The 260,917-nt window shown below is 38.6% G+C and overlaps 14 protein-coding genes and 1 pseudogene across 20 annotated transcripts; 4 read left to right on the forward strand and 11 right to left on the reverse strand.

Moving 5' to 3' along the window:
- Positions 1 to 2,082: 2,082 nt before the first annotated feature.
- On the reverse strand, positions 2,083 to 76,077 carry LOC117292274 (DNA-dependent protein kinase catalytic subunit-like). Its single transcript, XM_033774272.1, has 90 exons — positions 75,909 to 76,077; positions 74,623 to 74,699; positions 73,968 to 74,135; positions 72,849 to 72,957; positions 71,884 to 71,996; positions 70,942 to 71,041; positions 70,248 to 70,399; positions 69,578 to 69,733; positions 68,574 to 68,669; positions 67,230 to 67,312; positions 65,646 to 65,730; positions 64,911 to 65,079; positions 64,528 to 64,577; positions 64,020 to 64,163; positions 63,021 to 63,164; positions 62,434 to 62,546; positions 61,582 to 61,741; positions 60,958 to 61,203; positions 60,242 to 60,401; positions 59,804 to 59,916; positions 59,381 to 59,573; positions 58,778 to 58,836; positions 58,204 to 58,287; positions 57,311 to 57,586; positions 56,910 to 57,037; positions 56,421 to 56,515; positions 55,543 to 55,645; positions 54,990 to 55,123; positions 54,297 to 54,366; positions 53,599 to 53,786; positions 52,434 to 52,681; positions 51,798 to 51,920; positions 50,941 to 51,035; positions 50,332 to 50,476; positions 49,571 to 49,729; positions 48,773 to 49,032; positions 48,156 to 48,291; positions 47,304 to 47,461; positions 46,519 to 46,621; positions 46,060 to 46,187; positions 45,302 to 45,509; positions 44,016 to 44,191; positions 42,962 to 43,130; positions 41,907 to 42,069; positions 40,847 to 41,013; positions 39,862 to 39,999; positions 39,443 to 39,562; positions 38,700 to 38,843; positions 37,778 to 37,917; positions 36,991 to 37,122; positions 36,507 to 36,615; positions 35,377 to 35,501; positions 34,426 to 34,575; positions 33,621 to 33,794; positions 32,114 to 32,212; positions 31,004 to 31,214; positions 29,720 to 29,909; positions 28,933 to 29,169; positions 28,581 to 28,693; positions 28,102 to 28,233; positions 27,549 to 27,728; positions 27,165 to 27,252; positions 25,791 to 25,914; positions 24,932 to 25,070; positions 23,960 to 24,034; positions 23,178 to 23,288; positions 22,672 to 22,797; positions 21,738 to 21,836; positions 21,083 to 21,191; positions 20,469 to 20,586; positions 19,846 to 19,999; positions 18,986 to 19,160; positions 18,460 to 18,570; positions 17,574 to 17,662; positions 16,430 to 16,592; positions 15,353 to 15,522; positions 14,131 to 14,253; positions 12,832 to 13,005; positions 11,594 to 11,788; positions 10,893 to 10,961; positions 10,167 to 10,305; positions 9,565 to 9,632; positions 8,874 to 9,094; positions 7,767 to 7,868; positions 6,994 to 7,083; positions 6,275 to 6,346; positions 5,714 to 5,915; positions 4,720 to 4,908; positions 3,668 to 3,831; positions 2,083 to 3,048 (listed from the first exon to the last, which is right to left on the reverse strand). Exons 1-90 carry the CDS (start codon positions 76,054 to 76,056, stop codon positions 2,844 to 2,846), a joined length of 12,612 nt encoding a protein of 4,203 aa, XP_033630163.1. The 5' UTR covers positions 76,057 to 76,077; the 3' UTR covers positions 2,083 to 2,843.
- Positions 76,078 to 77,485: 1,408 nt separating this feature from the next.
- On the reverse strand, positions 77,486 to 81,263 carry LOC117292539 (39S ribosomal protein L12, mitochondrial-like). Its single transcript, XM_033774630.1, has 5 exons — positions 81,137 to 81,263; positions 79,813 to 80,044; positions 79,355 to 79,423; positions 78,557 to 78,700; positions 77,486 to 77,874 (listed from the first exon to the last, which is right to left on the reverse strand). Exons 1-5 carry the CDS (start codon positions 81,196 to 81,198, stop codon positions 77,758 to 77,760), a joined length of 624 nt encoding a protein of 207 aa, XP_033630521.1. The 5' UTR covers positions 81,199 to 81,263; the 3' UTR covers positions 77,486 to 77,757.
- Positions 81,264 to 83,772: 2,509 nt separating this feature from the next.
- Positions 83,773 to 95,349, reverse strand: LOC117292540 (26S proteasome non-ATPase regulatory subunit 12-like). The gene is made up of 11 exons (XM_033774631.1): positions 95,236 to 95,349; positions 93,840 to 93,899; positions 92,482 to 92,610; positions 91,886 to 91,993; positions 91,026 to 91,130; positions 89,565 to 89,720; positions 89,109 to 89,243; positions 88,209 to 88,321; positions 87,127 to 87,301; positions 86,253 to 86,330; positions 83,773 to 85,120 (listed from the first exon to the last, which is right to left on the reverse strand). Exons 1-11 carry the CDS (start codon positions 95,335 to 95,337, stop codon positions 84,908 to 84,910), a joined length of 1,374 nt encoding a protein of 457 aa, XP_033630522.1. The 5' UTR covers positions 95,338 to 95,349; the 3' UTR covers positions 83,773 to 84,907.
- A 767-nt stretch (positions 95,350 to 96,116) lies between these two features.
- On the reverse strand, positions 96,117 to 157,480 carry LOC117292864 (unconventional myosin-XV-like). The gene is made up of 56 exons (XM_033775034.1): positions 157,472 to 157,480; positions 152,621 to 152,734; positions 151,508 to 151,596; positions 148,004 to 148,067; positions 147,331 to 147,440; positions 146,691 to 146,862; positions 145,926 to 146,029; positions 145,271 to 145,334; positions 143,702 to 143,977; positions 142,822 to 142,926; positions 142,208 to 142,266; positions 141,602 to 141,725; positions 141,321 to 141,416; positions 140,389 to 140,520; positions 139,007 to 139,210; positions 138,178 to 138,338; positions 137,122 to 137,292; positions 136,581 to 136,698; positions 135,837 to 136,097; positions 135,223 to 135,403; positions 134,223 to 134,356; positions 133,202 to 133,372; positions 132,211 to 132,371; positions 130,815 to 131,063; positions 129,675 to 129,881; positions 128,427 to 128,747; positions 127,038 to 127,208; positions 126,398 to 126,543; positions 125,021 to 125,164; positions 124,084 to 124,113; positions 123,216 to 123,355; positions 122,229 to 122,503; positions 121,241 to 122,156; positions 121,113 to 121,121; positions 120,478 to 120,516; positions 118,270 to 118,404; positions 117,136 to 117,271; positions 115,394 to 115,506; positions 113,756 to 113,871; positions 113,168 to 113,261; positions 112,327 to 112,492; positions 111,783 to 111,874; positions 111,183 to 111,248; positions 110,485 to 110,606; positions 109,728 to 109,813; positions 108,910 to 109,050; positions 107,761 to 107,855; positions 106,384 to 106,466; positions 105,781 to 106,006; positions 104,855 to 105,029; positions 103,643 to 103,803; positions 102,913 to 103,046; positions 101,781 to 101,964; positions 100,680 to 100,763; positions 99,971 to 100,105; positions 96,117 to 99,260 (listed from the first exon to the last, which is right to left on the reverse strand). Exons 1-56 carry the CDS (start codon positions 157,478 to 157,480, stop codon positions 98,661 to 98,663), a joined length of 8,871 nt encoding a protein of 2,956 aa, XP_033630925.1. The 3' UTR covers positions 96,117 to 98,660.
- Positions 157,481 to 162,943: 5,463 nt separating this feature from the next.
- On the reverse strand, positions 162,944 to 165,308 carry LOC117293016 (annotated as a pseudogene).
- A 1,903-nt stretch (positions 165,309 to 167,211) lies between these two features.
- Positions 167,212 to 168,255, reverse strand: LOC117292865 (tigger transposable element-derived protein 4-like). Its single transcript, XM_033775035.1, has one exon. It carries the CDS (start codon positions 168,253 to 168,255, stop codon positions 167,212 to 167,214), a length of 1,044 nt encoding a protein of 347 aa, XP_033630926.1.
- Positions 168,256 to 169,922: 1,667 nt separating this feature from the next.
- LOC117293008 lies at positions 169,923 to 176,892 on the reverse strand. The gene is made up of 5 exons (XM_033775209.1): positions 175,384 to 176,892; positions 174,886 to 174,942; positions 174,235 to 174,320; positions 173,161 to 173,371; positions 169,923 to 171,313 (listed from the first exon to the last, which is right to left on the reverse strand). The coding sequence occupies exons 1-5, from the start codon at positions 176,890 to 176,892 to the stop codon at positions 171,194 to 171,196; spliced, it is 1,983 nt and encodes a 660-aa protein (XP_033631100.1). The 3' UTR covers positions 169,923 to 171,193.
- Positions 176,893 to 178,183: 1,291 nt separating this feature from the next.
- On the forward strand, positions 178,184 to 185,176 carry LOC117292989 (stearoyl-CoA desaturase 5-like). 4 transcript variants are annotated; one of them, XM_033775181.1, is made up of 7 exons: positions 178,184 to 178,255; positions 178,526 to 178,618; positions 179,089 to 179,176; positions 182,160 to 182,363; positions 182,896 to 183,026; positions 183,476 to 183,681; positions 184,166 to 185,176. In XM_033775181.1, the coding sequence occupies exons 4-7, from the start codon at positions 182,204 to 182,206 to the stop codon at positions 184,572 to 184,574; spliced, it is 906 nt and encodes a 301-aa protein (XP_033631072.1). In that variant the 5' UTR covers positions 178,184 to 178,255; positions 178,526 to 178,618; positions 179,089 to 179,176; positions 182,160 to 182,203; the 3' UTR covers positions 184,575 to 185,176. The 4 variants fall into 4 exon arrangements, with proteins under 4 accessions (XP_033631072.1, XP_033631073.1, XP_033631074.1 ...); XM_033775182.1 differs by having other exon boundaries at positions 179,094 to 179,176; XM_033775183.1 differs by lacking the exons at positions 178,184 to 178,255; positions 178,526 to 178,618 and having other exon boundaries at positions 178,777 to 179,172.
- Positions 185,177 to 187,167: 1,991 nt separating this feature from the next.
- On the forward strand, positions 187,168 to 191,024 carry LOC117293047. The gene is made up of 3 exons (XM_033775261.1): positions 187,168 to 187,317; positions 188,288 to 188,468; positions 188,918 to 191,024. The coding sequence occupies exons 1-3, from the start codon at positions 187,190 to 187,192 to the stop codon at positions 189,362 to 189,364; spliced, it is 756 nt and encodes a 251-aa protein (XP_033631152.1). The 5' UTR covers positions 187,168 to 187,189; the 3' UTR covers positions 189,365 to 191,024.
- A 122-nt stretch (positions 191,025 to 191,146) lies between these two features.
- LOC117292648 (cell death-inducing p53-target protein 1 homolog) lies at positions 191,147 to 195,506 on the reverse strand. Of its 3 annotated transcripts, none has more exons than XM_033774780.1 (4): positions 195,327 to 195,506; positions 193,390 to 193,455; positions 192,609 to 193,059; positions 191,147 to 191,472 (listed from the first exon to the last, which is right to left on the reverse strand). In XM_033774780.1, exons 2-4 carry the CDS (start codon positions 193,436 to 193,438, stop codon positions 191,364 to 191,366), a joined length of 609 nt encoding a protein of 202 aa, XP_033630671.1. In that variant the 5' UTR covers positions 193,439 to 193,455; positions 195,327 to 195,506; the 3' UTR covers positions 191,147 to 191,363. The 3 variants fall into 3 exon arrangements, with proteins under 3 accessions (XP_033630671.1, XP_033630670.1, XP_033630669.1); XM_033774779.1 differs by having other exon boundaries at positions 193,390 to 193,464; XM_033774778.1 differs by having other exon boundaries at positions 193,390 to 193,494.
- Positions 195,507 to 196,245: 739 nt separating this feature from the next.
- LOC117292166 (solute carrier organic anion transporter family member 1C1-like) lies at positions 196,246 to 206,739 on the reverse strand. The gene is made up of 10 exons (XM_033774105.1): positions 206,121 to 206,739; positions 204,837 to 205,038; positions 203,786 to 204,103; positions 203,536 to 203,601; positions 202,870 to 203,034; positions 201,808 to 202,009; positions 201,413 to 201,554; positions 200,256 to 200,419; positions 199,268 to 199,329; positions 196,246 to 197,528 (listed from the first exon to the last, which is right to left on the reverse strand). Exons 1-10 carry the CDS (start codon positions 206,730 to 206,732, stop codon positions 197,284 to 197,286), a joined length of 2,178 nt encoding a protein of 725 aa, XP_033629996.1. The 5' UTR covers positions 206,733 to 206,739; the 3' UTR covers positions 196,246 to 197,283.
- A 3,240-nt stretch (positions 206,740 to 209,979) lies between these two features.
- LOC117292866 (somatostatin receptor type 5-like) lies at positions 209,980 to 211,089 on the forward strand. Its single transcript, XM_033775036.1, has one exon. The coding sequence runs from the start codon at positions 209,980 to 209,982 to the stop codon at positions 211,087 to 211,089; it is 1,110 nt and encodes a 369-aa protein (XP_033630927.1).
- A 3,957-nt stretch (positions 211,090 to 215,046) lies between these two features.
- LOC117292739 (peptidyl-prolyl cis-trans isomerase FKBP12-like) lies at positions 215,047 to 220,497 on the reverse strand. The gene is made up of 5 exons (XM_033774889.1): positions 220,433 to 220,497; positions 218,692 to 218,849; positions 217,867 to 217,928; positions 216,304 to 216,403; positions 215,047 to 215,265 (listed from the first exon to the last, which is right to left on the reverse strand). The coding sequence occupies exons 2-5, from the start codon at positions 218,832 to 218,834 to the stop codon at positions 215,220 to 215,222; spliced, it is 351 nt and encodes a 116-aa protein (XP_033630780.1). The 5' UTR covers positions 218,835 to 218,849; positions 220,433 to 220,497; the 3' UTR covers positions 215,047 to 215,219.
- Positions 220,498 to 220,616: 119 nt separating this feature from the next.
- LOC117292754 (AUGMIN subunit 2-like) lies at positions 220,617 to 224,601 on the forward strand. Its single transcript, XM_033774906.1, has 5 exons — positions 220,617 to 220,823; positions 221,947 to 222,060; positions 222,343 to 222,412; positions 222,967 to 223,208; positions 223,613 to 224,601. The coding sequence occupies exons 1-5, from the start codon at positions 220,704 to 220,706 to the stop codon at positions 223,706 to 223,708; spliced, it is 642 nt and encodes a 213-aa protein (XP_033630797.1). The 5' UTR covers positions 220,617 to 220,703; the 3' UTR covers positions 223,709 to 224,601.
- Positions 224,602 to 226,169: 1,568 nt separating this feature from the next.
- Positions 226,170 to 240,408, reverse strand: LOC117293117 (probable ATP-dependent RNA helicase DHX40). 2 transcript variants are annotated; one of them, XM_033775336.1, is made up of 16 exons: positions 240,298 to 240,408; positions 239,787 to 239,905; positions 238,549 to 238,806; positions 237,365 to 237,563; positions 236,111 to 236,210; positions 235,264 to 235,350; positions 234,455 to 234,526; positions 233,395 to 233,505; positions 232,610 to 232,690; positions 231,572 to 231,729; positions 230,999 to 231,113; positions 230,374 to 230,482; positions 229,523 to 229,696; positions 228,332 to 228,418; positions 227,379 to 227,523; positions 226,170 to 226,819 (listed from the first exon to the last, which is right to left on the reverse strand). In XM_033775336.1, the coding sequence occupies exons 1-16, from the start codon at positions 240,326 to 240,328 to the stop codon at positions 226,704 to 226,706; spliced, it is 1,962 nt and encodes a 653-aa protein (XP_033631227.1). In that variant the 5' UTR covers positions 240,329 to 240,408; the 3' UTR covers positions 226,170 to 226,703. The 2 variants fall into 2 exon arrangements, 1 of the variants encoding a protein (XP_033631227.1); XR_004519358.1 differs by lacking the exon at positions 226,170 to 226,819 and adding an exon at positions 229,223 to 229,281 and having other exon boundaries at positions 227,435 to 227,523.
- Between the last annotated feature and the right edge of the window lie 20,509 nt (positions 240,409 to 260,917).

The raw sequence follows: 260,917 nt of genomic DNA on the forward strand, positions 1-260,917 counted from the left end.
GCCTACGGCAAAACTCCTCGAGGTCCAGTCCAACACTGGCACCCTGCCTCCAAGAAAACACATTACATTGCGACTGTCCTGACCGCCATGCCCGGCCCCCGTACACAACAAACATTTTTATAAAACAACCTTAACTTACAATGTACACAAACTCCAATGTCAACCAACCTGTCCGAACAAACCAACAAACAAGTTTTAGTTTTTATCCCACACACTGGGTGATACCTGTGCCCCACGGCATCTAGATACACACAAAGAATCTACCAGCTATTTCCGTACAAACTTATCAATACAACAAACAAACAAATCCTAACTTACCAATGTTTTGTGATGAAAAACCATCGTGAGCAGACGATCCGACATGCCAAAACCGTATTATTATTTTGGACACATGTTAACGAAGAGCGCCCTCTCTCGATCAATAAAAATTAATGTTAACGATTTTGAAGAGAGCGCCCTCTCTTGACATACAAAATAATTACACGAATTTGGATACAGCGCCCTCATGGTGGAAAAAATATTGACATAAATTGAAGACAGCGCCCTCAGCGTCGAATAAAAATTTTGAGGTTTTGGAGAAAAAATGAAAAAAAAACTCATAATTTCTTAATTTTTGGCTGGCTTCTTAATGGATGGATTTGAGATAGAATTCGATGGTTAAACAATTATCTACCACCATTGTCAATTTTTTTTCTACTTTAATGAAAAATAGTTCAGTTAACATTTGTAAACTATTTGGAGGAATTTTGATTGTAAATGCAAAGCTTCCAGAGGTATCCGTTGAATTTTTTCTACACATACAAGTGGGATCAAAACAAGTTAGAAAGACCACTTATGGTGGCATACAAAACGAAAACAAACTGAAAACAAACTCACAACAAATTAACAAACACTACAATGGATGGATTCTGAGGCAGACTTTATGACTTTTAATAATATTTCTTGGAAATAGTCTTTATAAAAACATTAACCCTCCATTGAAATTGCTAAAATACCCTTTTAGTTTTTAGTTTTTCTATGGCTGTTACAGACCTGATTCCAGATCCACAGTATTGAGAATCGAAATAGGACAAATTCTACATTATAAACAAATGATTTTATAAATAATTTCCCCTGAAATTATTGACCATACTTTGTTTCTAATTTCACCAAAGCTCGGGGCTTGGGCCTAACACTTTAGTACACCAGGGTTCAACCCAAAATACATCCATCCACAACAAAATATAGCCCACAATCATTAAAATTATCAGTTTCAGAAAGCTGTTTCTTAGTGAGCACTTTTTTTAAAAATGTCCACAAAAGAGCTTATTTCAATTGCTGCAATCAAAACAAGCAAAACTATTTTGGTCAGTCTTTAAATGCTATTTTTCCTAAACATGGTTTTCTTAACTTTAGTTTGTCACTTTTCATAGACAGAGCTTTATAAAGCATGGGTTTCATAATCACTGAAGTTTAGAATACCAAAAAAATGTTAAATAATGTTGAAAAATAACAATAGTAATAGGACTGTAATTTAACTGTATGAATAGAAAGTGGCACACTGCGTACCTTGCCTGTCAGGAAATTAAACACTTAAACAATGATGTTGTTACTTGGAACAATAAACTTTATCTTCATAATCTGGGAACCCATCAATTCAATTCCTAAAACGATGTAACTTTACCTTGTATCATTTCCTTTTTTTCTTACCATGTAAATTTTTGGAGCAAAGGATTAAGTTATCCAGCATGATAGATAATATGTACTTTTCTTTTCTTAAGAAACTTTGTATTTACTTAGTTTAATAATGCGTTTGAAAACTGAAGGCACACTTCGGCTCCTGGCATTTTGATGTCAAAAAAACTCAGCAAACTTCAACAAGAAGATATAAACATCAAGCTGGCAACAGCCAGTCTCTTTAATATAAACATTAATTAAACATCTATGATTATGAATTGTACAAGAAATTGTGATTCAGTAACTACATGACAATACTTTTTCTAGTCATTGTGACATCAGCGGTTAGCTTGGTAAAAATATTCAAACCCACAACCTTATAATTGCAAGTCCTGCAGTCTAACCACTAAGCCAAGGTTAGCTTGGTAGGATTCAAACCCACAGCCTTGTGATTGCAAGTCCTGCAGTCTAACCACTAGACCAAGGTTAGCTTGGTAGGGTTCGAATCCACAACCTTCTGATTGCAAGACCAAGTCTAACCACTAAGCTAAGGTTAGCTTGGTAGGATTCAAACCCACAGCCTTGTGATTGCAAGTCCTGCAGTCTAACCACTAGACCAAGGTTAGCTTGGTAGGGTTCGAATCCACAACCTTCTGATTGCAAGACCAAGTCTAACCACTAAGCTAAGGTTAGCTTGGTAGGATTCAAACCCACAGCCTTGTGATTGCAAGTCCTGCAGTCTAACCACTAGACCAAGGTTAGCTTGGTAGGGTTCGAATCCACAACCTTCTGATTGCAAGACCAAGTCTAACCACTAAGCTAAGGTTAGCTTGGTAGGATTCAAACCCACAGCCTTGTGATTGCAAGTCTTGCAGTCTAACCACTAGACCAAGGTTAGCTTGGTAGGGTTCGAATCCACAACCTTCTGATTGCAAGACCAAGTCTAACCACTAAGCTAAGGTTAGCTTGGTAGGATTCAAACCCACAACCTTGTGATTGCAAGTCCTGCAGTCTAACCACTAGACCTAGGTTAGCTTGGTAGGATTCAAACCCACAACCTTGCGATTGCAAGACCAAGTCTAACCACTAAGCTAAGGTTAGCTTGGTAGGATTTGAACCCACAACCTTGTGATTGCAAGTCCTGCACTCAAACCACTGGACCACCACAGTGACTTTATACACTCTCTCTACATCCAGGCTTCCCATCCCCAGTACACACGGCCCAATAGATTAGGATCTGTTGCTTGGTCTATCAGACAGGCAACCTGTGTCTCAACGGTAAGACCAGACTCAGGGCATGACGCACGGATGTTATCCTTCCGATCGCCTTGCACCACATTCTTGAAGGCTTTGAATGCAACATTCCGGCTGTGGCCAAGGGTCAACTCACGTCTGCAAAGTAAAGGTCAGGGAGAAAAATGTGTTACGAAGGTTTAAAGCTTTAAAGAACAGGTAGGGAAGGTAGTGGATTTTGCTTTACTAGCCAGGCTCCTAGTGGATGACTGTGAAGGGGGTAACCCTGTTTCAGCCCCAGGAGTAGTTGACGGCGTGTCCCTGGTGGCAGTAGGCCTATCCTAATGCATTCTGTTCTACCAGCCAGGCTCTTAGTGAATGATACCCATACATGTACCTACATCCTTAGAGACTGTGAAGGGGGTAACCCTGTTTCAGCACCGGGAGTAGTGCCAGCGTGTTCCTGGTGGCAGTAGGCCTCTCCTAGTTGATTCTGCTCTACCAACCAGGCTCTTAGTGGAAGATACCCAAGCCTACATCCTTACAGACTGTGAAGGGGGTAACCCTATTCCAGCCCCAGGAGTAGGTGACAGTGTGTCCCTGATGGCAGTAGGATTCAGTGCATTCTATTCTATCAGCCAAGCTCCTAGTGGATGATAACCTTGCTTACATTCTAACAGACTGTGAAGGGGGTAACCCTGTTCCAGTCCCAGAAGTACGTGGCAATAGAAATTTAATAAAATAAGATGTAATATTTAGGGTTGAAAGATTGCCTTACTTGGTTATGTCGGATGAGTTTGCTCCTTGTAATTTCCTTTTTGCATAGTTGACTTTTTCTTTAGGGTACCAAGCTTCATCTTGACTACTTCCGTCTACCTCAGTCTGGCCTTCAGTTATCTGGCCTGCATCCTGTTGGGTCTTGGCTTGCTTGTTTGCATTAGACTGAGAATTGACAGGAGAAGTATAAGAAACACAAACATTATACGACATATTAAATAATTCACATTGGATGAGCTATATAAATATGTTAGGTGTCACGGCTCTGCTGACCGAAAGCAAAAAATTGGTGCTTATGGAGACAAGAATTCCGCACCTATGTCAAGCGTATTTCACGGTTCGCAGGGAATTTTTTATTTTGTGTACTCCTTGATAATAGGAATTCTTCACTTAGACAGCTAGCACAGAAATTCAGCGCTTGCACATCAGTGAGCGGAGAATGATGATAGTAAGCGCACAATTCGGCCTTAAGCAGAGCCATGAAATTGGACCCTGCTGATGTAGCTGATCTAGAATTAGACTGGTACCCTGTCTTTATCCACAATGATAAACATGCAGTAACGTTCCCTTTACATTATCTATGCTGTATTATGTACAGTACATATACTTGCATGTAATATTGGTTTGTAAGATTCGACTGAGTGTGTGAAATGAAAGTAGGTGAAAGGTTAAGATGAACGGGGATTGGCCTATGCTAGAGGCCACTCTGAGTCTCGAAGTGTGATGTCAGATGTTCAGGCTAATCTAGACTAGGCCTCTGTCTTTATAGTAACTGCTATTCAGATCCAGTGATTCCATTGGATACAATGATATCATTGGATAAACGTGCAGTGACATGAGCTTTCCATAGATGCCCAAACAGTACACTCCTATCACTTCCGCCATGGAATTTGACTGCGTATCTCTATGTGAAATGAATGTAGGTCAAAGGTAAATGTACACGCTGGTCTAGAGGCAGGTCTCTGGCGTTATTCACGAGCCTCGAAGTGTGACGTCAGATGTTAAGGCTAAGGTTAATCTAAATACAGAGTATGACCCTTAGGTAATACCCACCTTCCAGTCAAGCGAGGGCTCCTTAATGAAGACATCCATGGTGTTAATAAGCAGTTCATGGTTCTGTCTCAGGGCTCGTAAGGTGTGCACCATACTACTCTGTAAGATACCTTCTTTCTTGAATGGTAGCATGAGATTAACAATCTGTCGAGTCAATCTGAATGGCATCAGCTCAGGGACCGGCAGAAACTAAGAATGAAAGACAGAGAAGGCTGGTCAAATCTTTGTACAGCTAAAAGCAATGGAATAAACTTTGAATAAGCATATGTAGATGTCCTAATATTACACAGGTTGGGTTGAGGGAGTGAGCCCTGACAAGGTGTCGTGGTCGAGCAAATAAGAGCACCAAACTCGAGCTCTTGTGATTCTGTTCAGCAGAGTATTGGTTTGAATCCCAGTCATGACACTTGTGCCATTGAGCAAGACATTTGACTATAATTGCTTCTCTCCACCCACAGAGCTGAGATGGTTTAAGGAATGATTTAAGACGGTAAGCAGACGTACGGTAAGCAGAGCCATTAAACTGAGCCCAGGGCAGCATTGGCTGACTCTGGTTAGCTATCAGGATATACAGGATGACTTAGGGAGCTAGACCAAAGGAAGGGATTGCTTTATGACGTTAAAGGCAGTGGACACTATTGGTAATTACTCACAATAATTATTAGCATAAAACCTTACTTGGTAACAAGTAATGGGAGAGCTTGATAGTATACAACATTGTGAGAAACGGCTCCCTCTGAAGTAACGTAGTTTTCGAGAAAGAAGTAATTTTACACAAATTTTAGGTCTCGAAATCAAGCATCTGAAAGCACACAACTCCGTGTGACAAGCGTGTTTGTTCTTTCATTATTATCTCGCAATTTCGATGACCGATTGAGCTCAAATTTCCACAGGTTTGTTATTGTATGCATATGTTGAGATACAGCAAGTGAGAAGACTGATCTTCTGGAAGACAATTACCAATAGTGTCCAGTGTCTTTAACTATCAACTGACCTGCGTTGCTGACCCAAAAGCGTGTCCAAAGTCAATACCAATCATGCCACCAGTCTTCAAACTGACTAAAAAGTTTGACAAGTGACGATCTCCAATTCCCAAGATGTACTGACAGATGCAGATAACAGCATGTGTACGCGCAAAGTGTGCCCTCAGTGTCAAGAAGGCTTCAGGAGATGCGCTTAGTTGCATAAAGGCTCTCCTGTTGGCAGTTTTGAAAAAAAATTGTTAACAGCAATAATCTCCCAGTTAAAAAAATGAAGTAATAGTTTGATTAGGATTCTACTGCTCCATTACTGTAATGAGGAGTCACAGGATGAGGTTGTAATAATAATAATAATAATAATAATAATAATAATAATAATAATCAACGACACTTATAAAGCGCCTCACACAATAGTCCTGAAGCGCTTTACAAAAATTAATGAGTAAACAGGTAAGTTTTCAGCAGATGTTTGAAAATGTTCTCATAGCTAGATGTATGCCACAATTGAAAACAAAAGAATGCAACTCCTGGCCCTATAAATGGGCCCTCCACAAGAATCACATTACACTGTTTACCTGAGTAGATCCCATGGTACCTGTGCTTCATAAGTGCGGAAGGACTTGACGGTATCGGTATAGTTGGATTTACTAAAGGAGGAGAAAAGTATTTCAAACAAAATTTTATCATTCAAGATTGATGCAGAGTTTTATGATGACTAAAGCAACCTTTACCAACACTTCAGGTATAACAAATACTCACGTATTTATTTTACTAAATTATTTCTCTATTATTTCTCAAAGTCTTTTGGTCCTTTTCATCTACATCCCCTACCCCGGAGAGAGAGGGTGGTTGTGAGAAGAGGCAAGGAACAGACATTCCTAAAATTGATGTAGTTTAGCTTGTTAAACTACTTTGTAAATAAACATTGTTCTGGTGTCTACAGCCATACATCAGCCTAACTGAGAGGGTTGTGTGTAAGAGGAGGTAGGGGACAGACATTCCTCAAAATGCTGAAGTTTAGGTTGATAAACTTACTTGTCAACACCTCTTTTTGTCCAGTATCTACAGCCATACCTCAGCCTATCAGAAAGGGTTGTTGTGACTAAAGGCAGGGGACAGACATTCTTCAAAAATGATGAAGTTTAGCTTGATAAACTGACTTGTCAACATCTCTTTTTGTCCAGAATCTACAGCCCTACCCCAGCCCAACTAAGAGGGTCGATGTGAGAGGCGGCGGGGGACAGACATCCAAAAAGTGCTGATCACAATTTTGTACTAAGTTTAATAATCTTACTTGTATACTGCGGCATATCGCCCCCGTTGATTATTCTGGTTTCCAGCATACTTGCTGACCCATTCGTTGTGTTTCCTTCTCGGCCCATGGCTGCAAATACAAAAGAAGAAAGCTAATGTGGATAAGACAACATTTTTACATCTTTATATTATTCCTAAAATCAGGTAACACCATTTGTGTCTCTACTTTCTAGGCAGAGTTTCTCATTAAGAGAACTGTCTTGCTTTATATTTTACTACATATTCTACTACCGCAGAGTAGATTTTCGAAATTCTGGAAATCTCTAAGTTCTGAAACGAACTGTCCTGCCCTTCTAAATACTACCTGGGCGGAGGGTAGAAAATAAGGCAAGAGTACTTCAGCTTTTAGTGGATCATTTTCAACTTCACTACCATGGAGTGAGTTCTTAATTGGTCTCAATGTTTCGCCTAGCTTGCTCTAGTCACCTTCAGGAGATACACACTGGCAAGTAGAAACACACATGAAATGCCTCAAATCACAAACAGAAACATATAATAATAATAAAAATGTTTTCAAAAACTTGGGTTTGAGAAATTTACTGTAGCAGGACTCCAACCATCGACCTCCAGATTACTGTGCCGACGTTTTACCAACTGAGCTATCCAGCCCTATGTTGGTGGTCTCCCTATTAGTCAATATCTTTGTTCCGTGAGTGTCAGCCAGAAGCCATACAATCGTTAGCTGTCGTGTGACCCAAGTGTACAATACAACCTAGGAATAAATGTCTTTATTTGTATTGGTTAGATTCTTACCTTGAGTTTCCGTTCAACAATTTCCGTTCATCTTGTGTCATGGCCGAGTCCAGGAACTCCTTCAATGTGTTCGTGTGTTGAAGCCAGGTGATCATTCCAAGTCTGAGAGAAATAAACAAATTAATGAGGAATTAAGCAATGGCTCTAGCTGTTGACTGCAGTGTAGTGAAATTGGAGGAGAGGTGATGTGGCTATTAGCTTTTAGCTACAACCCAAACTGTCATTCAACCTATGGCCTCAGAAACAGCCTCGCTACCATGGGCAGTACGTCGCATGGATACCTCTCAACACTAACCCCTGGTAGGGATGGACTGACAAACAACGCTGATTGGCTCACGAGGGATGATAGTTTACATGGTACTGAGGCAGAATATGCTGCCAATCAAACCACGAACACTGGGACCAACCCCCTTCTCTTTTTAATAAGTGCACTTGTGTCTTTTAAGTGCATTACACAACACACTGGACCAACGGCTCTACGTCCAATCCAAAGGACGAAGCATCATGTTTAAGTGTCTTGCTTAAGGACACCGGCGTTACGACTGGGACTCAAACCCACACTCTGCTGATAAGAAAAACCAGAGCTCAAGTCCAGTGCTCATAACTGCTAGGCCCTGACACACCAGACAATATGTAGGGCGTTGAGGCCGAGATAGACGGTGTTTCTGTTCAGCAGAGTGTGGGTTTGAATCCCGCTTGTGACACTTGTGTCCCTGAGCAAGACACTTAACCATCAGCTTCTAACCACCCAGGGGTAAATGGGTACCTCCGAGGGCAGAGCTGGTTCTTGTGATTGATCACCTTAAAGGAACACGTTGCCTTGGATCGGTTGAGTTGGTCTTTGAAAAGCGTCCTGTAACCGTTCCTCGATCGATCCAAGGCAACGTGTTCCTTTAATGCGCTACATATTTGGCAGCACAGGCTGTATACTCTCCAGGGAGCTGAGATGGTTTAAGGAATGACTTAAATGGCCGAGTGATCAGGGGTAATAATGTTGAAGCGTCATGAGCACCACTAGCATGACAAACCTGAGCGCTATATAAGAAGCCACTATTACTTATTATATAAAAGAGATCAATGTTGTTGAATAAAAAGGCGTAATCTGACCTTGGGGTCATGGGGATGACCTGATAAGTGACCAATCGGAGCCCTCGTTGGCTGCAGGCGGCATCCTGCCCCAGGATATCATTCATAATCTCAAACAGCTGTTCCACACGCTGGTCCTGTCTCAAATCTTCGCCTCCTTTCACAAGGAATGTATACTCCAGTTCATCATTGCCTCGGATTACTATCGTCTTAGGTTTCCGCAAGGAGGATAACACTTTCACCTGTTAGTGTTAGAGCAAAAATAATAATAATAAATTTAAAATAACTGGCTCTTATAAAATATTTTATTTGGTTTGCAGTAACACCATGTGTGTATCTACTTGCCGGGTAAGTAAGTTTAGAGATGTGATATTTCATATTAATCTCGAAAGAAAGTTTTCTTGTTAATGACTTTTACCGAGTTCCTTCTGATTTTGCAAGCAAAAATGATTTTCAAAAATTTCTTCATGTTTAATTGTTTGCTTGTTGCTCACGTACCTTGTCATCAAAACCCATGGGTGAAGAGAAGCAATTGTAGTGAAGTATTTTGCCCAAGGACACAAGTGTCATGACCGGGATACGAACCGACACTCCAATGACTTTAATCACCAGAACTTGAATTCAATGCTCTAAACTGCTCGGCCATGACATCCTCAAACAATCGACTTCAATTTTTAAAGCATTTCAATTTCCAAGTAAATGTGAAACGTACCTTTTCATCAAAACCTGCTATCTTGACATGATACTCCGGCATCGGCTTGGTTCTTCCACCATATTGTCCTGAGAATACAAAACAAAATTGGTTTCATTCTCATTCATAAAATTATTACTATTAATATTATTAGTTTCATTATTAATGGCTTCTTATATAGCGCACATATCCGTCACTCAGTGATGCTCAAGGCGCTTCAACATACAGTATTTTCCTGCAAGGATGTGGGACTTCATTGAATTATGAGACTACCAATGTGCACTTTTTGAAAGTGCACTGAATTATTTTATGCGCGTTACACAAAACACGGGACTAAAAGCTTCACGTCTCATCTGAAGGACGAAGCATCATGGCTAAGTGTTTTATTTATCTCCTTATTGTTAATTTTCCATTTGATGTATTCTTAACTGTATTTGTTAACTGCGATGCATGTTTTAATAAACCATTTTTGAATTTAATTGTATCGAACAAGTGTCACGACTGGGGATTGGAGCCTACACTCTGCTGATCAGGAACACCAGAGCTTGGGTCCAGTGCTCTTGACCGCTCGGCCCCTGACACTAGAGGGATATGGAATGGTCTGACTGCCTTTTGGCCCGTACCTGGTATTTCCAATTCTCTGTCGTAGCCAAGTTGTTGGAAGTCACCAAACCAAGATGAATACTCTTTCAGGTTACCAGGATGGTCTCTCCGCTTAGCCGTCATGTCTTTGTTCAGTTTACCAAAGTGGCCATAAAATGTCTACCAAAGTATTATTGATCAAAAAACAAGTATGAGTACACTAGAAAAATTAAAAAACCACCAACTGTGGGTTTATTCGTAAGAGTACAATTTCCATAACCATACGCCACATACATTGTGACCTAATAACCATGGCCCAATTTCATGGAGCTGCTTAAGCACAAAAAGATGCTAAGCACAACAAAATTACCAGGTTACCAGCCAAACTACCATGTTACATGTACTACGTGTGTGGGGTATCCTGCTCATTTCTGCTTAGCAGAAAATACTTAAGCATGTTTTCTGCTCAAGCAACTCGTTGAAATTGGGCGCACTCTTTGCTTACAATAAGCAGAGCCATGAAATTGGGCTATTTAGTCATTATCACGTTTGTCTTGGTTGAGCAATTTGGGGATTCCATGTTCCCGTGTAGAGCACATTTGATGTGGTACTGCTTTCAAATACAGTTTCTGCTTGTGACAATATTTCATTTCATATCAGATTTTCATAGAAAAGATGGAAAACTTTTCCCTTATTTCAAAAAACTATTGCTTTGGTGCCTTGTTCTTCCACTAGAAAGAGTCAATTACCGAAATGTTAGAACTTACCTTCCATGGCATATCAACGATCTTTGAACCATCTTTGCCAAAAGCTGCATCAAATTTCTTTTGCCAGTCCTAGCACAAAAACCATGTATAATTGGAGTTAACAAATACTCTAACGGTTGTGGTGGCTTAATAAACACAGTAATACAAATTATTCTATAGATTGGATGAGATTGAAATGTAATCTTCAAAACAGACACTGAAAGACCTCCAGCGCATAAGGTCTACCAGCAACATGCTCCTTGTTCCTCAGTCTCGTTTAGCCAGCTACGAGGATAGGAGTTTTTCCAGCATAGCATCCAGGCTCTGGAATTCACATCCTGAAAACCTCGGGAAAACACACAAAATCTTCCTCTCTCAGCAACAACTGAAGACACACCTGTTCACAATTGCTTTTCCAAACACTTGAGAATTCCCTCTTTTCCATCTAGACCGTTGCCCTTGAATGTTTTTATAACAGTTTCAGTGCACCTTTACAAATGCTCTGTTGTTATTATTATTGTTATTGTTGAGACAAGTTATTATTATTGTTATTATTATTATAATTAATGGTTTATTTAATCTGAATAAAAAAAAATGAAAAAAGGTTGACAAAGTTTTACAGAGTTAACAAAAATAACTAACAATAAACAGGCAAAATCAATACACAACAAAAAAGAAAAACAAACTTAGGCAAAAATTGAAGGATTGTTTGAATGTTTTACCTGCGCAAACCGTCGTCTGTAATTGCCAAAGCCAACATTAAGAGAGCTCTGAGCATCCTGCGATCCCCTATGGGCAGATGGTGCAGATCGATAATCTAGCAGTTGATTGTAGATATCTTTACAGGCTTGACGGATCTTTGTCTTGTCTTGTTTACTCGCACTCAACAACGGCTTCATTTCATCCTCAACCCAGTCCTGAAATGATTGTGATAAATTGTATACAGGTGTGTTTCTGCTGGGTGGGTAGTGATGAGTATGCTTAAAGACAATGGACACTATTGGTAAATGTCAAACACCAGTCTTCTCACTTGGTGTATCTCAAATATGCATAAAATAACAAACCTGTGAAAATTTGAGCTCAATTGGTCGGTGGAGTTGCGAGATAACTATGAAAGAAAAAACACCCTTGTCACACGTAGTTGTGTGTTTTCAGATGCTTGATCTTGAGACCTCAAATTCTAAATCTGAGGCCTTGAAATCAAATTCATGTAAAATTACTTCTTTCTCGAAAACTACTTCATTTCAGAGGGTGCCGTTTCTCACAATGATTAATACTGTCAACCTCTCCCCATTACTCGTTACCAAGTGAGGTTTTATGCTAATAATTATTTTGAGTAATTACCAATAGTGTCCACTGCCTTTAAAGGCACTGGGGTTGATATCGCAAAGAGTTATGACTAGTCCTAACTTAGCACTAGTCATAGGAGATATAAAAACGTATGGCTAGTCCTAAGTTAACTCTTCCTAACTCGAGATAAGACTTGTCTTAACTCTTTGTGAAATCCACCCCTGGACACCTTTGGTAGTTGTCATATACCTGTATTTTCACTTGGTTTATCCCAACATACAGTGTATATGCATACAAGAACAAACCTGTGAAATTTTGGACTCAATTGGCCATTGAAGTTGCAAGAGAACTATGAAAGAAAAAACACCCTCGTTGCTCAACTTTGTGTGCTTTCAGATGTCTAATAAAAGGGTCCAGGCCTGAAGTACGTTTTTTTATTGTGTAAACTCAGTACTTTCCAGAGTTCTGTGAAAACAAATCACATGCATATTGCTCGGGTGGGATTCGAACCCATGACCTTTGCAATTCTAGAGCAGTGTCTCACCAACTAGACCACCGAGATTTCCAAGTGGCTAGAGGCAGCTCCAATGCTATATTTTAGCAGCGGGTACTGCAACGATTTAATAGTTGTTAAATTTGCATCGGGGATAAGGAATATTCATTTTTTTACCTTGAATACAAATTCTGGATTGCTGAGTTGCTCCAGCGCTGCAATCAAACTCTCAAGCGGAACTGTCTCTAATGCAGCTCTGATATTCTCAACGGCAGAACGGTTCTTCTTGCCGACGGCAGAACTGTCAAACTCAAAACATTCGCTGCTGATCTTGAAAGGGTAGCACAGAGCCTTGTTTGAAAGAATAAAACAGAGTTAATTTGTAAAACTGATAAACTAAGCTGATAGAGCTGCTTTTGCTTACCAGAATAAGCTTACCAGCCCAACTATCATGTCTCGTGTACAATTTGTGACTCGTCTCCTGCTCATTTCTGCTTAGCAGACAGTTTTTAAACAATATTTTCTGCTTAAGCATCTATATGAAATTGGGCCATCTGTCCATTTTTATAAAGCCCAAGTACCATCTGTGATTGGTGTCATGCTTATTTTGTTTAGCAGTGAACTGTAAAGCCATATTTGTTGTTTAAGCAGCTCTCATAAATTGGCACCTTTGCTGGTAGAAGGTCTTAAAATAGTTCCTCTTAAAAGGCATAAGGAACAAGTGCACAAACATGTTATCAAGGAAACAGAGATGAAACACAAAGATACTACAAAACAGGTATTTTATCCAAATGAAAATATAAGACCATCGGGCTTGTCTTATTGTGGGTTGACTGGCCCAACATTAACATTAAAGGCCTATGGCCTGTGGTCCAATGTGTATTTTGAGAATCTGACCATACATATTAAAAGATGCTGTGGTGAATTACCCTGCTACCTTTTTGTAACATAACATTACTTAACAATTAAAATTTACAAGGCGCTATTCCATAACGTTCATAGCACACTTGAAAACAATTAACATGACAAAAAAGGTGAATTTTTATAGAACGTTATGAAATGCAGATAGAGTAACAGATTCCCTGTTGACAGTAGGGAGATTGTTCCAAATCATTGGCCAAGCCACACTGAAAGCTTTTTGACCTAGAACTTTGTTTGCTCGGGGAACATTCAAGCGAGTGATGTCAAGTGTGGACCAAAGAAATCATGGAGGAGTGTAATGTGACAGTAAAGTGGAAATTTATCGAGTAGTAGTTTTGTTATTTATTTATAACTTGTTTACCAGTATATTGTTTTTTTGTACTATTTAATGCACTTTTGATTTTGTTACATTTCTATGTACTGTTTAATTCTCACAATTTGTTCTTTTTCTACAACAAAAAGATGGAATAAACATATTATTGAATTGAATTGTACAAGGTTTTACTTTGACCAATGCATATATAGAATAATTCCAGAGAGTAAAACTTGACCTACCTGCGGGTATTCCTTGGCAATCTCCGTCAAGATGCCATGAACTGCTGGGCCCTCTGATTTGTCAAGAAGAGCAACCATCTGACTGATCCAACCAATGAACATCCAGGATGGGACGTCAGATACCTGTACGTTAAATGGATCAATAGAAAGATGCAGTTCAAATGTTTGAATCTAAATATACAGCCTGTACATTGCACGTTTTAGGCAGCAAGCAGTTAGATGTTATCTGAATTATGATGCACAATTTGACTTCTGAAATATGGGCACACAAAGCAAAATGTAACAACATCAGTGCAAGGAGCTTGTACATGATACTAATGTCTGCTCAGAACTACATGTATAAGGTCATCAATTGCAATTTCATACTTCATGATAAAAATGCATATAAAAATAAATAAAAAAAATAACAACAAAATAACAATAACAATCAACAAATGAAACTTTTACTCCGAAAATGAATGTTTCCTTTTGCCAAACTAATACTTTGAAGACTTTTGGTCAATAAGCCTCATTTACTAGGAGCTCAGAAACAGGCAAAAGCAATTTCATGAAACCCATACAAACTGCACTAATGACCTTCAAGTTCTGAGAGGACAATAAGGACCATTAGCGGCAAAATCTCTAAACCGGATTCTAAGAGAAGTTCCCAATAACGAAACTGGACACCTTTAGTAATTGTCAAAGACCAGTCTTCTCACTTGGTGTATCTCAACTAACTCAAACATATGCGTAACACAACAAACCTGCTAAAATTTGAACTCAATTGGTCATTGAAGTTGGGAGATAATGAAGAAGAAAAAACACCCTTGTCACACGAAGTTGTGTGCTTTCAGATGCTTGATTTCAGGACCTCAAAATCTAATTCTGAGGTCTCGAAATCGAACTCATTGAAAATTACATCTTTCTAAAAACTACGTTACTTCAGATGGAGCCGTTTCTCACAATGTTTTATACTATCAACAGCTTTCCATTACTTGTTACCAAGTAAGTTTTTATGCTAACACTTCTTTTGAATAATTATCAATAGTGTCCAGGGGTGGATTTCACAAAGAGTTAAGACTAGTCTTATAACTTAGGACTAGCCATACGTTTTTAATATCTCCTAGGACTAGTCCTAAGTTAGGACTAGTCCTAACTCTTTGTGAAATCGACCCCTGTGCCTTTAAGGGAAATCAGAGATTTATTTGACTACACACAGAGAAAGGCATAAATTCCTATCTACCTCTTTGATCATTAGCTGCATGGACTCTGGACAGGATTCTACAAGTTGTAGTAAGCGAGGATAACGCTGCATTGCCTCATCAGACCCATAATGCATTGCTTTCAGAGTGTACCGGACCACTGTCTGAGAGTAGGCATCCATTGAGGGCAGGCTTGCACTGGAAACGTCCCCTGCAAGAAATCAACGCAAGACAAAAGTTGCTTTACAAATCCTGCATAAACAGACCATAACTACAGTGTCTTGCCCAATTTCATAGAGCTGCTTAAGCACAAGATGTAGCTAAGCACAACAAAATTATGCTTACCAGAATAAGGTTACCACCCAACTATCATGTCAGAAGTATAATTTGTGACTAGTATCTTGCTCATTTTTGCTTAGCAGTAAATTGTTAAGCAATATTTTCCGCCTAAGATGCATTATGAAATTAGGACCTGGAGTTGGCTTGGTTTAAGTTTGAGAAGAAAAACCTTGACTAAATAATCACAAGAATTGTCCTCAATTTACTAAACTACATGTAAGCAGCTAGTTTGATATCAGGACTTGGAACTCAAATTTGTCACTGAGGAACCAAAATGAAGGTTTAATCAGCAGCTTTGATGAAATCACAGCGAGATAACCCAGATCCTGAAGTGAAGTTCTCCACTGCCACTGTGGAATCAGTTCTGCTGTATGGATGTGAATCATGTACACTAACCAGTCGTCTCGAGAAGAGACTGGACGGCTTCTATACCAGAATGATCCAATGTATAAAACAGATGAATGGGAGGGGCATAGCAAATACCTGGAGCTCTAAAATTGACTATCAAGAGTTATCACTTAGGACAAGATGGCTGAGATTAGCAGATCACTGGCTCAGACACACTGAGCTGGCAGTGAGCAAGCTTGTGCTTTGGGCCCCTACTCATCAGTGACACTGTTCCCGTGGCAGACCACAAACCATCTTGTGCCGGGACTCTGGACTGCGATGAGAGGAGCTGCATACAGCAATGGAAGACCAACGTGTTTGGAGGGCCATCATCCGATGCTCCGCATCGACTGAACGAATGAATTGATGAAATAAAACATAACAATTCTCACCTGAGTCCTGTAGTCGTAGCATCTTATCACAGAAGCCGACTAGTGCCATATACGCTGATGTGATACTTGTCTTTGAGTTTGTGGAACCAACGTGATCTTTGTCGGCCAGTTGAACAGATTGATCTAGTTCACTGTATGCCTTGGTAAACAGTGTACTACAAATCTATACAGAGAAAAACAGTTGACAGATTACAGCAAAACTATTCAAAAAAGACTGTGTAAGAATCTCATTTGTAGTATGGAGAGTTTCTGTAAAACAATGTGATAACTTTGAGTGAGGAAGCTATATAACAACATGTTGTGGTCGAGCGGATTAAAGCACTGAACTCAAGCTCTGGTGTTTCTGATCAGCAGAGTGTGGGTTCTAGTCCCGGCCGTGACACTTGTGTCCTTAAGCAAGACACTTAAATTATGCTTTGTCCTTCAGATGGGACTTAAAGACGTACATCCCGTGTGTTGCACGGGAAAGAACCTATACTACGTTACCGTAACAGGAAGCAGTTGGCTCCGGTGTTCCTGGTTTGATTGGCAGCATTTTGTGCCATAGCACCTTGTAAACCATTACATGGTGCTATAAAGGAAAAGGTCTCATACTTCAATAAGTAGCTTCATATATATATATATATATATATACATATACATGTACCTTGTAAGGAAAATACTGACAGCGCATAAGGACCTCATGGTGACATGCGCTATGTATCAATGGTTTATTATTGTTATCATGATTTATTCCGAGTTTATTATTCTTATTCTTATTACTATCGTTTTTTTTATTATTATCGATAAGAGCATCGAACTCAAGCTCTGGTGTTTCTGTTCAGCAGAGTGTGGGTTCGACTCCCAGTCTTGACACTTGTGTTCCTGGGCAAGAAACTTAACTACATGCTTCTCTCCACCCAGGGGTAAATGGGTACCTGTGAGGGCAGAAATGGTTCTTGTGAATGATTTAGTCGAGTAGTGCATATTTATTGCACAGGATGTATACTCCCCAGGGAGGTGAGATGGTTTAAGGAATAATTTAAGGCCCAGTTTACCAGGGGTAATAATGTTAGAAGCACTTTGAGATGTCCTTTGGGTGTAAAAAGGGCTTTATAAAAACTGGTAATTATTATTAATATTTTTAACTTAAAACAAGACTTACCTGATCTGGTCGCATACCTCGATGACCAACCACTGCTAGAAGTTTATCCAACTTTCCTGCAGTCCGTAATCGAGTCACTACTTCGGTTCCTTCAAGACAAATTATTACAACTTGAAAACACAATCAGAAATTCAAATGGATAAACAAAAACTACACAATCTTTATCGCCAATGCAACTTTATTAAATAGATAAAGTAAAACATACATTTTAATTTATACTCTCCAGTCAATTTGTCTTTGTTCAACCCCAAATCATTTATATTTTACCTAGTCAGTTTCCCTTGTGGTTTATTATTTGATATCTAGAATAAAAAGTTTAATCCCCTAAAGGTGATCCCCCGGCTGCCGCTACCCAGGTTGTATCGTAAATTGTACATGATCCCTGGCTACACGGCAGCTAACCATTATATGGCTTCTGACTGGCACCCCAGAACAAAGATATTGACAAAACAGGGAGACTGCCAACATAGGGCTATAGATAGCTCAGATGGTAGAGCACTGGCACGTTAATCCAATGGTCATTCAAATCCCGCTCAAGTTAATTTTTCTTTGTTCAAACCAAAATCAAATTATAACTCTGTAAAAAAAGAAAAATGACTGGCGAGGAAAACAAAGAAACAAAGTTTTCTCCCTAATTTGATAAGCAAAACATAGTTCTGTAAAAATGTATCTACTATATTATTATTAAATAATGTGTTTAATTATTTTGTATTTCGACCCTAGCAGAGTCAATCTTTCTCAAAGATTTAGCCTTCCAAAAAGCCTCATGCAATTAACTATTTTGTTTGCATTTATACCTAGTTCCTTTTGGTTGCTTAGTAGTTTTCAACAGCTAATTCTATTTTCTAATTTGATAAGCAACAGGGGGACAAGTTTATTTTCTTACCTCCTTCAAGTATGGCAGACGCCACCAGGTCATGTGACTTGCTGGAGAGTATCTGATGTTTTCTGGCGAGACTGTGGTCTCCAGTTAAGGCTGGGGAGTCAGACAGCTTGGCTGTGGCAGAACAAGAACATAAACTCTATCAATCCATAAAAATAACAATAAAGTACGAGACCCATTCATTTATATTACTATGTAATGGTTTACAAGGTGCTGTGGCGCCATATGCAGCCAATCAAACCAGAACCACTTCTATTTACGATGAGTGCACTGTATTTTTGTTATGTACATCACACATGGGACCTACTGCTTTACGTCCCACGCGAGGAACGCAGCAATAATGGTTAAGTTTCTTGCTTAATGAAACAACGACATGACCTTGACTCTAACCCACTATGCTGATCAGAAACACCAGAGCTTGAGTCCAGTGTTCATATCCGCTCGACGACGACACGCCATTCAGGTTTGAAAATGTCATCCTTATTAAACTGGTTCATGATCAAATATGAATTCAATCTGAAGGACATACCTAGCGGGTCAAAGGTCGTTAGAAGGGTCGTGATCTGCTCATTGAGGTCAAGTGTAACTGCCTTCTGTTGATGCATTTGCACATAGGAATGAGTCCAAAGAGGTCGTAAGTCCTCATGTGATGATAAACTTCCATAGGTAGCTTTCAGATGCTTCTGTGCAACACTGAAGTTTCCCTGTAAAAAACATTTTGACTAACAATTTACTTTCAATTCAATTCGATTTAAATACAAATTTATTGCCACACTTCCGTGAAAAATATTGACTGATATCAATATAAACCACAAGGGAAACTGACTGGGTAAATTTGTAAATGATTTTTGGGGTTGAACAAAGAATTTTGTTCAACCCAAAAATATTGACTATTACACCTACTACGGGGTAAAGCAAAAATATCATTAAGTAACGGTAAACATAAATGTAATGTAACACTGAAGTTTCCCTAATAAAAAACACTATGTGAACTTACACATGTCCACAGTGTTTTCACAAATTTTTAAGATCACATTTGTGAATACAACTGAACAGAACAAAGAAATTTCCACAAAGTTTATTTGAAACACAGAGCAAAAAATATGTTACTTCAAAGAGAGCTGTTTCTCAAAATGTTTTATACCATCAACAGCTCTCCATTGCTCATTACCAAGTAACAATTATTTTGAGTAACTGCCAATAATGTCTAGCCGTCAATTTCACCAAACTCTTCATAACTTAGGATTAGTATTTGGACTTAGGACGAGTTAAATTCTGTATCTGAATATGTTTAGAAGCAGTAAACTCATCCTAATTTAGGACGATAGGATTAATCCTAGCATTTCATAAAATTGGCTGCAGGGCCTTTAAGTTAATGATATTTCTTACCTGTTGGCAAGCACTGTCAGCCATTTTGAGACCTAGCCATAGTCTTTCCTTCACAATCCTGTCCTCAAACGTCGCCTCTTGATCACCCTGTGAGCTGCTCTGTTGCGAAGCTGAACGGATAAACCGATTAGCAAGCTTGTCCATGTACAGATACCTGTATCATAAGCATAATATTATAATATTATGACACTTGTGTCCTTTGAGCAAGATACTTGACTATGATTGCTTCTCTTCACCCAGGGGTACATGGGTACCTGCGAGGGTAGAGGTTGATATTGTGTATGGAAAAGCCTTTGGAGCGTTACGGTTGCTTAGGTTGTATACTCCCCATGGAGCTGAGAAAGAATTAAGGGATGCTATTGGCTCAATGACAAGGAGACTAATGTAAAGCGCATTGAAACGGTGAAAAGTGAAATGCGCTATATAAGAATTTGTTATTATTATTATTATTATTATTAATATCATGGATTGTATTGGTTGAATGTATTTAGTCAGTCGTTCAATTAATTGATGATTTATTCTTACACACAAATTTCCCATGGTGACTAAGGATCCAAATTACAGGAAAATATACACAGAATACACAATTTAAAAAGGAGACAAAATTACAAAAAATTTAGTACCTGTGTGATACGACATCATCCCAGATACTAGTAGGATTCTTCTTTGGATCCAAAGTGCAATGACCCCAACGATCAATGAGTGATAACGACTGCTCAATGCCACTGGTGCCGGCCAAATCTAGAAAAGAAGTCATATAAAACCATGCAGTTATATATAAGATCTAGAGGGCGCACTGGCTTAGTTACAGAGGAATCACATCCCTGAGAACTGAAAATCTAGTCACTAGTAAGCGTCTAGTTTGGGGGTGGGACTCGAACCTGGGCACAGAGGTGAAAGGCAGGGAAAGAAACCACTGAGGAAACCTGATCTCTACATTTATGTACATAACTTTGGAATGTAACTTTTGTTAGTTCTTCTAAAGACAACCAGAACATACTGATTTGTGTCGAGTTGTCAACCATCGGGCCATAGAAAGCCTAGTAACGTGGAGTTTACACAAGCCGAAAGTCGCCACTAACCAGTGAAATACGCTTGACGTAAGCACATAATTCCCTGCTTCCACAAGCGCCGATTCCTTGCTTACGGTAAGCAGAAGCATGTCAAAAGAGGTTTACACATGGTGCTACCACAAACCTCACCTAACTATTGGTAAGTTCTTGTTGACAATACTTACTAGCCTTAACAGCAAGTTGAAGAAACTCATGAGTTTCAGTGAGAGGCTGTAGAGACTGAAGTTTGGCTTTCCGACTGGATGTCATTAACGGACCTAGACCGGACCAATCCTATGATCAGAAATAAACAAATATAGGGCAAGTCGAAAAAAGAAGTCGACCGAGATTTATGATTTAAAAACAAAAACAAAAACTGACACTCACAATGATGCAAATTTAACATCTATTCAATGGAAGTTTCAGTTTAAGATGTGGTAGGAAAACCCCTGGGTCTGAGTAATCGTATGCACCCTTAAGTCTGGCTACAATACTGTAGTGTCATGTTGAGGTGTTGTTGCCGAGCGAATAAGAGCACTTAACTCAAGCACTGGTGTTTCTGTTCAGCAGAGTGTGGGTTCCAATCCCAGTCTTGACACTTGTATCCATGAGAAAGACACTTAACTATAAGTTAACTCCTCTCCACCCAGGGGTAATGGTTCTTGCAATTAATTTAGCTTAGTGTGCTCCCCTATTTGTTGCACAGGCCGTATACTTCTCAGGGAGCTGAGATGGTTTAAGGAATTAAATGGCCCAGCGACCAGAAAAACAATGTTGGATGCCCTTCGGGTGTATAAAGCGCTATATAAAAAACTGATTGATATTATTATTAATACTGACCTGCAGAAAGGCCTGTCTACAGTTGGCCATGTAAAACATAGCCCTGTCATAGTCTTCTTGAATTGTGTACAAACAACACAGCTCCTCACTGTAACGAGACTGATGTAAACAAAAGCAACAACAAATATTATCAATATATATCAACAAGTTCCTGATGTAGATTTAGAGGCTTTGCATGGTGGAGATAAATATGAATGTAATTTTTTGGGTACACAATTGACTAATCTCTGCTAGGATTCAAACTACCTCTAGCTACCGCGAAATCTCGATGGTCTAGTTGGTATGATATATCTGCTAGGAAGAAGTGTTGGACCTCAAAAGAGCAGGTATGTTTGTTTTCAAATGGTCAAACTTTAGTTAACCATTGAGCACACTCGAACTTGCTCCATGTGGCTACCGGTGCTGCATCGTCTTAAAGATGGCTTCAGGAATTCTTACAGCTCAATGAGCAGTGCTAGAAGTGCGAAGCACTCTGGGTCAGTGTTCAACATTGCCTTATTACTGTTAGTGTTTCATCAAAGCAAAGTCAAATTTCTGTGAGAGTTACATGTATAAAACTTAAAACCAAGAAATGCTGAATAGTTGGTTGGGCTCGAGACGAAAGAAGGAAAGGCTAGAAGATACCATAGCACAGGCCTTCTCAAACTGCCGGCTCCAAGTCTTTTTCTCTGGCTGGGCTGAAGAAATGGAACAAGTTACCTAAACTCATCAGGGAATCATCTTCTACTGTCATTTTCAAGAAAAAACTCAAAACCCACTTCTTCAGTCAACCTCGTCATTAATCCTTCGCTGTTTTGTTTTTCTTGTTTCTTTGCATCGTTTTTCTTTAATTGTTCAGCGCTTTGATCTTTGTTAAAGGCGCTATATAAATACCTATATTATTATTATTATTATTATTATTATTATTATTATTATTATATTATTATTATTATACCTCCAAGAAAGCTCGCCTCTCAGTATCTTGCATTGACTCATCAACAAACCGCAGCAAAGAATCATCCTCCCCTCCTTCCATTAGTTGTTTCAACATACTGCGGATCATATGAGGCATATATTGCTCCTGTTGTACAAAACAAACACACACAAAATAATCATTCAGTCAAACTTAGATCTTACTATGTTTTAACCCAACTTAGTTTCTGTTTTCAAATAAAATGTTTAGCCTATACTTTCAAATTGCAACTTGCTTTCAAATTGCCCCATGGTGTGTGACAGGACGAGATGTCTAACATCTAAAAGAACCCAGTTCACTTATCGAAAAGAGAAGGGTTCGCCTGGCGTTGCTGGCTGTAGCTGCTGAATGGGCTGTAGCACCTTGTAAACCCCTCTTTCTGTAAAAATGTATTCACTTAGCGCCTTGATTAAGGTGTTGATAAAAACATGCACTCTATAAGACTTTGATATAACTATACGAATGTCAATTTCGATTACATAACGTACCTGATAGAACGCATCTGTCCACATCTTGTTTAGATCCGGTGGAGTTTTCTCATCGATGTTCACAGTGGAGTAATTCTGAACATCCTTCCACTGCGTCAACTGATTACAGCACTAAAACAAAGACAGAAAAAATAACAAACCATTTACATGTATATCTAAAATATCGTTTCAGTGCTTTAAAGTTAAGTGCAAATTCATACTCGTCATATCCAAAAGTGAAAAGTGTGCATAAATTGGAAAAAAAAATTAATCAAAAACCAAAAGTAAATGTTTTTTCTTAGAAACCGAATCTATCTTGTTTGCGAACAATTACATGTACTTTAAAGACTACTCTTGACCGACAAACTTCACTTACCAGGAGCTCTTAATATGCAAAAGCAATTTTGATAAAACCCATACATCCTTACAGTTCTGAGCTGACAAAATGTAGATCTTAATCACTTCAACTGTCACTACGACATGTTTAAAATCTATCCAAATTGTTACATGTATCTCAACACCTGCTGATTATCAATCAATAACTTCTATTTTTCTAATCAGATAGAGCGAAGACCTAATATTCACTGTTTGTTCCAATCTTCCTGATTTAAAAAAAATATATATATATATAATATATCAAGGGGGGAAAAAAGAATTAAAATGTATTTCTTAATGTTTTTTTCTGTAATTTTGTAAAAATGTATTTTTTTATAAAGCTCTGTATTTTTAAAATCAATTCAGCCAAAGTTTGAATGTTTTTTTCTAAATAACCGATAATAAAAAAAAACACTGTGCCTCCTTACATTAAGCCTTGACTCGTCCCAAAGATCTTCTTCAACTTGAGGAACTGATCCTTCCGCCCAGTCTGTTTCAAATGCCTAGAAAAAAAGAAACAACACATGTTAGACATCAAAGAAATTAAAATGCTACCAGTGTCAAATTTCATACAGCTGCTTAAACACAACTAGTTGCCAAGCACAACAAATGTTAGCGTACCAGGCCAAAATACCATGTCACGTTTACAATTTGTGACTGGTGTCCTGTTCATTTCTGCTAAGCAGAATATTGTTAGGCAATACTATCTGCTTAAGCAGCTTTATGAAATTGGGCCCAGATGTGAAACTCTATGCCCAGAAGCATGTTGCCAAACCTCCAAACTGGATTTGTTATCAAATAATATATCAGAACAGAACAATATTTAGAGAAAAGGGAGACTGCCATTAAAGGGCTAGATAGCTCAGTCTTTGAGCCCCAGCACGTTAATCCGGAGGTCGTTGGTGTTCCTGAAGAGATTTACACATAGTGCTACTGCACATACCTGACCTAGTTATACTCCCACCATGCAAAGTTTCAAATCCTACTTAATACAGTAGTATTGTATTTGGTTTTACTGCGCATTGAACACCCGAGCGGTGTGTTGTGGCCGAGTGGATAAGAGCACTGAACTCGAACTCTCTTGATTGCGTTCAGTAGAATGTGGGTTCGGGAGTCGTGACACTTGTGTCCCTGAACAAGACACTTAACTACATACTTCTCCCCACCCAATGGTAAACGGGTACCTAAGAGAGCAGAAATGGTTCTTGTGATTGACTTAGCCAACAGCGCATATTTGTTGCACATGCTGTATACTCCCCAGGGAGCTGAGATGGTTTAAGGGATGAATTAAGGCCCAGTGACCAGAGGTAATAATGTTGGAAGCATTTTGAGATGCCCATCAAGTGTGAAAAGCGCTATGTAAAAAAAAGGTTATTATTATTATTATTATTTAAAAGTACCTGGTTGTAGAGTTTCACAGCGGCTGAATAATCACCTCTAGACTCCGCCTCCAGCGCTGTCTTGGTAATCTCATGGGTACCAATACCACCACTGAATATACCCTGTACTGCATCAAACTCACCCAGGGCTTTGTAGAGCCTGGAAACAATACCAAGTTAAACTTGTTTTCAGATTTTTAAGTAATGGATCTTACATGGGATGTTTAAAGAATTCAAATTTTTTGTAATAATCTTTCTTACAAAACCTATCTACTACAGCTGTTTTAGGTGTCCAGTGTCTTTAATTCAAAACATTGCTAAAAACTCATCTTATTTCAGAGTTTGTCCTTTTATGATTTTTGTATCACATGTGTTAGAAAAGATCGTCATGTGATTGGATGATGATAATACTTAAAACATTTCCAAAACGGTGCCTTCGGCTACAGCTATAGCTAAAATGCGCCCATCTGCCTATTCTTAAAAACTGGCAGACGCACTTATCTTGCCATAGCTCTAGCTGGAATCGCCATTTTTTAACACAAACTTATTATGAATATAGACCTTTCTTATGCAACGTCACAGCCCGAGTTTTTGCCAACCCAGGTTGGAAAACTATGGAAAGCCTTAAATGCAAAAATCAAAAACAGATCGCTACTGTTTGTAACAATCTTACCAAATTATGCAAAAATTGTGTTGATTTTGTTAAAAACAACACAACTAATTACATATAAGAGGTATTTTATTTTTTTGAAAGCTTGCAGAAAATGTTGAATTTTGTTGAAACATCTGTTTTTGCGATTGAGTGTTTTACTAACATTCGGCCGACCAAGCCAACCAAGGCGGTTTGTTTGTCAACAAAAGAAAGGTCTATAACAGGTACCTTGCTAATTCAATCCAGGTGCTGATTTCCGGGGAGGGGCCCTTGGTGGACCCCCTAGCTCTTTTACTACTCCTTTCCTCCTCCCATGTCTTCATAATCAAGTTCTCCTCAAGAAGACGAATACCTAGCGATACAAAATGACAACCATCAATCACTTGACTCATCAGGCCCAATTTCATAGCGCTGCTTAAAGGCAGTGGAAACTATTGGTAATTACTCAAAATAATTATTAGCATAAAACCTTATTTGGTATTGATTAATGGGGATCTGTTGATAGTGTGAGACATTGCGAGAAACGGCTCCCTAAGTAACATAGTTTTCGAGAAAGAAGTAATTTCCCACGGATTTGATTTTGAGACCTCAGAATTATATTTTGCGGTCTCGAAATCAAGCATCTGAAAGCACACAACTTAGCAACAAGGGTGTTTTTTTCTGTCATTATTCTCTCACAACTTTGACAACCAATTGAGCTCAAATTTTCACAGGTTTGTTATTTTGTGCATATGTTGAAATGCACCAAGTGAGAAGACTGGTCTTTGACAGTTACCAAAGGTGTACTAATGGTAAACAAGGCAGAGAATGGTCATTGTACGAGAACAGTGCTACAGTAAAACCTTGGGTTGCAGTAATGGTCAAGTTCACACAAGGACCAATGGTTAGCTAGTGGTTGTTTAGTGACGCACGTACGACATACACACTGAAGTTGAATCTAGTCATGTCAGTCAACACGACAGGCGACTCAACGTACATGTACATCGTCATTTCTTATAACTGGTCCACTCTGCACTGTGCTATGAAAACAGCTATTGATAACCAGCGATGCTACCACGCCCAGTAGGCTGGTTCCAAATAGTCAACTAGTGTAGTCCAACTATCATCAACTAGACAGAGTTCAGGCATACTTAGTCAAACTACGGTCATTAATAGTCTTTGTTCAAACTTGGCAATAGGATTCCCATACATGTAGCAACAAATGCAATGGGTCACTGTGGTCAAGTGGTTAGACTGCATAACTTGCAATCACAAGTCTGTGGGTTCGAATCCTACAGTTACCCCAAGATTTTACAATGACTAGAATAAATATCGTTGTCTAGTTACATAACCACAATTTCTTGATTTGTGCAATTCATAAACATAGATGTTAAACCAATGTTTTTATGAGAGAGATTGGCTGTTTCCAGCTGGGTGTTTATATCCCATTGCAACCGTGCCCAGTAGGCTGGTTCCAAATAGTCCCCTGCAAGTCCAACTATCATCAACTAGGCAGAGTTCAGGTTTACTTAGTCGAACTATAGTCAACAATAGGTCATGCCCAATACTGATGTATAACAACTTTAAAGCTCAAAGTTATTTGCAATCCTGGACGTGTCTTACCCATGTGGAGCTGCTGACTGGTCAGACTGGCTGTGCTCACAGATGAAGGGTCAAGGGTCAATTGTTTAGAATGGTAGTAGCCAACCTCCTATTATAAAACAATTTGAAAAACAGTTTGCACAAAATAAACGGAACCTCTACTGCACTGGATTATAACAATAAAACATGATTTCATTTAATTTCATTCTTTTATTTTATTCTGGTTGTGAAGCCAAGAACTGTCAGAAAAGCAAACTTAATCACGGTACTAGCCAAGAGCTCCATGGAGTGGCAACAGGCCCCTGGGAAAAAAAGAAGCTGTAGCCCACACCTTGAAGTGACCTTCAGGCCTTGTGTGTCTGGCGACTTTCATGAACAAAATTATAAAAATAGAATAAAAATTACCTGTATGCAGCTGATGAACTGAGGGGAGAACTGAGTTGAGAATGAGAGCATTGTATTCAGGTGCTTGTCTATATCTGATTTCATGGCTGTAGCTTCTCGCTCGGTTTTAATGTCTTCAATCTGTGAGAAGATTCCCTTGAAGAGAGAGCTGAAGAGAAGTTTGGCCATCGTAGCATCTCGCTGAAAAAAAAGAAAAACATCAGAAAAAAGAAAAAAAAGTATACCCTTGTTTTTTTTAACCGTTCAATTGTTTTAGTAGAAATACATCTATGTTCTATGGACCCCTAAGCATTGGAGGAGGAAACCTGGTACACCTGCACTAACGTACACTGACATTCTTAAAATGGACACGGGTTTGAAATCAGCAGATTTCAAGTCGGAAATGGGGGACAGAAAGGCATGGGGAACCCTCTTGATTTGAGGACATCACTCGACTTAAGCAAGCATATGAATGTAGATGTATGAAAAAATCATTTCAAGATGTGGTGACTGAAAATCCGGGGTGGTTTAGTCCACACAATGCTGTATGATATTTTCTATGACACTTTCTTACCTGTGCAAGAGCTTGTAGTGGAGCGATTAAATCTGAATGTTTGATCTGGATATCCGGTAAGTCACCAGCTCGATATCTTCTATACATTGTCACAGTGCTGAACTTACGCTCTCTCTGCTCATCCAAGTATTTCTGTCAAAGTCACAAAAATTATTATTATTATTATTTATTCGGACATTTCACAAAATACAATAACAATATTTGCAAACAAAAGTAAAGCTTTCCGAAAAAACAAAAAAAATAAACATGTTGCGCAGAACTACATGTAGGCATACAGGATAAATAGCAACTAAAACACTGGTCCTGAATGAAGATACTGACAGCAAGGTTTGGATACATTAAGGAACATGTATATGTTTATATTAGATACATTAAGTGAGAAGACTGGTCTTTGACAATTACTGAAGGTGTCCAGTGCCTTTAAGTCTTCTCTATGAGTATCTTGGAAACAAATCATGAACACTAACAAACTTCCTAACCTTTTTCAATTCACTGCGTTTCATTTCCCTCCGTGCAAAGTACACTCGCTCGTTCGTCTGATCTTTGAGAAATCTTCGCTTCAGACGGTTCACTTCCTTTGCATCAGAACTTCCTGTTACAAAACAGAAGATCAAAGAAATATAGTTTGTCAATATCCCCCAAAGTTCTTTGATAAACTCATTTTAAAATATGATAATTATATCAATGCACTTTACAGGTGCCCTGCGACCTAGACTTTTTGGGACTCAAGATGGCAGCAGACCAGGTAAATCGGTAATGTGAAAATGCTCAGAACGACGGAAATAATTGCAAATTTTTCTGGTAAGTCTGCTGCCAACTAGCTCCCATTACCTGCTTTCCCGGAGTCCGATTCATCGGTTCCTCTTTGTTGATTTGTTGCAGCTTGTCCAAACCCAGGGTCAGTCGCTTTCTTGTTGGCTGCTCGTCTGTCTCGACCAGACTTCCGACCTGCTCCGATCGTGAAGAGGAGACTGGATTGGTCTGAAGCTGAACTTGAAGAGTAATCGGCAAATGTATCCTGACTCCCAGTAAGCCAATTGTAGGCATTCTTACGACTTGCAACAGCATCTGCAAACAAAAATACATGTCACAAAATTCAATCTACAGCTCTCATTTCGTAAAGTTACATACATAAAGTTTTTTAGTCGTCAAGTGTCATGACAAGGACCAAGTTTCATAAAGCTGCTTAAGCACAAAAAGTACTTACTCTGCATTCAGGGTCATGCTTCTTTCCAGTTCGAAAGGGCTTCTTTATACAGCTCTAGTCCACACAAAGTTCTTTGATCATTGTCCTTCCAATACGCTTCACCTAAAAACTATTGAACTCTCTTCCCAACAATCTCAAAGACTGTACTACGCTAGAACAATTTAAATCTTAACTTAAACCCATGTTTTTAATTACAGAAGCACATAGAGACTCTTTCATACTATGCGCTTTACATTTATTATTATTAATGATGTACCTAGATCCTGTGTAGCAGTGAACTTGTTCCCATCCTGAGTAGTTCAAATCTCCCCTCCAAGGCCCAGAGTACCATCCGAGGGGGTTTGTGATGGGGAACCAGAAGAGCTTTGACTGGACTTCTTATTATTACTATTATTATTATTATTGATGTACCTAGATCCTGTGTAGCAGTGAACTGGTTCCCATCCTGAGTGGCTCGTATCTCCCCTCTAAGCCCCAGAGTACCATCCGAGGGGGTTTGTGATGGGGAACCAGAGGAGCTTTGACTGGATTGTGTCTCTACAAACATCGGTGTGGAGATAGCTACGTGTCGCTGCTTCCACGAATGGTCAATCATCACATCCTTAACAACAACAAACAGGATAATAATCATTTATTAATATCCAAGTCTTGTATAGCTCACAAACAGTATCTACCCATAGATACAGAATATAATACCTAGATCGGTCGCGCGTACATATGCGAGTTCTGGCATGGGGGCAGCCATTAGCCTATCACCCACTTTCATCTTCCACCAGCACGTGACTTTTTAGCGCTTCCATAGTGGCTATCTCCAATATTCATTTTCTGTGCGTTACCACCAGCACGTGACTTTTTAGCGCGTCCATGAAGAACCAGAAATTTGCATGTACGGCTTATGGCGCGTTACGCACAGCCAATCTAGGTATTATATTCTTTATCTATGTATCTACCAACAAGGCACTCAAGGCGCTAATAGTATATACATTTTTACAGAAAGATTTAAAGGGATGCTGCAGTGATTTCAAATAAAAAAGTTAATTTTGCTGTCATTTATTTCTGATATATGTATTGAACATCAATATAATGTGTTTTGTCATGCCCCCCCCCCCTTTTGTGGATTGTTACCACCCTACCATCGACGTCACGTCGGGAGTTCAAACATACCGTCGGCAAAAAGAGTCTGGTCCCTAACTACACGCGCCTAAGTACCAGGCCACACTGTTCACACGTCTCTTTATGCACACAGCCAGGGGGCCCGACGGCTCGGGTTACCGACATGACGTCACGTTTATGCAAATGAAGGCTCCCTTTTAGGGGCGGGGTGGGTTCCCCTAATCTCTTGAAAACCATTTTTAAAATACTTGCGCATTTAATAAAAAATATTTAAAAATATTTCAGGTTTAAAAAGTCATGTTTAATCGTTTAAATGAATAAAAAAAAACACTGCAGCGACCCTTTAAAGGTTACTGAAGTTATGAATTCTGCGACCCATTCAGCAGCCACAGCCAGGAACACTAGGGCGAACCCCTTTTCTTTTTGTAAAGTGCGCTGGGTTCTTTTACGTGTGTGCTACACAACACATGGGAGCAACGGCTTCGATGACTGAATCACCAGAGCTTAAGTCGGATGCTCTTATCTGCTCGGCTAGGACACCCCAAAGATTTTTAAAAAACAAAAAGCAAAAGTTATTCCAACCTGGAATTTGCATTCTGAGAGCGGATGTTCAAAGATTTCTCGCTTGTAGTCGGGACTCTTGGATGTCATTTCTAGAAGTAGACTGGTGGCATAGCTCAGATACTGGTGCTCGGTCCCTGCAGAATACATGCATTCTAGCATAGCAACAAGCCTCTCCAGAGTACCGATTGGAAGTCTGGTTTCATGACTCCAAAAATTGCTTACTCTCAGGCTGTAATGAGAAGAAGGAATAGAGTTATATATACAACTAGAGGGCACATTTTATGACAGAATTGGTGCATTATGATTGTTCACTATTATTTATTCTACACACACATGTAGTTGTTGTGAAATCAGCAGTTAGCTTGGGTTAGGATTCAAACCCACAATCTGCAAGTCCTGCAGTCTAACCACTAGACCAAGGTTAACTTTGTAGGATTCAAACCCACAACCTTGTGATTGCAAGTCCTGCAGTCTAACCACTAGACCACGGTGTTAGCTTGGTAGGATTGGAACCCACAACCTTGTGATTGCAAGTCCTGCAGTCTAACCACTAGACCACGGTAAGCTTAGTATGGTTTGAACCCACAACCTTGTAATTGCAAATCCTGCAGTCCCACCACTGGACCGGTTAGCTTGGTATGATTCGACCCACAACCTTCTGATTGTAAGTCCTGCAGTCTAACCACTGGACCGGTTAGCTTGGTATGATTCGACCCACAACCTTGTGATTGCTTCTGTTATGTCTGTAGTCTAACCACTGGACCTAGGTTAGCTTGGTACGATTCAAACCCACAACCTTGTGATTGTAAGTCCTGCAGTCTAACCACTGGACCTAGGTTAGCTTGGTACGATTCAAACCCACAACCTTCTGATTGTAAGTCCTGCAGTCTAACCACTAGACCTAGGTTAGCTTGGTAGGATTCAAACCCACAACCTTCTGATTGCAAGACCGGCACTCTAACCACTGGACCTAGGTTAGCTTGGTAGGATTCAAACCCACAACCTTGCAATTGCAAGTCCTGCAGTCTAACCACTAGACCTAGGTTAGCTTGGTAGGATTCAAACCCACAACCTTGTGATTGCAAGACCGGCACTCTAACCACTAGACCATGGTGACCACTTTCTTACCTAAGACTGGCTTCTGTGTCTGACAACCCTTGTAGCAGAGTGTCTTTAGTCATACTCAGTAAATCATCAGTCCCATCTTCTCGACGAGATTCTTCATCCCTAGAAAGGGAAATCACCCAAATTAGCTTTCAATAATAGAAGGGTGCTCATGTGATTCACTGATATTAATATAATTTTGTTTGTACACATTGTAGTTCTTATATAGTGCAATTCACAATAACGTCTCAATTTACTTTCATTAGTGCCCTGGTTAATCTTTCACAGCTCCCTTGGGAGTATACAGCTCTGAGCTGCCGTGGTGCGTAAAAGTTTTTTTCAACCACATTACTGACCTCCATCCTCGCAGGTACACGTTTACACCTCTGCTTTGAAAGCATTATTGCAACAACATAACCATGCAGTGTGGGCATTATTGGTAGTTGGTCTTTACACAAAAGCTTGCACAAATCCACTTCAACCCATGCTTTGACTACAGATATTTAAAAAAATTCAACTAACAAACAACAAGGCAAACCAAACAAATAAAATATAAGTACATGTAGCAGATTTTTGTGGCATACACAGCATACACATTAGCCTGATATGTGTATAGCTCACCATACTTACCCAATGTTAATAGTTCTGTCGATCCATTTAATGAAAAAGTTAAATGAGGTAAGAAGAAAGTTCAAATCAGAAAATCATTTTTATGCAATGTTACTGACCTATACAAAATATACCATTTACATCAACATTTATATCAGCATGCAATTTAACTAGGTGCCAGTTTGTCAAAAGTGAGGTAAACTTTGGAGGGTGATTCAAAACCCTTCCCTTAAAGGGAAGGTACACATTTGGTAATTGTCAAAGACCAGTCTTCCCACTTGGTGTATCCCATCATAACCATAAAATAAACAAACCTGTGAAAATTTGGGTTCAATTGGTCATCAAAGTTGCAAGAAAATGATGAAAAAAAAACACCCTTGTCGGACGAAATTGTGTGCTTTCATATAATAATAAAAGACTTCTAGCTAGAAGTCTGTTATTATTTTAGTGCGAAATTACCTCTCTCTCAAAAACTACGTTACTTCAGAGGGAGTCATTTCCCACAATAGTTTATACTATCAACAGCTCTCCAATGCTTGTTACCCTTAATATTTGTTTTGAGTAATTACCAAACGTGTACCTTCCCTTTAAAGGCAGTGGACACTATTGGTAATTCCTCAAAATATTTATAAGCATAAAACCTTACTTCGTAACGAGTAATGGGGAGCTGTTAATAGTATAAAACATTGTTAGAAACAGCTCCCTCTGAAGTAATGTAGTTTTCGAGAAATAAGTAATTTTCCACGAATTTGAATTTGAGACCTCAGAATTAGATTGTGAAGTCTCAAAATCAAGCACTCGAAAGCACACAACTTCGTGTGACAAGGGTGTTTTATCTACTTGGGTTTTGCATTATATTTGGCATTTTATAAAAGCATATCACTTGAACTATAACCACACAAGTAACTAGACGCAAGTTTACCTGAAGTTATCATAGATCCACATGAGAATGTCATACATGACCGCTCTACAGGCAGGGCTAGGGATGTTGAATAGCGCCCTCACTGCTGGTAGAATGTCCAGGATCTCGGTTGGCTTCAGGTTGGGTAGCATTCCGTTGATTAGTTTGAGAGATGCCAGCTGGGTGTCTTCATCCCTGTCATTCAACAAATAAAGTTACATGTAATATCAGCAATAATAATACTAATAATATTAATGTTGGTTTTTACCAATACACCAATGTGTGTAGCACTGTATACTCAGTAAAAATATCACAGGCATGTTACACAGGTGGGATTCGAACCCACAACCCTTGCAATTCTAGAGCAGTGTCTTACCAACTAGACTACCGAGGTTGCCCGGTAGCTAGAGGCAGTTCGAATCCTATGTTTTGGCAGCGAGTACCAGGGTAACAAGGGGTTCGCACGCACTTATTATAATAATAATAGTAACAATAATAATAATAGGTTCTTATACCTAATTTGATTTTGAGACCTGAGATTTAGGTCTCAAAATCAAGTATCTGAAAGCACACAACTTTGTGTGACCATGGTGCCACAAGGGTGTTTTCTTCTTTCATTAATATCTCGCAACTTCGACGACCGAGTGAAGACTAGTCTTTGACAATTACCAATAGTGTCCAGTGTCTTTAAGCAGAGCCATGGAATTGGGCATAGTCGTTTGTCATAGCACTTTACAGTGAGCTTTTGAAAAGGGTAGGGTTTAAGCAAAGTTTTTTTAATGGCTACAGAAGGTGATTTTTGTCATGCTCTGAGGAAGATAATTACCTGTGAGTCAACATCTGGACAATTCCTTTGCTTTTCATCTCCATGAATAATTTAGGAATATGGATGGATCTGGTTGCAATGACCTCTAAGCATAGAGTCCTGGGCTGACCATACAGTGACGGTAACATGAACAGCAGCTTGTTCAGGAAACTGACCACAAAACAAAGAGAAAAATACATAAAAACTGTGTCAGAATTGGTGGATAGGCAGCCGTCGATTTCACCAAACTCTTCCTATCTTAGGACTTAAAGGAACACATTGCATTGGATCGGTCAGGTTGGTCTTTGAAAAGCGTTTGTAACCGTTTGTTATAAAATGCATATGTGTAGAAAGATGTTGTAAAAGTATAATACAATGATCCACACAAACATGCCTCGAAATTGCACGGTTTTCCATTTACCTCGTAGACTAACACGGTCGGCCATTTATGGGAGTCAAATTTTTGACTCCCATAAATGGCCGACCGTGTTAGTTTGCACAGTATAAAGGAAAACCACGCAATTTCAAGGCAAATTTGTGTGGATCATTGTATTCTACTTTTAAAGCGTGTTCCTTTAAGACGGTTCAGTTCCCTATCAAAATACGTCGGACGCATTGAACCCATCTAAAGTTAGGGCGGGTTACTCGTCCTAACTCGAGTTAGCATTAATCCTAGCGTTTCATGAAATCGGCTGAAGAAATCATAATGTATGAATTAATCACTCTATGCATAACAGACTAACAGACTAATTACAAGTCCCTCAGTTTTCCTTATACATCATACATACATTACACAAATGTTTTATATACCGCCATTTCATCAAGATTACAGCGGTTTGTGATGTTACGCAGCAAAAGAAACATAGGAACGATGATACAAACTTGCAAAGTACAATAACAAAAGCATTTCAACATTTCAAAACTTCCTTTCTTTTAATTGAGGTCCCAGAAAACCAATTTAATTAGTCCTACCTATCAGCAAACTCTGGATAATGCAGATGTATTTTGTGGATGCATATCGTGAAAATATCTGGTCTGACTCCACAAAGCTGAGATAGCTCTGTGGAGACTGTAGAATGTAAATAGCCCTCCGTCACCTACAAGAAATAAAACTTGTGTAAAATAGTGAAAACCTCCCTCAGCGTTCAAGTTTCATTTTATTTCCACAGTATCAACAAATAAAATACATTATCACTCAAGAGTGATCAGTTTAAAGAATACAACTTGAGTTATATTAAGATGGAAATACATATGATACCACAGAGGGATCTATTTTAAAAGCAGGTACTAGTTGGTCAGGAATTCTCGTCTTACCCAAGTCCCAACAATTTTTATTGTTTGTTTGTTTGTTGGGGTGCTGGGGTGTTTGTTTGTTCCCGTCAAGGGAAACAGTTCAACTTCCACATGGAGATTTAAAGCCATCATACACTTTCGGAACAGAAAACAAAAATTAAAGTTCACAGATTTACAAATAATTTATAGGGTTTTCAGAAGGTAATGGTGAAAGACTTCTCTTGAAATATTATTCCATGAAATGCTTTACTTTTCGAAAAAAACATTAAAACAATTATCAATTCTCGTTGTCGAGAATTACGGATTTATTTTAAACACATGTCATGACACGGCGAAACGTGTGGAAACAAGGGTGGGTTTTCCCCGTTATTTTCTCCCGACTCCGATGACCGATTGAACCTAAATTTTTACAGGTTTGTTGTTTTTTATATCAGTTGTGATACAAGAAGTGTGGGCCTTTAGACAATACTGTTTACCGAAAGCGTCCAATGGCTTTAAAAGCCAAGCTTGTAACATCCAATTTCTCTCATACCAACTTGGTTTAATGTCCATGATTATGAATTGTACAAATCAATAAGTTGTGAATAAGTATTGAAAAGACAATACTTATTCGAGTCATTGTGAAATTAGCGGTTAGCTCGGTAGGATTCAAACCCACAACCACGTGATTGCAATTTCTACAGTGTAACCACTGGACCACAGTGACCAGTGGAGTGACATAGCAGAGGAGATTAAAGGAACAAGGTTATCTGTAGACACAAGGCCCAACGAGTAAGAATTAATGTTCATGTTAGGTTGTCATCACGTACCTTATCAATCTCAGCTTTCTGCTTCATGGCCATACCAATCACCTCAGCTGCCGCTGCATGCACAATCTTGAAACGACACTTTAAATTGAACGCCAAAGCTGCATAAAACCTGTCAACAGATAAAAAAAAAATCATTGAACGAGCTCTGGTGTTGTCAGAAGCAGAATGTGGGCTCATAGCTGGTGATGACAGGTGTGCCCTTGAGCAAGGCACTTCACCATGATTGCTTTGTCAAAAGTTGGGAAGTTAGTGCACTCCTAGTGGATGATACCCATGCCTCAACATGGACTGTGAAGGGGGTAACCCTGTTTCAGCTCCAGAAGTAGATGACAATGTGCCGCTGGTGACAGTTGATTTGAGTTGACATCTCAAATAATTTAAGTGTACCCCTCACCTTGAAGTGGCTGTCAAGCCTTATGAGGCTTGGTGATCTCTCATACAAAAATTATCGAAAATACACAGATCAATGTCCAGTGTTACTGACCTGTCCTCATCTATATCCGAGTCTCGATCAATCGGATGAAATCCATTAGCGAGAATCAAACCAAGAAGCTGGATACCTGTAGCGTTGTCTTTCTTGTCCAAATCTTTGTTTGAAAGACCGCTAAAAATCTCACTGGAAATAACGAGAGAAGAAAAGCTCATCGATGGATGATCAAAAAAAGAGGAGTGAGGATGCCCAATTTATAAAGCTGTAAGGCCTGGTCACACAGGCCTCAATAACGAAAACCGACAATGAAAAAATGCACGCCCTCGTTTGGTTGAATAAGCCTGCGCATATTCTGCGTGGAGCAATTCAACCAAGAGCGTGCATTTTTATAGTTCTCGTTTTCGTTCTCGTTATCGGGGCCTGTTTGACCAAGCCTTTAAGTAGGAAATACTGTTTGGCAAGAAAAAAATGAGTAGAGCACCAGGTTTACACAGGTTAAGTGTACAAGTTTTCTCGACACGAGTAGCAGCGACACTACACATACGTTTAAAAAACAAATAGTAATATTTACTAAAAGTCTGCAATGTCCTCTTATTTTTTAGGAGAAAAAAACCCAGACAGATACTGTTTGGTCCTTTATAATTCATTTGAGGTTGGTTTTTCTTTAGTGATGTGTTAGTTTTTGTTGTCTGTTATGCCAATTTTAATACTGCGCCCTCTGTAGTTTTTTGAAAACGTAATCTCTAATAGTAGTAGTACACTCTAATCGTGCGTGAACGAAACCTACATGTACATGTGCTTATTATAATTCAAAGAGTGAATTTATTGGAAGGTCACAAACTTTGTAGGTACAGTGATGATCTCCCTCCAGCATTCAACAAGAGTCTTGACCATCTCCAGATTGTTGCGTAACACTCTCATGTTGCTATGGTGACAGAAATGCATCAGGAACTCTAGCAATCGATTTGCTAACCGCTTCTCCTGAGAGAAAAATGATCAGAAAGTACATCGTGTTGGCAAGACATTGCGTCAAATGTATAAAAGTAATTATAATAACAAATACGAAGGACTTGTAATGTGCACATATCCACCCTGCGCAGTAAGCCAAAAACAAACTGAAAGAAAAATAGACACAACAAAATTAGTCCTTGAAAACCTGTGACGTAAGATAAGTTTTAAAAAGAGACTTGAATTTGGTGGTACAACTTTAGAAAAGATCTAAGATTAAGTGATAGAGAGTTCCAGATGCGTGGCGCAGCTGAAGAAAACGCCTGTCACCCCAAGATTGCCTAGACTTAAGTTGAGAAGCATGGAACTTAATCGAAGATTCCTTGACGGAGTTTAAACTTAAAGTAGTTCTGAGATAAAGTGAGGAGCAATGCCGTTAAGTGTTTTGTGGCTGTATACTCCCCAGGGAGCTGTGAAAGAATAAACAAATGCTATTGGCCATATGACCAGGGTACTAATGTAAAGTGCATTGCTACGGTTATTGTAAATTGCACTATGTAAGAACTAGTTCTTCTTATTATTTTTCTACATTTCTTGAATGTGATGATCTTAGTGCTCTCTGTCAGCTGCTCAGAAAATTCATACAATCCTTTTGTTTCATACTTTGTCAAGATGGTCTGGGGGTCATCCATGAGGGTCAGGGTTATCCTGTTTTCTTAAACATGTGTTCATGTACCTTTTATTGTAATAATGATGTATTTTTGTATCTTCTCCATTTTTTTTAGGTTAAATAAATAAATAAAAATGGTACTAACCTCTGGTATAGCAACCTTAGCCCAACCAAGAAGCACCACTACAATGTCCACTACCATGTAATGAATCCCATCTCCGCCTGTGTTTCCATTCACCACTAACTGTATTAGTCCACTTAGCCAAAACTTGGCATAGGGCTCAAACACCTGCAACAAATAAAACTCAGTTTTCAAAAGTCTACACTGTAATTGTTACCCCTGGGTAGGCCTGGGTGACTAGTGAAATTTATGACTCGACTAGTCGCACCTCAAATAATCGCGACTATTTCACTTGTGGCGACTTATTTCTAATTTTCAAGATGCATTGCGGCATTGTGTGCCGCAAGCGCAATGTAGTAAAATTCAACCTGAAAGGATTGAAGGATTGCATACACTGCAGCCGATTTCACGAAACGCTAGGATTAATCCTATCTAGAGTTATGTGTGTAGGACAAAAACTCACTTAGGATGGGTTCAATGCGTCTTAACATCTATGGTTACGGAACCTAACCCGTCCTATAAGTCCTAGGATCAAAAGAGTTTGGTGAAATCGACGGCTGGGGTTTTAGCATTTAAACCCACTCCAGAGCAGGGGTGGCTATTCCACGGGGTATGCCCATTAACCGAAGTAGAACAGGGGTAAAGCCTGTGGTCTTGCCAACAGCATTAAATGTGAAAGGGCCAGCCATTGTTTCCTGGGGTTTCCCGCGGGGAATAGATTAGTGTGAAAAAGGGCTTGACGAATATTTTACACAAGACATTTATACCTCGTTGTTATTGATGATCAATCTTGCGATGAATAATTTGATGTTTACGGGCGTTGAATGACTGGACAGTTTCTTCTGCAAATTGGCCATCCAACCTGGCATTTCCGTTGGTTTAGCCCCCTGATGAAGAAAAAAAAGAGGAATATGTAAGTATTGTTTGAAGCTTAGCATGGTGTGGAGAAACTATAAATAAATAGTAAACTTGCGGGTACAATAATGTGTAAATCTCTTAGGGTGAGTGTTGGCTCTGAAAAGAGCCGGTTTGGTCTCGACGTTTCAAACAGTATACTCTGCTCGTCTTCAGGAATATGTAAATTAGAAACACAGAAACTCTCTCTGCCTTGGTTCGTTCATCTGAACACACAGTTTTCCCGAACACTAAATGTTGTTATTTATTTAGAATATGCTTCCAACATTACCTTGGCAACCTCTGGTGTTATCTTGTTAGTCTGCATGTGTTTGAGTAGAGCTGTTATAGATGCCATACACTCATGTTGATTCAGGGCATCAGACTCCATCTCAATGTATTCACCTTGGACTACGACTGTAGGTTTTTCCTTAAAAAAAACATCAAACCGAAATCGTTATCTTCTAATAACAATAAAGCAGTTTTAAAATATGCACAGCTCAATCAACAAATGCTCAAGTCAAAACATACAGAAGGAATTAAAGCCTGGTTTATAGTTCCTGCGAATTGTGAAAGTGAGGGGAATTCCATGCTTATGAACGTCAAGCGTGTTTCACGGGTTTACAAGGAAGTTTTTGAGCATGAATACTCAATACTACTAGGCATTCTTCGCTAACACGGCTAGCGCAGACATTCAGCACTAGTACAGTTAGCGGAGTATGGTAATGATGTTAGCTGTTCCCAATTTCATGAAGCTCATACACACAAAAACTTCTAAGCACAGAATAGTATTGCTTAGAAGAAACAGGTAACCAGCCCAAATTACATTGCGTTTACCTTGTTGTGGCTGGTGCCCGACTCAATTTTTGCTCAGCAAATAAATTTGTCAAGCAGTATTTTCTGCTTAACAGCTTCATGACATTGGGCCCCGAACTCAGCGGTAAGCATAGCCATGACATTGAACCCAGGACAAAAATTGAGATGTCTGTACTCCCAGTCCATAGAGTTATATAAATAAGAACTACAGGGCGCACTGTGAATGCTGCGTGTACAAACACGACGGGACCGCAACGAGACGCTTGGGCCATTTTGTAAGATGAAGGTTGAAGGCGCACTGAATAGGGAAGTAGGTCGACACACCGGTGTGTGTGTATGATAAAAACACATTGGCGTTGTTCTTCTTTAAACTTACAAAATGGCCGTACGCAGGGTCACGTAACTAGGCCAGTGCAGTGCGCTCTCTAGTTCTTATATATAACTCTATGCCCCAGTCCTACCTCATCAATGTATTTCTTCCTAGGCTGAGTGACGAGTCCTCTCTGACTAAAGCTCTGATCTGAAGAGGGACTAAATTGCTGAACACCACTGGAGAAATCAAACTGCTGGATGTCTTCACTCAAGCTGCTGTTAGTCAGGTATTGTGAGGACAAGTAACGTCCTGGACCTTATCAAAGAAATAACAAATAAGGCTTACTTGTACATGTATATTTAAATAATATCAAAGTCTTATATAGCGCAAGTATCTACCTAGAAAGATAGGTTATTGTAGTGATGAATTCTGAGACCCAATTATGTAGCACCTTATAAGGGTTTACAAGGTGCTACGGCGCATTTAGCTGCCACAGCCAGGAACACCGGGGCGAACCCCTTCTCTTTTCGATAAGTGCACTGGGTTCTTTTACATGTGTTACAATGGCTTTACGTCCCATCCAAAGGACGAAGCAATGGTTAAAAGTGTCTTGCTTATGGACACAAGTGTCACAGCTGGGGATTCGAACCCACACTCTGCTGATCAGAAATAATAGAATTTGAATTTGGTGCTCTTAACCTCTCGGCCACGACACTTTTCAAACAAGATGAAATCGCAAATGTAATGAGTCGCTGAATCTCCTCAATCTTCCAACAGCAACATCTACTCTCACACCCTAAACCTCAATTATAGAAAAGTATAAGGGGCATATCACACGAGCCAATCTACAGGCAACCCCTTTCAGGCAAAACCGACCACTGCTTTGGAAACTCAATTTTTTCCCTTGCATTTTGAAAGAATCTTATACTGCACTATGTCTTGTAATGAAAATTTAAGTCTTGCCTTAACAGCTCACTCTTTGTAGTCTTTTTTTCCTGTTTCTTTATGCCCCTAAATGGCCTTAGATTGAACCACAGAGCATCTAGAATGCAATATTTTCCGGGCCCTTTTAGAATTGTTCTCGAACAATTTTTTTAAACAAATTAAATAAATGGGTTTCCGAGAAAAAAACCTGGAGAAATCACAAACTTATTGGACGGTTTTGAAGATGAAACAAATGGCCTTCGATTGTCTATAAGAATGTTCACCTGTATACACGCCAAGACCGGAGTCACTGGATGAACTTGTGGCATCACGTACTTGGTTGCGGATAGACACAAATCGCTTCTTGCGTTCCATTGGGGCATTCATTTCAATCTCAAAGGTGTAACTTCTCTGTGTATCCACCAGATTGTCCAATAAAAACTGGCCCTGTGGTTAAGAAATAAAAGACTTTATTATAATCCCAATTTCAGAGATAGATGACAATAATAATAATAACCAGTTTTTATATAGCGCTTTTCACACCCGAAGTGCGCTTCCAAAATTATTACCCCTGATCACTGGGCCTTAAACCATTGCTTAAACCATCTCAGCTCCCTGTGGAGTATACAGCCAGTGCAACATTAATACATGTATTTATATGTACATGTATGGCATGATTGAGACAGGTAAAATCAGAGGGGTTGACGTGGCTGAAATACATTCTGCTTCCGCTTCTACTGGTAAACTGTACTCAACGTTCCTGTTGGACTTTCTCAATACAGTGTCAAATGTGGCAAGCAGACATGTCTCAATTTTGAATTGGGCGTGACTAACTAGATTACTTATTACTTAAATGCCTGCAAATCTGGGCCCAACTTCATAGAGCTGCTAAGCACAAAAAAATCGCTTAGAATGAAATTTCTTCCTTGATAAAAACAGGATTACCAACCAAATTTCCATGTGATTTTCAGGTTAAGCAATCAACAGCTGAATACCAGAAACAAACAATATGCAACAAATGGCAATTTGGTTGGTAGTCCTGTTTTTATCAAGGAAGAAATTGCATGCTCAGCAAATTTTTGAGCTTAGCAGCTCTATTAAATTGGGCCCAGGTGTGGAGCAGATGCTGTTGGGAAGCAGGTTCCACTCATGAATAGTTCTTGAGTACAATGAATAATTCAAACAATTCTTGTTGAAATCTGGTCTCTTGTACGAATTCAGGAAGAACAATTCATTATCAGATAATAAAGAGCCTCTGTGTCCGACATCGTTGCAAATGGAACGCGGAAGCGCAATATTTTTTCTGTTTTAAACTCTCTCATGTTAAAGAATGCCTTACCTTGGCTGGGTTTTCAGAGAAGAGAAACGCATTGTAGAATTTGATATCGGTTTGAGTACATGTGATGATGGCTATGAGGGCATTGTAAGCTGCACAGTGGAGCAGTCGACGTAGCTCTAGAGAGTTTGTCTCACCTCGAATGTCTTCACTTTTAGCACTGTGGCTAGCTCTGTAAGAATACGGTCAAATTAAAGATGTAAGACAAAAGTTGACTCTCAATGGTTTTACCCCTTCATACCCCAAGTTTCACCCCTGGAGAGGACACAATCGGCGAACCACCATCCACAGGCCATAGCAGGAAACAGGCCACTAACCGCCTGGTGGTGCCTCGTTCTGAGGATGACTAGTGATACTAGTCGAAACGTAACTGAAATCATTGGCTGTGTTTTGTAGAAAATTAACTTTGATAAATGGTTCTACCCGTATATACATTGTACTTAGATGTGTGTTAGCACTGTATACTCATAGTTCTGTGAAAAAAACAAAAACACAGGCATATACTCGGTGAGATTCACACCCACGACCTTTGCAATTCTAGAGCAGTGTCTTACCAACTAGGCCATCGGGGATGCCCGGTAGCTAGAGGCAGTTCCAATCTTATCATGAACTATCCATGTTTTAGAAGAATCAAGCCAAATAGAAATCACAGACTCAAGCCAATTGCAAGTTTTATAACGGACAAGCTATTTCCAGTTTGATATTCCTGCCAACCTATCAATCAATAAATCATTCACTCGTAAAATTTATAAGGAACCAAACCAACAGGGCCCATTTACATTTGTATATAGCTCTGCTTACTGCTGCATTCTGCGCTTGCGATCACCATTCTCCACTTACTATTTGGATGGCACATTTATAAATGCAGTAATTTTACTACTTCAGTATCAATATAATTTGTTTTTCCTCTTACACAATGTGTATTTTAGAATGTGTGCTTAAAAGCACTGTATTCAGTAATTTCCTAAGATCTGTGAACAAAAATCCACAGGCAAACCACTCAGTTGGGATGTCTTACCACTAAACCACCCAGCATTATAGTTTTTGCAATTCTTACTTTGTTAAAGCCTGAGTCATTTCTTTTCCTGTCTTGACATCCTCAATGTAAGCCTTGTTGATCACTGAGCTCATCGAGAAGAGATCATCCTTAGTGAGGCGAGAGTACATCAAGTCAACAAGCTGGAAGCAGCAGGTCTTAGAGACTAGTTGGCCCTGGAATGCTGACTCTGATACCTGAAGGGTAGAGGAAGAGAGAACAGGTATGAATGAGCTCATAGAGAAGAGATCATCCTTAGTGAGGCGAGAGTACATTAAGTCAACAAGCTGGAAGCAGCAGGTCTTGGAGACTAGTTGGCTCTGGAAGGCTGACTCTGATACCTGAAGGGTAGAGGAAGAGTGAACAGGTATGAATGAGCTCATAGAGAAGAGATCATCCTTAGTGAGGCGAGAGTACATTAAGTCAACAAGCTGGAAGCAGCAGGTCTTGGAGACTAGTTGGCTCTGGAAGGCTGACTCTGATACCTGAAGGGTAGAGGAAGAGAGAACAGGTATGAATGAGCTCATAGAGAAGAGATCATCCTTAGTGAGGCGAGAGTACATTAAGTCAACAAGCTGGAAGCAGCAGGTCTTGGAGACTAGTTGGCCTTGGAATGCCGACTCTGATACCTGAATGGTAGAGGGATAGAGAGAACAGTTGTGAGTGAGCTCATTGAGAAGAGATCATCCTTAGTTAGACAAGAGTACATCAAGTCAACAAGCTGGAAGCAGCAGGTCTTGGAGACTAGTTGGCTCTGGAAGGCTGACTCTGATACCTGAATGGTAGAGGAAGAGAGAACAGGTATGAATGAGCTCATTGAGAAGAGATCTTCCATAGTGAGGCGAGAGTACATTAAGTCAACAAGCTGGAAGCAGCAGGTCTTGGAGACTAGTTGGCTCTGGAAGGCCGACTCTGATACCTGAATGGTAGAGAGAGAGAGAACAGGTATGAATGAGCTCATTGAGAAGAGATCTTCCTTAGTGAGGCGAGAGTACATCAAGTCAACAAGCTGGAAGCAGCAGGTCTTGGAGACTAGTTTGCCCTGACACTCAACCTTAAAAGCGCACTACACTGTAGAACCCTTGGGGAAATTTTTCCCCAAAATGGCGCCAACCAAGTTAGTGATGATGACATCAGGGCCAAATTTCATAAAGCTGTCAAGCAAAAAATTGCTAAGCACAAAAATTGAATGCGGCACCAGCCATAACACTTCTGTTAAGCAATAATTGTCAGTGCTTAGCAAGTGTTTGTGCTTACAAGCTTATATAAAACTAGGTCGAGGTGAATTGAGTATGGTGAACTCTGACCTTGGTTGGTTTGGCGTCAATCGTCGACACCATCTCCCCGATGTGTTCCTTGAAGAAGTTTTGTATAGCTCCTACTCCGGCTAGTCTCATCAGAGGAATACAAACTCTCTCTATTGCAGCTCCGCGTATCTCTTTGTTATAACTCTTGTCTTGCTGGAAGATCTTGTAGGCGACTTCAAAGGCTGCTGTTTGCTTGTCTTCTGGTAGTCTAGGATATGTTAAAAATAATGATGGTACAAAATGATGGTACGCCTGTTTATGCACCTCTGAACAATACGCGTCTACCACTTCTGCCTTATGGGGGTCCACTCCTTTTGTGCTCGTTTTGACCCACAAAATGGCTGATGGGACATGCGTGTATATGTGCAGTGCGCATTGAGAATAGAGTCTATTCTCTTGAGTATCAATGGACGCTTAAACAAGACATATCTTCTCCTAGTGCTTGTTCAACTCATTTTGATTCTGGTCTGGTGAAATAAATAATGTTCTAGTAAAATTGTTAAGCTATAAGACATGTAGCCTTGATGTACTATAGATTATGTGTGGGTCTAGGCCCAATTTCATAAACCTGCCTAAGCAACAAAATTAGCTCAGCAAAACATACTCACCAGAGTAAAGTTATCAGCCAATATACCATGTCACATGTACAATGTTTAACTGGTATCCTGCTTATTTTTGCTCCACATCAACTTTTAAGCAGTATTTTCTGCTTAAGCAGCTCTAAGAAATTGGGCCTAGGTATGAGCGGGAATGTTTACCGTTTAATAAAGGACGCCAGTGACTCTTGTATCTCTTCTTCGCACACGTGTTTGTCGTCTCTACACATGATGCTAATGAGTAACTCAAGAAGCATGAGGTCACCAGCCAACACCATAGAGGTCAGAATCTAGTCAAAACAAACACGTAAACAAAAATAAGGTTTAATGGATTGAGTGGATGTGTCGTGACGAGCGGTTGAACTCGAGATAACCAACGTGTAGTAGCAGTAGGAGGGTTAACTATTTAAATTTTGTGATGCACATTACCTTATTAAAAGCAGCATTATAATCGTTCTATTTAGGACTTCCAACATGTAGTAGCAGTAGGAGGGTTAACTATTTAAAGTTTGTGATGGACATTACCTTATTAAAAGCAGCAATATAATCATTGTATTTAGGACTTCCAACATGTAGTAGCAGTAGGAGGGTTAACTTTATAAAGTTTGTGATGGACATTACCTTATTAAAAGCAGCAATATAATCATTGTATTTAGGACTTCCAACATGGAACTCAGATGACTTCAGAGGGAAGTTATCAGCAACGAGTCTATCTAGCGATGATCTGAGGAAGCAACAAGGTCAACAAATAATTCAAAGACATTTTAATGAGCAAGGCACTTAACTGCTTCATAAAAAGCTTGGAAGGCAGTGCATTCTGCTCTGCCAGCCATAGTGGATGACACCCAATTCCTGTGGACTATGAAGGGTTGTAACCCTGTTTCAGCCCTAGGAGTAGGTGACAACGTGCCCCTGGTGACAGTTGATTGGAGTTGACAGCGACAATCAGTTAAGTGTACCCCTCACCTTGAAGTGATCTACTATGACCAGGGCCCAATTTCATAGAGCTGCTTAGCGGCCGATTTTGTGCTTACTGTGTGATTTCCATTTCATAGCGCTGCTAACTGTAAGCACACAAAATGGTATGCTAACCTTCCCGTGCTTACTGCATGACATGAAAGTAAATGACGTCAAATGCACATCCATGGTGAACGCACAATATGGCCACCTTGTTTTTCTGCTAACCTGTGATATACACTTGACCTTTAGCAGATTTTTCTGCTACAGCAAGCATGAAAATTTGCTTACAGTTAAGCAGCGCTTTGAAATTAGGCCGCCCTTGTGAGTTGGCAGTTGGGTGATTTCTCATTAAAAAAGGGCCATCTTCAATAGTGTGGTACTATCCATAATCTCATACAAGTGCTTATTACGCTGACTAACAACATTTGTAAATATTCTTAACTTACTTGAGTAGTGCCAACTCTGTCTTTGGTAAACCAGTGAAGAAAAACAAAATATCCAGAGCCTGTGTCTTGAAGGTCAGAGTTGTTGATGGATCAGTAAGCATGAGGGTGTAGGCATCCAGTACAGACCTGAATACAGGATGACTGGCATCATTCACAAACTGAAACCAAGAATCGTAAACACTTCATCATAATACGCATCAAGTTGCAATAATATTAAAAAATATTCCCCTACTTTCTCCTTGTGTGTGGCAAACCAGAGCTCAATTTCATAGATTCTGTAAGCACAAAAACTTGCCAAGCACAGAAAAGAATTGCTTAACAAAAACAGTTTACCAGCCAAAATTACACTCAGTTTACACTAATGTCATAAACTACATGTATATCATATTTCCACCATACACAGTTTCAAATCCTAAATCCAAATTTTTTAAAGCAAATAGTTTTCAGTATCCTTTCCAAACGTATAAAGACCCTTTTAAGAGTTCTGCAGTTCATGATATCAACATACTATCCCCAACTAGGGGCCTTTCTCAAATCTTGGCTTGGGCTCCGTCACTGGCTTGGGCTCCGCGCGCTCCGTACGTAGTGGAACAGTGTATTATGCTTGCAGTGGTGGTTGGAACATACAAAGAAGCCAGGAGCCAGAGCCCAAGCTGAGGAGGATTGAGAAAGGCCCCAGGGGTGGATTTCACAAAGAGTTAGGACTAGTCCCAACTTAGGACTAGTCTTAGGAGATATTAAGAACTTAAGGCTAGTCCTAAGTTAGGACGAGTAACTCGTCCTAACTCGAGATAAGACTAGTCTTAACTCATTGTGAAATCCACCCCAGGACTTGTAAACACTGTATACTACCTTTGCATCAATCTGAAGAAGCTTACGCAGCAAGAGTAACGCAAAGCTCTGCAGTTCTGGCTCACAACCTTTCTTCAAATGGCCCATGAGGGCGCTCCACTGAGTTAGTATGGCACTGTGAACCGCCATCCCATATCTGGAAGAGGGAAAGGAAAAAATTACAAGTTTCAAGTTAATTCCAAAATTTGACAGCAGGTTCAAAAGAAGAATGTATTGAAACATTTATTTTTATCATCATAATTTTTATTTCTAAAATTTCTCTTTTCTGTTTTGCAATTATTTTATAAAGATTCTGTTCAAATTTTAAGATTGTGTTGATAGGTTTTCGAGTCACAGTTCTTAAGTTCACTTTTATTAATCCTGGGTACTTAGAAATGGCTTGTCCTGTCTGATTGTTCGTTTATTTTTGTTAATAGTGCAAACAGAATTAATTCATAATTAATTCCTCAGAATCAGGGCACAATGAAGAATGCCTAGCAACGTGGAGTACACACGCACAAAATAAAAAAATCCTTGCTAACCTGTGAAATACGCTTGGCGGTAAGCTGTATAAGCAGGCCGGGCCATGAAATTGAGCCCAGGTTCTGGTAAAAAAACAAACATACAGTATATCTTACTTTTTCCTGACATCCCGGCTGCTTGTTATCTGGTCCAGCAGACCATTGAGTACACTGCTTACAAGGCTGGTATCTCTACCGCCCTCTCTAGTCAACAATGGGACAGTCTTCTGTGCGTGTCTTGCAATCTCAATGTTTAGTAAGGTCTTGAAGGAGGAGTAGAAGAGGATTCCTTTACTGGAGGAGATGCTTGAGTGAGATAAGACTCCATAGCTAGAGAGTTGTGTCTTGTCAATCAGGCAGGCTACTAGTGCCTTAGGCTGTAAGATAAAGAAGAAGTTGACTGGGATTGGTGATGTTTTTCAAAACAAACAAATGACACTCAAAAGTAAGGTACGCAAAAAACCTACATGCTGGTAGAAGTTTTGTTTTGGTTAAAGTGTGCTGTCACTGGTTACACCAAACTGAAAAAGTGGGAGTGTCGTGGCCGAGCAGAAAAGAGCATCGGACTCAAGTTCTGGAGGTTAAGTCATCGTTATGTGGGTTCGAATCCCGGTTATGACACTTGACCGGGATCCCGATTCCTTGAGCAAGACACTTAACCATTGCTTCTCTCCACCCAGGGATAAAATGGGTAACTGTGAGGACAGAGATGGTTTAAGTGAATTTGAGCTTGGAGCTATATACTCCCTAGGGAGCTGAGATGGTTTAAGGAATGAAATATATGGCCCAGCAGTGACCAGGGGTTAATAATGTCAGAAGCGCTTTGATACGTCCTTCGGGCTATGATTAAGCGGTTTATAAAAATCGAATATTCTTATTAAATAAAAGCTGCACCAAAAACAGTTTCAAACTCACCTCAATACCCAACTGAAAGGCCAGATCCAAAAGGCGTCCACCAAGCTCCACAGATAGTGGGGTTAGATTAGATGCAACAAGTCTGCCGTCCTCTTGTGTCGTTGTGAGACAGTTGAATACACAGTGAAGCAGTTGGACAGAAAAGGAACTACCACTACCCTGTAAAAGTTTATACATCACAAATCAGCTTAGCAGGTTTAAAAGTCAAATTTCAAACTTTATTTATCAGTATGCTCTGATCGCCTTTAGGGTGTCATGGCCGAGCAGGTAAGAGCACCAAACTCAAGCTCTTGTGATTCTGTTCAGCAGAGTGTGGGTTCGAGAGTCGTGACACTTGTGTCCCTGAGCAAGACACTTAACTACATGTACATGCTTCTCTCCACCCAGGGGTACATGTACATGGGTACCGATGGTTCTTGTGATTGACTTGGCCAAGAAGCGCATATTTGTTGCACCGAGTATATACTATCCAGGGAGCTGACATGGTTTAAGGAATGTTTTAAGGCCCAGTGACCAGGGGCAATAATGTCGGGAACGCTTTGAGATGCCCTTCGAGTGTGAAAAGCGCTGTATAGAAACTAGTTGTTACTATTACTATCCAAGAGACTGCAGGCATACTTAAACCACATGTAGCAGCAGGGTGAAGGTTAAAGGTACGGTTGTGCAGTATAAAGTCAGATTGTATAATCACTACTAGCAATTCAGCTAGCATTGCCATAAATATTGATTGGAACTCTAAACAAAGATTTGTATGTTCTTACCACGCCTGCAGTCACTGTTGAGAGAAGATTTGCCTGATGAAGTTGATCATAGCCACCAACAAGGTGACTCAGCTGTCCATGGTCAAGGGCCATTTCCTCTGTACCACTGAACATGGTTGGGAGAAGCTTCACCAAATCATGTTGACTGCAAACAAAAACATTTGGGCTCTTCACACTAATAGTGTTTTAAGAAATATTTTATTGCAACAATTAAACTGCACATTTTTCTTGGAGCATGAATAAATTATGTCACGGGCACACCCGCGATCCGGCGCGTTCCTCCACGTGACAGCTCAAACAAAAGAAAACCTACCCCGTGTTGCCCGTTTTCCTGCAACCGCCCGGTCTTGAGGGAGAATCACTGTATAACAAAGGAACAATGGTGTTGGCCAAACACCACTTTGGCAACTTAAGCGCTGCCTTGTCAATGTAATCTGAACAACAAAAAGCACCAACAATAGTGTTCGATAGTGAGGCAACCTAAAAATCACTGGAGCGCTGAATTCCAATTTTGGAATGACTGCGTGCTGTCACATGACTGCACGCGAGCGACCAGGTTCTTAATTTATCCATGGTCCCTTATGAATAATTTCCGACTTTGTAACATACCTGTTTTGAGTGATACTGGTTGTTACAGCTTCAAAAATATCACTTTTCATATTGGCAGGCAGAGATCTTGACAATAGTTTCAGCAGCTGGCCAGTCTAAAAATTCAGTCAAATGTAATAAAAAAATGACTTTGTGATTGTGATATTTTAAAACAGGGACCTACAGGTTGAAGCTGTGTTCTGAATGGAAAAGCATTTTGTTGAATTATCGAGATAGTAAAAAACGTGTACAAAAGATGCCAGCTTGATGCATGTGATCTAGGCCGGTGAAAGGTCACTAGATTTTCTGGCTCGGTTAAACTGACCTCGTCAATCTTCCTGGGCATCTTTGGCTTGATTCAACTACCCACGCAGTTTTATTCATCATTAGGTGTTTCTACTTCCACTATTTTTAAACCAAAGGTGGTATCAACATGGGGTTTTAAAGCACAGATTATGCTCTTTTCAAATGTATACAAAGACTTAACATTACCTTTGGTCGACTAACAACTCAATGTTCTGTACCACATCACATTTGGAATATTACACTTTTATCTTCCCTTATCCTTCGATAAGGTTTTGTATTGCACTCTGCGTATTGTGAGTGTTAATGCGTCATGCTCTGCAAACGGACAGTGCAAAAATTACATTCTCAACTTGCCACGTGCATTGTTTCTTTGGTTGAATAATATGAAGCTGGAAGATAAATTCGTTATCTCACGCGTGCTTCTGGAATATGGCAAATATAAAAATATATATATATAGCGAGCGTCGTTGGATATGGGACGCAGCTGTGCTATATTTTTCCATATTCAACTCCAGTTGTATGATAACTTATATCATCCCAGCTGACTTGGCGGACTTGTTCAGCTCTCTTACCGTTTTGGGAAGATTGTTCATGATTTCCACGTCAGCCATGTTAAATCCTACCAGCGATGGTTGTAAGACGCATGAGATCAGCAGTTTCAACAACCCTCCTTGCCAAATTGACTTAGGAATGACCTGAAAGGTCAAAGTGAACAAATGCAAATTAAGTTTGTTAAGTAATAAATCTATCCATACAATACTGTTTTAATGTTACTCGAAAACCAGGCCATGAATTAACCAACAGTAACAATTGCAGTGGTGCCCTGTGCTTTGGTGCCCTCTGCAAACATCCAAGACAAATTAATATTTTCCTTGTAGAAATTCCAATTATCAGATGAAAACTGCCAAACCCATTCAACAACAAAGCTCAAGGCCTGAATACCAGTAACTGCTATCATAGCATATGACATACTAAGTGTACCCTTTCAAACTATTTCATTTTAAGGCACTTGACACCTTTGGTAATTGTCTAGAAACTAGTTACCAGCCAAAATTCCCTAAAGCTTACATTGTTGCAACTGGTACCTCATTATCTGCTTAGCAAAGAATATTTTCTGCTTAACAGCTTTATGAAATTGGGCCCAAAGCTCGAGTCCAGTGCTCTTATCCGCTCGGCCACAACGCACCAGTAGGTCATTTAACCCTTACCTTAACTGCCTCAGTTGGATAGTTGCCCATCAGTACTGTCAGGAAGTCCCAGAGTCGAACCACCACAGTACACTTGCCTTGACTATACTCCTCCGACTCCCTCGGAGTGAAGATGTGATGAGAGGATGACGAAGCCTTCCTCCCTCCTCCACTAAGACTCTGAGAAGCTCCATTGATGTCAAGAAGACTCAGGCTGGTCAAGAAGTAATTCAGGGATTGGAAGAGCACTGAAGGGCGCTTCGCTGCATCTTTGTTTTAAAGGGAAAATTTATGTTTGGTAAAACACTCTCAAAAGATAATGGTAATAAAAACCTTCGGTTAGAAGCCTACAGCAGCTTTTGAAAGTATAGACCCATTGCACAATGTGCAGCGCGCATACAAGCTCGTCTTGTGTCTGCCATGTTGGGGGTCAATACATGCACAAAAGGATGGTACACGTGTTTACACGCGCATTGGTGCGTAACACATGTTCCATCCTTTTGTGCACATTTTGACCCCCAAAGTGGCGGACAGGAGACGTGCATGTATGCGCGCTGTGCGTTGTGCAATGGGAATATAGGACTACAGTATATTTATACTGTCAACAAGGGAGAGGTCACTAGAGCAGTTCTATAAGCAGTTCACCATCACAATTACATGTATGTTTCAGCCATCATGGAAAGATGGCTAGTCCTAACTTGTTCTAACTCGAGATAAGTCTAGTCTTAAAGACAGTTGGTAATTGTCAAAGACCAGTCTTCTCACTTCGTGTATCTCTACATAAGCATAAAATAATAAACCTGTGAAAAATCTAGCTCGATTGGTTGTCGGAGTTGCGAGATAACTATGAAAGAAAAAAACACCCTTGTCACACGAAGTTGTGTGCTTTCAGATGCTTGATTTCGAGACCTCAAATTCTAAACTTGAAGTCTCGAAATCAAACTTGTGGAAAATTATTTTTTTCTCGAAAACTACGTTACTTCAGAGGGAGCCGCTTCTCACAATGTTTTATACTATCAACCTCTCCCCATTACTCGTTACCAAATTAGGTTTTATGCTAATAATTATTTTGAGTAATTATCAATAGTGTCCACTGCCTTTAACTCGTTGTGAAATCCACCCCTGGTCCAAGGGAGTGGAAAGTTTTGACTATAATGTACCCCAAAGACTTAAAGGTTTTAGTTACCAGTGAAAACTGCTGTTGGTGCCAAGAGTTTCTCTCCAAGGACCCAGGTATAGCAGTCAAGAGCAGCTAGCAGGTGATCAAACCAGGTACAGGCCAGCTTAACGGAGAATGTCTGCCCCATGGAGGCAAGGGTTGTATACTTGGCAATACCACTGGAATTGGATCCTTTCATTCCACCACCTTCAAATCTGAGATCATTAATACTGTTCAGTTAGCAGGGAAGGGATAGGCTGTTGAGAAATAAACCTGAACTATGAGCACAAAGCATGCAAGCTCAAAAACTTGCGAGCATGAAGCCCAATATTAACATTTATCTTTGCATCTTAAAAGCCTTACCCTTCATCTAGAGCGCTATTATATGATTTTATCTTCATTATGTTGTGAATGTGAAATAAAAAAAATAAAAAAATGGGGTGGGGCAAAACAAAACCAAGAATTTATTTTTTTAGGGGGAAAAAACCCAACAACAATTGTTAAGCAATATGTTCTGCATAAGCAGTTCTTTGAAATTGGGCCCAGGCGAGAGGAAGAGGAAGTTCAGGGATTAACTTGGGATGTGCGACTATTTATTTCAAATATCAAGTAATAAACCACAAGGGGAACCGACTGGTAGGAACACTGTATGCTGAAAGGATTCTCTATAGCAAAAGAAAACATTGAGAGGGTGTTGGAATCTAGACCAGAGGAATGGCATTTACCTGGATATAAAGTAGTCTGGTCCCTTCTCTTTCAGTGTGTTCTGCATCCATGTCTGTGGTGTATTACGACCTGAATTTTTTTCAAAACAAATACAAAACTTAGGTACATTCATATATAAAATTGATGTGGTATATTGCCTGCCAATTTCAATGGTTTTTTTGACTCTATCTTCTTCAGTACATTCCGGGTGCATCAAAGGGTGATTTTTCATATGAACTTCAACCAAACATCGAATTCTTAAAATAGTCTCACTTCAAATGGTATCATATTTTGGAAAAACCTTATAAATTCAGCATAAAGCAATCCTTCATGCTTGAATGTTTCTCAAGAAAACATAAAACGAACTTCTTAAACATGTATCAACAAAGCCAATGTAACTATTTATTTATCTGCCTGGTCTCATCTGTCATAAACCATCTCTGCCCTACAGGTACCCATTTTACCCCTGGGTGGAGAGAAGCTTATGATTAAAGTGTCTTGCTCAAAGACACAAGTGTCACTACCAGGATCCAAACCAAACTTGTTCAGACCTGCATCCCGATGACCTAACCACCAGAACTTGAGTCCGATGCTCTTATCTACATCTATGCGAGTTCTCATCAAAGCCTGTTCAGCATCTAGATGCTCGGCCACGACACCCCACAGTCAAAATAAACAATCTAGGTATCAAGTATAGGAGTATAGTACAGTACCCGGTAGCAGCGGTGTAAGCTTATAGATAAGCATCATACACTGATGTCTACACTCAGTCTGAGGTCTGCCACATTGACGCAGTAACCAGATTACCAAGACACTCAAGGTTGGGCTTACATCCGATGACAACTCTCTGATTCATAAACACAAATTCAATTCAATTCAGTTCAATAGGACATTTATTTCAACATTTGCACATTAGGGCATCATCCTAAAAGTTGAGGCTTATTATGGATGTGCCCGTTACAACAATACAAAACAAAACATAGTACCATGTAATAGTTTACAAAGTGCTGAGGCGCAATATGCTGTCAATCGAATCAGGAATACCGGGGAAAACCCCTTCTCTTTATGGTGAGTGCACTGGGTCCTTTAACAGGCAATACACAACACACTGAACCAATAACTTTACGTCCCATCCAAAGGTACATCAATAACGGTCCGCTCGGCCAAGACACGCCACAATGACCTAAAAAGATCCAATCAAATGACACTAATCTACTTGGGTGTTTTATAAATGAGAATATAGTTTTCAAGTAACACCAAACTTACCTTGGAGTTCTTCTATTTGGGCGCTGTTTGTTCAATAAATCAGCTTTAACCCGAATGATCCTTTCTAAGTGACTCAGTACTTGCACACCATGAAGTTGAGTTCCTGCATTAACAATAAAAAACATGAAACATTCTCAGTCATTGGTTTATTACTGTGGTTGGAAACAGCCTCGAGCCCATGATTTCTTCACTGGTCCCAATAGCCTGTTCCATTATAACATGTTTGAAGCGAAGAAGGGAACCAGTGACAGTTAAAAAATGTGGTACCGATGGTTGACTATGCTTCTAAATGAGTAGTTCGAGTGAGTGCATCACTGCGCATGTACATTGCTTGTCAGTAGTCGACTACATATGCGCACTCAAACTTGCTCCTAGATTGAATGATTCTGTAACACGTATGCAGGGCTTGAGTTTTACAGTGGACCACCGGCCCAAGATTGTCCCCAGTAGTCAACTAAATATGCGCACTCGAACTTGCTCCTAGATTGAATGACTCTGCGACAACTATGCCAGGCTTGAGTTTTACAGTGCACCACCGGCCCAAGATTGTAAGTGTTGGACTAGTAAACTCAAGACAGGACAAGACTGGCAGTTTTAGTTCAACATCTTTGTCTAAAAAGAATGATGTTCAAATGTTGACTTTGAGTCTTACAAATATCTTTCAATCCTGCTGAGTATCAACCATAAAATGGAAGAAATAAATCTTGTCTTTGTTTTTTGCTCAAATGAAACAGTTAAGGCGATAAAATTGTGTTCTCATTTTGATTATAGTCTCTTTTCATATTCATTCTGGTCTTGAAAATACACTCCTGATCCAGTAAAGTTCTGCGATCTTGAGGATTTTCTCCACGGACTCGAGCCCTGCCATATGTGTTTACCGATGGCCTTGTCATCATGATGAGCTAGCGCCAGACTGTTGATAAACGTTACTAGAATCTCAAACACAAACTGGTCCACTAGGGAATCCTCCTCACTGAAAACAAACAAACAAGAGAAAAATCAAGGACAAATAATAGTAATAATAATAATAATAATAATAATAATAATAACAATAATAGTAATAAAATGCATTTAAATAGTACTTATTACAGGGTTTCTAAGCGCTAAAACAAAAGTAATTAAATACATGCTATAATGACCATAACAAAGTAAGTGTACAATAACATAAAATGAAATTTTTTTAAGTGAGTTGAAATAGCTGAAACTCCAACTGGCTTAGATGGATCTAAATAAGTGGGTTTTGAGTTCAGTCTTAAATGAGTCCAGTGTAGTAGAGGCACGGATGTGGACGGGAAGGTTGTTCGGCCACGACAGATCTATAAGCGAAAAGGTTATATTTGATGGAAGGAAATGTAGTTGTTTTGTACCGAAAGACAGTGTAGATATGGTTGAATGCCAGAGCTGCTCCCAGTCGTTTGAATGTGCTGGGATGTAGAGCCATGCTGTAAATTCTCTTCAATAGAGACTTGGCATTATTGGGACTCTTGTCTTGTTGCTAAATAAAGACACAAATCAAACACAGTCAGTGTAACATAACATAATTAAAATTCATTAGGCGCTATTCCATCAAGATCATAGCGCACTTGAAGGCAATTAACATAATGGATTTGTGCAGGCGGGTACCCAGTTTCTGCTAAGCAATATTTGTTTGAACTTATCACATTTTTCGTGCTTACAGACTCTATGAAATTGGGCCCAGTTGATTTCAGCTTAGCTGAAATACTAACATCATCCGCTAGTCAGACCTATTTATCAATTAAACACTTACTTCCTTTGACGTCTGCTTAATTGACCAACTCAAAAACTCTCTGAGACAACGGGCGCAGATATCCCTCAGCGATGTGTCAGTTGGATGAATCACACCATCCAGCAGTGCCTTCAGTAGAGCTATAGTCTCCTCACTCTCAAACGTCTTGTTGCCGGTAAACCAATGAATGAGCTGCATGACAAGGGGCTCAAACAGCTGCCTAGAAACCTGCTCAATGTCACATGCTAGACGCAGGAGGACGGGGAAGATCCTACGGTATAGATGCTGCATAGGACTCTAAAACAAAAATAGAAACAAAAGTTGTGGTCTTGGTGGAATTAGTAGCTCCATTGTCATATACAATGTAGCAGCAACTAACAAAGTCTAATTTCGTCTAATTTTGCCCAACATCAACCAACCAATCAATCAATTGTTATATTTATCAGGCGCAAATCCAACAGTTGTTGCTCATAGCGCCGTACAACACCAGAGCTTGGGTCCGGTGAATTAGACCGCTCGGCCACGACAAACCACAATATTCAAAAATAGTATTGATTAAGTTGGACACAAAGAAATTATTTAATTGGATTGAAAGTTTGCAGTAAGTATGGTAGATAACTGATGCACATCTTCAAATGCAACCAACATGTACCGTTGGTGATGATGTCAGCTGAGATGGGTCAATACCTCATGCGCACAGGCCTATAGTTACGCAGCCCGTCATGTAAATAAAAATAAAAAAACATTGCATAGAGTGTATTTATCATACACACACCATCGTGTAGGCCTACATGTACTTCGTATTCAATGCGGGTACAAGGTTCATCTCACAAAATGTCGCGTGTGTTCCCTCGCGGTCCTGTCGCGTTTGTGCACGCAGCATCGCCAGTGCACTCTCTATGGTCAATACTCACTTTAGCTTGTCTTCCAGCAGGCTGTTGAGTTCCTTTTCCCAGCATGTATAACACCAGGGTGTGTAGCGACTCACAAGCAGCTACCTACATGTACAATAACACGAACAATGCAAAGTAATTGAAGACGGTTTCTGAGAGGTAAAGGGCTCAATTTCATAGAGCTGCTTAGCGGCCGATTTTTTGCTTACTGTGCGATTTCCATTTCATAGCGCTACTAACCGTAAGCACACGAAAAGGCATGCTAATCTTCCGGTGCTTATGCTGCACAAAAATAATAAATGACGGAACAATACAAATCAATGGTAGACGCACACTTATGGCCGCCCCATATTTTTCTGCTATATTTTTGCGATGTCAAAAACATGACCACCTTTTTAAAATGAAATTTTCATATGTTGTTTTTGTTTTATACATTTATATAGGATTAAAACAATCAAATTATTCCAAAAACCCAAGTTATATTTTGCCTATAATCTAAGAAGACATTTTACATGTTTTTTTATTTGATAACTGAAAAAAAAACATTTATACAGTATCTTGTTTATTTCTTGCTTGTTTGAATTGAGAAACTTACTTTAGTCTGACGATCACTAGATGTCAATGCTAGATCAGCAACCCTTGGCAGAAATCGATCTGCAAAATGAAAAACACACAATTCTGTACGATTTTTTCCAGAAATATTGAACCAAAAAGTATCTAAAAAAACAATTAAACAAAAACAAACAGTCTCTAAAGGGTTAATAAGACCCTGGACAATATTGGTAATTATCAAAGACCAGTCTTCTCACTTGGTGTATCGCAAGATCTGCATAAAATTAAAAACCTGTAAAAATTTGAACTGAATTGGTTGTTGAACTTGCGAGATAATAATGGAAGAAAAAACACCCTTGTCACACAAAGTTGTGTGCTTTCAGATGCTGGACTTCGAGACCTCAAAATCTAATTCTGAGGTCTCAAAATCAAAATCAAATATTTAGTGGAAAATTACATTACAGTAGAGAGAGCTGTTTCTCACAAGGTTTTATACTATCAACCTCTCCCCATTACCCATTACCAAGTAAGGTTTTATGCTAATAATTATTTTGAGTTATTGCCAATAGTGTCCACTACCTTTAAACCTTAAACTACTAAGTTTAGGGGCAGGCAGACTTGGAATTAAGAAATATCAGAGCATTACCAAGCTCAATAGTCGGTTTCATATCAACGAAGGGAACAGCAAACTGAAGTCGAGGCTCTGTATCCCAGGCTACAGCGACCTTAGCGATCTCATCCGGGCTAGTCTCTAGCAACCATTCATTGGTTTGACCTCCAAGTGACCCCAGAAGTTGTATAATGCGACACTGCACACTACGAAGAGGCGAATCTTGGGTCTAGTGAGAAAAGAGATAGGAAAAATTTGCGTTAGTTTTGTGGTAGTAGGACGCACACTTTTCACTGATAATATGTTGTGGGTTTGAATCCTAACAAGTTAACCACTGATTTCACAATGACTCAAATAAGTATTGTTGTCTCGTTACTGAATCACAATTTGTTGATTTGTGCAACTCGTAAATATAGTCATTAAACCAATGTTTGTAAAAGAGAGATGGTTGAGACATACCGGGTCTGTTTTGCCAGCATCGTTGAGTAGTCTAACAGGTATCTTCCTTTGGCGATTTCCTTTCTCGGATGCAGTTACCATGATAACAGTCTTAGTAGCTTCTTTATCATCACCTGTTAAAATAAGACATATACAATGTAGTAACAATCATTATTAGTCTAGTCAATATATGGCTTGACCTAAACAGAATTTAATTTTTAAAGTAGAAAAAAGTAAGCAGGGGAAATATGCATAATTTGCATAAATTAAAAATTACCCTTTTCCCCCTAAAATACATATGCACACCCTATACAAAGCAGAAATTAAATTTTTTTCACATAATTGTTTTTCATGGGAATGGTCACTGCATTGTTTCTACACATTAGGATTACAAAGACTGATCTTTTATTGTTAGGTTAATTTGTAGAGTTCTATTGTAAACTAAAGGCCAATAAATACCTTGAATGACCGTAGCATTGAGATATCCATCTAGGAGTGGTAAGATCTCTTGAAGATACGGACGTAGGGAATCTAGAGGGAGGTGTTGCATCCAGCCTTCTAAAGCAGCCAGTCCGGCTTCAACCAACGGCAGGTAACTCAATCCAAGGCGGAAAGTCATCTGCAGAGAGGGAGAGAAAATGCAAAGAGTTGTCTAAATAACGCAGATAATGGCAACATTCGTATTACAGAGCTCCCTCTATGATTTTCTCAGGAAAGGCCATTTTCGCAGTGTATCATCAGGGTCTAATTTTAAAGCACAAAAAGTTGCAAAGCACAACAAAATTATGCTTACCAGCCAAACTACCATGTCAGGGGTACAATTTGTGACTGGTATCCTGCTTGTTTCTGCTTAGCAGACAACTGCTAAGCTATATTTTCTGCTTAAGCAGCTCTGTGAAATTGAACCAAGAGCCCAATTATGTAGAGCTGCTTAACCACAAAATAATGCTAAGCACGACAAATGTATGCTTACCAGAATAAGGTTACCAGCCAAACTACCTTGTCAGGGGTACAATTTGTGACTGGTATCCTGCCCATTTCTGCGTAGCAGACAATTGCTTAGCAATATTTTCTGCTTAAGCAGCTCTGTGAAATTGAACCCACAGATAATGTGGAAAATGTTGACAAGTTTTGGATAGAATGATCTTTGACCTCCAGTATGAACTTTGACCTACCTGCAAGGCAGGCACCAGCTCCATGACCTCTGATTCCACAATCTCATGAGGCAGTGAGAGCACAAGAAATAAACAAGATGCTAAGAGATCATCTTTGTACTGCTTGAGACGCACTAAGACCTCCTTGGAGAACTTGGCAAAGAGGGTGAAGGAGGCGATCAGATCACTGGATGGAACAAGAGATGATGGATGGGTGTCTATATCCATGGATTCCTCTAAGACGTTTACATTGGGTGTCTTAAGAGCCTGTGGAAGGATTGAAATTAATATTATTAATAATAATACTAAAAACTTGTAATGCGCACATATCCACCCCGCTTGGTGTTCAAGACGCAGTGAAAACTAAAAACAAAATGAAAGAAAAAACAAAATAAGTCCTTGAAAATCTGTGACATACATGTAAGTTAAGTTTTGAGAAGAGATTTGAATGTTGTGGTACAAAGGCAAGATCTAAGATTAAGTAATAGAGAGTTCCAGATGTGTGGCGCAACTGAAGAAAAAAAACCTGTCAACCCAGGAGTGTCAAGACTTGGGTTCAATGAGGAGAAGCATGGTACTTGATATAAGAAGCCACTAAATTATTTTATTTTCCCCTCTTTTTTTCAGTTCTACAGAGATCTTTACCTTGAAATGTTGGTTCTTAGAGCAGATGGTCATGCAGATGGTCAACAGCTTATAGAAGCCGCTCACAAGTGGTAGTTTGCTGGATAGTAAGATGACTTTATGACCAAACTTATAAACCCATTGCTTAAACAGAGTGGTTTGATGAACTGGAAGTAGATCCCTACAGAAAACACAAATAGTCACAAAGTTCATAGGTTCAAGCATTTAAGGCCGAGTCACACTGCAGCGATAACGAAAACGATAATGATCACGACACTGGTCATGTCGTCATACACAGCACATCATCCCAGTTAAGCTGCAAAGGGATTACTCCATTAAGTATCAAGTACATATACCCACACAATGTAAAGCCGACTTGCTAATATTCATACAATAAGCCTTTTTGAGGTATGGCAGACGTGATAGGAGTGTACTGTTTAGTTTGGGTGTATAAACACAAATTTACCCAAACCATATATATAGTGTTGTAGCAATGTGTCCCCCATATCAAAAAAGGCTTATTCAAAGTTGAGGTGAATATATTCACATGTAAAACATTAGTCACGTAAACAATTTTTGGCTCAGTAAGACGAAAATTATTTAAGCATGTAAAACATATTTTCGCGACATTGTTTTACTCATTTCTCAAAATACTACAGCACCTCGGGAAGTAATATCTGAAGGGAAGCCTTCTACTATCATTATGTTCAAACTGTGTAAGTTTAATGTCAATATGTGGACATTGTGTCTTGTGTTACAAAAAGTACCCGAATCCTTTAAACCAGCTGATAGCTACCACCAGTCGGTGCATGAAAGAATTCAAGAAAGGAGCCTATCTTGGTTATGGTAAAAAATATGATAGAGTCAACCTACCTACAGAAGTCCACTAAGTTGATGAAGATTTGGAAATCTTTAGGTTTAGAAGCTTGTAAACCATGTAGAGGATCTGATGAGGAGTATTCTGATACATCCAAGTCTACAGATCCCTGTAGGAAATTATTCAATATTTAATCTTGTTATTAAGTTTTGATAAGTTTTCGTTGTGCTTACAATAAAGCCTGAGAAAAAAGAATGGGAGTTCATCAATGAACTGTCAAAAAAGCCAACAAGACACAGCTTCAGCCCCACTCTTGGGTTAGGTTCCAACACGTCTTTGCCGGTGCAGAAAGACCAGGGGTGCGTTCCACTCGCAAAGGTTGCGAGCGTTTGCCAACAATTTTGAGCGGAAGGAGTTACGCACCGCCACCGTTGGCGAACATTGGCAAATGTTGCCATAGGGGAACGTACTACTAAGGTGTTAGTGGGTGATACTAAAATGGCAGACAACACGTGAAGCAGACGATACTCTTCTCTTGTCACTGAAAAATGCGGATACTGGTCTTTGACAATTACCAATGTTGTCGACGTGCTTGAAAAATAAAAATAACCAGCTAAAAAGTATTAACCTACAGAATATTTACCTGTTCTTGGAGCTGTGACTGGTCTTTGTTAGAGGTTAGGTCCAACTTGTCAAGGATTTTAAGAATAGAGAAGATCAACTCATCGTAGATGATCTTATGAATGCGACGACGTTCCCCATAACTCATTCCCATAGCCTTGACTTCCTGATCAGCAAAACAGAAAACAAATCAAAATCAGGCCGGATGCTTCACAAAGGCAACAAAGGCGATTGCTTCCATGCCCCCTGGTCATTGCCTTGGTGCCCTTGAAATGCTACAGTATAAATTTACAATTTCCTCAAAGGGTGCCCTTTACCAAGGAGAAATTGCCTGGGTGTCTTTGCCCTTTAAAAAGCGAAGCATCCGACCTGCAGAGTTCATTTTAAATTACTCCTTCTCACTTTCAAGACACTCCACGGTTCTGCCCGTCTACCTCCTAAACATGCTGCAACCCTGGTCCGTAAGACCGGGTCTGAGGCCATCATGCAACAAGATCTTTATTCCTCGGACCCGCTTAGCCATCTACGGGGATAGGGCCTTCTGTATTTCCCCAGGCTCTGGAACAGCTTAACTGATCCACACAACATCTCACTCTCTCAGCGGCAACTTAAAAACATATCGTTTCCAACAGGCCTTTTCATAAACTTTGGTTATTCTTTCCTTTCATACCGGCGCCTTTGAATGTTCTCACAGATAAAGTGCGCCTTATACGTGCTGTGATATTATTAAGTAGACTGTTTTGTTTGTTTAAGGCAGTGCCCAAATGAAAAGAATTTAGCTATTGTCATTGGCTGCAGTGGCAATGTTCAAGAATATTAAGCGGTTCAGCCGTAGTCACAACAGCAGACATCCAGTTGGATAATGCCTAAAATATTACAACAACAAAACTCAAAAGTAAAATGGTATGGCCTGGAATTAAAGAAGGCCACAAAGGCTCGGTTGCCCTTGGTCTTAGCCATGGTGCCTCTTCAATAGTTCCCCATAGACTCTAAACCGCTGGGCCATGACAACCTACGTTACCTTCAAATGAGGACTATCAAGTAGACTGGCCCACAGATTGACATAGTCTTTGTATGAGATGCGTCTGGTATCAGCCAATATATCCGCCTCATCATCTGCTTCAGTGTTTGATGTGTCTGGATTGCTGTCATCTCGTTGGGTTCCCTATGGCAAAATATATGTAAATATTCATACTACTAATAAATATTCATCAGCTGTCTGGATTGCTGTCTGCTCTTTGGGCTCACTATGTATGGCAAAATATATGTAAATATTCATAATACTCAATTACTCATAAACATTCATAAGCTGTCTGGATTGCTGTAATCGCAATGGGTCAAAACATTATTTATAACTCATACATATTCATAAGCTAGCACTATTCTTTGATTGGCTAAACAATGACAATATCACCTGGTCATAACCAGGGCATATTTAGGTCTTATAAACCTTTAAAACCACCAGACTTCTGTCAAGTTGTTAAACAGCAAAATATCTTTTTATTAATTGAGTTAAAATACTGACTTACTTGTTCAAGTGTTACAGGGTGTGAACATGTTCGGACCAGTGCTTGGTAAACTGAAACGATAACAAACAAAATGGAGTACATTGATTACAGATGCCGATGGTTCTTATATTTATATATTTGACTATTAATTTATTAGGACCCAATTTCATATAGCCTCTAAGCACACAAACTTGCTAATACGGAAAAATCTTGCATAGCAGAAACAGGTTACCAGCCAACAATGCGCTTCTACCATTTCCATCATTTTGGGAGTAAATTTTCCCTCCCAAAGTGGTGGACATGGTAGGTGCATGTAAATGCACTGCGCATTGTACAATGGGTCTAAACACAGATGTGTGGTAAGCACTGTATATTGTAGCTGTTACTTTCAAACTCAAACTTACCAACTTTTGACAGGAAATTCTTGAGTGTTGGTCCTTTGGGAGCCAATGCTATGAGAATGAGTAGAACAGACCTATCACAAAGGAACCGGTGTCTGTGTGGCATTCGTGGATAGCTACCGATTTGAACAATCATGAGACGTTCAAGAGCTGCTAGGAATGTATCCGAAAGCTGCAAGCAGAAAAACAAGAAAGCCTGTAAGCACAAAAACTTGCTAAGCACAGAACAGTGTTGCTTATCTGGGCCCAATTTCATAGAGCTGATCAGCACAAAAACTTGCCTAGTATGAAATTTCTTCCTCGAAAAAAACAGGATTACCAACCAAATTTCCACATGATTTTCAGGCTGAATACCAGTAACAAGCAATATGCATCAAATGGAAATTTGGTTGGTACTCCTGTTTTTATCAAGGAAAAAATTTCATGCTAAGCAAATTTTGTGCTTAGCAGCTCTATGAAACCGGGTCCAGGTGGATGTGTGGGGTGTCTCTGGATGGCAGACTGTCAAATGATGAGCTGAGGAAGACAGTCAGAGTGGAGGGGGTCAGCAGGCATTGTAGCTGCCAGTGTAAAACAGGCATAACTTCTCTTAGAAATTATCAATTTGTTTCATTTTTTCCCCAGATAAAGCAGAAAAGAACGCTTGTTTAATATGTGCATCACTGGTTTTTAAGAGCCAGTTGTTTTGTATTTAACTCATAAATCTCGGTCAACTTCTTGTAGAGATTGGAGGCTTACCACATCAAGTTGTTGAATAATACTGGCAAGAGCCTCCAGGAAACTTGGCAGTTGAACCAGTTTGTCATCAGAGACTTCTCCCTGCCTGTAAAAATAATCAAAGTACAGAACTGAATTTTCCTGCTTTGAATAATTAAAGGGAAGGTACACATTTGGTAATTACTCAAAACAAATATTATTTTAAAAACTGACTTGGTAACGAGCATTGAAGAGCTGTTGATAGTATAAAACATTGTGGGAAACGACTCCCTCTGAAGTTATGTAGTTTTTGAGAAAGAGGTAATTTCTCACTAAAATAATAAAAGACTTCTAGCTACAGGTAGAAGTCTTTTAATCCTATCTGAAAGCAACTTTCTCGCAACTTTGATGACCAATTGAGCCCAAATTTTCACAGGCTTGTTACTTTAAATGCTTATGATGGGATACACCAAGTCTGAACACTGGTCTTTGACAATTACCAAACGTGTACAGTGCCTTTAACAAATGGCAACATGGATGTTGTGTAAGATAAGATAAGATAAGATAAGAATGTTTTTATCCCACACTGGGGACATTAAAATTGGCATTGATTCAAACTGTACAGAAAAAATTAACAAGTTTGCCCAAAAAGAGGATAAAAGCCACTCTAGGTAAAGGGCTACAAGGAAGAAAACATAGACATGCAGAAACTCAGTGGAGCTGAAGATAGGAATTGATATTCCTCTTAAAAGATGGAAGATCATAGGATCAGGGGAAACATGCACCAGGCAAGGAGTTCCAAAGAGATGCAGTACAAGGAAAAACTTCTCTTAGGTATTATCAATTTGTTTCATTCGTGGTTTATTTAGATTAGCAGGACAAAATGCTCGTTTAATGTGTGCTTTCTTTTTGTTTTGAGTAGCAGTTGTTGTTTTGTTTTTGAATCATAAATCTCGGTCAACTTCTTTTTGACTCACTCTGTAAGGTGCACATGTAGACGTGCATTGGTAAAATCAGTGGCAAAACTTTAAACAGGGGCTACAGGATAATCTCAATATTTTAACTATTACTTTTTTTTGGCCAAATAGACATATAAGATAACGGTTTATTACAATTTTACGCTTAAAAATTGCATTTAGTAATAAATAATTCAAGTAAAAAATGCACCACCCCGCACGGTTTTTTTTAAGCAGAGAGTCAAAAACTGCTTATCTATGATATTGATATGCAATAACCCCTTGACATCATTGGTGCAGTTTCCCAATAGGGTTTATGCACAGTTCTCCAGCTTTGTCCAACTGAGGGTGCTCTTATCCATATCAAATAGGGGTGATGACGTCACAATTCCTTTGTCGCACGGGTTTGTTTGACCTAGGTTTTCAGAATTTTGGCTTGGAGTGTTTCGGAGGAAAACCATTTTTACCATGTTTTAACATGAGGTAAGAGACTAGTTATACTTTTTAATTTTTTTCTATGGACTCCATCTACTAGAAAAAATTAACAACTGTATATTTCAGAGCATTCTGTAGCCCCACTTTAAATGAGCAAATGATTGCTCTCTCAATGGGAGTAAATGTCAAATTGAGAATGAAATTACAATCACAAATTGTTGAAATGCTAACTTACTGAAGGTAAAGCTGCTCACTCTTTTGCATCATTTCATTGAACATGAATCGAACATCATCCTCCGTCATGAATAACTTGCATGGCTACAAAATAACAATAAAAATATTTATAAAGCGCCTTTTGCGAAGAATGCAAAGCTCTCAGAGGTTGACCAAGAAAAAACAACAATAGGAATGGAATCAGAAACCAATTGGAAAACCACTGCCAGGCCCAGCCTGCAGTATTCAGGTACAGTACAAATAATAATAAAAACTGTATTTATAATTTATAACGCGCCTTTTTCCAAAGGATACAAAGCGCCAAATATTCACTAGCTTTGACTCACTAACCCTAAGAAACTAATAAGAAAACTGAAATGTGAATGAAATTCTTTTTTTTGGAAATCACCTTGAGCTGGTTAACTGTAAATTGCCTCACATGACATAGCCTTAAAGGCAGTGGACACTATTGGTAAGTACTAAAAATAATTGTTAGCACAAAAACTCACTTGTTAACGATCAATGGAGAGCTGTTGATAGTATAAAACATTGTGAGAAACGGCTCCCTCTGAAGTAAAGTAGTTTTCGAGAAAGAAGTAATTTTCCACTAAAATATTTGAATTTGATTTCGAGACCTCAGAAATAGATTTTGAGGTCCCGAAATTAAGCAAGTGAAGGCACATAACTTCGTGTGACAAGGTTTTTTTTCTTCCATTATTATCTCGCGACCATTTGAGTTCAAATTTTCACAGGTTTGTTATTTTGTGCATATGTTTAGATACACCAAGTGAGAAGACTGGTCTTTTACAATTACCAATAGTGTCCAGTGTCTTTAAAGGAGATATTTGTAATTTTTATTAACAATCAAATGAGGATAAAATAATAATATTTATATAGTGCTTAATACTGAAGGGGTTTGCTCGGTGTTCCTGGCAGAGGCTGCTAAATGACCCTTACACCTTTTAAACCCTTGCTTCGTTCTTCGGATTGGCTGTAAAGCCATCGGTCCTGTGCATTGTGTAATGTACATAAAAGATCCCAGTAACACTTATCGCTGAGAGAAGGGGTTCGCCCGGGTATTCCAGGCAGTGGCTGTTGTTCGTTGCGGTACCCGTGGCCAAAATATAGGATTCGAACTGTCTCAAGCTACTGGGCAATATCTGTAGTCTAGTTGGTAAGACACTGCTCTAGAATTGCAAGGGTCCTGGGTTCAAATCCCACCCAAGTAATTTGCCTGTGATATTTGTTCACTGGACTCAAGAACATACTGAGTATACAGTGCTAAAACACATCGGTGTATGGGTAAAAATCAAAACTAATATTTTTATTATAGACAAAGCTATTGTGACTGGAGTGTTGTACTTACCGCAGCAAAGAAGCCATAGCCCCTGATAGCCGAAGACAAAGACCTTGCACTACTATGCGGATTATCAATCACGCCACGGAATCGCTGCACAAAGAACTAAAACAAAATTCATCAAATTATAAAGTGACCGTCACAATGTATCAAAAACAAAGTTGCAGTTGTTCAATTTGAGTTTTTAATATTTTCAAATTCTTTAGTTCATTTGATTATGATGTACATGTATATTTGTTTGTTTGTTTTATAAAACAACAAAGTTACAGGAATATTGGTTACAAGTAATGGAATAAGGCAATCAGAGGAGGTACCCCTCCTGTATTGGACCACCCAAACTGTTGTAAAATGTGGGTAACAATTAACAGTAACAAGTCATTTTGAGGATATAAGCATTTTGTGAAGAGAGTGCGAACAGCACACAGTAGAAGGATGAAATTCAGAAATATATTTGATTCAAACTGAATATTCATCTTAGGAATCACTTGATAAGTCTAAAGGCCATGTTTAAACTCTCCTCACAGTGTTCATATCACATGTTTAAACATGACCACATGGGCTCTTCTTTACCAATCGGAATGCATAAACTGTTCCAGGTGTTTACTAGTAGTACACAAAACTTGCTGGCATTGGACACATTACCATAAAAACCTACTTTTTTTCAAAGAGCAACAGAGAGCTGTTGATAGTATAAAACATTTTGAGAAACGACCATCTCTGAAGTAATGTAATTTTTGAGAAAGCGGTAAATTCTCACTAAAATATATTTAAGTCCTAGGAAGACTTCAGGCCCGTAGCCTATCTAGAAAACACTCAAAACATCTAAAAACACACAAATTCGTGCAACAAGGGTATTTTTCCTTTCATTATTTTCTTGCAACTTCGATAACAAACTTAGCCCAAATTTTTGCAGCTTGGTTATTTTGTGCATCTGTTGGGATACACTAAGTGACAATACTGGTCTTTGACAAATACGATGAGTGCCCAGTGCCTTTAAGCTAAAGCTATCTTACCCTGAACACAGCCATGTCAGAGGAGTCTTTCTCAGCTGCCTTCTCAACCAACATGTCCGCCATCTGTTGTAAGAAGGCTTCCTGTGCAGCAAAGCCTACTGTCTTCACTAAAATATTGCTATGACTACTCCAATGATCAAACGCTTCATACAGCTCCTATAAACAAAAAACATTACCGTACTTTAAGCATTATAATAATCGATTTTTACATAGCGCTCAATAACAGCCCGAAGGGCCTATCAAAGCGCTTCTGACATTATTACCCCTGCTCACTGGGCCATATATTTCATTCCTTAAACCATTTCAGCTCCTTTAAACCATTTCAGCTGCAAGTCCTGCAGTCTAACCACTAGACCTAGGTTAGCTTGGTAGGGTTCGAACCCACAACCTTGTGATTGCAAGTCCTGCAGTCTAACCACTAGACCTAGGTTAGCTTGGTAGGATTCGAACCCAAAACCTTATGATTGCAAGTCCTGCAGTCTAACCACTTGACCTAATTTCTTTGAATGAATTATGCTTCACACTAGAACCAAAGTGATGGTTATCTCAAAATATGATGTCTTGACACAACTCAGTTTTATAATTTGACAGATTTTCTGCACCTTCCAATAGATTTAAAGATCTTTATCAAAATCTTCGCGAAATTGAATGATGTTGTCCTCTTACTTACCTGGTGGTCCTCGTATATATACTTGTTAAACTGAGCAGCATGTTTGGCAAAGATTTGGAGCCCAGCTCTGTTGACTTCATAACGAGAATGGTCTACCTTTCGATCAATGGCCAAACAGGCAAATCGGTAGATACTCTTGGAATGTTTGGCTTCTGCATAAACAAGGTTAGAGTCAGTGGAAGTCTTTTAAGGCACTGGACACTATTAGTTACTACTCAAAATAATTGTTAGCATAAAAACTTAGTTGTTAACGAGTAACAGAGAGCTGTTGATACATGTAGTATAAAACATTGTGAGAAACGGCTCCCTTTGAAGTATCGTATGAAGTAACGTAGTTTTTGAGAAAGAAGTAATTCTCACTACAAAATTGGAATTGAATTAGAGACCACAGCTGAGGTCTTGAACTCAAGGAATCTGAAAGCACATAACTTGTGCGACAAGGGTGTTTTTTCTTCCATTATTCTCTCACAACTTAGACGACCAATTGAGTCAAAATTACATATACACGTACACACGCGCCTACTGTCCGCCATGTTCGGGGTCAAAATGTGCACAAAAGGATGGTAATATATTTATGCACCAATGCACATGTTAACATGTGTACCATCCTTTTGTGCATGTTTTGACCCCCAACCTTCTGAACAGGAGACGCGCTTGTATCCATGTGCGCATTGGGCAATGAGTCTATACTGACCTTCTTCAACAGACTGAGTGAAGTTGACGAGGAAGTGGCTCAGACCGGTCAAGCAGCCAGCGATTACAGACATCTCTGGTTTCTTGGTCTTTGAGGTCATCTATTTCATCATAAAAGAAAAAAGTAAATCACAAAAGAATATGTTGAACAATACTTTGGTTTTACGCTACTTTGTTGTTTGATAAGCATTGTGTACCAATGGATCCAGAGTACTGCTGAAAAAGGCAAACTACTTTGGTGGATTCGAACCCACCACCATAGCATTCAAAAGCAGATAGTTTAACAACTTGACCATCTAGCCTGCATGCAGGATTTGAGAAGTATGCAATGCTTTTCATGGCTTGTCGTGGCTGAGTGGATAAGAGCACTGGACTCCAAGCACTGGTGTTCCTGTTCAGCAGAGTGTGGGTTCGAAACCCCGTTGTGACACCTGTGTCCTTAAGCAGGACACCTAACCCAAATTTGCTCTATCCTTTGGATGGGACGTAAAGCCTTTGGTCCCATGTGTTGTGTAATGCATGTAAAAAGAACCCATTTATAGAAAAGAGAAGGGGTTCCCGCGGTTTTTCCTGGTATGATTGGCTGCATATTCCACCACAGCACCATGTAAACCTTTACATGGTACTCAAAAGGAAAAGGTCTCATACTTCAATAAGTAGCTCCACATATATACATGTACCTTGTAACCTATATAAGAATTGTTAATTATTTTTAATAATTATTTGCCTTTAACACACTCAGACACACGTTTGACAAGTTCATTAGATGACACCTATTGTACTTTCTGTTGTTCCTGTATTGAAGCGATCCCAATTGGTTTTGTACACAAAGGACCCATGAAAACAAAGAACCGAGTGGTGAGGACCTATTGTTCCTAATGAAAAATGTCCTCGGAGGGTAGGCCATACAAACCCACAATATGAAAGTAAGTGATTTTCTTACCTGTTGGTTTAGAGTTGAGATATACACATTGAGAAGACGGTCAGCATAGGCAGACATCTGGACCGGATATACCTCAGCAATCACACCAAGCAAACTGAATATTCCTTGTTTTACTGTCAAACAGAAATTTAAAAGAAAAAATTTATGAAATCTCATTTTACAAAAATGTAACAATTTTATGTAGAGATGGTGGATCATCAGGCCTGATATTTAATGGAGGTAATGAACGTGAGTGCCTCCATGCCCCCTGGTCATTGCCTTGGTGCCCCTGAAATGCTAGAATAGAAATTTCACAATTTCCTCATAGGGTGCCCTTTACCAAGGAGAAAATGCCTTGGTGCCCTTGCTCTTCCAAAAAAGAAGCATTAAGCCTGGATCATCATCATCAACATAATCATCAGTCGGCTGCACAGAAGGTGGACCCAAGCTATCCCATGCTCTCCTGTCTTGTGCTAGTCTCTGAATCTCAAGGGGAGGGGGGGGGGGGAGCAGATAAACCTTATGAACATTTGTGATGATATTTTCACTAGTTATTCTTGCTCAATCACAAAATCCTGTCTTTACTCAATCAGATTTTACCAGGCAGATTAATTCTGTATCTTTTTGATGAAGCCAATGAACCCTCAATTGTGACCTGTGCCCAATTTATCTGGCTCTGCTTACCATAAGCAAAGATTTGGCGCTTACAGAAGCAGGGAATTCCGTGCTTCTGTAATTCAAGGTTTAGTGCGCGTGCATACTCCACAATACTAGGCATTCTTCGCTTACACAGCTACTAGCACAGAAATTTAGTGATTGCCCAGGAAGCGGAAAATGGTGATTGTAACAGGAAACTAAAGTTGGATTCAAACTCGAGTCCAAAAAGGGATTCGAACAGGAGTCTAAAGTGGGATTTGAACCAGGGTCCACAGAGGTGGCAGACAGGGTTGCAAACACAAGACCAAACTGAAAGTCTGAAGGTTTACCTGTTTGTGAGAGTTTAGCGGGCTGCATCAGTTGCTGGAAGAATTGTTCAATCAGCTTAGGTATATCTAGTTCTGTCTCCATGCGCGCAGATGCAGAAAGTTGCAGCACCTTCAGAATAAATCAATAATAATAATAATAATAATAAATTTGTATAAAGTGCATTTCACAATAACTGTCTCAATACGCTTATTGGGCTAGACATCCCTTTAATCTTTCTCAGCTCCCTGGAGAGTACACACAACCTGGGCAATCGTAGAGCTCCAGTTGGTTTTTTCATACACAATATCAACCTCTCCTCCCAGGTACCCATTTATACCCCTAGGTGAAGAGGAGCAATTATAGTAGAGCATCTTGCTCAAAGACACAAGTGTCATGACCATGATTTGAAACCACACTCCGATGACCAAACCACCATCAATCCTGTAGTTAGTCCGAAATTCTACAGTGTCATCATTCAACCCAGTGTCTATTCAAGTGTGAAGTTGCCCATCACACTAATTCCAGTGACGACCTCATTCACTACCTTGCCTTGAAGATAACAGATTCGTTCCAAAAGTGTTATGATTGATGCAACTTTGCCATTGGATTCAGGTAAATTTCTAATGAACCATTATTAATAATAATGACAATCACATTGTGTCTTTTATCAGCCCTTCCTTACCTTGACCTGTATGTCTAAAACTCATAATTTGGATTTGTGGATAGAATCATTGAGCATTTGTGTGAGTGCTGTATAGACCCCTTGCAATACGCGCAGCGTAGTCACATGTACCTATTCTCGGTGTCATTTTGGGTCGCAAAATCGAATACAAACATGCACAAAAGAGAGTTGACACCCCAAATTAAGCGCATTGTTCGGAGGTGCATTGTGTAAGAAGTCAATAATGAGTCCCCCTTGCATAACGCGAAACACTACAGGTAGGCTGAGGCCACGCGCACGTTTTTACGCACAGAGAACAGCTATTGTCCAATGATCTGCCTCCTTTTCAATGACGTCATATGCAATGGGTCTACTCTTGATCTTGAATCAAATGAGGGTGATCATGGATTGAGTGTGCACACTACACGACTGTAGGTTGCATATTTGGCTCTCGCAAGTTCAAAAAGATCTTACATACCTCTATCAGTGGTGGTAATGACTTGGTCTTGACCTTGGCTGCTGAGTCTCGAAGGAAGGCAGAAACACAAAGCTTCTTGATGTCAACAAGGCGGGGCAGAAGGCGTGGTCCTGCCTTACCCAGAAAGCCATGAATGAAGTCCAGTATCTGGACCTTACTGCCTCTGAACTGAGAAGAGATGTAATCAGTATACAATGAGAAACATGATGAGGAGTTGAGTAGTGCCAAGTAAAGCGACCATCATTCTTGCTATACAATTGTAGGGAACCATAGAAATATATCCCGGAGAACACCAAGCTCGGCCGCCCTCTGTGTTGTATGTGGACACAGCATATTGATACCACACGATATGTGTGTAAGCAAAATTCTAATCGTGCAACATGCGTGTATGGCAAAATGGCAACGCACATACATGTAGACGGTTTTAATGCTCATGCGAAGACTGTATGGCGAAAAAATGGCATACGCGCGCCCTCAAAAATAGATTACCAGCCAGAATACCAGACCATTCCCATTGCTGCGACTGGTACCCCCGTCATTTCTTATTAGCCAAGAACTTTGCTTTGCAGAACTTTCTACTTTTTATAAACAGCTTTATAAAATTGGGCCCAGGTTATCTGAGAATGTTTATGATTTTGTTCTTTGTAGTTTGTACCTCATCTTTGGGGATTGCTTTGTTGAGACAAACCAGGATACCATCCTCTTTGTTGAATAAAGCTGAGCAACAATAAGCTGTCAATCAAAACAGAAACAATAATCACAAAATCTTGATCTTACAATAGCTTACATTATCATGATAGGCTAGCTGTCACATCTCTTAAAGGCACGGGACACCTTTGGTAATTGTCAAAGGCCAGTCTTCTCACTTGGTGTATCTCAACATAATGCATAAAATAACAAACCTATGGAAATTTTAACTCAATTGGTCATCAAAATTGCAAGAGAATAATGAAAGAAAAATTGTCGCACAAATTGTGAGCTTTCAGATGCTTGAATTCGAGACCTCAGCCGAGGTCTCGAATTCAATTCAAATATTTTAGTGAGAAATTACTTCTTTCTCAAACACTACGTTACTTCAGAGGGAGCTGTTTCTCACAATGTTTTACACTATCAACAGGGCTACCATTATGGCAACTAGGTCTACCATAAGCTACTCTAACTATGTTCATTCTGCTATCGTCTACGGGAGACGATAGCGGAACGCGTCTCCCGTGACAGGAGACGAGAGCGGAACGAACCTCATAGTTCTAGGAGTAACCGTAAGTTATGTGCATGAAAATGGCCAAAATATAGCCCAATTAACAATGCTGATCCAGTTTGTTTGTAGTTTATTATATCCTTGGCACTATTTTTGACGCTAGCTATCCGCCGATTTCAAAATGACTAGAAAGTACAAGTCATCAATACAACTACAAGTTACTGAATCACAATTTATTGATTTGTGCATTTCATAATAATCATTTTCAAACTCGCCATAGAGTATAGAGTTTAAATAAACCAAAGTTTGTATTGTAATTTGTATGATGATATTGAATAATTGATAATATTTACGAGAGAGATCAGATTGGCCAAACAAACAAACAGACAGACAGACAGACAGACAGACAGACAGACAGACAGACAGACAGACAGACAGACAGACAAACAAACAAACAACCAAATAAACAAACAAACAAACAAATAAACAACAACAAACAAACTTTGGAAAAGTTTCCGTATGGCGCCACCACTTTTTCATTCGAAATAAAATAATATAGTATCTAATTTACCTGATTGATATATCCCTTTTTGTGAAAATGAGTGAAAAATTCTTAATATTTAGCACACTGCCACTCTGCTACGGCCCGCCCATCCATCCATGTTGGCTGACAAAATGACAGACATGGTAATGCAATGCAATGGAATGGTGGCTGAACACAACATAAAATTCTGCACGCTCACCTATCTCATTATCGGGCATTTGCCGAAGACACATGTACGCCAGATCAACAACAACCTCTTGAGCTTTTTCAGCTGCATGTTGGCTTCTTGTTGATGATACCAGTCCGTGTAATTCGCTTAATTTATTGGGTAATTCTGCAACTGCCATTACTGTTTCCGAGCAGGCGGTATCAACGCATGTTCGTCGGAAGAGTGAATGTTATGAAATAGCGCCCTCTATTGGTCAATTACATCGTCTGGTTTTTAGCGTTTAAGAAATCACGGTTAGCAGGCTTCGATTTGCGTCTCCGCCGTTTGGAAAATGCCTGTTTTGCTATGGCACTTCGAAGACCTGCTTAAAGCACAAAAAGTAGCTAAGCACAACCAGAATAAGGTTACCAGCCAAAGGGCCATGTATTGTGCACAGTTTATGACTGGTATACTGCTCATTTCTGCTTAGCAGCTTAATGAAATTGGGCCCTGGTGCCTAAATTGGATTCCAAGCCCATGCCGTGAATTTGAAAATGTACTCAAATATTAGCCTTTTTTTTCTTGTTAAAAGTTTGCAAAATGGAGGAAAACCAAATAAATGTTCAATAATACAGCTCAAAGTTTTGTAAGATTTTGTCTTCAATCTATAAATTCAAGGACACAGGGGCAGCCGAATCAGTTGCATAACTAAGGCAGTGCTGGGGTGGGTGCACAGTTATGGCGCAGAGACTAGAGTTAAATATACTTTGGGCATACAATTATGTGTTTCTGGCAAACATGAAGCTATTTAGACAGAAATATCAAATCTTGAAATTTCCACCCACTTATTAATTAAGACGAGTATTCAGGTTATTATCCAAACATTAGCACTACATGTAGCTTAACTTCTAGCAAAACTTTGGAAGAGCTTTGCACTGAAAGAGGCTGAAGTTTAATTTTCATAAAATAATGAAGTATAAAGATGCAAGACTTCAAAATTAAAAACAATTGAGTCAGTTTTACAATCATTCATTCATTGTTTAATCAAACTTACCAAGTAATTTCAACCACTTTACATGATGTGAAAACATTAGAAGAATAAACAAAAATCCAAAAAAAAAAAAAAAAAAAAACCCAATCTCAAAGCAATAGGCTATTTGTGTGTAAGATATTGAAAGTCTGGTACAGTGACTTGATTAGTCACAAATGAATATTCACCAAGAATTCCCCGGACTTAAGACATCATGCTGTATCACAGGGCAAAATTTTGTCAAGCAACCACCACATATAATTTGGTTTTTACTCTTAAATCCACAGGCAAATCACTCGAATTGGATTCGAGCCCACACCACTTGCATTGCTAGAGCAAATTTACCATGATATCAACTCACTTTTATAGTTTACAAAATAAAATGTAAAAATATGTGATCCCTGGCAACATGGAATAAAGGTTTACAAGTTAAATTGCTTCTGACTGGCAACCCCTTAACAAACAAATTTACAAAATAGCAAGCCCACCAACATGGTTCGTTTGTTCAATTTAAAAAATTAACAGGCCTGTGTCCTTCGTTTTTGAAAGGACAAGGGCACCAAAGCTTTATTTCCTTGGTAAAGGGCACCCTATGAGGACATTTAAAATTTCTACTTGACAATTTCAAGGGCACCAAGTGTTGTCCAGGGGTCATGGAAGCAATTGCCTTTGTTGACTGTGTGAAGAACCAGGCCTGAAATTAATGTTTACAGTTTGGTTTCTATGCATATTTCCTGACTTCTGTTAAGAAACTAATTTTAAGCCATTAACAGTTTTAGGTGCAATGTCTTTGAAGGACGATGGAAAAATTGGGTTTGTGGTTGACAATTTAATAATGTACAGTGAAGGTATCCTTCCCAGGGTTGAAGGTTATTCAATTTCACAGCTACCCCCGGCTTCTTCCAATTGTTTCTTCATCTCCTCAGCTTCCGTTTTGCTGACATCGGCTTTGACTACCTGAGGTGCGGACTCAACAAACTTCTTCGCCTAGACAATACAAACAACAAAATACATCAAGTGAGTATACAATCAATATTATTATTAAATATGTAGGGTGTTGTGGTCAAGAAGATGAGAGCACCGAACTCAAGCTATTGTGATTCTGTTCAGCAAAGTGTGTGTTCGGGAGTCGTGACACTTGTGTCCTTGAGCCAACACTTAACTACATGCTTCTCTCCACCCAAGGATAAATGGGTAACTGTTAGGGCAGAGATGGTTCTTGTGATTGATTTAGCCGAGGCTAAATTGCACAGGCTGTATACTCCCCAGGGAGCTGAGATGGTTTAAGGCATGATTTAAGACCCAGTGACCAGGGGTCTTAATTTTGGAGGAATTTTGAGACGCTCTAAAAAGCGCTGTATAAAGACTGGTTATTGTTATTATTATTAAATCTCCTTTTTCCACTACACAAGAACATTATGGGCACACGAGGGCGCCCTAGGGCATCACGGAAAAATGTAATTCAGAGGGACCTCTCCAGACTGGGCACTGGGTGGCCTGTGGAGGAGGCAGAAGTGGCAGCTCAAGATCTTTCTATTTGGAAGCTTCTCACCAGTCATGCAGCCGGTGTTAAATGCATGATGCTAACTGATGATGATGAGTGGGATGACAGAAAAATTGGGCTCAGCGAGTACTGAAGTTCAAGATGCATATTCACACACACATTTACCTGTACAAGATTCATGCCACTTGTTAGAGCCTTTATTTGTTTGATGAGCTTGACTTTACTTGTTTCATCAAATTTGGTGAGTTTCACGGTGAACTGGGTTTTTTCTTTTGGTTTAACAACAACATCAGCATCTTCATCATCCTCCTGCATTAAAACAACAAGTAAGAATTCATTTTTAAATCTCAAAAAATATCAGACCAATAGAGCACAATAGTTTTTTTTAATATCGTTGCTGTACCCGCTGCCAAAAACAGAGGATTTGAACTACCTCTAGCTACCGGGCAATCTCGGTAGTCTAGTTGGTAAGACACTGCAAGGGCCGAGGGGTCGAGGGATCAAATCCCATCCGAGTAATACGCCTGTGATATTTTTTTCACAGGACTCGGGAAAGTGTGACAGTGTACAGAGAGTATACAGTGCTAACACACATCGGTGAATGGGTTAAAACCAAAATTAACATTTTCTTTTTGAAAAGAGGCATCAGTGTGACCTTTGTTTACAATAAGTGTGACCATGTACATTCATGGGCTTTTCTACCAGGCATGATACTGCACTGTGGTCATATGGGAAAGTTTATATTTGGTGTCATGATTTCCACATAAATCCAAGAGTTATAAAAGTAAGAGCTGAACAAGTTTTGAGATAAAATGTTATGTTTTCTTCCATTAAACTATGTACCAATCGTGCCTGCAGGAAGCCCAGGCTTGCTTGCTCTTTCAAAAGTGTGATTTAACTGTGATTTAACATCGTTATCTGCGACTTATCTGGTATATTATGCCCTCATAATGGGAAACTCACCTGTTCTTGGGCGGGTGCTGCAAAACCTCCCATGGCCATAACTGGAGCATCTTGTATTCCTAATGTTTGCTGTTGGGTTACGAAAGAAGACAATTATTATCTTGAACTAATTCTCTGCAAAAACAAAGGTGAAAAGTTGTTATGTGATTAAACATACACTGTCCTGTATGTTTTAGTTTTTGAAAGGGCAAGGGCACCAAGGCATTTTCTCTTTGGCAAAGGGCACCCTATGAGGAAATTGTAAATTTATACTGGAGCATTTCAAGAGCACCAAGGCAATGGCTAGGGGCAACGGAGGCGAGTTGCCTCCGTGAAGTATCAGGCCTGACCTTGGGCATAGAGGCAATCGCCTTCTTTGCCTCTGTGAAGTATCAGGACTGCATACATGTAGGCAAAACGCTGATGAACATATATTTCATTTTGATAAGTTTAAAAAAAATAAAAAAATTATGCATTACCTTTAATAATTTATTCAGATCCGCAACCTCTGCCACAGTGAGGCTTGAAATCTGCTCTACGATTCTGGAAATCTTTTCTGGATATTTGATTTCTCCGTCAAGGGGAGGCGCTGGTATTGCATCACTGCTGTAGCACCTTAACGTCAGCGGAGCATCTTGCAGTCTGTGATTGGTTGCCAGCATCCTGCAGACCCGATGTGTTGAAAATTTGGCATTGTGAAGTCGGCATAATCTGTAATATTATGAAAAAAAAGCTGCTTTGTAAAGGATTTCAGTTTCTGTCAAATGAGACTGTGAATAATCACATACAACTCTCAGTATTTCAAGCATACTGCAGTTTGACCAAAAAAGATGTAAATGCAAGACACAGTAAATGTTTCTACTGTATTTTTTATATTTTTCAATGGGGCAGCTGAGAAACCCAAAACAAGGAATAAAGCTAAAAATTTGCATACCTGGACTTCAACTACTCCTAGAACTATGAGGTTTGTTCCACTATGACGATAGCGGAACGAATCTCATAGTTCTAGGCTTCAAAGTTCAGCAATCTTCGCTTCAACAGAGCCCAATTTCATGACTCTGCTTCCCACCGAATTCTGCGCTTACGATAACAATTCTACGCTTAATGTGCAAGTGCCATATTTCTGCGCTAGCTGTGTAAGCGTAGAATAGAATGCCTAGTAGTGTGGAGTACGGACTCGAACAAGCCAAAATTCCCCCCAAAAATAACCTGTGAAATCTCTTGCCATAATAAGTACAGAATTACCTACTTCCGTAAGCGCTGATTGATTGCTAATGCTTACGCCACGGTAAGCAGACCCATTTAAATTCGGCCCAGATTTGGCGCTTGCAAGGAAAGCAGAGAATGGTGATCGTAAGCGCCAAATTCGGTGGTAAGCAGAGCAATGAAATTGGGCCCAGACCAGATTGAAGATGTATGAATTTTCATTATTTCAAAAATTAAATGTATACTTATTGTGACAAGCTGGCGTAATTTTGATCTGAACTGAAAAATTTAAGTTTCAATCGCTTTTTAATTTTAGGTTAAAATTAAATCAATAATTAAATAGTCTGACTCATCAAATTCAAAGTGCAATGCCAAGTGAATTTCATATAAATCAGTGTATTCGATAATTATGACCCCAACCAACCACATTCCCAAACCATGGAGGTCTATTTGATTTATACCTACCTCCATGACCATGCCCAAACCATTACCCACCCGTCCGGATATTGGGCAGAAAATTGTTCACGTTTTTTTACGATTGTGCTCTACATGGAATTTGGATACCAACTTAAATTAAATCCCTTGTTTCCCTCTTACCTTGGACTGCTGCCCAATGCCCGCCTCAAAATAGGAGCACAGCTTCTACAAATAGCGTTCATATTGTCGATGATTTGTAGAAGAAAATTGAATGGTTTGTGTGTGTGACCGTGTGAAACTGCTAAGCTATCTGCCTAGTTAGTTCGTGTGGTTCGGGCACGTTGTACGCACTTACATAACGAAAGATAGGGTATGAAGACGGGGTACCAGATTTCATTTTTCAAAAGCTAGCCGTGAATTGGGACCAACTGCGGATTTTTTCCTAGGATAGATAAGGCTAATTAACATAACTGGGCGTGTTTTACAAACTTTTTAGCGCATACAACGTGTACGAGGCATGTATTAATGCTTTATGATTGGTCTGCTCCTAAGTGACGTAGTTTGTCACCTACAAACTTTAGATGGTCTGCTAGCTGCACGGATAGATTACGTAAGAGTGTGGTTAATTTTTCTGCAAAATAAATAATACCACCGGCATAACGCCCTCCTTTTTACCCAGTACTCAAGAGTTCTTGAGATTCCAAAAAATGCCGATTTCAGGACTTGTTCCTCTGCTGCAGCTAACAGACAAGTTGCTAGAAAAGCAAAGTGTCAAAGAAGAGGTTTTACTAGCTACTGATACCATAACTCTAATGGCAAATGCCAACATCAAGCTAAACTTGAGACATACATTATACACATAATGAATGTTTATGAGTGGAATGGTGCGAATATGTTCATGAGTTGAAAGATGGAATGTTCTATTCAACGAGGCGGAGCCGAGTTGAATGGAACATTCCAGCTTTCAACGAATGAACATATTCGCACCATTGCACGAATGAAAAACATTCATTATTTGTTTTATATAACATCCAAGTAGATCTTTGTCATTTTGATTGAAAGATACAACTTTCAAAACAAACAATTTCAACTGTAGAAGCTGAATGCTAGTAATTTTACTATGCCTTCATCTTGCAGTAACACCTGCTGCGTTACCAAAGACACGCGCACGCAGTGATGTTTTTACTCAGCTTTTTCGTCCCATCCGAAAAGTACCATTGCACGCTGCCAGCGTGCAATGGTACTTTTCGGATGGAACGAAAAAGCATGGTGAGTGACTCAGCGTGCAATGGTACTTTTATTTGCTATCACGTGACGGACAATCCTCCAATCAAATGGCAAGTATCTGCTTGGGTGTTATATAAAGATAACTAATGCGCAGTGAACTCAATACTCAGTCTCAGCACCTCTGCGCTCCATTTGTCCCAAAACTTCTCTTTGGAGACGACTTGAATAGAGCAGTTCATGACATAAAAATCAACCAACAAGGTTGGAAATAAACTTGGTCATCAGGCTGATGGACGCAATCAATTATTTGAGTATAGACATTACTCAGGCCATTCAATATCGGCAAAAAAAGCACAGCCTATCCTTACCAAAAGGATCCTCGACCGACACAAAACAATCACAACCGGGGACGAGGGTACAGGCGGGGCCACAGCAGTGACACGCCTGTAAAAGCGCAAAGTAGGCCTACTTCAAGCATAGCACAGGTTAGCACAATTTTTGCTGAATTCAGTGAAGCTCATACAATGCAGGAAGAATACAAAATCATTTTTCAACGTGGAGTAACATTAGTTCAGAGCAATCTATTTTGAGCATAGTAAAAGGACTCCAACTTACATGAACATGTCAGCGATGCACTCACTTCAATGGAAGCTATCACAACCAGCATGTCAAGTATCCAGGAATAACTTGCAAGATGGGCTGCTCAGACCGGACGGCTGAAATCATTCTGGCTTAATGGAGAAACTCCACACAAAAACACCATGCTTCGTATATTTCTTGATTTTAGTATGAACTTCATAATCAGTAAGCTTTCAGATTAAAATCATTTGAACAACGTTGTTTTGAAATCTCTAAAACGCCAACAAATTCCTTCCAATGAGACTGTCATACGCATTGGATGTATTTATTACATTTAGGGATTTGTTTTAATGTAACAACTATGACATTATTATTACATTGTTTTGACATAATACATTCTTTACATGCACCTTAAAAAAAAACTGTTGACTGATAATGCAGAACAAGACTTTCCTGATGTAAAAGTTTTTGAGTAGTAAGTTCAGTTTATGTAAACCAATAATAACATACACTGTAAAGAAACAGAGTTTATTTACTCTTTGTGGACTTTTTACTCGCTTGGATTGAAACATGAATATCGTCTTTCCTTGCCACCAACCTCTTACCGAGTAGACAATGCAAAGTGAGCTAGACTTAAAGGAACATTACAGAATTGGTTTTGCTAGCAAATAAGTTGCTGGCAGTGTAAGCACTGTAATCCACTAAACACATAAACTGACAAACCTGTAGAAGTTTGAGATCGATCGGCCTTCTGGATCACGAGAAAATAGTGAAAAACCGATTACAAATTTTGCAATGCATCGATGCCAAAACAAAAACGAATAAAATGCTCACTGAGCGATAAACTCTAAACGCGAAATTAGATTATTTATTGCTCATCAAATATGACATTTCAGACAGAAATATTTCAAGGAATGTTTTCTACTATCATCATCATTAGACCGTGTAAGTTTGATGTAAATCTGTGGTCTTCACGATTTTTGTTTCTTACCAATTCTGTAACGTTCCTTTAAATTAGAGGTCACTTGAAAACTTGTTATTTTTAGTCTCCAATAAGTCATTTGCATATTAGATTTGAATAATGTTTGGTGTACATTATAGTCACAAGTGACTGCTAAAGTTTGAATTCCCCAGACTGCAGAGTTGCAATATCACATAGTTCAGGGAAAGCTTTTGCATTCATACGCAATTCTGAATGAATGTGTTTTGCACAATGGTGCTAAGCTTGCCCATTTGGAGGTAGCTATACAAAGGCTTGCCCCAAACCACAAAACAACACTGTATTTTGTCTGTCGAACCCAAATTAAGTATTCGCTTGTGACCAATCAAGTCAAGCTACCATACTGTATTTACAACTCAACTTATTCACAAGCTAACAAATGTACTTAAACTTTGAAACTTAAACTTCTTTTTAAGCTCACAGTCCCTAATGTTCCTGCTCTGCCTAACTACAGGACTTTCCGTAGAACACGCAAATGCTTAAAACAGCAACTTGGGAAAGCAGTTTGGTCCTTGGACTCCAAATTTATGAATGTTAAAAAAGTAAACCATTACCCTAACATGCTGTTACTGTAATTGCATCAAGACTTTTGTGTAATGTACAAGTAATGCGTTACTTATACTATGATCATTTTTAGCAACTTATAGGTTTATGTATTTCTTTATACTCTTGTTACTACTAATGATACTCTTTCCAGTAGTATAACAATTGTAAGGGTATGTTTATTTGCAAGTCTGTAAGTAATAAATGTTTCTTGGAATACAGCAACAAGCATTTATGGTTTCAGCAGGAACAGTGTTTATTTACTGTGACCAGATAGGTGTTCACTTAGAATCTTTTGCTGTCATGCTAGCCAAGAGTGCAACTAAAGATGTCAGTTTGTCAAACTGCTGTGATAACATTTACGTAAACGAGCAAGTCTGTTCATCATCCAAAGTGAGACCAGGGGCCAATTTCATAAAGCTGTGAAGCAGAACAAAAACGCTTGACAATTTGTTTTTGCTAAGCATAAATTGAGTGGGGCACCAGTCGCAACAATGTAAACTTACTGTGATTTAGGCTGGTTACCTATTTTGTACTTTTCTGTACTTAGCAAGTTTTTTGTGCTTTACAGGCTTTATGAAAGTGACACCTAACAAGATAACTTAACGAGTGAATTGATGTAACATTTCTTCCTTGTTGATCAAATGGGTTGTCTTGTTGACCAGTTGCATGAGTTCATTCAAGTTGCTGGACCAGTTATTCAAGATTTCGTTGGGGTCCTTGGCAGGGGAAAAGTTAACGATGCCAGCGAGGCGGTCTACCTTGGCATAGATGGTTTTCTTGATGACTAGGTTAGATAAGAACTCCTCTGCCTCCTGTAATCAAAATAAGAAGTACAAGGAGTAAGTAAGACATTGTGGGAATGAAACAAATGGAAAAATTAGGTCAGTATTCTTCTAAGAAACCAGGGCCAAATTTCATAGAGCTACTTTACACAGCAGACAATATTAGCTCCACAGCTCCAACAATTTACAGGTCATCATCATCATCATTATAGCCATCCTCCCGAGGTAGGTCCCGGAGATGGCTTCCCAACTACGAGTCTCCACAAGCCTTTTTGAGGTATGGCGGACACAATGCTACAACACTGTAAAGTTGTGGTAAATTTGTGCGTATTGACCATAGAAATAGAACGTGTGTTATTCAGTGAAGTGCGCATTTTAGGCGACGCGGCGTTTACACGTAAACCTAATGACCACCAATATGGTGAGCGTGGCATCAGTCGCGGCATTTGACGCGCGCGTATCACGTCCGCCATACTTCAAAAAGGCTTATAGGTCTCTGTTCCCTGCTGCCACAGATGGTATGTCAGCCTCTACACAGAAGTGCTTGATATCTGCTTGGGTCTATTTATACAATGTGACCTTCTAAGAGAATTGTGGGGTATCGGCCACGCCTATTTACAGGTATGTCTGACTAAAGGAACGAAGGTCTCAAATATAGGATTATATTCTTGGTAAAGGGTGTTTTGGTTCAATTATTACAGCGCCCTTTGTCCTTGCTTGTACCCATCCATCGATGTGTGTATGCAAGGTGAACATTACGCAATGAGCCTTCTAAGCAAGTCAACATGTCATCCTCTATTGACACCTTGCACGCACATCACATGCGGCGACCGGCCATGCTCACCATTTTTGGTGGTCAATAGGTTTACGTGTAAACGGCGCGTCGCCTAAAATGCGCACTTCACTGAATAACGTACATTGACTCTGCCCACCAATTTGGCGCATGCAAAATTATTCTGATGGTCACGTCAGGTGAAATGGGTCAATTGAACTTGCCCCACACAGATTGTTTCTGAGCAGCTTGCTGCCTCATTCGCACCCACACACAGACATCACAAATGCATTTTTACACTGTCCCCAATCGTGTAACTATCAAATTTGTGAGTCTAAACACGGCATCTGTCGTAAAGCGGTTAAACAAAAAAACTAAACCAAAACTTACACTCTCCGCGAGTTCCAATAGCTCGGCCATCCTCTGTAAAGTGATGCGCTCATAGTACTTGGCCATTACTCGGATGTTCTGTCAACATAAAATACAACAATAACTCAACATAAATCATTTTAATAAAGAAAACAAAATGTGCAACAATGACTTAAAGGTACTGGACACTATTGGTAATCAATGTTAGCGTAAAAACTTACTTGTTAATGATCAATGGTGGTCTGTTGATAGTATAAAACATTGTGAGAAACATTGTGAAGTAATGTAGTTTTTGAGAAAGAAGTAATAAAATATTTGAATTTGATTTTGAGACCTCAAAATCAAGCATCGGAAAGCACACAACTTGGTGTGATAAGGGTGTTTTTTTTTAAACATTATTATCTTGCAACTTAGACAACCAATTGAGTTCAAATTTTGACAGATTTGTTATTGAATGCATATGTTGAGATACACTAAGTGAGAAGACTGGTCTGTGACAATTACCAAAAGTGTCCAGTGTCGTTAAACCAGATGAATGCTTTGAATCAAGTGTCAAAGATGTATCGAATCGACGATGTTTATCATGTTTGGGCCACAGACACTTACATGTTCTACGACTCTGTTTCAAAGATGTATCGAATCGACGATGTTTATCATGTTTGGGCCACAGAAACTTACATGTTCTACGACTCTGTTTCAAAGATGTATCGAATCGACGATGTTTATCATGTTTGGGCCACAGACACTTACATGTTCTACGACTCTGTTTCAAAGATGTATCGAATCGACGATGTTTATCATGTTTGGGCCACAGACACTTACATGTTCTACGACTCTGTTTCAAAGATGTATCGAATCGACGATGTTTATCATGTTTTGGGCCACAGACACTTACATGTTCTACGACTCTGTTTCGTAAGTCATTCCAGCGTTGTTTTCCCTGCTCATTATCACTGAAGACATCTGTGGGTAAACTGTCAGTTGATCCTTTCTTGAGTTCCCCCTCATAGATTGCACACACCTGTTGCCATCGCATCAACTCCTGAGTGGTAAAACACTTTAACAAATCCCTGTAAAGAAGAACGGAATCAGGATTTTACTGCTCAAAATCTGTTCAATAGCTTGTAGTTTGTCAGCACAAAGAGAGACACCTGCTTGTTTCAAAAATGACTGCAAGGCAACACTAGTCCGAGCTTCATATGGCTATCATTGTGAGAAGGATTGTAAAATAGTGTGACTTCAACCTAACCGGCTCTCTTCAGCGCAAACACTGCTTCCCTGAGAGATTATTGCATTGTTGTGTGCTGGATGGCGCAACAAATAGTGTGACGTTGTACCCGGCTTCCCATTGAGCCAAGTATAGTCCTTGCAAAGTCTTCAATCAAATCAATCAATTGTAACATTTATATGGCGCCATATTCCAATGAGCATTACTCATGGCGTCGTCCAGTAAGCTCTTGTAAACAGGTGAGATTTGAGTGATGTCTGGAAAGTCTGTATTTTTGGTGATTGTCTGATGTTGTAAGGAACACTGTTCCATATCCTGGGGACCGCGACAGAAAAAGCGAAGTCACCCAAACTGTGTTTGCTTCTAGGAATGATCATGCTATGATCATGCCTCATTTGGAATATTGCTAAATAAGCACTTTTTTTTATTATTATTTATTAGTATTATCATCTTCTCTAAACAGGTACAGGCCTGGTATAACACGCAGGCCATGGCCTCTGTTGTACCTGGTCTTTGCCTTGGTGCCCTTTCAAAATTTTCCCACTGACTTTAAGATTTTCTAATGGAAGTGCCCTTTGCAAAATGAAAATGGCCTTGCCCTTTCAAATATAAAATTCCAGGCCTGCAGGTATCTTCAGGCTTATGAGTCACAGCACTAGTCACTTTTTAGGGTATTTTGGTTTCATTCCCAAAATTATATAAAAATAATCTTCTAGACCCATATCTTATTCGAAGTCTTTTAATCTTACCTGTACTTTGGTATTTCATCAAGATTCTTATCAGCAGCTACTCGATGGATCAGATCGGACTGCTCATTATCAAACGGTGACAGTACCAGGTATAGAATCACATGTTTGGATATCTGTACACAAAACAAAAATTCTCCATGAAAACAGACAGCCGTTGGTTACAATCCCGGTTGCGACACTTGTGTCCATGAACAAGATACTTTACTATAATTGCTTCTCTTCACCTAGGGGTATAAATGGGTACCTGCGAGGGTAAAGGTTGCTCCGGCTGTAAACTCCACAGGGAGCTGAGAAAGATTAAAGGGATGTTATTGGACCAATGACCAGGCACTAATGTAAACCGCATTGATACGGTTATTGTGAAATGCGCTATATAAGAATTTATGAAGTGTTAGAGCCAGGTACAAAATGTACTACTCAATTTCATAGAGCTGCTCATGCACAAAAAGTAGGTAAGCACAACAAAATTATGCTAACCAGAATAGGGTTACCAGCCAAAATACAATGTTAAATGTAAAATTTCTGACTGGTATTTTGCTCATTTCTACTAAGCAAATTGCAATATTTCTGCTTGAGCAGAAATTTGGCCTGCATTGTTGCATCTACTTTTGCTTCCACTTGGACAAGTCTAAACAAAGAACTACGTGATCTCATCTACACTGATTTTACTCAGAGTAGGCCACTGAGAAATTGATAATGTGACCTCACATTAATAGACTAACACTGAGCGTTATACAGTAGCTAAGCGGTCTAGCGCACTGGATTCGGTTCCTGGGCCCAATTTCATAAAGCATGTAAGCAGCCGTTTTGTGCTAATGGAGCGTCCCTTAAGACAATTTTCTATGTCATAAAGCTGTTTACCGTAAGCAAGGGTAAATGCTGGCTGCTATGGTTTCTTACCTCCTTCCATTTCGATGGGTCATCCTTAATAATTGGCGTATCATAAATGGCTCTGTAGTGTCTACAGATGTCTAGGTATGCACCGTCATGTTGATCCACCTCAATCATCAATCTATAAAACTTCAATTTCTGCTCCTGTGAAGACAAAAATATACAAAAATAAAAAAATAGGTAAAGGGATCCGGAAAGTGTCATACAAAAACATCCAGGGCTGTATGCTTCTTATTTGAAAGGGCAAGGGCACCAAGGCAATTTCTCTTTGGCAAAGGGCACCCTATGAGGAAATTGTAAATTTCTACTGGAGCATTTCAAGGGCACCAAGGCAATGACAAGGGGCAACGGAGGCAATCGCCTCCGTTGCCTCCGTGAAGTATCAGGCCTGAACATCCCTTGTTTTTTGTATGTGGTAAACCTTACACATTTATATAAAATAGTTTATTAAATTATTAGCTTTACCTGAATACTCTCCTCGGTGGAATCAAAGAACTTGGGGTTGATTTTCTTGCTAATAATCTGAGTGCGTATAATGTCTTTAGTAGCTACACATAGTCGCATCTGCTCCAAGATAAACTCCACTTTCTCTTTACGTTCCATGGAACCAAAAGTCTCAACCTGCAATGGAAAACAGAGTGACATTCTCCTTGCATCACAAAAAAAAATTCAAAGAATATCAATAATGTCAATGGCAGAGTTTTTAAATTTGATCCTTTTTTTATTGGTTTTATTGGCTTATAAAAACATTTCAAAAGTCACGGCAAGAGGCCAATGTTCAAAATATAAATATATATAAAAGGCACAAGACCACAAAAGACCTACGGTAAAAACACGGAACACCAAGAAAAATCAATAATTTTTATTAGATACAAAAAAATTATAACAATAACAGGATGAGAGCAATAAGATAGTGCAGTACAGCCTATTGACTCATTTACATGAGCCCGGTTTCTGCTAACCGTAAGCAAATAATTGGCCCAGAGGAGGGAATTCTGCACTTATGTCAAGCGTATCTCAGGGATTGGCAGGGAATTTTTGGCTTGTGTGTGTGCGTACTCCATGTTAGAAGGCATTCTCGTTACACAGCTAGTGCAGAAATTTGGGACCAGCACAGTAAGCAGAGAATGGTGATTGTAAGCACTGAGTTCTGCAGTTAGAAGAGCCATGACATTGGGCCCTGATAAATCTCGGCTTCACCTTTTTGGCTATTTGTTTGCACATGTAATGCAAAGCGCATGCCCAATGCTAATATCAAGGACTTGAGTTTGTTCTCCAAATGTTTCTAGTGACAGATCCTTGTTTGTAAAGAACGAAAACCTGGATTGCTTTTGTTAAAGTTTCAAATTACAGACACCCCAAAGACCATATCTCTACATGCAATTTGAAATATAATGACCGCTTTGTGATGGACTCGGTTGTGATATTATTATGACTGTGTTAAAGGCAGTGGACACTATTGGTAATTACTCAAAATAATTGTCAGCATAAGACCTTACTTAGTAATAAGTAATGGGGAGCTATTGATAGTATAAAACATTGTGAGATACGGCTTCCTCTGAAGTAACGTAGTTTTTGAGAAAGAAGTAATTTTCTATGAGTTTGATTTCGAGACCTCAGATTTAGAATTTGAGGTCTCGAAATCAAGCATCTGAAAGCACACAACTTCGTGTGACAAGGGTGTTTTTTCTTCCACCTTCCACTATTATTTCGCAACTTCGACGACCGATTGATCTCACATTTTCACAGTTTAGTTATTTTATGCATATGTTGAGATACACCAACTGTAAAGGCTAGTCTTTGACAATTGGCAATAGTGTCCAGTGTCTTTAAGTTTGTTGTGACTCAACAGTGATCAGACTTGTACTTCAATCTTGGAGCTTTACTTCCTTTATCAGGATGTGAAATATTTCATCCTAGACTCACCTGTAACTCCTGAAGGATACTGGCTGCCTCTGTGATCTCACCCTGACCTTCCTTAATCTTGGCCAAGGTCATCGTTAAACGAGCACGCTCAATCTCAACATATATCTGCAATTATCAAATCATTTAGTGTCATACAACAAACCAGTAATGGGGGGAATTCTACATGAAAGAGTTTGTTAACATTAGGGGTTGTGAAAGTGAACTCTATACAAATATAACACACAATACTAAGGCAAGCCCATCCTTTCTTGAAGTCCTTGTGTTGGTGCAAAAATTTTATATCTCGTTTTTGCAAGAAACTTGTATCACAAGCGAAAAAGTTCATTGCAAAAATATTATGTCTGAGCGCATACTTGTTTTGAGTGTACTTTCAGGCTATTTTAGGAAACAAGGTTTTGATCATTTCAAAATCACGCTTAAAACAATTGCTTTTTTAGATTTTAGGAGACAGAACATCTAAAATAGTTGCGGTACCCACTGCTAAAACCATAGGATTCGAACTGCCTCTAGCTACCCGGCAATCTCGGTGGTCTAGTTTGCAAGGCACTGCTCTAGAATTGCATACTGTAGGTCCTGGGTTCAAATCCCACCGGAGTAACATGCCTGTGATTTTTTGTACAGCATGCCTCGGGAAAGAGCCGACTATACAGTGCTAACACACGTCAGCTTATAGGATCGTAACTAACTGCACTACCGCGGAGTCAATTCTTGGATTGGTCTTAGCGTTTGGACTAGCTTGCTCTAGTCATCATCATCAGGTGACTGTGTTACAGCAAACCAAATATATATTGATACCTCACCATGCAATGCCTCAAATCCTATAAACTCATCGTCTTTTCCTTTAGTCTTCCTGGGCTTACCTTTCCAGCTGTGACCGTTCTCAGGGTATCAATCAACTTCAGCTTAGTCTCCATATCAGGCGTTTTTTCTAAATAACTGCATGCCTCCTGTACCATCTTCACAACAGCCTATGTGCATAACATTGGTAAGATAAAAACAAAAAACGTTAACAGATTTTCACTAACATCTTATAAAGATGGTCATGCTGGAAAACTTCCCTTGATTATTATTTTTGCTTGAAATTCTACAATAATAATAATACTAATACTAAGTTCTTATATAGCGCTTTATCACATCCCTAGTGGCGTATCAAAACGCTCAGTATCTTGTCCTTTAAGGTATGTAGAGGTACAATTTGGAGTATGAGACCTATTCATTTATAGCACCATGTAATGGTTTACAAGGTGCTGTGGCGCAATATTCTGCCAATCAAACCAGGAACACCTGAGTACCCCTTCTCTTTACGATAAGTGCACTGGATTTGTTTACATAGAGAATTAACAAGCCATGAAGGCAATGGCATCTGTTGTTGCCATGGTTTTGGCCTTGGTGCTGAAATTTGTAATAAATGTTTGAATCATTTGAAGAGGCAAGTCTCTGATTCGTTGTAAATTACCTGCTTGAGTTGACTGCGTCGTTTGGTCAATAGCAGTACATGCTCATTCAGTAAACCCCATTCCTTGGCTTCGAAGCACATACTGACGATTGCTACAAGAATTCGTGCTGTGGAATGCATATCTGCTGCCTAATGATCGAACAAAAGCAGAAAAATATCAAAGCAGATGTTAAAAGCTGAAAGAGGATTGTGGACAATTATTAAGGAAAAGTGAGTTACATATAATGTGTCTACATTATATTGATGGCTGCTTGTTTACATTTTGTAATGGGATTCGAGCAAGTGTTGAAGCAACAGTGGGCGGTGCCGGGCAGGCCTGCCCAGAACTCATTGCCCAGCACTCTGAGCAAAAATACACTGTGCCACCCAGCACAGATTTCAAAATATTGTCCACTATGCATTGCTCTGAGACACAGCTGATGATAATAAGTATCAAACATCACAGAGAAAGAACACAGTCAAAAGGCCATTTAACTTATTTAATTGCCCCCATAACACAAACAGTTTGATATGGAATAGTTTGCGGTACCACCATGTAATGACTATCTCTAATGAGTTGGGGGTGGTTCTGAAAAGAACCGTTGGTTTAACTTGACGTTTCAATCAGTATGCTCTGATCGTCTTCTTCCAAACAGTTTGGAAACCATGCCCTACTTCAGCAATACTGGTCCCATAATTAACTATTAATTATTGTGTTAGTCTGCTTGCCCGGGTTGACTTAAAATAAAACTTATTTATTGCCCACCACTAACATTGGTCTATCCACAAACCTAATTAGAACGCATCTGACTTTTGGGAACACAGTTGTATTTTAATGACAAGTTGCACTCGATTGGATTGCACAATCAACCACTGTAAGGTTAGGGTTTCTTGCCCTGCTTTTTAACCTCTGTGGACTTGACAGCAGTGTACTGTTTAGGCAAAAGGGGTGCACGTTTATCCAATATCATTGCATCCAATGGAATCACTGGATCTAGCGGCAGGGACCTGTCTTTATCCTGTGGATAAAGACAGGGGCCCAGTCTAGTTTGAATCAAATGGAGGACTTTGGAACACTAGGTGGCAGCAGACTTACCAGGTAAATTTCCATTGTTCAAGTAGTTACCAAGATGAGCACATTATCGCGAACAATGGATTTACATTGTACCTGGTAAGTCTGCTGCAACCTAGTGTTAAAAAAGTTCCAATTGACGCCTCCCACATGGATTGGGTTTCAATATGGGTTCTCTGCCCACATCTAGAAACTGAACATTTCTTCAGTTTTCTCTCAGCATGTTCAGTGCTATGAGTCACAGTTCTAGTCACTTTCAAGGGTCCCTTAGTTTAAAACTATATTTTTTTCAGTAAAAACAACTTACAGTTCTTGTTTGTTTTTCAAGCGACAGTAGACTTTCCAAAGCCTCACTCAGCTTTCCATCCTAGATCAAGCAAAATAAAATCAATATAATTATTAATACAGTAATACTCATCACAAAAGGTAATTCATAATGGATACACACTAGGTAGTGTTATATGAGAAACACAATCATATGTTTAAACCAAGTACTCTTATTTAGTTTACAGCATTAACCAGTGAGCCCATAACATTTTATTGATCATTTCCCATCAATGATAATCATTAAAAACTAGACATTAATAGGTGTTTGTGAATAAATGTGTGCCAAACGATCAGTCAAAATCATCCATTCATCCACTATATAAAACTATCATTTCGTCTGAAAAATAATTCATAGTACACAAAAGTGTTAAGAACAAATTTTAAATGGTTTATAATTGAGAACCAATTTCAACCAAAAATGGTATTCGAAGGCCGAGAAAAACTAAAAGTTTGAATGAAAATGGGGCCATTTTGTCAGGGTCTCCATCTTGCATGGCCCATCGGCAGAACCAAGGCCGATGTTGGCTGAAAAAAATCACACTTCTCAACATTAGATTCCAATGAAATTCCACAAGGAACTAGATAAAGGGTTGAACTAACATCCTGTATACCTTTTATTGTGTCCTGACGTTGTGATCAATTGTTTAAAACCCTTCAAACACAGGCCCAACTTATAAAACAGCGCAAGATTAAAACAGAACGAAGTCTCATAAAAATTCGAAAACGATTTGGAAGAGTGAGACTTCTTCTACATTATTTCAATGAAGTATGTGGGAATATAACCCCCCGATAGCCAATGAAAAGCCAGCAATTTGGGGGAATCTGTATAAGTTGCGCACACAACAGTCACATGTAAATATAGAATCCATCAATCAAATTCAAAACTCAACAAAGTCAAATCAAAACAAATTACAAGTATTACTTTTAACCCTAATTAAAAGTGTTAAAAATATTAATGAATTATTTATATTTGTATTGCACTGATTGATCTCAGATTACTACAAATTTCCCCCGTTAAAATTAACAGGATAAATCACAGTTCGACAAAATGTCAAATCAACTCATCATTCCTCTGTTCCTCACGCAAAATTAACATATTAACGGGATAACTTTCCGTATGGCGCCACCACTTTTTCACTCATTTTTACAAAAAGGGATATATCAATCAGGTAAATAAGTTCCTATATTATTTTATATCGAATGAAAAAGTGGTGGCGCCATACGGAAACTTTTCTTATTAACGTAACTGGTTAACGGAGTAAGCCGCACAAAATGAGTAAATGACTTGCAAAATAGCGAGTGGTTTCTACTGTTTATGTGAGGTCCACATGCCCCATTCTTATCGACATTACCATATTTAATACTCAACAACAAACCTTAGCAAGTGTTTGACATTCTGGGATTCTGCGATCCACCGATTCGCTGTAATCCACTTCCATTTTCTGGAGCCGTCCATCGCCGATGTTAGTGTCCTCCATCTTGGATTTTGGTTGTTTGGAGGCTGTATGGTATCCCGTCTCCTCTAACAATTTACGCGTTATCTCGGGTCATTTGCCAACAAAAGAATACAGACATGTGGGGACCATACTAAAACTCTTCTCATTTATGAAAACAAGCGAGGGCGCCCTTTACCGCTTTATAACAGAAACCTTTTTTTTAAACTAGCGAGGGCGCACTTTGCCGCTCTTTGTTTACAAAATTTTTTACAACTTTTTACAAGAACTTTTCACAACTCTTGCGAAGTAAGCTTTTACAGGACAGAGGGCACACTTCATAGAGCGTGCTTCACTAATTTCAATAAGCGAACTAGATATTTCAAATACTTTTCTACAAGAAAAATAATCGATTTGGTTGCGACTTGTTTGTTAAAATAAATCTCAATGAGCCCCCGCCCCTAATTTTCTAAAATCAAGGACTGCTTTGTTAAAAAAAATAATAAAACAACAGTGTAACTTAAAAATTACTTAAATGGGTTTCTTAAAAAAAACCAGTTGTGATTGGTCAATAGACCACGTTACCTATGACGTCACAATGTACACAGAAAAAGAAAACACCATTATTTTTCAGGAATTGCACTGTAGTTATTACAGGGTGGAATAGGTTGGCCAGTTACAGGCCTAACAGTCCTGCAGTACACTTACAACGTCTAGCCAAATGTTGATTATCGCAATAATTAATCTACTTTTAGCAGACAAGACTATCTTTCAGAGTAATTGTTGTTCACAATTAAAACAGTTATTGCTGGTATACTATTTTATTAAAAATTATATCATTTATAAAAGATTTTTCAAATTATACAATTTCAACACTACATTTACAATCGTTGGCAGTTAATTTGTTTGCGAATGTAAAATTAACGTATAAATAATCTCCCAATGTCTATAACAGCTTAATTACTGCTTATAAATTTATAAAATATTTCTTAATTAAAATTATTGTCCAAGTTAAACCATAGACAGTGGCAGGCAGATTATAAGCATTACAAAAAAATGATTAACTTGTTGAATCTCACTGCACCTCCTGTAGAGATTTAGGTTAAAATATAAATTAATTACAATTTCATTTTGAATGTTGAAAATAGTTATCATCAGTGATCAGTCTGACACTCTTAAACTTGTGTGACGCAACATTGACATAAAATAACAAACCTGTGAAGATTAAATTGGCTCCAGGAGTCAAACAGCGACAAGCTCTATGACTGTGTATACTGTTTTCAAAATTGTTCGGACTTGTGAGATAAAAACTAAATAATATGTTCTTCTTTTTAAGCTAAAATATTTAGTTTTCCACCATGATTTTTATACCATGTATAAGTTATGTGTAAATCTGTAAACAATGGTAGTTTCGATATTACCCATTTTATGATTTAACTTTTAATTGATAACATTCCAAAGGAATGAGACACAATAAGGCAACATATCAACTATAATGTTCCTTCTACATTTTTCTCAATTGTCCGTTTTAACTTTTGTAATACTATTAATTCAAAGGAATACCTCTTCTAACGACATTCAGAAAAATAAGGAAATTATCCTAGAAAATTTTACCTTTGGCATAAATCATAATAGTTAATTCTGAACATTACCAGAAATAATGTGCAACACGAATGTGCAATTACTGCTAGAGCTAAAATCTAAGCATTTAAACAAAAATAGCAAATTATTTTAAAACTTTCAATGTTTCTATTTTCACAGTTCTGTTGCAGTTTATTTGAGCAAAAAGTTTATTAAGAAAGTTAATCACCTACATCTGCTTTAAAATTTTATAAACTTGCTGGTTTTTTTTGTAAGTCTTTGTATATTTTGTTTACTATCTATGAAAAATGCTTAAGTAAAGCACCTATTACTGACTGGGTAATTGTAAGTAACAGAATTACTACATTCAGAATTACCTCATTATTGATAAAACCATGACTGAAAGTAAATGAAGAAAAAAATGGTTTAATGCGATCGTTTAAAATATATTAAGCAAATCCAATACAATGGATATTACAAATGTTTGTTTATTTAGTTAGTTAGAGGAGCTAAAATAACTTTTCAAAAAACTTTTCTCCTCTTTCTTTCTGTTTCAGCTGTCAAGCCTGTGTGCACACATTATGTATGCAGCCTGCAGAACTCCAGTTTCTCCTGAAGACGATCAGATCAGAGCACACTGATCAAAATTTCATTCTGTACACAACCATTTTTTTCTTCAAAACAACAACAAGTCGTACAAAGATATTTCATGTTAATGTTACTGCAGACCTCACTAGCAAACCTCACTAGAGTAAAAACTATTTTTCTACCCCAATAATATTCTCGACTATGTCCATTCTAATTATAGTTTACATCTATCAAAATTATGCTATTTTCCTTGTAAAAATATACACACCCACATAACACTATCATCAAAAGTATAATGTCATCGCTACAAATTTCATAAATTAATTGTTGATTTCATACAGATATAAGTCATTATCTCATTAAAATATATCGGCATCTGAATAACTTTATGTGAATTAGTTTTGTACAATCTTTAAAACAACACAATCTGTTCAGAACTAAAAAATACCTACTGCTTCCCTTAAAAGGAAAACTTTATTATTAATAACTAAAGACTCAAAGTGGTATAGATATGGAAGCATTAAATTCATGCTACAATATTGCTATTGGTACTTCATGGTTTTCTTTTAATTTCATTCAAGTATAAAGGCACACTTTATCAAGAGTTGAAAACTTACTGATAAAATCTACCACAACCTAAACTATTTTCAATAAATAGTATTCAAAGGTAATTTGTATGATACTATTTTTTATACACAATTTGAATTTTGAAGGCACACTATTTCAAGAGTAGCAAACTTACCACCAATATAAGCTACCAAAATTGAGACTAATTAAAAAACAAAGTTCTAAGATAATTGGTATATGGCTTGCACCTTGTAAACCCTTATAAGGTGCTAAATAATTGGGTCTTAGAATTCATCACCGCAATAAAAACCTATCTTTCTGAAGGTTTGTAATCACTCAAACTCATTTAGTTTGACTCATAACCTTATTATGGTAAGTGCAATTTTTGTTGTGCTTAGCTGGTTTTTCGTGCTTAAGCAGCTCTATGAAATTGGGCCCTGACTGGGAGTCTCTTGAGATGACAGCCGGCGTCCTGCTCATTGGTTGTTTTGTATTGTTTGTGCCGCTGAGAACTATGGAAAAACACAGTCGAGTCTCTCAATAGAACATGGTCTACTTTTAGGTAAACTGAATTGAATTTCAAATTGGAATAGATGTACTCATATTTTGGTATCACACAAAGACCATAGCCTTTACTTTCTACCAGCATAGAAAGGATGTGGTGTGGGACTAGACACATTATTATTATGAGCACTACCATTACTAACTCCTTTAACAGGGGCTTGCTTGTATGCCGACTGTCTTGTCTTTGCAGAGCGTGGTTGACCCATATGGAGAATGTTACCAATGGGTGGTGGAGGAGGAGGGGGGAGGGGGACCGGAGGAATGTAAGCCCCTCCTGATGACTGGTCCCATGATGGGGTCCGATTATGTCCATCTCTCTTTGGCATTTTGTTTGGATTAAAGAAGAGACCTTCAGCAGATGAGATGGCTTCCTGTTGTCCTCTTGGCGAGACTGAGGCTTCAGATGCTTCACCAGTTGATGAAGCTGGCGAGGATTTCTGTCTTCGATTCCAATCTGAGAGATCACTGGGAGAGCGGGTCACACTAGTCATCTCAGGCATTGGTACTGCTCCCCAGCGCTTTGTAGGGTTGTGTGGGCTGTCGTCACCATGCTGGTTAGGATGTTGAACGTTGTTGTAGTCTGTAATGTCATCGGATGGTTGGTTTGGGTGCTTGCTGAATGCATGGGCTTGCATGTGAAGGCCAATCTCACGAATGATTTCAGTGCACTGAAAAAACAAGCATAGAAGTTGCAATGTATTTGAGGTTTTTAAGAGCCGGAACTTAAAAGTTGATTTAAAAACAAAAACAATGGTGAGGTTTGAAATGTTTACCTTTCCTTAATGCATCTGCAAAATCTAGATTTTATTAAACCCCATTGACCACGGCCCAATTTCATAGAGCTGCTAAGCACAAACTGTGCTTACCAGAACAATTTACCAGCCAATCTGCTGTGTCACATGTACAATTTGTGATTGGTATCCTTTACTAAGCAGAAAGGCATTTTAAAAGTATAATTCTCTACTTGAGCAGCTCATTCAAATTGGGCCCAAGTGACTCTTTGCAATCATATGAAATCATGGGTCAAGTCTTCAATAAGTAGCAAACTTTTAATATAAACTCGGGTGGAATTCGAACCCACAACCTTTGCAATTCTAGAGCAGTGTCATACCAACTGGACCACCGAGATTGCCCGGTAGTTAGAGGCAATTCGAATCCTATATTTTAGCAGCAGGTACCGCACAATTTAATAGATCGAAATGGGTTCAAGAATATGAATTTATTTCTCTTTTTCTTTCACAGAGATCGGGAAAGTACTGAGTATACAGTGCTAACACACATCAGTGTATTTGGGTAAAACCAAAAAATAAATATTCTGTATCCCCAATGCAAATTTCCATCTGTTGAAACATTTACTACGTCAGAGAATAATTCTTACCAGGTTTGCTTCAAGTCTGGTGACTCTTTGCACCATGAGGTTGCCGCATTTGAGATCCACAAACTGCCTGCCATCATTACCTTTGAGATGACGAGATGATACCACCTCATCAAAGCCATGGGTCACTAACAATTCCTAATAACAACAAAACAACCACATGTCATTAATACAGCTATTTTTGTATCAGCACTTTCCTAGAAAAAAAACCCTGTATACTTTAACTAGTTAAGTAGTCCACATGAAGGTTTTCCATGCAGTGTACAACCTTTGCCTATAATAACACCTGTTTGGAGACAGGCGCTCCAGAGTCGCGCTGAACCAAATTCTGAATTAACTACATGAAAGGTTGAAACAGTTAGGAGGGACTGGATGCGCTAGAAGTCGAAAGACTGACTGTTGCAGTAGTTCTGAACAACTCTGGATCGCCTTGGTTTCATGCGTCAATCTTGTCATGAGTCGCGCCAGTGTAAATGTGTTGTTTAGTTCAAAACCAAAATTTACTTGGGTCAATCTAGAGTCACTCCTAATCTATTTGGTTTGGTGCGCTTCTGGCACCCCAGTCTGAAACGGGTGCAAGGCAATCTTCTGTTTACTTTTAAGCCCTTATTTCACATTATCATAGATAATAATACTTACACAAACACACATTAATAAAAATGATAACAGTAATAACACTACTAATGAAGCAACAGCAATCCTAATAACTTACATGTGACTGTGGCTGTAACAGGTGAATTCCAGCCTTGTTAATGGCCAGTAAGCATCCTCCTCCAACACGTGAATCTGATGCATACTGAAATAACACAATAATGAACATCAATTAAAACAAATGCCTGATTCAATTCAGATTGTCTTAGACAGTTGGTCATGCGGAAGCACTTTAAAAGCACTGGACACCTTTGGTAATTGTCAAAGACCAGTATTCTCACTCAGTGTATCCCAACAAATGCATAGAATATAAAAATCTGTGAAAGTTGCAAAAGAATAATGAAAGAAATAACACCCTTTTTTAACAAACTTTCTGCTTTCAGTTGCATTAACAAAAGGTTTCAGGCCTGAAGTATTTTGCTATTTGAGTGAGAAATTACTTCTTTCTCAAAAACTATGTTCCGTCAGAGGGAGCCGTTTCTCACCATGTTGTATACTATCAACAGCTCTCCATTGCTCGTTTCCAAGTAAGTTTTTAGCCTACAAGCTGGGCCCCCAGTTTCATAGATCTGCTTACCACCGAATTTTGCGCTGACTAAGGGTGCGTTTGTTTAGCTTCCCTGGGTCGACCCCGGTCTGCCCCTGTACATTCGAATAGCATTGACAAGACCCACCCAGGTCAGCCCCCAGTGCCCTGCTGGTGGAGTGGGTCAACTTGGGGGTGACCTGAGGTGCATGCCGTCACCACAAGAGGGCAAGTGTGATCGTTCGATTAGCTCTTGTCAGGGGCTCACCCGAGTGAGCACTGCGGGGTCGACCCAGGGAACTTATCGAACGCACCCCAACACTTGCTGTCCATTGAATCACATGCTTTTACAGAACACCATTAGCATGAAATGTTTTGGTGAGCAGGGCCATGAAATTGGGCCCTGGTCACACCTGACATTATGGCCTGACGTTATTACCCTAAGCAGAGTCTTTCTCGAAGGCCTTGTCTTTAGCCTTCAAGAAATGTCAGGAAATTAACTTTTTTTTGTTGCATTTATACTACAGATCCTTTTGGTAAGCAGTTTGCAATGGCTAATTCTATTTTCTCAATACAATTGCAACACTCCTATGGTTGTTTGTTTTGATTGTTTTGTGTCTCTAGAGTTATACTTACTATGATATCAAAGAAGCTAGAGCCAAAGAGTTGCCACTTCTTGATGATTTCAATGGACTCCACCCTGGCCTCATGTGGACTCATGGATTCCAGCATGGGTAGTTCATCATGGATTAGATTTAACCATTGCTGAGGGTTCATACAGTCTATCACTGCAGAGGGAAGAATACCCGGCAAGTCTTTCCTGCAAAACAAATGTAAATAATGATTGTGTGAATTTACAAAGGAGCATGGTGTGAACATGGGTTTTGAGAATCAAATATAAAAGACCTAAATGCACATGACATCACTGCAGTAATGCGCTTTTGGGGAGGTTGTGATCACTTGAAATTCTGTAAAGCTGAAATACACTCTGTGTAAAGTAGTAGTCTCGGCTAATTTTCTACCATCCACCTAAATGCACATAACATCACTGCAGTAATGCCCTTTTGGGGAGGTTGTGATCATTTTAAATTCTGTAAGGCTGAAATACACTCTGTGTAAAGTAGTAGTCTCGGCTAATTTTCTACCATCCACCTAAATGCACATAACATCACTGCAGTAATGCCCTTTTAATTGGGGAGGTTGTGATCACTTTAAATTCTGTAGGGCTAAAAAGTGAAAGTAGTAGTCTCTGCAAATTTCCTACCTTCCACATACATGTAAATGTACATGATGTCACTGCAGTAATGCCCTTTTGGGGAGGTTGTGATCACTTTAAATTCTGTAAGGCTGAAATCCACTAAGTGAAAGAAGTAGTCTCGGCCAATTTCCTACCTTCCACCAAGGTAGAAATTAAAAAGCAGGACAGCTCTTTTTAGAACAGAGAAAATCGTCCAAATTCCAAAATATCTAGTTCAAGGTAGTAGAATCAAGACATACACTTGGTCTACATGTATATATCGAAGTCTTATATAGCACACGTATCTACCAAACAAGGTACAAGGCGCTGAGTATTATACAAACTTTCAGAAAGATAAGTTTTTGCAGTGTTGGATTCTGAGACCCAATTATTTAGCACCTTATAAGGGTTTACAAGGTGCTACGGCGCATTCAGCAGCGTCAGCCAGGAACACCGGGGCGAAAACCAAATATACAAGATTTAATGTTAAATAGAAACATCTTTAATGAAATGAATTAAGAGCAAACTCACAGAGTGGGTATTTGGACCTTATCTGCGGCCCGATGCTGCAGTGCAGCCAGTCTGACAGTCTCTGATGCTTGCTGGTCACTAAGATTAGATCCCTCCATTACAATAAGACGGCTGCTCTGATAATCAGGAACAAGCTGTGGCATCAAGAAAATAAAAATCATGAATCTCCTCAAACTTCCAAGGCAAGAGGAATAAAATAACTGCATTTCAAAGGTTAATTAACCTTGGTACACTTTAGAAAAGTTAAGCTTTATTCCAGCTTGCCTAGCTTGAGGCAGTTTGAATCATATAATCATAAATACCCCAGACAGTTCGCTATTTTTATTGGTAGAGAGCTCGTCATGTTGGGGTGTTTAAAGGGTTGATAAAGACATGGCTGAAGCTGTTAAGGACCGGCTGGCTTCGCGAGTTGGGCGCGCAAGCTCATGTTTGCCAATTTTACTTATGCGGAATGCAATTCATATGAGTACCATCATGTAATCTTTCTGTACACGCGCATATAAACATCAACCTAAAGCGCACAAAACATTTTTACAAAAGGTTTTGCAAATTCGAAAATTAAAACTGGGAAAGATTGTCTAGAATTGTAAATACTTTTTTGCTCTTTAACAAAAGTGCATATAGGAATAAAATAGTAGTGACTCGTTCCTAAACGGCCATTTAAAACCTTACAAAGCCGTGGTCATGTGATAAAGGCCCTGGCCTTATTTGAACAGCGGGATCCTCTAACCTGATTGAAGATGATGGAGGAATGGAACTCATTGCTGACAGTCATTGCTTGGTTCCATAATACTTTCTTGAAGAGGAGAGCATACTCAAAGTCCTGACTTTCAAAGTGAGTTGTAACATCCATTAGATAGTCAGACAGCTGGAATGGAACCACTCGTTTCTCTGAACCATGAAAACAAAAAAGCTAAAACTTTAAAATCTCTCAACAACTTAACTTAACTTAACGCGGGTGGCGGTAGCTGAACTAAAGCTGGCTAGTAGAAAGCGTACCTTAAAATATTAGATGCTGAGGTGCTGTGGTTTTTGAGAAATGAATAAAACAATGTCATGAAAATACGTTTTTACATGCTAAAATAATTTTTTTCTCATGATCAGTGAGACGAAAATTATTTTCATGACATTATTTTATTCATTTCTCAAAAACTACAGCACCTCAGCAAGTAATATTTTCAGGGAAGCTTTCTACTATCATTATCTTCAAACTGTGTTAGTTTAGTGTAAATCTGTGGACATTGTGTTTTTGTCCAACAAAAAGTACATAGACCCTTTAAGTAGGATTTGAAACTTTAAACATGGTGGTGGGAGTATAATTAGGTGAGGTTTGCGGTATATGTTGATGCCACCACTATCATAGTCAAGTTCCCTTTATCCAATAACAGCAATGGATGCTACTTTTCATTGTACAAAAAGGAACCAGACTATTTTTCTTTCCAGCCTCAATTTGGTAACATTGGTCTGCATGGGCCAACAACCAAGACGGCGGCATCGTGCTAAAGGTCTATAGCACCGTGTGTGAATCTTTTTTTGAGTGGTGTTGGTTCTGGAAAAAAACAAAAGTATTAACAACTCAACGATTGGATCAGTCTGATCGTCTTCAGGAGGATGTTAGAATTGCAGTTGATAATATGTAACCTGTCATCACAAAATGAGCTGAAAGTCAGAAAAAAAAAATTGCTATTGGTATTTCTGAATTCTGCAGATCATGAGCTTTCCAATGGTATATAACACCTGGGGTAACAATAATCCTCCAAGCCAACAGAGCTTGTGGAAACAATAGAGTTCTCACTTATCTAATGAGAAATATTTTACTTCGACCGGCTGAACTGGAAAACGGCACAGTGCGACTTTCAGCTCACTTGGTCGTGACCAATATAAACAGCTAGCTCTCGATTTCATACTAATTTTAATTCATTTGTGTAAAAAACCCACTTACTTGAGGGTACCAATCCAAAGAGCCCAAACTCCTTGATAGCTTCAGGCTGCTGTATACCCATCTCAGTGCATAGCTCTTCCAGTATATCCCATACCACTGTGCTGCCTGATACCTTAACCATTGTTCGCATATTACCAGGAAGATGAACCTGCTGTCGTCTGACCATACGCCCCTCCTTATCAGAAAATAAATTTATCTTATTAGTTTTGGGGAGAAAGTTTCCCTATTTGAAGTGAAGGTATTCGTTCGGTAATCACTCTTAAATGCAAATAAAAACTGTTTGTAATAAGCCTGCAGCAGCTTTTGATAAAAAAAGCATTTTGAGCAACATTTCACTTTGGAGTAATGTGGTTATGTAAAAAAGATATCAGTTTTTATGCCCCCAGATTTGAATCAGAGAAGCACTAGTGTCAGTAACATTTCTCACACTGTGGTGTTTGCGTTTGGGGGTTATATTTCCTGCTTGGACATATTTGCTCCAGTTTTTCAGCGATATCTCAAAAACGTGACCACCTTTTGAAATGAAATTTTCACATGTTAGTTTCATTGTATCTCTCTTCAAGCGATCGCATCAAAGTTCCAATTTGTGGTTCGCACGATGGAACACCAACAAGATCTTTCCTGGGCTTTGCTGCTACATTTTTATAAGATTAAAACAATCTAACTGTTTTAAAAAACCAAAGGTATACTTTGCCTTTCAAAGCAACTTTTCCCATTTTATTATTATTATTACTGGTTTAGCAAATTCTGCTCATCGCAGCCAGCAGGCTGAACTAAAATACAGATTAACAATAACAATATAAACGTACAGCAAAATATCCACATGTATTCAATAGGAACATTAAAAATGTAAAAGCAACAGACAATAGTTTTGTTATGAAAACCAAAAAATAAATATAACTCAGAAAATGAAATTTTGAGCTCACCATAAGTTGTTGGACCTCCACTGTACCAGGCAGCAAGCGTCGACCACCATGTCTGAATGTCTTACGTAGATTATACAGACATACCCCAGCCATTCCACCATACTGATACTCTGCAGTCTGGGCTACCATAGTCAGGTATTGAAACAGATAAGGCTTCAGTGTTGGTGAGCAGCGGAAGTAGGATGTTAGGAGACCAAAGAACCTCCAAGCACGCACTAAACTTAATCTGAATAGTAAAGAATATAATGAAAATATATGGATTATGGGATTTGAGGCATTGCATGGCGAGGTACCAACATATATTTTGTTTGCAGTTACACCATGTGTTTATCTACTTGCCAGGTCTTCAGGTGACATCGCCAGTCTTCTGATGATGACAAGAGCAAGCTAGTCGAAATGTTGAGACTGATGAAGAAGACCATCAGAGCATACTGATCGAAACGTTGAGTTGAAACCAACGGTTCTTTTCAGAACTACCCCAACTCATTAGAGATAGTCATTATACATAGTGTTACCGCAAACCTTTCCATAACGTAGTTTCAAATCATACTAAAGCAATAATATGAACTTTGTATTTTTTTTAGAAAGTTAATCAAGACTTACTTTTTGGCACTGCTGTTTCTTGTTGTTTGCTTGATAATGTGGCAGTAGATTTCATCACAGATCTCACGATGCTCAAAACAAGCCTTGATATTTAAAGGTAAAATAATTGTTCTTCAATTTGAAAAATATTGTTAAAAACACAGCAAGAGCACTTTAGTTCAGACAAAAGCTGACTAGAGTTGTAAAAGAAATAAATATAATACAACATGTATTTGTTTCATGTTTTGATGTTTTTGTCTACTTTAAATTTACACTGAACGAGATAAAGGCTCCTTGTAGACACACCCCTGCCTGTTACAACTAATAAGTTAACAACAACAAACTTGCTAGCAGCTAAGCCACTTTATTTTTGGGCATGTTTGATGTGGCATCATAACAATCAATCAATCAATCAATCATAGAACATTTATTTCAACATTGTTATGATAATACATAAAACAAGAAACGAATATATTTAGTTTAAAGCCCGATTCATACTTCCTGCGAACGCGATACAAATTTTGACGTCACAAATTCGCAACGAATAGTTCGCATCAGTTGAGTTGTGCTGAACTCCTACGAAACGTGCGCTGCGAAAACAGTCCTGTGATGTCAAAATTCGTATCGCATTCGTATTCGCAGGAAGTATGAACCAGGATTAATAGATGTTAAATTTGCATCGGGATGAAAACAAAAATACTAATATCATAATACAACATTTATTTGTTTGATGTTTTGATATTTTTGTCTACTTTAAATTCATACTGAACGAGATAAAAGCTCCTTGTAGAATGTTGACATCACAATCAACTTCTCTTTAAAATACTAATTGTTTTTAACCCTTACACCGATTTGGTTCTTGGAAAAAGTAGGACAAGGGCTAACCAATATTTACATTATGGTAATAAGCTTTTATAGATTTTCCAGGCTGTTTGATAGCAATGTTTGCTGATTTTTCTGAGGGGCCAAATATTTGGAAATTAGACGAAAATAGGAAGAATATTAAGCCTGTCACTGCTCTTTTTAAATGTTGTAAAGCACTCATTTACTGGTTTGATGTAGGGTGCTGTATACATCCTGCTTGTTATAAATGTGTTTTTTAAAAGAACAGCAAATATTTAGTTTATGACTGGAAATTCCTCTTGGCAGTGAAAGGATTGTTAGATGGATTCATTCATTCATTCATTCAAACTTATATTTACTTCCATACTTTGTGAAAACAAGTACAAACAATTTTGTTTAAAGGAATAACCAATAAACAAAGCTATTTAATGAGGCAGAGAGAATTAAATAAATATAGTATGGAGGCATCATCTGGAAGCCGAGGCTTATGTAGGGATGCCTGGGGACAGACACTAAACAGGGACAAGAACGAACTGAGAGACAAATTCATTATACCTTGAATATGAAGAGGATTCTTTCATACATTGTATCCTGTGGTAGAGAATTGGTCTTCACTTTGACGGGATAATCACCCATCAATTGCATAAGTGCTGTAGCAAATACAAACAAACAAAAACAATGAATGCACACAAAGTTGATTTCAAGAAGAAATTTTGGTACTTTTTGTGCGACACAAAACACAAAGTCCACAGATTAACACTCAACTTGTACAGTTTGAAGATAATGATGTTTGAAAGCTTCCCTTAAAATATTACTTGCTGAGGTGCTGTAGTTTTTGAGAAATGAGAAAAAACAATTTCACAACAACAAAATTTGTCTCATGAGACAAAAATTTGTTTAGCATGTACAACGAATTTTGTGACTCACTTTTGTTCCTCAAAAACTTGACAACTAACGAAGCTGAAATTAAATGAGACTACCGGTACATACATCATCATTCACAGTAAGTAAAGACTCATGTCATGGCTCAAAACTTGAAATACAAAAGGTATAAAAACCCTTAAAGATGCATTATACGTGATTGAAAGTTGTTTGAATACCAAGCTTGTTTTCTTAAAGGCAGATTTTTTTTTTTTTTTTTTTTTTTTGACATTCGTTTATTTACAGGAAATCAGTTCTCAAAATAGTACACATGATGAACAGCTGCAGTGCGTGACCAAGCAGGTTTTAAATAGTCACTATTTTTTTGAGTAATTACCAAAGGTATAACCTCACTGTAATTTTTGTAATGTTTTTATGATTTGAGTCAATGCATGGTGAGGTATCAATATGTATTCGGTTTGCTGTTACACCATGTGTGTATCTACTTGTTCTTTAGAGAACTGTCTTTCTATATTCTACTACCGCGGAGTAGATTTATGGGATTGTTCGGGAGACTTCTCAGTTTTGAAAAGAACTGTCCTGCTTTTTAACTACTACCTGGGCGGAAGGTTAGAATATTATTGGCTGGGTTCTTATGATCTCAACGATTCGTCTAGCTTGCTCTAGTCATCGTCAGGAGACTATAGTTACTATTTTTGTTGAGAATTTTTTTTGTAATGTTGTTATTTAAAATAACACGGTAGTTTATTCAATTTTTAATCATTTGTGAAATTGGTTTTGTTTCTCTTACTCTAATCCTCTCTAGTATTTTCTGTGGCTTACCTATGAAGCATTCCAGAGCCAGTTTATTGATAGCCACGATGGGGAATTCCAGCAGGGATGCTTGGATAGGAGAGTTGGTGTAAGACACAGCATCCAAGAACAGAGACCAATCCTGTGGGTTTGGTACAGGCTTCTTCTTAGCTAAAGATAAAAACATTGAAACATCGAACTTTATTGTATAAGTCATTGCAGTCCTTGGACTTCACTCTTAAAGGGGCACAGCAATTCACCTCTAGTAATCAGGGGCACTTCTATGAGTAAAATGTCAATTTGCACAGGAAATTTGCAAAGGGCACCACAGCAAAAGCACAGGGCACCTAGGCAATACACCGATCCATTAGGCTCCGCCCACAGCGCACGCGTGAGCAAGAACATGTGAGCCTCTCCATGCCATTCTGCACAACTCTGCCGCACACGCCAAGCATACCCGCACGCATGTCGGACTTTATAGTGTCAGACTTGTTGTTGTGCTATGGGTTGTGATTGGTCAGTACGCAATGGGGCGGAGCTTAATGGATCGGTCTATTGCTGTAGGTGCTGTGGTTTATTTCAAGGTCTGTTATTGACATTCCAACCAGTCAGCAATACCAAACATATAAAGTTGCTGCTGCAAAAATATCAAAACTGTTGCATCTGAAAAGGGGATGATGACAGATATGAACGCTATTAAAAGAAACCATTATCTTTATTATTATTTTAAATTTTATCCAGAGATGGTTTGTCAACAGAAGCATTCTGCTTTGCTTATAATTATCTCATAATTATCTCGGAAATGATGTTTGGATCAAAGCCATTCTCTTTGTTGGGGGAATACTCACAACTCAAATTGAGTGATTTCTTGAGGTTACCCATGAACTTAAGAGAGCCGCGTATTGAGCCATCTGTCTTCCTCTGCATCACATATCTATAAATAATAATAACAGTCAATTTTATTCATTTATTTATTTCAAATTTCCGGACAATAGAACATCTTTGCCAAGAAACGCCTTGACCATTTATTTGTTTCAATTTTCCGGACAATAAAACATCTTGACCAAGAGAAGTCCAGCGGAGTACACAAGTTTATAAACTGTCATCTAAAGATGTGTCTTTTTAGCTTAAATGTGAAGTAGAAATCAACAAGACTTAGGTCGGGAAAACTAAGGAAATATAGCAATTTAAGAGATGGAAACTTGCATCGGGTATAAGGAACTTTTATTTTGGATTTTCAGGAGAGCAGTGTCTAAATAACTAGACAGGGTGAATTTTGAAATATTTGGGGTTGAACAAAGACAAATTTACAGAGCGAGATTTGAACCAATGACCTTCGGATTCACATGCCGGCGCTCTACCAACTGAGCTATCTAGCCTGATGCTGCCGGTCTCCGTATTTTGTTAATATCTTTGTTCAGGGTGCCAGTCAGAAGCAATGCCAGTCAGAAGCCATGTAACTGTTAACTGCCATGTAGCCAGGGATCACAACCAAGATTACGATACAACCTGGTTAGCGACAGCCAGGGGATCACAATAAGGGGATGCGAGTAAATTTGTCCTTTTGCAACCCAAAATATTTCTATTTTTAATTTAAGAGCTTACTTGTTTGGATAATCCCTGAAGTACTTGGAAGCAAATTCTACCATCGAGAACCTGGTCATCTCATCCTGAGTGAGTTGTCTAACAAGAGTCTTAGATGGGGAAGGTGGTGGGGAGGATTGCTTCTACAAAAGACAAAAGTACTTACATGAAAAAAAATGCATCAATTCCATCCATTTGCACCATGTGTAAAACTCTATTGAGTAGTGGTGGTTCTGAGAAAGCCGATGGTTGACAACTCAACGTTTCGATGAGTATGCTCTGATCAGAGTTAAAACCTCAAGAACAAACATCACTAAAAAAGATATATCTAAACAATTAGGTGCCCCGTAAAGGATTGCTTCTAAAACAAGGTGTAATTTGTCAGTTGTGTTGGACTTGTCTCATATTGTCTTATCTGCTTCTTTTGTCCTTGGTGCTGTTACATTTCCCTGGTTGTATGTGTGTTTGTCAATAGGTTAGAGTACAAACTCACTCAGACCCAAGGATTGAAGATTCAAATACCAGATTGCAGTCAAAAATTTGAAATATTTTCAAAAAATAAATTTTCCAATATGATCCACCTATGATCCATATTCTTACTGGCTTTCTATTACACAGATCCTGGAATCGCAACACATTCAAAGTAGGTTCATAAATAATTGAACTAATTTTGAGTGTCATGAAAAACAAACTTTCCACTAAAAAATAGAGCAACTTACTGAAGGCCCTGGTTTTGCTGGTTCTTCTTGGTTACTGGCAGCAAAGTTTGTTGCTAATCCTTTCACCTAAACATAAGAATAGTAATTATTCACATATATTTTATTAGAACTTGCTTGATAAAAAATAATAACAAATGATAATAACACTTTATTTGTACCTGTTGCGCCATTTTTTGAATCAGTTTCGCTGATGTACTGTTACGAGTGCATTTTAGGCAACGTGCGTGTTTCAACACTTTCATTCATTCATTCATTCATTCATTCTGCCATGGGAACAGTGTCCCTGAGTAGGGGCCCATATCCCAGCCTGCTCACTGCCAAGCTCAGTACGTCTAAAAGACCTGCTAATCTCAGTCTTCTTGTCCTAATCTTGTGACATGCCTCTCCCAATGAATCTGTTTTATACAACGAAGCATTCTTGTATAGCAGCTGTCTAGTCTCTTCAACACTTACCAAAGCTTTACCTTCAATTTGACTCCCAAAATGGTAGACCATAGGCTGACAGCTATATGGGCTTGTGATATCGCTGAATGGGGTCTATTAAGTATAAACCTTAATGTTTTTATAAGATGCTTTCTACATACATGTAAATCCACTTACTAAGAAGTTTCTTGATTCAGGTCCTGCAGCAGGTACAACACTTTCTCTAGGGAAGAGTCCAGTATGTCCATCCAACATCCCAAACAACCAATCTACATAATGGGTGTCAGAATATATCAACACAGTCAATAATATAGAAATATTGACTGCTATAAGGGGCATAGTTAAAATTATAGGCCCAAGGTGATGTCAAAACAATGACTATGCCCGAAGCGAATCAACTACCTCTTCACATCAAAACATCCACTTCTATTCACTCTTTCAAAACATCTCTCAAAACACACCTCATGTCGATAGATCCATTCTTTTGTAATTAATCTGTTATTTGTGGGTTGTTTTTTTGAGTTTCTATTTAATAGCCCCCTGAGTACTTTTGTGGATATGTGCGCTCTATAAAACTTTGTTATTATAATTAATATTATTATTATTATTACGCTAGTTTCCCTATACAGTACACACGATCAAGCGTCCTATTTGCGACCGTTATTTTTGCGACCATTATTTTTTCTCTTAGAGAATATGTCTTGCATTGATGAGGAAGTACCTGAATCAGTAGCAGAGTGTCTTGTAGTCAGTTTAATGATGTCTCCTTTCATGAAGCTAAGGAGAGTAGATTCTCTTGTGATGTAATCCTGTATGGCTCTCATATACTGAGTGTCTCTCTCAAGATCAATGATGTAGGCTTCAGTCATACTCCGAATCTGCTGTGCCTGATAATGTAAATGATAATTAATGGTTATAAAGCCACTGGACACTATTGGTCATTGTCAAAGACCAGTCTTATCACTTGGTGTATCACAACATATGCATAAAATAACAAAGCTGTGAACATTTGAGCTCAATTGGTCGTCAAGATAAAGTTGCAAGATAATGGAAGAAAAAAGACCCTTGTCACACAAAGTTGTGTGCTTTCAGATGCTTGATTTCGAGACCTCAAAATCTAATTCTGAGTTCTCAAATTCGTGGAAAATTCATCCTTTCTTGAAAACTACGTTACTTCAGAGGGAGCCATTCCTCATAATGTTTTATACTATCAACAGCCCCCATTAATCGTTACCAAGTAAGGTTTTGAGTAATACCCAATAGTGTCCACTGCCTTTGAGTAAAACTATATCAGTTTTCATGCCCACAAGTTAGAATCTAAAAAGGGTTACTAACAGTAACGTTTCTTCGATTTTGTATTCCTATATTCTTCTTGCGTGGACATAATTAATCGCTCCTGAATTTCAGCATAACCTCAAAAACTCCTACATTAAATTTTAGCACACAGGGTAAAACAATTGATGACATGTGATGCATGTTCAACCAATCAACTGACAGAATCTCAGTGTGCGTATACGCAACAGATTATTATGCGGGGTTATGTTAGGAAAAACATTACCTACCCTATGAGTAAATAGGGGTATTACTTTGTCGTTAGTAAGAGTAAAACGGATGGTACCACTGGATGTTACTTCAATCTGTAAAATATCTGAGAAGCTACACACAAAGTTATTGTTAATAGGTTAGACAAATTAGAGGAAATGTTAATTCTGGTTACACAAAGCACAATACTTGTATTGGAATACCATCAAATTTTCAGATAATTTGACATGGCTTGTGTTAGCAATAACTTTTCATCAACTTCAAGACAGCTGATCCCAATTAGTGAGTTTTATTAAAGCAATGACTATTTAATCAAAGACGTAGCTCAATCAAAGCATTCATACTTTCAATTAACTTCTAAAAGCAAACATTTTTTTATTATTAGTAATTTGGTTTAGTACTCTTGCTAGCCACATCTTATAAAAAACCGTGAAAGTCTCATGCTTATTCAAAAATTTGGACTCGAGTTTGTTTCCGTCAGCGCAACAGTCATGTTTGTGGTCCCACATTAGTTGAAAAGGAGCAACAACAATTGCATGGTCTATTAGCTCATTAGTTAGCACTAAATACAAACAAACACTGACATAAAATTGAGAAAGTGAACTTACTGGATGTGTTCTAGTACTGTCAGTTGATCTTTTGACTGATCGTATTCTCTTTTGATCAAACGGATTCCACTCTCTGAGATTCCTAGAAGCTCTACTTGACGATTCGTCCTGCTGCCCTGTTTCATAACAAGTCAGAGGATTAAACAAATAAAGAAGTATAAAGAAATGGCGATGGTCTTCAAACCTCGCTACAGCAAAATATGACAACACTATACTTGACGATTCGTCCTGCTGCACTGTTTTATTACAAGTGAGAGAATTTGTTTTTAAATGAAGTAAAAACCTCATAATATGGATAGTAACACAGTAACACCATGTAATGACTATCTCTAAATGAGTTGGGGTGGTTCTGAAAAGAGCCGTTGGTTATATATTTATTTTTTCTTGTTTATCCTGGGAAATCCATTCAGTAAGAACAACTCACTGATCACCCATGGATCCCAGCTAATAACAATCTACAGAAGTGCACTTAAGATAAACGATTACAAATTTACACAGTAAAACATTGCACATTCATTTAAAAAAAAAAACTAGATCCAAGCACACATAAACTACAAAATAGCATTTTTAAATAGGACAAAGAAAATTAAAGGGGAAAAAATACACAGCCATACTCGATGTTTCGATTAGTATGCTCTGTGATCGCCTTAGAGAGATTTTCTCTTCTCCAGAAGCAGTCACAGAGCATACTGATCGAAACATCGAGTTGAAACCAAATAACGGCTCTTGTCAGAACCATCCCAACTCATTTAGAGATAGTCATTACATTGTGTTACCGCAAACCTTTCCATATCGTATTCAACATTTCAAATCCTACTTAAAAACCTCACTATAGGAAATTTTGTAACACTTCAAACTCCTGAAAGAACGTCCAATATTGGTCCTTTCACACTTTACAAAAGTTTCCTGGGAAAACACAAACACTCAGTAAGCTGCTGGAAATGAAAAGTTCAACCAAATATTGTCTAATGTGATCATAGTGTGAATGAGGTGAGATACTAACAGTTAACAATTATTCCTATTCACACTGCATGATGGGATTAAATAATTAACAGATTAGGCTACCAGGATATCTCTTGATTCAATACACAGGATTGTAGGATTAAGCCTCTCTAAAAGAATTAACAGATTAAAGCTGTCTTGAGAACAGCTAAATGCTTAGCAGGATCACCTCAAAAGAAATTACTAATAATAAATCAGTTTGTTAAACAGGTATTCCTGGAAACTTGTGTTCAATTCTGAAATACTAAATTCTAAGCAGCCCCAAAACAACATACTGCTGAAGTTGCTTGCTTCGCGGGGGGACGGGGATAGAATTTTTATTGTCACGGAGGAAGTGGACAGGGAATGTTTATTTTAACATTGCGAACGGGTGGCCCGATCATTTTGGCCGGGATTGTGAAATACCGGGAAGTGAAGTACATGTTACACTGAGAACCCATTTCCTCAGTGTGAACGAACATGGGATGGCAGTTGGGTTAAAATTCCTCAAGAATTTCCAAGGGTTTTAGTTTATAGAAATCTGCTCTGTAGTATGAAAAGCGCAGGCCTACAGGAATAATATTTGACTAACAAGCAAGCAAATCATTCTTAAAAAGTTTGAAAGCTTTTGCAGCACATGATTTTTAAGTCACTTACAGTCACTGGGTAGAGCCTGCTGAAGTAGAGTGGAAATTTCCGGACCATTTCGATGACATCTTTCTTCAATTTGGTCTTCTGCCCGGCATTTTGTGGGTTAATGCCTTCAGGATCTAAAAATATCAACAACAAATAGACAAAGTTGTCGCTTTTACCAATATCAAATTTACTTGAGTTGTCGTTAATAGGTAGTACAGACTGAGTTGTAGTGGCCCAGCAGTCAAATATGCTTGGGTCTCAGTCATATGGTAATTGTGTCCATGAGTAAGACACTTGACTAAAATTGCTTCATCCTTCAAATAGAAAACACCAGTGTATTTAAGAATGAGCATTTGACCGATACGTTTGGTCGATAAAAACTATAGTTTCGGTTTGCATTTTGCTTAAGCGATCAGCACTCCTGTTATCTGCTGGCCCCTCGAGAGTACTGCTCTCATGACTACGGACGTAGAAGTCGGCAACCAGCAGTTCGCGCAAGAGCAGTGATCTCGCGAGAGCACTGCCACAACTCAACTATTTGTCCACAAGTCTAGCAAGTTTACTATTTATTTATATTTTCCCCCCATTTATCCACACCATGCAAAGCTTCAAACAATACATACTGTACAAGTTAATGTTTGTATCATTCTTTATCACCTTGCCCATCCTCATCATGTTAACATTTTTCGTCTTTTGTAGTTGTTTTAGATTATTATTTAATTTATTGGCTTTATCTATGTGTTAATTGTTTATTTTACATTTTTGAATGTAAATATTTTATCTTATTGCATTAGAAATAATTTCAAATAAAAAATTAGAAATAAATACATTTTTTCTTTTTATGGACTAAAAATACAGAATGAATTTAAAGAATGAAAGAATTAGTTTTGCATACTGACCCAGCATATCTCTGACATAGTGTTTCTCCTCTCAAAATACAGAATGAATTTAAAGAATGAAAGAATGAGTTTTGTATTGACTGACCCGGCATATCTCTGACATAGCGTTTCTCCTCTAAAAATACAGAATGAATTTAAAGAATGAATGAATGAATTATTCATTGACTGACCCATCATATCTCTTTCTTAAAATTTCATTACAAATAAACGCATTGAATTATGAGGTTTGTATTGACTGACCCAGCATATCTCTGACATAGCGTTTCTCCTCTCAATATACAGAATGAATTTAAAGAATGAATAAATGAGTTTTGTATTGACTGACCCATCATATCTCTTTCTTAAAATTGCATTACAAATAAACGCATTGAATTATGAGGTTTGTATTGACTGACCTAGCATATCTCTGACAAAGCGTTTCTCCTCTCAATATACAGAATGAATTTAAAGAATGAATGAATGAGTTTTGTATTGACTGACCCATCATATCTCTTTCTTAAAATTGCATTACAAATAAACGCATTGAATTATGAGGTTTGTATTGACTGACCCAGCATATCTCTGACATAGCGTTTCTCCTCTCAATATACAGAATGAATTTAAAGAATAAATGAATGAATGAGTTTTGTATTGACTGACCCATCATATCTCTTTCTTAAAATTGCATTACAAATAAACGCATTGAATTATGAGCTTTGTATTGACTGACCCAGCATATCTCTTTCTTAAAATTGCATTACAAATAAACGCATTGAATTAAGAGCTTTGTATTGACTGACCTAGCATATCTCTGACATAGCGTTTCTCCTCTCAATACACAGAATGAATTTAAAGAATGAATGAATGAATTATGCATTGACTGACCTAGCATATCTCTGACATAGCGTTTCTCCTCTCTGCTCATCCTGATGCAACTCTTACTGAATGTATCCGTTACTATCTGATAGAAGATAAGCTGCTGGGCCATTGGGTTATCTAACCTCTCTCCTGGGGTGAACACCTGTACAAGTCAACACATATAATTGTTTATAGGATTTGAGGCATTTCATGGTAAGGTATCAATATATATTTGGTTTGGGGTAACACCAATGTGTGTATCTACTTGCCAGGTCGATTTTGTTCTTAGAGAACTGTCTTGCTTTATTCTACCACCACCGAGTAGATTGTTCGGGTGTTCGGGAGACTTTTCAGTTCTGAAAAGAACTGTCCTGCTTATTAACTATTGGGCGGATGGTATAGAAATAGGCTGGGACTACTACTTTAGCTTATAGGTTCGTAAATAACTGTACTACCGGGAGTCAGTTCTTGGATTGGTCTCAACGTTTCGACTAGCTTGCTCTAGTCATCGTCAGGAGACAACATATAATTGTTGTTATTATTATTATTTTTATTATTATTATTATTATTAGTATTAGTGGTATCAAAAAATAAACCACAAAGGAAACTGAAAGGGTAAATTTTAACTGATTTGTGGTAGAACAGATACAAATTTACTACAGGATTGAACATCGAACTCCTGGTTGTTTAAGTCATCATGGTGTGGGTTTGAGTCCTGGGGTGGATTTCACAAAGAGTTAAGACAAGTCTTATCTAAAGTTAGGACGAGTTACTCGTCCTGTACCTGTGAGGATAGAGGTTGATAATGCATTTGAAAAAGCATTTTGGAGCACCGCGGCAGCCCGAGGCTGTTTACTCCCCAGGGAGCTGAGAAAGGTTAAAGAAAGGTTAGTTATTGGCCCAATGATCAGGGCACTAAATGTAATTTGTTACTCTAAAATGACACTATTCTAAAATGCCTATATAAGAACTAGTTATTATTATAATTTTTATTTGAAGCAACAACCTGGGAAGCGGAAGTCAGGGGATCACCATAAGGAGAAGTGACTTTTTATTTCATAATATAAATAATAACCTACAAGGGAAACTGACTAGGTAAATTTAAACGATTTTGGGGTTGACGAAAAAAAATGTTTAACTTAGGAGCTTAGTTTTTCTGACCTCTTTGCGTATGTAGAGACGCCATCGTACTCTGTTGTAGGTATAGAAGACATCTGGAACTGCTGGATAGGACTTAGTATGCATTGATTCCATCATGGCTGTATCATCTGAAGATAGACGTGGGACCACAATCTCCTACAATAAAATGCACAACAACAACCAACTTACCATTTGTACAAATATTTATTGAAACGGTCGATTGATTGATTTTTTTATGTATTTTTAATCTTCAGGTATACCTGGAGTGAATTTCACAAAGAGTTAGGACCAGTCTTATCTCTAGTTTGGACGAGTTACTTGTCCTAACTTAAACTTAGGACTAGCCATCAGTTTTTAATATCTCCTAGGACTCGTTCTAAGTTTGGACTAGTCCTACATGTAACTCTTTGTGAAATCGACCCCACAGCCCTTGGAAAAAAAGTAGAAAACTTGATGGAGTACAAGGGCTGACCTACATGCACAAACATCAACCACCCAAGTTTATTTCTGGTAACAGTATTTATTACTAAATATTTATTTGTTTGTTTAGATGATCTTCCCTTCAAGAGAGCTCTGACAACTCACACAAGGGGATATAAATACCAAGCTGGTAACAGCCAATCTCTCTCATACAAACATTGGTTTAGCCTCTATGATTATGAATTGCACAAATCAAGAAATTTTGATTCAGTAACTAGACAATTGAGTCATTGTTAAATTAGTGGTTATAGCTTGGGGGATTTGAACACCAGCCTTGTATATTGCAAGTCATGCAGTCTAATCATTGGACCGTGGTGATTGATTGATTAATTGATTGATTTAATTATTTATATTCTATTCTTTTATATGAATAACCCATAATAATGTGGTCTCCCAGAGGGCACTAAAGTTACAATTTTTTTTACAAAAAGACAGAAAGTCACATGCAGAATAAAGATGTCAAATAAAAGGAGCAAATTTATATTTAAAAAAAGTTACCTCTAGAGCCAGCTTGCTCAAGGGCAGTAATGTTACAATAACATCAAATCATATTTGGATAAAAAATGAATAAAAGAGAGCACAGTTTATACAAAACAAAAGAAATAATATCAAGTACATACATTTGAATGAAGCACAGTGAAAAACACTTAGCAAAACCTAAAGCTTAAACATAATAGGACCAAATGGAAATGTTTCAAGACATTTTATCATTTTTGTTGACTACCTTAAACTAATGTTTTCTCACATCATTGCAAGGCTGAAAAATGTTTGGCGCTGAAAGATGGCAATTGTCTCTTGAAAAAGTGCATTCGAAGATGGGTAGTATTTGATTTTTTTAGTTTTGGTTTATATGCAAAACTTAATGGAAACAAATAATAGGGGATACAAGTGAACTGTGATAAATTTCTTCCAAGTAGAAAAGTCAAGCGTCAGTTTGTTCTGAACATTTTGACAAGTACATTCCAGTCATCTACTGAAAAATGCTTCCAGAATTTAACTTGGTGCTTTTAAGCAAACACATTTTTATTGTTTGACCTCATCAGTGATGGTGGTCTTAGCAAAGGGGTCTCTATGCTGCAACAAAGTGTACAAACATAGAGCCTATATGTATATGTATGTCTTTCTGCAAACAAAATGCTGACATGTAGTATTTCTAGGTTCATTGATTAATACTTGCACACTATAAACAAATGGCACACAATGTAACATTAGACCGCTAAAATGACTACAAAATGAAAGGGGTGGGGTGGGGGGGGGGGGGCTTTTGCAATTTTTCATAGCGCTTCAACTTCAGATGGACTAATGTAATGTACATGTAATGGACTAATGTAATGTTGAATTTGCGTTGGGGATTATGAATATTATTTGTTTTTTTGCCAATTCCAAAGTTCAAAACGCTGCTTAAGTATGGGATTCGAACTGCCTCTAGCTACTAGGCAATCACTAGTTGGTACAAATGTAGACATCTGCTCTAGATTGACAAAGGTCATGGGTTCGATACCAACCTGAGTACTATGCCTAAGATTTGTGTTTTCACAGATACATTGCCTACATACATCGGTGTCAAGGTAAAAACCAACTAATAAAGCTACCTCTTATTACATATTTTATAGACTGATATGTATCTCATGATGAATACTTGGCACATAATGGAGGTGACTTTTACATTGATGGTTATTAGAATGCATCCAACTGCAACACAGCTATTTCATGCAAGCAGTGACAGGCAGCAAATTGCATTATACTCACATCCATTATTTTATCACTTAGCTTGTACTGACGGGAGGCCTACGGTAGAAAACGTTTGGACATTTCCAGGAAAGTTAAGTTTGGTTGAGAAAACTAAGGTTCTTTTTTATACTATAGGCCTTGAATTTTGTTCTTGAAGGGGGCAGGCAGTTTTCCTCTGGCAAGGGGCACTTCTGAGGAAAACTAAATTTTTTGTATTGGAACTTGTCAAAGGGCATCACAGCAATAGCACCACCATGTTGTGGGTGTCATGGGTTATTTGGAGGTCTAAGATTGGATTACATAAAACAGCCACTGGAGGGCATTTTACAATTTTTTTAAAGTTTGAAATTGGAGAGAACGACAATGCTAGAAACAGAGAAATAATTTTCTCACACATGAAAAACAATTTGCAATTATTAAATTTAATTTGAAATCAGAATCTAAACTTTGTTTAATATTGTACCATTAACTTTGTTGTACGAAGGCTAGGGTGCACCAATGTCTCAGTTAATATTTCTACCTCCAAATGGTGCTATTCTAAAGGTTCTCATATTTTGTTCAACATCAATCCTCAGAAAATTTACATGTGATTTGGGGATGAACAAAGAAAAATTGAGTAGAGCAGGATTTGAACCAGTGGCCTCCTAATAAACGTGCCAGTGCTCTACCAACCGAGCCATCTAGTAGCCCTATGTGGGCAGTCTCCCTATTTTGTCAATAACTTTGTTTAGGGGTGCCAGTCAGAGTGTAGAAATTTAGGTATACAACTTACCGTAGTAGCATCTGTATTTGTCCGAACTCGATGACCATGAGATTTCAGGACATGCATAGCTTCATTATGCACCCCTTCCTTCTCCGTTGAGATGATCTTCTTAGGAACCCTCTTACTCTCTGATCTCACCACCTGGTTGGTTTTTTGGAAGGCCTCAGCCTTGACTTTGATGCGCTGAATAGGAGGTGGAGGTGGAGGTCCTTGGCTGGGAGGTACTGGAGGTGGCGGTGGAAAGGGGAATGAGGTCTGGTACAAAGGGGACGTTGGTCTCTTAGCTGGACTTAGGGCTTTTGGCTTCTCCTCTGGTGGACTTCTTTGATCAAGTACAGCTTTCTGGGCGAATATCTTAGCCATAGCTTCAGAGTGGACATCATCAATGCTGTTCTTGGTAGGCGAACGGCGGGGGCTGTACTTTGGTTTGACTGGTGGAGGAATCTTGATTGGAGATTTTTTTTGAGACGCTTGACGGGCAGGGGTTGGCTTCCCATAGTTGGCTTCAAATTGATGCTGAATCTTCTGGGCTCGTGCACTGATCATAACTTGTAGAGAAGCATCTGGAGCAACTCTGGATTGTTCAGTTGAAGTCTTGACTGCCTTCTTAATATGACTAGTGGGTTTTGGCACTGGTTCCTGGTTGATTGGTGGGCTTGGGTCATCCTCTTCAGTATAATCACCCCAGTCGATTCCGACAGCTTGAGGTTTTGGATCTTCCCCACGCCTAGGCGGCCATACCACACGACCTACACGAATAGTATTTGCTCGGTAGGCATCATTCAAGGAAATAACTTTGCCACTTTTGGAGCGGACCTTAACCTGGCTGGCCTCTTGTGAGGGAGCTGGTGGGGGTGGAGGAAGAGGAGGTGGGATTGGTACAGAGCCAGGGGAAGCAGCTGTAGGGTGGGAGCTCCTTGCAGGACCTGGTGAAGTAGCTCTTAGTGAAGCAGGTCTAGCTTGAGATCCTCGTGCAGGGCCTGCTGGAGCAACTCTAGGTCTGGATCTCTGTGCTTGAGTTTCTATTTTCAACTTGGTAGTGGTCATCTCATTGGAAGACTCGGCTGGAATATTGACAACGTTATCTGAGAACTGGAGGCTTTTTGGCCGGCTAGTAGACGGTGATTCCTGCGAGGGTTGATTCCTCCATGAGTAATCATCAGCAGCTTTTGTCTTAGAGAGGGAACTTTTCAGAGGGTCCTTTGTTGAATCTTTGGATGAGAGCTGGGATTGCATCGATTCAAGCATCTGCTGCTGTTGCTGGAGCTGCATTTGCTGGGCCTATTCAAGAAAACAGGAGAAAACATTTATGAAAAATGTAAGCGTAGTCTAAAAATGTTCAGTAACTTCTAAAAATTGTGACCAGTTTGCTGCTCCTGACTGGGGTGTTGTGATTCACGCTGAATAAATCTCATAATTTCTCATAAGAAAATTCAACATGAAAGATTGTTTGAAATCTGACGTAAGTTGTTATTAGAGGATCCTTCTTGCAAGCTTGTATTTAAAGGAACATTGCAGATTTGGTTTTTGCTAACAAAACAGTTGCTGGCAGTGTATCATATCCACCATATACATAAACTGACAAACCTGAGCAGTTTAAGATCGATCGGCCGTCTGGGTCACGAGAGAATAGTGAAAAAATGATTACAAATTTTGCATTGCATCGATGCCAAAATAAAAATGAATAAAATGCTCACTGAGCGATAAACTCCAAACGCGATTATTTATTTCTCATCAAATATGACATTTCAGACATAAATATTTCAAGGAATGTATTCAACTATCATCATCATTAAACCGTGTAAGTTGTATGTAAATCTGTGATCTTCACGATTTTTGTTTCTTACCAATTCTGTAACGTTCCTTTAACATACAAAATTATACTCAAACACTAACAGTTTCCAAGAGGCTTTTGTGATGGAAACAAGAAGGTGGAAATTCCAAAAACACAAAGAAATTGAAAATGCAATCTAATACAAGTTGTGCAACTCACCAGAATGGTCTGCTGGTTTAGATATGTCTGCTGCTGCATCATGGAATCTTGCTGCTGCTGTTGCTGCTGTTGCTGCTGTTGCTGCTGTACTTGAACTGCTGCTGCATACATAGCAGGCTGCATCATCATCTGAGCAGGGGCTGCAGGCACAATATAAACTTTCATCAAGTCACTTCATCTCTTCATCCAAAGAAATCAATTTGTTACTTTACATTCAACAGAAAAAGTCTGAAGGCGATAGACCTGTCAAAGTCTATCTCAGGACAAGAAATATTTTGTAAAGCTGTTTTTGTTCTTGTAAACCGTTCCTTGATGAAAAGCCCTACTTTTCGGAACGTGATTCCACATTTTTATTTAATTGAATTCAAAGTAATGTTTATTGCCACATACCATCATCAAGAAGAAAAAAAACAAGTACAGTCAATATCTATTAGTGTGGAGGCATGCTCCGAAATGGGATTGTCAAGGAACAGTCTACAAATGAAACAAACAACAGCTTTACAATATATACGAATAAACAAAATAACACCTAAAACAAGTAGTAATAAACTTGATCAAGTCACTTCATCTCTTTATCCAATTTAATAAAATTGTTACCAATACATTCACCATATAAAAAGTCCGAAGACGTTATTAGAACTGTCAAAAGTCTATCTCTGGCCAAAAATATTTTTTGAAAGTCGCACCTCACTTTAAACAACAAGATGCATTACATACATGTATCAGAATCAGAATAAGGTTACCAGACAAACTACCATGGCACAAGTACAATTTGTGACTTCAGGTATCCTGTTAATTTCTGCTTAGCAGAAAATTGTTAAGCATTCTGATTAAAGGGGATATAACGATAACACCATAACAATATTACCTTGATAAGGCATGCCAGGAGTAGCATATGCTGGTACCAAAGAACAAAACAAAACAATGGGTTAGTAAAGGAGTTAGTATAATACCTCAACCAATTCAAGCTAATATTAAATGATGTTTAGGTTTTATGAATGAATGTTACATGTAGAAATAAAAAACTGTTTGTAAGTACAGATTTATCTTCAGTTTTAGAAAATATTAAAGTGATTATTTAGTGTTTGAAATACTTTGACTGTGGCTAATTCTTAGCTTAGCATTTTTGACGAAGTTTAATTACCACTACAGCCACCCAATCAAACTAGGAACACCGTGGCAAACCCCTTCTCTTTTCAGTGCACCGGGTTCTTTTACGTGCATAATACAACACACGGTACCAATGGCTTTGCGTCCCATCCGAAGGATGCAGCGATGGTTAAGTGTCTTGTCTAAGGACACAAGTAAGGATGCAGCAATAATAGTTAAGTGTCTTGCTTAACAACACAAGTGTCAAAACCAGGACTTAAACCCACACTCTGCTGATCAGAAACACCAGAGCTTCAGTCATATGTTCTTATCATAGAGTTATATATAAGAACTAGAGGGCGCACTGGTCTATATACGCGCTCCGGCATGCGCACAGGCGGCCATTTTCTAAGTTGACAAAACAGCCATCTCACAGCGTGTGTTTGTGCGGCCATTTTGTAAGTTGAACAAACAGCATATTTGTTAAATAAAAAAAACTCGAGCGTGTATTTCAAATTCAACGCGCGTACAGAATGGCGCGCTTGTCATCTTGCGGTCCCGTCGCGTATGTGCAAGCAGCATCACCAGTGCGCCCTCTAGTTCTTATATTTAACTCTATGGTTCTTATCCACTCTGCCATGACACACCATTCATAAAAAAAACCTCAAAGTTCCGGTGAAACCCAATCGATGAAAATTCACTCTTTAAAATGTTACCTGACATAGGAGCCGACATTGCAGTAGCCATTGTGGCCGGCATTACGGCCGGCATAGTCATGGGCATAACTGGCTGCATGGCTGGCATGGTGGGTTGCATCATTCCATGAGTCAATACAGGGTTAGGTGCCATGTTAGGGTAACCTACATCATGTTAGTAAAACAGTTGTTAATGGATAAAGGACTCTTCTATGTTATGGAATTCTCAATGTCTAACAAAAAGAGTACCACAAGCCGGGGATGGTCTTTGAGTTGACTATGAAACCACAACGTATTTAATATTGTCATCGTAACAACCCTAGCTTTTTAGCAAAAAAAATAAGGAAAAAAAACCAAAAACATTTGTGCTTAATCAAATTTGTGCTTAATCAAATTTGTTTAGTCTAGCTGTCACACATATCCCTCTAGTCACTACACTCTTGGTGTCATATACATGTAGTATACAAAAGTTCAACAAATGTAAGTCATTTGGTGGATACAACAAAGCTAAAGATTTGCATGATCTTTACAAACTTTTCAGAGACCACAAATTGCAAAGGTGAATGAAAGGGTCTTTAAGAGGGCAAGTGGTACTCTCTATCTGACATTGAGAATTTTGTTTTTGATGGTCCCTAAGATAACACTACATGGTTAAAATAATCTTGATTTATCTACTCAAAACTTCTAAAACTATAATTATTTGACTACTTATATGGTTTTAGTACTCTAAGAACTAAATGTGTTCCAGAACTAAATGTTTTAACATCATTAATTCTGTTGTCTTAGAAGGAAATCCAACTTCAAAACAGAAGAATCTTGAAACGAGTCCACCTTTTTTTTTATAAGCCTAGTTTAAAATTGAAAATTAGAACAATGTTACCGGAACCTTTTTTGGGGGCTACTATTTGATGTTGTATTTGGAGGCTATTTGATGAATCAAACCATTTATTGTTGTACATGTACATGTATCAAACCATTTCTTCATACATCTTTGTTCAATGGGGTGTAAGGTGTGTAAGGGGATGGTTAAATCACTATCAGTAACAATCAGTTAACTTGTGTCTAGGTTAATTCATTAAAGTTAAATTTAAAATGTTGTCTACAGAGGTTGAGGTATAAACACAATGTGAGTGTTAATTGTAAAGACTAAATTGAAGCGATGTACATGTAGTCTAGACATTTAGTAGAGTTATATAGAGGTTAATTTTCAACAGGGTTAATTTAATCATAGGTTTAAACCAAAAAAATACAAGACAAGTCGGAAGATACATCATGGCAAAAACAACAACTTTCAGCCAATTTCAGCCAAGAAGAATACCAAAGTTTCAAGGAGAAGGAAACTAAATGTCAAATCAGGTTTCTTTAGCAAATCTTTGAGATTGATTTATAACTTCCTACCTGGAATAGTCATAGATGGATGTATAGGAGGAGGAGGGGGCGGTGCTGGTACCGGAGATCGCCCTCCACCCCTCAGGGATTTATTCAACTTCTGCAGGTTGGCTAGATCAGAGGTTTCGTTCATCTTAAGGACAGGATTAAATAATCTGGAATTAAAGAGAGAAAATATAACAGATAATCACAAATAAAAACAAAACTACTAAATCTGGATTTAAAGGGAGAAAAATAAAATGTATTATAATCAGATTTTCTCAATCAACAGTCTGTACAGTATTGAACAGAAAATTGTTCAGCCATAAAAAAAACCTACACAGGCCCAGACAATCAGTCAATCAATCAATCAATCAATCAATCAATCAATCAATCAGCAGGCATTCGTACAACATCATAAGACCTAGTTGCCTGTCAAGGCGATTAGCAAAGTGTAGGAATAATTTGAGAATATAAAGAGTTTACAAATTATTTCTGAAGGCTTTTGTACAATGGAAAGCTGCTGTAGGCTTCTACCCGAGAGTTTGTGTTGCCATTACTTTAAAGAAGAGTTATTACCAAATGTATACATTCCCTTCAAGATATATTGAACCTAAATTGGGTAAAGAAAGCAATTTCTGGAAGGATGATCTTGACAAGTAGGACCAACCTGTCTACATAGTCATCTAGTCGATTTCTTGAGTCACTTAAAGGAACAGAAACACTCCTTATATAATGACCAGTAGTGTGATCTGAGTTGGTGCTACCATCATCACTGGGTTCAGAGTTCACTGTGGGATGAATCACAGGTACTACTATAGTGTCATCGTACACATTATCCCTAAAAAAGAAAGAAACAAATTATTGTGATAATAATAATGGTGAATACTTCTAGTGTGCCATGCCTGTCAATGATGACACTCCCGGCACAGAAACAAGAACTCTGCTTGCTATACACAAAGACAACCAAAAGTTTGAAGGCTATGGTTTCCAAAATAGACATGTTTTGAGATGTGTTTTGAATGGATCCTTCCCATGAAATATGCTAATTACATTCATGCATGCGTACAGACCTTGTTGGTTGGCAAACGCCATAGAGTTGTGCACTAAGCAGACGCGCAGTCGCGTCTGCGTCACGCACCCATTAGCCGTGTACAAAACAGCGCGATGTTCCCTCAATTTGCCAACCAAAACGTTAGTGCACACGCGCTACGTGCAATTTACATATTTCATGGGAAGGGTCTATTGGGAACAAGTATTTGCTTTTCTGAGTTGAAGTGGGAGGCTGTACCAAAACGATGGCCTGACATGTGAGGAAAAAAACATCACCCCAGAAGCGCCAACAACGTGGACATTCATCAGGAGCAGGTTGTTTGATGCGCCAAAGCTATCTGGGAGGTTTGTACATGAATCAAGTCATTGATGTATTCATCTTTTTCATAGAAACATCTGTTTTACGTCTATGATTATAATTTGCAAAAAATCAAGAAATTGTGATTCAATAACTAAAAGACAACACTTATTCTAGTCATTGTGAAATCAACGGTTAGCTGTGGGGATTTGAACCCAAAACCTTGTCATTGCTAGTTCTGCAGTCTAACCACTGGACCTTTTTGAACTGAATTAATATCTTAATGACACTAGACACTATAGGTAATTGTCAAAGACCAGTCTTCTCACTTGGTGTATCTCAACATATGCATAAAATAACAAACCTGTGAAAATTTGAGCTTTATTGGTAGTCGGAGTTGTGAGATAACTATGAAAGAAAAAAACACGCTTGTCATACGAAGTTGTGTGGTTTCAGATGCTGGATTTCGAGACCTCAAATTCTTAACTTGAGGTCTCGAAATCAAATTCGTGGAAATATACTTCTTTCTCGAAAACTACGTCACTTCAGAGGAAGCCGTTTCTCGAAATGTTTTATACCATCAACTCTCTCCCCATTACTCGTTACCAAGTGAGGTTTTATGCTGATAATTATTTTGAGTAATTAACAATAGTGTCCACTGCCTTTAACCAAAACTCAACATAAAATCAAATCAAAGTATTGACTTACCCTTGGTAAGCTACATCCTCATCATAGTCTGGTTCCGGTATGTGAATATGACCAGGGAACAATGGCTTACTAGACCGTTTCTCTGTAGGTTTGGCATACAAGATGCTTGATGCATATAGTACTTCATCGTTTGTTGTTGACGTCTTTCGTATCACTTTGGCGTACTGTCCGGTCGAGTTGTTCTCTCCGGCAGAAGACTGCGCTGTGGTTACTGGAGGAGGTTGGGGTGGGAGAGGTGGAGGGAAGTTTGGCGGAGGGGGGATGTTCGAGTTCAAAGCGACAGGTTCCATCTCAAGCAGGGCATCAATTTGAGCCAAGTTGCTGCAAAATAAAAGAGCAATTTTCAGTCTTATTATATCTTTCTGATTGATTTGGTTTATTTGCCGGAGGATTTTTTTTCTCAGAGCTTGGGAAAGTATGATCAGTGTACAGTCTCTATAAATAGACCGATCCAGTAGGCACCGCCCACGATGCACTTGTGAGCAAGAACACGTGAGGCTCTCCAATGCCTTTCTGCACAACTCTGCCGCGCGCGACAAGATACACACACGCATGTCGGACCTTTTTTGTCGGACCTTCGTTGCGTTGTGATTGGTTAATACCCAATGGGGCGGAGCTTAGTGGATCGGTCTATAACACTTCGGTTAGGGTAAAAGCAAATCATAAAGGGGCCTATATTTCTCTGGTACTGAAACCAGGAAAGCCTTAAAAGCCTCAAGACATTCAACTAAAATTTATTCCATCACAAAATAGCATAGATTGCTACGGCTAGAGATTGCCGATGTTAATGATTAGCGACTTGTGCACATATGGCTGTCGGTGCCGCATACTCAGGAAAAGTGATGGATTCAGGAATGCTTTAGTCTTTTTGCCTAATACTTTTAATATTAATACTAATACTATGTCATTAAAAAGTCAAATTTCCATGAGTTATAAATCTTAAACCCAAAGAAAGGAAAGGCAGATTGAAAGACCATCATCCATTTTATCCACTTGTCAATAAGTACCACATGAAATGTGATGAAATGCTCTCAAAAGCAAGCTTGCAAAATATAGATCCCTGTAACGTTCCATGGAAAACAATGAAGAAAAAAAGAAAACATTGCAATATTGTACCTTTGTCCCAATGAACATGGGCGATTTTATTTCAATGCACCATTTTTAAACATGTAATAAATGCCCTTTTATCTTATTATTAAAAAAACACAATGAAAATAGTTTTCTGACAAGAATTCAAGAGTTACTTACTTCCGTATGATTCTAAACTTTCTCTTTGGTAACCTATCCTGCACCACCTCTGAAGAAACCAAGAAGTGTGACTCACAGACTGGAAAGTCTGGTGGGATCTCTACCTCGGCGATAAGATCCATGATGTAATCAAACCCTGACAGCTCGGAGCGAGTTTTATCATCCATCATGTGGACGGACCAGCCATGACATGCTTTGGTTATTCCCCTAAAGTACACAAGTTAAAAGTCAGCTTTTATTTTGGTAATGATCGCGAAACACATGTTTAATTTTACCCGAAAGCCCACTTTCAAACTCACTTGGGTCATTCAAGAACAGTTTAAAACTCATCTACATAAAGAAGCACCTTTTTAACTCTAATTTCATGTGATGCAACTTTCATTGCTTGTTGGCTGCCCTTGTCTGATGCAATTGTGTCTGCCACACAATACTGTCCGCTCCGGACACTTTTGCATATGCAATCGTGTCCCCTCCGGACACTTTTGCATATGCAATCGTGTCCGGGGCTATGCAAAAACTGTCCGGTGGACATGTACATGACTGTATAACATGTATGTGCGCACGCATAAGCGAGCGTGCATGATGAATTATTATTCACGTATTTTATGATTGCAGCGAATATCCAACGGCCGAACATTTCACATGTCATTCATAACATGCACTTAGCTTGTGAAAAAAAAATGGCGAACGTGTTCCGTTTACTACAAGGACGGTTTTGCTTGGGGGCGGACACAACTGCATATATGCAAATTTGTCCAGGCAGACACAATTGTATTTTGCAGCAGCGTCCGGGCGGACACGATTGCATATGCAAAACCGTCGGCGGACATTATTGCATATGCAATAATGTCCTCCGGATAGTATTGCATAGAGGACATAATTGCATGCGACACCCCTACCAAGTAAGTTTTTATGCTAACAATTATTTTGAGTCATTACCAATAGTGTCCAGTGCCTTTAAAAAGGTTCGCAAAAATGATACATACTTTGAAGTTATTATTTATTTACCGATTTCACATAAACAAATAAAAATACAAGTTTATAAAACTCTACCATAAAACATTAAAGGATTGCATCTAGAATATAATATATAAAAATATATATAGTTAGAAGTGAAACCAGTGAATTCCTGAAACTTACTTTTTCTGTAGCAACGTCTTAGCAAAGTCTTCCCCTGTGGTCCATGAATTCACCATGACTGGAATCTCCTCACCATCCGCAGTCTCAGCTACTAGAGCCATACTACAGCGTTGTCTATTAGCCTTCCACTCTAATAAACATGGTGGGTAGGTACGGGCAATCTGGAACTCTAGAGCTTGTGGGTCACACATTAGAAGCTTCTGGTGGCAGTGGGATTTGTAGCCATTGTAGGCATGGTCTGTGACGTACCTTTTGTAGAATTTGAGAGATAAAGTTTAAAGGCAGTGAACACTATTGGTAATTACTCAAAATAATTATTAGCATAAAACCTTACTTTAATGGGGAGAGGTTGATAGTATAAAACATTATACTCCCTCTGAAGTGACGTAGTTTTTGAGAAAGAATTAATTTTCCACAAATTTGATTTTGAGACCTCAGAGTTAGATTTTGAGGTCTCGAAATCAAGCATCTGAAAGCACACAACTTCATGTGACAAGGGTGTTTTTTCTTCCATTATTATCTTCGCAACTTCGACAACCAAATTGAGCTTAAATTTTCACAGGTTTGTTTTTTTGTTCTTATGTGGGAATAGTGAGAAGACTGGTCTTTGACAGTTACCAAAGGTGTCCAGTCCCTTTAAGAGTTGTAGCAGTTCTAAAAAAGCTCTGAGCTGGTTTTAAAAGCAGCGTCTACTTTTGGTAGTTGTCAAAGACCAGCATCCGTTAATGATGACAGACTTATGAGCAAAGAATTCAAAATATTCCTTAAACCAGTTAATAATATCAACTCCGATGTGCATTATTCATAAAATAGTTTGTCCTGTACTGCCATTGTAGTTTTGGAAATCATACATCATTTGTTTGTATGAAACTCCTGTTCATAAGAAATCCAAAGTGTACCTCTGATTTGATGAAGGCACACCAGGACAACAGATGATAGAACATGGATACACAACATTTTTGAAACCATTCATTTCTGTATAACAATCACCATGCGCAAAGGCATTGGCTAAATCATTTGTTGATTGGAATTTTTTTATTTTTTTTTTACATTACTATCGAAATTTAGATTATGTTAGCTTTTGACAAAAAAATCAAACAAATCAATTCAAGGCCTAAACTTTGTTTTGACAATTAAGGATTGAGTGAAAAGAAGTCAAATCTTGTGACCACTATGGGTAAAGTTTCATACAAGCTGCTTGTGGCACCGTTTCATGAAGCTGTTATTAGCGAATTTTATGGCTAAAGCAAGCAATGACAGAGGTACCAGTCGCAGCATTGGTAGCGATGAGGTGTTCTGGCTGGTAACACTTTTTTGCTAAGCAAAAGTTTTTTGTGCTGAGCAATTTGTTTACAGGCTCTATGAAATTAGGGCCAAGATCTTTATAAGGTCTTACTTGAGGAGGTATTTGTAGAGTCTCTTCGATGGAGGGAATGCACTCAATAAGTTGGCCATGAGAAGCCATGCCCTCTCCTTTACTCCTTGGTCGATATTTCCCCAGGTTTGATTACAAAGCTGGCTGTAGATCTCATCACATAATACTTTGTTACTCATTCCCTGAAAATATATAAATACATAAATCATTAATTATTAACTTAAGCATTCCTGAAACACTCTGGGAGTCTGAAGGACAGACAGCTATTATGTTGCTAATCATTCACATCAACAGTCTCTTCACTTGCAAGTACCCATTTAAGCCCGGTCCATACATCCTGGGAATGCGAAGCAAATTTGACGTTAATTTGGCGTCACAACTCTGTTTTTGCAGAGATATTGGCAAGAGAGTTGAGCACAACTCAACCTCTGCAAATTATTTGTTGTGAATTTGTGATGTCAACATTCATATCGCATTCGCATTCGCAGGGAGTATGAACCAGCTTTACTCCTGGGTGATGAGAAGCAATTATAGTCATTCTTGCTCAAGGACCTACTTGAATTGTGCCATGATCGTGACTCAACCCCACACTTTCATGAGTTAGCCACCAGAGGTTGAGTTGACCCAGCGACAACCAGGGCCCAATAACATAATGCTGCTTAAGTAGACAGTTTTGCTCAGCAAAAATTAGCAGGGTACCAGTCACAAGTTATACACATGACATTTATTTGGCTGGTAACCTTATTCTGGCAAGCATTAGTTTGGTTGTGCTAAGCTATTTTGTGTGCATAAACAGGTGTACGAAACTCCTCTTGCTACAACTGACATTGTAGTGGATAAGAAGAAACTTTAAATAAAAAGTAAACTTGCGGGTACAATAATGTGTAAATCTCTTAGGGTGAGTGTTGGCTCTGAAAAGAGCCGGTTTGGTCTCGACGTTTCAAATAGTATACTCTACTCGTCTTCAGGAGAAGGCGAGCAGAGTATACTTCATTGTAGTGTAGATGTCTACCTTTTGTGCAATGTAGTTTCCCAGTAGGACCTCCTTGTCTTTACTGTGTCCCTCGTCCATGGTGAAACGCAAGATGAGTTTAAAGATGGCAACTGCCTCTTGGTCCTCAATCTCATTCAGTTTATGAAAGCCAGTATTGATTGGTTCAACGGCGGCACCATAATGAGGAGTCTGTAATGAAACAAGAAGGAATAGCAATAAAATAGTTTTTCATTTATAATTTTCAACTTCAAGCCCGCATAGCTTCAACAATGAGGTTTTTTTGTTTAGTATTTAGCCTTTTTTTGTGTATGAGTGGGTTCTAATGTATGAGCAGTTTTTTCATTTCTGAATCCCTTTTCATGTTGTTTTGGTAATTTTGGTAATTTATATTATTTTCCTTGGGTTTCCATACCACATTATACTTGTATCTTTATTTATTTGATTTTTTTAGTTACACATTGATAACTATAATATGTGACAGGCTCTACAAAAATGAGTTGCTTGTCATCACACAACCCACTTTCCAGTACAGGGCTGTGGAGTGATTGGAGGGTGAAAACAAAATTATTTAAAACAAAAAGAATTTATGTGGTTTTTTGCTTCTTTAGGGTCTACATGTATATTTTGACATTTTCTGAAATAAAACCTTTGTTTTTAACAGATAAAGGTGAATAAAAGATGTTCTTTTTGTTTATCCCTTAGACATCAATAGTTGATATTTTTATTAAACTGCTGTTTCCCCAGTATGGTTTATTTTCAGATTGTGATATAATCTATTTTTCAAAAGGTCATAACTTATTAACCAAACATCACACAAATGTGTAAGATATTTCAAAATGAAGCTTGTTGTATTCTCCTTTCAGCGATGTATTAAACCCAATAAGTCAATTGTCCCCCTTGTGATTCATTTTTGCAGAGCCCGTCACATATAATAGCATTAATTAGAATTTTTCTAAATGTGGAATTGATAGTATAATTGTCTGTTTCTTGTTAGTAGTACAGTCTGAGTCCGAGTCTGAGTCAGAAATGAAGCAATCACCTTGAAGTAGATATTGACATATCTAGAGAGTGGATACTCATCAATGTCTAGAGGGAAGCTGAACATCACATCTTGGTGGACGACCTGACCGATACACTTCATTAAGTTCCTCTCACTCTGAGGGTTACTCCAACCTGTTATCATCAGAGCAAAGTTACAATCAATAAACAAAAGCAAATCAAAGTTGCACAGAAACTTTAAAGGCAGTGGACACTACTATTGGTAATTGTCAAAGACTAGCCTTCACAGTTGGTGTATCTCAACATATGCATAAAATAACAAACCTGTGAAAATTTGACCTCAATCGGTCATCGAAGTTGCGAGATAATAATGAAAGAAGAAAACACCCTTGTCACACGAAGTTGTGTGCCTTTAGATGGTTGATTTCGAGACCTCAAGTTCTAAACTTGAGGTCTCGAAATCAAATTCGTGGAAAATTACTTCTTTCTCCAAAACTATGGCACTTCAGAGGGAGCTGTTTCTCACAATGTTTTATACCACCAACCTCTCCCCATTACTTGTCACCAAGAAAGGTTTTATGCTAATAATTATTTTGAGTAATTACCAATAGTGTTCACTGCCTTTAAGTTTGAAAGAAAATTTATGAAATTTATTAAACAGCTTTATAAAATTGGGTCCTGGGGTCAAAAATTCTTTCTTACTTAGGATCAATCCTAGGATTTATAAACTCGTCCTAACTCGAAATAAGACGAGTCCTAACTCTTTGTGAAATCCACCCCTAGTCTTATGAATTTTATTGCCCCACCCATTCTTTTGCTTGGTAGGGTATAAATTTGCTTAGCCGTATTTTCTGCTTAACAGCCTTATGAAATTGGACCCTGGGGTCAGTTCCACAAAGAAAGTCCTAACTTTAGGACTTTTTAGGAGTTATTATAAACGTAATGCTAGTCCTATAAAGTTAGCATGAGTAACTCGTCCTAACTCGAGATAACACTAGTCTTGAGTCTCCGAAAATGCACCCCTTTGGTCTTTGATTTACCGGCGAGTTTGTCCATGCAAATAGCAAGGTCTGCAGGGATCTCAAGGAGTGAGATGTTTGAGAGCTTAGATCGTCTAGCTTCCTCTTCTGCTCTGATTGCAGCCTCTGCTTTCCTCCTGACCCTTTCCTGAGCCTCTCTCTTTAACTTCTCTTCCATCATCTTCTTGTGTCTTATCAGCATCTTAAAAAGGCAAGCAAAAACTCCACAGTCACAGGTATGTTTTCAAAGCAGCAGTGTAATAATAATAATAATAAGACTTGTAATTCCCACATATCCACCCTGCTGGGTGTTCAAGGCGCAGGGTTCAGGGTTCGCCCTTAACACTAACCAAGCATACATTGTCAAGTAAAAACTGAAAAGAACTGTCCTGCTTTTTACCTACTACCTGGGAGGAAGGTAGAAAATATGCCGGTACCACTACTTTAGCTTTTAGTGGATTGTTATTAACTTCACTACAGCGGAATGAGTTTTTCATTAGTCTAATTAAGGTTTTGATAATTAGCAAATGCTCTTTCAGTAATATTTAAACATTTTTTTTACTTCCTTTTCTGATAAATCCAAAACTGTTTTCTATAATTTGGACTTTATTTGATAAATTGCTCTCCTGGCCTACCTTTTGGTACACCCTCCTCTGCATTCTTCCTCGTTGCAATGCCTGAATCAAGATCATCCCCCGTTTAATCTTCATAAACCTGTCTCTCTCAACCATCTTCCTGACTTGTGATTGGAGAAGTATAGCTGCTTCCCGCTTCCTAAGGTAACGGTGTCTCGTCTGGTAGCCACGAACCCATTTCTGGATGGTGACGATGGCATGGCGCATCACTCTAGAGCGTTGCAGCTCAAGATCAGCTTCCAGAGATTCTCTCATGAACACCTGTTGCCCAAAACAAATCATTGTGGTTTCATGTCGAAATTGAAAAACTGCAGAAGTGTGTTTAGCTAGATCATTAAAAGGCTAATTATTCTGTCATGTTGCAGCTGAATTTGCTGTCTAGAACACAAAGTAAATGTATTTGGGACAATATCTTAACATTCAAATCATGATCAAAAACCAGATTTTGTGAACCTTTTCATGATCATTCCACTGAGACCTACAAGAGAAAACCATTCTCCTTGCCCACTTTTGATTTCATGTTTAGAAGATAAATCTTGCTTACATCATGTCTCGTTCAACCTATTTTGTTTTCTGTAAAAAGTTTAAGCTCTGCAATGGGGGACTCAGCAGCAGAAATTCCAGTTTATTTTCCATTGCTTACTATACTTACTCACTTTCTAGAACAATGAATTTAACTGCTGCAGCCTATTAATCATTTCCAGATATCTCCATAAAAATGTTTTAAAAAGTTCAAGCCATTACCTTGGATGTTCCCATGACAAAGTCTTTACTAGCGCTGCCTTCTGCTTTGACCAGAATGGTACGACACATTTCCTTGAGACTGGATCGGAAGGAAATTGGGCCCATCAAGAAGCGATATCTAAGGAGAAAAAAGCATAAAAGCCACAAATAATTAAAGGCTAATATTCATAAACAATACTAATACCAAAAACAAGTTCTTTTTTGCCAACAATATGCCTATGATCTTTCTACGCACCCTGGGGAAAATACAACCTTGGCAATGGGTTAGCGGGGAATTTTAACTTGTGCGCGTGCATACTCACTATTACTAGGCATTTGCTTACACAGCTAGTGCAGAAATTTGGCGCTTGCACACAAGTGGAGAGTGGTGATCGTAAGCACAGAATTTGGCGGTAAGCAGAGCAATGAAATTGGGCCATGTTTGCAAACTGTGAGAAGCTCAAGCTGTGCTAACTAATGATGCGATCGGAGCTATGTAACTAGACAAAAGTTGAGGCCCCAAAACCAATCCTTGTGGAACATCATATAATAAAAGACTCACCTGTTAGCAAACTTTGAGAAGCTCATCCTTATAGGGAATCCCATCTTCCTAATATGAATGGTCTCCAACATACCAGAGTAGCGAAGCTGCTCTAATACAAGATCAGTATCAAACTGCATTGCTGCCTTTTCACTGTTAGGTTTGATGCAGCGCACAAAGAATGGGTTACATCTGAAAAATAATAATAATAGTAATAGAGACATTTGTAAGCGCCTTATGCAAAAAGCCTCTAAGCACATAAAAAAAAGATAAAATATACAATGACTGACAGATACAATTACAAAAAAAGCAGATTACAAATAAGCAGCTTCAAACAAATGAGTTTTAACAGAGACTTAAAATAGCGTAAACGGTCTGTGAGGATTGCACAAGCAACAAGTATGATGTCATTAAAGGTCGTTGGTTATCGAGTCCCTTGCTATATTGCGATATTTTACAACCATGTTTATACTGTCAATAAAGGACGGCAAATTTGAGATTTCACTAGGGACTATAAACAGTCCATCAGGCATTGTTGTCCTATATCACACCAAGTGCAATTTGTGCAGTTTCACAACCATGCTAAAATTAAGCAAGGGACCCCTGCTAAATTAATGTTTAAAGCCCCTTTCACACAAGAGCAATTTCAACAAGGGTCCCTTGCAAAATTGTAGCATGGTTGTCACATTTTACAAAATGTACCTTGTGTGAAAGGACAACAATGGACCCTTCCCATGAAATATGCTAATTACATTCACGCATGCGTACAGACCCTGTTGGTTGGCAAACACCATAGAGTTGTGCACTAAGCAGACGCGTAATCGCATCTACGTCACGCACCCATTAGCCAAGTACAAAACAGCGCGATGTTCCCTCATGTTGCCAACCAAAACGTTAGTGCGCACGCGCTATGTGCAATTTACATATTTCATGGGAAGGATCTATTGTTTCTACTGTCCCAAGTTCTCTTGCAAAATCTTGTCAAACACTGCTTCATTAAACAACCATGCTAAAAATTAAGCAAGGGACCCATTATAAATTACTTTTGTGTGAATAGCACTTCAAAGTTACACTCACTTTGTCATTGTTGAGATGAGATCAAGTAGAGATTCATTGAAGCGTGTTGCTACAGTGGATGGTCTCATCTTTCTCATGCTGTTATCTCCTCTTATTCCGCTCATCTTCATTGCTTTCTGATCTTCTTGGCGTCTCAGAGATGCAAACATCTCAGATATCAGCTGGAATAAAAGCACACCTTAGGTTTTAATCTTATGTTTGTAATAGATTCAACTTGAGGGGGTTTCATGGGTGAGCAGAAAGTGCATTGAACTCAAGTTATGTAGTCTGTGTCAGTGCTCATCAAGGTCCATTTTCCTAAAACCTGCAAGCATAAAAATCTCGCTAAGCACAGAAAAGAAAAATCCTGCTCAGCAGAAACAGGTAACCAGCCAACATTCTATAAAGTTTATATTGTTGCCACCAGTGCCCAAGTCATTCCTTGCTCAGCAAAGAAATTTGCTAAGCAGCATTTTCTGCTAAACAGCTTTATGAAGTGGCGCTTGTTTTCTTGAGCCGAAAATCTGGAGTGAATATGTCTGAGCGAGAAGAATAATCTCTCACAGGAATTCACAATCTGAGAAACGTTACTGTGGTAATGCTTCTAGGATACAATTTTGGTGCATAAACCTGCTATCTTTTTACATAACCACATACCTTTAAAGTGAAACTTTTCTCAAAATGCTTTATACTATTGAAAGCTGCTGTAGTCTTTTAACCAGAAGTTTTAATTGCCATTAACTTTAGAGGGATTACCAAATGTATACCTTCCATTTCAAATGGGAGCTAAAATAGCAGACACCAAAAGAATACATTTTAACTCTAGTTTCAAACATTCTGGAAGCCTCACCTGAGATTGGCTACTGATGAACATGTGCACAACGTCAGGTTTCAGTACATCTCGGTTCTTTTCCAAGAAACCTGTCATGTCGTATGACACCTTACCAGCAAAATGTCTGATGTTATATTCCATGGTCGTCACCTTAGCCCGGCTATAGTGAGCATTAGCCATGTGCTGGTAGTGACACTTGTCCATAAAGGATTTGTCTGAGCTCTGCACAATAAACAGGATAAAAATAAAAATAATTTCCTTAGCCCGGCTATAGTGAGCATTAGCCATGTGCTGGTAGTGACACTTGTCCATAAAGGATTTGTCTGAGCTCTGCACAATAAACAGGATAAAAACAAAAATAATTTCCTCTATTCTGGAATTTAAATTTGTTTAAAATTTGTCAAATTTTTCTAAGATTGTTATTTTAAAGAATTTTTTTTTGCAAAAAAATAGTTAATGGCCTGACGTTTCGACCCTAGCAGAGTCTTTCTCGAAGGCTAAATGACAACACAACAAACATGAACAGGTAACTAAGTGAAACATAAGCAGTGAAGTGGAAATACATGAATGGGGTTAGAAAGCATACATAAAAAAGCAGGGGGTAAACAATGAATAGGGGGACAAAAGGAGGGGGGGGTGAAGGGAAGGGGCTGGCTTGACCACAAGCAAGAATATGGAAACACAAAGGACAACATCAAGGGTGGTGAGGTTGGGTAACAAATTTTTTTTGAGCGGCACTTCAGTTATGATTTAGCAATTTTATTAATCTGAAGAAAAAATAAAACTCAAAATGAAGTTTAAGATTTTTCTGTATCAAGTAAAAACTGTTTTAAAACAGAGCCAGTGAAATGTTCAAGTAAAAAAACTCAACGGCCCCATGTACCAAAAGGAAAAGAAGTTGTGTTATCAATAAAACACTAAAGAATAATGTGTCAAGATTACAATAAATCTTTAAAAAGTATCTGTTTGGGGATCAGGTTGGCTCAGTGGTTTGTTTCCCTGCCTTTCACCTCTGTGGACCCCGGTTCGAATCCCACCTTAGACCCAAAGCTTTGCATATGGATTGGGTGTTTAGTCCCTACCTGATTACTATGGTTTCCCTCTCCCTCCCCCCCCCCCCATTGGGGTTTCCCCCACATCTAAAACTAAACATTTATTCTCATTTCCTATTCATCCCATTATTGGCGCTACTTGTGCTGCTGCAATACTGCCCACAAATACTATGAATGATTGGCTAGAACTTATTTGATTCAACCAGAATAAAACAGGGGTATTTGCACTAGCTACATTGGACAATAGACGCACACATTATTTGGAACTAAAAAGAAGCTTGTGACAATAACAAAACAAAATACAATAAAATAAGCTTTTGGAAGAAGCAATTTCAAATGTTTTCTTACATTTGGGAAGCTGCATTCATCATCCAGGATGTGAAATATCCCAAAAGGTCTCTTGCCAATGAGATCCAGGCACTGCTGGTTATCATTGTAGCCGATCAGGGTCCATGGAATCTTCTCCTTCATGTACTCTTGCTGTTAAATCAAAGACAAGGACAATGTTTTAGTATCAGTTCTTGGCAATTTTTTTAAATTGAAAGATAAAAGTTTTGATACTTTTCTTGCATCTTGGATTGTTTGGCACAATTTACTTTGACGCAGTTCTTACTGCGTCATCTGACGTCATCATCAGAATAATCTTTGATGCGCCATTTTGGTGGGCAATGTCACTGTGCGTTATTCAACTTAGTGTGCATTTTAGGCAATGCGGCCTTTACATGTAAACCTATTGACCAACAAAATGGTGAGCGCGACACAGTTACAGCGTGTGACGAGTGTGCAAGGGGTCAATACAACCCTTTATCGCACTTGGGCAGGCTTCTCAAAGCGCTCATTTGTTGTCAACAGGAACGTAGAGCTATGCTTGAACTACGAGACCTATGAGACATATTAATATAGCATCCTGTAAGTGTTAACACAATGGGAGACTTTCTGGGACGATAGAGGGCAGCAGACTTACCGGGTAAATCCATTGTGCTCAGAATTATGTGCATGTTCAGAACTACGTAAACAAGGGAAATTTACCCGGTATGTCTGCTGCCGCCTAGCGTTGGAAAGTCTCCTATTATACAGTGCACTCTGAGCCAACCATGCCAGAAACACCCTTCTCTTCTTGATACTCGTGTTGAGTAACATTACAAGTGTCTCTAGATTTCATAGGTCTCTTAGTACATTGGTTATATTAATCTTATCTTATTCAACGCACAAACTGCAGACAAAAAATGGGTTATTACGAATGAATTTATAATAAAAACAGTAAATAAAGCATTTGGTACCTGCTCGAGCATGAAAATGTGCTTGTTGAAGAAGTGTTGAAGGTGCTCATTTGCATAATTTATGCACATCTGTTCAAAGCTGTTTCTCTGGAAGACCTGAAGAAAAGAAAATTGTTTACTTTTTTAAAATTCAACACAGATGATTCCTACTTTCATCAAATAAGCATGGTACACCTTTAAAGGTAGAAAGCCATCTTTCTGTATAGATTTTAGTCTAGGTACATTGGTCTAGACTTTTATAAAAATTTACAAAAAACACTTTGAAATTTCACAAATTTTACCTCAAATCCGAAGATGTCCAAAATGGCAATGGATGTCATAGTGCCAGCGTTTCCCACAATCGTGTTGATGCTTCTCACAAGCCATGAAAACAGTGATGAATACAGAGATTTAGCAATCCCATCCCTGGTTGCAAAATAATATTAACAATAACAATGATCAGGGCATTGGAAAAACACAATCTAAAAATGCAAGGTATTTAACACCCGCTCTGTTTTAAAACTCCTGTAAAAAAAAAAACGTATCACAAAATGTGAATGTTACCAGTGCTGGGAGTTATATATACATGTAAACAGGGCTGTTGTTGCGGTGGGTCACGGTGCTCTTTAATAAATCCCTTCAAACTGCAGATAAACCGTATCAGCATTGACTTTGAGCTGTCTGATGAAGGCAAGGTAGCTTTACTTTTATGACCACTCCCCGCTGCTGTAAGATTAAAACTGGTTTGTGTCTAGGCTTACTTTAGAAAGCAGTCTGAACATGGCCAGAAAGAGGTTGATGCCAAGTTTAGTCTTGTTCAATTAACACTTGCATAACTACTGGATTCCATGACTACAAGGATGAAACTTGTAATTTGGGGATTAAACAAATATTGGGACTACACTAACCTGGCTTCAATAGCCTGTTGTAAGGTACGAGGAGTTAAGATTCTGTCGCCTCTTGTTTCCTAGAGATAAAAATACCATAAAGATAAAAATACCATAAAAGCTGAGTTTTATTCCTTAATTCATTATTCATCACTAGATCTTTACTTTCTGACTAACATTTCACACAAAATAATGAGGAAGAATAAGTTAGTGACAAGTTCAACCACTTAATACCTGCAGGCTTTTGACAACATTTGGCCTTCTAGAAAGACTCTGCTATGGTCAAAACGTCAGGCCACTTCTATTTTTTTTCTTCTCATTTATATCACTAGTACTTTTGGTTGGTAGGTGATTTGCAACAGCTACATGTAGTTCTATTTTCACATTTTGAAATTGTAAACTCCCAAGACCAAGATTTTATTATTATTATTTTCTTCAAAACTTAAGACAGAAACACAGTTTGGGCGCCAACAGGATACATTCTATTTCAAACTGGTAGACAAGAATAAAAGCAGAGAAAGTTGAAAGGGACGGTTGAAATAACCGTTAAAATTCCAAAGTAAGCAAAGTAAGTACAACTTATTTTGTCAGTAGTTTTGAATCACCCATTCAAGAGATAGAATCAATTAACTTACTGTGAGTCTGAACATGATGGCTCTTTCTAGCTCCTCAATACGGAGATGAAGAAACTTAGCAGCGAGACTCAGCTCTTTCCTATTCTGAATAACTGGACTCTCCATCTAAAGAAAAAAACCCACCAAAATAAAACATAGTGGGCGGGCCAAAAATATCTTTTTAATTGTAACACTGCTAATAAGAGATTTTATAACAATCCAACTTGTATCCTGATCAGGCCATTCAAAAGGACAACAGAACTTTGCAAAAGTAAAAAAAAAAGTTCACAAAATAAAAGTAAAAAAAAAAGCATGTGTAGATCGAGCTGGATAATCTTCATGACGATATTTCCTTAAATAAGCAAGATACTTCACCATAATTTATTTGTCATTCAAATGGACATTAAACTGTAGTACAACGGTTGTGGACGTAAAAGAACCAAAAACACATAGAATAGGGGTTAACCCAGTGTTCCTTGTTCACATAGCAAGTACCCCTTGTTTACATGTTTACCTCAGGCTTGCAAGCTATAGACGATGTGACCCATGTTTACATTCAAACCGCCCTCTGTTGAAAAAACACTGTATATGTCATGGTATGATTGCATTCACTTTCTAGCTGGCTGCCAAAACACAAAGGTTTTGCCCGGCGGTATGCGCACGAATCATGCTATGATTTTCGTGTGACGTCAGAGGTCACATCGTCTATACTAATTAAGTTAACTTATGAGATAGATGGCCTGCCATGTGAAAACAATGATCACCCCAGGAGTTCAGTGAACATGGAATGTTGAGGAGCAGGTTATTTGAGGAGCAAGGCTGTATAATGACATTTTCTTCAGTCAGAAACAAAACATATATACAAAAATTTGTCTTAAACCTTTAGTGCAATCTGCCCTACCTGGTCAATGCGCATGTTGAGGTTCCCAAGATGAAGTATAGAAGCCAATATTCCAAAGATGACATCCTGCTCTGACGGACTGAAGCTTAAGACTTCCATGGCAGAGACAAGACGATAGAAATCCTCCCCATCATCTTTCCCTGCAATCTTACAGCTGCCTCCTTGGTTCAGGAAATGGTACCTTTCTGCAGTGTGCAGGCCGTACTTGGCTGCCTCGGGGGCGGAGAGTCCGGCTAAGAGCTCATAGAAGATGTGATAGTTTCTTTCATTGGGTCCCTGAAGTACACAATTTTCAAAAAGTTTTCAAAAAGTGTTTTTTATTAACTAATACAGTCAACAACTCGTTCAATGTTTTTCAATGTCTCAACGGAACTCATTCAACTGTACCAGTAAGCAAGAAGCCTTCTATCATCTAAAAACTACTTGTTGTGCACAAAACCCGTACGGTCACCATGGTTACTGGTGACAAAAGCTTCCATGCTGCCCCAAAACTCTGGAACAATAGTTTCCATCAGGTACCTTACAAGCTATTTTACCAAAATCTCTAAAAACTTACTTGTTTAAATAATCACTCATGTGTTTTTCTTGTTCTGCATAATCCTTTTTGCTTGTTTTTTATTTGTGTTAAGCACCGTGTTACTTTCTCTTGTTAGTGTGTTAATATTTTTTTATTATTCTGCTTTCTCCAGAAGACAATCAGAGCATACTGATCGAAACGTCGAGTTGAAACCAACAGTTCTCTTCAGAACCACCCCAACTCATTAGAGATAGTCATTACATGGTGTTACCGCAAACCTTTCTATATCGTGTTTCCACCATGCAAAGTTTCAAATCCTACTTAATATGTAGCAGGTAAACAAATTTGTCATGGAAAACAGAGTATCACAGTTAGGCGCGTTGGTCCCGCAGTTGTCAAAACTACTGCGGGACCAAGATATAGCCTGAGCCAAATCCAAAGCCGAAGCTGTTGGTTCGAAAAGGGCCTTTTAGTTAATGTAGAAATATTGGAAAATGTTAAACTCAGGACATGTTTTTGACGTTGATCTTTTTGGTCGAGTGTAAGAAAATGGATGTCAAATTGTGGCTCTTTGTGGTCTAGGGACAAGCCACTTAAAGGCAATGGACACTGTTGGTAATTACTGAAAATAATTATTAGCATAAAACCTTACTTTGTTATGAGAAATGGAGAGATGTTGATAGTATAAAACATTGCGAGAAACGGCTCCCTCTGAAGTACCGTTGTTTTTGAGAAAGAAGTAATTTTCCACGATTTTGATTTTGAGACCTCGGAATTAGATTTTGAGGTCTCGAAATCAAGCATATGAAGTCACACAACTTCCTGTGACAAGGGTGTTTTTTCTTTCATTATTATCTCGCAATTTCAACAACCAATTGAGCTCAAATTTTCACAGATTTGTTATTTTATGCATATGTTGAGATACACCAAGTGAGAAGACTGGTCTTTGATAATTACAAAAAGTGTCCACTGTATTTAAGGTCACTCGTTGGCACAAGATGCTTGAGCCGCTAGGTCTGTAAGTGGTTGTATAATCCAAAGATATTGTTTACCTGCTGTACTATCCGAGACTTCTCAAGAAGATAATCTGTTGTCTTAGCACCAGTGATGACACCCCTACAAACACATAATAATACTCTGTTACTCATGGATTCTTTAATAATATGTAACTTTAAAAATGCAAATTGTGTATTACTGACTCCCAAATCTGTTGACACGTTTGAACTATTGTCAAGACCTTAATTATTATTATTATTATTATTATTTATTCGACCAGAACACCACAAAATGTAAAAAAATATGTATAACAGCACAAAATGTACAAAACAACATAAAAGTAATCATAAGAAATACACCTATTAACAACTTAAACTTAAACGGGCCAATACAACATGAATAGAACTAACCGAACCAAAATGCAAAAAAAACAAAACAAAAGAAATGGCTATGTGGGTCAGGTGCTGCAAAAGTAGAATGAACCACCATTACCTGCAGGTATGCAGCCCCGCACATAGCAAAGGACAGTGACAGGACGCGACAGACAATGAAAATTGAGATTTACAAGACAATTGAGATTTACAATAAGTGATTTAACAGTGATTTTAACAGGTCTTCACAACATTGTAACATTGTTTGTTTGTTATACTCTGCAGAAGAAATCATATTATTGATATAAAACAAGACAGGATTATTTGAGAAAAGACTCACCTTTTGAAGAAGACTTCTGTGTATTTCCCAAAGCGACTTGAGTTGTCGTTTCTAACTGTCTTGGCATTACCAAATGATTCCAATAATGGATTTGCCTCAAGTATCTGGAAATAAACGTGTGTTTTTTATGGATTTGGTTACAAAATGAGGAGGAACAGGACAAATATAAATGATTACAATACTGCCCGACAACTTTCTTTGCTAAGCAAAAAATGAGTAGGGTACCAGTCACAACAATGTAAACTTGATGTAATTTTGGCGGGTAACCTGCTTCGGGTAAGCAATACTTTTCTGTGCTAGCATGTTTCTGTGCTTTACAGGCTTTATGAAATTGGCCCCATGCCACAAACCATGTATCCTGCTATTGCTCCACAACATTCATTTGACAACATTTTCTGCTTAAGCAGCTCTGTGAAATTAGGCCCTTGTTCACCATAGCAACTACCTGGCAACGGCACTCAAGCGGGATAGACGTGCATCTCTATCCTTCAAATATCAAGTTAGCTTTAAACTGAGCCACACACAATTCAAATGGCAGTATCCAAGCGGCAGTAATTTCCTTACATTTGTAATAGGGTTTTAACACGTCAACTTATTGTTAAACTTTTGGAAGTGCAGTCGCAGTTGTGATTGGTTAATGAATGAATGGGTATAGCTAAGAATGGATATTTTTTGGGGAGTGTTTTTTGAAAACTGCAATCCAGCAAATTTGGGCAATATTTTTCAAAATCCTGGCTAAAACATTGCATCTCATAGCATACTCACCCGCTCTGTTGTGAGGTTGGATGGGGACTTATTAACAGCAGCCAGATACTGCATAATGAGTTTAGTACTCTCTGTTTTGCCTGCACCACTTTCCCCACTAATGATAACACATTGGTTCTTGTCAGTTTGTTGCATTCGTGCATAGGCACCATTTGCAATGGCAAACAGGTGGCTGGAGAAAGACAAAATGATAAAATACCGATTTACATTTTAAATTCTGTTGTTCTAGTTCAGGTTGTTTTACATTGAAGAGTATGGAACTGTATTTCTGGACCTTCTACAAAAATAGTTCTAGGAATTTTTTTCTTTAATCATGGAAACAAATCAAGGTGATTGTTTTTGTATTAAATTATTTTTTAGCGGTAAAATTTCTAGCCCGCTCATTCTGTGTACAACCTCATAAAATGTCATGGCCATGTTTCCTCAGGCTTGCAAGCTACAGTGATTCGGTTCACTTTTTAGGCATCCTTGGTTTCATTATCAAAAATATGTACAATAATAATCAAAATGGTCAATTTGTTTTTCAAAGTGGACAATGTCATTTCAGATGAGTATTCCTATGGAATTTTGCAACAATATTAGGAGAAAAACAAAACTTAGTAAATATCTACAGTAATGATCAAAACTGTTAAATACATACGGAGGTAGGTTTCCCAAGGATTTCCCCTCATACTTCTTGACTGTGTCAATGCCATAGATGTCAAATAGTTTGTATGGGTTGACTGCCACCAAAATGCTTCCTGTGTAGGTCTGAAAACAATCAACAAACACAGTACTTGACTATAATAAAAATTGATTAATAAACTCGTCAAATATGGTCTCTCCATACCAAGAACCTTAAAGGCACTGGACACCTTTGGTAAAATGTCATAGACCAGTATTCTCTCTTGGTGTATCCAAACATATGCATAAAATAACAAATCTGGGAAAACCAAACGTGTCCAGTGCCTTAAGGCATCACTACAGGGCAATATTTTACAGGCAACTTGGAGGTAACCAACTGCACTGCATGAAAAAGCAACACTTTGAGAACACAAGAGACATTTTTCAATAGAGCGCTTGCATATGATGTAACAAGCTAAAACAGCGCCCTTACTAAGGTCGGAGTTGTGAGTGGCCCGTATACGCATGCTCATTTCCATTGTATAACCCTCAGCAATGTTGGCCAATACAATATTTCTATCTTGCTGTCTCTAAGACAAATGAGAAAATTGACATGAATTTTATTTGTTTTCTTGGAGATTTTTTGGAGGTTGCTGATATAAGCCCCATGTGACTCGGCCCTTAAGAGTGACTCGAGGCAATACACTTACATAGATTAGTCCCTTGTCAAATCGTGTCTTCAGATTGAAGAGTATGGATCCTTCATGAAGATCTCTGCAAAAGACCACAACAAACACAGAAATTACTTTTATACAGTTGCATCAAGGATAAGTAATGTTATTTTGTATCTTACACTTCCCGTATACTTTTTGAAAGATGCTAAATTTGCATCTGGGATAAAGAATAAATTTTTTGTTTTTTTAACATATACACAGATGTGTGTTCTTACTGTATACTCAGTACTTTCTTGAGTTCTATGAACAAAAATACAGGCGTATCACTCTAGTGGGATTTGAACCCACGGCTTTTGCAATTCTATACATCATATACATAGCAATTTCCATAAACCTGCAGACAAAAATCCACAGGCATACACCATTTCTTCCTCCATGCATACACTCAGATGGGATTCAGAACAATCATTGGCAATCAAAAGCAGGTGTTGGGTCATCAAAGTGTCAAAAAGTGTCATCTTATGGTCAAAAAGTAAAACAAATGAAAAAATTATAATTTTTCAATGATTTCTTTCAACACAACACCCCTCCAGCTATGAAATGGTAAGGCCCAGTCAAGGCCCTCGGGTAAACAACTCCTTATAAGGGAATGCTGAGCGCGTTGCGCGTATCGCATGATGTGGCACAACTGTCTCGGCCGTTGCTCTCGACCAATAGGAATGAAGAAACTGTCTTATAAGCACAGGTGCAAACTCGCGTGTCACGCCCATGTTTCAATACTTTTTACTGGTCATAAACAAAGGTTTATTACACACCCACGTGACGCGCTCTCCACCAATAGGAATAGCAAAACTGTCTGAGGTATTTATGAATACCTAATTAATGTACGGTTTTATGTGAATTGTATACAAGACAAAGTCTGTCGATGACAAAACAGCTGTAAATATAGCTTGGACATATTACAGCATAACCTCATCTTAGATAAAAGGTAGGTCATCTCAGACAAGCCAGACATGGTCCTATGGGAAGTGATCACAGTGGGACTTGTCAATATTTATTTAGGGAAGCGCCATATCTAGACTGCCAGTTCAGCCAGGATAGTTTTAATTATATAATCAATCAAGGTCAGTATTAAATACACTCGTTTATTAAATAATTTTCTTTATAACACAGCTATGCTCAAATTATCTGAGAAGCAAATTGCGTCTTATTTAATCCCAGAAAATTCAATTTTCGTTTTGCACAATATCAAAGACTGGGAGTATAGGTTGAATGAATAAACAAATGAGCCTCACCTTTGATACAGTGATACCTCACCACAATGGCCAACAAACCAATTATAAAATACAGACTACTGTGTAATGTAAAGGGATTTTAGTTGAATATATTATACCTGACATTTGATGATTGAATGGCAGGAGATACATTGATAAATTACTGCTCCTATCCTGTAAGGTAGCCAAAGGGCACTTAATTCATGAAAGCTTCGGTGCCATAGTTTCCCTTATACTTCCGATGCTGTTGTCTAGCAACACAATCATTACAGTTCAACCTGCACCATCCCTTTTTACTGAATGCTAAAGAGCTTTTTTGTAACATCTCTTTCAAGTGTGTTATTTTCCCACAAACACCTGTCAGGCACTATAAGGTTCCAAGTGTGTTGGTTTTAAAGGCACATGTTTGGTACTTACTCAAAATATATTTTGGTTTTGCCCTCACACCAATGTGTGTTAGCAGTGTATACTCGGTGCTATCCCAAGTTCTTAAAAAAAAAAAAGGGTTAAACATCTGCTCTAGCAATGCAAAGGCTGTTGGTTCGAATCTCGCAAAAGTGATTTTTCCGAAATTGTTTTTACAGAATTCAGGAAAGTAATGAGTTAATACACATTTGTGTACGGGGGTAAAGACAAAAAAAATGTCTTGTCTTCCTGATTCAGAAGAACCATGCGTTAAATGCTGCTTTTGATTTGACTGCCCCACCCCCCCCCACCCCCAAGCTAATATCGACCCCTCCCAATTAATGATCCAACAACTTTGGTTATTCAAATCTCAGTTCTGTTTGGGACAATTCCGAATGTTTATTTATATTTGAATACATTTTCTCATGTAAATTGTTTTAATTGCAAATTTTTTATATTTAAAACCCAGTCAAACTTAACCAAATATTCGACAAGTTGAACTACGCCCACAAATCTGCTTATTACTGGAAGCATAAACAGGCTACAATTAAATTACAATATAAAGTGCATTGGTTGTGATTGTTTCTCTGATAGCTTTATTAAAAATGGGCCATGATTCTTACAAGTGTATTTGGGGTGTGGGTACTAATTTGTCTTTCTTTCTTTATTTTGAGGTGTTTTGGGGGGCAGTTGGGGGTTGGGAAGTACAATGACTTGTCAATGATAATACAGATTGTCAGCATCGATCCATTTATTCTTTATGCTTTTAAATACAACTTGTAGATGCTCCAATTAATAAGTCGTTGCACAGAAACCTAGGGAGTGATTTGTGATAAAAACTGTAATTGGCCGTTAATGATTGAAATGAACACTTCATAAATATTGACCTAAAATATTCTCCAATTTAAAACATGTAACACTTGAAAGCCACAAAAGGCATTTGATTAATGAGGGGCTGAATAGGTCTAAGGTCAAGATTAAACTGAAGGCATTCATTTCTTTTTTAAAGGTTGGCATGGTATGGACAGTAGCCAGGAATTTAAAAAAGTGCATCGAGCAAAGTGAACGTGGCAACGACTCATTTTATCAACAACTAAAACCAGGTTAAGCAATTCATGTTTTCTGATCAACAACAGTTTTGTTAGGCTTCAATTTCCGTTAACATTTTCAAGAACTTTATCTGACATGATTTACAGTAAAGGGCGTTGGCAGTCTGCAGGTTTAAAGTCCCTTAAAGGGATTGAACAGAATTGTTTTTACATGTTTTATTGTTGTTAATTTGATTGTACTTAGGTCTACTTGATAGGAATTTTTATATTTTTTTTCTGTGTGCTTTCTGCCTCTCTCTAGTCATGTATTTCTACTTGACTACTTATGTAACACTTATATACGTTCATATGTGTTGTGTTGTGTTGTCATTTAGCCTTCGAGAAAGGCTCTGCTAGGATCGAAATGTCAGGCCATTAACTATTTTTAACATTTATAATAGTAGGTCCTTTGGGTGGTAAGCAGTTTTCAACAGCTTTTTCTATTGTCAAAATTTAAGAATGTAAAAAAAATGATTTCCAATCAATCTTGTGGCTTTATTCAAGTTTAATATAGTTCTATATCTGGGATAAAAAATACCGGTACTTTGAATTCACACTAACACCAATGTGTGTAATTATTAAATTAATTAATGTTTTATGGTCTGTCTGTAATGACTTTGGGATTGTTTTTTTTACAGAACGCGGCAAACTACTAATTGTACAGCGCTTAATACACATCAGTGTAAGAGTAAAAAGAAATTATAAACTTTTAGTTATTATTATTAGCAACGACAGGAATAAGAAAAATTTGAGATTCAATTTTGGTTTGTTACCTTAGTTGAATCATGTCTTCAAAGTGTTGAATCTCCAATGCATCATGACGCATCCGTATATTCTCACCTGGGTTGCATACTGTGTACATCTGGATGGAAATGTAACAAGAATAATGTGCAATAAGCTTTTAAAAATGTATGAAAACTGTTAACACAAATTTGCTACGTATTTTCTTCAATGCGCTGTAAACAAAGAATGCTTTTATAGATTATTATTATTCATGGTTTATAGAAACACTGCAATAGAGCGGCTAAAAGCCGAAATGTACAGTTTACAAAAGTAGTCATTAAAAATATTACTATATTAAAAAATAAAAATAAAATGAAAAATCAAATGTATAACACACAGGCAACAACTTTACGACAGAAAAACATTAAAAAGGGCACTAAAACATTTGGATTAGATTAAAAATCAACCATCGCTCAGGATCCAAAGAGCCTAACTAGTGTCCCTAACTAGGAAAAATAATGATATCTGAAATTGCGATCAACCATGTGCTTTTCATCATATCTTGCATTCAATCAGCAACAAATTATAATAACAGCTTGCAGTATGAACATATCATTATACAAATCTGGAAAATAGAGTATAGGCCTAAAAAATTGCCCGTAGTAGCTAAAATGATGGAAATCCAACATTCAAAATCTTTTTATTCATCTGAGTTTTTAATTTTTTAAATGTCATGTAATATTACATATTTGTACAAGATTTAATATAAATTTTTAATTTTGTTTGTTGTCTTGCAAAATTAAAGTACAAGTGTTGTTAATATCAACTTTCATCTAGTTGTTGTCATTCAATATTCAACATTTGTACAAGGTTTTTTCATATAAATTTTTAGTGTTTTTTTTACGAAGCAAAATTAATCATCTGTACAAGGTTTGTTCTATGTTCGTTGTTGTCATGCAGCATTAAACATTTGTACAAGAGTTGTTATGATTAAGGCCTGTTCCTGTAGTATGTTACCAATGCCATTACCAGCATTTTTATCTGGCACCAAGACTTGTCATGAAACATTGGCAATCATTTTAAATAAGCCAAAGATACCAGACTATTTTCCTCCAAGCCTCACTATGGTTCTGATTGGTTTGTACTAGGCTACAGTATCATACCTCTCCATCCATGACACATTGTACCTGGACTCCTCTGGCCTCCCCTCCATATGTCTCTGTAACTCGTCCTGGTAGTGGATACTCTCCACCAGAGTCGAACCATATTGGTGTACCCTGTCAAAATGAAAATATAAGCAATTCAAATTTAAGATGTAATTTTTGCATCAGGGATATTATAGAATATGATTTATTTTTACCCTTAAGCCCTGTTCATATTTGCTGCGCATGTGAATGTGAAATGAATTCTGACGTCACAAATTCGCAACGAATAATTTGCAACAGTTGAACTGTGTTCAAATCCTGTGTTGCTGCAAAAACAGCCATGTGACGTCAAAATTCACTCTGCATCCGCATTCGCAGGAAGAATGAAACAGGCTTAACACTGATGTGTATTAAGCACTGTATACTCAGTTCTTTCCCGAGTTCTGTGAAAACAAATCAAAAGGCAAATCACTCGGGTGGGATTAGAACCCAAAACCTTTGCATTGTTTAGAGCAGATGCCTTACCACTAGACCATCGAGCTAGCCAGGTGGCTAGAGGCAGCTAGAATCCATGTTAGCAACGGGTACCGCAACGATTAAATATCTAGTTTTTGTTGCGGTACCCGCTGGCGAAAAAAAAACCCAGTTTTACAAAATATCAGTTTTCAGAACAAAATGTCAACTCATACAGTACTGTACATTATACAAAGTTGTAGGGTTTTCAGAGTTGCATTATTGAAGCAGACAATTTGTCTGTGTGCGAATAACTCATCTGCTTAAATTCTACATTAGGGACTTGATATAAAAATATGTTGGCAAAGGCAGACTGCTTTTATGGGTCTGCAGAGTCAGACATCTGCAGTGCTTCCCTGGGATTATCATTAAAAACAATATTAAACTGTTTCATTTTAAACAGGTACATGCGATATGAAACGGAAGAATGTAAGTAGGTGAACTAGACATTTTAATTTGAAGGGGGGGGGGGTAAAACACTTTTCAGAGGGGGCTATTTAACGTACCATTAGCTTGTGCATTTTTTTATGTCATTTGGGGAGCAAAAAGGGGGCGAGTGTTCTGATGAGCAGACGCTGTCCCATCCCCACCAGTTATTTTTTTCTGACTCCTATTCAATCAACAAAACAAATTGGCAGAGCTCCCTTATAGTTTCAAGCCACAGAGTTGCCCTACAACAGTGATATTTGAACACTATACAGCTGATTCACTGCCCACATTGACTTGTTTAATGGACCATTTTACCTTTATGGGATATAACAACAGACCATTAGATGCAGAATAGCAAGCAAATCCATCAAGCTGATCATAGATTCAACTTGCTACTTAAAGGAGGTGTCTAAATATTGTGGTTAGTTTTAAATTTACACTTTCAAATTAATGAAGATTAAAGATACAAAAAGGGCAGTTTATATTTCATATTTTATTGACGCCTAAAATATTCCCATAATCTGTTTCATAATCCAGATCATACTTGTCTGTCCTCAACCTAAAAATGTTTTACAAGAGTAATCTTTCATTAAAAAATAATGCCTTTACATACAAATAGGCTTTTTAATAAAATAACAGCTCTATGTCATAGCATTCCTTCAAAAACACTTGTCATTGACATAAGCTCACATAAACTCCCATCTAAAAAACCTTCATAGACGCCTGTACGCCTCATAAATTACCACAGGCCGTTAGGTCTGTGAAGTAATCACTTTATATTAGAATATGCTTTATAAAAACAAATCTGTACATAAAATGGCACTATTTTAACCAAAACACTAGAAGGGTGATCAGAAAATAAATAAATAAAATAGCCTTTTGCTTGGTGTAAAAAAACTGTTTGAAACCAGTTATTCTGAGAAATTTAGCATCTACAGTATTATACGTGTGGCATTGAAATTGAATCTGATTGTATTATTTTTTCAGCCCAGGCATCAAGAAAAACACCTGTACAATCATTTTAAATATTGCACTTAGAGTAAACAAAATTGGCCGGGGGAGAAGATTATATGATAATAAAATGTTGTGAAAATGTTGATCATTGCCGAGAAATGGTTTGGCAAGGAGAACTGACGGCTATGGCCACAGCTACAACTGATAATACTTTACTTCAACACATAATGACAGGCAAAACTAGAATTGCAGCTGAAGCTGTAGCCTCTTATTCAGGCACAGGCTATTTTTTTCAAGAGGTGGATGACCAATAAACTATTCAAAGTCATGCGATCATATAGACTTCTAAAGCCATGCAGTCTGGATTTTGCTAAATATAAAAAAAAACATGTTTTTATTGTGTGTGCACCTTTAAGTTCAACAAAATCTTAACCAACATGTCTGTAGGATATTTGACTTCACTCTTTTATGAGGATTTTAGAGGTAGGGTAAAAGATTTACATGCTTACTGTGTACAGAAATAAAAGTTGAACCTACTGTTCAGCTGTTGACTATAGGCCTGGGTACATAGTACATACTTTTGACTTGCCCAATTAAAATGTTCATTGAAGAGACTAAGGCCATAACTACATTACACACCGTCAAGTTTTTGCTGAAATTAAAGGAGTAGTTGTGGAACTGGAAACCTAACATCAATTGTAAGTCTTCAAAAGAGTATCCACTGATGATCCCTCTGCTGCCCCTTCCCCTTGGGTGTGATCCTATATAGCAGTTACAAGTTATGGCTTCTTACTGGAACCCACAACGAGGCCGTCAACGTTATAGGGCTAGATAGGTCAGTTGGTAGAGAGCCGGCGCATTAAACCAGAGGTCGCAGGTTCCAGTCCAGCTAGTAAACTTTTCTTTGTTCAACCTAAATTATTAAAACTTTACTTCATGTATAAGTCAGTTTCCCTTGTGGTTTCTTACTTGATTCTTAAAAAGTGCATGCATCATGAAAAACATTGACGAAGCCCTCTGGATTATTTCTGTTGTGTGGATGCTGGACAAGTGTTTAAATTACCTGGGTGTTTCAAGCCATGCATTTAAAACAAGTGTTACTAATATTCACTCTAATTAACGCATCTTGTTTCTAATGCAAACAACAGACACCGTAATCAAACACTGATGTCATTCACACGCCTACTTAGGAAATGATGGAGTTTATAATAATTAGGGAAATCCTGGATCCATGTCCAATGCATGTTCGTAATCAATTACAGGTCGATTGTCATTACTTACAGAGGTTGGAATGTGAATTTCTTACTGGTGTGAAATTGAGAACAACTAATTCTAAGCTTAGAGTAATTTGAGACGCCTGATTCTTAACTTAATAAAGGGAGTTAGAGAAAGGAAGCCTTGCATGTGGTAATGACTTTGTGCTTTTGAACAAATGGGTTAAATTTACCAGGGACATTGTTGATTTAAATGTGGATTGCATTTCAAGTGTGAACTGTTTTTTTTTAAGGTTAACTGTCTAAAAACACATATAAAAAAAATAAGAAGTTTGTTGATATACAGTCAAAGTCGCAGTTAGCATTAGTAAGAAACCGTTTTGACGGTTGAGTTAACAACCACCTTCAAGAACAATTACCTATTGTCTACATATACTAGATCCCTTTTAATAAGCGCTTTTTTGTACTAGTTTGTATATCTGGTATTATTTTCTTTTCTTATTTGTTTTTAATAGGTTTATTATTTTGTTATTTATTTTTTTTCGTTTGGGTGGGGGTTAGGGTCATACCAAGTGTAGTTGGAATAAAAGTCATCTAACGAAAATTGATTATCTATTTCATTCATGTTTTCGGGCCTCAAGTTCGCTCTTGAAGGGGGCATCAATTTTGCTCTGGTAAGGGGCACCTCTGTAGGGAAAATGTAGCCTTACCTTGTATTTCAAAGGTTACAGCAGCACAAACACAGGGGCCACTGCAATTGCTATAGTATATGGGTTAATTGAGGCCCGTATTCAGTTTACAAATGTATTCAGCTTTAGATAATCTGTCTTAAACATCCACTGCCTATAAAAATCCCCAATTCTGATACTGTCATCATATCCAGAATCTCATTTAGTTTCAAGGTTTTCTTGATTTGCAAAATATGCAAACATTGTGCATGATGAGGTTAAGGATAATTTATTGAATGCACAGTAAACAACTTCCTGAACAGACAAACCATAAAAGTGGGTGTACAATTGTACACAGAGCTGATTGTTGAACTTTGGACTCTGTTTGTAGGTGTGGTTCCGGTTCTGTTTAATGGGATGTACATTATATGTATGTCTGTTTATACATTGCACAAGATTGACCATAAAGGAGTTTAAACATATATGTCACCTGCATCAGTGTCATTAATTTCTAATGAAGCAGAACTCAAAATTATAAGGAAGGGTCGTTTTGGGGTTCATTTTGTTCATAAAAAGGAAAGCAAATAATAAATCCCTCAATCAAATTAATGTGACAATATTCCCAAGTTGTAAATTTCAGACGGGGCCTGTTTCTATGACCTAAAAACAAAATTAAATCAGCAACTATAATTATAAACAAATGTGCCAATCATTCAGAAGACTCTAACCAGAGTACGAGTAAGCAAAAGTGCTATGTAGCTTACTGGAACTGTTTACAGGCCAGCCACCGATTTCACCAAACTCATCCTAACTTAGTATTAAAAGCGCCTTGAGGCGTATTCTTTCTGCCGTTGTTTTTGCGCTTTATAAATTTCTCTTTATTATTATTATTATTATTATTAATCCTAGGACTTGGACAAATTCACTTCCGTGACCATACGTAAGGACACATTGAATCCATCCTAAGTAGAAGGACAGTTACTCGTCCTAACTCGAGAAAGAATTAATTTTAGCGTTTCGTGAAATTGGCTGCAGGGCGTATTTCATAGAGCTGCAAAAACTTTTCTGCCAAGTACAACTAAGCAGAATACCAGTTCCATTTTGAACATTTAAAATGGTATTATAGCTAGTAAATTTATCCTGGTAAGCATAATTTTGTTGTGCTTAGCAACTTTTTATGCCGTGGATGCTCTATGAAATTGGGCCCCTGATGATACTTCATGGAGGGTAACTTAGAGGCAATCACACTTATGCCCCTGATGGTCATTCATTGCCTTTGTGCCCCTCAAAAGTTTCAGTACAAATCCTAGAACAAAATGTGTGGCTGGTGTTCTGACAGATTCACTGCTTATTTCTCTATTCAATCTGAAAGCAATAAATTCTGCATTATATTTGACCCCAAAAAACAAATTTGTAACAATCAAAAACTAAAAACTTGATACCATTAGCAGTCTGAATTTTAAAAATTCCAAAATTGTTTTAAAAAAATGTTTGCATACATTCCGAGTAGAATACAATTGAGCAAGAATTTCTCATTAAATTTCAAAATAAAAATAGAATATAATTGAGAGTTGAAACAGTTTCCTATCAAGAACCTATCATTATGCGCAGTTGACCACAGCGTTCAGTTGAATGAGGTTTACAGCCATGCAACTGTAACTTCCACCAAAAAAGAGGAAATTCCAAACTGCAATAATTTTGTTTAGTATTTTTCAATTTTGAATGGTAAAACTGAGAATAAAAAAAAGAGGATTCAGTTGATCCGAGGAAAAGTTGCATGCATGGGTTTAGAATGAGAGGATCCAATTTTATCATTGGATCGAGTGACATACTGACTACTCGCCAATATGCAATTAATTTCTCGGTTGATTGCAATTTCACGGGGGAATTATGTCATCACTAAGTAGGTAAAAAGTCCTTGTGTATGATGGATTTTATACACTTGGGAAAAAAAGCTACAATTTCATAGAGCTGTAGAGGTACATGTTTTATTACAAATCTTTTATTAGAAGGTCCTTCCTATCCTAGCAAGACACTAGGCAAAATTTTATAATTCAAGCAGGAATTAAACAGGATAAAATCACACTTACCAATTCCATGATGATGTCTTGTCAACTTTTATCCAAAATAAAGAGTGAATAACCAACAACACATAGTTGGATAACGACGCATTTAGCTGCTATAGTGTTGTACAATGTGTTGTGATGAGCTCACAATTGTTGATGTGTTTCAAGAGTTAACTCAGAAAACAGTAGTTAAGCCTGGTAATGGTAAGCTTTCTGCAAAGAAAACAAAATATATAAATCAACACAAAAGGCTCATAATGAAAAATTAATATATTTCCATATTTTAGCTTTAAATCTATCACAATTATTGCTATCAATTCTTATAAAGAAAAACAAAGCTTTTCATGGTGGTGGCAGAGTTTAAAATACCAGTTACTGATTTCATTGAATTAATGATACTTAAAACACATGTGTTTAAAATAGTTTAAGATAGTCAATATAGTATATAAACTTACACGTCCACGGTTTGTATTATTTATATGTTACCACTAGGATGCGACAGTATCTTGCCTCAGCTACATGTCCTGAATTCTACTACTTAGCTTATCAATATCAACCTGCAATGCAATCCTGTATAGCTGGGACTGTTTGGGTAAAAACCCGTAGGCCCATTATGCATACATCATCAGTGTACAAAGTTCTCTCAAATGGATATATGATCAAGATAAGCCAAACACCAATCTAACTCACAGACAAATCCACTATCATCAACTCATCAGTACAGAAAGTTTTTGTCAAAATCACTGCACTGTGGACGTGTAACTCTTGTTGGCAATAAATCCAAGCAACGGCAAAAGCAATCAGAATCAGGCACTACAAACAGTGTGCAAATATCATGGTCTTTATGGCTGATGAATATCTGGGTAAAGTGGATGAATGTCACGTAGTTTAGTACTAGATTCACATCCTGGTTATTATTGGAGGATTCTGTGTGGAATTAATTCTGATTTATAGAGGAAACCTTTCAACAGGCATGATTATTTGGCCCTTGGAAGAAAAAAAAAATTGAGCACAAGGGCTGACCTACTTGTTCATATAAATGGTGTACGGTTCTGATTGTTCTACGGGTAACCCCCCCCCCCCCACGCCCCCAATAACTGAAATCCAAGTACAAAGAGTGTCAAACCTGTTTCAATGATGGGACTTACTGTTAGCACTTAAAAGCGCTTGTAACCGTTTGTTATAAAATGCATGGTTGGAAAGAAAAAGTAGAACACAATGATCAACACACATTTGCCTCGAAATTGCGTGGTTTTCCTTTTACTTTGCGAACTAACACAGTCGGCCATTTATGGGAGTAAAAAATTTAACTCCCATAAATGGCCGACCATGTTTGTCGACGAGGTAAAAGGACCACGCATTTTCGAGTGATACTTATGTGGATCCTTATTTTCTACTTTTAAAATATCTTTCTAATCATATGAATTTTATGACAAATGAATACAAACGCTTTTCAAAGACCAACTCGACCGATCCAAGGCAACGTGTTCCTTTAAATATGATCAGTTAAAGGACAAATTTGTAACAATCAAAAACTAAAAACTTGATACCATTAGCAGTCTGAATTTAAAAAAAATGTTTGCATACATTCCGAGTAGAATACAAGGGCCTACCTTTTCTGCAATTAAATTGCCTTACACTTCTTTTACATAATGTCCTAAGTCTGGTTTCATCAAAATTCATTCAATTCCAAAGGTTTAGAATTTTTGCCCCAATTGAAGAATCAAATTAACTTGATTTCCTTTGACAATTCTCTCAGTATAAATATTTCCCTCTTATTAGCCTTACTGTAATTTTTAACAGCTCAAAATTAAAACTTACATTGTTCTTATTTTTATTTAGTTCAATTTAAATTATAAGCTAGATTATAAGCTAATTTTTGTGGTTTGACTTGCCAAGCAAAGACTCTCCTCTCCCTTGACCAAAACTTAGAAACACGTTAGGCTCCACTGGTTATTTGCACTTGTAAATGCAAACAGTTTGGTATTTTAGGCATTTATACAGGGTACAAAAATATGTCATAATGTTGAGGCCATATAACAAAAAATTGCCCACCGAAAAGGTTTCATCAAACACTATTTCAATTCACAATTCATGATCAAATCATGTGACTAAATATTTTGCTGAGCATTCTGGAAAAAAAATACAGAGGCTTAAAGAAGCTGTGTTTTTTATTTTTTAACCCTCATATCAAGATTATTATTCATATTAAAATTTAAACATCAGCTTGTTGATTCAACTATCGCTGTTTATTTAAATGCTGTATTATAAATATTAAGAAAAAAGGGAAAAAAATAAATAAATAAAAATCAGATTTGAAAGCCAATAATTATTCACACTTTTTCTTTTATTTTTTATTTTTGAATTTTTTGCAAAATTACCATGGTAATTTTTAAAATTTCATAACTTAAAAAAAAAAAAAAAAAATTAAGACAACTGCTGGCTATAGTCATACACAGAGTCTCACAGAACACTTGTAGTCACTGTAGATGTTTCTACCATGTATGGCTTCACTGGGAAACCATACTTTCTTGTTTGCCGTGAAAACAGGAAAAACACATTATTAATAACAAAAAAATGGGGCCAGTTGAAGTCATCAAAGATCGGTATGTGGTGTGAACATTTCAATGTCCATCAAGTTTTAATATATTTGTTTGAATACTTCATACTAAAAAATGAAGATAATTAGGGCATCGGTTGATATATGGCACCATTATTTTCTTCCCAATTCAAAGAAAATACCGTGAAAACTGGTAAGTGGAGGATACACATTCATGCGCGTCATTGAAAACACATACAATAATTTCTCAACGACGTGAAAAACCACGTCCAATTTCTGACCTAAAATGTTCCATAATGGGTCGCTAAATTTCACTTTAGGACCGTCAGTCCATGCCACGTGAATCAATGAATATCCTTCTCACAAGTGGGGTTGTTAATAAAGATTATTTTAGAATAATATACGAAATTTAAGTGAATTTTTACTTACGGGTTTTGATAGCCGCCAATGTCGTGCTTCTTGACTCAATTGCGTACAAAAAGCTGAGCAGACGACACATAGATACGATCTTTGGATGACATGCACAAAGTTCGCGTTTAAAATACAAACCATTTTCCAAAAAGGTGAGCAAAAAGTTATAAATAAAATATCAGCTTAAAACTTCGGGTCAAGAAATACACTAGTCAGTCACTACACAATTATAACGTTCACTCTGAGCAAATATTTTTCGAAAAATTCCAAGTTTTAATTTAATAACTAGATACAAATGCAGAAACGATGTGTTTTGCGCATTCAAACACCCCTCTACACCAAAATGGTAGACTCCTAAAAAAACGCAGCGGTAGCGATGAAGTGCGCCACCTTGGGTTACAATTATTATTTGGAAATAATATTTGCAGAAATGTCGTGTGATAGCGCCCTCGTTTGAACAAAATTGCTTCAGCCCGTTTTGGGAGAGGGGGCGGGGCACACACATTGTGGACGGGGAGAGGGGAATCCCCTTTTGACTTGACACAGGGGACACACCCCCTTTACAGGGACACACCTCGCAATGCTGTACAAGTACACCCCAACATCATTTCCAAGCCCTGTCCTACATACGTGTTGGACCGAGGGTGATCAAGTATTAAAGTGTAAAATAAATGAGGCAAATGTACATTGCTTTTCGATCGAGAGCATCTTTTAAAACAACTAAACAAACTTGGGGTTTTCCAGTTGGTGCATTTTAGGATGAGCATGGGCCTAACCACAATGCTACAAAAAAGAACCCAGCAAAACAAGGGGAGGTATATCATGATTCAATAATCCGTCCACAAAAAAACTATGTGATCCTTTGTAAAAAATATTGGTGGTACATTGCGGGGAATTAAACATTCTTTGCCTTGTTTAGGACACGATCGTGACATTAATAAGTTTCTCAGAAAGTTTTATTATGTTTACAAATTCAGTTAAAGGCCCTCTTTCGTCAAAGTAAAAAAGCACTTTTTACAATATTAGTGATGTCTGCCACCTAAACAGATTCATGCGTGTAGGCGTTGTGACTGAGCACATGCACAATACAATACAATAATCAGTCCCACCATGCATCAAACATCCTCTACAAAAACTTATTTAAAGGGAAGGTACACGTTTGGTAATCACTCTTAAAATTAGTGAAAATAAAAACTATTGGCTGGAACCTTAGGCTCTATATAAAGCGTTTTGAGAAACATTTCACTTTGATCTTGAACCTTAAGCCTACGATGATGCAAGCATGCAGTCCAGATCCACTTGTTCGAATTAACTCAACTTCCTGTATACAAGGTTTCAATAAACCTCAAAAGGGGAATCGATTCGAACTGTGGACAGCAAACTGTGGTTACATTTGAATTGTGCAACATGTTAAATCATGCTTTAAAGGCACTGGACACCTTTGGTTTGTCAGACCAGTATTCTCATTTGTGTCCCAAAAAATATAAAATCTGTGAAAACTTGGACTCATTATTGGTCATCCAAGTTGAAAGAGAAATGAGAATATTGAAAGAAAAAACACTCCTTGTTGCACAAATTTGTGTGATTTCAGATCAGATACCTATTAATAAAAGTCATCAAAGTATCATCTTTATGACATTTAGTTAACATTCAATTCAGCCATATAAAGTTTGTATTAAGAGGTGATAAATAACTTCTATTGTGTCGTCCCCCGTAATGATTTTTTAACTATCAATCACTGTTATCAAAAGTTTGTTTCAATGAATGATAAAAGATGAAAAATGAATCAACCTATGCAACTTGGTTGGCATCTTCCGAAAAAAACAATTTGGGTCGGGAGGGGCTGAAATATTATTTACGCTATTTGCCCTCCGCTTCTGCCCTTCTGCCCTCCTTGTTGTCCTGGTTGTTGCTTTTGTTGTGGTTTCTGTTGTTGTTGACCTTGCTGATGAACTTGCTGGACTTTTTGCTTCTGCCCTACACTACATTGTTGTCCTAATTGTTGCTGCAGCCTTTGCTGTTGTTTCTGTTGCTGTTGTTGTTGCTGACGTAGTTGCTGTTGTAGTTGCTGGACGTTATGCTTCTGCCCTTTGCGTTGATGTTCTAATTGATGATGAAGCTTTTCCAAATGTCTCTGTTGCTGTTCACGTTGCTGGTGCAGCTGCTGTTGTAGTTGCTGGCGCTTCTGCCCTTCGGGTTGCTGTTTTAATTGTTGACGAAGCTCATGCTGCTGTGTCTGTGTTGTTGACGATGCTGATGTAGCTGCTGTTGTAGTTCCTGGACGTTATGCTTCTGCTCTTCGCGTTGTCGTCCTAATTGGTGATGCAGCTTTTCCTGTTGTTTCTGTCGCTGTTGGGCTTGTTGATGTAGGTGATGTTGGAGTTGCTGGAGGTTACGCTTCTGCCCTTCGCGTTGTTGTCCTAGTTGTTGACGGAGCTCATGCTGCTGCGTCTGTTGTTGTTGTCGGTGCTGATGTAGCTGTTGTTGTAGTTGCTGGAGGTTACGCTTCTGCCCTTCGCGCTGTTGTCCTAATTGTTGACGGAGCTCATGCTGCTGCGTCTGTTGTTGTTGTCGGTGCTGATGTAGTTGCTGTTGTAGTTGCTGGAGGTTACGCTTCTGCCCTTCGCGCTGTTGTCCTAATTGTTGATGCAGCTGTTCCTGTTGTTTCTGTCGCTGTTGGCGTTGCTGCTGCAGCTGATGTTGTAGTTGCTGGAGGTTACGCTTTCGCTCTTCCTGTTGTTGTGCTAGTTGTTGATGAAGCTGATTCTGTTGCTGTTGACGTTGTTGACGTTGTTGACGTTGTTGACGTTGTTGACGTAGCCTGTTACCTTGCTGCTGCTCATGTTGTTGTCCAAACTGTTGGTGCAGCACTTGCTGCTGGATGTGCCGCTCTTCTTGACGAAAACGGTCAGGGAAGTATTCTTGCATTGTTTGGGCGAGTTCACCATGCCAACTCCCTTCCAATGGTAACTGCTGCTGTCCGAGTGCTGCTTGTCGAAGATGTTGCTGTCCTTCGTGCTCTTGTATGTTTGCTGGTTGCGCACAGTTAGCCGTTATCGGTGTATTGTCATTTCTTGAGTGCAGCCCATCAACCTGGTGAAAACGTTGCTGACCCAGCTCCACTTCATCTACATGTTCTTGTAACCATTCCTCTACACCTAGTTCCCCCGATTCTGCATTTTGTTTATTCTTCCCCGGTGGTTCCTCTGGTTGCTTCTGGTGATGCACATCATCAGGTTGTTGCTGTTCTGGTTCAGATTCTTGCAGATGTTGTTTCACAAGCTGCTCAGTCCATATCACGTCCAAACGTGTCTCCACCGCATGGAACTTCCCAACGATTTCTGCAAGCTGGAAGTTCCGCGGTAGACATTCGACAACCTCAGTACCGTTCAGGTGTACCTTTTTCCGGCATAGAGGGCACTCTAGCTCCCAATGGCTGCCATCAAGACCCTGTGGCCTGGTTTCCAACCCTGCAACACAATCCAGACAGAAGCTATGCTGACATGGAAGAACAACTGGGTCTTGGTAGAAATCCAAACACAAAGGGCACTGCAGCTCATCTTTTAACTCTTTAAGCGACTCATCAAGTCGTTCGATTGCTGAAAATTGTTCTGGTGGTGGTGGTGGTTTTGCTGCCGACATTTCACTCGTTTCAAAGTTATCTTTAAAAAAGGAGTTCATGTTATGTTCCAACCATCCATACTATGTGCTCTGATACACTATAGGCTATTCATATATATCCTGTTATTAATACAGCACAGGATACAGTAGGGATGGGCAAGGCAGAATGACGTAGTCAACAAGTCAAAATAAAATATGTGCCAACTTAGCCTACAGTGTGACCAAGCAGTCCTGTTGTATCGAATTAACTCAACTTCCTGTCAACTCGGATTCAATAATCATATTTCCTCGAAGGGGAATCCCCTTTGTGGGAAATAATTCTAGATTCAAACTGTACAGCAAGCTGTAACACATGAATTGCATATTTTGAAATAAATTTATATGCGTAGCAAGAAAGTCAAAAAATTATCAACATGACAACTAGTTCACATTCAATTCAGCGAAATTAAGTTTAAATAAAGGCACTCGGCACCTTATGGTAATTGTCAAAGACCAATATTCTCACTTGTTACCCAACGACACACGCATAAAATAGCAAATCTGTGAAAATTCTTTGCTTAACTTGTCTTCAAAGTTGCAAGAGAATAAAGACAGGAAAAACACCATTGTTCCACAAGTGTTTGCTTTCAGATGCCTAACAAAAGGCTTCAAGCATGGAATCTTTTAATGTTCAAGTACAGTCGACTCCCGTTATAACGAGGTCCGCCGGACTGGCCCATTTTCCTCGTATTATCCGAATCTCGTCTTAACCGGAGCGCGCTAAATATAGATACATACGTCTTCACTGTGCATGCACACAACACGTGTACATGTACATGTACGTGCATATACACTTGTGTTAGCCTGCGCGGAGCTGTTTGCTTATCAGAACAGCCATTACGAGCATCTTGTACACAAGAATATCATTGCTAAATGTCTTATATTGAGTGATTAATCAGGGAAATGTAATATTTGGTACAATTTATGATAACAATATACCAAAGAGATGTCAACTTGCCGTCCAGAGCGAGTGGATTCTGCCCCGTAGCGCATGGTATGAACATGATGCATGCACTGAACGTTCATTTTCGTTGGTGATCGACATGGAGTATCATGATAACAGCATGTCAAGCGTGGGACACCAGCGAGATGTTTCTGGAGTTAAGTTGCACATGGACTGAAGGAAGCTATTTGTGTACATGTATCTGTGTCTTTTAAAATAATTTTATTTTTGATTATCAGTTACTTTGCCGTTTCCTTTTTTAATAATATTGTATTGTTTAATTTTTCAATTTCTCCTTTTAATTCTTATTTCAGTATTTAATTCATTAAATATTTGTGTATCTGTGTCTTTTAAAATAATTTTATTTTTGATTATCTTTGCGTATCTGTGTCTTTTAAATCATCTCTGTCTTTTCATTTGATTGAATTAATTATTCCGGAAGGGCAACCTTTGTTTTTCTCTCCTTTTAAAAATTAAATAATGGGGAAGGGCAACCTTTGTTTTCTCTTGGGGAAGGGCAACTTTTTTCTCTTTTTTTTTTTTTCTTTTTGGAAACGGGGAACCTTTATTCATTTAATCAGGACACGACATTGCATGAAATAAATCTCTTTTGTGTTGTGGTGGCTCTGAAAAGAGCCGGTTTGGTTAAATTTTTCTCCTCTACATCTGGAAGAAATCGGTGATCTTGCGCTGCGATTTGACTTTATCCATCTTCTGTGCGAGGAAGGCACTCAGCACAGCCTGGGCAGCAAAGACTTCGCTGCTGGTGTCTTTCAGGCTGTACAGGAGGTCTTGCAGTTTGGGCATGGTGTCATGTGCCTCTCGAAGGGACATTGTTGGCTGTTGGTCACCATCATCTTCCTCCTCTATCTCCATCTCCTCTTCCTCTTCTTCTCCATTCATCTCCACTGCTACTTGCTCCGCGATTTCAGCATCCGTCGGCTCATCCGTACACCGTACACCTGTGTCTGCGTTGAGATAATCGTTAAAAGAGACGGCGGGGAGATCGAGATGCCTGGCCATACGTTCCCAGATGTTGTCAGGTTGCGCCTCATCTTCACCCGTCTCCTCGTCTCCGTCTCCGTTCTCTCCATCGTCGTCAGTCTCTCCACCATCTTCGACAAACCCTGCTTTTGCAAAGCACTTCCCAATTGACACCGGTTTCACGTTTTTCCATGCTTCAAAAAGCATTTAAATTGCCTGCTTAACGTCAATAGGTTTGGGAGTTTCACCTGAGTCATAGCTGTGAAGGAGACTTTTCACTAAATGCTTCCGATAGTGAACTTTCATGTTCATGATGACACCTTGGTCCATGGGTTGAAGATGGGAAGTCGTGTTTGGAGGTAGGAATTGCAGAGTGATGGCCTGAAGGTTTTGAACTTTTGGATGAGCCGCGCAGTTGTCCACGAACAGAAGAACCTTGCGACTTTGGCGGGAAAACTTTCGATCCAAACGCCGGACCCATTCGGTGAAAAGATCTGAGACCATCCATGCCTTTCGGTTGGCCCGATATGTCACCGGAAGAGATTGAACATTCTTGAAGCAGCGTGGGTTCTTGAACTTCCCGATGACAAGTGGCTTGAGCTTCTCGGAACCATCCATGTTGGAACACAGCATCACCGTCATCCGCTCCTTACTCTGCTTGCCACCATGACACTGTTCACCTTTAAATGACAAAGTCTTGTCTGGAGTGAGGCGGTAAAAAAGACCAGTCTCGTCAGCGTTGAAAATATCCTTGGCTTCGTAGCCACGGATGATGCCGGGAAGGGTTTCTTTCAGCCAGGTCGTGAGAGATGTCGGGTCAACACTGGCACTTTCCCCGCAGATCTGCTTGTGTAGAATGCCGTGCCGCTCTTTAAATCGGGAAAGCCAACCCGAGCTTGCTTGGAAGTTCCCGTGCCCCAACATCTCGGACAGCCGCTCTGCTTTTTCGCGAAGGAGAAGTCCGTTGACGGGAAGATTTTTGGCGCGCATCCCTTGAAACCACCGTAGGAGTGCCTCCTCAACATCTTCCAGCAAAGCAGTGCGGCATCTTTTTCTTGACGGTTGAAACTTCGACGACTCAAATCTTGACTTGATGTCATCTCGGTTCTTCAAAATGGTTGACAGTGTACTTGAGACGATGGCGTACTGGCGACCGACCTCTGCTTTCTTTGCCCCCGCATCCACAGCCCGGATGATCTCCATCTTGGTATCGAGGGTAAGACACTTACGCTTGGTTTTGATGCTAGCCATTTTCTTTTACGAATGTGGCAGTTACAGTTACGATGAACGTATGAGAGATGGTCCCAAAATGTACCCCTTTTTATAATCATTTGATGCGGTAAATTGTTTGAAGTGCAACTCACTCAGGAGGGGGTTTTAGAAAATCTTTTGTTTGGGCTATTTTTAATTGAAAAAGGGGCTCTACTAAAAAAAGAACTCGAACAGCGGTGACGTTTTTGAAGTTTTGCATGGATGATACGAGCAAGGATTAATCATTAGAACCCCTACATACTGCCGAGTGTAGTTATCTCTTTCTCAAAAACTATGTTACTTCAGAGGGAGCAGTTCCTCACAATGTTTTACACTACCAACAGCTCTCAAGTGCTTGTTAACAAGTAAGTTTTCATGCCAATACAAAAGTGTCCAGTGCCTTTAAAATAATGTACTTGGGAACCAAATTCCTGAGGAAAACTGTTGAACAATGCAACATAGTTAGTTTGTCTATTTGACAACAATTGCAACACTATTGTGACACAGAGACAAGCATGTCTTACTTTTTTTGGCAATTCATTTATTTCATAAATGATACAATATTCCAATCGGCATTATAATTCTTTCTCGATTAAAATAACTGAATGATTAATTGAGTTTCTATAATCTGTTCAATTTGGCAGTGGATAATTGTAATCGATGTTAATTTAATTAGATAAAGGGACCTGTATATATTATGCATATGATCTCATTGAGTAGGGTCCGGTCAGCTACAGGTGACAGACGGTTGATTATTGGTCATCCTGCGGGCTGCATGTAGATGTGCGGTTTTCATTGTTTCATCAATGTTTAACCTCTAATATAGTGGCGTTATTATGACGTCAATATAGTCCTTTGTCAAGTTTTGCTTTTGTTGCTCTTAAGAGTTGTTTTTAGTACATTTTCTTCCAATAAAATAAAAAATCAGGTGCATTGGCAAAGTAATTTGAGAACCTTTAAAAGGTTAACAAAAAAATAACAAGCTCTTCTCTAACACCACTACTTACAAAAGAGATGTTTACACGGTGTCACCGCAAACCTTACTTAATATAATATGCATTAAGCTATGGCTAGGTATAATAAAACAACTTTTGAAGTTGTACTAACTATTATAAGGCCCAATGTCAGACAGAAAACAGTAATTGCTTAACTTGATTTAAAATCAAAAGGCAGCCTATATACATTTACATATGAATTTTTTTGTAAAAAACACAATTTCAGTACTCAATCAAACTACAAAAATAAGAAGATAACATACTTTTGAGTTACAATATTAAAGAGTAGAGTTTCAATTCCACAAGAATCAGTAAAAAATATTTTGTAATTCTCAGGATTTCAATAGACCACATTTCTGCTAGTTTTTTCTTTAATAATTGAAAGACACTGGACACATTTGGTAATTATCAAAGACCAATTTTGCTCACTTGGTGTATCCCAACATCCAAACTAACAAACCTGTAAAAGTTTGGGCTCAATTGGTCAGCGAAGCTGCACAAAAATAATGAAAGAAAAAACGCCTTTGTTGCACAAATTTTCTATGCTTTCAGATGCATAATAAAATGCTTCAAGCCTGAAGTCTATTATTATTAAGAAATCACCACTTTCTCAAAAACTACTTTACTTCAGAGGGAGTCAGTTCTCTCAATGTTGTATCAACAGCTTTCCATTGCTCGCTACCAAGTAAGAATTATGCTAACAATTATTTTGAGTAATTACAAATAGTGTTCAGTGCCTTTAAGCCCATTACATCACCTCGCACTACCATGTCAATGAGATGACACAACTTCATGTTATCAAACTGTTAAACATCTGGACGCTTTTTTTGATCATCCATTAAGCCTATGAGCAGTAAATTACTATTACCAACCAAATATTAAAATGTGTTTGCTATTCCTTAAATGGAATATCAAGTAGGCCTGGGCGACTAGTAAAATTCACTCCTGAACTAGTTGCGCCTCAAATAGTTGCGACTACGACACTAGTCGCGACTTATTCTTAATTCCCAAGATGCATAGTGTTTGCAGCAGCCGCAATAATAGCAAAATTCATGTTGAAAGGATTGAAGGATTGTGTCGTCGATGTCTGATTGTGTTTCATAAGTAAATTATGTTGGCGTGCAACAATTGGCTCACCATAGAGGTGTTCATGACTATTTTTTGTAGTAGAGCTACTACAAAAACAGTCTAAGCTCTTCGACTATTTTCGTAGTAGTCGTGGCAGCCAATTAACCGGGTAGTTGAAACACAGTAGTCGCAACTTGACTATAAAGCAATCAATAATCGTGACTTCAACACTAGCTGCACACGTCGCCCAGGCTTAATACCAAGCTTTGACTAAAGCCTTGTGTCTTAGAAAAACAAGTTAAGTTACACTACTCAGCAAAATGTCTCTCTTTACTTACTTTATGTACAATGTAGAGTAAAAAAAGTAGTAGATTATTAAAAAGAAAAAACAAGCATCATCCACTAAAGTCTATTTCAGCAACAGTATCTCAAACTGTAATCTGTCACGGAAAATAACTATAGCTTAACTAAAGGAGATTTAATGAGCCATTATAGGACAATCTTTAAAAGAAGCACTAACAATTAAATGTCTTCTGGATTTAGTCCATGCTTGCATCAAGCGTATTTCCCAGGGCTAGCAGAGAATTTTTGCTTGTGCTCTTGTGTACTTCACTTTACTAGGCAATAGCACAGTTTCATAAAGCTGTTGAGCAGAAAATACTGCCTGACAAATTTCTTTGCTTAGCCAGTCACAACAATGCAAGCTTAATGTAATTTGGGCTGGTATACTTGCTGTGTTTAGCAAGTTGTTGTGCTAACAGGCTTTAAGGAACTTGGCCCTGGTTGTCATCTCTGTTGGATGTTAATATAAACAAAGTTTTGGAAGGACCATAATAAGTGAGTCTGATTTTGTTTTCTTTAAGACCAACCTTATATTAAGCACAGCCAAGAACATTTGAGATTACCACATCACCAGCAATAACGAACGTCTCAATGGTGGACAGATTAGGGATACGATGCTTGTAGGAGATGAAGTACTGGTTATCCACACGAACCTATGGAATGGGATTATAGTTCAAAATTAATACTAGGTGACACACTACGATAAGAACTGTTCACACTACTCTATTCCCCGGAGGCAACCACCGGGAATAACAGCCAGCCTTTTCACACTTAGGGATCACTTACCCCCTGATCTACCCCGACAAATGAGCAACCATGAACCTCTGAGAATTAGCCTTTTTTTTTTTTAGATATGGTGGAACCCCATGGAATAGGTCATTAGGCGGGGACAGTGTGAAAATGCGCTGGTTAACTGTGGGGTAAAAAACTCCTGGGGCCTCCCCAGGGTTGAGAGGCTTTCTCTGAATCGAGCCACTTCCGCTGCGGCTATAGCCAATGGCTGCAAGGACAACGGAAAGAATAGGACCTTTTGGTGTTACAGCCATAGCCACTGCTGAAGCCATCAATTCCAACAAGGTCCAACATAGGAAAAGCCTGGGTAAGGATGTGACTGCCAAACATTCAGGACATAGCTTATGAATTAAACTTGGCCAAAACACAGTGGGAGACAGCTTTAGTTGTGATTGGTTTCCAGGCATGGAATTTTCAACTTTGAAAGGGCAAGGCCATTTTCATTTTTCAAAGGGCACATATTAAAGTCAATGAGCAACTTTAGAAGGGGCACTATGGCCAAGCCAAGACCAGGGGCAACGGACGAGGTCGTGACCTCCGTGTAATATTCCAGTCCTGGGTTTTAGTTCAACTGATTTGTCGACCTTCAGGGCTCCAACTAACCACTGGACCACTGGCAAGAGTTCAGTGAATGGAGCATTGGTACCGAGCTGTTGAATTTGATACTCATCTTCAAGCAAGTACAACTCGGCCTCCCTAGGTCAGGGAAGTACTTGATATGAATATAAAACCCCTTACAAAAATTCTGCCTTTTCATTGGTTTAGAGCGCGTCACATGATGACATGTCTTAGTTTTACTAGAAACCTGGCGGCCGTGTGATAGTAGTTTGCCATGTAATAATCAACTATTCCATGGCACGCGCAGTTCCCAGACATCTTTCTTACCCACCTCAAACCCAATCGGTTTTGCATCTGTGTATCTGAAATGTGCGTACGAGGGTTACGTGTGCGATGATGATAAATAGTCTGTTGGGGTGCTATAAAACAAATATTGACTGCTTTTACTCGTGCTAATGGTTAAAACTATGGTTAATATTTGTATACTAGACAGTCGGGGCCCAATATCTTAAAGACTGTAAGCACAAAAACTTGCAAAGCACAGAATAGTACTGCTTAGGAGAAACAGGTAATACCAGCCAACATTCCATTAAAGTTTACATTGTTGAGGCTGGTGTCCCACTCATTTTGTGCCGAGCAAAAAAAGTTGGTCAAGCAGTGTTTTCTGCTAAACAGCTTCATAAAACTGGGCCCAGGTTGCAAAACATTTTCACACCACTGAATACATCACAATTTAAAGGCACTGGACACGCTTGGTTGTCGTCAAAGACCAGTATTCTCACTTGGTGTATCCCAACTGATGCATAAAAAAACAAACCTGTGAAAGTTTTGGTTAATTTTGGTCAACGAAGTTGCAAGAGATAAATGAAAGAAAAAACACCTTCATTACACAAACTTGTGTGCTTTCCCAGGATGCATAATAATAGACTTCAACTAAAGTTTGTTATTATTTGATTGAGAAGTTACCCCTTTCTCAAAAACTACATTTGTACGTTACTTCAGAGGGAGCCCTTTCTCACAATTTTCTATACTATCAACAGCTCTCCACTGCTCGTTACCAAGTAAGTTTTTTATGCTAACAATCGGTTTGAGTAATAACTAATAGTGTCCAGTGCCTTTTACAAAAGTGAAAAATATTTGTAAAGTATACCTCGAACTTGTCCAGCAAACAAATAAATTCCAGCTTGAAAGGACGTCCAACCTTGAATGGAAACTGTGGTCCGCCCCTTTCCTCTGAACCATACCGCCCCTTCATTCTGGAGTTACGAACCACCATAACAGGCCGAGTGAGTCGAGGGTTAAAATGCAGAGCAATGTCTCCTGTTTTACTGTTCTTATCAAGCTGAAAGTTGATGTGGAACCTGGAATATAAATGAAAAGTGAATCCCGGGTAATTGAAAAGATTGGATTTTTTAAATTCTGCTTTTAAAAACCAATATATTTGCAAAGCAAAAAATGAGTGGGGGACTAGTCACAACAATGCAAACTTAATGAAATGTTGGCTGTTAACCCTTTTTTGCTAAGTAAGATTTTCCTGTGCTTAGCAAGTTTTTGCGCTTACAGGCTTTATGAAAATTGGCCCAGAGCTTAACTTAATGGTTCTGCTTACTGTAAGTAAAGAATCAGCACTTACGGAACAGGAAATACCACACTTACGTCAAGTGTATTTACAGGTTGGCAGGTAATTTTTGCTAGTGTACTCCTTGTCACTATGCATTCTTTGCTTACACAGAAATGAAGCTCTTGCCCCCCAATTGGGGATTGTAAGAATATAACTCTCCAGTTAGCAGAGCCATGGTACTGGGCACAGATTTCTAGATATTTGCGATTTGAAATGCAAAAATCTTCAGTGTTATTGTTAAATTACTTCTCTAAAATTGTTGTGTAAAATCAAATGCACCCCATGTGACAGTGTTTCTGGCAACCAGAATACATAACAAGCAAGAGGTGTGTTATAATTTTACACTTGTGATCAACATTCATCTTCAACTTTCCAATGGCCCACGCACGAATACTCGCTATGGTGATAGAGCATTCTCAGTAGCTGCACCAACTTGCTGGAACAAGCTCCATCTTCACATCCATGACTCATCCTCGATCAGGTCATTCAAGACTTAGGTAAAAACACATCTCTTCAGACAAGTGCTTTGAAATGCCTGTGGAAGCTATACAAATTTTATTGAGATACTGTCATAGACTTTGAAACACTGTTTAACCTTCATACCGTTTACAATTCTTGGCTGGTTGTCCAAAAACAGTGATTTGCTTCCCAGGTCCCATGGCAGTGATTCCACAGAAGTAGGGAATTTTCTACAAAAAACAAAATAAAAATAATCATAGAATCAGGAAATAAACAAAAAATATCGAGGAAACATCATAAAATATTGAGGGGAAAAAATCATAAAATATCAAGGAAACATAAAAACGAAAGGATGTACAATTTGTCTAGCAAAGAAAGTAGTTTTGGAGTATTCTTTTAATTCTTGTTAAAGTTTCAAGCAAATTTGGAAACCCTTTTACCAAATCCAAAATCAACGCTTGGAGGGTTTTTAATGTATAAATTCCATCCTTCTTAGGAAAAATGACCCTGTCTGGTCACCCACAGTCTCTCAGGGCACAAGACATACATTAGTGCCCCCACTTATGATTATCAGCCAGTCCATAATGTAGGGTGTCATTGCCGAGTGGTTAAGAGCATCAAATTCAGGTTCTGGTGGTTTAGTCATCAGAGTGTGGGTATACTTTAAATATCACAGCAGCCCAAGGGCTGTATACTGCCCAGGGAGCTGAGAAAGATTAAAGGAATGTTATTGGCCCAACGACCAGGGCACTTATGGACTGATATTAATTTAATTATAATAATGAAGACACTTACATAAGTTTGTTTAGTGACTCCCATCACAGCAAGTTCACCAGCAACGTTCAATGATGCCTGTAAAGGGATCAAAAGCAAAAAAATAATTGTGTATTATTTAAAGAGTAGATAGGGTATTGTGTGACAAAAGCATTCATACATTTGACTTAAATGTTTCATCATGCAACATTTTGCCTTAGAAATTTTACGTCAAAATAAAAAAACACAAGTTTCTAACGCAAAACGACATAAATTATGGAAACTCCTTTTGGAGCAACGAGAGTAGGTGTAAGCATTTTTAGTCTTCAATACTCATCACAATTGAAAAGATGGTTTATCAGATTTTGTAGTAAGATAATGATGCACTTTATTTATTCAGTTGAAAAACACAAGACCACTGGGCTTGTCTGGTCGCGAGGTTACTGGCCCACACTAAATTCGGTCTAGTTTAGCTTTGAGCCCTTAGTTAGTTGCAGTGTCTACAGTATACCAAAACTCATGCTACGTAGAAACACTCACCATGGCTGTGTTTAGAGTGACTGTCGGGTCTTGCTTAATTGGAGTTGGTGGGACAGAAGAACCATGGGTTGGAAACGATGGACAAGTATCTCCACTTTCTGACGGTGAAATACATGCTGTGAGCTCGGTGACTTTGTGGCCCGCATAGAGGCCCCTTGTTGGATTATGGAGATCTTGCAAACACTGCCAGCAGAAGAAACGAAGGCAATCCGCACAATGTGATGAAGCAGGGAAGTGGCATGCGCTACAGCCTGTTTCTTTAGTAGACAGCGATAAAGATGGTTGTGGGGAAGGGGTTGTGGTTTTCTCTTTGTGAGGGTACGGGTATGGGTAGCTGCGATAACCATAGCTCTGGCTATCATCGCTGCTAGGGTACGGGTAACTTCCAGATGTGGGCATCAGTGGATAAGGAAGACTTTGTGAATGTTGAAGACTCGGTGGATATTGGTAAGGTTGTGGTTCGACATACGAGGGCAAGCTACTCGTACTTTGCTTTACACTTTGGTGCTCTGCCTCTGATGGTGGTTGCAGTTCATTCCATCTGTCAGCTTGCTGTCGACGCCAATCTGGCTCCTGTGGTTGCTGAGGTTGGTTCCTTCTTGCCTCAAGCGCACTGCCCTCTTGCTCAAGACTTTGTGAATGTTGAAGAATTGGTGGATATTGGTAAGGTTGTTGCTGAGCGTACGATGGCAAGCTAGTTGTACTACTTTGCTTTACATTTTGGTGCTCTGCCTCCGATTGTGGTTGCAGTTCATTCCATCTGTCAGCTTGCTGTCGACGCCACTCTTGCTCCTGCAGTTGCTGAGGTCTATTCCTCCTTGCCTCAAGTACATCCTCTTGCTCGAGCTTTAGCTGCAGTCTGTTCTGTTCTTGCTGCAGCAGATGGAGACGTCGCTGTTGCTGCTGCTGCGGTGTTGAAGAACAATCTTCTTGCTGAAAGGGTGCACTAGGAGCTGTATCCTGTTCACGTACCCCTGGGTTAACTCCGGAGTGTGTTTGACTTTGAGAGAAGAAAACGTTGTCTGACAGGGGCTGTGGTGCAGCATTGAACACATCCCTTTCTCCACGTCCCAGTCCCACCATCTGTTCATTTTCTTGTTCTTGAATTTGATGTACTTTATCAATTTGTTTCACCAAATCTTGAGTAATTGATTCTTCTACTGATTCCCTCAATGATCTTACAGTTTGTGCATGCTCTCTTTCCGCTGCTTGGAAGGTTTCAACAATCGCCTGTCGCTCGAAGTTCTTGGGAATGTTGTCGACCCCATCTCGGGAGCTCAGCTGCATTATTTTCCTGCATAGCGGGCATTCAAGTGCATGGCAAACACCAACTGCCCTGGTTCTCACCCGTTTAATGCAGTCACGACAGAAGTTATGCTGACATGTCAAAGCCACAGGATCTTTGTAGAAGTCCAAGCATAATGGACAATGAAGTGTTTCTGCCACTTTTTCGAGGCCTGTTGTGGAGGGACCACCACTAGCCGGTGGAGTTGTTGCACTCGCAGACATTTTTGTATTGCAAAATTCCCAAAAATCCCCTCCTTCTTGTCGAGCGCCCTCTGCGGACTTGTAAAAAGGGCACGTAATTGAAACGGTCTGATGTGTCTTCCAAAGCAAGGAAATATTGCCATATCCCGGATCCACAGCACGAAAATGTAACGGTCTGTCTCCTCATATACTGTGCACAAGCAACGGGTAAAGGAATATTGTCATATCACGGATTCACCATGACCCACAAAGCATGCAATGGGCATAGGAATATACGCATAGGAATATTGCCATATCCCGGGTCCACAGCTGCACTTGTCTTCTCACTGTGTGCACTAACAAGTAAAGGGAGAGGGAGGGGTAGGGCCTACTTTACTACTCAAGACCACCCCCGGGGGTGGGTGGGGTTGGGGGTTGTAGAATTAATTGGCTTGGTAGCGGCTGCTATAAATGTCTTTTTATCCATTCAGTATAAAGACAGGCACATTGGTCTTGTAAAAAAAGGGTGACGAAAGCAAGTTATTTTTGACTCAAAATTCACAGTAATAATATTGATCTCAATATTGTTTCAGAAAACCGTATTATAATGTGTTTTTTGGGGAACCAAACATGAGGGCCCATGGCTTTATGAAATTACTTTGAAAACCACTCCCTTTTGTGAAAACTCGTTGTTCTATGAAAATGGATGACAATAAATCAACCATGCATTTGTAACTAGATTTTGTCTTAAAGACACTATTGGTAAACACTCAAAATTATTATTAACATAAAACCTTACTTGGTAATGAGTAATGTGGAGAGGTTGATAGTATAATAAAACATTGTGAGAAACGGATCCCTATAAAGTAACGTATTATTTGAGAAAGAAGTAATTTTCCACGAATTAATGATTTCGAGACCTCATCAGAATGAGAATTTGAGGTCTCGATCAAGCATCTGAAAGCACACAACTTCGTGACAAGGGTGTTTTTTCTATCATTATTATCTCGCCACTTCGACGACCAATATGAGCTCAAATTTTCACAGGTCTGTTATTTTACGCACATGTTGAGATACACCTAGTGAGAAGACTCGTCTTTGACAATTACCGATAGTGTCCAGTGTCTTTAAATAATTCGTGTTCGATGGTAAATGATCAAAGTAGTAAACAACTCTCCGAGACGACTGGGAGAACTCTACTGTCAATAGAGGAAAGTGTATTTCCTTGTTTCGTATGAGAAGATTTGGCTTTTACCAGGCTAGTTTCACTGCAGCCACCGGTTTCGTAGATTACCAGTGCTGTGAAAGTATAGGAGACGCCCATTCACTCATGTGAGTTCATTCACTCCACACGTAGGCCACCTATGATATTGTCGAATGCTGAAGTTGCGCTACTCCACGCTTGGTTTGAATTTGTTTACCTATATAAAAATACACAATCTGAGAAGCGTTACCGCGGTAACGCTCCTTGTATTCAAATGTGTGTGGATGAAAAGTGATATTTTTTGTATGAGAAGAGTTGGTTTGGATAACTTTCCGTATGGCGCCACCACTTTTTCACTCATTTTTACAAAAAGGGATTTATCAATCAGGTAAATTAGATACTATATTATTTTATTGCGAATGAAAAAGTGGTGGCGCCATACGGAAACTTTTCCGTTGGTTTTATTACCAGGCGAGATTCACTGGAGTTCCATTTGTTATTTGTAGCTACCAGTTTCCATTGTCGAGTTCCCACAGTGCATGCAGGATAGAGACAGATTTAAAGGTACGTGTGTTGGGGGGGGGGGGGGTGGGGGGGGGGGTAGGCCTCACATAGGAGAAGTGTATAGAACAACTGAAACAGCGATCATATAGGTGTGATGTCTTCGTTGGTTGGTATGGTGCTTTGTAGATTTTCCGTCATCTTTTATAAAGGCACTGCGACTGATCTGTGATAAATGCAGGAATAAACCAAAAGGACCTTCTATATAAATGCACACAAAAAGTTAATGGCCTGACGTTTCGACCCTACCGGAGTCTTTCTCGAAACGACAACAATGCAACAGGTAGCTTAGTGTATGAGCAGTGAAGTGGAAAAACTTGAATAGAGAAAGAGAGTCAGGAAGCTCTGTGGAACCATTCTACCTAGTACCCTTATTAAACACACACACAAGCGGAGGGTTTTGCGTAAGCAGAGCATGCATTAGCCCAGGCTATAGTAGTTGTTATGTTAATACGCCCTTTATATCATGACAGTATAGATTTCGGCTCAGTAGTACTACAATAGCAAGAAGGATACCTTGAGAACCTGGAATATCTTCAACAAGACATGGATGATAAGTGAGTAAGTACAAGCATTGAGGAAGATGGTACAAGTAGTAATGCCTGTTTTTTTGGTTTTTTTTACAGAAATCGGGGAAAGTGCTTAGTATACAGTGTTAACCCACATCGGTCTACTATTAGTATTAGGGTAAAACCAAATGAATTTTGTTCGATTGAACCTTGGGATCTTTTCATCTTCCAAAAACCTATAAATTCAGTGTAGAGCAAGACAGCGTCTAAAGAACAAAATTTACCTGGCATGTTACTGCAAAACCAAATAATTAGGTTGATACCTATATAGTATACCTCACTCCCACATGCAATGCCTCAAATCCCATAACTATAGGATCTTTTCGTCTTCCAAAAACCTATAAATTCAGTGTAGAGCAAGACAGCGTCTAAAGAACAAAATTTTCCTGGCAGGTTACTGCAAAACCAAATAATTAGGTTGATAACATATTATAGTATACCTCACTCCCACATGCAATGCCTCAAATCCCATAACATAATGCTACTTGAAAAAAAGTATTAGTGTTTATTGGTGTGTTTTTTTGGATATGCATAACGGTATCTATAGGTGTTCAGACACGCTGCACACGTTCATTTCCTCCTGCGAAAAATTCACATTGTGTCGAGTTCATAAGGCCAGGGCCTTGCGCACTCGGGTCACTTAGATCATGCTACACTGCCAGACGGATTATGTTTATTTTATTTCATTGACGGACGACCTTGATACAAAGGCCCGTGTTTTTCTTCGATGAATCAAACTAACAAATTTCATTATCAAGTGAGACGGTATTATTGTTGCTTTCTGAAGTATATCAGACTTTTACAAATCACTTTCACAATCCAAGTACAATAGTAATAGCTCTCAATTTAAAGCCATTGGACCCTTTCGGTAAACAGTGTTGTCCAAGGCCCACACTTTGTGTACCACAACTTCTATATCAAATAACAAACCTGTGAAAATTTAGGCTCAATCGGTCATCGGAGTCGGGAGAAAACAACGGAAAAACCCACCCCACCACATGTGTTTAAAATAAATCCGCTATTCTCGTTAACGAGAATTTATATTGTTTTGCTGTTTTCTCAAAAAGTGAAGCATTTCATGGAATAATATTTCAAGAGAAGTCTTTCACCATTGCCTTCTGTAAACCCTGTAAGTTATTTGTAAATCTGTGAATTTTTGTTTTCTGAACCAAAAGGGTCCAATGGCTTTAAAGGCACTGGACACTATTGGTAATTACTCAAAATAATTATTAGCATCAAACCTTTCTTGGTAAAGAGTATTGGGGAGAGGTTGAAAGTATAAAACATTGTGAGAATCGGCTCCCTCTGAAGTGACGTAGTTTTCGAGAAAGAGGTAATTTTCAACGAATTTGATTTCGAGACCTCAAGTTTAGAATTTGAGGTCTCGAAATCAACCATATAAAAGCACAGAACTTCGTGCGACAAGGGTATTTGTTTACTTCATTCTTATCTCGCAACTTCGACGACCATTTGAGCTCAAACTTTCACAGGTTTGTTCTTTTATGCATATGTTGAGATACACCAAGTGAAAAGACTGGTCTTTGACAATTATTACCAATAGTGTCCACTGTCTTTAAAGGGATGTGTCACAGTCCAGATTGTGTACCATATTATTTCCAACGCCGCACTATCAAGAAAGATATATTTTTATACGTGCAAAAGTTCTAATAGCCATAACAACCAATAAACTACCAGCAGCAATATAGTTGTGTCTTGATTTAATGCGGTTGTAAGGATTTCATATGGTGCCAAGGAAAGGAACACAGGGGAAAAAAAGTGTATTTTGCTTTTAAACACTTACACGTATTAGCCTATACGTATATAGATTTTACAAATTGTTCTTTGGGGCATTTTAGGGTAAACGGAATTATTGGTTTAAAGACAGTGGACACTATTGGTAATTGTCAAAGACCAGTCTTCTCACTTGGTGTATCTCAACATATGCATAAAATAACAAACCTGTGAAAATTTGAGCTCGATTGGTCGTCAGAGTTGTGAGATAATAATGAAAGAAAAAAACACCCTTGTCACACGAGTTGTGTGCTTTCAGATGCTTGATTTTGAGACCTCAAATTCTAAACTTGAGGTCTCGAAACCAAATTCGTTGAAAATTACTTTTTTTCTCGGAAACTACGTCACTTCAGAGGTAGCCGTTTCTCACAATGTTTTATATTATCAACCTCTCCCCATTACTCGTTACCAAGTAAGGTTTTATGCTGATAATTATTTTGAGTAATTACCAATAGTGTCCACTGCCTTTAAGAATAAGAATAATTTCAGTCCAATAGTTTCAAATGATCAATGTGTGAAACCTTTGTCAAATAAAATTTTCCTTTTTGGTATATTGAAAACGATGAAACGGATTTCATTTTATCTTATCATGAATTTTATGCGAATACCTGCTTGTTTCGATTGCATCAGACGAAATAAACAATGTATTGGGATTCTAATTTCGTTTTGGACTATAACCGTGTGAATTCGTATAATTTGACATTATTTAATTTTAACATCAGGCAGAAATTTTGCTCCATGAAGGTTGATACAAGGAACTTTATTGTAGTCAGTTAGTTTTCAGATTTAAACTGTTGAGAATTTCAAAAACTTATTTGCACATTATTACCCAAGTCACGTAGGTCAACTCCATATAGGGTGCGTTCGTTTAGCTTCCGGTGTAAGGCGGGTTTTTCTTCTAGGACGAACGTGGGTAATTATCTGCACACATTCGTCCTGAAAAAAGAAAACGCCACACACCGGGGTCGACCCAGGGAAGCTAAACGAACGCACTTATAGACTAGCCCCAATGCAGGGGGGGGGGGGGCAGATAAAGGCAGCTGCTTTAAAATGGCAGGGTTAGGCATATAGTTCGAACCCCATCCGAGATGCACTTGGAAAATATCAAACAAATTAATCAAAATACTACTGCTCTGAATGTAGAAACTAAGTATTTAACAAAACTATATTTGTTACCACTACAGACCCATGAAAACAAAAGGAACTAAGATGTCCTGTAGTGACCAAAATGAAGACTGACATAGATGGAGGATGTCCCCTACTTGACGTCAAGCCGCAAGCTATCATTGTGTGGCGTAATGTGGTTCTTATGGCAACACTGCATGGAGCAGCAATATATGCATTACTGTGTCTCACATGGAAGTGCTACTTATATACTTTACTTTGGGGTAGGTTTAGTCAGCATGATAATAATATTCAGTAAATTGGCGAAACTATAGGCAAATAATGAATAAATGTGGCTTCTTATATAGCGCTCATTATCCGTCACTCATTGACAGTCATGGCGCTTACATTTTCAGTATTTCCCTGCAAGGGATGTGGGACTACGTTTCAAATATCAGACATACTCTTCGTGCATAACACCATTTAATGGTTTACAAGGTGATGTGGCGCAATATGCTGCCAATCAAACCAGGAACACCGGGGCGGACCCTTTTTTCGATAAGTGCACTGTATTAATGTACGTGCGTTACACAACACACGGGACCCAACGGCTTTACGTCCCATCCACAAGTGCATGCCTCGCTTCAAGGACACAGGTGTCACGACTTAGACTCGGAAACACCAGAGCTTGAGTCCGGTGCATGCTCTTAACCGCTTTAGGCCACACTGCCACACCACACAAATTATATTCATAATAACATTTGAGTGCATGATTTATTAATTGATCCTAAATATGACATTTCGTCACTGTTACAGCAAGTCTACTCTACTGGGTTGGTGCCCTCGGGATAACAGCTGGAGCACATCGCTTATGGGCACACAGATCTTACAAAGCAAAGCTCCCTCTACGGTTACTTCTAGCCATGTTTGACTGCATAGCATTTCAAGTAAGTCTTGACCGAGGACATGCTAACGATTCTTGACTGAGGAGAAGAAACTCTAAAAAAGATTTAGATACAATGCCATTATGAACAAACAAACAAACAAACAAACAAACAAACACCCCAGTGAGCAGATGTGATTAAACAAACACTTTAAAGTTACTGCTATCGAAGATTTTATTGAATAGGAAAGAAACAATATACATGTACGTGGATTTAAATTATTCAACTATTAATTCTGAAGATTGTCCCTTTAATGTTACCCTTTTCTCAATCTAGTAAAAGCAGATTCAGTTCTCTGTTATTACCAAAAGAGTGTCCCTTTAATGAATTCCTTTTCTAAGTTAGGTCATACTTTCAGTCTTCATATGATTGCCAATGCCAATGACAATACAGAAACTATGCACCTTTGTTTTCAAATACTAATTTTTCAGTTTTGATTGTTATGTGTGTAGATGGACATTTATTTCTGGGTGCGTGAACATCGTGTACATCACAGATTCTCAGAGACCAATGCTGATCCACACAATGCTAAGAGAGGGTTCTTCTTTTCCCATGTGGGTTGGCTTCTGTGCCGTAAACATCCGGATGTCATCGAGAAGGGGTCAAAGGTTGATCTGAGTGACCTCATAGCTGACCCTGTCATCCGGTATCAGAGAAAGTCAGTACAGATAACCATTCAAAATATCATCATTAAAGGGATATAGGGACTATTCTTCTTGCGTGATATTCGCTCCGGGTTTTCGGCGATATCTAAAAATCAAAATCTTTTGAAATTAAATGTTCACACGTTAGCTTTTTTGTATACATGTACATCTATATCGAAGTTTTAAAAATCAAACGGCTTAAAAAAAAACAAAGGTATTGGCACCAAAAGAATACAAACATAATTCACATGTAATATGTATCTGCTTTAGTTATAGACATCAGTTTCCTATAACTATTCTCATTCCGCACGTCTGTTGCACAACCTCGATTTGGTCGAATATTCGTCGTTGTTTCTATATTTATTGCAACTGGTTTATGCCCCCCAAGAGATTCACATAATATTGTCAATTCGATACTTTCTTTACGCGGAGTAGTGAAAGTTTAACTCCATTCATATTTCAATCAGAGTTAATCGTTGTGTTCATAATTTCCTCCAGGTACTTTCTACCCTTGATGCTATTCTTCTGCTTCATCATGCCAACTACCATCCCCACCCTATGGGGAGAATCACTCTGGAACGCCTACTTCATCGCAGCAATACTACGCTACTGTCTCCTGATGAACAGTACGTGGTTAGTGAACAGCGCGGCCCACCTCTGGGGTAGCAAGCCGTACGATCGCTCCATCAACCCCGTCGAGAATGCCCTCGTGTCTACCCTCACAGGGGGAGAGGGATGGCACAACTACCACCATGCATTCCCGTGGGATTACAGGGCTGGAGAGTTCGGATGGAGAATCAACCCCACCACTATGTTCATTGATTTGATGGCTGTTTTGGGCCAGGTGACAGATAGAAAAACCACTTCAAGAGAATCCGTAAAGTCCAGGAAGTTGAGAACCGGATAAGAACTAGACTTGGATTCAAGTCTGCGATCGTGGCTTTCAGTCTACAACCGATGGCAAATTTAATATTGCCTGAAGTAGCCCCCCTTTTGTAGATTAACCTCCGCCATTAGCCTACGACGAAATGAGGCGCGTGGTCTGTGGGGGCCTTTTTCGTGGACGATGCAGTGGAATAACCGTGATCTCAGACTTGACACCAAGTCTAGGTAGAAAACATTTGGATTGACTTTTGACTTCTTTTATAAAACACTGCGCTGAGCCCATACACAGCTTATGTCTGCTTTATTAAAGATAAAAACCAAAGGCAGATCCCAATGGTGGATTGAACATAATAAAATGGCTGCATCTAATAACCTCTTTCTGCAATATGACTTTTCTGCGCTTGGCAAATTTTGTAGGCTTGATGGATTTGGGCAATGAAAATTACTTGGTGCTATTAGTATTAACAATATTGGTTAGATACACAGTTAAATTCAGTATTAGATGACTGTTGAGTATGATGTTGATAAAGTACAGAGAATGTTTTACATAAAATCAATCAAACAATTAAAGATGCTTGTCAGATTTTTGGCCCCAAACATTAAAAAATAGACTTTTTGAGTGAATGGTATTTCAAAGAGTATCACCCGCTCTAACGAAAAAAAGTTTAACTTTTACTTTTAATGGTCAGGAACCATGACAAAAATTTAAGACGTTTCTTATAAAACACATAAGAATTGGTCACGTGATATATTGTCGGGATCCCGACAAAAACTAATTTAGAGCACTTTATTTCACTGCTACTAATAATTGGCGGACTTTTTCGAGCAATGGCTCAAATGAAAGCTTGTAACTTTCTCGACCCCCATCAAATCACCTATTGAATTTTAAATCAAAATGTTTGGGTCAAATCGGCCAAAAATCCGACATAGCATCTTTAACGCACTAACAAAGCGTGTCCCAAATTTTGTTTGTAAAGGAAACTATTATTTTTGATGTTCTGTTCTTTTTTACAAGGGACTTTATGAATGCCATGCCGGTTTTATCCATAACAAGATCACTCACAAAGTTGAATAATACATAATTTAGAAGTTGACTTATCATAATAGTTTCTCGATGGTTTAAGTGTAAAAATTGCATCGGGGATAAAGGATATTAATTTTGGTTTTACCTATACACAAATTCGACAATGAGCAGCCAATTTCATTTTCATGCGTTCGAATTAAAGCTGTTTTGCCTCTCCAGTTGTTACTGTGTTTCAAACTTATAATTCGGCCATTCAATTTTGTTTTGAGTCGAGTCAGATTCCTTTAGCACTCTGTTCAATTTAGCCTATTAGTCATTCTTTTTCGTGACACACACGCCTCAAGAAGCGTCTGAGAATTCGATTGCTGCTTTGATGATTCTTAAATTGAATGATTATTTTATTAAATCGAAAGACGCAACATTACATTTTGATTAATTATAAAACGAAATAGAATTACCCTTTTCAGTATAATTTGATTTCGCGCGAAATAGAATAGCTTTGCCGAAATTGACAAAGAAAAAAACCTATAGCACTGTATACTCAGATATTTATCTCGGTGAGACAGTATGGTATGATAATTTCATCATTGGGTACAATGCATGGCTCACATGCAGCTCTGTCGGTATGATAGCTGCACTAATGGACATTATTGGAAAAGAAATAATAATTACTTGTGTCTCACCATTCAACAGACCGGTTGGCTGTGCAGTGTCAGATGAGGTCTACGTCCAGCTGTATGGCTTCGTCATAATCGTGTACCAGCACAGGTCCTGTGTCCAAAACAATAATATTTGTACAATATAAGTTCATTTCATACAACACACTATAATGTGTTAAAAACTAACAGTAATACTAACTGAGACCATCAGCATTGATGTAATAAACTTACTAAATTAAATGCATTTTATGATTGTTTGCGCTTGGTCGTCTATTTTGTTTCTTACAGACGTGTTGTTTTAAGGTCTGAAATATCCATATTAATAAAAAACGGGAAAAGTAGGAAATAGGCCTACTACAAAAATAATTTCGGCTTACAGTAATGAAGTAGTTTCAAAAGTAGCTAAGCGCCCGTCTCATGTAGAGGGTAGAGAAACTCGTGCGCCTTTAGCTTTAGCTTTAGCTTTATATAACCCAAAACCTAACATTTTAAAGATGTTAAGGTCATAGCTTTTATGGTTTATTTAAAAATGATCCAATATTGTACCCCGAGGCTTTTGATTTCAACATAGAGCATGGGGTACACATTTCCCTCAAAATAACACAAATTTCGCACAATAGCGTTAGATATAATTTTTTCAAAATGGAGTAAGGTCAGTTTTTACTCTTATGACACAGAAAACCTACTAATATTGCCAAGGAAAAATAAGTTAGTTGTCAGCACATATTTTTCATTTAAATTAAAGTGGATGAGAGACTCTAAAAATATTTACCCACGAGTGAATGACATGACGGCTACTTCGGTTTAAACCTGGGCCTACCCGCATTAAGATTTTACCACATGTGATGGCATTTCTGAGACACCGTAATCAAACAAAAAGCATGGAGTCTGAAATCCAAACGTATTTCGTGTTGAATACCACGACCGTTTGATAATGCACCATACTATTTCAAAATGGCGCAGCAGAGATCGTCACTTTCTCACTTTCTGAGGAAACTCGGAGAGCTTGTCCTCACAAGATTTCCATTTTTCTGTGCCCTCGCATTTACAATGCTGTGCAGTGAAAGGGAGTCTAGTAGAAGGTATTACGTTACTCAAATAATCACTCGAGCTTTTAATTGTTGGCGATTTGTAGGTGCCCAGTTTCCGGATGTGTAACCACCGTTCCCTGATGACGAGTTTAAAACCGTTTACTGCCGAGTTGTCGACGGAACTAAAGCTCAATTTCATTCATAATAAAACCATTACTGTTTTAGTACAGAGGAGTGAACTGTCTACACTCGGCTAGGCCTAGGGCTAGGCCCTGATTTTTGCATTTCGGTGGCACTCCTAAAAAAAATCTATCTTCTTTTACAAAAAAATTGAATATTATTTATTAAATATTTAATAAGTGACTAATTTAAATTCATTTTGAATCAAAGATTCATATTCATAGTGGCATTATAAAGAAGTGAAAATGGTGGTCAGAATTTACACATTTTTCAGTTTCCCAATCTCCATTTTAAAAGTAAGAGTACTTCCCTGTCGGTCATGTCAATCTCCTTCCCATTATTCCACTCTTTCACATGACCATCATTGATCAAAATGCACTTATGTTTTGGGTATGATGTATGCAATCGTTTTAAAACCAGCAAAGCTCTTTGATTAACCATCGTCCATAGGCTCTAGTCTAAAATAAAAGTATTAATTAACCTTAAATTATTGACACTGGACACTTTTTTTGGTAATTGTCAAATACCAGTCTTCTATTGATGTGTCTCAACATAATACATAAAATAACAAACCTATGAAAATTTGAGCTAACTATTGGTCATCAAAGTTGTGTGCTTTCAGATGCTTGATTTCGAGATCTCAAATTCTAAATCTGAGGTCTCGAAATCAAATTTGTGGAAAAAGACTTCTTTTTCGAAAAGTACTCCACTTCACCTCTCCCCATTACTTCTAACCAAGTAAGGTTTTATGCTAATAATTATTTGGAGTAATTACTGATAGTGTCCACTGCCTTTAACCATTGAGGAATGAGATTGTCTTGTTTTGTTCATGCTGTTTCAGACCGGAGGGGTATCCTCATACTGTTATCTACGTTCATTTAGCTCTACTCATCCTTGAGGGCAGTATGATGTCATTTGCAACTCAGAGATCCTTATTTGCCTTGATGTGCGCCATTCAAGCAGCCGTTATGATGTTGGTTACTCACACAAGCCCCAGCTTACGCTTCAAACCGTGGCTCATGGTAAAACTTGATTAAGAAAACCCTAAATCCCAAACAGTTTTGCCTAATAACCAGAGGATATTATGTTTTTTGGAAATACAGAATTGAAATACAAAAATTTGTCCATTTATATGGCAAGGGGTTAGGTAACATGTTGCATTTTCTGCACAACCGCACTGAATCACATTAACAGGTCTGTTCTAGGACACCCCCCCCCCCCATTCCTAGCCTTGATGGGGTGTAGCAGCCAAAGCTTTCAATGGATAGATCACACACTCTTACTTAAGCATTTATCTCCCCCCCCCCCCCAACACCAAAACAATCTTGCAATGAGGATAATTTATTTATAACAACCTCATTCAGGGTTTGTTTCTGTTTAGCTTTTGCAGCCACAGTATGAAAATGTTTATTTTAAATATTACTGAAATGCTGAATAAGAAATGCTGAATAACTTGTTTCATTCATTTCAGATTCGAATGTTATCAAGGGATATTGGTGTCATCGGAACATACCTGATTATTGCAAGTCGTTCACACGAGGAGCTTAGCCGGCGATATCGTCTGACAAAGTTGTACCCCATTGGACGGAGCTTCCTTGCATCTTATTTCATAGTCTTGGCTTTCCAGTTGAATCAAGAAGTGATCGAGCAAAAGGCCTTTATTCATCGAGTTCCGGGTGGTCTCGCTGTAGTCTCGCTATTCTGCATTATTTGTTTGATATCCAGCTTCATGTTAATGTCCGAGATGAAAGTTAAAACAACTGCACAGATTCTTCTGGTGTTGCTTCTAATTATCATCGTTTTCGTGGATTTGGATTTTAAATATTGGCAGGGGAAGAAAGTGGAATATTGGAATCAAATAACAATTGTTGGAAATGACGTTTGTATGCTGGCTATGTTGTTTATGCTAGCTGTATGACACTGGAACATGATTTATCTACCCTATGCAACTAGACTAACAACTATTGTCTTCACAGTTCACAAATATTCTCAACTGAAATTTGTCATTTTGCACGAGTAGTGTAGATTTAATGGTGTTAATGGTAATGGACATTAATAATTTTAGTTTGTGGGTCAAAGCATTGATACAGTATTTTGTTACATACAGATGTTTGTAATTATTGAACAAAATAAAATGTGCTAGGGCATGTTTAAATTTAGCTGACAAAAAGAGAACAAGCTTGATAATTTATTTATTTTCACAATGAGTGATTTGAGTCGTTTTGAAAACATTACGCGCTCTTTTTGTATACAAAAGACAAAATGCTTAGTTAACTGTCTCAGTGCTCTTGAAATGGTCCACAAAAACATGGTATAATACTGAATTAAACGACAACTCTCTGTTTATTGTAATGATTTTATTTATCTAAAACGAATCTTGGTAAAACTGTCAAAAAATATTGTAATAAAAAAATTAAAATGCACAAAATAAAATAATTACAAGACAAATGTTTGCCTACTTTGTTTTTTATGCGCGTGTAACAAAATCAAACTTAGTATACAGACTGGTAATTATCCTTAATGTCAAAAAGACTGAGACAACTAAACACACGTACAGCGAATCACTAGTCTAGAGTGGTTGCGGACTTACCAGGTAACAGTGCTCTCAGAATTGTGCTCATGCTCAGAACTACGAAAACAATGGAAGTTTACCTGGTAAGTTTGCTGCCACCTAGCGTTTGAAAATCTCCCATTGACTTATCACCTCGATATGAGTGTTAATTTCCATTCCCTTTCGCCCCTCTAAGGGCCTTGGGTCAAATAAACATTGGTTTGTAACCCTCGGAGGCTCACGTGAACCGTCACATAGGGGGTTTTCCCCACCACATTTAAAACGCACATAAAATACTTGAAATCTAAAATAGTACATTTCATCCTCTTTCATAGGTTCCTTATGTACAATATGGATTACAAAACAAGGCACATGATAATAAATGTGATTCATAACCATCAATAGAGTATGATCTATAAAAATATATACATACATCATCAAACCTGTATGGTTTAAATGGAAATGGAATGTAAACGTTTGGTATTGTTTAGAAGCCTACGTCGTCAGCTTTCGAGAGTATATTATTTGAAGCAATTTGAGAATCATTTCACTTCAAAGGAAGCAATGTGGTTATGTTCAAAGATATAAGTTTTTGCACCACAACTTGAATCTGAGGCTACGGTAACGTTTCTCAGATTGTGAATTACATTTGTAGATTATTCTTCGTTCGTGGACAATAACCGCTCCAGATTTTCGGCGTTATCTCAAAAACGCTTCCACCTCTTGAGATTAAATTTTCACTGGTTAAGGGTTTTATCTGCAACTATATAGGACTGTAAAAACAAAGAGTGGGTTCAACTTACCAAACGTATACAATTCCTCTAAATACAAAACGTAAAAGCAGTGTTACCGATTTCCAAAACAAGCGGGTCATCTTAATCCCTAAAATGCAATGGGTGTGTCAATAGTGTGATTGTCTGAGTATAATTTGGGCTAAAGAATATGATGCTTGTATGAAATATTATTTTCAAAAGTGACGTGGTTTTCGAGAAAAAAAAGGAATTTTCCACGAATTTGATTTCGAGACCTCAAGTTTAGAATTTGAGGTCTCGAAATCAAGCATCTGAAAGCACACAACTTCGTGTGACAAGGGTGTTTTTTCTTTCATATTTATCTCGCAACTCCGACGCCCAATCAAGCTCAAACTTTCACAGGTTTGTTATTGTATGTATATGTTAAAATACACCAAGTGAGAAGACTGGTCTTGGACAGTTACCAATAGCGTCAAAAGTGTTTGCAGTTTATTTTTACCATAACGAATTGTACACTTTCTTTTAAACAATATATACATATCTAAAATACCCAGCCATTTAGGTGAAATCAACAGCGTTCCAGATTGATTTGAAAAGTCAATCTTGCTCTTCCACTACATGTGAGTGAACTTGCCCAAAGTGTGCTTGCAATTAGGGCAGGTGTGTACCGTGTCCTTTATACCGTCAATGCAGAACGGGATCAGGCAACATCCAAGCCACAGTCTGAAATCAGGGGGAAAGAATCAAAATATTATTAGGAATCAATTTGACTTCTGCATCAAAAAAAATCATATTCATCTCTCTGTTTCGTCAGCTTCAAGCTAACGTACAATATTGTTTTTTCATTTTCAATCCATAACTCCACTATCTCTTTAAACGCTGTAACAATTTGTGCTCACTTTTCTCATATGAATGTTATAATGATTTAATGTATGACTGTGTGAAACGACGAAAATAGACCATTATCCATCGGGTTAAGAAAACAAAATAATCTCCATTAGGAATATAGAAACAGCTCCCCATAAAAATATATATCTCACTGAACAAATTATACACTCATCTGCATTTTATATAGATTATTTCCACTAGGAAAAGAGATATCATTATAAAGAAAATATACAATTCATCTCTGTGTCTCTACTCTCTACCCCAAGTTTAGTCCCTATATAATAATATCGTGAGATATCCCCATGCACTGACTATTATTCAAACATATCTTTACTGTTGTTAAATTTAATGACGAGCACATGATTTGATTAGACGAGATTGTCTTTTCTGTTCAATGAAAATGACACATACGGAAGTTTACGAACACAGTGCAGGTGTTGAATTTTGCTTCAGGGATATGGAGTGTTTAAAAACATTTCACGTACAAAATCACAGGCACATTACTCGATGGGATTCGAACCCACGAATCTAGTTCGGTTGGTAAGACTGGTTATATTGCAAGCTAGGTCTGGGAGGGCACATCTTTTTTGATGACAGTTTTTTTTTTTTTTTTCAACATAGGCATATGCACAAAATAATAAACCTGTGAAAATTTGAACTCAATTGGGCGTCGAGTTGCGTCAAAATAATGGAATAAAAAACACCTTGGTCACACGAAGTTGTGTGCATGCTTTCTTGCTTGATTTCGCGACCTCACGCGTGAGGTCTCGAAATCAATTTAAATATTTTACTGAGAAATTACTTCTTTCTCAACAACTTTGTTAATTTATAGGGAGTCGTTTCTCACAGTGTTTTACACTATCAACAGCTCTCCATTTTATGTTACCAAGTAAACTTTTATGCTAACAATTATTTTGAGTAATTACCAAGAGTGTCCAGTGCCTTTAAACAACATAGAGATGTATACTTACCCAACTAGGATCATCCCACCAACCATCAGCCACACCATTAAACCAATCTCTTTGTGAGTTACCGTAGTGACTAAGTTGTTGCAGTTGGGACAATTCATAGTACATGGAAGTACAGAGAAATTTGGTCTTATCACCAGTGTATTAGCGTAGCCTGGTGGCACTGGTGGTGGTACTGAACCAGGAACAGGCTGGGCCGCCGCGGTGTACACAGGAGGAGGATTCATTGGGTAGTCCCCCTGTTGTGGAGGCTGCATCGGGTAGCCCTCTTGGGGTGGAGGTTGCATCGGGTAGGCCCCTTGTTGTGGAGGTTGCATCGGGTAGGCCCCTTGTTGTGGAGGTTGCATCGGGTAGCCTTCATGGGGTGGAGGCGGGCCCGAATACGCAGCCGGATATGGAGCCGGGCCTGTAACCGGCATCGGGGCACCTTGTCTCACGGGACCGCCAGGGTACTCTGAACAATAGACGAAGACCGAGAAATAAAAACGTCTCTTGTCAAAATCTCAAAATAGTAGGCCTTCGGAAAGTAGGTGATTGTACCTCTGGCGATACACGCATAATAACAAACGATGACAGCCATTTTGAATAATAAACTGGACACCAATCTAAAATTATTTGTGTTATTTTTAAATGATAAATCTGCAAAGGCCCTAAAGTCTCTCTCACATGTAAACTGTTTTCTGTAAATGCAAGAAGAACAAGGAATCATCCTGAACCAACGATCAAACGAATATTACAAATGCATATAGCCGATTGCAGTACAAAAAATACAAATGAGTTATACCTTGAGTATTTGCTTGGCCGACATCTGCAGGAACTTCTTTACTCTCCATGGTATTTCCCTCAACGCCTGAATATACTGAAATGCACAAGTTAGTTTTGCAGTGTTCTAAAATAAATTAAAAAAATCAATATCATTGGAACATTGTTCAATGATACAACTGGGCAACTTTGGAATGAGCGGCAAAACAAACAAAGGTCTCAAGTGGTGCAGTTCCTGCTTCATAAAGTAGTGACTTATATGCATTAGACTGAGTTTTATTTCAGGTACAACTGCTCATTATTTTTTAACTGCACAACAACAAAAAGTGACGACGGCAGGTTCCTTTAGTAAAATAATAGGAAGGAAAGCATGGATAGAAAAATGAATTCAGTTTCATTGCTAAGATGTACTTTATGACGTCACATTGACACTTGGCCTTATACCCTGACGTCACCACGCCGCCAGGTGAAACGATGACCAAACAATGGGAAACGCACGGCTGTGCACGCGCGACGCAAAGGATTGGCCAATGAGCAACTTTTGTGGCATTATAGCCGACGCACATGACGCATATAAAAAGTACGGGAAAGTGTCCTTATCCTGCCACCACTTTTCATTTATTAGCAAATGTGGTGTATATTTTACTCAATTTTAATGAGGTTTCCTTTTTGTAAAATTGAGTGAAAAGTGGGGGTGGCAGGCAGAATGTACGAAAAGTTTTCAAAAGGACTTTCTATTGTAGGCTTATAACAGATTGATCAGTAAGGTACAGTGTGTGTTATCTGTATGGGAATGTCAAAAATGATATTAAAAATCGTAACTGAGTTTGACAAGGGCAAGTGCCGTGTCAGCATTATTTGTTCAACTTTAACTACTGACTCATTTACATTTATTTGGAGACATTCCGTATCCTGCCACCAGTTTTTTCATTCGTTATATGGAATAAATTAGTATCTAACTTACCCAAAATTAGATATTCGTTTCGGTAAAAGTTAGTGAAATCTTTTCGTATGAATTCATGCTTTATGGAGCATGACTAACACTTATGATTCTCAGAATCTCATTTTATTGAGTCCAATTCACAAAGAGGATGTGGACTTTTATTCAACGTGCAACCATAAAATATGTTGCCTAGTACTGGACTTTGTTAAACATAAAGGTACTCTAAATCAATAGCAATAGTCGTAAAAACGGAGCTCCATACAGAACAGAACAGGCTGGTGATCTAGCGGAGTTGGGAGAAACATATTAACATGATTGCGCGAGTCATGATTGGAATAAATGGTGCGGTTTATAAACGGTTCACTCTTCACTTGCACTATCAAAGCATAGCTGCCAACGTCATGCTAGAGTGGCCTTGGAAACCACTAGTAGGCCTTTGGTAGGCCGTACGAGTTGACCCATTAATATGGATATTCAATTAAATTAAATTCAATTTTCCATACTTCGATGAAAAATATCATGGAGTTCTACCTCCATGAAAATATCGACAAATACAATCATTATAGTATGAGCATGGAGGTAGTTATGGTTTGGGTAAAATACCGTAAAGCAAGATAATATTTGTGAGCAGTTATTAATGTAGTGTGGGCTGTTTTGATAAGCAGAGCTAGTAAAATGGTGTGCCGCCATAAAACCAGCCAGACAGGCAAAGCAACAAAACAAACAGACAGACATGCAAACAAAAAGACCGACGAACAGAAGACATGACAGATCGACTCAGACGCAAGGTAGATAAGAGGAACGCCAAGGTCATTAAGCGAAAAGATGGCAGGACCGTCAAGCAGAAACAATACAAAACTTGACAAGCATACCATGGAGGAATAAACTAATTTATTCCTCCATGAGCATACACAACAACTCCACTTTCATTTTATAGATAAGCATATATAAGTCCTAAATAACAACATAACATCGACTTACAAGATGGTAGTGCCCATAGGGACTTTGGTACTTACCTTATAAGTTACCTGTTATACTCGTCTTCGGATGGGGTCTTACCATAGAGCAAGATGGTCTTAGGTCTTACCAACAGGGTTGATTATGCAACATGTAAGCCTTTGAAAAAGGCTCTCTGCTGATATCGAAATGCCTAGCATAGCATGCAACTATGTGTCGTCAATTGTTATGCGTATCGTATGTACATACGATAACAATAACAGAGGTAGCGGTATTGACGGAGGCCAAGTTAGACTTCCCCGTGTCGTTGATAAGTCCGGTTACCTTAAACGCACCAAAAACAAACATACACAGAAACTAGCGCTTGCCACGTCGTTTTGCCTAAACAAAATCAATGACGACATTAAATTGAGTTACAAGTTTTCTTTCCAAATCTCTTCATCAATTCAACTACAATAAATACTTAAATAAACTTGCGCCAGTCCTTTCTACTTTACAATGTCTTACATGTAGACTTCGCCAATTGGTAATTGTCTGCAGAAGCAAAGGGATAGAAGACCAATATTTTCTTATGACCAATAAACATGAATACCCCAATTCCAAACAAACAAAACATAAAACACACAAATTATAGACAAACAATATTCAAATGCAACAAATAGGAGATCACGAGGTGCTGTTATTAATTTATTCACACAAAAATAATTATGTGTGTGGTATTGCCCTATACATGTAAAGCCATGCGTTCATGTGTTTCAGAGAAACTATAATTATAGTTTGAGAACATTCCGAACTAAATTCATTTTCCACATAAAACCAAGAGTTGTGAAGTAAAAGCTGGTCATGTTTTGAGATGTGCCCCCTTTCATCATATCAAAAGTTGATAAGAATTTAATAGATGTTAAATTATTATTATTTTTTTTTCACAGGACTCGGGAAAGTACCGAGTATACAGTGCTACATACATCAGTGTATATGGGTAAAAACCAAAAATTATATTGATACGAATTAGACAGTGCAATCTCCATAAAATATAAGATTTTATGTTTTCTTCAGGAAGTCCAGGCTAGTCTGTGTCTCTTTTGTAAACATTGTGATGTCACAGGTCACATCGTCTACTACATAAAGAGGGGTTGTCACCAGATTGCAGGAGTTATAGACAATGTGCAAGAATCCTAATTACAAAATCATCTTAGGAGAAAAAAGCCTACACGCAAAAGTCTTTGAATTGTGGGATGTTATATGTGGCGTAGCATACAGCCCGATTGACGAGTGGAGCTTATTATTTTACATTCGTTATAACAGTAACATTTATTATAGATCCTATAGTCGATTTAATTTAAATAAATTTAATAAATGCAACTGCAACTTCAGTGACTTCCATGATCAGTTACAACATTGTAGGTCCCAATAATGAGACAGTGCGAGTGTGAATTTTCTCACGTAGGCCTTGTACGCATAAACAAGCTATAACTATGCGTGACTACGTGAAAAAATCGCACACATTTCTAACTAGACTTGGTTCCAAGTCTGTGATAGTGGCTTATTAGTCTACCACTTTTGCCTGAAATGGCGCCCTCTTGTGGACTTACCTCAGTCATCAGTGAGTTAGGGCGTTTGATCTAAGAGCAACCCACTAGACTAACCACACTTGTGCATAGTTGATATGGTAATTTCGGGAGCTACGTCCAGTTTCTGGTCAAGTCTCAGTCGCTCACCCGAACTTGGCTGTTGCTGTTAAATAACAGCGATATCAGACTTGAAATCAAGTCTAGGTTAGTATCCGAATAAAAACTAAGAAGCCTACTCCAATTGTGCAACGGTGCTTTCAAGAGCAGTTGGATCTTTACTTTTGCAAATGGGACAATAGGGGGCCTACACATTTTTTTTGGGATTGAACAGAATTTTTTTGTTCAATTTAAACTCATTAAACTTAATTTTTTACCCACAACCCGCCGTCAGTTTTCCATTCTGGCTTGTATAGCTTGATTCAACAAAATAACAAATCCTTCAAGTTCAAATCTCATAGTTTTCGTTGAGTTTTTCGGGCCGTTCGCGAATGGTCTTCTTGATGAAGTAGTACGATGGCAGAATAAACAGCGCCCCCATGATCCCTATAACCATAGACAGGCCCATGAAGAGGCGACGGTACAGTTCAATGTCATAAACCAGACAAGAACCCTTAGAGTCACATACAGACTGCCATAAAGTGCACGACAGATCAACAACAGCAGCGTACACCAATGGACCAACTAAACCACCTGGAAAACAAAACAAAAACAACGTCGTCATGTTTGCATCAAGACAGGTATTGTGTTTATATGTAACGTCGGATTTAACTGTGAATCTCCAGCACCATGAAGGCCATGTGAAATGATGCAAGGTCAAATGTGATTGAGGACGTGAGCTCAACGGCAGAAAAGTGACATAGGGTGTACAGGCTAACTCGAGACCAGCGTTCTTGTAAACCTCGATCCCAACCCGTGGATGTTGACACCACCCACCCCTCTCAGAGGCGCGCGCGCCGAGTACGATGTGCCTTTATACACTCACAGCAAACAATCGGCCCGATACACTGACATTGACATTTAGCACAATGGCAATTAACCGGCTCAGACAGTCGCTATAATCATGGAGGAAGAAACTATTTTATTCCTCCATGCTATAACTCACCCAGTTCATGCCGATGCTGGCTGTTCTGCGTTGGGCCATATGTCACTATTGACTCTTAAATCGGCCCGTTATCCTGGCCACATTATGGGCCAATGCTGGCAGAAGGTTGGCCAAATACTTTTTGCACGTTGGGATTTAATCGGCCCATCCCCAGTACAGTTGACATTCATCACCAAGTATAAGCCCAATAATGTTCATGCCGATGATGGCACTTCTGTATTGGGCCCTCACAGTAAGGGCACTATTGGCCCAGAATCGGCCTGTTATCTGGCAAGTCATACTCCTTGCACATTGGCATTTAATCAGCCCATAGTACAGTTGCCAGAGTTGTACCCATGTTGTGATATTGATTATCAATTATTCCACATTGTTACATTATTGCAATCAATATTTATAAAAAAGGCTCGTCAAATAGTATCAACGATTTTGTGGGTAAAGCCAAAAAAAAAAACCCACAAAATTACATTAATGTACTTTGTCAGTTATAGTTTTTTCCACCATCTTTGTGGCACAGCTTTGACACCCTGCCTTGAAATTTGCATAAATGACCAACGTCGGTTCAATGCCGGCCCAGTGTGCGCCGTTGCAAAACCAGTATTGGCCAAGCAAATGATTTTTATACCATTTTGCCCAAATGATGTGCCACTGGGCCAATACTGGTTAACCAGTATTGGCCCAGGATAAGGTTTTCTATACCATTTTGCCAAAACGGCGTGGCGCTAAAAAAAATGTATTGGCCCATAAAATATTTTCTATAGTGCAGCTACAAAACCAGTATTGGCCCTATAGAGGTTTTCTACAATTTTGCCAAAATGGTGTGCCGCCAAAGAACAGTAGACATATTTCAGAAAGTAAAACTTTCATTATTAGACAAATTTTAACTCGTCAAGTTTGATGAAAACAATAAAAATGCACAAAATATACACAATAAATTAAATTTAAATTAAATTACTTAAAAATGTAATTAAAAAGTCCATCACAATAAAGTGTAGTTGTCCATAAACAAAATAAAAAAACAAGAAATAAATGAAGAATACGGCAGTAATTAATACACAATTTTAAAAATACACAATTTAAAAAAAAAAAGAAAAAAAAAAAGTAGACCTATACCTTTTTGCACAAAATAAAAATAGATTAACAGCATTCAGTTTCTCAAAATGCCGGTACCATCAGGTGAAATAACTTGCATGTTATTCCTTTTAAGTATCAAGTCGGTTTAGTAATTAATTTGCTTGTGTTCTTATTACTAATAATACAAATCTCGTGGAAAAAACCCTGTTCCGACAGTATAGGTCGGAACAGCTAATGACGTGCCTCAGCAACTTACCCACGCCTGTGAAAAAGTGATTTAACCCTAACGCAGAAGTCTTGTCCTCTGGTTCAACAAACCTTGAGCAGAAGATGGAATAACAAATTATTAATATACAAGCATGTCACTCGAAGATTTGCATAGTGTTGACTAACAGAAATAATCGAGTTTAGAGCGAAAAACTTGTTGTAAACTTATATAGCGAAGTCTTTTATAGCACACGTATCTACCAAACACGGTATACTCAAGGCGCTGAGTATATGAGTATATATAAACTTTCAGAAAGTTAGGTTATTGCAGTGATGAATTCTGAGACCCAATTACTTAGCACCTTATAAGGGTTTACAAAGTGTTACGGCGCATACAGCAGCCACAGTCAGGAACACCGGTGTGTGCACTGGGTTCTTTTACATGCAATACACAATACATGGGACCAACGGCTTTGCGTCCCAACAGAAACGATGGTTCTAAGAAGAACCAGAGGTTCTGCCTCGACATTTCAAACATTCTGACCACTGAGTGTTCGAAATGTCGAGTCTTACCTTGTAGAGCTGCTTATACGCACTAAAAGAAGCTATAGTACATCAAAGTAATGATTATAAACTATATATTTAAATGTAAAAGAATGAAAACACCACTCTTTACATTTCGAGTTGTCCCTCATATGGCTCTTTAAAAAGAGTGGTGATTATTTCACCTTTTTTTTTTAGAGGGGTTTCACTCCAGGACAGAGTGAAAAATCGCTCAAAAAAGATGCAAACTTCAATCTAAAGAGTGGAAGACCACTCAAAAAAGAGTTGTCCCTCATGTGGCTCTTCAAAGAGTGCCTTCTAACTATTTTTAACAAGCAGCCAAATCACGTGTAGAATTTGTGACCGGTGTCCTGCTCATTGTGCTAAGCAGAAGTTTGTTTCTGCTGCTTAAACAGCTCTATGAAATTGGGCCATATATAGTTGGAATAATAATGTGACGTCAGTGCAATGGCTCCGAATTGTGATATATTCACCTCAGTAGTAGAATTGTTTGCGGGACACCAGCCATAGTCACCGCCATTGTCTGTATAATCTGTACGATGATGAAGGGTACCAGCATGTTGCAGTCGAACTCACACAGCCCTGCCTTTGTGGAATCTATACCCTCCGCTAGACATGAGCAGTTGTGATATGACATCTAGTGTCAAGAATAAAATCAAGAATCATCGTCATGACTAATCTGAAACATGTTTATTGTGTGTAATTAATTAATTAATTAATTAGTATCGAAGTCTTAAATAGCGCACGTATCTATCACACAAGGTACTCAAGGCGCTGAGTATACACAAACTTTCAGAAAGATAGGTTATTAATTTTCAGTGATGAATTCCGAGACCAAATTATGTAACACCTTGTAAGGGTTCTACGGCAGATACAGCAGCCACAGCCAGGAACACCAGGGCGAACCCCTTCTCTTTTCGATAAGTGCACTTGGTTCTTTTACATGTGTTACACAACACATGGGACCAACGGCTTTACGTCCCCTCCGAAGGACGAACCAATGGTTAAGTGTCTTGCTGAAGGACAAACGTGTCACGGCGTTCTTTATAAAAAGAGTAGGCCTACATTCTAAAGTCAAAAATGTCGTTTCTGCTGTGTTTGTTTTACTATCCTCTTAAAACAACATTGCTGTTATATAAAAGAGGCCTATGGCAAATGACTTTGATATAACGAGAGTCGACTGGGAGCAATTGTATTTGGTTTTGGAAAACCATCTATTTGAGATAATTAACCAATAAAATCGCCATAACTATGACTATGTGATAGATATAATCTTATTGTTTGTGCGCAGTCAGTCTCATTAATCTTTTTTTCATTGAATTTTATTTTGGCTTTCCTTCGACGAAATTAAAGTGAAGCACAATACTGTGGCGCTTTCTAAACCCCACAGGAATCTTTATATACAGCTTATGTATAAACCAGTGGTATAAACTCCTGTTTTGTGTACAGTATTTTTGGTGTCATTTTTAGATGCTAAGCTTATTTCCTTCAATGTCTTATTGTTATGATATCGTTTGTAATTTTACCATTCGGAAGAGCCAAGGCAATTTCGATTGTGTACTTAGCGATAAATCAAATATAAATTTAAAATCTACAACGCAACCTAGTCCATCCATGTTAAAATACGTACATCATTAATAGTATCATTACAACCAGCGAGGCAAGCGGAGATGTATATGATGTCATTAGTTTCGTCACACACCGGCTGGTATGAAGCTGTTGTGCAGCCACAGTTAACGTTGCAATCGGCAACCAGCGAAATCTCCAAATTGCTGCAATGCAACAATAACAAGGAAAAAGTTAGTGCTCGTAGAAAAATGTTAATCGAAATGGAAAATACAAACATTTTGATTTGTGTTTTATTGATGCACTTAATTCAATTTTGACCCAAGTTTCATAGTTGACGCCAGCTTTGTGAGGGTTAATGCATCCGAAAATTAAAAAATAACTCTATTAATTGGAAAAAATGTATTCTCTTAGGAAAGCGAAAATGCAATTTTTTTGTTGAAAATTATGACCTTTCACCTTTGGCCCAAGTAACCATAGTTCACGCCAGCTATATGTGGATTACTGCATCCGAAGAAGATAGAGAAAATGTATCCACCAACAGCCAGCAAGATGCAACCGAACGCAAAGACGAACATACTGACGAAGCCTAGTTTAGCCTTACGGACAATGACCCCGCCCAAAATCCATCCTACACCGTATGCAGGCACCAGGGTCACACCTTGATGGGAACAAGAAATAACTTTGTAAGTCTATAGCAGTAGTAGACTCATTTAGCAAGACAAGTTCTCAAAAGAACATTTATCTACCCAGCAAGTATAAACCAAATAAGATACAATGATTCCCTTACAAAGCAATACACATAGACCGCCATTCTACCTTTCCAGACAGTGAGATCAACAGCAACGCCAACTATTTTTAGATAAAGAAATAGGTCAACTTGTCTTTTATAGTTGCTCTCACCTAGATAGGAAGACTGCTACTTGAATCTAAGTTTTAGCACCTTCATAAGAAAGTATTGGCGGGATAAATTATTATGACATGTCCTGCTATGATTCAGTGATCCGACTCTGTGAAATAAATTGTTGGGACAACTCGACATTTGATCTGACTCAGTATGTCGACTCTATGGCCCTTTTCTAAACGACTGGATTTGGCTTTGGATTCGGCTCAGGCTAGCTTGGCCCGCGGTTGTTTTGACAATTATTGCGCGTGTTTTGCGTACGCGCCCAGGGTTTCAGACGAGAGGACGGATCGCCTCGAAGCCGAATCCAAAGCCGAAGCCATGGTTTCGAAAAAAAAGGCATATGAGTATGACAAGTAGACATGTTATATGTTTCAGTGAGTCGAATCCGTGTGATGAAAAATTATTACGACAAGCACGGGAAACGTGACATGCTATCTGATTCTATGAGCAGGCAAGTCGACATGTCTTATCCAGTAAGTCAGCTATGTGAGCAGGACGATTCGACATGTATATTCAAGTCGACTCCGTGATATAAATTATAGATTAGGTCAAACGAGCCTTTAAAGTTCCTTTTATTCTATGTGTACCAATAAAAAAATATGAGAAATATTCACCTGTCAGAAGATCGGCATTGGATGCATTGACTTCAAACTGCGATTCCAGATACTTGGCAAAGAAAGTCGTGAAGCCAAATGAAATGGCGAACTGACAACTCATGCACAACGTAATGGACATAAACACTGGGTTTGTCAACAATCGTTTTGAGGTCTTCAAGAAACCTGAAGAAAAATATCATATAATCAGTCAAAGTTGTGTGTCCAACTTATTTCCTTCTTTATGGATCCTTGGCCAAACTTTGCAGTGGAATACCCCCCCCCCCCCTCTTTTTCGGCATTTAAATTTTGTAGGGTTCTGGTAAACCCAGAAAGTAATTTAAGGAAGTTAATTTTGTGACAAATACTACAGATCTCAATTAGAGACAGTATTAAGTACAACACTGAAATACGAAGGAAAACTTGATTAAGAGACATCCTAAGGACAATAAAACAAACTAAATGGAGACGGGCTGCATGGACACACTGCCCGAAGAAAAGACAATAGATGGACAACAAGAATAATGGATTGGCAACCAAGGATCTAGGACAGGGAATGGAGAAGAGGTAGACAGAGAAGAAGAAGGAGAGATGACATCTTACACTGGATGAAAACAGCTTATAAATGGTGATGATGATGAATATGAGATTATATAAGATTTTGTCTCGAAAAGGATGCTTTCTTACCCCAAACCGGTCCTTCTTCGGTGAATTCGTGATCCAGAACCCGGTCATTAAGGTCACTTCTTGAACCTGCCAAAAAAATAAAAGTTTGTACATTCTTCTTTGAGATTGCCTGAAACTGAAACTTGCATGCAAATTGTTTGGTGCGATGCGGACCTTATAAGTGCTGTTTATAATATCGTTATCTCCCATGGTCTTCTTGACATTTGAATCCAACATTTTGAAAAATTGCGTAAATTTGTTGTTGTGGTACCTTTTTGTTTCATCTCCATATTAGATCCTATTTTCGCAGATGTTCCTCCTTTCGTTGAACTCCTTTCCAACGAAGCCTGACTTCGTGTTTTTTTCGGAAGCTTGCGAGGAAACCCATATACGGGTAAACTGGCAATACAGACGAAGCCACCGCAGATAAGGAGCCCGAGCCACCAAGCTCCTACCCAGGCTGGATGTTCAGGGGACGGCAGGGTGGTTCCGGGCTCGAGACGGTAAAAATCAACCCAGAGCGTCAAGACGAACGAGCTTAAGAAGTAGCCAATCATGGACCCAACGCCGTACATACTAGACATGATTCCTGCAAGGGTTAGGATGACAGTAATGTTCATGGTTGTATTGTTTTACGAGTACAAAGGGAAGGACATAATCTTAGATTTTTTGTTGAAGATCAACTTGAACGAATTATGAATCTGAATCTGAATTATATACTCGGCAAAGCATCATAACGGAAACATCAAACAAACGACTTTGAAGAAATTTCAGTTTAAAGGCAGTGGACACTATAGGTATTTACTCAAAATAAGTTTCAGCATAAAACCTCACTTGGTAACGGCAAATGGGGAGAATTGATAGTATAAAACATTGTTAGAAACGGCTCCCTCTGAAGTGACGTAGTTTTCGAGAAAGTAATTTTCAACGAGTTTGATTTTGAGACCTCAAGTTTAGAATTTGAGGTCTCGAAATCAAGCATATGAAAGCACACAAATTCATGTGACAAGGATGGTGTTTTTTTCCCCATATTTTTATCTCGCAACTCTGACGACCAATCGAGCTAAGAATTTTCAAAGATTTGTTATTTTATGCATATGTTGAGATACACCAAGTGAGAAGACTGGTCGTTGACAATTACCAATAGTGTCCAGTGTCTTTAAGACTTGGTAGGAAAATCCTTTATGGGGCTCCAGGAAAAACCCACACAGCCAGTAAGGGACTGACATTGTTTTGCTCAAGCAGCTCTATGGAATTGGGCCCCGTGCCTCAGCAAAATGCGTAAATCACCACGTCACAAATCACATTTTGAATATAGCTACCTGCAAACAATGCTGTTGTTTCTGTTTTGCAGTTGTCGTCAATGTAGGACAGGGCGATCGCTGGTATACACGCGTAGCCAACGCCCCATACGACAGAACCAATGTTCAACACCCAGAATGCTACATCGTTTTGTGCATTGACTGCGTCTGACTTATGGCATTGGTCATCCTGTGTGTCATTCATGCACACTATGCTCTCTGTCTATGGATGGTATCATAATAGTTATGATGGGTTATTTTGTTAACAAGAAAACAAAGTGTTTAGTTTCATATGTTAGAACAACACTCCACTAACTTTTTGTGTTGAAAATTTTATGCAGTACACATGTATATTAATCACAAGAACCATCTCTCTTCCCTCACAGATACCAATTTACCCCTGGGTATTAAAGTAAACCATCTGTAATCAAGTGTCTTGCTCAAGGACACAAGTGTCATGACCTGGATTCGAACCCACAACCTGTTGTCTGTAGCCCCCAGAACTTGAATTTGATGCTTTTTAAACCAATCGGTCTTGACTACAGCCACAGCCGCTGATTCGGACACGGCATATGTCTGCTTAAACTATTTATGTGAGGTGACTCTATTTTAGTTTTCTAGTTAATTAGAAAAATCACTTTAGAAACACATGTTATTGTTAGCTGAGCAATCTGACGTTGTACTCGATAATGTTGCATGCACTAGAGTATATATGCCTATATTGTCTATAAATATTGCAAAAATAATTATAAAAATGTCACGAACCGTCGTTTGCCAACGAATACGAAACTAGATAAACTATACAACAGGTGCTGTTTCTATTGAGAAATCCAATTAATTGAAACTGTAACATAACCAAAAATATGGGGAAACAGTTTAAAATTATCGTCCATTATTCTTAACAGAGACTTTGGTTTAAGAATAATCAGTTAGGACGCAGTTGTCATTGAAATTAACAAAGTCGTTGCCCCGTATTGATATTACGTTTGCCTGTGACGAGGTGCATTTCGTGACAGTGCACACAATTATGATCTGCTAATCTTAGCCATTGACCTTTCGATAGGTTTTCCCGATTGTAACCTTTGATTTTCTCCTTCAGTGATTAGTGGTTTATTCGACACCCCCCCCTATTTAATTACAATTTGTAGTATTTTTAAATGTAAAATTGTTGTAATTCAACCATTCAGTTGCGAGGACAGTTTTTTAATAAACCAATATCTATCTATCTATATATCTATACTAATGTGTTAGGCTTTTTTGCTTGACTTTTTAAATCTAAGAAGAAAACAAATCATAACCCCTTACCTTTCCATCAACGATGTCCAGTTTGTCAAATAAGAACTGCGGCAGACCACTCATGAATATACCAATACCCATCACCAGGATTCCATTGGCGATCCAAATTGGCCGTTTAGCTTTTGGTCGCCCAGCAAAGTACGACACAAAGGGCAGTGCGACTATGTTCCCAATACTGTATGTCATTACAATGAAGGCTAGGTTGGATGCAGTGAGACGGAATCGTGATTCTATGGTGGTTGTGATGCCGCTGAAGGCACCCACTGCAACTGCATCACCGAAGAGCCCAAGACAAACACAGACTAGAAAGAAGATTGGAGACAGGAAGAAAGGTTGGAGCCACTTCGGTATAAAGGAGCAGATGTTAGAACCGTCGTCGTATTCTGGTAGATCTTCGTCACTTATGTTGAGAGGTACATCTTCAATCTCTTCGGATGTGTCTGCCTCGTTTAGCAGAACCTCTTCAAAAGCCTCTTGAATCAGCACCTCTTTGGGTGCATCTGCCTCCCGCATTGGAACCTCTTGATTGACGTCTGCCTCCCGCATTGGTGCCTCTCCGGATGCGTCTGCCTCCCGCACTGGTGGTAGGCCTACCTGTTTATAGGCGTCTGCCTCACGCATTGGTGTCCCTTCGGGCGCGTCCACCTCGCCAATAGTCAACTCTTTGGCAGAGGCAGCAGCGTTTACCACTCTTTTAGTGCTGTCTGTAATGTTTTCATTTGACATTATGGAATCACAGCTGCTGTCACTACTAGTTAAATATAGTTTGAGTGACGTGACATCAGGACCAATACGGCGTGTTGAGTTCCATTTATTTGAGGCCATGTGTATCGAAGGGTCTAACACTGCTGCAAAGCTGTGTTAACTGCAACAAGTAGCTATTGGATTGGCCCTCACGTTTTCCCTGCACGCACTTATTAGGGACTTTTCGTTTTCGACGACGGATGATTCTGCGACTGTAAAGATGACATTTGGCGTCATCTGCGCATGCGTCGGCTTTGAGGACGGTCGTCCCTCAGTTTCTACGACAGTACTCGGGATGAATCTTCGATCTTCGTTGTGCTGAAAACGACAACGTTTAGCTAAACAACCGTCGCAGAACCATCCGTCGTCGAAAACTAAAAGTCCCTATCAGCTTATTAACAACGGGCACTCATCAATAAACAAAGTGGTGTTACAAGCTTCAATCGCAGATCTTCCCAAAACCTTTGTTGCGCAGTTGATTAAGGCGCCACAAAAATGGAACTTTAGAGCGATCTCAAAGCTATTCATATTTTGTCATACCAACAAAATTTACGCAAACCCGCGCCACCGATAACACAAACAGATAAATGTACACAAATATCAACAACAAAAGGTTTAAAGGTGCACTTCCTTTTTTTTTGTGATGAAATTTCCACAAGAGAACTAATTGAGAAATGGTTGTACGGACGTGTCACTAAAACAACACGTTTTTGTTCGTGACGGCGGGAAAAGTAGTCCAGGGCTGGAGGGTTTTCTAAAGGTGTTACATGACAGCTTTTCCCGTCTCGTACAAAAAAGCAATTTAACATTTAATTTTGACCGCCAAATCAGTTGAAAATCAACGGATCTTTACATGTTTGTAAATGACTGTTTGAGCCCGCTCCAAGATCACTTGAACTTCGCCCGTTCTTCTCTTATCTACATTATTTGTTAACTGATGTTTAGTCGTACAAAATAAAGATAACAAACCAAAGGCCTACACGATCGAGACCATTGCATTGAGTTGAATTGAAAATGTTTTGCAGGACAGGGAACGGTATGAAAGTGGCGTAAAAAAAAGTCTAGCAAAATAAATGTCTGGCCCTTCCAACAAAAATAGCGCCCTCTCTTTACATATTTTACCACGTTTTATTATGTTTTTTATGTAGCGCCTTTTTATGTTGTTTAACGTTCAATTACTTCGTGAACATGACCTGGCAGCGAGGCACATTTTTTTAGTAACTGGTTTTTCTTATGGTAGGCCGAACGGAAGTCTACTAAATTATAGTATCAAGTATTTTCCTTCTTACATGGTTTAAACTGAAAGATTTTTTTCTGGACTCTTGATGTTGTCGTTGTTTCGTTTTTGTTGGTTAAAGTTCCCAGTTACTACAAGAACTGAGTGCAGTTATACCCACCATGCGCAGAGTAAAATGACCATTTCATTCCAGTTTCATAGTCTAGTTCGTCCAAACATGCGCTTTCAAATTTTGCGCCGTCGTGAAAAACACAATGTTCACAAACGCACGTTTTAATAGTACTAAAATTTGCCACATATACTATTAAACAACTCACCCTGTAAATTTGGGACTGTTCAACCATGGAGTCATCCGTAAAAACTGGAAAAATAGAAAAACAAATCGTCAAACAGAAAAAAACGAGCAAAGGGTTTTCAGTTCACGTTGACGATTTTTCTTGCAATAATGGCAACCAGCTGTATGGTGCCCGGCGTAAAATTATATTTGCAGCGTTGTATAAAGTATCTGAGGGAAAGAATAGAGTCTCCTATCACCCACGGGCGATTATACTTCAGCCTTAACATTGAAATTTCTCTTGCGCACATTTTTACAGACCTTGAGCGATAAAAGCAATCCAAGGTGTCACTGTTTCCAAAGTCACACCGCGCCAATTGATTTGCAGGTGGCATGGCGCATTGATTGAATTATTCATTGAACAGATTGAATTGTGCATTGATTAAATTATTCATTGATTAACAGATTGAATTATCAACCAGAATGTGTCTCTGGAATGGAACTATATTCGTTTATCCGAACAGCTAAATATGGAACGGTTTAGCGAGACACGCCAAGAAATGTACAATTGGGCCAAGATAGCGATGGCATTATATACCATTTGGCATGTTTTTTGCAGGAAGATAGGCCGTTAAAAAACGAAATGCATCCATTTATAATACACACACACGAGATGTATAGGCCTATATTCACTATAAAGGTGTCGCCGATCAAAATATATGCGAAATCAGTATTGGAGAAAGAAAATCATTTTTAAAACTGCAATCTTTTTTAAAAAGCCTAACACCACAATTTCTCAGTAATCCGGCTTGAAGACGGTGGTTAATTTGTTTTTTTAATAATAATACCGTTCAAACATTTTCCTCTGTTTAGCATCCATCCCTCCTTAGAATTCCTATAATTTGTGTTTCTGTCTACACACGTTTAAACTTATCTCTTAACATAAAAATGTGGATCAATTTATTAAAACACCGAGTTCGAAGCATGACTTATTATATTACACGTCCAAATGTGAATGCTATTCGTGGCATATTTTCATCGATACATGGCCATGGTTGAAGTGAAATTGTTACAATTGATCTTGAAATGACACTTACATGTGCATTTTTTCTTGAGACATTATGAGTATATTTTTTATATAAAGCTACAACAGGCAAAGACGACTGTAATAAAAAAGAAAGAGGAACAAAAAGAGCGCCTACACCCAGCAAATCGACGGACCCTGATTGGTGGCTATAGATAGAAGGCGGGAACTCAATCACGGTCTGCACACCACGTGGTCAAGGTCTAATGATCTAATTGGCTGAATGATTCAACCATGGTTTATATCAATACGATTAATTTTGTGGGAATCCAAGCTATGGCAACGCTGCATGACCAATGAGTGCCCTTATGATATTCGTTTTCTGGTGAATTTGAAGATACGACAAAGTTGTTGTGGTCACATCTAAACGCGAAGTGTGACATGCCTGCATTGGATTTAGTATCGCATGACATCAGTATTAGCATCACTGGGACAGCTGAACTAGCCGTTCGCACTTGCAAAACAGTAACGGGTTTCAGTTTTGACGATTTTTTTTTGTACCTTTTACGAATCAAAGATTTCGCTGGATATGGAATCTCCTATTGGAAGGATCATTGTCGCCTGCTCGATAGGCGTTTTGTGCTCCATTGGCATCGTGACAAACGCCGTCTTGATTTCGTTCTACATTCGGCGCCCGGTAATGCGTACATCCACCAATGTTTACCTCGTCCATAAGGCGGTTTCTGATCTGATATCTCTACTGCCTTTTCCTTTACATCTTGCCGAGATTTTGGGTTCTGGCTGGATCTTTGGGGATTGGGTGTGTAAAGTAGTTGCGTCCGTTGAGACGCTGTGCATGCTTGTGAACGCGAACATTACGTTTGCAATGGCGTATGACAGATATGTGGCTGTTGCTAAACCAGGCAATGGTTTACAGCGTACCGTCACTACGGCACGGAATCACGTGGCCGTCTCGTGGCTGTATGGCCTCATGCTTGTCATCCCAGCAGCAACGGCAAGTTGGACTGTCGTGTGGCTACCAAAGGAGCCCGCGCCGGGCTGGCTGACGTGCGGCTACAACTGGCCGGCTGGTGAAATGTACCACTCAATATACTTTGGTAGCCTGCTGGTCCTGTTCTACGCGGGACATTACCTTGTGTACATCTCATTTGTTTACGTCGCATGGGGACGAGTGAAACAGAGCAAGGACGAGTTCCTGACGCGTCATGACACCGTACAGCGCTGTCGAGCGGTGGCCAGCGTCCTTATAATCAACTTCCTCGGTTATTTTGTGTATTGGGCACAACATGCGTACACCATGATCACCCTGGGTGAAGACCAGATCCAAGTGCCACATATCCCGTCCGGTCTCTTGGATCCACTCTCCGTAGCATCGACTTCTGCTGTCTACATCGTAGCCAGTGGTAACCTCTTTCTGTACAGCTTGTCCATGGACCAGTGGAAGGCAGTGACAATGGATGCCGTTCACTGTCGCTGTGGTCCGGTTGGCGGCCGCGGGGTGGTGCAACCTTTTCACGCCGAGAGTGTGGCTGTCATTGACGTGACAGCGGCAGTGGACGACGACCCGCCACACGCAATCAACAGCAACAATGTTCATCGCGACAGTGACAATGACAGTTTTGTTAACCTAAGTCATCATTCGGATGAAGAACTTGAGATTCAGGATGTGTCCATTTAAAAAGTGATCCACGTGACAAATAATGTCTTAGAACAATACTGATTTTGTTTATTTGTTTATTTAAAACATGTGGTTACTCACTGTCGTGCTCTCTGTCAAAAGACAATAACTACCAGTTATTGCAACACTTAAACACTCAACGATCAGCACAACCTTTATTTTAATATTTATTTAAACAATCTTTGCAGCACCAAATCTCAAGAACTACACTAGTCGATTTTCAAACTTTTGTCAGTTATAGACTTCTTGGCCATTTGTATTTATTTGATGTTTTAGGCCAACCACAAAGTATAAACAAAATAAATTTTTGACCGTGAGCATGTCAAATATTTACCTGAACTGACCTTTAAAATGGTTAGTTACCTTTTCTAGATCCAGTTTTTGGCCATGACATGAGTCCGTATGTAAAATAATTTATTTGTAGAAGTTGCAGCTCCACTAGTCGTCAAGTTTTTAGAGGGAAAAAAGGTGAAAATCACGAAGCAATGTTTTCAGTAAAGTCGCGTAAATCCACTGTACATGCTAAAATAATTGACGTCACAAGACGAACGTTATTTTCGTAGAATTGTTATACTCACTTCTCAAACACAGCACATCAGCGAGTAATTTTTTTCAGTGAATATTTCTAACCATCGTTATCTTCTAACAATATAGTTTTAATTTAAAGTGAAGGTACACGTTTGGTGATTACTGAAAACAAATATTAACTTAAAAACTGACTTGGTAACGAGCATTGGTGAGCTGTTAGTAGTATAAAACATTGTGAGAAATGGCTCCCCCTGAAGTAGCATAGATTTTGAGAAAGAGTTAATTTCTCACTAAAATAATAAAAGACTTTTATTCATATCTGAAAGCACACAAATTCGTCCAACGAGGGTGTTTTTTCTCTCATCATTTTCTCGCCAACTTCTATGACCAATTGAGCTCAAAATTTCACAGGCTCGTTAAGTTATGCTTACGTTGGGATACACCAAGTGAGAAGACTGGTCTTTGACAATTATCAGAGGTGTACCTTCCCTTTAAATCTGCATGGACGTTTGTGTTCTGTGTCGTGCAAAAAGTACCCAAACCCTTTAATGTAAAGATACCAAGATACGATTGTGGCGTGAAACTAAGTGCGGTCGTCAATCATTGTACAGTAAATGTATCTGCATTCTCCTATCAATTTATGCAAGGAACAGTGGCAGGAAACGTTGGTACAAAAGAGACGCTGGATAGCGCAGTGTCAAGGCACTTACGGATGTTAATTCGATTAGAAACAAAATGAACCAAAAATGTTTGGAACTTGTCCTTGTGTAACTATTTCCATTCCAATGGAGCATTGTGAAAGCGTAGCAACAGGATAAAAGAACCTTAACACCTTTGCAAACATCCCTGAGAAATATTTATCTAGTTATCAAATTATCAGATTTGGTTAAAATGGAAACAAAAAAAAAGCACTTAGGCTCGAGTTATTTTCTAATCCTGTGTAAGATTAGTTAAGTTTGTTTGCAAGTTGTGGTTCATAATTGTGTTATTTGCATCTGTTGTAAATGTTTATATTTTGTGAATATGATTTAATTTTGGGAAAAGTGGGGGAAAGGAAAATGATTTGTCAAATGATTTAAAGGGAAATAGTTTGACCCCTGCATTTATGTAGACATTGCAGCACAATGTTGGAGAAAGTATTTGTAAGAAGCTGTCTCTGCATGTAGATATCAAGTTTTGTTGAACAAGTTTTAGTACACGTACTTACAAAACAGTGTCCATACACATTCAGGGTTAGTAATTGTAAGAGACCAGTCTTCTCACTTGGTGTATCTCAACATAACTATGCATAAAATAACAAAATGCGAACATTTTGACTCAATTGGTCATCAAAGTTGCAAGAGAACAGAGAAAGAAAAAATCACCCTTTATGCAGACATTTCTGTGCTTTCAGGTGAGAAATTACCGTACCTCTTACTAAAAAAAACTATGTTTCTTCAGATGAAGCCGTTTCTCACAATGTTTTATAATATCAACAGCTCTCCATAACAGCTCTCCATAAGTTTTATGCTAACAACTAGTTTGAGAAATTACCAATAGTGTCCAGTGCCTTGCAAACTTCCTGCAGCTCTTGCCATACTGTATGTTCTATTCAAAACAAAAGATTCACTTATTGTTGTACAAAATTGACAGATAAAACACACATTGAGCGTAATAATAAATTCATATTATTCAGATATTTTTATTTTGGTTGTTAAGACAAATTTTGATGATGACAGATTACAAAGTATGATTATATCACATGGGAGTCCCCTCCCCTAACTCTCAATGTAAACTTCCGTGTGCAGCTAAAAGGGTCGCTATATGTTTGGCAATTATTCTGAAAATTAATGCCAATAAAAAACCTACTTGGTAAGAAGTACATCAGCTTTGTAAAGCATTACATTTTGAGAAATTTTTAACATTGAAGTGCTGCAGTTATGGAGAAAGATTACACTTTTTATTGCAAAAATTTGAATAAACGAACTGTTACTGACAGTGATGTTTCTCAGATTGTGTATTCTAATCATGGGTTTTCAGCAATATAACAAAACACTATGGTAACCACCCTTTGAAATTAAATTTTCATAGGTTAGTTTTATATAATTATATAGAAAACAGTAGATTCAAATTACCAAACAGATACAATTCCTTGAATGGAACTTTTTCAAAATACTGCTAATAATATAAGATATTATTTGCTGGTGAGATGGTACAACTACATGTGAAGAAATTACAAGTGCACGCTTCGCACATAATAACATGATTTCAAACTGTATGTATCTCAACCAAATGTTGAATGTTTAAACTAAAAATAAACATTTTTGAAATTCGTTTCACTTTCTCAGAAAGCACCCATTTTGAATCAAACAAAACAACATTTATAGACTAGCCACTTGGTGGAGAGTCCGAGACACCAACAAACATGCTCACTTTTCTCTCTCATGAAAGTAAACAACGCTGTGAAAGATAATAGCAACACTCAGTAACAATTGTTTCTAATAAAAAAGAAATCAGCTGAGCATGAATATGTTGATGCTCATTTTGAATAAGATTTTGGTAAACAGGGCTTAAAATTACCACTGGACTACAGGACCAGTGATTTAAGTACCAGGTCTTGGGTCTTTCAGAACATTTACTCCATGTAAGCTTGGGCACAATTTCAAAATGTCGCTTAAGCAGAAAATGGTTCTGAAAAAATGTCTTCTTAGCAAATAGCAGGATACCAGTCACAGACAGTACATAGTAATTAGTGATACAGAATGCTACATGTATATTGGCTGGTATCTATTCTTATTAGGGAAAGCATCTGGGCCCAAAGCCTGTAAGCATCAACACTTGCAAAACACAGACAAATATTGCTTAGAACGAACAGGTCATTCCATAAAGTTTACATTGTAGTGACTGGTGTCCACTCCTTGTTTGCTTGACAAAGAAATTTGTCACGCAGTATTTTCTGCTAAACAGCTTTATGAAATTAGGCGCAGACCTGATGCTTCAGTTCTTGAAAGGAAAAGCACTGATGCGTTCTCTCTTTTGTAAAGAGCATCTCTGTGAGTAAATTGGAAATTCTATTTGGACGTTTCAAGGGGCACCAAGGCAATTACAAGGGGCATGGAGGTAATTACCTACATTGTCTCAGTAGAGCACCAGGGCCCAATTTCATAAAGCATGTTAGCACAAAAATTTGCTTAGCATGAAATTTTCTCCCTGGATTACCAACCAAATTGCCACGTGATTTTCAGGATAAGCAAACAACAGCCGAATACCAGTATCAAGCAATAAACAACAAATGGAAATTTGGTTGGTAATCCTGTTTTTATCAATTTTGTGCTTACAGGCTTTATGAAATCGGGCCCAAGCCTGAAGCAAAGTGTTATTGTGCTCAGGTTGGCAGGCAACCTTATTCTGGTAAGCGTAATTTTGTTGTGCTTAGCTTATTTTTGCTCTAAAAAAAATATTGGGCTCTGGTCAACACCATTAATTAACCAGTCTATCTCTAAGTACATAAATTACACAAAAGTTTCCAATATGGAAACTGAGAATGCTGTAATCTACACCGGCCAAACCTGATTCTTGCCATCTGTTAGGTCGTCTCCAACAAAAAGAAAACATCAAGAACCTCATAGTATTTCTATCTCGAATTGTAGATCCGCATTGGGTGGGATTGTGGAAGAACAACAGGTTAAGGAAAATATTTCCGCAATGATTTGGCTTGTGCTTTTCAGTTTTGTAAAAAGTGTCAAACACCCTTCCTCTTGATACTTAAAGGCAGGATAAATTTGGGTAGTTATCAAAGACTAGCCGACGATTTCACCAAACTCTTCCTAACTTGGGATTATTCTCAGGACACGATAAGTTCCATATCCGAAGACGTTACCAGGCATTTGAACCCATTCTAAGTTAGGACGAGTTAATCGTCCTAACTAGTGATAGGATAAATCTCAGCCCTTTGTGAAATCGGTTACAGTGTTCTTACTTGCTGTATCCAAACAGTATGCACAAAATAACAAACCTGTAAAAATGTTGACTCAATTGGTCATCGAAGTTGCAAGAAAATAATACGAGAAAAAATACCTTTGTTCCATAGAATTTTGTGTTGTCAGATACCTGAGTTTCATATTGTTTGTGGAAAATGATCTCTTTCTCTAAAACTACATTACTTTCAAAGAGGGTCAAAGCTCTCCAGTGCTCCTTGCGGAAAGTAAGTTTTTATGGTCATTAGAGGGACATGTTGCCTTGGATCGTGCGAGCTGGTCTGTGAAAAGTGTTTGAAAACATTTATTATGAAATGCATATGGTTATAAAGGTGTTTTAAAAGTAGAATACAATGATCCACAAACATGCCTCTAGTCTAAATTGCCTGGTTTACCTTTTACTTTGCGAAATAACACGGTCGTGCCATGTTAATTCAGGACATAAAAGAAAAACCATCCAAATGGGAGGCATATTTGTGTGGATCATTATATTCTACTTTTAAAACCTCTTTCTAACCATGCATTACATAACAAATGGTTTCAAACGCTTTTCATATAGACCAACTCGCCTGATCCAAGGCAACCTGTCCCTTTAACTAATGGAGTAATTACCAAAAAAATACGCCCTGCCTTCAAGTCTTTTTAAATATGATGATTCTAAAACTAAGTTCAAGCAATTGTATACTGTACCTTTATCTTTGATTCTATTTCATACAAATAAAAAGGATATCCCCAGGCTGGAAATCCATTGGCACCATAACCCTTGTCAGACCTGATGATCAGTACTGCATGTTCTCCTTTAGACATGGACATACAACCCTCGTCCCATCCTGTTAAAATAAGACAGAATCCCCTTCTAAAATTTTCCAAAATTTTTTAGGGATCTGTTATCATGAATGAGCACCTAGCGAAATGATGTAAAGTGAGACCAGAGTGAGACCATAGTGCTGCCTAATAACAGAATAGAATCCCGTTTAAAATTTTCAAAAGTTTTTATGGATCTGTTATCATGAATGAGCACCTTGCGAAATGATGTAAAGTGAGACCAGAGTGGGACCATAGTGCTGCCTAACGGCAAGCAACTTTCTGTGCTTACTTTAGCAAAACAATTTGCTAAGGTGTAAACGTATTTCACAGGTTAGCAAGAAAAAAGTAGGTGGCCATCTTGTGCGGTTATCGTGGATTTGTATTGTTACATCATTCATTTTCAAGAAATTGTGACGTCAATATTCGCTTTGCCTTCCCAGGAAGTATGAACCGGGCTTAAAGCAAATTTCAAGCAACAACCCTTCCACTGCATTCAACCAACTCTGTCTCACAAGAGAGTTTTATAACAGTTTCTTACTGTCCCAGAGAAAATGAAATAAAATTAATTGACTGTTAATAGATTTTCCTCTTGCATAATTGCCTGGAATGGTTGCCTGTAAAGTGCCTCATGTGACATGGCATTAATGGGTCAAAGTATTTGACTTATTATACTTCATACTTAAAGGCAGTGGACACTATTGGTAAAGAAAGGTTTTATGCAAATAATTATTTTGAGTAATTACTCAAAATAATTATTTGCATAAAACCTTTCTTGGTGGCGAGTAATGGAGAGAGGTTGATGGTATAAAACATTGTGGGAAACGGCTCCCTCTGAAGTGCCATAGTTTTCGAAAAAGAAGTAATTTTCCACAAATTTAATTTCGAACTTGAGGTCTCGAAATCAACCATCTAAACGCACACAACTTCGTGTGACAAGGGTGTTTTTTTCTTTCATTATTATCTTGCAAGTTCGATGTTTGTTATTTTATGCATATGTTGAGATACACCAACTGTGAAGGCTAGTCTTTGACAATTACTAGTAGTGTCCACTGCCTTTAATCACTTTGTGTGTTTCATCGATAGTTTAAAGACACTGAACACTCTTGGTAATTGTCAAAGAACAGTCTTCTCACTTGGTGTATTTCTCAACAAATGCATGAAAAACCAAACCCGTGCAAATTTGAACTCGAATGGTCAATGAAATTGTAACAAAAAACACCCCTTGTCACACGAAGCTGTGTGCTTTCAGATGATTGTTTTCGGGACCTCAAAATGTAATTCTGAGGTCTCAAAATCAAATTAGTGGAAACTTACTTCTTTCTCAAAAACTATGTTACTTCACAGGGAGCCGTTGCTCACAATGTTTCATACTATCAACAGCTCTCTATTGCTTGTTACCAAGTAAGTTTTTATGCTAAAAATTATTTTGAGCATTAACCAATAGTGTCCACTGCCTTTAATGATCACCTTTAATAACTTAACCCACCTTTAATAACTTGACCCAATCCAACTTTGAAGGAAAACGCTTTTTGTCCTTGATCCTTAGTGCTACAAAAAAAGAAACAAAACTTGTTCATTTGGTTTCACTTGGGCATCAAAGTTGCAAGAAAAATAATGAAAGAAAAATCATCCTTGTTGCATAGAATGTGCTTTTAGAAATGTCATGAAGCCTTTCTCAGATTCAAATTTTGGGGTGAAAAATGTACCTCTTTCTCTAAAAAGTTCATCACTTCAATGGGGATCATATTAAACAATGTTTAGTAATATAGTATATAAACATCTCATGTGCTCGTGACAAGTAAATTTTTAATTATCATTGGATGAATTGCTTTAAAGGCTTTTCTTCAGGCTTCAGTTGGTCATTCTTCAAATGAATTGCAATAAAAACCTTTGGTTGGAAAAACCTACATCAGTCTTAGATAGATAGTATTGAGCAATTTGAAAAATATTTCACTTTGAAGTAGTGTGGTTATGTAAAAAGATATAATTTTGTATGCTCCCAAATTTGAATTTGCAGTAACACCTCTCAGATTGTGTAAATCCAATTAGGTATTATTTTCTTAGTATGGACAAATTTGCACCGGATTTCAGAGATATATCAAAATGCTATATAATATATATCACATGTTATAATTTTATTGTATACATCTAGTTTTATATAGGATTAAAATAAGCGAACAGTTTAAAAAAACACTTACTTTGCGTTTAAGTCATTAGATAGGTTCTGTTTAAGCAGCAAACAATTTCATTAAAAAATAACCAAACGAAAAATAGTTATAAAAATTTAAATTTGAATAATTATATTCTTTACCTCCAGAATTTCTTCGGTGGGTTGCCAGCAAGTGAGCCAACACAGTGGACAGTTATTTCTGCTCCTTTTTGGACTTTTGCAGGTCCTCCTGCACGCAAAATCTTCTTTGTCACACCATCAGATACTTCTTCCGGAGCTGCCATACTTTCTGAAAAATTCTGGAAAAGGAAAACAAAAACTGTGATCTTTTCATTTCTAATTTGTACATGATTAAATCAGTCATTTAAAATGTAGTGCAAAAACTTTACACTGTAAAGGGAATATATGTGAAAATATAAAATAGTTTTCACTAACAATAATTTTAAAATGTGATAAGGGAGTTTTTTCTTTCATGTTTACCTCGCAACTTCAATGACCAAATGAGCTCAAATTTTCACAGGTTTGTTATTTTATGCATGCGTTGAGATACACCAAGTGAGAAGATTGGTCTTCGACAATTACCAAAGGTGTCCAGTGTCTTTAAGAAGTAAACAACTCATAAAAAAAAGAGGACAAGTGAAAACTGGGCACTCAGTCAAGAAAAATGAGAACAGAACAAAAGAAGAGGAAATCAAAATCCTATAAAGTGTATCAACGTACCAGGATGGCGAATGGATCGTGTTACGATCAACACAACTATTAGTATTAAATCCAGGAATGACTGACGAGCCAAATGAAATCTTGCCTCACCTTCTACCTGTGGGACCTAGTTGCGATAACGTCACCCTCACCGGACGAGGGTTCCTCCGGCTTTGCCGTCGAGAGGAGGGTCACATTATCGCAACTACTATGGGACCCAGGTTAGAGTCCTACCAGGGGCACTTATGTGGATTTTGTTGTCAAATTGGTTTCAGTCCTAGCCCAGGTTGGACTCCTCTGTTGCATACTCTACTACTGACGTCCTAAGGCTTTTTTAAGTCCCTACTTCCTTGACTGAATAATTCTATGCCCGGGTTTCCGCCCACTTCTTAAAGCCATTATACACTTTCGGTACAGAAAAGAAGAAAAAAAGTTCACAGATTTACTAATTAATTACAGGGTTTACTGAAGGTAATGGTGAAAGACTTCTCTTAAAATATTATTCCAAGAACTGCTTTACTTTTTGAGAAAACATTAAAACAACATCAATTCTCGATAGTGAGAATTACGGATTTATTTTAAACACATGTCATGACACGGTGAAACGTGCGGAAACAAGAGTGGGTTTTCCCGTTATTTTCTCCCGACTCTGATGACCAATTGAGCTTAAATTTTCACAGGTTTGTTAGTTTATATATAAGTTGTGATACACTAAGTGTTGGACTTGGAGTTGGACAATACTGTTTACCGAAAGCGTATAATGGCTTTAATAAAACAGAAACTTCATTTCCCATTGATTGTCTTCTCCCCTTGGCCTCGTCCAGTTGCTGAGCAGACTTTATCATAGATTTTATGTAGGTGTAGATAACAAAAATTATGCTTTACACAAGTAACAGTCTACTCCTGACCTCTAGTCATCCCCAGATGCCCTTGTCCAGATGCTGTATAGGCTTTGACAAGTATAGCTGATTAGATGTAGATCATGGAAGAAGGAAAACACATAAAAAAGAAGAACTCCAGATTCAGAAGAAACCATCTCGAATTTGTCCATTCCGATTTACTTGTTTTCAAACAATACATTAAACAAACATTTCATGTTATTAGTCACAAAAAGGCTGTACATAGTTTAAATTAACAAATTACGAACGGTATTTCCAATTCACTTTGTAAACAAGATACATACCGGAGGATCTTTTCACGCCCTGACAAAAATTTGAGCACAAAATTTGCCAACAGGTAACAACCTCGTACATACAATGTATTTGCTCCACTCTCCCCTTTATCTTGCAAGTTTGTTCTTGCAAACCTGGGAACGAGGTTATTTTGCAAAACATACCTGACTTATCTACGCAATATACTGGCTGGCGTTCAAAAAGAGCCAGTCTAATTTTCATTATCAGCGGTAGTATTGAAATCATTTTAAATTATTTTGTTGAAAACTTGAACTTGAAGTCATGGACCGTAATGAATTGAGCTCTTTTCAGGTTTCGAATCCTTGGATCTCAGAAGAACGAACGACTGCTGCTGTATGTAATGCAATTCGTCTCGCAGAGAGAAGTGGTCACTTAAAATCGGTAGGTATCGTACCGTAAGGTCATGGACCGCGTCTGCCCAGCAGGCTCGTGGGGGACGGAGCTCCGCTGGCCCCCACAAGCACTCGCCTCTGAGGGCAACCGACTACGAACGGAGGAGTCCAACCTGGGCCGGCTAGACTCAGACAAGACTAGACTATTGGGATAACTTTCCGTATGGCGCCACCACTTTTTCACTAATTTTTAGAAAAAGGGATATCTCATTGAGGTAAATTAGATACTATATTATTTCATATCGAATGAAAAAAAAAGTGGTGGCGTCATACGGAAACTTTTCCGACTATTGAGTCCGATGGATGTTTTTATCTTCTTCTTTGCACTGCTGCAGTGCATGATAATGATGAATGATAAGTCAGTAAACAGGCGTGCAACTTTTTTTCAGAATCAGATCAGGGCCCAATTTCATAATTAATAAAAAAGCCTGTATTATATATTAATTAGTGTATCTCATTGTAGGCTATGTAAAATTAAAAAGTGTAGGCTGTAATGTGTAAGTGTAAAGTAAGCACACAAATTTGCTTAGGTAGCATGAAATTTCTTCCTTGACCAAATTTTATTGTGTTGCATATTATTGCCTGTTTAGTTGTTACTGACATTCAGCTGTTGTTTTGCTTATTCTGAAAATCACTTGGAAATTTTAATCCTGTTTTTACTAGGAAGAAATTTCATGCTAAGCAAATTTGTGTGCTAACAACAGGCTTTATGAAATTGGGCACAGCTGATTTCCTAGACCAAGTATTGACTTGAGTATAAACCATAGAGTAAGGACTACTTCTAGAAACTATATAAGGCTCCCCGTGAGTGGTAGCCTTATTATACAGTTTCTAGAAGTAGAGTACAGCGCCCCAGTTACTGGGTCTACTGATTTCCTATTTTTTTAATCTCAGTTTTAAAAAGTATAAATAATCTCAGTTGAAAAATACTAAACAAAATCATTGAAATTTTGTAATTTCCTCTGTTTTTTTGAGTGAAGTTACAGTTGCATGCCTGAGTAAAATTGAATGCCATTGTTGTTATTGTTACTGTTGACTGTAGTAGATAATAGTTTGATGATTTATTTATAATAATCCATTTGATTTGTTGTCATCCACCATGCTGGTTGTAGAGGCGAGATGAAACACTAGGTGAGATGGCGCAGTCGTTACAAGACAACTCACCATCACTGCATCTCATAAAGCAGCTCAGAGAAATGTCGGAGAGAGGTCAACAGCTAGATGAGGTAAGTTCAGACCGTCAGGGTCAACCCTTCATCCATTGGTCTCAAGCCATGGGTCAGGGGATTGGGTAGTTGCGATAACGTAACCCTCCTCCCGACGGCTGGGCCGTTGGGAGGAGGGTAAGGTTGTCGCGAACTTTGCAAAGGGCACCAGGGCAATTGATGTGGGTGCTGTGAGCTAAATTGAATGGTTTACAATACAGCGGATGACTTTCCCAGATTTGAAAATATGTAACAAGCCTTCCTTTACCATTTTATGTTGTATTCAACCTTGTTTTTGAACAGACAAACAATGAAATTCAATGTCGGCTGATGGACAAGGAGACTAGAGATATTACACATCTTGATGTCATCGGTAAGATTCCAATAACACAAAAATAGGGAAAGTGCATTAGTAGTGGCTCTACGGTGTTTGTTTTTAGACTCCTACCATATGACTGTGGGGGATGGGGGAGGGGGGTTGGGAAATCACAGTACAGTCTCTGTGTATTCTTGTGAGGCAATTGTAGCCAAGTGTGTTGCTCAAGATCAAATGTACTGGATTATGGATACCACTTCTCAATAAGCCTCAAAAGTATCAGACCCAATTTCATAAAGCACAATAACCCACTAAGCACAGATTAGTAATTGCTAAGCAGAATCAGATTACCAGTCCAAATTATACTCAGTTTGCATTGCCGGGCTGGTGCCCGACTCAAAAATTGCAAAGCAAAGAAATTTGTCAAGCGGGTTTGCTGCTCGTCAGCTTGAGGAAATTGGAAGTTGGACCCAGGTGGTTCTGCCGTTTGTTGACCCTTGAGCCAATGCAAGAAAAGAGAAGATATCTTACCACTAGACCACTGAAGTAGGGCTATTTGTACCCAAACCATAGTTCCCAAATAAGTGTAAACATTTGCCTTTTGTCTGCAGAGTCCAAAGTTAGCCAGCTGGACACAATGACTGCTCATCTTCAAGCCATTGTTGAGAGCAAAGACCACCTCATAAACCGTCTTCAACAACCCTTTGTTGGGGACTCCCTCAAGGTAGAGGCCACCTACCACAGACACGTGAAAGAGCTCTTCCCATTGGCTGCCACAAGTTTAGCAGAACTCAACGGTAACCTGGAAACCGTCCAATGGGCAAGCGACTTTAATATGAAGGATGGGAGAATGGTGAGTCAATTGACAAAGTTTGTCCACTATTACGCCACCCTTCTCTACTTGTTTTACAACAACTTGTTTTCCGGTATATAATAGCTATATGATTGGGCACAGGGCCCAATTTTATAAACCTGTTAAGCAGAAAATTCTCTGCCTAGCAATTTTCTTGGTTTAGCAAGAATTGACCAGGTTACCAGTCACAGCAATGGTAACTGTATAGAATTCTAGCTGGTAACCTTTTTTTGCGAAGCAAATTTATTTTTTTGTGCCGAGCAAGTTTTTCTACTTGTTTTTCTACCAGGCTTTTTGAAATTGGTCCCAGATCACCTCATCATACTTAATGTAAAGGAAGGTGAAGATTTAAAACAGTGCTCAATCAACAACAATTAGCATAAGTTCTTCTCTCTTGTCTGCAGGATGAAACACTAATGGCCATTTCAACATCATTGGCACAGCTCCAGACAAGCTTCCAGACGATATGTCAACTCAGAAACACCCTGGAAAAATGCTGACAACTATACCCCGAGTCGTTACAATCGGTCACAGTCTGCCTTTATGTACAAGAGTTCTCTTAACTTAAATGGTGAAAATGCAAGTAATAACACAAGTTACTGAAATGTCCAAGAGCATAGTAAAGACTTCACAACAAAAAGAAACTACTAGCTAATTGTTGCATCAGGAATAAAAAATATAGTTTAAGTTTTTGCCCTTAAACCGATTTGTATTGAGCACTATATATTCAGTACTTGTCCGACTTCTTTGAAAAAATCCACAGAACTCGGGTGAGATTCGAAACCAAGACCTTTGCATTGCTAGAGCAGATGTCTTACAAATAGACCACCCAGCTGGTGCAATGGCTAGAGGCAATTCAAATTCTTAGCAGCGGTACCACAACGCTTTAATAGATATTAATTATTGAGTCAAGATAATTTGGTTTTTAGGAAACTAATATGTACGTGGATAGAACTGGTATGGTCATTGTCCAGAAACAGCACAACCAAACAGTTTGTAGCCTTGATAAGTCCATGCAGTAGCAGGCAACACCTGGACTGCGTTTTGGCGACCCCAACCTAGCCCAAGCGAGTCAACAAGTCAGTTACCGTTTGGTCTGAACATTATCGTCACCGCACCTCAACCGAAGCAAAACTGATTAACGCTCAACAGATGACCAATGTTTCTGGTTGGGGTCGCCAAAGCGCACTCCTGACTCTACTGAACCAAACACAGCTGGCTGCTTGAGAGTGATTGGTTTGTTACTTGTTTTAGAGCTGATGGATATAGTTTCACCAAACACTATGGTCATGTATAATTATTCATGAACTTGATTTCACAACTCTGGTGTTTCTGATCAGGAGAGTGTGGGTTCGAATCCCCAGCCGTGACACTTGTGTCCTTAAGCTAGACACTTAACCATTGCTTCGTCTTTCGGATGGGACGTAGAGCCGTTGGTCCCACGTGTTGTGTAACGCATGTAACAGAACCCCAGTCGCTTATCGAAAAGAGAAGGGGTTCGCCCCGGTGTTCCTGGCTGTGGCTGCTGTATGCGCCGTGACACCTTGTAAATCCTTATAAGGTGCCAAATAATTGGGTCTCAGAATTCATCACTTCAATAACCTATATTTCTGAAAGTTTGTATATATACTCAGCGCCTTGAGTATTTTAAGACTCCGATATTATTATTATTATTATTATTATTAGAGCTTATTATTACTATCCATCTTTGTTTTGTACAAGGCATCCCAGCCTACAAGCTTTTGCTTTTAATGGGTCATGCATCCATACAGCTCCGGGTTTTGTAAAATCATATTGTTTATATTTGTATGTGTTTGTATGGAAATAAATGTTTGATAGATTTGATTTGACTTGATTTACCTCAACTGAGTATCAATCTTAATTGCTAAGCAAAGTGTGATGTCACAATACAAGTCACCATAGTATGATTGACAACTCGTCTTAAAGGCACTGTACACGTTTGGTAGTTGTCAAAGACCAGTGTTCTCACTTGGTGTATTCCATCATAAGCATAAAATAACAAGCCTGTGAAAATTTGGCTCAATTGGTCATCGAAGTTGAGAGAAAATGATGAAAGAAAAAACACCCTTGTTGACGAATTTGTGTGCTTTCAGATAGGAATAAAAGACTTCTAGCTAGAAGTTACATCAGAGGGAGTCGTTTCCCACAGTGTTTTATACTATCAACAGCTCTAAAACCCTTGTTACCAAGTCAGTTTTTAAGTTAATATTTGTTTTGAGTAATTACCAAACGTGTACCTTCCCTTTAAAGGAAGAGTATACTTTTGGTTTTTGGAACCGTTTGATTGTTTCAATTCTATATAAATATAGTGTATACAACAAACATAACATGTGAAAATTTAATGGTCACGTTTTTGAGATATAGCCGAAAAATCCGGAGCAAAAATGTCCACACAGGAAGAATCATCCCCGATAGGAATACACAATTTGATCTCAGATAAGAACGCCTGATATAACCCCTTAGAATTGAGAGTTGTGAAACTGATATTTATTTGTAATCTTCGACTTTATTTCCTTTAAGTTTTTTAAAAAGCACTTGATTATTTAATGTTGATGGGGTTTTGATGCCTAATTCCTATACAATTAATGTACAAAAATAAATATTCTTAATAACAACCATTGAACTGAGCTGGCAAAAGTCCTTCAGCTCAAGTCAACCTATAAAGGCAGTGGACACTATTGGTAATTACTCAAAATAATAATTAGCACAAAACCTTACTTGGTAACGAGTAATGGGGAGCTGTTGATAGTATAAAACATTGTGAGAAATGGCTCCCTCTGAAGTGACATAGTTTTCGAGAATAAGATGTTGAGGTCTCGAAATCAAGCATCTGAAAGCACACAACTTTGTGTGACAACTTGTTTTTCTTCTTCCATTATTATCTCGCTACTTCAACGACCAATTGAGTTCAAGTTTTCATAGGTTTGTTTTTTTGTGCATATGTTGAGATACAACAAGTGAGAAGACTGGTCTTAGACAATTACCAAAGGTGTCCAGTGTCTTTAAATCCGTCAGAAATAATGATATGTACAACAATGCTAACCCATAAAAATATTATTTTAAATGGTGGAACATTTTTGAGATATCGCTGAAAATCCACGTGAATAAGTCCACGCAGGTAGAATAATCCCAACAGAAATATACAATCTGAAATGAGTTTAGCAGTGAGTGAATGGGGCCTGTGGTATTACCATAGAGGTTGACCAACTCAACATGACATCTTGCACCGTGACTAGGTTGGGGGGTTGAATGTGAGGGCAGCAGATGGGCATTATGTTGGGGGTCAGTGTCAGGGTAGAGAATGATTGCAAACAGACCATCAGACACATTTCAACCATTAGGTTAAAATGTCTGCCTGCATTTATAGCTCCTTTCCTTTCTCCCCGTATGGGCGCTCTCATTATGTCATGGTGGCAGTAACTAACCATTTTAAAAGGGAATCAAAGTTTTTGTGGTTGGCAAAGTAGATATGTGTTACTTCTGCTTAGCCTTTTTCCTCTCAAGATAGCGTTGTCTTGCATCTGCAACTGAGTCATCATTGTTTCTCTTCTCAACTTTTGATCTTTTCTCCTCGGGTGACCGAGATGTTTCTATGGGAGATAAATAAAATAAAATAAATTACTAACTGATTTAAGTGATTCTGAAACAAACTTTTTTTTAAACAAACTTTGCTTTGTATATTTGGTTTGCGGTAACACCATGTGTGTATCTACTTGCCAGGTAGAGTTGTTCTTAGGGAACTGTCTTGCTTTATTCTACTGCCGTGGAGTCTCCTGACGATGACTAGAGCAAGCTAGTCGAAACGTTGAGACCAATTTCAGAACTGACTCCGCGGCAGTACAGTTAATTACGATCCTATAAGCTAAAGTAGTAGTCCAGTCTAATTTCTATACCATCCGCCCTGGTAATAGTTAAAAAGCAGGACAGTTCTTTTCAGAACTGAGAAGTCTCCCGAACCTCCGATTATCTACTCCACGGCAGTAGACCCCAGACAGTTCCCTAAGAACAACTCTACCTGGCAAGTAGATACACACATGGTGTTACCGCAAACCAAATATACATTGATACCTCACCATGCAATGCCTCAAATCCTATAAACTTTGCTTTATTACCGGAAAATAACAATATAAAGTTAACAAAAATGTTTACCTATTTTGGTGTCTGCATTCTGTGTGTTATCTTCACTGGTGGCATTTATGGTCTCTTCAATACTCGGAGCCAAACATCCACTCAGCCCGTAAGCATCAAGCTCATGCAGCCTTGGCAATAAATCTTCAATCCACTCATACTTTACCTGAACAAATAAAACAGAATAATAAAAACCTCTTTTGATTTTCCAGACATTTATTGATAATATCTTAGCTGTATTAAACACAGTGATCATAACATCATACAAGTCATACAAGAAAAGTTAAATTTGAACTTGCGTCTTATTGTTTTAGGTACATAAAAATACCAATTTCTAATAAAGAGCCCTAATCATGCACAAGCCTGTGACCTTCTTTTTTGAAAGGACAAGAGCACAAAGACATTGTCTTCTTGGTAAAGGGAACCCTATGAGGAAATGTTTACAGGAACACCAAGGCAATTACCAGGGGGCATGGAGGTACTCCAGACTAACGAACCGGCGCTCTACCAAGTGAGCTATCAACCCTTTCTTTGTTCAGCCCCAAACTATAACTATTCTTAATACAGATGATGGATACATGGTGTTAAAGGCAGTGGACACTATTGGTAATTACTCAAAACAATTATTAGCATAAAACCTTACGTGGTAACGAGTAATGGGGAGCTATTGATAGAATAAAACATTGTGAGAAACAGCTCCCTCTGAAGTAACTTAGTTTTTGAGAAAGAAGTAATTTGCCACGAATTTGATTTTGAAATCTCAATATTAGATTTGAAATCAAGCATCTGAAAGCCACTACTTCATGAAACAAGGGTGTTTTTTCGCAACTTCGATGACCAATTGAGCTCAAATTTTCACAGGTTTGTTATTTTATGCATATGTTGAGATATCACAAAGTAAGGAGACTGGTCTTTGACAATTACCAGTATCTTTAAGGGGAAAACAATGTCAAAATTGAAACCAGTTGACTTACAGCAGAAACAGTTCTCATGAATACCTTGGATGTCCAGACCACCTCGTGATATATCACCCAGTCTAAAGCGTCATCATGGCCAAATAACTAGCAATGATAACATACAATAAATCTGTATCAATAACACACAGTAAGTATCTTGTCAAATAAAATAATATCTTGTCAGAACTATACATCCACAGATTCTTTCTCGATTACCTGAGCATGATTTAAGACATTATTTAGACTATTTAAAGACCAGCTTGAACGAAAACGGCAACAAGTGATCTTTGCTGAATTTCATTTAGAACGTGTTCAATCAATAAGGAAATTAATAACCAAGTTTTCTGCTTTTTTTCAATGGTCCACTCACAGGCCTAATTTATCCTTATAAATACTATATGGGATTGCATGGTGAATTATCAATAAATATATTTGGTTTGCGGTAACACCATGTGTGTATCTACTTGAGGCATTGCATGGTGAATTATCAATATATATATTTGATTTGGGGTAACACCATGTGTGTATCTACTTGAGGCATTGCATGGTGAGTTGTCAATATAGATTTGGTTTGCGGTAACACCATGTGTGTATCTACTTGCAGGTAGAGTTTGTTCTTTAGAGAACTGTCTTGCTATATATTCTACTAACCCGGATTAGATTTTCAGAGTTTGGGAGACTCTTGAAGGTGACTAGATCTAGTTGAAACGTTGAGACCAATTAAGAACTCACTCCACGGTAGTGAAGTTTGTAACGAAAAGTCTCCTCGATCAACTTAAGCTAAAGTTGAAAATTTTCTACCTTCCGCCCAGATTTAATAAGCAGGACAGTTCTCAAAAGAACATACCTGGCAAGTAGATACACACATGGTGTTACCGCAAACCATACTTATAAATTTTGTAAAGATACCTTTGACATGGTACCAAAACATCTACTTTGCTTCTCTCCACACATGGGTAAATGGGTACCTGTGAGGGAAGAGATGGTTCTTGTGTTTGGTAAAACCGAGTGGCGCATATTAATTGTTGCCCATGCTGCATACTCCCCACAAAAGAGCTGAGATGGTTTAAGGACCAAGCTGAGATGGTTTGAGGACCAGGGGTAATAATGTTGGAAGCGCTTTGAGACGCCCTCCGGGAGTGAAAAGCACTATATACAAACTAGTTATAATCATTATTATTATATAAACGACGTTCCTATCCAACTTACTGCTGATGATGGATGGATGAAGACAGTGGTGCCGTGTCCCTCCATAGTGTGGAACCCTCGGCCAGATGAAGCTTTTCTTGCAACATTGCAGAAGAATCCCGCACACAGTGACCGTCTTAATAAATCACTGTGGGTTGTGCTTGAGGGTACTTTCTCTTTGGGAAAGAAAGACGTCTGTAAAATCAAACAATGTGAGAACTGTTGAGAAATGGGACCCATGTTTGAATCTTGATTCACATTAAGAGAATCTCACGCCTTGTGAAAATAGAACATTCTATTGTGTCGCAGACAAAACTTTGTTACTGTTTTTAACGAACCCACGAATTTGCCAAAATCACACAACTTTGGTAAATCAATTTTTCAACAAATTCTTGACATGCTCAATACACTTGTTGTTAACATTTTGACCAGGTAATTTTCAACATGTGATTGTTTCATAATTTTGCATTTTGACAATGTGGCAAATCTTTAACCATTGAATTTCATAGCAGGTGGCACAGTGCCAAATACACATGGTTTTCACAAACTAGAAAATTTGTTGACTGTATAGTTTAGCATTTTTACGAATCAGTGAGTCTCAATATGCATTTATTTGTATAAACAGCACTCTGTGTGCATGTATTTTGTTTTCCTTTCGGAGTTAATACCTCATCCATATAGCTGCAAGGTTGAAAACATAAAAGACAGTTCTGTAAGATTGAAGAGGTCAGCTTTGTTTTGGTAGTAAACTTCAGAAGAAAAAACAAGCAGAAACAGAAGTTGCAAAACAAATTTAAACTTCAAACATGATTTTCTCCAAACACCGAATTTCTGCCATTTTGCGAAAACAGTCGTTAATAAACCTTCCTTACCGTCATTTGTCGATTGAGAATTCCTTCAAGTTGCTTGTGGATGCTGACTGCCGTCTTGACAGCTCTAAGGTGGATGAAGTTCTTTCTGCACCATGATGATGGAGACTCACTGTGATGGGCAGTTGAAAGGATATTTGCTTTAATTAATTATTGTTCTTTTTTTTTCTTCTCATTTTTTTTCATTGGTATAACATAAACTATTGACCCCTTGCACCAGTGCTAATGCAGCTACATGTCTGTCATGCTCACCATTTTCGGATTAAACTTGCAATGTAAAAGTATGGTAAGAGTGTAAGCACTGCGAGGCCTAAAATGGGCACTTCATTGCAGCCCTTCAGTAGCAAAACAGCCCAACTCAAAATATTTTGAGAAAAGAAAGTACACACTGTACATACGCTGATTGCCACACAACCACAAAATTTCCCAATGTTGGGTTCTTTAGAATATAGAAAGGTTTGCGGTAACACCATGTAATGACTATCTCTAAATGAGTTGGGGTGGTTCTGAAAAAGAACCATTGGTTTTAACTCGACGTTTTGATCAGTATGCTCTGATCGTCTTCTGGAGAAAGCTTCTTTAGAATAGTCTGCACAATAAAACCCAAATCTTGGCCTGAAAATTGTACCTGTCTACGTAGTTCCTGAAAATGGCCAGGAGTGTGGCAAAGTCATTAACACCTCCTGCTATCTTAGCCAGGGCACTGTGAGCCTTAGATGCCTCCTTCTGCTTCCCTGGCTCTCCTGTTCCAGAAAGATACAAACCAAAGTTAATAATAACAATAATAATATACAGATTTATAAAGCGCACATACTAAAAAAACATTACTCATTGCGCTTCAGCAACAGATGAAATAGATGTACAACAATTAATTTTGGTAAAAACTTGACACATTGCTAAAAAACTAGACACATCATTGCCTCTTTCTCAAAAACTACGTAACTTCAGTTGGAGCCATTTCTCACTATGTGTTATACTATCAACAGCTCTCCATTGCTTGTTACCAAGTAAGGTTTTATGCTAATAATTATTTTGAGTACATACCAATAGTGTCCACTGCCTTTAAGCTTAGCAGCTCTATGAAATTACAACCCTTGACAAAGCTTGAATGAACAATATACATTTTATTTCTTAAAACAATTGGACACAGGGCAAACCCAAGTTTAGGTTTATTCACACAAACACTGATGCATTTTCTTACCAGGTCGAATAAACACGTTTTCTACAGACAGCATGGCTGCAATCGGTAGTAGAAACTCCTGGCAGTTGAGGGCACCAGAGTAAATGACAGCCCTGGCTAGGCCTGGAGGCAGTGGGTATTCAACCATCAGCCGCCCCAAAGGGCTCATACGCCCAGCTCTGACATAACAAAAACATCAACAATTCAAACATGTACTAGATTTTAAATTGCATCGGGTATAAAGTATATTAATTTTGTTTTTTTATCCATACACTGATGTGTGTTAGCACTGTATACTGAGGTCTTTTCTGAGTCCTGTGAACAAATATTATAGGCATATTAGTCGGGTGGGATTCGAACCCACGACCCTTGCAATTCTAGAGCAGTGTCTTACCAACTAGACTAACGAGATTGCCCGGTAGCTAGAGGCAGTTCGAATCCTATGTTTTTTTAACCCATACAAAGATGAACTAAATGGTGACAAATATGGTATCAAGGACTGATATGTAAGTAAACCATTCTCAAATGACACCATTGTTTTATCGCTACCCATGCTGGAGAGGAATTCACAAAGAGTTAAGAATCGAGTTCAGAATCTCAAGTTAGGACTAACTCGTCCTAACTTAGGACTATCCACACGTTATTATATCTCCTAGTTAGGACTAGTCCAACTCTTTGTGAAATTAATGACCCCTGGAGAACCTGCATGCGTGAGCTATGTGAGTCAAGTTAATAGAACTGCACAAACATGGAATAAGTAATAAAATGAATCATATGTTCTCCAAAAATGACCTTATTGGCTAGCAGCTAACCAGAACAACGTTTTTGCATAAAAAGAACTGTCAAACAAAATAGCATAACCATTTTGCATGTGAAGACATTATTACATAATAAGCTGACCAACATTGATGCACGTTAAATGCACTACATCCCCTTACGGTAAACACTCCTTTACCCGTAAAATTGCGTGTGGGTACACGTACACTTTTGCCGTTTATAATGCATTTTATTGACTTGTTTATGGATAAAAGGTGTTATAATATTTTTGGTACAACTCACTTATCTATTGCACCAAAATAGTAGAGTTGTCTTAGAGCCTCAAGTAGCATTCTTTCCTCAGGTGGATCTATGTACGGGAACCTGGTGAAAAGAGGCAAATATATCTTATCTTCTTAGGGTGCCTTCGTTTAGCTTCCCCATGTCGACCCCGCCGTGCTCACTCTGGTGAGCCCCTGACAAGAGCTAATCCAACGATCACTTAACCTCTCACGGTGACGTCCTGCACCTGGGGCCATCCCCAAAGTGACCCACTCCACAAGCAGGGCACTCGGGGCTGACCCGGGTGAGCCCCTGGAATGACGTACCGTATTTGGTCGACCAAGGGAAGCTAATCGAAAGCACCCAATGTATTACCAACGTATTACAAACCGTGCACTGGGAGGGATGGGATGGTTAAAGCCCATTGATGTTTTCCTTTCCTGAAAAAATGTCCCACTAAAAAACATAGCTTCATGACCCTTTTTGCGCCGCTAGAAAACATATCTTTTATGTAAAAGCCAGAGTTTGCACATAATTCACATTCAAGTATCGCACATAATTCACATTCAAATATCAAGTATGTAGAATAGTGTTGAAAAACTATTATGTTTCTTTGTTTGCTTTTAGGGGGTATTGATAACGTTTACCAGGGTCCTTATGTAAAGCGCAGTGAGAGAGTTATTGTGAAATGTGTTATTATTATTACTATTATAGCCATAGCGGAAGTGACTTGATTCCAACACAGCCATAGTACTAAGTATACTTCACTGCATACTACAGAAGACATACATTTTTTGTACACTTACTGTAGTATATTGTGAATTCCCATGCACTTGAGGTTAAGAACCACGCTCGTCAAGCTTGTTCGTTGAATCTCAGGGATCATATCTTCGGACATTGCCTTGTCATAAAAAGCCCTGAAACAAAAGTAGAAAATGTAAAACTTTTATTAAAAATCTGCAGTTCCATTCCCTTGCATATCGTACCCATTAACTTTTCTGAGACCATAATTGCCGCTTAAACATGATAAAAATTTGACTTTCCAGTGTGAAGCATGTTGAGGCAGACACCTAACGTTATACACTTCATTTCACTCATACATATAGCGACAACAGGTTCTGGTAAACCTGCCTTTTAAAAATTGAGAAAAGAGAAACACCAAGAGATACGAGTGATGAAACTTGAGTTAATTGAAGTTGCTTATATAATATAAAATATTTTGAAGTATTTAACTTTAAAAAAAAAAAAATCCCATGTTAGCCGATTTTGGGTTGTTTCTTCATACTAATACTTCCAAAAAATGACTTAATAAAGGCAGTGGACACTATTGGTAATTACTCAAAACAATTGTAGCATAAAAACTTACTTGGTAATGAGCAATAAAGAGCTGCTGTTAGTATAAAACATAGTGAGAAACGGCTCCCTCTGAAGTAAAGTAGTTTTTGAGAAAGAAGTAACTTTCCACGAACTTGATTTCAAGACCTTGAAATTAGATTATGAGGTCCCTAAATCAAGCATCTGAAAGCACACAACTCCGTGTGACAAGGTTTTTTTTTCTTCCATTATCATCTCGCAACTTCGACGACCAATTAAGTTCAAATTTTCACAGGGTAGTTATTTTATGCATATGTTGAGATACACCAAGTGAGAAGACCTGTCTTTACATTCACCAATAGTGTCCCATGTCTTTAATTTTATGAAAACACATTTAAAAATTAATAAAAATCCCATGTTAGCCCATCATAATGATATTTCCAACAAATGACTCATAAAGCTTGATGGCATCACATGTAATAATACACTTTGTATGGCAGTTTTAAAAAGTGCATTGATTGACAATAAAGAACAGTTCAATAACTCTCTTACTCTGTGTATATTCTGTAGCATTTACCAGGTGCAGTTCTGCCTGCTCTGCCAGCTCGCTGAATGGCCTCTGACCTGCACAGTACAGACATAATTGCAAGCACATTATGTCGCAAAATCACAAGCTGATGGAGTGGCGGGCTAAATATGAGACAATGTATTCTCAAATAGGACAATCGAAGTCATACGTTGCGTTCATTGTTAATTGTGAAACTGCATTAAAATATTCCAACAGAAAGTTACAATTTAAAAAAATAATAAAGAATTTTGTGTTATAATAATGATAATAATATCAAAGTTTTATAGCGTACGTATCTACCAACAAGGTACTCAAGGCACTTAGTACATGTATATACATTTATACAGAAAGAGAGGTTATTGAAAGATAATAATTCTGAGACCCAATTATGTAGCACCTTATAAGGGTTTACAAGGTGCTACAGCGCATTTAGCAGCCACAGCCAGGAACAACGGGGCAAACCCCTTCTCTTTTCGATAAGTGCACTGGGTTCTTTTACATGCAATACACAACACATGGGACCAACGGCTTTAATTCCCACTCGAAGGATGAAGCAATGGTTAAGTGTCTTGCTTAAGGACACAAGTCTCACGGCTGGGGATTCGAACCCCCACTCTTCTGATCAGAAACACCAGAGTTTGAATTCAGTGCTCTTAACCGCTCGGCCAAGACGCTTCTACTACTACAGTCTTTTAAACATTTGTTTTTTCTTGATTTCAAAGTTGAAAAGTACCCGTTGAAGTTCACATCACATACATGTTGTACATCAAATGTAATTCAGATGCGTATTTACCTTGAAACTGGAACAATTTGAAGCGCATCAAGACCAGTCCGGGGATTGAATGAAAGCTGTTTGACAAAACCACTATCCACCACATACCTTACGAATAACAAAGAATAAAGCAAAAAGTTTAGGACTCCAAAAAAACTGCACATTTAGGCGTAAATTTTTTTTTTTATGTTGGCGCAACCTGACCTACTCTAAAAATAAGGTCGACCCTGGATAATTTTATTTTTTTAAGGGAAGGAATTTAATGATTAAAATCTATTAAACAAATGAAAAGAAAAGAAATGTCATCAAGAGTTTAAAAATATACTATTTGTTGTGTGTAGCCTTGCTTTCTTTTGTTATCGTGTATACAACTGGCTTAAACAATTATTAAGAAAACATGTAATTTTCATTGCTAGGAGGGGGAGGGAATTTTTTTTTTGGATAAATCCCTACCTACCTACCCTGTTTTTGGGGGGCCCATTATGCAATTTTTGTATATTTTTATGCCTTACTATAAACTGTAAAACCCAAACACTGGTAGTGGCATACTGTAATGGGTGGGGGGGGGGGGGGGGGGATTAATAGAGTAAGTATGAACATCAACCCCTATAATTCTAACTGTCTTCACTTATTAAAATGTCTGTTTGAATTTAGTCAAAATGGCAAACATTGTGACCCGAAGATCAACGCACATAGCCAGTGCAATAATTAACAGGGCCTAATTTCATACAGCTGCTTAAGCAGAAAAAATATTGCTTAATCATTTTCTGCTGAGCAGAAACGAGCAGGATACCAGTCCCTACTTTTTGTGCTAAAGCAGCAGTATCAAATTGGGCCATGGTTGTTCTTTATGAGGTCTTTTACTTACTTGATGCCATCGATGGTTAGTGACGTGCCAGCAATGTTGGTTGCCACAACACACTTCCTAACGCCTCGTTCTGCTGGGTGAAAGATGCGTCTCTGAGCCTCTAGAGTGAGATTTGGATTTAAAAAAAAGGAAAATATACTTAAGTGTTGTAGCCAAGTAATTTTTTCCCCCAATTCAAGTCAAGTCGCAAGTCAGTAAAATTGGCGACTCGAGTCTGACTGGAGTCAAAGTCATGGACTCGAGTCGACAACACTGATAAACTTCAACCAAACTTTTCAGTTTGTGTCTGACTTCATCTATGTGTCCTTAAATGCTCTGCTCATTGTCTAGTGCATTATGAAGTTGTATTACTCTACACTGGACACTATTGGTAATTGTCAAAGACTAGTCTTCTCACTTGGTGAATCTCAACATATGCATAAAATAACAAACCTGTGAAAATTATGGTCGAAAATTATTGGTCGTCAAAGTTGCGAGATAATAATGAAAGAAAAAACACCATTGTCACACAAAGTTGTGTGCGCTTGATGGTTGATTTCGAGACCTCAAATTCTAAATCTGAGGTCTCGAAATCAAATTCATTGAAAATTACTTTCTCAAAAACTACGTCACTTCAGAGGGAGCCGTTTCTCACAATGTTTTATACTATCAACCTCTCCCCATTACTCGTCACCAAGTAAGGTTTTATGCTAATAATTATTTTGAGTAATAACCAATAGTGTACACTGCCTTTAAGTGTCATTCAAGTTGGCTCAGTCATATCAGCCGTTTCTTTCCTGCTTCTTATGACTGAACCTCGCTTCAAACCCCTATTGTGCAATACGACAGAATGCGCATATTGCAGGATTGAGGGTGGCTCCCCAATGAACATTCAGGGAATTACAATTTGGTACCCAGTGTGGGGCACGGTCATACCCCCTTCCCCCTATTGTGTCTCCTCTGTGTGCTTGGAATCTCAGATATTCTTTAGACATTTTTGATTTGTGTGTTTAAAAAAAATGCCAGTTAGATTGTGTGGTAAAAGTAACTATAAATATAAATATGAAAAGTAAACTTGCGTGTGCAACCATGTGTAAAATCTCTTTTGAGGAAGTGATGGCTCTGAGAAGAGCCGGTTGGGTCTCGACGTTTCGAACAGTATACTCTGCTCGTCTTCAGGAGAAGGTGTAGTGTTATCGCCAACAGAATATATCTTGATACCTCACCATGCAATGCCTCAAACCCCTAATACAATACTAGTTATATATGACTCACCAGTTGCCATAGAACCATAGACTGGGAGGACCATAAGAGCCTCCACTGAGGCATCCTGCACGTCATGTTTGTAGTCGACTCTCTCCGACTTCTTGAAGAGCATGTCACAGGCCTTCTCAATCTCTGCTTGACCGGTCAGAAAGACCAGAATATCTCCTTGTTTCTGCTCCAGGTGAATGTCCATGACGGTGTCCACTACCTGGGGTGATGTAATAATAATGATATAACAATAAGCTGGCACATAGCCTTGTCCAAAGATCTTTATGCAAGCACTGAATTCACGAACTGCATAGATACTATACTGCACGTATAGCAGAACTTAATACCATGAGGTCGAAGCATGGTTTTTTCAAAGTTTTTGAGCCGCAATAGATTCAGCCTCGTTGTAAGAGGTTGAAACCTCAAAAAACATGCTTCAACCCCACGGTATCAAAAAAATGTTATGTACCATGCAGTATAGTATCTATGGAGTTCGTGAATTCAGAGTGGGCCGGTGATGGCGTAAAGAGCCATGGACAAGGCTAGCATTTATAGAGCACCTTTTCCCAGAGGATGCAAAGTGCTTGTATGTCTCCAAAACAGATCAAATCAAATCAACTCAAAGATGGCCCGAAATAAAAACCAATGTCGATGAAACAAGTGAGTCTTCAGCAATTTCTTGAATGATTTAAGTGAGCTTTCTTTTCTGCAGCTATCAGGTAGTGAATGAGAAGTCTTGGCCTCCTGTGTTGCGTGAGGATGAACGTAGGTTGCAAGTTGGTTGATGTTGCTGAAACCTGTCACTGATGTTTACTGGATATTTAAGCGTGAGTGCCTTGAAGAAAATATTGACAGATTTTAAAAAGGACCTACTTTGTGACAGGTTAACAGCGGAGTTTCTTCAAGAGAGGGCTAGCACTTGAACAGCAGTGTGATGAGACATTTTTGCGCTTACTACAAGTATAGCAGGACAATTTCCTTAAGTGTAAGCATATTTCGCAGGTTAGCAAGAAAATGAGGCGGCCAGCTTGTGCGTTTAAAATGGATTGCACTGTTAGATCATTCATTTTCATACAGTAGCGAGCGGAAGGTTAGCAAACCTTTTCGTGTGCTTAGGGAAATTGCGCAGTAAGCACAAAATTGCCATAAGCAGGTCTTTGAAATTTGGCCGAGGTTGCTACTTAATAAAAAATTAAAAATCTTACCTTTGCAACATAGTTTACAGTCAAGTCCCTTCGTACGTCTTGCTCTTCTATAAGGTCACAGTATATCTTCTGGACTGGATGTAACCGACCGGGAATCTCGAAGACTGGACAGTCGCCCATGAAGCTGGCGAACTTGCCATGATCGAGGGTCGCTGACATAACAATTACCTTGAGAGGTCGTCTCCTCCTGGAGGAGGAGGGGGAGGAGGAGGAGGAGGAACTGAGGAAGAGCTGCTTCACAAGACCAAAGAGAATATCCTGTTGAATCACCAAAGTGAATTGGTTACCAATGACTACCCAAAGGATCCTGCAACAATTTATCTAAGGACATTTTTGTCACTACCTACCAACATGGTAAAAAAAGGTCATGTTAATTCAGTTGAACCTTTTCCCCACCAGTTCCCAGTTAAAATAAAACAAGTGGTAATAGTCAAGCACAGATATCATACAAAATATTTGGAACTGTCAAAAATACATTTTCTTTTTCAAAATACAAGTCAAGTCAACAGATACAGTGTTACTGGATGGGATAGCACCAACATATACAACACCAATCTGTGCACGCAAGTGATGCATGCATGAGGGTTACTTTGTTAGGGGCGAGTTTGTTAGCGGCAGAAAAAACAGGATTTTTAGGATTCATCAATCAATCAATCAATCAATCAAAGGTCATTTGTAGAGCGCCAAAATCAAGAGTTTGTTTTAAGGCGCTAAGGCACAGTTGAATGGTTAGTAAGCTTTAAGGAGTATCTTAAATAAGGTGAATAAGCCTAACGAACACCTGTGCCTAGAGCCTAATCAATCAATCAATCGGTCAATCAAAGGTCATTTGTAGAGTGCCAAAATCAAGAGTTTGTTTTAAGGCGCTGAGGCACAGTTGAATGGTTAGTAAGCTTTAAGGAGTATCTTAAACAAGGTGAATAAGCCTAACGAACACCTGTGCCTAGAGCCTAATCAATCAATCAATCGGTCAATCAAAGGTCATTTGTAAAGCGCCAAAATCAAGAGTTTATTATAAGGCGCTGAGCCACCGTTGAATGGTTAGTAAGCCTGTTGGAACGTGAGCTTTAAGGAGTGTCTTGAATAAGGTGAGGATATAATATGCTAAACGCCGTTAGCTTTGGTACATGTACAGTGTTACTGAAAAAACAACATAAATTAATGGGGTCACAGTGTAGGGGAGCTAGCAGTATTGACAATTCCTATAGGCCTAATTGGATTTACAATTTTTGTTTTACCGTATCCAAGCTTCGTTCGTGGGCTTCATCCAGAACGATGACACTGTATCGACTGAGCTCTTTGTCCTCAAGAAACTCTCTCAATAGACAACCATCAGTCATGTACTTGATCACAGTGTCTATGAAACAAAAGAAGCAGAAAATGGCAATTATATTTTTACAGAGACATTTATTGCAATGTTTGTTCATGGACAAAGTTAAATTTACGGCATAACGGTGTGTTGTCATTTGGTTAGTTATGAACCCAAACTTCCCCCTACAAAAATGTACAGACCAATTTGTTTTTCTCAGAATAAGGTCATTGCTTAGGATGTTGACATAATTATTTTACATTTGAAGGGTACAATGGCGATCTCCACCATTTTAACGTGAGGTAAGAGAGGGTTTTCCCCACTCACAAGAGACCGATCTATGTATTTGGGGAAAAATTGTACTGCTCATTTCCCTTTCCTCTTCACCAATAATGAATTCCAAGTTTATCACCTTTGGACGTGCGATCATCAAAACGCACCTGATACCCAACTTGATGTCCTAGAGTGCATTGCAGTTCCTCAGCTACCCTAGATGCTACAGAGATGGCTGCTACACGCCTCGGCTGTGTGACTCCCACCAGACCGTACTTGCCATAACCTAAAGTACAGTGTGCACAATAAATAAAACTTGCTGAATGTTTTCGGTTCCCATCATTGACCATTGAATGGGTCATCAGATACTTATATTCTAAAATTATTCATCAATGAATATCAATTGATACTCTTATTAGGATCATAATACAATTCCTGAGAGAGTGAATTGCACAAAATATTGTTTTACTGAAATTTGATAACAATTAACACAAAATACACAGAAACTCGTCGACCCTAAATTTGTCAAAAAACCTTCAACTTGGACTTTCTCTATCATGAATATGCGGTAACCCTTCTGCTAAAGTAAGAAACAAATTAAGTGGAATTAGAGTTAACAAAGAGCTAAATCCAAAGATAATAATAAATATTTATTATTGATGAATTTTTTTTTTATGGATGCGATGGTCCAACTTCCCATCTTGTTGTAGGCATTTCAGATATCAAGTATCAACAATTTCCCTGGACACTCCTGCTGGCCCTGCGCTTAATTTTTTCCTCCAAAACTATTGAAAATGCAATAAATAAAAAATACACACCATCTCCAATCAGCCGATGTTATCTTTTAACCACATCGATAAAGGACTCTTGCGGCTTGGCTAATCACTATTAAAGGTAGTGGACACTATTGGTAATTACTCAAAATAATTATTAACATACAACCTTACTTGGTAACGAGTAATGGGGAGAGCTTGATAGTATAAAACATTGTGAGAAACGGCTAAGCAGTAATTTTTCACGAATTTGAATTTTGATATCAAGACATCAGAATTAGATTTTGAGGTCTCGAAATCAAGCATCTGATTCTGAAAGCACACAACTTCGTGTGACAAGGGTGTGTTTTCTTTCATTATTCTCGCAATTTTTACGACCACATTGAGCTCAAATTTTGTTATTTTATGGAATTATGCATATGTTGAGATACACCGACAGTTAGTGAGAAGACTGGTCTTTGACAATTAATTACCAATAATCAACATAATATAGTATCCAGTGTCTTTATTTGTCTGTCTCACAAAAGTATGCGACCCACGGTAGTATAGTACTAATATTAATAAGGGTAAGGCTTGACTACTCCTATCCTAGAGGGACCTAGGGCTAGGCTAGCCTAGTCTTTGTATGATTGTCACTGTCACCATGGTCACTGTCACTGTCAGCGTCAGTGTACTGTCAGGATGAGGTATGGTCCGCTATTCGTTGGAATTGCAGTTGCACAGTGTGAGCATTAGCCCACATTGTTGAGTTGTTAATGGCTCAACAAGGTGGGCTTATACGCGAGCATGCATTGCAGCACTGCCATTTTATTTTGGCATGATGATTGATTGGTTGGTTGACTGAATTGAACTGAACTGAATAGCGGAACAAACTTTTTTAATGAATCTCACCTGCCTCATTGAGAAATTTAGGAAGTTGTGTTGACTTCCCACTTCCAGTTTCACCGACAATCACAAGTGATTTTGATTTCTCTATGGCTTTAATTATGTCCCGTTTGTATTTGTAGATTGGGAGACAACTTGTGCTTCCATGAGCATGATGTGTTGTGGAAGCTGCCATCTTGTTTGGCCTCAAATAGACTTGATTCCAAGTCTGTGTGTGGTCGTGTGTTTTTAGTCTCTGTGGATAGCCCACAGGCCGACAATAGGGGGCGCTAGAGTGAAATTTTTGATTTTGAAGCTATAACGCGTCCACCAATGTTATTTTTGCACACGTTTCGGCAACTTTGAGGCAGTACCCTCACTTTTCTTAGATAGACAACACTTCATAAGTATTCCATATGACTGTATACAAAACAATGTCGTTTTTACAACTTTTTCCGGAGAAATCTAGGCTTGGTTCAAGTCCCTTATCGTGTGTTAGGTCTCAAACACATGTGTAACGCGCCACATACTTCGGCTCTCCGTTTTGCGTACGCTCGCGTCGAATGGACACCCAATCAATCACGTATCGGTAGCACGTAAGTCTATGCGATACGCGTCATCAGCGCCCGCAAATCACGCACTGACGCGCACTTTGGCCGGAATTTTTTTTTGTAAATAAAATCCTTCTACTTTGTCACGGCGTTTTAGAGAAAGTTCAGAAAAGGGGGAGAAACAGCAAACAAGTAGTAACGACAGAAAAAGGTATCTAGCTAATGAAGATGTTTTCTTCGGTGGAAGCATAGAAATGCCATCTTCTTCAGGACGAATCTTTTTTGAGTCGATTTAGAAGAAAAGCAGAATGAAAAGCACAACAGTGGCAATGAATGTACAGGAAAAAAGGGTGGATGGGCGATAAGCGCAGAATTAGGCTATAAGCAGAGCTACGAAATTGTACCCTGTGGTATGGAACAAATTTGGTACACAGAACGTGTAGGGGATCAGACCATGGACATGGGTTACCGCTGGCGGCGCATATTCCCGCCGTTAGAGGCTAGGCTTCGTCTCGTCGCTTCGGGATTTTCGTCATCAAACATCTTGTGGAGTTCTCGATCGTCATAATTCCAGAAACTTAAAAGAAACTAAGTAAAGTATACTTTTATAAACGTTAATATTCATTTATCTAATACGGTTTATATTTTTACCCACAATTGTGTTGTAGATGTCGATGGTCAGTGAAGACAAATCGATTGAAATTCGCCGATCAGCCTGTTGTCAAGGCATGCGCGCTTTGCGCGCGGCGGTGTGTACTATATTATTATATAACTTTCCATGTATTTCATAAGGACCCTATTTAATTGAAATATTAATAAGCCTTAGATATTGGCTTAAGGTTATCCTTGGATACGTTTGTGACGTATTTTTATCATGTTTTAATTTAGTTTATCTTATTTCTTCGTCTTTTCTCCTGTTGAAGTTGTGTATATGTATTTTTGACATGTTTTTAATCCGAATTTAAATCATATCAAAATCAAATAATGTGTTGTTGTGACCAGGGACGGGTGCCCTCGGTGTTGTTGTTAGTGTTTTTAATGAATTTGTTCTACCCACGGTCATTATTGCAAATAAGTACTTGTAGTAGGTCTACGTACATGTGTTGTGTAATAAATCAAAGTCGCTGTTAATATTTATTTTAGCGGATTAACAGTTTATTGAATATTGGTGTGTGTCAAACCACTGCCCATGGTACGCGTATATCGAAAGGTGTGAATTTTCGCATACATAATGAGCTGTGAGTGTCCTTTTTAAACGTTAATATTCACTTTTACGCTTTATATGATTACCGTGGTATTGTATCGCAGGGGCGGCCTGTTGACATTTTTAATCAATAGAAAGTTTAATAATAGGCATGCTCTGCGCGGTATGTGTACTGTGTACTAACTTTTGATTAAGGTATTTCCATGCAGGTTTCTACCTCCATGGGCATGGTGTTTCATTAGGGACCCCAATTGAAATATAAGCCTTATTTTGGCTTTATTATGTTATCCTTGGTTATGTTTGTGCCAGATTTTTATCGTGTTCTACTTTAATTTATCTGATTTCTTCGTCTTTTCTCCTGTTGAAGTTGTGTAATTTTTTCTTGTTTTTATCCAAATAAAAATCAAATCAAATCAAATACATCATAGACAGATAGTGCTGTTCTGTGTAGGGTACCCTCGATATTGTAAGAGTTTTTTTATATTTTTTATTCTACCACGATCATTATATTGCAAACATGTACTTAGTAAGTAGGTCTACATGTGTCGTAATAAATCAAAGTCGCTGTTAATATTTTTGCTAATAAACGGTTTATTGAATGTTGGTTGTAATCTATGTCAAACAACTGTCCATGTTACACGCACATTAAAAGGTGTGAATTTTTGCATACATAATGAGCTGTGGGTGTCCTTTTTAATTGTTATGTTCACTTAAATGGTATACCATGGTGTTGTAGATAGGGATGTCGATGATTGTCAGTGAAGACAATCGGTTCCAATTTGAGGTTTCAATTTGTATTGTAGCCTGTTGACACTTTTAATGATTGGTAATTTTATAGGCATGCTCTGCGCATGAAGGTATTTCTATGGAGGTTTCTATCTCTATGGGCATGGTTTTTTATAGTGACTCGGGCCCAATGGAAATATGAATAAGCTCCTTTTGGCTTTATTAGGTTATTTTTGGTTGTTTGTGCTGTATTTTTATCATGTTCTAATTTATTTATCTTATTTCTTTGTCTTTTCTCCCATTTAAATTATTTTTGACATGTTTTTATCTGAATAAAAATCAAATCAAATCAAACCAAATCAGTGTTGCTTTGGGCAGGCAGGGTGCTCTCGATATGGTTTTAAGAGTTTTTAATGAATTTGTTCTATCATGGTCATTATTGCAAACATGTACTTGTTGTACATGTAGGTCTACATGTGTTATGTAATAAATCAAAGTCGCTGTTAATATTTATTTATAATTGATATCGGTTTTGTATCACCGTATTGAATATCGGTGGTAGTAATCTGTGTCAAACCACTGTCTACGGTACGCGCGCACCAAAACGTGTTTTGCCTACATGTAGAGCTGTGCGTGTCCTTTTAAATGTTTATAATCACTTATACTGTGAATGTTTACCATGGTGTTGTAGATAGGGATGTCAATGATTGTCAGTGAAGACAGTCGGTTCCAATTCGTCGGTTTCAATTTGCATTGAGCCTGTTGACATTTTTTTTTCTGCGCGGTGTGTGTACTTAAACTTTTAAGGTATTTCCATGGAAGTTTCTACCTCCATGGGCATAGTATTTCATAAGGGACCCTCTATGGAAATATTAATAAGCCTTAGATATTGGCTTTATTAGGTAATCCTTGGGTATGTTTGTGCTGTATTTGTTTCATGTTCTAATTTAATTTATTTTATGTCTTTTACATGTTTTTATCCGAGTAAATTCAAATAAAATCTAACCAAATCAGTGGGGTTCTGGGCATGCTGGGTGCCCTCGATGACAGAATTTGGTCTGCCATGGTCATTAATGCAAACATGTACCTGTAGGTCTACATGTGTTATTTAATTACTATAAGTCAAAGTCGCTGATAACATTTATAAGCGTATAGTGATTTAAATCGTCGTTGTGAATATCTGTAGTAGTAGTAATCTGTGTCAAACCACTGGTCAGTCGGTGCGCAACTTCTCAAAAGTGCTTTAGTTCTGTGCAACAAAATTCATGGTACGTGCGCACTAAAACATGTTTTGCATACATTATGAGCTGCGGTCTTCCTTTTTAAAAATTAAATAATATCTTACCTTTGATAAAAATAATTAGATGAGAACTTTTCCGTCTTTGTATTAATGTTTAAGTGTCAGAAAAGGTCTCTTGTTATTTTATCGAATCCCCAAAGTAGATTCGAACATTTGTGTGGAAGTTTGTTTATTCCTTTCTGTTATGGTGGGGAAAATTTAGTTTATTTGGTGGATCATAAAGATCTGCATTTGCGATCAGGCTGATTATTAATTTAAAACAATGTACTGGGAGGTTTTTTGATAAAAACTTTATGTTTGATATTAAAATTTAAGTCTCAGAAAAGGTCTCTTTTTGTCATTTATTGAATCCCGGTTGTAAATTTTCATCATTTGTATAATTATTTTGTGAAAGGGCACAGTGTCAATGAATAAAACTATTATGACCCTGGATTATGTCATCATTTTATTGCCTGTTATCTTGTCAGTGTAAAGCATTTTGAGATTTTATGTAATACCTTATATGTTAAGAATAGTTACTTTTTAATAATGTTATGGAGTCCTCCGTGGTAATGACGTGGCCAAAGAACGTTTTCTTCCTCGCAAATCATCTGTTTTCTCAGCATCAACTCACTTTCTATGGATCGCAGTCATCTGTCTTCTCAGCATCAACTCACTTTCTATGGATCGCAGTCATCTGTTTTCTCAGCGTCAACTCACTTTCTATGGATCGCAGTCATCTGTTTTCTCAGCATCAACTCACTTTCTATGGATCGCAGTCATCTGTCTTCTCAGCATCAACTCACTTTCTATGGATCGCAGTCATCTGTTTTCTCAGCGTCAACTCACTTTCTATGGATCGCAGTCATCTGTTTTCTCAGCATCAACTCACTTTCTATGGATCGCAGTCATCTGTTTTTCTCAGCATCAAATCACTTTCTATGGATCGCAGTCATCTGTTTTCTCAGCATCAACTCACTTGGAGAATGCGTCTGTCATGCAACAGTCACCAACCTCATCTAAAAATGGCCATGGACGTTTGAACTTTGAACAATCCGGTCTACCTTGGTTGATAACCGTTTGTCAACCATTAGGCCCCTCAATGAACTGGAGCGCTCTACTGCGCAACCATTAGGCCCCTCAATGAACTGGAGCGCTCTACTGCGCTAAGCAAATCGATCGGTTTTATTTAGGTAGGCCTAAAATAACTCTTATACTATTACCTGTTTTATCTTAAATTGTAATGTTAACAAACGTTTGTTCTCAAAACAGGTTGCCATATGATCCAAAGTTCCCTCGTCTTCCCTGGTTACTAACCATTTTTTTTGTTTTGTCAATCAGGACAAGGCCCTTGGCCTTTGATGTAGGAGCGCTCAGTGCGGCCAGAGTCCTTACTCTATGGTGCGGCTAAGCGAATCGATCGGTTTTATTTAGGTAGGCCTAAAATATCTCTTATACTATTCTTGTTTTATCTTAAATTGTAATGTTAACAAACGTTTATTCCCCAAAACAGGTTGCCGTGGTCCATAGTTCCCTCGTCTTCCCTGGTTACTAACCATTTTCTTTGTTTTGTCAATCAGGACGAGGCCCTTTGATGTAGGAGCGCTCAGTGCGGCTAAGCGAATCGATCGGTTTTATTTAGGTAGGCCTAAAATATCTCTTAAACTATTACCTATACTATCTTATTGTAATGTTAACAAACGTTTTTTTCCCAAAACAGGTTGCCTTGGTCCATAGTTCCCTCGTCTTCCCTGGTTACTAACCATTTTCTTTGTTTTGTCAATCAGGACGAGGCCCTTTGATGTATCGAGCGCTCAGTGCGGCTAAGCGAATCGATCGGTTTTATTTAGGTAGGCCTAAAATATCTCTTAAACTATTACCTATACTATCTTATTGTAATGTTAACAAACGTTTTTTCCCAAAACAGGTTGCCTTGGTCCATAGTTCCCTCGTCTTCCCTGGTTACTAACCATTTTCTTTGTTTTGTCAATCAGGACGAGGCCCTTCGATGTATCGAGCGCTCTACGCGGCTTAGCAAATCGATCGGTTCTAGTTAGGCGACCATTAAATATCTCTTATACTATTACCTATACTATCTTATTGTAATGTTAACAAACGTTTATTCCCCAAAACAGGTTGCCATGACCCGAAGTTCCCCCGTCTTCCCTGGTTACTAACCATTTTCTTTGTTTTGTCAATCAGGACGAGGCCCTTTGATGTATCGAGCGCTCAGTGCGGCTAAGCGAATCGATCGGTTTTATTTAGGTAGGCCTAAAATATCTCTTAAACTATTACCTATACTATCTTATTGTAATGTTAACAAACGTTTTTTCCCAAAACAGGTTGCCTTGGTCCATAGTTCCCTCGTCTTCCCTGGTTACTAACCATTTTCTTTGTTTTGTCAATCAGGACGAGGCCCTTTGATGTATCGAGCGCTCAGTGCGGCTAAGCGAATCGATCGGTTTTATTTAGGTAGGCCTAAAATATCTCTTAAACTATTACCTATACTATCTTATTGTAATGTTAACAAACGTTTTTTCCCAAAACAGGTTGCCTTGGTCCATAGTTCCCTCGTCTTCCCTGGTTACTAACCATTTTCTTTGTTTTGTCAATCAGGACGAGGCCCTTCGATGTATCGAGCGCTCTATGCGGCTTAGCAAATCGATCGGTTCTAGTTAGGCGACCATTAAATATCTCTTATACTATTACCTATACTATCTTATTGTAATGTTAACAAACGTTTTTTCCCAAAACAGGTTGCCTTGGTCCATAGTTCCCTCGTCTTCCCTGGTTACTAACCATTTTCTTTGTTTTGTCAATCAGGACGAGGCCCTTTGATGTATCGAGCGCTCAGTGCGGCTAAGCGAATCGATCGGTTTTATTTAGGTAGGCCTAAAATATCTCTTAAACTATTACCTATACTATCTTATTGTAATGTTAACAAACGTTTTTTCCCAAAACAGGTTGCCTTGGTCCATAGTTCCCTCGTCTTCCCTGGTTACTAACCATTTTCTTTGTTTTGTCAATCAGGACGAGGCCCTTCGATGTATCGAGCGCTCTACGCGGCTTAGCAAATCGATCGGTTCTAGTTAGGCGACCATTAAATATCTCTTATACTATTACCTATACTATCTTATTGTAATGTTAACAAACGTTTATTCCCCAAAACAGGTTGCCATGACCCGAAGTTCCCCCGTCTTCCCTGGTTACTAACCATTTTCTTTGTTTTGTCAATCAGGACGAGGCCCTTTGATGTATCGAGCGCTCAGTGCGGCTAAGCGAATCGATCGGTTTTATTTAGGTAGGCCTAAAATATCTCTTAAACTATTACCTATACTATCTTATTGTAATGTTAACAAACGTTTTTTCCCAAAACAGGTTGCCTTGGTCCATAGTTCCCTCGTCTTCCCTGGTTACTAACCATTTTCTTTGTTTTGTCAATCAGGACGAGGCCCTTCGATGTATCGAGCGCTCTACGCGGCTTAGCAAATCGATCGGTTCTAGTTAGGCGACCATTAAAAATCTCTTATACTATTACCTATGTTATCATATGTAATGCTGTTCCAAAGAGATACCACTTTGTGCCCTTTCCTCCGGTTCCCATCCCAAATCTAACTCGTGCCACTCGATCCACTAAGAGAACCTACTCTGCGGTAGTAGGCACCCTACCTAACAAATCCCTATGATAGCAATGGAATAAAAGCTAACTCTGAGGCAGTGAGTTAAAAACTTTATTCCCTAAATAGGTTGCTATGATCCAAATTCCCCTTTTCTTTCCTAGGTAGACTGGCACACTACCAAACAAAAGCCTATAATAGCAAGGGCTTGAGAATACGGGAATAAAATAAAGGAACTAAAACTAGTAGTGAAATTAGTAGCGAGAAATCCACTCGATCCACTCAGAGAACCTACTCTGCGGTAGTAGGTAGACTGGCACTCTACTAAACAAAACCCTATAATAGCAAGGGCTTGAGAATACGGGAATAAAATAAAGGAACTAAAACTAGTAGTGAAATTAGTATTGAGAAATCCACTCGATCCACTAAGAGAACCTACTCTGCGGTAGTAGGTAGACTGGCACTCTACCAAACAAAACCCTATAATAGCAAGGGCTTGAGAATACGGGAATATAACAAAGGAACTAAAACTAGTAGTGAAATTAGTATTGAGAAGTCCACTCGATACACTAAGAGAACCTACTCTGCGGTAGAAGGCACCCTACCTAACAAATCCCTATGATAGCAATGGAATAAAAGCTAACTCTGAGGCAGTGAGTTAATAAATTTATTCCCTAAAGAGGTTGCTATGATCCAAATTCCCCTTTTCTTCCCTAGGTAGACTGGCACACTACCAAACAAAACCCTATAATAGCAAGGGCTTGAGAATACGGGAATAAAATAAAGGAACTAAAACTAGTAGTGAAATTAGTAGCGAGAAATCCACTTGATCCACTAAGAGAAACTACTCTGCAGTGGTAGGTAGACTGGCACTCTACCAAACAAAACCCTATAATAGCAAGGGCTTGAGAATACGGGAATATAATAAAGGAACTAAAACTAGTAGTGAAATTAGTAGCGAGAAGTCCACTCGATACACTAAGAGAACCTACTCTGCGGTAGTAGGCACCCTACCTAAAAAATCCCTAGGATAGCAATGGAATAAAAGCTTACTCTGAGGCAGTGAGTTTATAACTTTATTCCGTAAAGAGGTTGCTATGATCCAAATTCCTCTTGTCTTCCCTGTTTACTAACCAATTTTTTTGAGAAAGCCACTCGATCCACTAAGAGAACCTACTCTGCGGTAGTAGGCACCCTACCTAACAAATCCCTAGGATAGCAATGGAATAAAGCTAACTCTGAGGCAGTGAGTTTATAACTTTATTCCGTAAAGAGGTTGCTATGATCCAAATTCCTCTTGTCTTCCCTGTTTACTAGCCAATTTTTTTGAGAAAGCCACTCGATCCACTAAGAAAACCTACTCTGCGGTAGTAGGCACCCTACCTAAGAATTCCTATGATAGCAATGGAATAAAAGCTAACTCTGAGGCAGTGAGTTAATAAATTTATTCCGTAAAGAGGTTGCTATGATCCAAAGTTCCCCTTGTCTTCCCTGTTTACTAACCAATTTTATTGAGAAGTCCACTCGATCCACTAAGAGAACCTACTTTGCGGTAGTAGGCACCCTACCTAACAAATCCCTATGATAGCAATAGAATAAAAGCTAACTCTGAGGCAGTGAGTTAATAACCTTATTCTGTAAAGAGGTTGCTATGATTCAAATTCCCCTTTTCTTCCCTAGGTAGACTGGCACACTACCAAACAAAAGCCTATAATAGCAAGGGCTTGAGAATACGGGAATAAAATAAAGGAACTAAAACTAGTAGTGAAATTAGTAGCGAGAAATCCACTCGATCCACTCAGAGAACCTACTCTGCGGTAGTAGGTAGACTGGCACTCTACTAAACAAAACCCTATAATAGCAAGGGCTTGAGAATACGGGAATATAATAAAGGAACTAAAACTAGTAGTGAAATTAGTAGCGAGAAGTCCACTCGATACACTAAGAGAACCTACTCTGCGGTAGTAGGCACCCTACCTAAAAAATCCCTAGGATAGCAATGGAATAAAAGCTTACTCTGAGGCAGTGAGTTTATAACTTTATTCCGTAAAGAGGTTGCTATGATCCAAATTCCTCTTGTCTTCCCTGTTTACTAACCAATTTTTTTGAGAAAGCCACTCGATCCACTAAGAAAACCTACTCTGCGGTAGTAGGCACCCTACCTAACAAATCCCTAGGATAGCAATGGAATAAAGCTAACTCTGAGGCAGTGAGTTTATAACTTTATTCCGTAAAGAGGTTGCTATGATCCAAATTCCTCTTGTCTTCCCTGTTTACTAGCCAATTTTTTTGAGAAAGCCACTCGATCCACTAAGAAAACCTACTCTGCGGTAGTAGGCACCCTACCTAAGAATTCCTATGATAGCAATGGAATAAAAGCTAACTCTGAGGCAGTGAGTTAATAAATTTATTCCGTAAAGAGGTTGCTATGATCCAAAGTTCCCCTTGTCTTCCCTGTTTACTAACCAATTTTATTGAGAAGTCCACTCGATCCACTAAGAGAACCTACTTTGCGGTAGTAGGCACCCTACCTAACAAATCCCTATGATAGCAATGGAATAAAAGCTAACTCTGAGGCAGTGAGTTAATAACCTTATTCTGTAAAGAGGTTGCTATGATCCAAATTCCCCTTGTCTTTCCTGTTTACTAACCAATTTTTTTGAGAAGTCCACTCGATCCACTAAGAAAACCTACTCTGCGGTAGTAGGCACCCTACCTAACAAATCCCTATGATAGCAATGGAATAAAAGCTAACTCTGAGGCAGTGAGTTAATAACCTTATTCTGTAAAGAGGTTGCTATGATCCAAATTCCCCTTGTCTTTCCTGTTTACTAACCAATTTTTTTGAGAAGTCCACTCGATCCACTAAGAGAACCTACTCTGCAGTAGTAGGAACCCTACCTAACAAATCCCTATGATAGCAATGGAATAAAAGCTTACTCTGAGGCAGTGAGTTTATAACTTTTATCCGTATACAGGTTGCTATGATCCAAATTCCCCTTGTCTTCCCTGTTTACTAACCAATTTTTTTGAGAAGTCCACTCGATCCACTAAGAGAACCTACTCTGCGGTAGTAGGCACCCTACCTAACAAATCCCTATGATAGCAATGGAATAAAAGCTAACTCTGAGGCAGTGAGTTAATAACCATATTCCGTAAAGAGGTTGCTATGATCCAAAGTTCCCCTTGTCTTCCCTGTTTACTAACCAATTTTTTTGAGAAGTCCACTCGATCCACTAAGAGAACCTACTCTGCGGTAGTAGGCACCCTACCTAACAAATCCCTATGATAGCAATGGAATAAAAGCTAACTCTGAGGCAGTGAGTTTATAACTTTATTCCGTAAAGAGGTTGCTATGATCCAAATTCCCCTTGTCTTCCCTGTTTACTAACCAATTTTTTTGAGAAGTCCACTCGATCCACTAAGAGAACCTACTCTGCGGTAGTAGGCACCCTACCTAACAAATCCCTATGATAGCAATGGAATAAAAGCTAACTCTGAGGCGGTGAGTTAATAAATTTATTCCGTAAAGAGGTTGCTATAATCCAAATTCCCTTGTCTTCCCTGTTTACTAACCAATTTTTTTGAGAAGTCCACTCGATCCACTGAGAGAACCTACTCTGCGGTAGTAGGCACCCTACCTAACAAATCCCTATGATAGCAATGGAATAAAAGCTTACTCTGAGGCAGTGAGTTTATAACTTTATTCCGTAAAGAGGTTGCTATGATCCAAATTCCCCTTGTCTTCCCTGTTTACTAACCAATTTTTTTGAGAAGTCCACTCGATCCACTAAGAGAACCTACTCTGCAGTAGTAGGAACCCTACCTAACAAATCCCTATGATAGCAATGAAATAAAAGCTAACTCTGAGGCAGTGAGTTTATAACTTTATTCCGTAAAGAGGTTGCTATGATCCAAATTCCCCTTGTCTTCCCTGTTTACTAACCAATTTTTTTGAGAAGTCCACTCGATCCACTGAGAGAACCTACTCTGCGGTAGTAGGCACCCTACCTAACAAATCCCTATGATAGCAATGGAATAAAAGCTAACTCTGAGGCGGTGAGTTAATAAATTTATTCCGTAAAGAGGTTGCTATGATCCAAATTCCCTTGTCTTCCCTGTTTACTAACCAATTTTTTTGAGAAGTCCACTCGATCCACTGAGAGAACCTACTCTGCGGTAGTAGGCACCCTACCTAACAAATCCCTATGATAGCAATGGAATAAAAGCTAACTCTGAGGCAGTGAGTTAATAAATTTATTCCGTAAAGAGGTTGCTATGATCTAAATTCCCCTTGTCTTTTCTGTTTACTAACCAATTTTTTTGAGAAGTCCACTCGATCCACTAATAAGAGAACCTACTCTGCGGTAGTATGCACCCTACCTAACAAATCCCTATGATAGCAATGGAATAAAAGCTAACTCTGAGGCAGTGAGTTAATAAATTTATTCCGTAAGAGGTTGCTATGATCCAAATTCCCCTTGTCTTCCCTGTTTTACTAACCAATTTTTGTGAGAAGTCCACTCGATCCACTAAGAGAACCTACTCTGCGGTAGTAGGCACTCTACCTAACAAATCCCTATGATAGCAATGGAATAAAAGCTAACTCTGAGGCAGTGAGTTAATAACCTTATTCCGTAAAGAGGTTGCTTTGATCCAAATTCCCCTTGTCTTTCCTGTTTACTAACCAATTTTTGTGAGAAGTCCACTCGATCCACTAAGAGAACCTACTCTGCGGTAGTAGGAACCCTACCTAACAAATCCCTATGATAGCAATGGAATAAAAGCTAACTCTGAGGCAGTGAGTTAATAACCTTATTCCGTAAAGAGGTTGCTTTGATCCAAATTCCCCTTGTCTTCCCCGTTTACTAACCAATTTTTTTGAGAAGTCCACTCGATCCACTAAGAGAACCTACTCTGCGATAGTAGGCACCCTACCTAACAAATCCCTATGATAGCAATGGAATAAAAGCTAACTCTGAGGCAGTGAGTTAATAACCTTATTCCGTAAAGAGGTTGCTTTGATCCAAATTCCCCTTGTCTTCCCTGTTTACTAACCAATTTTTTTGAGAAGTCCACTCGATCCACTAAGAGAACCTACTCTGCGATAGTAGGCACCCTACCTAACAAATCCCTATGATAGCAATGGAATAAAAGCTAACTCTGAGGCAGTGAGTTAATAACCTTATTCCGTAAAGAGGTTGCTATGATCCAAATTCCCCTTGTCTTCCATGTTTACTAACCAATTTTTTTGAGAAGTCCACTCGATCCACTAAGAGAACCTACTCTGCGGTAGTAGGCACCCTACCTAACAAATCCCTATGATAGCAATGGAATAAAAGCTAACTCTGAGGCGGTGAGTTAATAAATTTATTCCGTAAAGAGGTTGCTATGATCCAAATTCCCTTGTCTTCCCTGTTTACTAACCAATTTTTTTGAGAAGTCCACTCGATCCACTGAGAGAACCTACTCTGCGGTAGTAGGCACCCTACCTAACAAATCCCTATGATAGCAATGGAATAAAAGCTAACTCTGAGGCAGTGAGTTAATAAATTTATTCCGTAAAGAGGTTGCTATGATCTAAATTCCCCTTGTCTTTTCTGTTTACTAACCAATTTTTTTGAGAAGTCCACTCGATCCACTAATAAGAGAACCTACTCTGCGGTAGTATGCACCCTACCTAACAAATCCCTATGATAGCAATGGAATAAAAGCTAACTCTGAGGCAGTGAGTTAATAAATTTATTCCGTAAGAGGTTGCTATGATCCAAATTCCCCTTGTCTTCCCTGTTTTACTAACCAATTTTTGTGAGAAGTCCACTCGATCCACTAAGAGAACCTACTCTGCGGTAGTAGGCACTCTACCTAACAAATCCCTATGATAGCAATGGAATAAAAGCTAACTCTGAGGCAGTGAGTTAATAACCTTATTCCGTAAAGAGGTTGCTTTGATCCAAATTCCCCTTGTCTTTCCTGTTTACTAACCAATTTTTGTGAGAAGTCCACTCGATCCACTAAGAGAACCTACTCTGCGGTAGTAGGAACCCTACCTAACAAATCCCTATGATAGCAATGGAATAAAAGCTAACTCTGAGGCAGTGAGTTAATAACCTTATTCCGTAAAGAGGTTGCTTTGATCCAAATTCCCCTTGTCTTCCCCGTTTACTAACCAATTTTTTTGAGAAGTCCACTCGATCCACTAAGAGAACCTACTCTGCGATAGTAGGCACCCTACCTAACAAATCCCTATGATAGCAATGGAATAAAAGCTAACTCTGAGGCAGTGAGTTAATAACCTTATTCCGTAAAGAGGTTGCTTTGATCCAAATTCCCCTTGTCTTCCCTGTTTACTAACCAATTTTTTTGAGAAGTCCACTCGATCCACTAAGAGAACCTACTCTGCGATAGTAGGCACCCTACCTAACAAATCCCTATGATAGCAATGGAATAAAAGCTAACTCTGAGGCAGTGAGTTAATAACCTTATTCCGTAAAGAGGTTGCTATGATCCAAATTCCCCTTGTCTTCCATGTTTACTAACCAATTTTTTTGAGAAGTCCACTCGATCCACTAAGAGAACCTACTCTGCGGTAGTAGGAACCCTACCTAACAAATCCCTATGATAGCAATGGAATAAAAGCTTACTCTGAGGCAGTGAGTTTATAACTTTTATCTGTATAGATGTTGCTATGATCCTAATTCCCCTTGTCTTCCCTGTTTACTAACCAATTTTTTTGAGAAGTCCACTCGATCCACTAATAAGAGAACCTACTCTGCGGTAGTAGGCACCCTACCTAACAAATCCCTATGATAGCAATGGAATAAAAGCTTACTCTGAGGCAGTGAGTTAATAACCTTATTCCGTAAGAGGTTGCTATGATCCAAATTCCCCTTGTCTTCCATGTTTACTAACCAATTTTTTTGAGAAGTCCACTCGATCCACTAAGAGAACCTACTCTGCGGTAGTAGGAACCCTACCTAACAAATCCCTATGATAGCAATGGAATAAAAGCTTACTCTGAGGCAGTGAGTTTATAACTTTTATCCGTATAGAGGTTGCTATGATCCAAATTCCCCTTGTCTTCCCTATTTACTAACCAATTTTTTTGAGAAGTCCACTCGATCCACTAAGAGAACCTACTCTGCGGTAGTAGGTACCCTACTTAACAAATCCCTATGATAGCAATGGAATAAAAGCTAACTCTGAGGCAGTGAGTTTACAACTTTATTCCGTAAAGAGGTTGCTATGATCCAAATTCCCCTTGTCTTCCCTGTTTACTAACCAATTTTTTTGAGAAGTCCACTCGATCCACTGAGAGAACCTACTCTGCGGTAGTAGGCACCCTACCTAACAAATCCCTAGGATAGCAATGGAATAAAAGCTAACTCTGAGGCGGTGAGTTAATAAATTTATTCCGTAAAGAGGTTGCTATGATCCAAATTCCCTTGTCTTCCCTGTTTACTAACCAATTTTTTTGAGAAGTCCACTCGATCCACTGAGAGAACCTACTCTGCGGTAGAAGGCACCCTACCTAACAAATCCCTATGATAGCAATGGAATAAAAGCTAACTCTGAGGCAGTGAGTTTATAACTTTATTCCGTAAAGAGGTTGCTATGATCCAAATTCCCTTGTCTTCCCTGTTTACTAACCAATTTTTTTGAGAAGTCCACTCGATCCACTGAGAGAATCTACTCTGCGGTAGAAGGCACCCTACCTAACAAATCCCTATGATAGCAATGGAATAAAAGCTAACTCTGAGGCGGTGAGTTAATAAATTTATTCCGTAAAGAGGTTGCTATGATCCAAATTCCCTTGTCTTCCCTGTTTACTAACCAATTTTTTGGAGAAGTCCACTCGATCCACTAAGAGAACCTACTCTGCGGTAGTAGGCACCCTACCTAAGAATTCCTACGATAGCAATGGAATAAAAGCTAACTCTGAGGCGGTGAGTTAATAAATTTATTCCGTAAAGAGGTTGCTATGATCCAAATTCCCCTTGTCTACCATGTTTACTAACCAATTTTTTTGAGAAGTCCACTCGATCCACTAAGAGAACCTACTCTGCGATAGTAGGCACCCTACCTAACAAATCCCAAATAATAGCAATGGAATAAAAGCTTACTCTGAGGCAGTGAGTTTATAACTTTATTCCGTAAAGAGGTTGCTATGATCCAAATTCCCCTTGTCTTCCCTGTTTACTAACCAATTTTTTTGAGAAGTCCACTCGATCCACTAAGAGAACCTACTCTGCGGTAGTAGGCACCCTACCTAACAAATCCCTATGATAGCAATGGAATAAAAGCTAACTCTGAGGCAGTGAGTTAATAAATTTATTCCATAAAGAGGTTGCTATGATCCAAATTCCCCTTGTCTTTCCTGTTTACTAACCAATTTTTTTGAGAAGTCCACTCGATCCACTAAGAGAACCTACTCTGCGGTAGTAGGAACCCTACCTAACAAATCCCTATGATATCAATGGAATAAAAGCTAACTCTGAGGCAGTGAGTTAATAAATTTATTCCGTAAAGAGGTTGCTATGATCCAAATTCCCTTGTCTTCCCTGTTTACTAACCAATTTTTTTGAGAAGTCCACTCGATCCACTGAGAGAACCTACTCTGCGGTAGAAGGCACCCTACCTAACAAATCCCTATGATATCAATGGAATAAAAGCTAACTCTGAGGCAGTGAGTTAATAAATTTATTCCGTAAAGAGGTTGCTATGATCCAAATTCCCTTGTCTTCCCTGTTTACTAACAAATTTTTTTGAGAAGTCCACTCGATCCACTGAGAGAACCTACTCTGCGGTAGAAGGCACCCTACCTAACAAATCCCTATGATAGCAATGGAATAAAAGCTAACTCTGAGGCAGTGAGTTAATAAATTTATTCCGTAAGAGGTTGCTATGATCCAAATTCCCCTTGTCTTTCCTGTTTACTAACCAATTTTTTTGAGAAGTCCACTCGATCCACTAATAAGAGAACCTACTCTGCGGTAGTAGGCACCCTACCTAACAAATCCCTATGATAGCAATGGAATAAAAGCTAACTCTGAGGCAGTGAGTTAATAACCATATTCTGTAAAGAGGTTGCTATGATCCAAATTCCCCTTGTCTTTCCTGTTTACTAACCAATTATTTTGAGAAGTCCACTCGATCCACTAAGAGAACCTACTTTGCGGTAGTAGGCACCCTGCCTAACAAATCCCTATGATAGCAATGGAATAAAAGCTAACTCTGAGGCAGTGAGTTAATAAATTTATTCCGTAAGAGGTTGCTATGATCCAAATTCCCCTTGTCTTCCCTGTTTTACTAACCAATTTTTGTGAGAAGTCCACTCGATCCACTAAGAGAACCTACTCTGCGGTAGTAGGCACCCTACCTAACAAATCCCTATGATAGCAATGGAATAAAAGCTTACTCTGAGGCAGTGAATTTATAACTTTTATCCGTAAAGAGGTTGCTATGATCCAAATTCCCCTTGTCTTCCCTGTTTACTAACCAATTTTTTTGAGAAAGCCACTCGATCCACTAAGAGAACCTACTCTGCGGTAGTAGGCACCCTACCTAACAAATCCCTATGATAGCAATGGAATAAAAGCTAACTCTGAGGCAGTGAGTTAATAAATTTATTCCGTAAAGAGGTTGCTATGATCCAAATTCCCCTTGTCTTCCCTGTTTACTAACCAATTTTTTTGAGAAGTCCACTCGATCCACTAAGAGAACCTACTCTGCGATAGTAGGCACCCTACCTAACAAATCCCTATGATAGCAATGGAATAAAAGCTAACTCTGAGGCAGTGAGTTAATAAATTTATTCCGTAAGAGGTTGCTATGATCCAAATTCCCCTTGTCTTCCCTGTTTTACTAACCAATTTTTGTGAGAAGTCCACTCGATCCACTAAGAGAACCTACTCTGCGGTAGTAGGCACCCTACCTAACAAATCCCTATGATAGCAATGGTATAAAAGCTTACTCTGAGGCAGTGAATTTATAACTTTTATCCGTAAAGAGGTTGCTATGATCCAAATTCCCCTTGTCTTCCCTGTTTACTAACCAATTTTTTTGAGAAAGCCACTCGATCCACTAAGAGAACCTACTCTGCGGTAGTAGGCACCCTACCTAACAAATCCCTATGATAGCAATGGAATAAAAGCTAACTCTGAGGCAGTGAGTTAATAAATTTATTCCGTAAAGAGGTTGCTATGATCCAAATTCCCCTTGTCTTCCCTGTTTACTAACCAATTTTTTTGAGAAGTCCACTCGATCCACTAAGAGAACCTACTCTGCGATAGTAGGCACCCTACCTAACAAATCCCTATGATAGCAATGGAATAAAAGCTAAATCTGAGGCAGTGAGTTAATAACCTTATTTCGTAAAGAGGTTGCTATGATCCAAATTCCCCTTGTCTTTCCTGTTTACTAACCAATTATTTTGAGAAGTCCACTCGATCCACTAAGAGAACCTACTCTGCGGTAGTAGGAACCCTACCTAACAAATCCCTATGATAGCAATGGAATAAAAGCTAACTCTGAGGCAGTGAGTTAATAAATTTATTCTGTAAAGAGGTTGCTATGATCCAAATTCCCCTTGTCTTCCCTGTTTACTAACCAATTTTTGTGAGAAGTCCACTCGATCCACTAAGAGAACCTACTCTGCTAGGAATGGCCAGGAATGTGTCCCATCCCATCAAACATTCTATACGGCCTGCGTATCAAATAGCCTCTCCTAGTCAAACTCCTACTGCCCGGCTTCCCGTGCCAATCCCTGTTAAGAACAGTGGGCAGAGGTGTGTAGGCGGAACTCTGGCGCCTTTACACCAAATAATGAAGGAATGAAAAATAGAGAAGTCCTTATCGATCCACCAAGAGAAACCTACTCTGTGATACTGGCAAACAGTTCTCAAAGAACCAATCTTGACTAAAGGCGGCAAGTCAAACAGTCGATACCAAAAACTAAACATTTTCCTTACAATGGCATGTTTAGTGATACTTTTGATACCACTTCAAAATTCCGTGAATGATGCAAAACACGTTTACTTTTTGGGGGTCAAAGGGCTAGGAATGGCCAGGAATGTGTCCCATCCCATCAAACATTCTATACGGCCTGCGTCTCAAATAGCCTCTCCTAGTCAAACTCCTACTGCCCGGCTTCCCGTGCCGATCCCTGTTAAGAACAGTGGGCAGAGGTGTGTAGGCGGAACTTTAGCGCCTTTGAAACCAGATTGCTCTATGGGCAGGTGGGGCTCATCAGTTATGTGAGGCAGCCCACCTAGTAGAAGGAACTCTTTTTTGAAACCCGGGCAGGATGGGGCTCGTAAGCCATGGAAGGCAAAGCAAAGGAAAGTATTGCTTAACAGAAACAGGTTACCAGCCTAAATTACCTTAAGTTCACACTGCTGGGACTGGTGCCCCACAATTAATTTTTGCCTAGCTAAGGAGTTTGTCATGCAGTAGTTTCTGCTTAACAGCTTAATGAAATTAGGCCCATGTCCTCTGTGCTTACGGTAAGCAGAGCCATGAAATTGGGCCCTGTAAATCCAACCATAAATGTGTCCTCTTTTCTCAGTCACAGCATGCACTGTGCTGGGCCAAGTTTCATAGAGCTGCTCAAGCACAAAAACAAGCTAACACAACAAAATGCTACCAGAATACGGTTACCAGCCTAAATACCATGTCAAAAGTTCAATTTGTACTAAGTACACAAGGGCTTCAGAGGCATGACGCCCTTTTCAGTCATCTGAAAGCACACAATTCTATGCAACCAACAAGTATT

The sequence above is a fragment of the Asterias rubens genome, chromosome 7, assembly GCF_902459465.1.
Source record: "Asterias rubens chromosome 7, eAstRub1.3, whole genome shotgun sequence".
Classification (NCBI taxonomy): domain Eukaryota; kingdom Metazoa; phylum Echinodermata; class Asteroidea; order Forcipulatida; family Asteriidae; genus Asterias; species Asterias rubens.

Coding starts and splice junctions, on each gene's coding strand:
- LOC117293008 (XM_033775209.1), bottom strand. CDS start 176,892: ATGTCTGCGAGTGCAACAACTCCACCGGCTAGTGGTGGTCCCTCCACA. Junction 174,943..175,383: donor TCACTCTAAACACAGCCATG/GTGAGTGTTTCT, acceptor ATCCCTTTACAG/GCATCATTGAACGTTGCTGG. Junction 174,321..174,885: donor GAGTCACTAAACAAACTTAT/GTAAGTGTCTTC, acceptor TGTTTTTTGTAG/AAAATTCCCTACTTCTGTGG.
- LOC117293117 (XM_033775336.1), bottom strand. CDS start 240,328: ATGCACTCTAGGACATCAAGTTGGGTATCAG. Junction 237,564..238,548: donor CTGTAAACTATGTTGCAAAG/GTAAGATTTTTA, acceptor ACATCACCCCAG/GTAGTGGACACCGTCATGGA. Junction 228,419..229,522: donor TCATCCATCCATCATCAGCA/GTAAGTTGGATA, acceptor TATCATTGCTAG/TTATTTGGCCATGATGACGC.
- LOC117292648 (XM_033774780.1), bottom strand. CDS start 193,438: ATGGAGAGTAAAGAAGTTCCTGCAGATGTCGGCCAAGCAAATACTCAA. Junction 193,060..193,389: donor CGGCCAAGCAAATACTCAAG/GTATAACTCATT, acceptor TCTATTGTTCAG/AGTACCCTGGCGGTCCCGTG. Junction 191,473..192,608: donor GGTGGGATGATCCTAGTTGG/GTAAGTATACAT, acceptor CCCTGATTTCAG/ACTGTGGCTTGGATGTTGCC.
- LOC117292166 (XM_033774105.1), bottom strand. CDS start 206,732: ATGCGTGAGGCAGACGCCTATAAACAGGTAGGCCTACCACCAGTGCGG. Junction 200,420..201,412: donor GTAATGATACTATTAATGAT/GTACGTATTTTA, acceptor TCTTGACACTAG/ATGTCATATCACAACTGCTC. Junction 199,330..200,255: donor CAAACAATTCTACTACTGAG/GTGAATATATCA, acceptor CTTCTGCTCAAG/GTTTGTTGAACCAGAGGACA.
- LOC117292865 (XM_033775035.1), bottom strand. CDS start 168,255: ATGGCTAGCATCAAAACCAAGCGTAAGTGTCTTACCCTCGATACCAAG.
- LOC117292739 (XM_033774889.1), bottom strand. CDS start 218,834: ATGGCAGCTCCGGAAGAAGTATCTGATGGTGTGACAAAGAAGATTTTG. Junction 217,929..218,691: donor CCACCGAAGAAATTCTGGAG/GTAAAGAATATA, acceptor CTTTTTTTGTAG/CACTAAGGATCAAGGACAAA. Junction 215,266..216,303: donor AATGGATTTCCAGCCTGGGG/ATATCCTTTTTA, acceptor TTGTTCTTCCAC/AATCCCACCCAATGCGGATC.
- LOC117293047 (XM_033775261.1), top strand. CDS start 187,190: ATGGCGCAGCAGAGATCGTCACTTTCTCACTTTCTGAGGAAACTCGGA. Junction 187,318..188,287: donor GAAAGGGAGTCTAGTAGAAG/GTATTACGTTAC, acceptor ATGCTGTTTCAG/ACCGGAGGGGTATCCTCATA. Junction 188,469..188,917: donor GCTTCAAACCGTGGCTCATG/GTAAAACTTGAT, acceptor CATTCATTTCAG/ATTCGAATGTTATCAAGGGA.
- LOC117292864 (XM_033775034.1), bottom strand. Junction 146,863..147,330: donor TCCTTGGGAAACCTACCTCC/GTATGTATTTAA, acceptor GTCTTTCTCCAG/CCACCTGTTTGCCATTGCAA. Junction 109,051..109,727: donor GAAATCACTCAATTTGAGTT/GTGAGTATTCCC, acceptor TTTTATCTTTAG/CTAAGAAGAAGCCTGTACCA.
- LOC117292540 (XM_033774631.1), bottom strand. CDS start 95,337: ATGGAGGACACTAACATCGGCGATGGACGGCTCCAGAAAATGGAAGTG. Junction 93,900..95,235: donor AATGTCAAACACTTGCTAAG/GTTTGTTGTTGA, acceptor TGCTTGATCTAG/GATGGAAAGCTGAGTGAGGC. Junction 92,611..93,839: donor TTGAAAAACAAACAAGAACT/GTAAGTTGTTTT, acceptor TTCGATCATTAG/GCAGCAGATATGCATTCCAC.
- LOC117292539 (XM_033774630.1), bottom strand. CDS start 81,198: ATGAACGCTATTTGTAGAAGCTGTGCTCCTATTTTGAGGCGGGCATTG. Junction 80,045..81,136: donor GCATTGGGCAGCAGTCCAAG/GTAAGAGGGAAA, acceptor ATAATATTACAG/ATTATGCCGACTTCACAATG. Junction 79,424..79,812: donor ATCTGAATAAATTATTAAAG/GTAATGCATAAT, acceptor GTAACCCAACAG/CAAACATTAGGAATACAAGA.
- LOC117292866 (XM_033775036.1), top strand. CDS start 209,980: ATGGAATCTCCTATTGGAAGGATCATTGTCGCCTGCTCGATAGGCGTT.
- LOC117292754 (XM_033774906.1), top strand. CDS start 220,704: ATGGACCGTAATGAATTGAGCTCTTTTCAGGTTTCGAATCCTTGGATC. Junction 220,824..221,946: donor GAAGTGGTCACTTAAAATCG/GTAGGTATCGTA, acceptor TGCTGGTTGTAG/AGGCGAGATGAAACACTAGG. Junction 223,209..223,612: donor ATATGAAGGATGGGAGAATG/GTGAGTCAATTG, acceptor TCTTGTCTGCAG/GATGAAACACTAATGGCCAT.
- LOC117292274 (XM_033774272.1), bottom strand. CDS start 76,056: ATGGCAGTTGCAGAATTACCCAATAAATTAAGCGAATTACACGGACTG. Junction 28,694..28,932: donor ATCGGACTCCGGGAAAGCAG/GTAATGGGAGCT, acceptor GTTTTGTAACAG/GAAGTTCTGATGCAAAGGAA. Junction 21,192..21,737: donor GTAGACAGGCCTTTCTGCAG/GTCAGTATTAAT, acceptor TTCTGATCATAG/GATTGGTCCGGTCTAGGTCC.
- LOC117292989 (XM_033775181.1), top strand. CDS start 182,204: ATGAAGACTGACATAGATGGAGGATGTCCCCTACTTGACGTCAAGCCG. Junction 183,027..183,475: donor TTGACTGCATAGCATTTCAA/GTAAGTCTTGAC, acceptor TTATGTGTGTAG/ATGGACATTTATTTCTGGGT. Junction 183,682..184,165: donor GTCATCCGGTATCAGAGAAA/GTCAGTACAGAT, acceptor AATTTCCTCCAG/GTACTTTCTACCCTTGATGC.